At 43.2% G+C, this 288,358-nt stretch overlaps 1 protein-coding gene and 3 long non-coding RNA genes across 4 annotated transcripts; all 4 read left to right on the forward strand.

Annotated features, from left to right (window-relative positions):
- The first annotated feature begins 23,260 nt into the window (after positions 1–23,260).
- LOC140694222 (uncharacterized) lies at positions 23,261–175,183 on the forward strand. Its single transcript, XM_072957591.1, has 20 exons — positions 23,261–23,501; positions 23,742–23,810; positions 24,645–24,700; positions 46,262–46,320; positions 46,553–46,670; positions 47,207–47,330; positions 51,899–51,958; positions 52,057–52,214; positions 52,493–52,613; positions 57,717–57,826; positions 59,171–59,294; positions 83,520–83,693; positions 84,146–84,285; positions 88,719–88,937; positions 113,322–113,442; positions 149,094–149,665; positions 172,410–172,550; positions 173,102–173,158; positions 174,439–174,499; positions 175,029–175,183. Exons 11-16 carry the CDS (start codon positions 59,218–59,220, stop codon positions 149,416–149,418), a joined length of 1,056 nt encoding a protein of 351 aa, XP_072813692.1. The 5' UTR covers positions 23,261–23,501; positions 23,742–23,810; positions 24,645–24,700; positions 46,262–46,320; positions 46,553–46,670; positions 47,207–47,330; positions 51,899–51,958; positions 52,057–52,214; positions 52,493–52,613; positions 57,717–57,826; positions 59,171–59,217; the 3' UTR covers positions 149,419–149,665; positions 172,410–172,550; positions 173,102–173,158; positions 174,439–174,499; positions 175,029–175,183.
- LOC140694234 (uncharacterized) lies at positions 27,378–27,963 on the forward strand. Its single transcript, XR_012069982.1, has 2 exons — positions 27,378–27,542; positions 27,757–27,963. It is a non-coding gene; the product is annotated as an uncharacterized lncRNA (long non-coding RNA).
- LOC140694232 (uncharacterized) lies at positions 68,677–69,047 on the forward strand. Its single transcript, XR_012069980.1, has 2 exons — positions 68,677–68,841; positions 68,925–69,047. It is a non-coding gene; the product is annotated as an uncharacterized lncRNA (long non-coding RNA).
- Positions 175,184–204,073: 28,890 nt separating the features above from the next.
- Positions 204,074–226,906, forward strand: LOC140694227 (uncharacterized). Its single transcript, XR_012069974.1, has 4 exons — positions 204,074–204,345; positions 219,820–219,907; positions 226,139–226,325; positions 226,878–226,906. It is a non-coding gene; the product is annotated as an uncharacterized lncRNA (long non-coding RNA).
- Positions 226,907–288,358: the final 61,452 nt, after the last annotated feature.

The following is a 288,358-nucleotide window of genomic DNA, read 5'->3' on the forward strand; positions in this document are numbered from 1 at the left end:
GGTACCAGGCAAGAGATTGGAGTTCCTTTCCAGTTTGGAAACATCTTGGCAGGCCCAGGTTTGCAAAGTTCTTTAAGAGTAGTTACGGAGTTTTGCTTTTAAACTTTTTTACGGCTGTATATACTTGTGAGATGTGGTTGTGATGTATGATTCTGAGCCGGGATTTTCTCAAACTGTTTCTCACTTCTTATACCAGACATTCCTAAATTCCAAGTGGAACTGCATATTAAGGAAGCCATGGAATTTAGCAAAAGGATACAGATCTCATTTCCTTTTAAGCATCGATGTACCTCCATCATGGCAGTATTTGTTATGTGTTATTGATAGGGGAACTAAGTTGTAAACAGATTAATAGAAAATAGGGGATTTTAGGTACACAGGTTCATCTTTTCAACATTGTTTGTAATATTTGCACTTTAAGATGACCATTCCTGAGAAACAGGCAGCCTCTTAGAATGAAATAGCATTTCCTCTGAACCATAATTAATTTTTATTTTGTAGACAGCAGGAAGGGTAATAACACATCACACATTTGGGGACGTCAAAGAGAAAATGTAACTTTCTGGGAGCGCACTCCCCCGCCTCCCCCTGCCCTTTTTACTGTCCCATTCTCCCTGGAAGGCTCTTTCTTATCTTCTGCTCATGGCTCCAGTAACTCTTTCTTCCTCCTTGTTCCTCAGCTGGTAAGGTTAGTTTTCTACTTTGAACAAGCAAACAAGCCAACAGAAGAGAAATTTCACAAGCAACTCCCAGCACATCCGCTCGCCTTCTGATGCCTGTGACCTCACTCTCGGTGCCCCACCGCTTATTAAAAGTGGCATCGAAAGCCAGTTCCTCCAAAAGTCCCCGAGGCCCCATCCCTCCCATCTTCTCTGGGTTGTCACTCCCAAAACCATCCTCTCTTTCACTGTCTCATTTATTTTGTTCTCCTGCTAGTTGGCACCATCAGTATATAAACGTCCATCCTCTTAAACCAACAGCACTCCTTGACCCTAATTCACCCCCACCAATTGCCACCCTGTGTCTTTGCAGCAAATCTTTAAGGAGTTGTTTAAACTCACTGTCTGCATCTTCTCTTGAGCCATCCCCTTTTACACCCATTCTGGCTTTTCGCCTGATCCCTCGCTCTATGGAAACTGCCCTGTCAAGGCCATCAGTGACCCCATGTTGCTAAATATAGTGGTCAATTTTGACTCCTCATCATGCTTGGCCCCTCGGCAGCATTTGACCCAGCTCTTCCATCCCTCCTACCCCGTGTTCCTGCTTCACTCAACCTCCAGCCCATCTCTCTGTCTGTTTCTGCTTTTGGCCTGCTGGCTGGTCCTTTGCCAATGTCTCCTGTTTTTTCCAAACATATACTGTGGGTGTTCCCCAGGGTGGGTTCCTGGGCCTCTCCTCTCTCTCTCTGCTATTCCTTTGGTGGAAGCAACCCAGCCTTGGAAATTGGCATGCCATCAATTTCTCGATTTCTCCAAAATTCCCTGATTTCCCCTTTCCATCTGAGCCTTTATCCCTGAGACTCACATCACATTCTTTTCCTCTCATTCATCTTGCTTTCACATTCATACATATGTTCTACTATGAAATTACTTTTCCAAATTTTGAATCAGTACATATATATCATGTAAAATGCTCAAATATGTATTATTTCCACTAAGATGCTAATTCTACCTTAGAACATTTCTGTACTTCTGTATTTATGTGAATAAAGCGAATAGTATTTCTACAAGCCTCATAGTTAAACACTGTTAGTTTGGGGCTATTATGAAACATGAAATAATGGTACATCAACATAGTCGTTTTTCATTTATTTTTATGTAACACCGAGATGAGGTTTTTGCCCTGAAGACTGGTTTTATTGAAATTTTACCTACGTTACGGACAGTCAGTTTATGTGAAAGCCCTCATTTCTCCCCTTTTTGATATATGCTCCATTTGGCTATATATAACATATAACTTGGCATGAAACAAAATTCCCAAATCATTCACATAATACAATTAATATGTTTAATTATATTTTTTAAATGTTAAAAAGAAAAAGAAAACAGATTCCTCTACCTATTAGGCACTTCTGTGGCAATATGTAACACACCCCTTAACCATGACATTGAAGAACTGAGCTGATACCAGCCCCTTTCCACCTGCTCAGCCCCACCTTTTCCCATCCCCTTTCCCATCCGGAGAGGACATCCCTCCCATTGTCCAGGCCCAGATGTTGGAACCATGTCCTTTCTCTCTCTTTCTTTTACACTCACAGACAGCAAATCCAGCTTGTTAGGAAATTCTGGATATTCTGTCTTAATTAAATACCTGCTCTCTGCTCCCCGCCCTCCTAAGAGCCACCTTCAGCCTTTCCTGGATACCAATAGCCTTCTGTTTCCATCTTTGCTTTCCTACAATCTCTCATCCACACAGAGTCAGAGGGAGCCTGTAAAAACATACATTGGGGGTGGTGGGTGTTGCTCAGTGGTAGGGCGCATGCTTAGCATGCTTGAGATCCTGGGTTCAATCACCAGCACATTCATTAAAATAAATAAATTACTTCCCCCCAAAAAACACAAACACAAAAGCATAAGTTGGACTACATCACCCCTCCCCTCAAAACTCACTAAACGGGTCACCATGTCATTAGGAGCCAAAGTCGTCACAAAGGCCTCAGGACCCGGCGTGCTCTGCCTCTCTGCCCACACTCTCCCCCTCACTCTGGGGGCCTCTGGCTCTGGCTCTTCCTTCTTCCTCCGGATCTATTCTGCTTCAAGTTCATTACTCCGTGAGATCTGCCAGGATTGCCTTATTCTCTCCTGCCTGCCTCCCACCCCACCGCCATCACCTGAGTTTGCTCATGTCACTCTTTTTTAAAAATTTATCCAAACTCTTGCTACCCCAACATGCTGCCTGTTTCCTCTGCTAAAATTCTGAGCCCCCAGTGATGGGGAGTCATGTCTATTTTGTTGACTGATAAAGCCCGAGAGCCTTGGGAACGGTCTAGTTAGGAGATTCCCGTATGTAGTAGGAGCTTATACACATTTGCTGAATGAATGTAGATGCCCTGGTCCAATCCGATGGAGCACTTCTGTGACGTGCTCAAAGAATAACTCTCCTTTCCACCTGAGAGGGGGTGACAACTTCCCTGGTGATTAAAGGCAAGAATTTTTTGCTTTATGCTGTTAACCTTAGGCGGGGAGACTGGGGGATCTTCATATATATTTTTAAATTTGGTTCACTCTGCAGTTGGTCTTTGGTCTCTGTATAATTTTGAGAAACTCTTTATGAGTGATCATTCTTTGATCAGATTGAACAGGTTCCAGGGGGAAGGACCAAGCCTGTCCCATCAGCCATTCTATGTGTCTTGTCCTGGGACCCAGTGGATGCTCAGCATGTAAGTGAACCGACAGGAGTGAGTGAAGAGATGGGAGCATCTCATTATTGTGGCGGATCTCTGTCCAATGCCTTGAGATTTGGGGAAGGGTTTACGAGTGCAGAAGGGAGAGGTCAGGTCCTCTGTGCTTTTCCTGAGTGCCCTGGCCTTACCCATTCCCCCAGCCCCCTCTGGGCAGCCAAGCCAAGGAGCTGGGCCACCAGGGGTTGTGCTGATCAATAATCCACCTTCACCCCAATTCCGGGGGTAGGTACACATGGTTGTAGACACTGGAGTCAGGTCCTTGGAGGAATTCCTCACCGAACTATGTTTTGGACCTTTTATTTTTCTCTAGAACCTCCAGCTGAAGAAGATTGTCTTAGACACATGAAAGTTGAGGACACCTTCTGTCCCCTCGCAACCCAGGTGGGGCTGGGAGTCTGCTGTTTCTATAGCCGGTGGGCTCGTGTTGATTTGGGCATCCCTGTGCCTGAATTCCTGCAGTACACTCGGTGGTAAGGATGGGGGTGCCTGGCAGGGAGGGAAGCGGGTTGGGAGACTGTACAGCTGGGCTGATGTTAACCTGGGGTGAGCGGGAGCTTGCTGATGCATGGCATCTCGGGGCAGGGAACTCTCCACACTCAAGAGGGGTTCCCACTCCCGCAGGGTCCCTTTGATCAGGGTGCTGGGCTGTCAGGGGACCACAGGGGTCCCAGTGAGGATTAGGGTGCCTTCAGGCAATGGGAAGTGTGGGGTCCAGTGGCAATTGAATTAACTGTGCACCCAAACCCAGCCCCCACCTCTTTCAGCCTGTTTCCTAATCTGCAAAACTGGAATGTTATTAAACATCTCGCGGGGTCATTGATGGGCTGGGACAGACTAGACAGTCAGGAGCTGGAATTCCTCTGTCCCCTGATTGTTTGCCTTCTTTCTGACTATTTGCTCTCACAAGCTCAGTCTCTCTGTCTCTCGCTCTTTCACTTCTAAGTTTCTCTCATGCTCTGGTTTCATTTGATTTCCAACCACTGCCCCTCCCCTCCGCCAAACTCCAGATGAGTGAACTTGATTTCTATGTGTCAGTTCCAAATTCCCAGGAAAGATGCTCTGTCACCCTCTAGATCTGCTGTCCAACCCATGAGTTGTGGCCAGAGGAGCGAGTCCTTCTGGGACCAGCAGAGGGTCTCTGCCCAGCCCCCAGCCACCACTGTGGGAGCACATAGCTCTCCGTGGAGGAAGTACTGGCTGTGACCTTGTGTCACTAAGTGTGAATTTATGTCTTCTCTTGAACCACCTTCATCCTCCTAAACAAAGATGAAAATTAAACACTCCCGGGATTTGTGTCATGGAACACTCAGGGTGGGGGCTAATGGGGCTGGAATTTCTGCTGTATTTAAGGGGCTACACTGAATCCCCAACGAGAGCCTACAAAGGGAACAGCACCGGCCCCACCCGGCACTTAGGGCGCTGAGTCTGCATGACGGTGAGCCAGGCTTCTGACCACAGCTCAGGGGTCTGGTCTGACCAATTAGCCTTTGAAACCAACCAGCTTTGGATTCCTCAATCCCACCCTGAGGTTTTACCTGAACCATCAGCTTCTGTATCTCTGAAGACAGATGCTGAGGACCCTTCACGTAAGCCGTTCGCACAGCCCTGTTCAGGCCTTTGTGCTGCACGGTCTGCCCGGCGAGCTGAGGTTGGTATTTTACTGATGTTAGAAGTAGTCTGGTTTCCCGATGTACTGTTTCACTGAACAAGCAACAGAAGCCACTTCTCGCTGATAAAAGCAGAAAAGGGACATAATGAAAAGATACTGGGAGGGTGTGTGGAGTGGCCAGGACCGGAGCCAACCCAGGAGCTGTAGGAGGTGTTAGGGAGCCCCAGGCACCAGGCTGGGAGGGGTGCTACCGGGCCCCCTGCCACCCCAGAAGGGACCCCCCTCCACCCGACCCTCCACCTCACTCACTGCAGGTTCATGTCCCGGCAGGGCCAGGTCACACTGAAGCCACCAGCACACACCTCAGTGGGGCAGCTGGCCCCGTCTGAGCTGCGGGCGTGCCTGGTGTGGGGAGAGGCCCAGTTAGAGGAAGGCGGTTCCTCTACTGTTCCGAGTTAAAGTGCAAGTCAGTGCCCATCACTCAGGAGAGCCAGGCTGGACGGACCTCATTGTGGTGACTAGGCTGTCTGAGTTCACTTATTAATTTCTACGTTTGAAGGCCCTGGAGGGAGAAAAAGTGAAGGTTCTAGTACTTATTTTGTGTTTCCCACGTACCAGGTGTGGTAAGCAAGCCACTTCAGACAAGGCCCGGAGCAACCACGTAAATAGGCCACGGAGCACGTCGTGCAGTCAGGCCTCTGTGGTCCCGAAACCCGTGTCCCCATCGGCTCCATAGTTACCAGTGGAAACTAGGGGGATTTATGGGACTGTGTGCTCCTGTGGGGGCTGGGATATGTGTGTTTAAGTCCACATCTTCAGAAACTCGGCTAGAACCACAGCCACTGATTGCACGGTGGCAGAGGAAGGGAGGATTCCAGCCTCTGGTCCAGCTCGTGTGGAGCTCAGAAGTTCTTCCTCCTGTCCTGAAAATAACACCAGATCTGAGGGAGCTGCAAACCCACTGCTCTTCTTAGATCCCAGAAGACTGAGGGGGAAAGCTGCTTCCAACCCAGAGAGGTTGCAAAGGGAACAGCGGGCAGGCTTGGAGAGTCACAGCTCCCAAGGCAGAACCTGCTTTTGTAAGAACCCCGGGGGCAGGCAGATTTAACAGGTCCCTGAGGCCAGCAGGAAGCTCAGTGTGGGGAAATCAGAGTGTGACAACTCCAGGGGGCCAGTCAGAGGGGCCCCATGCTCTTTTTCATGTATTTTACATCCAGGACCGTGTCCTGTTCTCAGAATGAAGGTCAGAGGATAACTCCTCATGCTTTCTGCCTGGAGAGGAGAAAATAACTGTATTGAAATACACCCAGAACATTCTGTTTCATTGGGGGAAGTTGTTTTTTGTTTGTTTTTTTAATGAGAAATTATTTGACCAGAGCCTAACCAACCTGGGAGGAGGGAAATCCCTTCTGTGTCACCCAAATTGGGGTGGGGGGAAAGAGACACACTTGTGGAGGTCACAGCTCAGGGCACAGGCTCAATGAGAACTAATCACAGGACTGCAGATGCCCTGCTCTGTCCCGCTCCCCCAACACCTTACCTCCATGTCAGTAGGGCCCGTGTGTAATAACAGGAATAATACTAACAGAAGTAAATGTCTCAGGAGTGTCTAGGGAAAACCCAAAGACAGCGGGGAGATGAAAACAAGGACACACAGGCTGTTTTAGCCTCTCACACCAATAGCTGTAGCAAACTACACACAGCCCAGCCCCAGTAGATAAACAGACAACCTCACAGAAGAAATTATTTATTTTGGTTCTCTTACCCAGTGCATTCCATGGTGCATCCTCGCCTAGAATTGAGTGGAAGCAAGTCCATCTCAGAAGGGACATAACTGAAGAGGGATGGCTTCCCAGACTCTGAGGGGCAGAGAGAGCACCAGCCTGGGTTAGAGAAAGGTGAGGGGTGGGGTAGGGTGTGGGCTGCCTTCTTCCCCATATAAGGAACCTTCCTGAGGCCAGCACAGTAGGAGGGAGGGCCATGGGGTGGAAGCAGCCGGACTTCATCCTGAGAACTGTTGGGATGCCTCAAAGGGACCATTCAGGTGCCCAAACTGGGCCCTGATTGAGGGAGCCAGTCGGTCTGACTCAGAGCCCAGGACTGAGGTGGGCTCACAGCAGGCCGGTATTACTTGGCCGGATCCATTTCACTTCTCCGAAGCCCTGTGTAAAACATGAAGCGTGGACGGCCTGGTGAGCACAGCTCTGCCCTCAAGACCGGTTTCAACTCCTCTCTTCCCAGAGAACAGCATCTCTGAACCCGTCCTGGGTGACCTCACAGAGATCACCCTAGTGGCCCAGGCTAGTGACCGGGAACATGTACCTTCCTGCAGGCAACCCCTGACGTCCACTGATGCATCATATACTGGCAAAGAGTGAGTCACTGTGCATTGGTCTAACAGCAGAGACTCTGCCAAAGGCCCAAGAGGTGGTGTGTGGGACATGCAGGGGTGCAGGAGTGTAAGCAGTGCAAAAGTGTAACTGGTGACAGGGGTGCAGGGGCTGTGGAGGGCGCAGGCATTTCAGGGGATGTGGGGGTGGAGGGATGCAGAATTGCAGAGAGTAGCAGGGGTGCAGAGGTGCAGGGAGTGTAGGGATGCAGGGAGGTGCTCAGGGACCTGGCCAGGATAAGAAGGCAAGTGCACATCCTTGCAGTCAGCCTGACCCCGGTAGGCTATTGCAATGCTTTTGGGCGGCGGCGGCGGCGGTGGCGGTTGGGAGGCTGCCCGGGCAAGCCGATCGATTTCTTCTCTTCCCTGCAGCCTGGCCTGGGGTGGGGCTTGGCCGCCGGAGATTCGCCAGATGTTGCACTCCAGGTAAGCTTGCTCCTGGTAGGTGGGGCGGTTAGGTCAGAGGGCGGTGGCAGCGGCAGAGGGGCGGAGCGGGTCTACCCCTGGTGAACGGGTGGAATAGCTGCCTTGTCCCGGCTGCTGGGCCTGGGAGCGGCCTCTTCTTCCCCAGGTCGCCGGACACTCCTGTCCCACTCAGCTTGCTAAGTGCGGAGTGGGGGCGGGGCCGTTAAGGTGCGGGACCCACGGGGGGAGGGAGGCTGCCGCGGGGGAGCCGATCAATTCGCTCCGCTCTCCCCGGAGGCGGAGCCAGGGGCGGCTTCTGCTGCCCTAGAGGCGGGACGCGGGTCTCCAGATGAACTTGCTCCTGGGAGGCGGCGGCGGAGGCGGCAGGGGCAGGGGATGTGTTCCAGGGAGTTGCTCCATTTCTTCTCTCCCCCACGGCCTGGCTTGGGGGCGACGTCTGCCGCCGGAGATTTGCCTGAGGTCCGACTCCAGGTGAGCTTGCTCCTGGGAGATGGGTGCGGTGCGGTCAGGGGGCTGGTAAGGTGGTGGCTGCAGGCATAGGGAGGCTGCCCCGGAGGAGATTGTGGATTAGCTCCATGTCTGCACCGCGTGGCCTGAAGGCGGCCTCTGCTGCTCCAGGTCCCGGGACACCCCTGTCCCACTTTGCCTGCTGGGGGCGGGAGGCAGGGTAGTCAGGGTGCAGGGGTGGCGGTGGTCGGGGGCCTGCAGCGGGGGAGCGGACCATTTGCTCCCATCTTCCCCGTGTCTTGTCCTGGGGGCGGTCGCTGTTGCCCTGTGTTATGAGACGCGTGTATCCTAGTCGGCCTGACCCCGGGAGTTGGACTTGGTACTTTGGGGGTGGTGGCAGCAGCGGCAGGTTTTCCCATGGAACTTGTCCATTTGCTCCCACTTCCCCCCATGGTTTGCCCTGGGGGCGGTCCCTGTTGTCCCAAGTTCGTCGGACGTCCATCTCCAGGTCAGCCTGCTCCCTAGAGAAGGCCACTGTGAGGTCATGGGCAAGAGTGGTGGCTGCTGCGGGGGTAGGGGCTGCCTTGGGGAGCTGGTGGATTGGCTCCCGTCTCCCCGATGGCCTGGTGTGGGAGTGGCCTCTCCTGCCCCAGGTCACCAGACGCACCTGTCCCACTCAGCCTGCTGGGGGAGGGGCGCCCTGGGCGGTGCCTTTAAGGTGCGGGGGTGGCGATGGCGGGGGTAGAAGACCTGCAGCGCGGAGCCTGTCAATTTGCTCTCCTCTTCCCCGTGACCAATCCTGGGGGCGTCCTCTGCTGCCCAAGAAGCCGGATGCCCGTCTCCAGGTCAGCTTGCTCCTGGGAGACGGGCCCGATGTGGTCGAGGGGCAGAGGCAGTTGCGACGGCCGGCTGCCCCGCCTAATGGGGCCACTTCTTCTCCTCTCCCCTGACCTGGCCTGGGGACGTCCTCTCTGGCGCAAGATTCGCCTGACACCCCACACCTGGTCTGATTGCTCCTGGAAGGTGGGCGCGGTGAGATCAGGAGGTGGAGAGGACAGGGGCTGCCCCTGGAGAGCTGGAGGATAAGCTCCAATCTCTCTGCAGGCCTGACGTGGGGGCGGCCTCTGCTGCCCCTCGTTCCCAGGTCACACTTCTTCGGGTCATATTTCCCCGGGGTTGCGGTAGGGTGCGGGGGCGTCGGGGTGTTGGCGGGGGTATGGAGCCTGCCGCTCGGGAGCTGGGGGTTTAGCTCCCATCTTTTCCGCAGATTGGCCTGAGGGCAGCCTCTGTTGCTCCAGGTCGCAAAGCAATTTCTCTGACAGCTTAGCCACCGGAGGTGGGCAGGATGGGCTGAGAGGGCTGAGGCAGCCGCCAAGGCAGCGACGGAGGGGGCTGTCCCTGGCCAGCTGGTCAATTTGTTCCCATCTCAACCTTTGCTGCCGCAGTTTCGCAGAACGCCCTTCTCCAGTTTATTCTTCTCCAGGGAGGTGGGCGCAGTGCATGCAGCCCGAGGTCTGGGCTCTCCCTTGGGAGGGGCAGAACTCTCTTGTTCTCCTTTGTCTTTATTCTTCAGCGAAGTGGTTACTGGACGCAATTCTTAATTCTGAGAAAGTGTAGCCTGTGTTATGGAAGAGCTGCTGGACAGTGAGGTTTCTGGGTGGATTTTCACATCAGCTGATGCCCCAGGCAGGCAGGAAAGCTATTACTCAGAGCTTCTTAGTCTGGGGTTGGGGATGGCCCCGCCATCCTCACCATGCTTTTTAAAAATGTGTTACTCCCCTCTTTTTCCTAGGTGACATTTTAGGTTATTGGGTCTCAGATTGCTGGCACACTCATCCCTGTTCTCAGACATCTTTTAAACTTGGGTGAAGTGATAAGTAGGGGAAGATGATTTACTGAAAGGTAAGAATACTTAAATTCGCATTAAAGCTACATTCTGTCAATCTTTCTAAAATGATTTTCCTCTGATTCTAAATCCACGACCTAGTGAATGTTGTACTCCTGTGTAAATTATTGATCTTCACATCACATTTGTTGAGTGGTCAACGAGATTTGTTAATTAGATTATTCCTGAAAGGAAAAGTTCAGGCTTTTCAGAATTCCTTGTCTGATGTCACCCAGGCAGTCACAGTAGAAGACAGAGCTGATATAAAAATCCCTCAGCTGCCTGAACTGCAAAGCTTCTGGGATTACTGATCCCTGAAATGCAGGTGACTCTTGATGATAATCTGGGGGATGGTTTAAATGATCAGATTCTTCCAGTCCTATAAATGGGTTCCGTGGCCCCAGCCCCGGGAGAACTGGACATAAGGGCCATATCGTGTGTGGTGGGATGGGAAGGCAAGGTGTAAGAGCTGGAATCACTGAGATTCCACACTCGCTAAACACAGACTCCAGAGCCTAATTGTTGTCAGGTTCTGTTCTGGATTTGAGAGTGTGTTCATACATGATTCTTGCCCTTCTGGAGTCACTGCCTGGGTGGAAGTAACCTTTACATAGATCTGTGGAGGATGACATTTAAGTAGATGGGCTGTTATGGTTCTCAATGTGCCCAGGCTTGCTCTTCCAGGCACTCGTGGGACTAACGCGAGTCATGTTATTCACTCATTCACTGATTTATTACCCTTGAATTGATCACTCGTCCCACAGTAAGTGAAACAAGGTAACAGGAAGCTGAGTTTTGTCCCCTCTCCTATCACTGATTGTTTTTCAGTCGGGCGCCCTGTGTATGCATTGTGAAACGGTGGTATTTCGTGCCCAATGGGGCAGCACTGTCAGTTCTGAGAATCAGGGGAGACACATGGGTAGGACAGCACCCTGACACACATGGCACCCCCCATCCCGTGAGACAGAATTGTCGATGCTCAGGTGACCCGATGTAGACTGCGGTGCTAAACCTGAGCATGTTTAGTTATCCTGGTGGCTATGAAAATACAGACTACCAGTCGCTACCTCTGGAGACTCTGAGGGTGTGCACCCCAGAATTCTGCATTTTAAGAAGCACTTTAACGAATCCTGATGAAGAGATCTGAGTGTCCCACGGAGAAACACTGGTGTGCGAGGCACCAATATTGAGGATTCTCAGGGAACGATGTCTTTTTAGGATGGTCCATGGGCCCTCACTTTAGACTTTTGCCTTGGGTTTAATTGTATGTGTTCAGAAGTGATGTCTTTCAATTCCAGTGCATGTCAGCATGCTCTGTGCAGGGATTTACTCTCAGTAGATGGCAAAAACTATGATTCTTCAGGTCACCGAGCAACACTGTGAACGATATTTTATTTTGGTTTTCTTTGTAGCAATGCAGAGTCTCCCGAGAAGAGATTTAGACTCAACAGCTTTGTGTCAGACTTTGGAAGACCGCTGCTGCCCAAGGTGTTCTCTGGCAGTGCAATGACGAATCTAGGTCCCTCTTTCACTGCTACATCAATGAAGTGGACCACTTGGACAAGGCCAAAGCTGGTATCCCTACCATAGCCCTTTACAGTGTTATTCGGCTCCAGGAAGCCATCAGATGCAGCAGGTGGCCAGAGGAGGAGCCGAACAGACTCATGAAATGTGACATCCCCAACTTTATCAACACGGACCAGAACTCTGCCTTTGTGGAAGATGATTTCCTGATTTTGTAACTACCGATTGTTCTAGAAAATAAGCCAGTTGCCCAGAACTCACACAAAGACTTGAATTGAGAAACGTGCTTTCTCAGGTATCTTTCTGAAGATGTGAAGTCTGTCTTTGTATGGAAGGAAGTCCCCTTTCACAAAACTGAATGTGTTTGTGTCTGAGAGAGGGAAATGGAGACAGAAAGACGAAGAAGCAGAAGAGAGCTCCCTCAGAAGAGATCTAGTTAAGGTGAGTTTTTGTGCCTTTAAAAAACATTTGGGGTTTTAGGGGGAACAAAGTATTTACACTGTCTTATTCTCCTCATTGGAAACCTTGGCCCCGTCGTCAGAGTCAGCGGCCTTGAACGGGGGTTGCACGCTGCGTTTCATCTGGCACTGCGACTTCCACGCTCTGCCTTTAGCACGTTGCTTTGCCTGTCAGGGTTGCCACCCTTTTAACTGTAAGGTGAGGAGTCTGGAGTAGATGATCCACCCCAGCTCTGCTGTTTTGCAAATTTCTGATTTCGTATTCGGATGAGTCTGGGATACACCCAGAGCAGTATAAACCAGGCCCTACCTCCTGCCTATTGCTGGGGCATCCCTGAGGTCTGTGCCTTCTACTCAACCCTTTACTGAGCCCAGCTTTTGTCAGGAGCCCAAGTGCCTACCGGGATGGCAGGGGACTTGTCTTTCATGGTCACGGTGGCCAAGAATTCTATTGGTGTGCTGAAACAACTCTTCTGAGATCCTCCACCCACCCCTGCTCAAACCTAATGACAGCACTACGGTTCCTTTCCTAGGAGGAGGATCAATCCATGGTGCATTTTATGACAATCCTGTCCCCAGGGATGCACGGAAGTTTATCAGCTGAGTGAGGGGAGGTGCCTCTGTGTCCCTGTATCTCTGTCTGCTCACAGTTCGCTGCCACCAGCTACTGAACAAGAAAAGCTCTATTCACCATGTTGTGTGTTTTCCAAATGTGTAGGTGATGGTCTTGTGGCTCGTGCATGGGCTTTGATTTGGGATGGTGAAGGGCTTATAAATACCTCATCAACATGTATTCGAGGTGGCCTGGTGCCACACAGATTTGATTCATGAAGGCATCAAGCCTGCACACTGGTTTGGAAACAACTTGGTTTTGATCATTCACACTGCATGCATGACTCGCTGCTAATCTCTGGGTGGTTTTTTCATTTCAGATTTATTCACCCCATGTCTTGCTTAAGCTGAAAAATACTTTTATTACACCAGAATATTCTCTGATTCTTTGTTTACACACATCCAGTTTTTTTAATTCCTTTAAAAATGATTCTGTGTTTATAATGCCTCCTAATTTCTATCATCTCTATGTTGCCAGTGGCCTGAGACATGCACCAGATTTGATGCCGGAACAGTTCCACCAAAAGAAATCCCTTTGCCGTAATATCTTTTGAGGGAAATATTATTCTTTAAGGCTCTAACAGTAAATCGTAGAAGAAAGCATGGAACATTTCTTGTAGTTAATACATGTTCATGCAAAATGATATTTTCATTAAACAATGTTGATTTTAGTAACTTTTACAAATGTGAACATTATTATTCATAATTTAAGTAACCAGATAAAACCACAGTTATTTATTATGAAGATTGAAAACTAATTACACGGTCTCTTAATTAGAAGTAGCTTTATTAGAAGACTGAAGGGTATTTAAAAGATGGAAAAATACCCATGATGACACCATCATTTTTATTAACTAAATATGAAGAACTGTGCAGGGATAAGATTTAACCCTCTGCAAACTGCCAAGTTAGCATGAGGTAGTTTGTGGATGCTGCCAGAGGACAGGACACTCCCCCAGGATCAGAGACAAAGGACTTCCTGCCAGCACAGCAGGCAGCCTGTGGTTCAAGTTCATATTGGTTCCTGAGTTCCTTTCCTATTGCTGTTGTAACAAAGGACCACAGACTCAGTGGCTTAAAGCAATACACATTCATCTTCTCACTGTTCTAGGGTGCAGAAGTGCAAAGTCAATGTCAGTGGGCTAAAACCAACGAGTGGCCAAGGCTAAGTTCCACACCGAGGCTCTTGGGAGGGATTCGTCATCCTACCTTTCCCAGCTTGCAGAGGTGCTCACACTCCTTGGCCCAGGGCCCTGTGTCACTGTGACCTCTGCTGCCACTTTACATGTCTGTCTCTGACTATATAGATATAGAGGAAGAGTCTTCTACATCTGGTATGGACCCTTTTTCCTACATGGACATTGTATCCCTATTTATGTGCAGATGAAAACCCCTTCCCTCCAGGGTGCGGTGGCATCAGCTCACAAGATGACCACTCTGGGCTTTAAGTGTCCTCTTTGTATTGTCATCAGGGAACTTCTCTCTCCATAGTTAGCTCTGTGTTAATTTGTTGTTATATTTTACCCAGAATTACTGAAAGTTTTACTTAAAAGGGATCCTAATTAGCTCTGTTTACCTGTTTCCAGAGCTGAAAGCTTCAGTTCTAGAGTATCAGTTTGATTTTTCCTAAAAATACATTCCAGTATATTTCTCTGGTGAAAGTCTCTACCCTGTTATCTATTGTCCCATCATTTCCTTATTTTCTTGAATATATTAAAAGTATTTTATAGCCTTTATTGGTAACTCTGATGCCTACATCACCTGGGGTTTGCATCCTTTGTCTAATGCTCCTTATTCTCATGTTATCTGTCATATAGTCTGGACATGTTGCATGTCTAGAAATTCTTTATTACATGGCAGACATTGCAAATGAAAAATCCATGTTATCTTCCGTGAGAGCTTTTCTACCTTCCCGTTAGGCAGACAGTGTGAGGGACTGATCATGTCACTCCAATCAGGCGCTGAGGTGGATCAGGACTAAAGTGCCTTTTTTCTTAAAACAGCTTTGAGGTATACTTGGCAAAATAATTTTCACACGTTTAAAGTGTACAGCTTAATACGTTTTGACGTAAGTATATCCCCAAGGAACCATGACCACACTCAAGACAGTGAACATACCCATCACCCACAAAGCTTCTCTCCTGACTTTTGTTGTCCCTCCCTCCCTCCCCGTCTCTTCCCCTGGGAACCATTGATCTGCTTTCTATCACAACATATTGGTTTGCATTTTCAAGATCCTTATATGAATGGATTCATGCAGTATCTACTCTATGTTGTCTGACTTCTTTCATTCAGTGTAATTATTTTGAGAATCATCTGTGTTGCTGTATTAATAGCTTATTTGTCTTATAGTAGAGTATTGTTTAGTGCTGAGTTTTTACTGAAGAGTTTATTGTGAGCAGTGTTTGTATAGACCATCATTTCTTTCTGCATTTACTTCTTGATGGATGCATGGGTTATTTACAACTTGTGCTATTATAAATAAAATAGCAGTGAATATTTGGTTACAAGTCTTTGTATGGACATATGCTTTTCCTTTCTAAAGCACCAGATGAGGAATGTCTGGATTATATGGTACATAGGTGTTTACCTTTTTAAAAGAATCTGTTAAAGACTTTTCCAAAATGGTTGTACTATTGTAAATTCCTCGTGGTGTGTATCAGTTCTGGTTGCTCTACTTCCTTGCCAGCACCTTGTAAGGTCAGTCTTTCTAACTGTATTCATTCTAGTATGTATGTGAACTAGTATCTCACTGTGGTTTTTAAAAGTATTTCTCTAATGACTAATGACACCTTTAATCAGCATCTTTTCATATGCTTATTATCCATCTGGATATCTTTACTGAAGTGTGTTTTCTGGCCTCATTCATTCAGGTGTTTGAATTATTATTGAATTTTGAGACCTCTTTATTCTGGATCAGATACAAAGAGAGACCTTTATCAGATATATGATCTGCAAATAGCTTCTGTCTATGGCTTGTCTTTTCATTTGCTTAGCAGTGTTTAGAAGAGCATTGAAGAGTCTTCATGTTCATAAAGTTCACTCTATCAGTTTCTTTTTAAAATAGATGATACTTTTGGTGTCATAGCAAAGAAAAATTTGCCAAACCCAAGGCCATAAAGCTTAAGCCTATGCTTGTTCTCCTAGCTGTTTTATAGTTTTAGATTTCCTATTAAGATCTATGATCCATTTTGAGATAAATTTTGTATATTTTGTGAGGTGTGGATCAAAGTTCATTTTTTTTTTTTTTGCGTATCACTATCTAATTGTTCCAGCACTACATGCTGAAAAGATCATTTCTCCACAGCATCCTTTTTGAGAATCAATTGTCTGTATAAGTCTTGGTTTAGTTCTGAACATTCTATTGTGTTCCATTATTCTATTTTCCTGTTTTACACCAACATCATAATTTCTGATTACTGTAGCTTTATAAAAAAAGTTTGAAAATCAGATAGTGCAAGTCTTCCAACTTTGTTTTTCTTGTTCAAAGTTGTTTTGGATTTTTGGGATCCTTTGAATTTTTATATGAATTATAGAATAAGTTTTTAAATTCCTTACATCCTGTTCTGCCAAAATTCCACCCATGTCTTTGGCCGTCTCCAAAGCCACATTTTCTGAAGAAGTCTCTCTAGATCCCAGGTGAAAGGAATTTCTCTTTCGTCTGTGCTCAAATCACATTTGATATTATTTGATTACATTTCATCATATTTGCCTGTATGTACTTGTCTGATCTTTCCAGCCATTTAGTAAATCTCAAAAGATTAGGAATCTTGACTTGGTTCCCTCTGTGTGCTGAGAAACTAGTTCTATGCTTTGCAGGAGTGAGCCCTGCAGTAAGAGGTATCTGCAGCACACATCTAGCTCATTGCTTGAATATTGTCAAGGAATTCTGCAGATTTAGAATTGTTTATTGATTGTTGTCTCCAAGACGGCTCAGTCTTTTTTATTTCTATTGCTACTGCTGCAGTTTCAAAGAACAATGGGCTAGTTATTTTCCAAATATCAAATCATACTCTAATTGTGTTGTCACGCAAATTATGTGCTGCTGTGTCTTAACAACCTGCTTAGTGTTCACAGGCTCCTTCACTCATGGAAAATTTGGGAGAATGTCATATCCTTAGAGATAGCAATGCTGTCTTTGGCGACCTGAGCAGCAGTATCTGAATTCACTCCTGCTGTTTTTCCAGTGTCCCCTCTAGACCTCCTCCAGCCCTCCATGGGGGGCCCTGCAGTTCTGCCCTAGAAAAGCCTGTTGCTTCTCAGGAAGACTTCCCTATGAAACATAATCATGTCCTTCTTGTGGGGACATTCAGTCCAGAGACCTGAAAGCAGGGGAAAATGTTTAGCCTGCTTTTGGTAGAAACTAAATTCTTCCATACTTGTTAGAAGCAATTTCAATGAGGAAACTGTTTTGGCATCTAACAAATAAGCATAAATGACTGATGAGGAAGATCAGCTTCCCCGTCCCACTCAGACGTCATGTTGATGTGACACACACATTGGCAAACATTTTCTCCTGTGAGCAACGTAAAGTTCAAGACGTTATGAATGGCTTTTTGTTTTTATTTCTTAGTCTTTCCACATTCACTGTGTCTCATGAGATTATATGAATCCTGCTTATTTTCAGCCCAGCACTAAACTTTTTAAAAGGATCACGTGTTTAAAAGGCTAGTGGACAATTTTTTAGAAGACAGAAATCCTTAGATTTTGGTCCCAGAGTTGAATCTTGGTTAGTGGTGAATGAAAATTCCCGTTAAAATTTTAAATTCAGTGATATAAAGTCTTAAAAATAGTTAAATATTAGTCAATTTCATTAAACACTATAAGAGTTATTTACCTTTAAGCCTGTTTCTGGGGCAATTTTGCAATGATTCCCTCCCTTTATCGATTCCCTCTTTATCAGAATCCTTGAGAGGCCCCTGTCATCATTGTCAGTATCATCATCATCATCATGGAACTGATTCTTCTGGAAGATTCTAGGAAAATAAAGAGATGGACGGGATTATGTGTAGGTCAGTGTGTGCATATACAATAAGAACAGCTGTCAGACATTAGATGCAAGATACCCATTTCATTTAGGGGAGAATGTGGTCATGAAATCCTGATGTGGTGAATGAAGGAAGCGGTGGGAACAGGATAGTCAATGGAAAGGAGGAGGAAGTGAGTGAATTGGAGAGCATAGATCCTTGGGTAGTTGATCAGCACATTGGTGAGAATGAGGGGAGTGTGATGGCAGAATCATGTCCCTCCCTGGCCACAGGGAAGCCACCTGTGACATGTTACTGTACATGGCAAAAGGGATGACAGATATTTTAGGATTAAAAATCTTAGAGGATTTCTGTCTCCTAAATTGTCTATTAGTTAGCCTTTAAACCCATGATACATTATTATAGATTAGTGCAGGGGCACAAATAAAAAGGATTCATATAATCTCACCAGACAAACTGAATGTAGAAAGGATAAGGAAGAAAAACAAAAAGTCACTTATAAGTGCCTTGAACCATAAATTGCTCATGAGGAAATGTTACACAGGGTGAATGTCACAGCCACATACATACTGCCTGAGTGGGATGGGACAAGGGGATCCTGAGATGAGACAATAGGGTGAGTAGTCTGGATTGTCCAGGTGGGCTGAATGTAATCACAGGGGTCCTTAAAATGGAGGCTATTTCCCAGCTGAGTTTAAAATCAGAGGGAGGTGTAGCGATGGAGCAATGTTCAGAATGGCTGCTGACCATGAAAATGGAGGAAGTTGAGGGGCACAAGCTAAGGAAGGTGGGTGACCTCTGTAAACTGGAAAAAAAAAAGGAAACATTCTCTTCTAGACCCTCTAGAAGGAAGGAACCCTGCTGGTATCTTGAATTTATCCCAATGAGAACTGTGTTGGATCTCTGACATCCACAGCCATAAGCTGATAAGTCTGTGCTGGTTTAAGCTATTAAGCTTATGGGAATTTGTTACAGTGGTAATAGGAAAATAACATAGTGAGCGGTAGTGTAAGGGATTCAAGGTCTAGGATGGGGTGTGGAGAGAATTCTGACATTTACACCTAAAAAACAACCAGGTGAAGTGGGAAGGTGTTTTAAGGAAGACCTACCTGGCAGGGCTGTCAAGCAGACTGGAGTGAGCGAATCCTTGGAGTTAGAGGAATCAATTAAACCTCACAAGGAAAATAAGAAATAAAATGTAGCAGGGCTTCAGTGTTAGTAGATGTAGGAATGGAAATGGGCAGAGAGATATAAACATTATTTTGAAATTAGCTACAGGTTTGATGACTGCATGTTTGGGAGAGTTAGCCGATGTGTGGACTGAATGCATCCCCTCAAAATCCATATGTCGAAACCTCATCTCCCAGGGTGATGATATAGGGATGCGGGGCCTTTGGGAGGTGATTAGTAGGATAAAATGAGGTCATGAGAGTAGAGCCCTCATGAATGGTATTAGTGTTCTTATACAGGGCCCCAAAGTGCTTGCTTCTCTCTCCTCTCTGGGCCATGAAGATAGTGGGAAGACAGCCATCTTCGAGCTGGCAATCCTCTCCCAGATACATTGACCTTGAAAGCCTCAGCCTCCAAACCATAAGGAATATGCTGGTTGTTTAAGCCACCCGACACACGGTAATTTGTTACAGAATCCCAGACTGACGAAGACAGTGGAGAATGCCACTGCGTTTTGCACTGATTGCCTGGAGAATGCTGAAACCCAGGGAAGTGGGCAGCACAGACGTTTACTCATTTAATCCTGCCAACACTGTAGGGGATAGAGTCTACATTTTCCTCGCTATTTAAAAGGTAAGGAAAAAGAGGCACAAATAATAACAATGACAATGACAACAACAACAACAACAGCAACAGTAATTTGTCCAAGATTCACACAGAACTCCCTGGAGGGAGAGTGAGAATTAATACTTATGCAGGCTGGCCCCAGAGCCCCTGCTCATAACTACTAAGTCAGATCACCTTGCTTATTTAGATCAGTTTTTTTCAACTGTGATATGAGTGTACTGTGTCCAGTAACTTATAATTTCAAAATACCTCACTGTAAGGGAAACATTAGTCGCAGGCATTACAACCCACAGAAAGCTAGACATACAAAAATAACTTGTTAGGGCAAGATAACCAATAATGTTTTTAAATATTATACCTGCTGACCCTTTGCAATAAAGTGTTTTTTTATAATTCTGTCTGGCTACAGAATAACATCATAATCCTGCATGTGGCTGGTGGCTCCCGTGTTGGACAGCACGGGTCTAGAGAATTTAAATGACTTGCCCAGCCTTGCCCAGGAAGCTCGTGGTGGGATCAGAGCTATAGTCTGGGACTGTTCCTTCCTATCCAAGTCCCTCATGGAAGTTTAGAAGCTTCTCCTTTGGTGCCCAGCTGTCTATCCGTACTTATGACATCTTGTCAGGTGCCCCGGCCTGCTCCTGAACATCAGCCAGAACCCACTTCTGCTCTTTTTTGGCCAGGTAATACCTTCTAGCAACTTCCATTGCCTTCTTGGCATCAGTTTTTACATGGAAGGGTAGTGGCTAGAGAAGGAAATGTGTCCACATGACAGGTTTTTCATAAATATAGTAGGAGTGGTCAAGAGAAGAAAACCTCAGGAATACGAGTGGAAGCAGGTCATTTAATATACCAAATGCGTACTTTCAATGTATGTTTGTGTTTCCGAGTCCACGCTTGTTCTACTCGTGCATTATAGGCCAACACATCAGGAGACAAGGATTTGGGGCAAGAAATAGCGGCTTTAATTTGTAAAGCCAGCGGAGAAGATGGTAGACCAATGTCCTGGAGAACCATCATCCCAAGTCAGAATTCAGGCTCTTCTTATATTAAAAAGGGGAAGCGGGAATGCTTGGTTGTTGCAAACTTGGTGTATGAATTCTTTGTTGTTAGAATCCTTTGTTCTTGCAGCTCTTCACCTGGGTCAGATCCGTGTAAACCTCCAACAAGCAAATGTTATTTTCTATTCTGTATCTTGTTATCTTTATACGAATGGAAAAGTGATAATATCCTTCAAAGTCAGAGCCTTGAGAATAGGGTCTCCTGTATATTTCAGGATCTAGGCAACATTGTTTCACAAAAGGTGCAGAAACAGCAAGACTAAGCCTAGGAAACAGGGCACAGGTTTAAAGTCAAAGGAACAGATCTAATATGGAGTCAGATTTGTTCTTTCCTATTTCAGTAGTGCCATGGAGAAGGCACTGTGGGCAGCTTTCTGTAGGGTCCTGGAGGCTTTCTCTCTCAGCCTCTGTGCGCCTCTATTGAAAACCCGTCATCGCTATCTGGCCTGCTGGAAAACCAGTCCGCCTGTTTTGCCCTGAAGTTGTGTTCTGTTTATAACTCATCTCTACTCCTTGGAAAACAACTCAATAAAAACTCAGTTGGTTTCCCACCAGCCCTGAGCAGGGGTGAGGGATAGCATGTTATTATTTTATAAAAAAAATATATAAAAAAGTTTTAAAACAGCACTGGGCACATAGGAGAGAGACAATCAATGCTTCCTGGCTTAAATCGAAAATGATGACTCAGTGAGTCTATGGCTGCTGTATTTGCTGAACTAGTTACTCTTTGCTCCATTACACATTTATTTTAACTGAAAAAGAAATATATGCATATGGTTAAAAAAATTCAAACAGAGCAAAAAATACTCAAGTGAAAGAAGTTTTCCCTCATCCTCTGTTCTTACACGCCTCCCTGGAGATGCCAATGTTTACAATCCTTTGTGTGCTTTTCCAGATATGCTATGCAAGTTCCCACCAATGTATGTAAATTCCTTTAAAGTTTTACTTATTTTTAACTTTAAGGGATTTAAATCCTCAAGTGGCTTCTGCCACAGTAATAGAAAAGAAGAAATCTGACTCCATATTAGATCTGTTCCTTTGACTTTAACCCTGTGCTCTGTCTCCTAGGCTTCTTCTTGCTTGTAAAACAATGTTGCCTAGAGCCTAAAATATACAGGAGAGCCTATTCTGAAGGCTCTGACCTTTAAGGGTATTTAACACTTTTCCAATCATATAAAGATAACACGTTGCAGAATAGAAAATAACGTTTGTTTTGTTGGAGGTTTACAGGGATCTGACCCAGGGAGATAGCTGCAAGAACAAAGGATTCTAACAAGAAGGAATTCCTACACCAAGAAGTATGCAAAAACCAAGCACATAGGAAAGCAGCCTGAATTCTGACTTGGGGAGATGGTTTTCCAGGACATTAGTTTGCCATCTAGGTCTACAGAAACTTGCTATTCCATGCCCCAACACTTGGTCTCCCAACTTACTGGCCTGTCCTGCACTGAGGAGAATGAATTTGGACTCAATAACACTTCTACCTACCTAGCAAGTTGGACACTGGGACTGAGGGCAGCTCTCCCACACACAGGGGCCTACAGTGAGCCCTTGATTATTCCCCGAGGTTGGGGTGTGGTTTACCCAGGAGGGATGGGGACTCTACACCAACACTCAGGCAGTCTGCTCCTTCTGGGGCTCTGACATTTTACCTCCCGCTCCCTGCCAGCCCAACATTTGGGACAGTGGAGCTAAGGCAGAGATCGTGCCTGCCTGTTTCCCAGCGTGTAAAAGGGGAATATGTACTCTTCCCAAGGTAGTTCTGAGAAACAACACCTGCGGGTGCTTGGTTCCCTGAGCAACAGTAAACCTAGCTCCTTGTGGGGGCAACGGGTATGATACCCGTAGGGTTTCTGCAGAGACCTTAGCTGGAGGGCTGGGCCAGGGACGTAAAATATGAGCTGTGGGCAATGACGGGTAAGAGAAGGGTGTATAGGCAGGACTGCTGCCTCCTTCGGGGTGCCACAAAAGGTAAAACGCTTTCTCCCCATCTCTGTTACTCCCCTCCCAATTCCAGATAACTGCCTTCCCTCTGCTCCTCCTGTCCATGTGTCTCCCTCCACTTTTCCCCGCCTCCCCTCCTCCTCCCCTATTCTCCCTCCCTCGGTTCCCCTTCTCTCTCAGGACCCAGAGCGGATCGCTGGCCCTCCTGCGCATGCGCAGTTGCTGCCAGCTGGACCGCGGGTTGGAAGCTCCAGCTCCGAGCCGGGGATCGGCCCCAATGGCTTCTCAGCTCTGTCGCCCTGTAGGCCTTTGGCTACTGCCTGGGGCGGGGCCTCTGGCTGTGGAAGTGCAAGGTGAGGGGATATCGGGAAAGGGGTGAGGCGGCTGCGGGAGGGCGGTCGGCGTGTCACAGCCCCCCAGGGCGCCAGTCAGCGTGTGTTCAGCTGGATTGCTCGGGCCAGACCCCTCTGCCCGCGCCACCTGCCCCGGCGCCGCGGCCACAGCTGTCCAGGGCCAGGTGTGCCCCTGCCGCCTCTTGGCCCAGCCGGGCTCCCCTCAGTCCGCGGCTGGCGTCCGCTTCCCCTCTCCCGCCCGCGAGTCCTCCCCTCCCGGGCTTCCTCTCCTAGGCCGCCGACCCGTCCCCACCACTGGGCGGGCTGTGTCCCGGGCGGGCGGGGTCTGCACACCTGGACGGGGCGGGCGGCTTGGGCTGGGGCTGGGGCTGGCCTCCGAGCGGGGCTGCAGCCCGCGTCCCCCACCCCGCTCTCCCTGCCCCGCGACCCTGGGGCTGCCTTCCTCTCCCTTTCCCGATCCCTGAGGTCCAGATTAGCGGCGTGGGCGCTGCTCCCCAGGCTGAGAGCCCGCGGCTGTAACTCCCAGCTTCTTCTGGTGGAGTCGGGAAAAGGGAGCGGCAGTGCTGAGGGAGCTTCTGTCTCCTTGATCAGGATTTCTGCCCCAGGTAAGTACCTTGAACACTTTCAGGTGTTATGATGGCGGTGCTTGTTGATGTCACATGTTTTTATACTGAGAGGGATTACAGTGGTGAAAGCAGGGCTTGGTTCAGTTAAAAATGAGCTGAAGGCATGAGGCTGTCTCATCCTCCATCATTCACTCTCCCAGGGTGAAACGTGAGACCGTCGATCTTAAAAAGATACTTATAGTCCCTAACTAGTCCAGCCCAGCTATTGTTTGTTAACAGGAACAGCACAACCCGAGGCGTTGGAGACCCAGGGACATTGCACTCCTAAAGAGCTCCTGGCAAAATCTGGTTTGTTTTGTTTTTTTTGTTTGTTTGTTTTACTTAAATTGTGGGACAGACTAGTAGTATAGAGGGAAAAATAATTGGCAAAAAGGATTTTTTCATATAACAGCTTTATTGTGATATTGTTCACACACCATGAATTCCACCCACTTGAATGTTACAATTCAGCAGCTTTTAGCATATTCACATTTGTGCAACCATTATTATTCCAGAACGTTTTCATCACATCAGAAAGACCAGTTGAAATGCATGACCTATCCACCCCTTCCCAGTGGTGGTTCTAAAGAAGTTTCTTGACTGTTCCTGACCATAAATTAACTTGTTACATTCCATGAAATATCTGGGAGGAATTCTAATCAGAATTGCAATGAATCTGTCTATCAAAGCAGGAAGAATTAATGTCTTTATGGCATAAACTTCTACACATGAATATATCTGGGACCCTATCTTTTCATCTGTCCAGAGCCAGGCCTATGGGAAATCCTCATTAATTCTTGGGTTTGTGAATGATGAGATTCAATACATCATTAGATGCAACTGTAGCCTTTCACTGAAGAGAAAAGTAACCTCGTAGAAGCCAAGTGATTCTCTGATGGTTAGAATGAGTGACCGCCAGTGCTGGAGTATTCGAGTGGACTTGGTGCTTGCAGAGTTCTCCACCACCTACAGCTAAGGGGATTACCGTGTTCTTTTACTTTTTTTTTTATGGCGTTGCTTTTATTTTTACTTATTATATAAAATTATTTTTTATTGAAGTGTTGTAAATTTACCATGTTAGCTTCAGATGTACAGCAGAGATTCAGTTATAAGCTTATGCATATGTATATAAATGTTTTTCAGATTGTTTTTAGTACAACTCATTACAAGAAATTGAAAATAGTACCCTGTGCTATATAGTAGGTCCTTGTCATTTATTTTATATTTATTAATGTGTATCTGTTAATCCTCCCTTTCCTGCCTGCTAACAACAGTTTGCTTTCTATGTCCATGAGTCTATTTCTAGCAGCACCGTTTTTGCTAGCAATATATGCTGGTTGGCTCTTTTCTGTTTCAGTAGTTCCATCTTATGTGTGGGCGTTTTTCTTCTGGTGGGCCTGTGTGTGGTTTGCACACGTGATAATACAGATCTGTATTTGGGAGAACTCCAGGCCTCGTGTAGTCCCTCGTATGGAGCGCCCACTGAACTGGTGCTTGAACTTGGAAAAAAACAGTAAATGTTGGAATTTCCACTATGGTTGAGACTTCCAGGTTTCTATAACCTCTTTAGCCCACCTAAATTTTGGCTGCACCCAATACTGGATAATTTGGTGGAACTTCATGGTATGGTGGTGTAGAGACAGGGCCTTGTATGCTTCTTCTCTTTCCTTTTTCTAACAATCATTTTCCTGGGCCTTCCAGGTACTCCCCCAGAAGGGCCCAGGGCTGGCTTGGTGCTGCACTGAGGCAATATTTGTTAATAAGTCCCTTTCCTCATCTCTTCTGAGCCTCCATTTCCTTCTCTGCACAATGAGGGCTTAGACTAGATAAGTGCTTTTCAGTTTCTTTTAAAGCCATGTTTCCTTTGAGAAACAGAAAATTCAAATCTCTCCTCCCATCACAACCCTTTAGATTTTGACACGTCCTCCAAGGAGTCACATAGCTCTTTGTGGTAAATTGACGTGATTGTGATTCCACGTGGCACAGAAAAGACTCTTCAGAGATTTATTGCAGGGAGAGGGCAGGAAAGGGGCAGTATGTCACACTTTCTTGTGTGAGCACTGGAGCAAAGGCTTGGGTTTAAATACAGTGTCTGATGTGGCATCTCTCTAATCTTGCACAATGTGATAAACCTCTATCCTTAGTTTCTTAATGTGTCAAGTTGGGGTGGTAATGTTTTAAGGCTTTTGTGAAACATTATACACATAAGCCATTTGTGTCTCGGTAGATACAAGACCTGCTAGAGAGTCGGAATTTCTTTAAAAATACATATATATTGTCCACATCATTCTGTCTGTGTGTATTTTGAAGTTCCTGGAGGGTGAGGGTTGAGTGTAATGTCCATCGTGGGACAGGTGGCCCATGGGTCTGTGTGCCTCAGATTGCCCCCTCCTCCCCAGTCCTCTTCCTCTCAGTCCAGGATGAAGTTCCCTAGTAGATTTACACACAGGTCTTGTGGAAATGGCTTTTCATTTTATTGTTTCACCAAGGAGGGTTGCCATCATGATCTCTGTGGTCAGGTTTTGGTGACCTGAAGGCTATGCAATTGGGGATTTCTATTTTATAAAAAGAAAAAAAATTACAAATACAAAATTAGACCTAGGTTGGTGGCAGGAGCTTTTGAAAGTGGGGACCATTAGCTTTTTTAGCTTCAGGTGCAGTGGCCTCTGGCCACGAGGACACATCCTCATGCTCTGAATTTGGAGGGACCAGTGGGTTCAGTGGGAATATTTACTGAGTGCATCTCATGGGCTGCGCATTGTCTTATTTGTACTGTGTGTTCCTTATTTGAGACGGTGAGCTGATTTAAACTCAATAGCCTCTTTAAAATAATAGACTTTTTATTTTTAGATGTAATGTAGATTCCCATGTAGTTGTAAGAGATAATATGGAGAGGGCCTATGGACCCTTTGCCCAATTTTCTTTAATAGTTCCATCTTGCAAAGTTGGGGTACTATTCATTCGTGACTCACTAACCCTTTTAGGTTTGTGTTATTGCCCTCATTTCTATTTATGAATAAACTGGTGTTGAGAGAAGCACACAGGTCTGCCCATGTCACCCACGTGGTTAGTGAAGATTTGGGTGGAACGTGGGCTTGGCATTTCCAAGCAGTACCATTATGATGGTCTGTGGCAGGGAGCAGCATTCACTTTGCTTGTTTATTCATTCATTCAACAAACATTTATTGAATAAACTCTGTGGGTCAGATGCTTTCATAGGGTTATCTGATTCTTCAGCAGTATGGAGAATCAGGTAATGTTTTCTTTTAATATGAGAAAAATATCTCTGAGAGGTTATAATCTCCCCAAAGGAAAAATGGCTCATAAATGAGGGATAGTACATTTGTACAGTTCCTTCTTCTTATGCAGGTGGTACCCTAGGCATTTTACATTTGCAAACTTCCATAATCCAGATATATTCTTGTAAGGCAAGAAGTTTTTTTTTAATTGAAGTATAGTCAAGTTTACAATGTTGTGTCAATTGCAAGGTGGTTTTTTTTGAATTTTGAATGGAGAAAATATTTTTTGAGGGGGTTAATTAAGTCTATTTATTTGTTTCATTTTTCTAAAATGAGGTACTGTGGATTGAGCCTAGGTCCTTGAACATGCTAAGCACGTGCTCTACCACTGAACTGTACCCTCCTCCCCAAAGCAAGTTTTCTTACCCATTATTCTGCACCTTAGGGGTTCAAATAAATTGGTGTTGAAACCCAGATATTTTGATCCTACTATGGTTCATTTCATTATATCCTGCTGAGGGGTGGGGAAGCAGTTCCTTTATTCATTCATTTATTCAGCAGTTTTGAGCACCGACTTTGCATCAGGGCCTGCCTAGGTGCTTGGAAACAGAAAACAAGAAATGATCCTTTTCTGCAGGGGATGAAAGCCTAGACCAAAAGCTGGGTAATGTGATCTGAGCTTCAGTAGCCATGTGCAGACGCTGAGGACAAAATTATCCCCGATTTGCTTGGACTTCCCTTGCCTTCTGGCTGGTGCACACCAGGTCGCCGCATCCCAGTGAGGCCCGCAGCCCACAGCACAGTATGTACATCGATTTACCCTCCCTTCTCGGCAGGGCCTGCAACATGAACGCCCCTGACTACGTGCAGTGCGCTGAGGACCACCAGACTCTCCCGATTGTGGTCCAACCCGTGGGGATCATCTTAGAGAATTTCTTTTGCATCTATAATGGAATCTCCTTGGTGAGCCAGATCAGACCGTGCGGCTCCCAGTGGGCACTCTGTATCTACTATAGGTATCTCTATGCGCCCGAGAATGGATGGAGTGACTTCCAGACCCACCGCAATGTCATGGGCCTTGTCACCATTACTGACTGCCTCTTGGCCAAGACCTTCTAGAAGCTCCACGCACAGAGGAGCTGTATGGCACCACGCTCTACGACTCTCAGCTCTTTGTCTTTGTGCTGTATGGGGAGGTGGCCGAGCAGCCGCACACCGACGTGGCCTTCAATCTACGAGGACTGCAGGGTGGTGGAGAAGAGGATAGACGACTTCACTGAGTCACTCTTCTTCTTGCCCAAGTCCAAGTGGCTGGATGGCGACCCCGAAAATTCTGGGGAGAAGACCCCCCTCCTCTACATCCTATTTGAGAAGGAGGACTTCGTGGGACTGGACACAGACAGCAGGCAAGTCAACCTGAAGGCCGGGCCACCCTGGCTGTGTGACAGATTGCTTCCCTACATCCAGAATGGGATCATCAAGGAGGAGGGCTTTCTTGTAGCCAAGGCGGGAAGGAGGTGTAGCCCGCCGGTTTTCAGACGTTTAAAACTAAATCCGCCTTTGTTTCAGAGAGATCCTTTTAGGGTTAGTGTGGACACTTACTCCCCCTTTTCAGCCAGGACACTTGGGGGGACCCCTGGAGTTGCTGTCCAATAGAGTAGCCACAGCTACTGATGTTAGTAGTGCTGGGGAGGAGGCCGGTCTGAGCTGAGATGTGCTGTAAGTCAAATGCACATCAGAGGCTGAAACTTGTCTAGTAAAAAGAATATAAACTATCTTGTTACTTTCTATATTGATTACACGTCAAAATGATAGTATTTTACATACAGTAGAATAAGTAAGCTCTGTTCTTAAAATCAGTTACTTGGTTTTTTTTTTGTTACATTTTAAACGTGGCAACTGGGAAACGTTATTTACATGACTCTCATTTCATTCCTGTTGGACAGCCTGTCCTGGGACAGTTTCATCCCTTTGCTTATAAATGAGACTCTGAATCCCGAGACGCAGAACGAGGTGCTGGTTGAGCTCAGGGTGGAGCCGATGTCTCCTGCCTCCCAGGCCCAGCACCAGCACGGCTCAGGCCCTCTCCCCTGCCTGACAGCCACCATGCCAAGTTAGGACATCAGAAACACTGCCAGGGGCTTCCGAATTAGCTCCTTACGCAGGGAAAGGCGTGTCACGGTGTATGGGACACAGCAGGGAAAAATTCGTCCTCACTTTGTCCCTGTGATTAGGTCAAAGGCCCCACTCTGCCTTGGAAGTGCAGACGATCTCTTCTGGGCTGCCTAACCCCTCACCCTGTACTATGTTTCCCTGTGTATCTTTCAAGCTGTCCCTCGGGCAGAAGAGGGTGAGACGTCTTTGCCGAGATGTGGTCCCCCTTTACTGGGGAGAGTGAGGTGAGCTGTGTCCCCCCGGCCTACGGCCTCGGGCCTTGAGTCTGGAGAGCGCTCATGGCGGTCCCACAGGTGACGGTCGGAGGACATGGCACGTGCTGCCGGGCCCGATGTGCAGGAGGGGCTCTGTGATTCTCTGTCATTCTAAGGTCAGATTCTACTTTCTTGTTGTTGGTAAGATGGAGGAGAAGATGCCAGAGAATTGATAAAAAGAAAATCCACACCAGTCCTGTGAATGACAGACACAGGGGATCCGTGTCCCACCTGCGTGTGGTGCCTGGCGGGCTCTGGAATAATTTTCACTTCCTCCCCAGACATTCCTCTATGGCTTAAGGAAGGGGAGAGGCATGTCGTGGCCATGATCTGTACTTGTCCTCACAGGGCCCTGTGATCTACATGCCCACACTACACTTCTGCTCCTTGGAGATGAGGTGTCAGGTTTAGGAAACTGGGCACTGCTGAGGGCATAGCTGCCAGAACCGTGCTACACCAAGGCTGGCTCCGTTCACCTCACCTGTCACCTCCTGTTGAGTCCTAAGGCGTCATTCAAGGTAGGTGCATCGGTGCAATGAAAGCAGGGACCTCCTTCACCCCCTGGACAGACTGGTGGGTGATCAGTGGAAGCCTGGAGCCCTGCCCCAGCCCCACGCCAGTGCCTCCTATTTTGTCATAGGAGGCACTGGTGACATTTTTGCTCAGCAACTGCTTGGCTCTGATTCTGCAGAGCCAACAGAGAATGCCAGCTTGTTTTTGCCTTTTGAAGTCTGCCCTTGGGATTTGGCGGAGTAGCTGGATGTGTGCTTAGCCCATAGTGGTTGACACTGTCACCATTGTTTACCCAGAACCTCGTGTACCAGGCATGGCTGCCGGCATCAAAATACAGCAGCGCATTAAACCTCCCTCCTGGTGGGTCTGTCTGTCCTGGTACCATAAGGGCTCAGCCAGCATCTGAACGTCAGTGAGATAACGTGGCCAGTGAGCTCGGGTCAAGCACGTTCTCCTCCAGTGACTTTTACTCCATTGTTGCTTTTACTATTACACAGTCATTAATTTTTTAAACAATGCTTTGGTTCAGGAGCAGAACCTAATTCTCCCCTGTTCCTCTTGGTGGGAGTGAGTAAAGTTGCCCAGCTTGAAATGCGACCACATTTTGTAGCTCAAAAGCTGTCTACACGCATCTAGGTGAAGTTTTGGTTTGGGGCGCTGACCACGTTGGGGTCCCCCGGCAGCATCGCTCCCCTCAGGCCCCTGCCTTCCCTGGATCAGGAGGTGAGGGTGGGTCTCACCGTCCCCGTGTCCCTGTCCTCATCACACTGACGTAATTTCTTGTAAATGCTGTCAAAGTCATTTTTGTTCTCGTGTGTTTCCAATTTTGGCTGTTCCTCTATTCCTTTTTCTATTTTCCTTTTTCCCTTATACCACCCCGTGAGCATGTTGTTGGGTCTGAAAATGTGGGCTATGCACACCCTGCATTGGAATAGCCAGATCGCCCTCTGTGCCGTCTCCATCGCTATAAAAAGCAAAAACTTAACAGTTGCCATGATTCGTATATTATCCTAGTCATCTTATTTTCTACTTTTTTGGAATTTTTGCTATGTTAGCACATCACCCACTGGAGTTTGATATCTGTTAAAGTCCTTGCTTTGAGGAACCTGTTAGTTCGTCCTTATATTTGGAAACAAATGCTCTCTTACTAATTTTGTTTATTTGTTTTGAAGAAGTGAGATGCGAATTGATTTAGGCGGCTGCTGAGGGATTTTTTTCATGGAGTATTTAAACTTGGAAAGTCAAAATCTGCAGCACCTTGCTTGATTCTGGCTTTTACACAAACGTGCTCGGCACACGGTTCCTGGCTGTCGCTGTGTGACGTGCGTGACGGCGCTTCCTGGCCGGCGGTCACTGGTGAGGAAGTGGCCGCCACGGAGGTGACAGCTGCAGGGGACGCTGTTGGAGGAAGCAGTCACCGGTTTTTTGTTTTTTGGGTTTTTTTTTGCATTCACCTTCCCAGTGCCATTTACTTTACTTTGCATTCATAGAGGGGCAGTAGCGGGCCTAAAACCATGCCACTCTTTTGTTCCCTTTATGAGGCTGGTTTTTCTAAGTATCAGGAAAACATTGCCTTGTCCTAAGTAACTGGTTACCTTGGATCTGGTGGACACAGGGACCGCTAAAGGGGACCGTAGCTTCCTCTCTGCTTCAGCCAGTGGGCATTCAGAGCCGGGTCTGTGGTTTGCCTCAGCAGCCGTGCAGGCCTCCCTGCACCGGCCTTTACTTTTACCCCTTTTTGGCAGTAAATAGCTGACTCTGTGTCTGTTGCAGCTGATGTCCACCACTGACGGCCGTGTCGTTATTTTGCGGTAGTGAGTCTCCAACACCCCTGTCAGCCGTGAAAGGACCTTGCATTCTCACCCCGACCCTGGTTCATCTCACCCAGGGAAAGGGCTTGGCCACCACCGTCATGCTGGACATGAGGCCTTGTTTCTCCTTTCATGCTCTGGTCCAAATGTGGACACTTCATCCTTCACTGACTTGGTCTCGCTTGAGACAGTCCAGACTTTCTGAAAGAGTCCATCACATTCTGGGGGGGAACAGAACAGAAGTAAGAGTCGCAAGTAGGAGTCTAGGCTGTCTGGGTTGGCAAATGCAGGCTGGGATCTGTGATGGCCGGTCTGTGCCCTGGACACTGGCCTTTCCCGTGGCTCCCGAGAGAAAAGGGGTCGGAGAGAGAACAGACTTGCCTGGGTTCCTACGATCCTCATCTGCTCACTGACAGGAGTGTCAGCTAACTAGGAGCTCCCCCAGACCTCGGGCCCTTCAAACCTCAGATCACGGGAGATCCTTGAGTCCCTTCTTCTGGTCCTTCTTTGTGAGAATCCAGTGCCTTCTGAGGTGACTGGCAGCAGGAGATGCCTCCCCCTCCAGGGAACTCCCTTCGGAGGACTGTGACTCAGTGCACCTTGCTGTGAGCTTGTGGGTTTCCATCATGCTCCCTGCAGAACCAGACTTGAGACTGGCTTAGCGACAGAAATAACAAGACTGATTCCAGGGCAGGGCCAGGTGGAGGGAACAGTGGAAATTGAATGTGACCTCAAACACCTAGGTGGGTGCTGGGGCTGTTACTAAAATGGGGAGCCTGGGAGGTACCTGCCAGGAATCGAAGTCTAGATTAAATGGTGGACATAAGGCCTTTTTTTTTTTGACATATGGCATTTTTAAGATGCCATTTGTCATCCAAGTTAGGACTTCCAAGAGGCACTCGTGTCTATGAGTCTGGGGCTCAGGTGAAGGAGCCGGACTAGAGATACACATTGGGATTCGTCATTCTTAGCTGGTGTTCACAGCCGTGCAAGTGGATCAGCTCATCTCAAGAGGTGCAGACTGTGTCTGAGGGGGGGCAGGGCTGTGCCTGGTTTGGAGGAAAGCCCGGACCATGCAGCTTTGGTGTGTCAGTCAGCGGCGTTTGTGATTTTCAGAGCAATGGCATTTATCCTTAAGGTTCTGGGGGGTGGGCAGGGCCACACAGGAAGAAATCTGAAGAGAGGGTTTTGGCCACGTGTGCGCGTCTTGGGACGATCCAGAGGCTGCAGGGTCCAGAAGGGGAAACTCCTCAGAAGCTGGAGTCGGAGTGGGGAGTTGGGAGAATGTAGTCACACTCTCCTGTGATGAAGGGAGGGAGGCCTAGGGAGTCCGCACCCTAGTGGACTCTCTTTCCCACGAACAAAAGGCAATCAGACAGAAGATTTGAGGTAAGAAGGGATGGGCGTTGGGAGAGGAGCCAACCTGGAGAACGGTGGTTGAACAATTCTTGAATAGTCTCCCTGAAACATAGAGTTAAAAAAAACCCAGACTCTTAAGAATATTGGTAGTGACTGGGGAGGAGGCAGTTGTTTTTCTGACCTCCTAAGGGTAAGGTATGTATCCGGGGATATACAGAAGAATCGGGCAGTCTGTTCCTGGGGCTTCACCCTTACCAGGGGGAACAGTGCAAGTTTAAAGGGGGAGAAGGGCAGCGGAGGGAAACTAGCCAGGTCCTGTGTCACGTACCAGTCGGCCGCCCTACTTGCGTGTTGCATTCACATCCATGCCTCCCAAGTGGGCGGTGGCAGCCCCGTTTTGAAGATTGGGAAGCCTCCTCAGAGGTTTAAGGAATTGGTTCATTTAGCAGCTAGTAAATGCTGTAGCAGGATTCCAGCAGGGCCTTGTCAGACTTCAAGGGCATGTTCTCTCTACTAATTCCGGTTGTACCTGAAATGGTGAAGTGAGTCAGTTTCGGAGCCTTTCAGAGAAAGTACGCTTTAAGTGCCTCAGGACTGTTGCACAAAGCTCAGTGTTCTTTCATGGTTCGGAACCACCGCAATGCTTTTTGCCCCACAGATGTAAGGTCTTACTCCTTTGACGATGGCGTGGTTGTAAATGACATACAGGTGCAAAACCACACTTAGCAGCTTCTGAAGGGAAACTCTCCTGTTCTCCCTTGATCGGCTTTCTTCCACGGGATGTAACTGTGCTGCAGCTAAGGCCTGAGCTTTCCGTATGGAGTGAGGGTTTGATATCCAAATTTAGCATAAAACAGTCAGATGGAGAAAATCGAAGATGACAATATATTTTGGGGTTTCATTAGACAAGACATACTATCTGTTAATGGCTCATAAAGCTAATGAAATTGAGTACAGAACATTGCATTTCTTACTTTCTACTGAGAGCTGTCTTCCAACATAAGGTTCTCTGCTTTGGAACTTCAGCTCAGCCACTAGGGCGCCTGTCATTGTGTTGGTGTGATTGCATTTACACAGTGCATGTAATCTGGGCTTCCTTAGCCCCAAACACTCCAGTGCAGAATCATAGGCTGTAGCCATCACTTAGTTATACAAATACTTCTAAAACTATATGATACCAAAAAAAATAAATAAATAAAAATAAAGAGAGAGAGGGAGATTGCCTTTATCAAAGTTCCTTTGGATTTTAACTGCAAAGTGTTGTTGAGCAGCTCTGGTTTCCTTTGGATATGAATATATACATTTCTTTGCATGTAACTTGGATTTCAGGCTTGAACACCAAGCTCTTGTTTTCCATGAGCCACAAAAATCATAGCCAAATGACACACATATGAAACAGTTTATTCTTTTTATCTGAGACAGAATCCTTGAATTTGGGACTTGAGCTGCGACTTTCCTGTTTGCTCTTCCCACCCCTCTTGTCACCTCACTCCTTTTTCCCACGTGGCCTCCAAGAGGTCATGGTCTCATAGGAGCAGGTGGACAAATACCAGTTGGTAGCCAAGCAGTGCTGCTGTAGATGGAGCCCAGCCAAGAGCTAAAGGACATCATCAGGGAGGACTTCCTGGAAGAAATTGGCTCTACATTCAGTTCTGGGGACAGAGTAAGAGTCAGCCAGGGGAAGGAATCAAGAGGGTGACTCAGGTGGCAGGAGCAGCCCGGGTAGAGGCCTGGAGGCTTGTGGGGTGGGGACTCAGGGAGACTGCCCTGTGTGGTCCAGGGTGGTGGGTGACCCTGCTTTGAAGGACACTGGAGAGGGCCTAGGGGTGGAGGGCTTTGGAGGAGCTTGGTTTTTACTAGAACTGACACAGAAGAGGCAGTGAAGGGTGTCAGCAGGAAGTGACCCTTAGGAGAGCAGCTCTGCCTGTCCTTTTGAGTCCCACCCCTTCATTCTTTTATTCACAACACACGCAATTCTGAGTGTCTAGGGGAGAGGGGGTGGACCCACAGTAGTAAGCAAAATGTACTTGCTTCTTGAGAGCTTAGCAGTGTCAGAAGTTGACTTAGATTAAAATGTTTTATTAACACAGCAGGGCACCTAATCTAAAGTGCGGAGGTTGGAGGGAAGGAAGACTTCCTTGACAAACAGTTAAAATGAGCCTGGAGGCTAGTGGGAAGTAGCAGCAGGTCACGGGGCCCCTGAGGTCACTGGGGACCTGGTACTGAGGTGAGGATGGACAAGCAGGGTCGGGGGTGGGGCTAGAACTCTACCAGGGAGCCTCTGATGGGTTTGAAGTGGGGGAGATGTAATCAAATTTGTGCTTTGGGAAGGCTGCCTTGGCTGTGTGTGTGTGTGTGTGTGTGTGTGTAGCGGGGAAGAGGGGGAGGGTGTCACCAACTGGGAGGGTCATTAGAAGACCATTCACAGGCTCGGAGGCCACCAGTGGGAGAGGGGCGTCGGGACTGCTTGGGGACCGCAGGGGCAGAGTGGATGCCGGGTTTCCTTGTGTGGAGGGCTTGTTAGCGGGGTCGCTCTAGTGACACCTTGTGGCTGGAAGTAAACAGATGGAGGCCGCCAGGTGGACTTACCTCTTCTCTCCTTCCCTGCCTTGTGTGATGATCTTAGCTCTGCCAACATATGGAACAGAAGAGCTAAGTTCCAGAGTAGCCCAGGACTTTGCTGGGCTCGTTCAAGTGAGAGCAGATAGGATTTAGGCTTGTGTTGAGATCTGTAAGTTAACTTAGCTAGAAACGTCCTGTCTTTTGGATTTTCATAGGGGTAGTAATTCTTGATAAAGATTGCTTCCTTGGTGAGAGGAAATTTAATACAACTGATGTCTTTCTCAAAAAATATCTTATCTTTTAAGAAATTTAATATTCAAAATAATAGGAATATTTTAAAATGATAAACTAAGGCTTTCGTGTAGTTTCTTTGGTTTCTGAGTTGATGTGTAGGTAGACCCTTTGCATTACATAATAGCACATCTTTGACAGTATTTAAAGAGCTGTTAGTGAGCGCCCCCAATTTGAAAGCATCATTAAAGCTTGCTCTGAAATAGTGAAGTCATATAGGTCTTGTTTGCAGAAGCCAGATATTTGGTTTATAATCTGCAGCATAGCTCCCTTTATAAAATAATAATAGATTCAAAATTAACAAAGTGGAAAATAATTGATTTTTTTTAAAAAATGAAACATAAACTTTCTTGTGCTATTGTTGCAACTGGAAATTTTGAAAAGAAAAATCCTATTGTAATATCATCTAAGTGAAATCCATATATGTCTGTCACATTTGAATAGTAACTGCACAGTGGTTTTTGAAGTCAGGATCATTCCAGCTCAGATACTGGCAGTGATGGTTGCTGGTTTTCAATGGAAGAGCCTAAATTTGCTTTCTTAGCTTTATTCTTTTCTTTTCTTATATTTTCTTTTCTTTTCTTTTCTTATCTTTTCTTTTCTTTTCTCTCTCTCTTTTTTTTTTTTTTTTTTTGGGTAGTGCGAGGGTTGAGTAGTGCTGTGCCAGCATGATTTGGGGGCAATTTGTGGGCAGATGTGCAGCAGCAGTGAGATATTTCCATGCATTTTACTTTCCGGACATCACCAGGGAACATGTGTGGTTTGTGCCTGCAGGATGGGATGCTGCAGGACTCCCTGGTCCATCAATGTTATGTCTTGGAGCTGCTCCGGTCAGTGAATGATTTTCTGTGGCTTGGAGCTAATGTGGTCTGATGCAGATGATCAGATGTGTAACTAAAGTACTGTTACTTGAAATAAGAGAAAAGCTAGCAAAAATGTCTCTAAAATACAGGATGAGGGAGGAGAATTGGCTGAGCTGCTTGCAGTGGGGAATATTCTCAGGTGACTCCCTCACTGTGTCTCCTGTCACTATCCCCCACAGCCCTGCATGGCAGTCCTACTGAAGCAACCATGCACTTTCTCAGAAACGCGCTGAATTTCCTTGTGCCTCTGATTGTTCACTTTTTTTTTGAAAGCACATCTTGCCCTTTGCTTAAATGCCATCCCTGCTAGCCACCACTTACACTCATTCTTCTGGACCTCGTCCATATATAGCTGCTGAATGAAAGAACAAAATGTAGTATCTCCATTTAGTGGAATATTATTCAGACATAAGAGTGAATAAAAAAGAAAAAATAAATAAAGGGGAATATGAAAAAAGCCATCTGCTCTGGGTAGTCCACCCTGACTGCTCAACCCGGCCTTTTCCCTTTGAAACCCCACCCCTTATACCCCACTCTACTATTTTTGATAGTATTTACCACCTTCTAATAAAGTTTAACATTTTCAAAAAAAAAGAGACATGCTGATACCACTTCAACATGGGAAAGCCTTGATAACAGCACGTTAACTGAAAGGAACCAGACACAAAAGGCCACATATTGTTGATTTCAGTGATCTGAAATGCCCAGAATTGGCTCATGCAGTGGCAGAGAGCAGATGATGGTTGCAAGGGGCTGGGTGGAGGGGGGTTGTGGAGTGACTGCTAGTGACAGGGGTGTTCTATTGGGGTGATGAAGTGTTCTGGAAATAGATGGTGGTGAGGGCTGCACAACCGTGAGTGTGCAGAAGACTGCTGAGCGCTGTCTCTGGGAGTGCTTGTTGTTGGGGCGGCTTTATTTTGTTCTCATCCTGTAATGTGAAGGGTCATCTTGTGCTGAGACCATTCAACTCCTGTGAGTGGTAAGGCTAAGAGACTTTGCAGAGTCATGTTTCTTTTTTCCCCCTTGCTGAGTGTAGGCAAAAATGGTTTAAGCCTGAGAAAGTGCTCCATATGCAGAAATGTCTTTCAGTTTTGGCTGGTGTAAAAATCTTGTGAGCTTTTTAATCATTTAGGACAGTCTGTAGGGGGAAACAGCCTGTGAAGCCTGGGTGAGACTTGGAAGAGCCGCGCTACCCTCCCAGACACGGGTGGGGATTTCACCCCCATTCAGGCAGTGAAGGGCCAAGACCCGTGAGAGGAGTTGACAGTCATGAATATTTATGTGTATCCGCTGCTTCATCTTGGATATTAATTTCTAGCTGAGTCATTTTGTGGCGGCAGCCTCATCCTACATCAGGAATTTATAGTATCTGCTCTTTGAGGTGAAGAGCTGACAGACTTGATTATTTAACAGTCTATCTTGTATTGATATCTCAGATTCCTTTGTCAATCGCAAAACAGCAGAAATACAGACGTCCTTTAATGCCGATGTGACCTGGAGCAGGTTTAGTTTCTGTACCTCAGTGACCTTATCTGCGTGTGGGGAAGATGATAACAGTGCTTCCCTCAGAGGGGCTGGTGAGAGGAGACTGAGAAGCACAAATGGAAGACTTACACGAGATGCTCATGAATGACAAAATTTAGTGCTCTCATCCTGGTGAGGCCTCAGGGGCAGAGATGTCAGAACAGAGCAGTCCTAGCCGGAGTTCGATCCGCATTGGCAGGTTTTATGATCACTATCACCACTGTGGGTTATCAGGTAGTTTTAAGACTTGGTAATATGAATTCATGAATAATGTTAAAGACTAGACAACTCAGATCCGGTTTACATAGTTCTCAAGATTTCCTGTGAGAAATGGATATTTTTTCCCCATCTTAAATCTGAGTGGATTCTCTAAAAAAATTCTGTAGTCCTCCATCTTTTTCCTTTAATTCTCCTTTTTTTTAAATAAAAGTTTTTAAATGGAGTTACTGGGGACTGAACTGAGGGGCTCATGCGTGCTGAGCACATACTCTCACAACTGAGGTATACTCTCCCCCATAATTTTTTTAAACTTTACTTTCTTAGTATTCAGAGGTTAGAGGCCTCTAATTCTTTTTTTGGAGACTTGTCCATAAACCGGTAAATCTAAAATTAATGGACAAAATTTGGTTTATTAAAAAAATCATTAGAACTTTTATCAATCCATTCAAAAGGAAATGCTTATTGAGTTAAAATGTTTCTCCTTTATGGTGATTTCTAATTTTTGGTCTAGCTTAACTTATTAAAAGTAATCCTCATCATCATAATGACCAAGCTTGCTGTGAGTGGACACCTACCAAATGCTAAACTGTTTTTCTCATATTTTACTTCAAAGCAGGTGTTTGACGGTAGGTATCAATGTCTCCTTTTTGCAGCTGAGGGATTGAGAGGTGGGCAGCTTGTCCCAAATCAAACGCAGCTGGCGGTGCCTAGCTCGGTGCTGGAACCCAGGCTGCACAGGATGCATTCTCAATTTCTCCTCTGATCAGCCTCCCGTTGAGTGGTTTCCCGAACTCCTGTGAGTCCATAAATGACCGATTTTGGCGATCTCAGCCTGATGAGGCCTTCAAAGGAGAGACACCAGTGAGAATGTGAGACAGAGTGGCATAAATTAAAATTGTACATTTTCACAAATGTTGCATTCTCAGGTAATGACTTAAATAGTTTATGTTTTCTTTATATTAGTGCTATGTAAGCACTAAAAACAAAACATTAAAAATGATTATAGTGCAAAATAGGAGTGGGCTTTGAAAGTCCAATCATTGCTAATGATGTTGCTTGTTTTTCTCTAGTGGTGCTTATTGACAGAATAATTTACAATGACTGAATTTGTTTTATGTATGTAGTCTTAGTATGGAGGAAAAGTTTGTCAGTGCATATTGAAAGTAAAATCTTTACTCTTTTCTTTCCTGATGATAAATATGTACGTTGTTTCCATGGCTTAAGTATATTTCCTCATTTGTGAAATTTGAGTGATGCCGTTTACCATGTCTGACTGTGAGAGGTAGACGCCTTGTATACAAAGCATCCAAGAGCTGCTTAGTAAAAATGTGCTGTCACAATGACAGATAGTTTAGAAGGATCAACTGTGAATACTAAAGAGGGTGGCTTGTTTCTGATGCATATTCAATATGGATATATATGTATATGGCTTAAAGTAACAAGGATTCAGGGTTTTGTGTGTGTGTGTGCGTGCAGTATGAAGTTTTAATGAAATCTGTATCATTCTATTGAGACAGGGACTAGTTAAATTGACTTAAGCAGACGACCTTGAAGATTATTTACACAGAATGTGTATTGTTACAACTCAGTGTTCATGCTGCCGTGTAACTATACACTCAGACATTTAAATTCGTAGGACTCTGACCAGAAGCATTAAGTTTAGAAAAATCCACATTGATCATTTTCAGGGAATAAGCTTCTCTCTTTTGTGATTAAAGAAAATTTTGATTTATTTTTCTGCACTCTTAATAGGTTTTAAAATATCAAAACATTGATTTGACATGTCAGATTTTTTAATAGAAAAAAGCTCATGCTGTTTTAATATGTAAATAAATGTTTTTGTATTTCAATACACTTCTATGATTTCCTGGCTCTTTGAGAAGTATTTTGCAAGATACTTAGATTACCTCCTGTTGGAAAAATACAGACATGACTTTTATGAATATAGGCCTAGTACAGGTCTGTTGGTTTTTGCTACAGTGCAAGACATGAGGACTAGGAGAGCAGTATGTGCTACATAAGCTTTTAGTTATCTGATTCTTGTTTCTGATCCACAGGCAATTTTTGTGTTGCACCTTTCCAGGCAACCAGGAAGGCCTTTTAAGCCATAGGTGGCGCTGTTGCACCTTCTTACAGTCTTAACTTTCCTGTTTGTAAAGGAAGTCTTAAACAACGCTTTTTTTTTTTTTTGATTCCTTTGCTTAGTGCTTCAGGGTAGCACAATGTCCATTATGTCTGACTACCTGGAAATATTATTCTGCTTATGTCTTAGTTTTATTCTATCATCTCACTGTGAACATTTCAGACTTCCTGTGCAAAGAGTTGCAACATCGGACTTTTCTTGCAGTGTTAGAAACCAGTGAGCCGGGATTTTATAAAAGAGCTAGAAGCGGCCTCTGGAGCACCTTAAAGCTGAAAAGTGTACTGAGTTCCCTAAGTATTATCCCCACCGCTGTGTGTCAATGGGTGGTAGGAGATTTGGTACATATACAAAGGGGTGTGGTGTTTTGACTTGGGTTTGCGTGCACGCGCTGCCACTGAGCTACGTGATCCTGAGTCAGTTCTTTCTGAGTTTTTCCCTCGTCTGTGAGATGGGGACACTCATTTCTGCTTTGTAGAATTGTGAGAATTAGAAATTATGTAAAGTGTTTAGCACAGTGTGTATGACAAGAGGGCTCATAATCTTAACTGCTGTTTGGTGTGAAGCCATCATTTGATAGTCTTTGGCAATTACTGAGAAACAGGAAAATAAGAAAAGCTGGTTTTATGATGAAAGATATTTGAGGAGGTTCCATAGTTCCTATACACATAATTTAGCATCAGCAGAGTCAGGACAGTTAGACAGTCGCCCTGAACCAATGTTAAGCCACAGAATTTTTGTTACTTCATATATGTTGGGGCTTAAGGGGACCCAATACTTATACACATGTTGTGTCCAGCAGCCAACTGAGAGATGACTAAGAAGAACAGGCAGGCGATAAATGTCTCCTTTATTACTGATGAAGCCACGTTCTCCATGAAATTCAGGGCTGTGGGAGAGTGAGTGTCATGACACTATGTCCCAGAATTAGAGACTTACGCAGTCCCAGGTAACTCTGGGCCACAGCGAGCATTCCCTTGAGAGATTCTGACCCATAATGCACAGGACTGTCTTGCCATGGAACTGAGCATCCCGGCTGCTTCCTAAGGGTGGCCAACACTGGAGGGGAAGGAAAGCTTTCATATGCCCTGCTTGTCTCCCCGGACTCACACCTCAATCTGTTAGTGTGAGGAGGGCTAGCCGTGGGCCAGTGGTCAGGGGTGTGAAGGGAGAAGCAGTCTCCCATGGACCAGAGGAGTGGGGAGGAGGGAATCCCCCCTCAGTTTAAACAGGTGGTGGCTTGAAACAGAAGGGTGCTCCTCAAGAGTTTATAAGAGGGGAAATAAGGATTTCCTTTGGGACTCAGAATAGTCATGAAACACAGAAGATGATTAGATGGGAGACTTGTAAATCACTTTCTTATTAAATTGAAATTTGTTGGGCACCAAAAATGTGCTACATTCTTTTCTGAGAGTTTTACAGAAATGAATCCTCCAATTTTCACAACAAGTGAGTAAGAAAGATTTGATTGTTATCCCAGGTTTAGAGTGTGGAAATTGAGGCACACAGAGGGTAAGTAATTTGGCCAAGGTAACAGAGCTAGTAAGTGGCAGAGCTGGGATTTAAATCCTGGCTATCTGGTTTCCAGGCTCCCAGGGATGGGCTTTGAGTGTTTACAGGTATCTGCATCCCTGGATCTCTGTACCTCTGCATCAGTTAGACCAGAAAGGACAGGGAAAGTGGAGTTATACAGGTGCTCACTGTCGTGTCTCAGCCACTGTCCATGGAGTGTGCCCCGTGATTGGCATTAATTGTTTTCCAGGCAGTAGATCTGTTCTTATAACAGAAATTTAGTCCATTGAGTTAATCTAGAAACCCTTCCTGCTCTGCTTCTGTCCACGCTTGCCATGTGACTGCCTGCCCGAGATTGGGCCTTGGAGGAGAATCTGTACTCATGGTTGAACTCTGATATTTCAATCTGGTTTGTAGTTTCACATCTCCTGTTACATTAATAAATTAAATTTCTGGTTTTCTTGCATCAGTGTGTCATAAGTTTGCTTAATGTGAAACCAGTCCATGGGAGCCCAGGGGTGCTGAGGGTATAATTTCTGAGCATGTGGCATTTCTACCCGTGCAGAAATGGCTGGAGGATGTCCACCTTCCTCACTGATTTCTCCCAGCAGCAGGGTCCTCTCCCACCCCCGGATGTGAGGATGGGATCTCTCTGAGTAGGCCATTCAGAGGCCAAGTCCACCAATCAGATGAAGTACCTGGAAGTGGGTTTAATAGAAGAAAAGGGCTTCCAGGTAGTCCGATGGGCTGTTTGAGTCCGTTTGGTGAAAAGATGTCCACTGTCTGTGGTTGAGCTGCTTCTTTGCTGTTGAAAAGTCTGTATTACATGAAGGGATTTTAAAAAGCAGAAAGGTGTGATTTCAGGTGGTACATCCGCACCGGTGAGTAGTGCTGGATGACCGCCTGTGTGAGGAATAGACAGTCTTACAAACTTCATAAAACAGCTTTTAAAGCTCTTCCATCTGAGTGCACTTCGTATGGGGTCCAGTTCATGACTGGTCGCGCTGAGAGGGCACGTAACTGATGATGGCAGAAAGGACACGGAGGCATCAAAAAGGTCCCAGACATGTTCTGTGTTTAGAGGATGGGGCACAGAGTAATATATTTGAGCTGGTTTTTCATTGAACACTTTTGAGTATTTTCTAGGACTCCCCAATCCCCCATGGTTCCATGCAGCTGGGTGTCCCCTCAGTGCAGCTCTGTCAGCGCTTGCCCTGGGCTGACGCGGTGTCACGGGGAGCAGGACGGTCAGTGTCCCCGGCTCCTCCGAGCTCCGTCTCCTCATCCGCAGAGCCGGGTTTCTCATCCGTGTCTACTTAGTAGGATTGCTGAGAATCACACGTGATGGTTGTCAGGTGTGATTTGTGGTTGTCTCTGTGATTGGCGTATAGTCAATATTTGATAGAAACACTTGTTTTTTATTATAATTGTGGCTCCTAGATTGCAGTGGTTTTTAGTCTGCATTTATTTTTTTATATAAATTTATTCTTATTTTTAAGTAAGCACTTGTATTTATTTATTTTCATGAAGGTACTGGGGATTGAAGCCAGGAACATGTGCGTGCACAACAGGTGCTCTACAATGGAGTAATACCCACCCTCCTTGTCTGCACTTAAAAATAAATATTTCAATGCACAAAATATTTCTTAAACACCATCATGGGTCCTATTTTCTGCATAGACAATTGAATACATATGCCATCTCAATAAGAATAAATGTCATAGGGACATACCTTTCTAAATCTGTTTACGTGTTTTAAAACGATCATAGCTAGTGAAAAACACGAGTCTTGGATCCACTACTTCTTAGGGTCTGCTTTGCCATCATGGGGAATTACATTCTACAGAGAAGGCTAATTGGATCTCATTGATATTTGGATGATTTTGCAATGTTCAAGGCTTTCAAAAGCTGACCGTTTTGTATTTTAAACTAACTACAAAGTTATCTTCTAGAAGTTGTAAGTCCTTAGCTTGTGAAGTGCCCAGTAATTCAGTTTGTATATGTCTGTGTCTCTGTGAACGTGTATGTGTGTGATTTCAGGAATGTAGCAATAAGTTCCATATAGCCTTCTGAAATCTTTCTCCTCCAGTTCAAGGTGTAGGTATATATTTACACAAATAAATTGATACTCTTTTGTGATTTGGCATATTGGTGGGAATAAGAGGTTCTCATAATTGTTTCAGAAGGTTTGGGGAGCATGAGCTTAGAAAATGGGAGGAGATAGAGGCAGGGAGGTTCTTTAAACTTTGTGCAAGATGAGAAACAGTAGCTTTTCTTTTTTCTTCTAAAGCAAACTGGCACTGAATTGTAACATACTAATACTCAAAATTGCTTTTCTGATCAGAGGCAAGTGCCTCAGATTTTTCAAGGTAACATGAATGATGAAATGTGTTTTAGCAGTTATCTTTAAAAGTAGTTTTATTTTTCAAGTATAAGTCTATAGACTGTTCTTTTTTTCCAGCTGTACAAGAATTTCTCATTGATCCAGGTACGTGATCAATGTGTTTAGTTTCTTTGGGTTATTTATTTTTTTTAAGTGCTTGATTCATTCTGGTGTGAATGAATGTTTAAAATTTCTGGATTTTGATCTTTAAAACTTGCTGATTTATCAGAACTGCAAAAAACCTGATGTTTGTTCCTTGTTTGGTGGGGCAACTTATTGATTTATGTTGTCTGTTATAGAGGGAATTTCTTCCTCTAGCCTGTAGATAATTAAGTGAATGGTTTGCAGTGTGCCTTAAAAATTATTTGAATGCATTGAGCATGTTTGTCCAGTGAATTTTGGATTGAGTCATAATAATGACTTTGCTTTGATTCTGTGGCTTTTGCCCTCTCCACAAGAATTTGAATTCTCTGTTGCATTTTGTATTCGTGTTCTTAACAGGGGAAGGAATTTTGCATTTTTTACAGAGGTGGGTTTTCCTATCCCCTCTGAATTCCTTCTGTAATTGATACAGCGAAAATCTGTTATTGCAGTGCTTAATTATTTCATAAAAAATTTTTTGGCTTAATCAGAAACAATGACAAAGAATGATAATAAAAAATACGAAAACCTTCCTTCCTTTGAAGAATAGAAATGAGGTGGTCAGGCTCACGCATGCTTTGTACCTGACACACTTACTCTCATGTCATTGTGTATCATGAGTCGGAGATGGAGTTGCTTCAGGTTTATAGATTTTTGTTTTAACATTTGTGTTGAATTCATTCTCTAGGCATGATGATTCCTGTTGCCTTTGTGGAAAGTGTAGATGAAGGGAAACAAATGCTTTGTTTTGTTTTCAGGAGGCCTGAGATGCTGATGAGAAAAGAGTAGAGGGTGGGCTGAGGAAAATAGTGACAGACCCTCACCTCCAGGCTGAAATTGATGAACAAAGAAATCAATTAAGTGTATTGGTATTTGACTAATAGAAGTCAGACAGCCCAGACTGTCTAGGTATGCCCAAAGGAAAGTACTGAATTCACCTGCAGAATTAGGTGCTTTACCATGTAGAAGCAGCTTAGAGCAATCAGAAAAATCAGTCTTATGATGAGATATAAAAAGAATATAATATCTTTTATTTCTGAAACTTTTCTACATTAAGTTGTGTAGAGCTAAAATTAAGTTTCAAGCACCAGGAGTTAAGAGTTTAGGTGGTTCTGTGGGATCGTTATTCAGGGATGTGTCTAGACCCTGCTGGAGTGGCCGAAGCTGGCAGGAAAAGATCCAGAGCCAGGATTTTTCATCCTAGGATGTCCTCCATAATGGTTCCATGTGGGAGCCCATGATTGAGTTAACAAGTTGTAACACATCCCAGCTGCCTGTCAACTTTAAGAAGAAAAAGTGTGCTTATTAACTGCTTTAAAGCAAACACCTGTGCATCCTCACTCCTGTCTCCTTGCCATAAAAAGCAGAGACAATGCCTTGCTTGCATATTTGAGGTTATAGATAGCACACTGCTTATTGCACAGCAATGACCCAGGCCCTCATCTATAAACGCCAGGCCTGCGTGGTGTTAGATATTCTATTATCCCCAAAACAGGGACCAGGCTGGTCTGGTGGTCTGCTTTGTAATGAACATGTCTAAAAAATGTATCTTGTTCCCCTCAGCCCATGACTTCCCTAAAGGTAAACTAAGCCTTAGTACTCATGGTGGAGTCTACAATCTCTGTCTCATCCCTTCTTTCCCCAAGTTCCTGCCTACTATCTCACAACTGTTATTGACTTTTTACTTTGATTATACACAATAAATATGGGAGCATTTGAGAGACTCGTGGATTTGGCTCCCTAATCCCTCTCGCTTTCTTTCCTTTTTCCGCAGTCTTGAGAAATTCATTCCGTGTCGGTAAGACTTCCGCCAGCCAGAACCCACAGTTCCAGGTGAGAAGGATGCAGGCTTTATCCCTCCTACCCGAGGGAGAGAGAGGAGATAATTGAGATATGCTCCCCTGTGGTCCCTTCCTGCCCCAGGGCCACTCCAGTTCACCTGCAGCCTTCTGGCCTCTGCTCACAGGGCCTCTGTCCCAGGATTGACCGCAGCCTTTTATTCCCTTGTCAACATTCCCTGTGCCTTTCAGAGGTTGCTCTCTTCTCTGCAATTCAACCCTGGCAGATGTGATGGTGGTCAGCGTGCTGATGGGCAGTTACTTGGGGACTCCCAGGAGCCATGCTGATTCTCCTGAGTCATTCGGGGTTACAGAACTGTCAAGCACTGCAGGAAGCCCATTCACGTGAGTTCAACACAGCATTACATCACTTTCATTTTATTTTTGAATTTTCAGTGGAGAAATTATTTGTAGCACACTGTTCCAGATTTTAGGCCACCTGCTTTCCTCACCACCATTTCCTTGTTGGCTCTGGTGCTTGTTTTAAGAACCAGGTTTCTTCTCTGGTCATTTGTAGCAGCTGGGCTTGCCGAATCCTTGATTTGCATTTGAAGCAGAATGCTTCTTCGTGATGTCAAACTGATTTTCCTTGTCATGTCTGAATATTTCTTGTACACTCAGCAACAGTTTCAAGTGAAATGCTCTTGTCCAATTTCGGTTAACTAATATTTGCTGATCTCCTGCTTTCATGCTGAGGGCAGTTTCTTCTTCCTGTAATAAATGTTAGCAATTTGCATTTACTATGGAAGGTACTAATCCGAGGTGCTTTTGTTCTTAACAGTTTTAATACAAATCACCCATTAAAATGTACAGCGGATTTTACTCTATGCCCAGAAATGTGCATCCCAGTCAATCTTAGAATATTTTCTTCCCCCCAACAGGAAACCCAGTACGCATAAGCAGACATTATCAACTTCCCCATCCTCCCCAAGCCCCAGGGAGCCACTCTTCTGTCTCTGTGGATTTGCCTGTGCTGAACATTTCATGCAAATCGAGTCACTTCATGTAAGTGGAACCGTCTATTTTGACTGACTTCTTTCACACTGAGTAACGTTTTCAATGTTTGTCCACGTTGTTGCCTGGGTCAGTACTCTATGCTTTGCTATTGCTGAATAATATTTCACTGTATGGCTGGGCCCCTTTGTTTACCCATTCATCACGTGATAGACATTTGGGTTGTTTCTGTTTTTTGGCTCTGAAAATTAATGGCGAAAAGTAATGGTGAATATTCCTGTAGGAGTTTTTATGTTAACATTTGTTTTCAGTTCTCTTACTTGTGTGCCCAGGAAGCAGAATTGCTGGATCATTCAGAAGCCAAATGTTCAACTCTCTGAGGACGTGCCAGGATGTTTTCCAAAGTGGTCACGCTGTGTTACATCCTCACCAGCAATGGCTGCGGGCTCCGCTTCCTCTGTGTCCTCATTAGTGCTTGTTAAGCTTTTTTTGATTTTAACCTATTGTAGTGAATGTGAAGCGGTTTCTCCTAGTTGTTTTGACTTGATTTCCTTTAGAGCTAATGTTATTGAACACCGTTTCATTGTGCTTATTGGCCATTTGTATATTTTCCTGGAAAAATAACTTTTCAGATTCTTTTTTCATTTTTTAATTGAGTTGCCTTTTTATTGTTGAGCTGTGGAATTTTTTTTTTGATACACAAATTCCTTATCAGATAAATGATTTGAAAAAATTTTCTCCTGAGTGTTGTTTTTTCACTTTCTGGATGGTGTTTTTTGAAGCAAAGTTTTAAAGTTTAATGAACTCCAATTTATCACTGTTTTCATTTTTCCTTGTGCTTTTGGGGTAATATTTAATATCTGATGTATTTTATTAAAACTTGTATATATAAAATAACTTAATTCTTAGGACCGTTCTAGGAGATGGGTGCGGTTGTTGTCCCCAGTCTATGCATCGGAGACTGAGATGCAGAGAATTTGACTGACATATTAGTGTCAAAGCTACCCAGTGCTGTGGGAATTCAGACCCTCATGTTTTTCCCTAACATCTGAGCTCAACACCACCATGCTCCAATCTTTCCAGGAAACGTTAATGAAAAAATCTTTACTTTTTTGATTTCTTGTTAGATTTTTTCTTATTGGGGACCTCAAATTCTCATTTTCTTTTCGGATATCAGTGTCGATTTATTTTAGGTCTCATGTAGGGAGAAGCATTGCTATCAGTTAACTTCTTTATTACTCACTCTCCAGTGATGATTGTTGCTAGTTGATCTAATCAAGTCATGCTTAAGTCTTTCCTGCTCATGACACTAACAGCAGAGTCATGACTTATAGAATGCTCAAAGAAGAAAGTACTTGATTGATTTTATTTTGCCAACCAATCAAACCAATCAAATAAAACCCTGGTGTTGACACAGACTATAAGCCCTCCAAAATAGGGTCACAGTCTTCATTGTGTTTCATTTGTTGGGTCACAGTGTCTGGATAGTGCCTTGCTGTCCAGCAGTTTTGTGAGGATACGGTGCTCGTGAATCATTGTAAGGACAGAATTTTGACAACAGACTGTGTTGTTCATTTCACGACGGAAAAGGTAATATAGAATTACTGTTCAGATCTGTTTTAAAATTAAGCTTTGAATTTTGAGAATAGTTCAAGAAGCCATACAAAGCTCTTTTTCACTAATTTTAGATCTATCTTAGACACATTATGTTTACATAGCAGAGTAACTTATCAAGTAGATTTGACAAAGGAGTGTTATATTGATTATTTGTTTTAGTTGAAATATTCTACCAGGGATAAAGTCATAAGTGCCCATAAATGAACAAATATATTTGTATTTAAATGCAACATGGGAGCAGACTACATATGTTTCTATATAATATATATGACTGTGTGTTTTAATCTTTCTGTCAGTGTTTTAATAGTTTTTCAGCAATTTTGTAACTTTAGAATTCTTCTAAAAAAATCACCCCCAATTCTAGTGCAGTTTGTACTGTGTATCCTGTCTTATGCATGGGATTCCACTGTCCCCTCAGTGAGGAATTTCCTCTCCTATTGTGTTAGGAGCAGAGTTAAAGGAACTGTGATTTCTAGGCCTTTGCTCTCCATGTGTTTGCAGTTGGCTCTCAGTCACGGTTTTCCCTTTCCAGAGTTTTCATTGTTAAATTAGAATTTCTGAAAATAACTATTAATATGTTGCATTGGTCTCCCTAGAAACTTGACGTCTTTGTGCTTTTCAGCTTTCAATTTATGAAAAATGCAAATGCACTCTTGTTTTTAAGTTGTCCTTTTTCAATAGATATTTATCTCTTAATTGATAGAATAATTTTTCCCAATGAATGAATTGGTGTGCATGTTTTAAAGGATAACTTACTTTTTATTTTTCTTATTGTAACAGTAATATTCATTGTAGAGAATTTAGTAAATAAGGATTAACACAGTAATAACTTCACAATGGCCTCTAATCTCACCTGGAGATACAGTTGTAAGGTTTGAAATTGAGAATTATAAGTCCTCTCAAATTTTTCTTTTTCAAGTACGTATAGGTTACTGTGATCCTCGAATTCCCATATGAATTGTAGCAGCAGATAGTCAGTTTCTGCAGAGGAGCCCGCTGGGATTGTGATCGAGACCACATTGAATATACGGATCGCTCTGGGGAGCACTGCCATTCCAAGAGCACTTTCTTTTGATAGGGGAATGTGTGTGGAGTGTCTGTCCTGGTATTTAGGTCTTCTTTAACTTTTTTTTCAACAATGCTTTGAGTTTACAGAGTATTATTTTACTTTAATTATCTTTGCCTTTATATTGAGGACAAGTGTGCAAGGTACCGGGATCAGAAGTGTATTTGAGCCCCACAACTTGCTGCCACCATGGACGCTGCGCTCTTGCTTCACCCGCTGTACAATCTTGCACAGAGTACGACCTCAGTAACTCTCTCTTGAATGAATGATTATATGATTGTTGGATGATGCTTGAGAGTCCTTGTGATGATTTTTTTCCCCAGCCTTTCCCCAGTTCTTAACTATGCCCTTTCTCTTCCTAAACTCCAGCCTGGGTTTCAGCCTGCCTGTGGCATTGATTTTCCTTGTCTGTGGACTCTTCCTTTCACTGGTTCCCGATAATGTTACATGTGGGCTGTGGAAACTTGCTAGATGTCAAGAAAGAGCTAATCCATTGTAGGCCAGTATTTTTAGAGTTTGTTATTGTTTTATTGATTGAAATTAAATGAGGCTGCCCCCTGAGCCCTCCCGTGAGCACTTTTGACCTTCCTACAGCTGATACTGCTCTAGTTGCTTCATGTGCCCTTTCCCCAGCCTTGATTTTGTAATTGAATAAGTCACCATCACTGGAGCCCTCTCTTTAAAAGATAAAGAGAACATTTGCTCCTTTTCCCTGTTTGGGGACTTCGATGAGATGAGATCCCAGATAAAGAATGGAGCCCCACCTCTTTCTGACCCCCGCTGTTTCCGTTCCTTTCTTCAGGGGAAAAGAGTACAATTCAACAGTATAAAGATTGATTGTGAGCTAATGAGATAGACAAGACAACCGATCATTTATTAAATAACCTTTCGTGATAGAAACAAATGTATTATACACACAAACAGCACATAAAGCACTGTAGTACCATGGTTACAATCGTGGGTCCGAGTTCGTGTCCTGCTCTGGAGAGACCAGTCCTGTGAGATGGAGAACTGGTAAGTCGGCTTAGCCTCTCCAGAACTGGTTTTCTGTCCTGCAGAGACGGGGCTCGCTAGGCGTCCCCCCCGTAGAGGTGCTGTGGGGTGTAAATGACGCGCGTGGGCAGCCTGAGCACAGCTGCTCATTCCTCGTAAGTGCAGGGTAGCATAGCTTTTGCGGTGATGGCTTTATGACCGCCCCATGTAGACTGTCAGTGCTCTGAAGGGATGCCTTGTGGTTTGGAGATGGGATTCTCACTTCTGTAAATACCCAAGTATAATGTTATTGGGTCCTGCTGATTTCAGTCTATTCTTTAGAAAGTACATATTGTAGATATATTTTTCAAGCATGCGTGCTTTTTTTCTTTTACTATTTAAAGTTCTACCCTCTCATCTCTTGGTGTTACTTTTCATGGAATCCAGGAAACAGTCCTAAGCTACCTGCCTCTTCACACTTTTCCGTGGTGGTTTCCTTCCCTGATTAGAAGAGGGTTTTGCATAGGAAATTTTATTTGTTCCCCTTTTCTTGGAGTCTCTCTCTCTGTCTGCCCATCTCTCACCTCTCAATCTGTCCATTTCTCAACCCACTGCTTCTTCTGACATGTTCCAAAACGCATTTCAGGTAGCTTACAGAAGAACAGATACCAAATAAACAGGTGAGAAAATGGGGCCCAGTTCAGACAGTGAGGCTAGGAGGCGAGCCTGTGTGAGGGTTGCAGGCGTGAGACACATGCCTCTGCCATGTGACTTATAAGATCGACAGCAGCAGTGTGCTTCAAGCTCCCAGCAGACACAGGGAAGCAGGATTTGAGGGAGATGCTTACTGGCTGTGAAATAAATAAGTGACTTAGGAGAAGCCCAGCCTTTCCAGCTACTAAGGCTTAGGAGAATATTTTGAGTGTCTTCCAAAATCAGAGTATGGCATCTTTTCTTTTTTCAGAGTTCTATGTATAGTTGGTTACATTCTATACCTGGAAATTTCTCCAAAACTGCTTCCCACGTGAGTCCCATGGCTCGGGGATTGGGTGGTTCTGCTCATTGATGGGGGTTGGCCAGAAACAGAAAATGAGAGCCTCAAAGGGGCCTGGGATTTGTCAGTTATGTTTTGTCAGTGCTGTAGGGTTCAAGAAATGCTTTCACCGTTTCTCTCCATCTGAGGCGGCAGCGTAATCTCTTACCAGCATCAGGAGCTCAGGGCCACGGGATGGTGGGGGCTGACTGCACTGCCGTCAAGACAGCTGAGCTAGTCACTGCAGGTGTGGTTCTTTTACATACTGCATTTCATGTTCTTTACTAGAATGTTTCAACAGGGAGTTAATTAACTGAGTTAATTAACATTTAATAAATATGATCTTTGTTGAAAAGACAGTTATAGGCAGAATATAAGCTGTGAAGTCTTTAAAAACGGTTTCATTACTGAAATTTCATTTGGGGAGATACACGGTTTATCTTATATATGGCTCTCTTTTAAAGTAACAAAGAAACAAGACAGAAAAGGCAGAGGATGATTTCTGTTCTTCCTCTCGGCTTGCAGGTGCCCTCACCCCCAGTAGCATCAATCAAGACACCAGCACTGACACTGGCCGTGCTCAGAACTGCCTCAGCCCTGAAGACACTGCTGACAAATAGAAGGGGGCCACGCCCTGTTACAGCAGGTGCTCTCACTTTGTGGGTCCTTATGTAACTGCGTGGTGTTAATCAGGATCGCCCGTCCTACATTGTGTGATGCTGCTGCTTTGTCTCCTAGTTACTTGTTTCTCTAAGTATTCTTGTATTATTCTCCAATGCATAGTACTACACACCTACAAATGCTTTTTTCAGATGAAAAAGAATGTGCATTTAAAATAATAACTCTGAAAAAGGGGGCAAAAGAGGCTATCCTTGTCCCGCTATTCAAAGATAATAATTAACACGTTAACGTATATTTTCATCAGTGTGGATCACCTCTGTCATAAAAAACCAGAGAGCACTCTGTGACTGTTTACTGTGTGGACACCTCCATTTTCCATTCGGCTTTTTATATGTTTTTCTACAATATTCTATCTCCTCTGGCATGATTTTTGATGACCAGTATAGTATTCTGTCTTGTGGAGGCATTGTCCATTTTACTTCGGACTTAAATAAACTTTTAAATTCCAAGTATACTTAACTGAAATACTGAAAAGAGAACTGTGGTGGTAGAGGAAGGCCCTACCTCCCTTCCCCTTATTTCCGAAGAGTAAAAACTGTTGAAACTTTGATATATATGTTTCATGAACTTTATGCCTATGACATACATATATACACACATATGAGAATTCCATGTATACGTGTGTGTATATATGCTTTATTTAAAAATGAGACCATACTATATGTTTTTCTGCAGCTCGCTTTAATCACTCAGGTGTATATCATAGACGTCCTCCCACTCCAGACTCACACGGCCCTTTCAGATAGAGTGGAGGGGTCTCCTGATTTGCGGGTGTGGTCTCTTTCCCACGCACACCTTTGGTGAGAGAATGCTGTGGACAAGGCCCTGGACCACGGCGAAACGCCGGCTCCCTCATTGCTCGCAGCTCGTCGTGATTTACCGCATCATTGTCTTGATGGTGGACAGTTAAGTTTTCTCCATTTTCCACTGTCAGAAAGGATATTTGACTGGCATCCTTCTTGTACAGACATTCCTGTGATCTTTTATGAGTATTCCTTTAGTTAAGGCTTCTGGAAATTTAGTCCCTGGATGTGACATTTACATTCATCACAGACTCCATTCAAGTAACTCTAGAAATTCCTTCCATAGGGGAATGAAAAGATGCACAATTACTTATGTAACCAATTCTCTATTGCTGGATATGATTTCACTTCAGTTTTTCTTCCCACCATTGTAAACAGTGCTGTGTAAATGCCCTGATGGGTACATCTTTTTGGACTAAATTTGTTTTTTCCTAAAGGAAACGATTCGTAGAAGTGGTGTTGAGTCAGTGTGTATGTACGTTTTTCAGAGTTTACATATCCATTAACATGTCATCCTCTGAAAATGTCGCTCATGGTTTCTTCTCCCACAGATGGACACTAGATAGAATATCTTTTAAAAATATTTGCCAATATGATGAGCAAAAGTGCTTTTTCATTGTTTTAGTTTGCATTTGATGACCAGTGAGGTATTGAGCATTTTTCACTCATTAGCCATTTGACTTTTTTAAAATGAATGATTCCTTTTATCCTTTGCACACATTTAAGTGGGGGAGCTTCTTGTTGCTTTGTGACAGCTCTTTGTATGTTATGAACATTAACTTCTTGTCTTCAACAACATGTATCACAGAGCTTTTTCTTGTCATTTCTTGCCTTTCATTTTGTTTAGGAGGATTTTAATTTTGGTAGTGTCTCAAAATATTCTTATGATTATAAATGTATTCCTTATGTGTTTTATCTTTGAAATTATTCTTAAAAATAATTTCTTATACTGGAATAAATCTCCTCTGTAGGTTTTTTTAATCTCTAAGATGGAGATGATAATAGTACTTGTTAATGTAAGGGTAAGTTGAGTTAATAAGAGCAAAGTGTTGTATTTGCTGTTATTAGTACTTTTTTATATTTACATCACTGTCTGTAAATTATCTTGTGGTCCTTATGAGAGGAATAGTATTTATTCTTTCTAGGTGATTGTCTGATTGTCTCAGGACAATTACTGAAGTCATACTTTTCTCTTTGATTTGAAATCCCACCTTTACAAAATACTTATGTACACTAGAGTCTCTTTTTGAGCTCATGGTTCCCTTCTGTCAATCTGCCTTTCTTACTCCAGCACCATAACTTACATATTGTAAAAATTTATTTAATAATTGGCAGTCTGAATTTTTTTTCATTCTTTTCTTCCATCCCAAATTTTCTTGTCTAGTATTATGATTTTATTATTCCTGAAGAATTCCAAAATATTTTGTTCAAGTTAAAAAAAAATCAGATTGGAGTTGTCATGGGAGTTTTCAGTAAGTTTTGAATTATTCTGATGAGAACTTACATCTTTACAAAACTGCTTTCCTCCATGCAATTTGTTGATGTCTCTACATTCTCACCTCTTACTTTACCCCTCAGTACACCCCTGAAGTTTCTCCATTTAGAACATGGGCATTATTTTTTAACTTATTCCAGATTATTGTTTATGTTTTTGTCAATTTTGTAAGTGAAAATTTTTTGCTATTATATTTTTAAACGCTTAAAACTGAAATTTAGAAAGGAAGATTCGGTTTGTAAATACTCACTTTGTAATTTGTCATTTAAAATTGTAAGTATTAAGTAGTTGTTCCAGAATCCTTTCTTTTTTGTTTTTAAAAATTTGTGTCGAAGATTCTCAAAATGTTCATAGCTAAGTAGTATAGGTGGGGAGACAGATGGAGAGAGGTAGTGTGGCTCATGTACAAACTGTGAGCAGTTTCATGGCTGCCTTTAGGCTGGAGAAACCACAGAAGAGCCCAGGTTAGACAAGGAATGGCTTTGTATGCACTTGAAAGCCAGCTTTCCTGCCTGTATGGTGAAGCCTGGTGGGTGTGGCAGGTAGATGATCAAGGTCTGATCAAGGTCATTTGCTGCACAGAGCGCTGTGTCTGTGAGAAATGGTGACCATTGCCATGGCAAATGCTTGGTGCCAGGAACAATGCAGGGGAGCTGGGGAGCCTGTGTTAAGGATTTTCCAGTCCTGGGAGTGGGAAGATCAGACTCTGCATTCAGATCTGAGTTTGAATTAATCCTCTTTAGTTTACTGGACCTCTGACTTTTGTCAAGTTATGCATCCTGTTTGAACTCCTGCTTTGTTGTCTCTCAAAACAGAAGAATTACAGCCTGCTGCTAGAGTGTTTGATCAGGGTAAATGATTTGTGTCTATAAGATGCCACGTACAGTCACAAGCTCAGTGAGCAATGAGCTGTCCCCTCTTCTCCTGCAACTCAGTGCTCGATAAGTCATCAGCAGAAAGCGACTCCCTAATTTGTATGTGGTGCAAGGAAGAACAAAACTAACGTCTTGCCTTTCCCTGGCAGTATTCTTACTTCTTTGCTTCATGTACCTCTTTCCTCCTTCACTCTCCCCTTTCACCTCCTCCACCAAGAGCCCGAGACTCTCTCAGAACACTAGATTCAAATTATTTAAATGTTGGCTCATTCCCATGAAATGACAGTGACTTAAAAAAACTGTACACATCCCAGAATTCATTGTATTTGATTTACACACACACACACGTGCACACACACACACACACACACACATCAGGCTACCTCCCATTTGCTGAGGGAGAAGGGCCACTTTTTCTGAGTTTTCATTTACTCAGCGTGAGAGCAGTCTCTTAAGCAGAATTTCACCTGGCTTCGTGCATGGTTTTTTAAATTGGATTTCTGCTTTTTGTCCATAAAAATATTCTCCTATTAGAAGACAGGAAGTGGAGACATAGATATTCTGCTGAGATATTGGTGTTATCATATTTGAGTTTTAATGGACATAAGGCGGCATAGAGTCATACATTATTATGGATGAGAATCCATGATGATGTAACTTGGACAAGAATCTGGGTCTCCTGCCATCGTGTCCACGCGGGTGAAGAGGCAACTGGGTGGGGGATGGCAGGGAACCTTCTTGCTTGAGTTCCAGGTTCTTGTTAGTTTTCATTGCTCAGCTGCCTTTAGTTTATGTCCATGAGGCCTCTCATGGGAAGGTCACTATATCCTGAGAGACTGAGTTACTAATCAGCAGAAAGCTCTGGACCCACTCATATTTTCCAGAGTTTTTCTGCTGACCTGCTGACACTTTATATAAATGAGACCTAACAAACTGCTGGATATAAAATCCTTATTGTTATCATTTGCCCTCGAGTTCCATAGGAATGGGGTGCTGTCTCAGGCTGTCTAAGGCTAGATCTGAACAAAGATAGGGTGATAGGCTCTGCTGCTGGACCCTCCCCAGTCGAATGGGATTTCCACCTTAGTTTTTAGAATCAGGCAGATGAGTTCAAATCTTGTCTTTACCAGTTATTAGCTTTGTGACCTTGGGGAAATAACTACTTTTTTGGTTCCAATTTTCTTTATCTGTAAATAAGTTCAGTATTTATTTTAGGGTTTTTGTTTTAGAATTGAATGTGCTAATTCCCTAATTTATTCCTAAAATACTGATCACATGGTTCTATGCTGGTGCCTTAGTAGTTGATTGCTAAGGGACTCAACAGTGAGAATGGGGGTGGGGCCCCCTGGATCATACAGCTTATATTCCAGGATATGCTTGTAAAAGACAAGATTGCAGTGGATTTTTAGTAAATGTCCATTCCTTTCCTAATCCCCATTGATTGTGTATATATCTTTATACTATTATATGAACGATTATTTTTGCAGTTTAAATCTCTTTGTAGTATTTAAAGAATGTAGCTATAACAAAAATACGTGAAATAAAATGACTTGACTTTTATTTTCCTTTCAATAAGCAAAACAAAATAAAATAGAAAAGAAAAGAAAAAGTATTGAAGGAGTAGAAATAATTTTATTTCCGTGGAATCAACTCCCTATGTTAGGTTTTTCCATTGTGTTGTTCAACATCATATAAAATTGACAGGTTGTGACTTCAGTGTTGATAGCTAGGTGAGTATAGTTTCTTTTTGTGGTTGTCTTTGATGAATTATTTGCACTAGATCATAAATGATGTGCATGTTACATATTGGAAACGAGGAAACATTGGAGACATACTACCTCCAATGCAGTCATTTTGTTACCGAGTCCAAACTCGTTCTGCTCGCCGCATGACAGGCCAATAAACCGGGAGATGAGGTGTTGGAGCAAGGAATAGTGACTTCACTTGCAATGCTGGCAGACCCAGAAGACGGCAGACTGATGTCCTGGAGAACTATCTTCCCCAAGTAAGAATTCAGTCTCCTTTTATACTAAAAAGGGGGGGGGGTTGTGGTTGGTTGTTGCATACTTCTTGCTTTATGAATTGTTTGTCCTTTGAATCCGCTGTTCTTGCAGCTGTCCATGTGGATCAAATTATGGTACCCCTGTAAAACCTCCAAAAAAACAAAGGCTATTCTCTATTATGCAACTTGCCATCTCTACAGAAGTGCAGATGAGCTAACATTTTTAAAGATCAGGGCCAGGAGAATAGGCTTTCCTGCAGATTTCAGGCTAAAGGCAACTTTCTTTTTCAAATGGTGCAGAGCTACCAAGTCTGAGCCTAGGAAACAGGGCACAGGTTTAAACTCAAAGGAACAGATTTAACATAGGGTAAAAACTGTTACATTTTATTACAATTCCGTTTCCAGCTTCATAGATAATATTAGTAAGAAATATGAGAAATTTTGTATTTTTGCTTCTTAATAACCGATAAGTGTACCAACTATATTTTGTGAGCAGGGATGCTGTGCAGGCATTGGGGTGACAGCAAACTCTTGTAGGGGGTGGCCGACCCTGCAACATCTCTGATGCCCCGTGAGTGTTGGTGAGGGTCCCCGTAGCCAGGGGGCTCTCTTCAGGAACCAGCATATGGGCATTGACCTCTGGAGACCTCTTTTTCGGCTGCAGGAATTTTTTTCAGATATTGAGATTGAAAAATCACTCCAGCTGGGAATAATTAGGGAAAAAAAAGAAAAGGAAAAGGGTTTGGAGTAGAGTAGAAGAGTAGGACTTAAGATCACGGAGCCTGAGTGCTTGGCAGTGGGGCCTCGGGAGAGAGGGGAGCAGAGGTGGGGAGGGGCCTGGCTCCAGAACCAGCTCCTGTAATTGTCCCTGCACGCAAGCCACATAGCTTTAAATTGGCCTGGGCCACCTCTCTGGGCTGGATATCACCCTGGGCAGAACCGTGGTATCTGTAAAGTAAAATGACTTCACAACTATTGCACAGAGCCGCAGGTGTAAGAGAGCCTAAGCCTGTCTCAGAGTGCAGGGGACAAGCGGAAAGGAATGGCAAAATTTCCACTGACAATTGAAATTTTGTTAAATAGCCTGCTACAGTTGTTTGCATCACTTGAATGAATGCAGGCATATTTCTGTGGGCATTTATAGGTTCACTGAACCCCACCAGCCCCTCTTGCCCCCATCGGAGATGGGCTTTCTCAAGCACAGTGCCCCTCCTGCTTGGGTGGAAAACGCTGCTGGTCCTTGCCTGGGGCCGGGCTGCTGCAGGGCACTGAATCCCCGAGGCACGGCCTGTGAGACACGACAGGAACATCTCTGCTCTTGACTGGGTGCCTCCGTTTCCCCTGCAGTGTAGAAATGCCGGTGACTGAGTTAGAAGCATGCTTCCAAGCTGTCCATGTCCTTGGCATCCAGAAGCGGAGCCTGGAAGCTTTCGAATTTATCCAGAATGCGGTTTACATTCACCTTCAGCAGGTGAGTGTATGTCCTTACACAAGTGGAGGAATTACTGCAGTTTTCCTGGAACTTTCTCACTACAAGTCCATTTGATTTTTCTGTGCTAGGATTCAGTATGGCCTGCTAAAAACTCTGGAGTGAGATCTTGAAACCCTGATGAAGAGCATTATTTATTTCATTTCTCTATATGATACTCTTTTACTTTTAAAATTCAGAATTTTTGGTTGTTTCAAAAATTTTTTGGGGGGGTTGGAGAATCATGTTTACTCTTACCATCTTTGCAACCTGTTGCTTTGTGCCTCTCACCTGTCTTCTGTCACTTGTGAGGCGGTTCCATTTGTGACCCTGTCCGGGTTGTTCATGTTATAAAACATAAAGCCTGTAAAAGTACAGTCCCTTTTCCTCCGAAGACATTCCACAAATACTCCTTTAACCTGGGTGTGGTTTTAAGAAGACAGAATCTTTAGAACATGTCCTTGCAGGTTGCTAGTGCAAAATCCCAAAATCAATAGTCTAGCTCAACATCTAAAATCTTTCTAATTTACCTTGGAATTGTATGGATAAGTGAAGCAGTTTGCTAAGAACTCAGACCAGGTTTGGAATACAGGCTGGTGTAGCTCAGCAGGTCCTCCCAAGCTGATGCTCTGCCAGAGGGCGGGGCCGAGGGGAGAGGGCGGGTCCTGCCCTCCCTGAGGAGACAATTTCATGGCAAAGACTTTCACCTGGTGAAGAACTTGGAGTTTCTTCTAAGAAGAGTGGGTCTTAAAAGAGTCCAAAAAGCGCGGGAGTGGCACAGTCCCATTTGTCTCAAGTAGGGGAGAGCGGCTGTGGGGCCACTTAGGAGACTCGTGAGTCCAGGTGGGCAGTGTTGGTGGCTTCCACTTGAGCGGTGGGACGGTCAGTGTTTAAAAGCGAACATATTGAAGGCATGTTTAGATGGTAAAAAGGAAAGGATGAAGGCTGGCTGTGAATGCAGGATGGAGTAAGGCCCAGGTTTCTGGGTGGATTAATGAGGTAAATGATGGTCCTTCTGTGCTCTGAGGAGGGAAAGCTGCAGAGGGAGTTCTGGGGGAAAACTGATGAGTTCAGCTGTGGGTAAAGTGAAAGGTTGTTAGATGTGTGGTCTGGGAGCTCAGGTGAGAGCCACTAGTGAGTAGGGGGAGGTGAGAGGGACTTTCAAATAATTTTGTATTGTGAACATACAAATAAGTATGAGTAATGACACATTTAACACCTCTATATTCTGGATTTAAAGCCCAGTAACATTTTGCTATACTGACTGCAGAGGTTCTTAATATTTTTTAATAGAAATAAGTAGAAACAAAATAGTGGAGTTAGTGAGCATCTTAGAGTAGATGTGTGTCCTTGTATGTATTTTTATACCTCATCTGTTTATAACCATAATCTACAAAAAGTTATCTTGCTTAGCATAAGAGTTAAACACAGGGACGTGACACACATTGTTGGGGGTTGAAGCTGATCTTCTCGGGCAAATTATGGACCCTCTCTTTGCCTTAGTTGCATCGTCTGTGACTGCCCCAGGGCCCCTCATCACAGCTGATTTCCTAGAGTAGATGTTGGGAGGGAGGCTGCTGAAGGGAGTAAGAGGTGGCAACTGCTAGGGATATTGAAGAGAGACAAAAACAGATTAAAGCCGATAAACTGAGTACAAATACCCTCTAAATAGAAGGAATCCCGCAGTGTTTTGAGCCGCTTATAAGGGAAAGAAAATCACGTGGATCCAAAGCTCTTGAGCATATGAGTATTGTGGGTGGGAGGGTGTCATTATAAAAGTGTTGAGAAAAGGCCTCTTTGTTTTCCTTGACATTACCAGTAAGGATGGGGAGCAGAAGCGAAACCCTCTGCTTCAAAGTTGAAGGTGCAGTTTTGTGCGAAACTGACCAAAGTTTGGAAACCAGTCATCAGCGATGCTGGCAAATGAAGAGGCTTCTGGATTGGGTGGGGCACTTGCTGTGACTTCCAGGTGACCTGCTGGCTGGGGGCTGTGTGGCGGGTAGTAGTTTTGCAGGGTAGCCCGGGCATAATCCCTAGCTCTGATGCTGCTGGTCTGATTAACAGACCTGGGCGCACACTGTCCTAATGGGGCAGCTCGGGATGTGGCCCTGCCGTGCTGAGAGCGAGAAGAGGGCTCCCCTGAGGAGGTGTCCCTGCGGAGAGTGGAAACGTACTCCTGCAGGGGAGGAAGAGCCTCTGAGCAGCGGGCCGGATGCACAGGCAAGACCAGCATGAGCACTGATGTTTCCGGGAGCCGGAAGTCATACAGTGGCCCAAACGGCCTTGTTCCTGAGAGACTGGAGGGAATAGATGCTGAAAAGGTAGGCTAGGGTCAGACCCTGTGGTGGGTTATGAGTGACAGGAGAGGATTGTTCAGGCAGGCATGAGACAACTCTGTGGGCGTCCCAGCTGGGACGTCACGCCGAAGGGAAGAGCAGAGTTATAGACTTTGCCACTTATTAGCTGTGTGACTTTGAGCAATATCACCCCACCTCTCTCTCTATATATCTTCATCTGTAAAGTGACACAGTGACAAGGTCGTGTCATCAGAAGTATTAGCTTAGCTCTGATCCTCTTTGTCGACTCCTGTCAGTGCTTCCCTGCAAGGTTCTGCAACGGCTGCTTTTACCCTGAGACGGGAGGGCATAGAGGGACACTGTAATACCCGAGGGCAGGAAGGGGTTGCTTTAAAAGCAGACATGTAACAGCCTGCAGCTGCAGACCTGCAGGCAGTTTGGTTGACGGTCCTTGAGAGGACTTTGGAGGCCTTAGCGTCGTCTTAAGTCTTGTTTCCCCTTGGGGACCGGATTTGCCTTTGGGGATTGATGTTGAAGATTTGAGCTTCTGCAAAGCTGTTTTCAGAGATGTGTATATACGTAAAATATCATATAAAATAAAATGATTTATTTAACGTGTGCGAATTTGTAGCTGTTAGGAACAGCTCTGTTGGCCTGGTCTCCACGGAGGACACCAAGGGTCAGCAGAGCATGCAGGAGGGCAGGCAGCCTGCAGTGCTTCTGCGGGGTGTTCTCCCCATTAGGGCGCTCTGCTGAGTTGAGTCTTCTACGAGTTTTGTTGCCAGAGGAGCAAACAGCAAATTAATGAGTTCTAGAGGGATTGTATAATGACAGGAAGAAATAGGAACCCAGAGATTTTCCGGACTAAAACACGCTTTGGTTCCTGATTCAGTGTGTTCCATTACAGAATTGATGAGTTGTGTCTATTCTGGAACGTCGTTGAAATAAACGTTCAGCCTATATGTTAAGGGCTTTGTTTTATTTGGCTGGAGGACTCGAGCCGGGATGACAGCCTCTCAGATCACTCTGAGGGACTGCTCCCAAGAGGTAGGGGAGGAGCTAGGATATATAGAAGCTTACAACAAAGACCAGGTAATTGGAACAATAAAATATTGCTTGTTATCTAAAGAAAACCAGATATCTCAAGTTCAAGTATTTACTGCTTTTCTATGTATGGTGAGAAGCAAACATTTGGGTCATTGAATTCATTCCTTTGGCAAGCCCCTGGCTATCTAGGGCCAGTATCCTGTCCTTTCTTACTCTGAGTCTGCTCAGAGGGCACCAATGTGAGTGGCTGAGAGGCCGGGCTGTAGGCATGTACTCGCTGGGGGTTGGCAGCAGCCGCTGATGACTCGGATTCAGCATTCTTTGTTTACTGTCATGGTTGCAGTATTTTCATGCACATTGTAGTATTTTCATTCACAGTGCTCCCACTTGGTCCTAAATTTGACCAATATTTTGAGAGAAATTTCATGACCAATTTTGTCCCACGGTGCTAGGATGGCTCATTCCTAGTTCAGGTGAAGAATCTTCTAAGTTGCCATTCAAGGTGTAAGTTTTTTTTTTTGTCAGGCCCTGTTGATACTAAAAGTTCTCTGGATCACCTGTCTTACTAGTCTATTATGATACAGAAAGTGTTTACCCATCTTTGCTCATTCCCATACCTAGAATCACACTATTATATTTATTTTATTCAGGGTTATAAATTTTATCTGTTTCTTCAAGATGTTTAGCCATCATCAATCTTGTGGGCCTAGTTACACATTGGGAAATGTAACAGACAACAATTTTATAAAATAGACAGGATATAAGTAATACAGCTAGTAACGTTAATAAAGTCACGAGTAAGAATTTAATAGTCGAGAAGTTGTATTTTTGGGTTAAAATTTTGCTTGTGTTTCTGAGTTTGATCCTATGAGAAAGTTCATATTTATGGTCAGGGTCAGAGCAGGTATTAATTGGCCAGTTGAAATCTCCCACCTTGTAAGATCAACAGTGGCCTAAACAGAACTATAAATTCTTTTTAGAATAACGTTTCTGAGGGCTATCTAATTAGAGCCTTGGAGTAGGGAAACCCACCAAGGTAACACAGAAGTACTAGACATAGGTAATTTATCATAAACTTGACAAGTGGAGTAGATCATAATCAAAGGTTGGAGAAATTATCAAAGTAATTGGTATACAGTCCTGGTCCGGTGTCTTGGGTCAGCTGTCTGGCTCAGATGTCATCTTCTTCTCATCCTGGTCTGGTAGCTTTTTCTCCATTTGGGCATTGTTTTAAGGTGAGCAGCACTCGATAGGCCAGTGCACTGCAGGGGATGTTTCAGATAGGAAATGAATCCGAGACTCCGTTTCCTTCAGCTTTGGTGTGTATGGTCTGGTAAAGAGTACCTGAAAAAGGGTCCTTCCATTCAGGTTGGAGACAGTTCTTTAAGTCATGCCTGTTGCAGTATGTATAATCCCCTGGCTGCAGGTCATGGGGCATCGGAATTTTACCCAAGGATAGATTTCTGAGCTTCAGAAACAAACCTAGAGTATCCTTTTCATAATTCAATTAAACCGTACAGTAATGTGACATAACAGCAAGGAATGATCTGGGAAGTGTCTTAGTAAATATGGACCTCAATTAACAAAACTAGAATTTAATATCCACTAATATATAATTTATTTTCTCTCTTAAGTTACCCTCAGTTTTCTCAAATATAGCCAAATCAAGATTAATTTTTTACAAGTTAAGTCTGATTATTTGATCATATAGGCTTTTTTAAATTGGCTGTGTTGGAAGTTTTAATACGGAGTCTCAGGGTAGAATGTTAAGGTTTGCTAAGGCCAAGAAAGACACGTCAAGGCTTTTCATGGGTTTCTGCCTTACAGATTTAGGTAAATTCTTTTCTCTTTAAAATCCTTAAAATATCTTTATACTCCTATATCTGTTAGGAGATGATCTCCCTAATTTGTTTGATAGAGCCACTGGGGACCTAAGTGTTTTTAGTCTCTTGAGGGATCAGATAGAGAGAAAAGATAAGTGTTCCAAGTGTGATTACATAGGTATAATTTATCAAATTGCTGTGAACCATAACTAGCTTAAGGAGAAGAGATTCTTTACGTCTGGGAAACAGGTTAAAAGCCAGTAGTATTTCAAACAATATCAAAAATTATAACCATATTCAGCAGGTTAATCAGTCCCATGTAACTAATTCTTTTAATGAGAGTTTTCATTAGAATTTTAAAATGTCTTACCCAGTTTAGTTCAGTGCTATAGTGTGAAATTTATTAGGAATCAGTAAATCTCCTTGAAGAGAAAGCATTTTGCAAAACCATCAGAAGAAAACAATTAACTGTCTATAAATGACAAAAGATTTAAAAGCATGGTTAAACACCGTTACACTATAATCAATAAAGAAATCTGTTCACTATACCCATAATTATCACTGGTAACATTTCAGATATACCAGAATTTTAGGGAGTCCATATAATTTCTACAATATCTATATTAATAATATTGTCTCATTCAATATAACCTTAGAAGTTTTATGATTCATTTGACAATTCCATGTTATTTAAAATGCCAAATGAAACTTTATAGTTAAAAATCTCTCTTTGGGATGTTTCAGGGGCCTTCTGTAGCATCCCAAACTTAACTGGAGATTAAAAGAATTTTAATTAATTAAATTAATTTTTATTTAATTAATTAGAATTTTATATTTGGGGAGCTTTTTGAAAGATTTCAGAACACTTGATCAGATAAACATATAGATCACTGTAAAGTAGTACTAATACATTAACAAGAAAATACGTCAAAAGTAAAGGCAGAACAGATCAGCTAAGTGGTATAAGAAGTTTTACAATCTGTTACTGAAGGAGGATTAACATTTTAAGAAAATTTTTTCCTCTTAACAGAGAGAAAAACAATTCTAATCTTGTACCAGCTTACTTCTAAGATTCATTTACGTTGCCCAATTTGTTTCTAAACTTAGCCAATTCTGACCATGTACAAAACTCTTCCCTCAGGGTTCCTTTTCCACAAGCCTTCCACAGCTTTCTATACTTATATTAGTGTGTCCCTTATTTTTCTTCTATTCAGAAGTAACCAGGTTCAGGAGAAAGTCACTATTTTTCATTAACAAAATATAATTCCATTCTTATATCTTCCTTTACGCATTTATATTACTTTCCTAGGATACTGAGATCATTCCCTTACTAATAGAGACTATTTCAGTGTGGCACCAACCATTTATTAATATTTCTATATACCTTTAGTTTCACTGTAAGAGGAAGTTAAATGTTAAGTAATTCGTATTTCAATGTTATTTTATCTGAAAATGGCATAGCAATTTAATAAAATCTTGTCATTTAACTTAATTTAGCACAACACTAGAATTTAAAGATACCAAACACTTAGAGATTATCTTAAACATACATTTTAAAAATATATTTTAAATATTTACCCAAAGGTCTCATCTCATTTGCATTTAATTTACTTAAAATTTTACCACAGCACATTACTTTTATTTTTTTTTTTTGACAAATCTGCAACAGATATAACAGGATCTTATTTGACTTTCATTAAACCTAGGTACAGTAAAGGTATTATACATAATATTGATGACTTTAAAGATGTCTATATTAATTAGAACATACTTAAACTAAACAATATCAAATATTATCTTAATATTGAATATTTTCCATTTCACATGACGCTGAAAGTCAATTTGTTCAGTTGTTATTTTAAAAATACTTAATGTTTAAGCTCTTATATTTTTACGTCAATTAAGCAGAGCTCTATGACTTTGAATTTTTTTTCTTTAGCAGTAGAAATATCTCACTTCTATAATGTGTACACAGGCTTATAATCAGAAAAAAGCTAGAGATCTCATAGCTTCACTTTAAAACTTACTTATAAGATAGGTATAATAATAGTTGGAGTAAGCTGAATTTGCTTGCTCAAATCATTAAGGCTTACTATTTATGAAACAGACAGTTAAAATTTCTTCACAATGTCTGAGGGACCCTTCAGAGTTCTGAGTTCTAATATGCCAAAAATTTCTTGGCCTTAAGGTTTATTTCGTTGAGCTAATTAGACTCAGTCCTAGGTCACTGTTTGTTGTATTTATATTTCTGATGTGCAAGACAAAGACACTGTCTTCCAGGTCCCCAGAGAACTGCTCTCTCAACCAGGCCGTATTTTATCTCCTTAAATGGCATTTTTGTATCAGTGAGAAGAGCTGTAAACAAAGAATTCCATGTTTTAAAACTTTAAGGCTTACTTAAATATGTCTTCCAAAACTTGCATAAGGCATTTAGTAAGATCTCTTTTCCTTGTGTTATAAGTTAAACCCAGGGTAAACCTGTATTTTTTTATTAGCCACTCAAATTAGTTTTTAGTTTTACATTATATTGGACGGCTTATGTAACTATATTGGTTTATTTTAATTTGTTCAATTAATATTTTCAGAGGGACAGATATGTGCCTAGCCTTATAATACCAAGAAGGGGAAGTGTTTTTCCTCTTAAACATATGTATCCCACAACACAAGCAAAAGTTTTGTATAAAGACCATTTAAATATACCAATTTCACAAACTTTTATCTCAATTTTATTAAATCTTATACCTTTAATTTTTATATTTATTAAGTTTAATCAATAATTCTTATTTCTAGAAGAAGTGCCAGAAACCTTTTTTTGTGTGTGTGTGCATTGTATATAATTTTATAGATGTCTCTAGGATGCCCAAGATTCAGCCAAAGAGCTTAGGCACTTCTCAGTTTTTAATTTCATTAATTGGTCTGTTATCCCAATAATTGATCAAGTATTTCAGTCTATATATACATATATTTCAAACTGTGGTAAGTAAAATGGGCTTGTTTGAACTTTAATCTTTGGGGGGAGTAGGTGAACTCTTTGGCCCTTTTTTTTTTAACTTTACGTTGTGTAGTATCAAAACCCTGTATGTAAATCCAAAAATGTCCATTTTATATATTTGATTCAAAATAACCATATAAAAATATTTATCCTTTTGGGATAAGCCACTTATTTTTTTTTCGACATTTTTACAATCATTTTTCCAGTTATTCAACCTAATTAACATTAATTATTCTAAGTTTTTATTAGCATATCTAGAAACATTTATCAGAAAGGAAAACACAAACGTAGCTTTTCAAACCAGTTTTATTTTTTTAACTAAGTTCTTAGGTTAACCATTAGATATATTTTTCTACATTTAAACTTGATTTTAATAGAAACCATAAAACAACTGTTTATAATGAGATCTCTTTAAACTTTCACCAATTAAAAAGTTTTTCCAAATTAAAAAATCCATCATATGGCCGTCAATTTATATACAAATATAATATATATATAGTGATTTTAAACCAATAAGATGAAGAGGCCCTTCCACATGAGAGTCGGGGTGTTGCCTAAATAAAATTCAAAGGTTTACTCTCCAAAAGCTAAAAGCCTTTGTGGTCCAGGCTGATGCAGCAAAGTTTAAGATGGCAAAATATCTGAAAATTGGTACAATCAAAGAATTGCTTAGAATCCCAATTTATTTGCGTGGCCACCATATGTACACAATACTTGAAACTTTTGTATGGTGGAGTCCAAGGTTTCCTTTAAAAAATAAACTAAACATACATATACATACATACACACACTTAAAACACCCAGAGAAAGATAAAACATTTACATTTCAAGGACACAGGAAGAGAAATCCAAGTTACCCCTAAAGGGGATTTTGTTTTTATAAGTTCAGAATTCCAAAAAATGTTTTTATCAGGCCTGGTTAGTTATTTTCAGAGTGAGTTTTTTTTTTTTCTTATTCCCAATTAATGTTGTAAATTTTGTATGTACATAAACCTGGCTGGGGTAATAGTTGGAGACTGGCAATCTGTCATTTCTTTTTCTTTTCTTTTCTGTTCTTTATTTTTTTTTTGAAAGTTCTATTCCCCATTGTAAGGTCGGGTTCTCAGAATAAATTTGCTAGTAAGATTTCCCACAGGGACAACTCTGTGTCATGAAGTCTTTGTGTCTACCACACCTGGAAGATTATCTGTCACCCGAGAAAGCTGTTACCAGCCAGGAGGATGGTCCGAATTTTGGAGTTGAAAGTTTCCTCATAAGAGTTTTACTTTTATCCTGAAAAATTCAATGGAGGTAACCAAATTGAGGAAAATATTAGACCAGACTCTTACCTAACCACTCAGTCCTGAACCCAGTGTCTTTCAACTTGGACTCACTCAGGATGTCTCCACTGGGTGAGTATTTTCCTCATATGTTTCCACCAGCCCCACTTTGGACATATCCTCAAGGTGGATATTTCCTGTTATCTTTCAACCAGGCCCCACCCAATATGTCTCCACTGGGTGGGTAATTCACCTCAGTTTCTTTCAACTGGAGGGCCACGTACCTGGATACACCGCCAGATAAAACTTAGGATCATCAACCAATATGTGAGATCCGAGAACCAAGAGAGACTCACCCAAATTCATCTGGACTCCCCGAGGAGGTGGATGGGCACAAAGGGCCACTGCTGGTACCAAGGCTCCGGTTACTTGGAGAGTTCAGGTGGAGAGAAATCTGCTGTGGTGCTTCATGGTGTCCAAAACTGTTGACTGAAATACATGTGCAGCCTAAAAGTTAAGAGTTATGTTTCATTTGGCGGGAGGACTCGAGCCGGGATGACAGCCTGTCAGAACTCTCTGAGGGACTGCTCCCAAGAGGTTGAGGCAGAGCTAGGATATATAGGAGCTTTACAACAAAGACCAGGTTGTTGGAACAATAAAAGATTGCTTGTTATCTAAAGAAAGCCAGGTATCTCAAGTTCAAGAATTTAGTACTTTTGTATGTGTGAGAGGAAGCAAATATTTGGACTCACTGAATTCATTTTTTAGACAAGCACCTAGCTATCTCGGGCCAGTAGCCTGTCCTTTCTTATTCTGAGTCTGCTCAGATGACACCATTGTGAGTTGCTGTAGCAGCTGGGCTGCAGGCCTGTCCTAGCTGGGGGGTGGCGGCAGCCTTTAATGACTTGGTTTCAGTATTCTTTGTTTATTGTCATGGTTGCAGTATTCTCATTCACATTGTAGTATTTTCGTTCACAGACTGATTATGGATAATCTGCAAACTTGGAAAGCAACCGAGATGGAATTACTGCAGGTACCTTCTGCTTTAATAAGCCGTGTACAAACATAAACAGGGAGGAAGCATACACTTGGATTTGGAGGTGTAGGAAAGGGATCCTGCACATTGCAGGAGAACGCAATGCAGAATTCCTTAAGTCCACCTTTCTTTACTGTAGTGGTTTCTGAGAACAGTTTATGGTAATTAACCAACATTGACAAACTACACAAATTGCATTTAAGAGCTGGCCGGCTGAAACTTGTGTATTGGAGAGGTGGAATTCAAAGGCAAGTGGTCAGGTGGATTGGAGAGAGATGGAGCCAAGGCCTGGGCCCAGATTCCGGTTTAAATTGCCATTTCTTCACCATAGGGCCTTGGAATAGAATTCAAAATCTCTTAACCTGTTGGTGAATCTGTGAAATGGGCATAATATTCGTTTCACCCTGGGATTGTTGTAAGATCTAAAGAGTATTATAGCACACATGAAGCACTTAACCCACTGGCACTTAGCAGTGTTCACTGTGTGGGGCCGCCCCGCTTAGCATGTGTCAGAGCCGTAAAGGCAGCATTTGTCTGTTGAGGATGCACTTGCAGCCCCTTGGCTAGGTTATGAATTTGGTGATTTCCTATAATCCTTGTAATTCTATGTGCCATGGACTGTTATTTTCATGGACAGATGAGGAATCTCATGGTAAAAAGACTGTATAATTTGCCCAAAATCAGACCATAACTTTGGGTGCAGAGGCCTCGGTTCAGCATGGGCCCCTGGGCCTTCTGCCCTCTCTGTTCAGCACCAGAGCCAGATATGGAGTCGGCTGTTTCCCTGCCCAGAATATCCGGCAGGCCGCAAGACACATCTGGCCCTGTGCTGCTTGAGCAACAACTCCGAAGGAGAGACAGTTACAAAAGGGATAAACATAAAAACAGATGACAGCAAATTGTGATCAGCTCTGAGAAGGAAAGGAACATGTCTCGCCGTGCAGAGCTGGGAGCTTTCCCGTCTGGGCTGCTCTGGGGGTGTTCATCTCAGCTAAACAAGTTCTGCTGCTGCACCAAGGCAGGAAGGCAGGGCGCGTGTGGCCAGGTAGACAGGGCCTCATTGATCTTACTCATTCCCCATTAAGCGACAGTTGTCTCGGGCACTTAACTAATAAACAGATGTTGGCCATAATCATCACGCACTTTGCTTGGTAGTTTTATTGGCCCCAGCATTGAGATGAGGTCATTGAAGCTGGGGAGTTTGCTACATGCCCGTGATTACCTTGCAAATACCCCGACTGTTCTTTCAATCTAGACTGGTGTGGCTGTCATGTCCCAGCCCTGTGAATGGCATCGTGTAGCTTCTCCCAAGTGGCCCAAATGACTGACATTGATATGCTTAATTCGTTGGAAATAGTATGTGACAATAATAGAAAAAGGTAGTAAGAAATTGTTTGGAAAACTGGAAAAAACCTTTTCTTCCCCAGCTGGGGGAGCGTAACCTGTATCACTCACCCTACTCACTGCCTGTCACCTCCTCCCCGCCGACTCCGTGTTCATAAGCCACACTGAGTCTTGGGAGAACATTTTGCCTCATGACACTTTTGACTAGGACCTGCAACTTCTTTGTCCCTGGTTAACTCTCTCTTCAAAGCCATTCAAATTTTTTGCAGGCTCCTCCACTCAGATGTAAGAATAGCCTCTTTAAACTTCTTGATGCAGCTCCTTAATGAAGATCTTGTGATGGAAACCTAGCCAAAACTGGGATGTATGCATATAGTGACTGCAAACTCAGTACTTTGTTAGTTCAGAATCAGAGGGGTGAGTGACTCAGGAAATGCTTTTTTAATGTAACAAGGGGAAAGTGAAAGGACGCTTGCTGTGTGAGAAAGAAACATCTCAATCACAGCCAGTAAGGCACCTGTGTTCAGGATGGGGTGTGGCGAGTGCAGAGTTCTCACAAAGAAAATAGTGGTGTGATGGGAGCGAGGACAGTTGGGTACTTTATTGGGGAGGAAAAAAAGTGGGCTGAACATTTCCTTGTTGAACAAGAGGATTGTGACATGATGTGCTTGTATTTTGGAGAGAAGGGTTTTGTGGGGACAAGCCTAGGAGTACGCTGTATGTCTGGGGAGTCAGCACAACAGAGAAACACAGAGAACCGGGCAGACCCCAAGACCCATGCTGGGGGAGAGACTGCCCACCAATTGGAGCCCTGGAGGCTGCTTCTGTCCCTTAGCTGGGGCCTCAGACCTCCCTTCACAGCCCAGTCCTGTTGATACAAGAATAAAAAACGTTGGGCATGAGAAGGGCTGTGTCCCAGGCTTTCATTGAGCCCCTGGGATGTGCCCCACCAGATTTTGTTCCTTAACTTCATGCAGTAAAGAATTCAAGAGCAAGCCAGTGTTGAGTAAAGGTAGATTTATTCAGAGATACATTGATAGGCAAGAGAAACTTCACGAGGTGTGGGGGTTTGATGCTCATATTAGAAGTAGGTACACACTCCACACATTGTGGGCCTTCCCCAAAGAGGGAGAGAGAGTGGTGACCGCGAGGTGGCGCTGTGTTGCTTGTTTTCTTGGGCTTGGTGGTTTCATATGCTAATAAGTAGAAGGACCAGCCTTAGGGCAAGGGGCTAGGATTCCCAGGGAGTTGGCCATTTCCCACCCTTTGACCTTTTGTGGCTAGCATTGGGACTGCCATGTTGCCTGGGGCATGTTATTCACCAAGTTACTATTACAATGGATGTTTACTGAAGCTCAAGATCTGCTAGAAGTTAAATCTCTTCATCCTGAGCCTCAAGGCCTATTGGGGGTTGAATCCTTTAACATTTTGATGTTAATTGCTGTGGCCTTCCTTGAATGGCTGTGCTCTTCCCCCTTCCATCCTGTCTCACTGTGATGACACAGAGACAGCAAAGGTCGGGCCCTACCTGTGCTCCTGCATTTAAAGGTGGGAGGTGTGAGGTGGGCTTATGATGACCCTGAATGGTAAGAAAAATGTTTCAGATTTTCCTACGTGAGACATGGGGACCTGACAGCAACCTCCGCAGATTTATCTCACGGGCATTATCGCTTGTGTTGTTATAGAAACAACAGGCAAGCCAAGAAACAAGTATAACTCACAAGGTTGTAGTACTGAGATATATTACACTGGCACGCTCAGAGGGGCTTCATTTCCAAAGCTCTGAGCACCTCCAAGACGTGCACATGAGGTTTTATAGGGTTAATTACAAGTATGGGGCTATTAGCCAATAAGGCTCAAACAACAAAAAGCAAGGAATCAGTACACTGAAGCTTATCAATTTGGAACAGATCCCGTTACTGACAATTGTTGTCCTTGGATTTACGTGTTAGCTTATTAGCCCATTAAACTGACACTAAACTTCAGGTTAACCAGGTAGCTCAGCAAAACTTAGATCAGTAAACCGACACTTATCACACTTTGATTTGTGACTTAGCTTGTTAGCCCAGCTGGGGTTTTCCTTCACAGTGTCACTTATATTTTTTATTTTTCTTTTAATCTTTTTTTAAGTATTTAACCCAAATTTAAAATCAGGGTTTTTTGGGAAAGAAAATTCTCTTTATCTTTTCTTTGGGGTTCTTTTGTGGGGGAGGTAATTAGATGTATTTATCTGTTAGTGGAGGCCCTGGGGCTTGAACCCAGGACCCCGTGCACGCTAAGCACATGCTCTACCACCCGCCCCTTCATCATTTTCTTTTTGCTTTAGCTGCCAAGAATCTTACAGCTGAATTTGTAGTCGGCCTTTAACACTTGCCCTGACTTCATGGAATCCATTTTTATGAGTTTATCTCCCCCTGGTTTCATTTAAGTATTGAATCTCCATTTTCTCTTCACTCTCAGTTTTGCCTTTTTGTTGTTATGGTTGTTAAGCTGTGTTTAACAGAATTGTTTAAATTCTCTTTTAGCAAGAGGCTGAATGTAAATAAATATGTAAGCAAACAGCACAATTAAATGCTTTTATACATTCTGAGCTGTTTAGTAGTAACTTAAAAACCGAATTGAATATTAAAGTGATAGCATTTTAAAAATATTTTTTAATTTTTCATAAAAATATAGCTGATTTAAAATATGATATTAGTTTCAGGTGTACAATAGATGCTCCATTTATAGTTACTGTAAAACATTGTCTGTATTCCCTGTGTTGTAAGATACATCCCTCTAGCGTGTTTACATTACATGTTGCAGTTTGTATAAGAAAGTTGGGTAACGCAGAGTCTGGAACGTGGCTGTGTATGACTCAGGTTCACGCTCACCCTGCCTGTCAGAGCTCAGGCCTTCACTCCTTTCTGCAGGGGAGCGAGTGGAGGCAGCTCTCATCAGCGCTGTCACCACCCTCTGAGTGGCAGTGACAGCAGTGACTGTGTGTGGACGTGCAAATTGTTTTTCCAAGAGCTTTATATGCGTTTCTGCATTTAATAATTAAAGCCCTCCTGTGAGGAAGCGTTTTTAATGCATAATACATTTTATTTTGATATTGATAGATTTCAAACCTCTGGAAAATTTACAGTAGTACAATAAACGCTTAGATACTGTTCACCTTATAGGGCACTATTTGGCTTTCTGTGTCTGGCTTATTTTAGCATAAAATTTCAAGGTTCATCCATATTGTAGCCTGAATCAGTACTTTATTCTTTTTGTTTGATAATATCCTTTTCCATTTTTTTTGGTTTTAGTCTATTTAAAAATATTTTCATTGAAGTCTAGTCAGTTTATAATGTTGTGTCAGTTTCTTGTCTACAGCACAAGACTTCAGTTAAAAAGGAACATACCTGCATTCATTTTCATACTGTTTTTAAACATAAGTTACTATAAGATATTAAATATATTCTCCTGTGCTATACAGTATCAACTTGCTGTTTATTCTTTACATACTCAGTAACTGCAAATCTTGAACTCCCAATTTATTCCTTCCCACACCCTCCCCCCTCTGGTAACCACAGTTTGTTTTCTGTGACTCTGTGTCTGTTTCTGTTCTGTAGATAAGTTTATTTTTTTGTTTCTTTCTTTTTTTTTTTTTAGATTCCACATGTCAGCAATCTCATGTGGTATTTTCCTTTCTCTTTCTGGCTTACTTCACTTAGAATGACAGTCTCCATGTCCATTGATGTTGCTGCAAATGGCATTATTTTATTATTATTTTATGGCTGAATAGTAGTCTATTGGACAAATATGCTACAACCTCTTTATCCAGCCATCTGTCAGTGGACATTTCGGTTGTTTCCATGTCTTGCTATTGTAAATAGTGCTGCTGTGAACATTGGGGTGTAGGTGTCTTTTTTAATTAGGGTTCCTTCTGGATATATGCCCAGGAGTGGGATTGCTGGGTCATCTGGGAGGTCAAGGTTTTGTCTTTTGAGGAACTTCTATACATTTTTCCACAATGGCTCCACCAAACTGCATTCCCACCACAGTGTAGGAGGGTTCCCAATTCTCCGCAGCCTCTCCAGTATTTATTGTCTGTGAACTTCTCAATGATGGCTATTCTGACTGGTGAGAGGTGATATTTGATTGCAGTTTTGATTTGCATTTCTCTGAGAATGATATAGAACATTTTTTCATGTGCCTACTGGCCATTTGTGCGTCTTCATTGGAGAAATGTTTCTTTAGGACTTCTGCCATTTTTTGAATTGAATTGTTTGTTTTTCTTTCTTATTAAGTGTAAAAGCTGTTTACATATTCTGGGAATTAAGCCCCTAGCAGTTTCATTTATTGCAAATATTTTCTCCCATTCCATAGGTTGGTTGTCTTTTTGTTTTGCTTACTGTTTCCTTAGCTGTGCAAAAGTTTGTAAGTTTAATTAGATCCCTCTTGTATATTTTTGGTTGTTTTTCTATTGCTTGAGTAGACTGCTCTAGGAAAACATTGCTGAGATGTATGTCACATGTTTTGCCTATGGTTGCTTCTAAGAGGTTTATAGTGCCTTGTCTATATGTTTAATTCTTTAACACATTTTGAATTCATTTTTGTGTATGCTGTGAGGGAGTAGTCTAACTTCATTGATTTACATGCAGCTGTGCAGTTTTCCCTGCACCATTTGCTGAAGAGGCTGTCTTTACTCCATTGTATGTTCTCACCTCCTTTGTCAAAGTTTCAATGACCAAAAGTTTGTGGGCCTATTCTTGGTAAATTTGTTTATCCGTTCATTGATGGATGGATATTGTTAGTAACTTTTGGCTACTCTGAATGATACTGCTATGAATATTGATGTGAAATTTTTATGAGAATATGTTTTCATTCTGTTGGCTGTACAGTTGGCCCTCCATATCTGTAGTTTCCACTACATGGATCCAGATGGCTGATTGTAAAGGGACTCGAACGTCCTTGGATTATGGTATCCAGGGTGTGGGGTTCCTGAAACCAACCCCCCAAGGGTATTGAGGGATGACTCTACATATAGGAGTGGAATTGCTGAGCCATATAACTCTAAGCTTTTGAGGAAATACCAGGCTTCTCCAAAGAAGTTGCACAATTGTCCCTTTCCCCTGGCCGCATATGAGGTTTCTCTGCCTCCTGAACGACATTTGTTATTGTCCGTGATTTGGTAATAACCATCCTAGTGGGTGTAAAATGAGATCTCATTTTGATTTTGATTTGTCTAGTGATGTTGAGCATCTTTTCATATGCTTATTGGCCATTTGTATATGTATCTAAATTCGTGGTAAATTTAAAAATTGGGTCTGTTTTATTGTATTGTTCAGTTGTAAGAATTCGTTATATATCCTGGATGCTACTCTCTTATTAGATACATGTTTTGCAAAATTGTTCTTCTATTCTGCACATTGTCTTTCACTATATTTTTTTAAACATTAAAACAATTTCTTTACAGGGGAGGTAGTTAGATGTAATGATTTATTTTATTTTTCTTGCTAAGCAAGCACTCTCTGACTTGAGATACCCATTTCCCCTGTCATTTCACTTTCTTGATGATGTCCTTTGTAAGAAAAGGGTTTTAATTTTGATGAAGTCCAGTTTATCTGCTTTTTTCTTCTATCACTTGTGCTCTTGGTATTGTATCCAGGAAACCAAAGCCTATCCTAGGACCACAAAGATTTATACTGTGTCTTCTTTTAGAAAGTTTATAGGTTTAATTTTTACATTTCTGTCTGTGATCTACTTTGTTTTAATTTTTATTTGTTATATAAAATATGGGTGTTCAGATTCCAGATTGATTCTTTTGCCTGCAGACACCCAGCTGTCCCTGCACAATTTGTTGAATAGACTATTCTTTCAATGGGGTGTTTTTGGCCCCCTAGTGGAAAACTGTCTGTAAATGTAAGTTTTTCCCCCTGGGTTTTTATTGTGTCTCATAGATTTATTTATCCAAACTTATGCCAGCATCATACTGACTTATTACTATAGCATTTTAGTACCTTTTAAAGTGAGTCCTCCAACTTTACTCTTCTTTTGCAAGGTTGTTTTGGCTATCCTGGGCCCCTTGCACGTCCATATTAATTTTGGGATCAGTTTTTCAATTTTTGCAAAGAAGTCAGCTGGAATTTTGATAGGGATTCCACTGTATATGTGGATCATTTTGAGGAGTCTTAATATTTTTAATAATACTGTCTATCATTCCATGGAAATGGGATGTCTTCCATATATGTAGATCTTTTAAAATTTATTTTGGTGATACTTCAAAAAGTTCAATGTACAAATCTTGTAAATTTTTGTTAAATGTATCTCTCATTTTATTTTTAATGCTGCTGTAATTGGAAATGCTGAGTTTCTTATGGGTGGGACTATATATCAATCTTCTTATTTCTAGAATTCCTTAACAGCAATTACCCTAGTTATATATTTGCTACTTAAATCTATCCACAACAATTCCCCACCCCGTGTTATAAGAAACCAAGACCCAAGTTAAGCTACCTGAACACCTATGTGGAAATGTGAAATGAGACCCTTGGGTGGGGCTTTGTGCAGATGATACTGGAGCTTATTCAGGATGGCTTCATCGTAATTTCTTTTAAACAACCCTTTCGGTGTATTTAGTCAGATACATTAAGAACATGCCCTTTTGATGTGCGGAGTAGCCAAGACTATGATTTTCAAATAATTTCTAATGAGAGTGTTGTTCTTGAAACCTAATTTGCATCAATCTTTGAAGATTTATGTTTCAGGGGCTTTGACTAAAGAACACCTGTCTTTAATCAATAACGACAACTAAATGCTCAAGCAACATGTAAGAGCTTGAGCAAACTGCCCCCACCCCATAGTGCTGGGTGGCTGCAGCTGCAACTGGAGTCAGCGCTTACCTATCCCAGTACGCTTGTGCTGATCTGCTCAAAGTGGTTCGTCCAACAGTTTGTCAGTAGTCTGTTGGACAAAGTCATTAAAAATTGATTGAAGGTTGCTGGAATGCAATATAATCTTATTAATATTAATTAAGCACATATTGAGTGCTTATTGTATGATGGAATTGTCCCTCAGCCTCACATGAATATTATTTCTCATAAAACCTCACATATTTCCTTGTTAATCTCACTTTACAGATAAGGAGACAGACAATTAGGTCTTCTCTCTTTTGGGGGAGCTCATTATCAATGATGGGAAGTTATAAGGAAAAAGATATTGATTCATCATGAGAAAACATTTTTCTGAGGGTCAGCAAAGAAGAAGATGAACACTGAAGAAGGTGATCATTGTTCAAGTGAGACAAGCCCTGGGTTGTGCGGAGTCAGCATCCCTGTCCTAGAGAAGGCACGTGTAGAGCTGCGTGGTGGGTGAGGCGGTGCGGCCGCGCAGGGAACGCGGATGCTGGGCCGTTGGGCTGTGCTCAGGCCCGGTGGGGCTTTCTCCTAAGGGCAGTGGACCATCATTGACAGATTTTATGTTGGAGAGTGGGGTGCTCTCGTAGTTCACTTTTGTCTTGTAGAATGCTTGGAAACATTTAGAAGGCTTGGCAGGAGGTGATGTGATGAGTCAGAGTAGGGTGGCTGCGAGGTGTAGCAGTGTTCAATTTTCAAGTTGTTTTCAGGCCCAGTCTTGTGGCTCAGTAGCCGTGTCAGTTTGAATGACGCACTCAAGGAAGTGAAACAATTTATCTAATCAATTGAAGCAGTGATGTACCCAATTCCCAGGACTGTTGTGGAGATCCAGTGAGATAACGTTTGCAGTGTGCAGCATGGTCCCAGCACAGTGTCAGTGCTGAGTGAGTGACAGTGAGTATCTGGTAGGTCAGGTGTGGGTGGTGGGACTCGGTGTCTGAGGATATCTGGGCCCTGAAGGAGGGGTCCATTCACATCTGTGAGTGATGGGTCTGAGTTGGGAGAGGCACGGAGAACTTAGCCCCGGACCAGAGGCCCTGGGCAGGACGGCTATTGGAGGAGCACCGTGAAGTCAGCTCTTTGCAGGTGGAGTTGGAGGTGCCCTTGTGACATCTAAGTGCAGTGTCACGAGCTGAAAGAGGAAGTCTGGGCCCAGGCTGTGCATTTTCCCATAATGTCAACTCCTGAGGACACCGAAGTATTGATCACTGAACGGAAGTCATACTTTACAGGACAAATGAATAGTAGTATCACCTCTGACATCAAAGCTCACGTCTATTTATTCATCACTCAGTTTGCTAATTGGGTACTTACAGAGCTCACTTCACCGTCCTCCCGTGGGCTCAGGCTCCACAGAAAAGAGCTGGTGTGTCTTCCTCTTTTCCAGAAGAAGACACATTTAGCTTGTAGCCTTCTGTACCTCGCCAGACTTAGGATATTAGTTTGTTGGTTTAATTGTATTTTCTGTTGGCCATGTCCTGACAGGAGAGAAATTTTACCTCATGGTCATGTTTCAATTAGCTGTTACTGAGAATTGCTGATCTGATACATAGTGTATGTATTATATTAACTTTGTAGAGTAGTTATCATTTTTCTGTCTTTGCCCTTTAATTTTGATTGCCCCTTCAGTGTTCTATCCTTTTTGGGGCCTTATTTTTTTTTAATTAAAAATGTCTGTTAACAGTTAAGAAAACAAAAACAAAGAAAAAATGCACATGGGAGCTAAATTTAGAAAATGTCTAGTGTGTTTTCTATCTCGGCAATGGAGGGTTCTAGAAACTCGTGAAAACTTTCATTACACAAGTTCCTTAAAATGCTGATTAAGAAATATAACCTTCCTTCCTCATCTTTCAAGCTGCACAACTAATTGTCAAGAAAGTGAGGGGAAATTCTCAGAAGCCAAGACAAATGAGAAAGCAGGGTTTCTGGGAGATATGCGAGCCTTAGAATCCCTGGGGTGCTGGTTTGATCCTGAACTGATTTTCAGTTGCCTTGACAGGAGGGCAGGATGTGAGCCCCAGGCCTCTGACACTAGGAGTTGGATGGGGGATCATATTATGGGCCAAGCCCATCCTGAGGATCTTGGTTTACTAAAGGGTGAAATAGGAAAAAAAAAAATTCCTCAAGGCAAGAAAGTAAGGAAAGTCAATTTTGTTGGAAGAGGGGAAAAATAACAAATCCAAAGTAAGGATATAGTTTAAAGTTGTTCTGGCATTAGAGTTACCACAAACACCTGGCAGAAAAGCACAGCTACTCCTTGATTGATAAGTTGTGTTTTGAATGAATCAGTGAACAGCCATTCTGAAAAAGGCCTCCAGAGTCTTGTGGATCAAGATACTGGACAGCAAACACCTCCCTTCCAAGGTCTCATTCAAATAACCAGAAAGGTTTTAAAGGAAAGAAGCCATGATCATAGTTCTATTTATTAACATTTCTATATGCTACGAATTCAGAGGTGACTATGTAGTTGTCTCCTCTATTATGGACCTTACTTTCTCTTTGGGGAGACAAAATGACATAGTTGGTAATCTTGGTGGAGGGAGGTGTTAGTCTGTTGCAATTAGCCAGGAGAGGAGATTAAGAAAACAGTGAAGGGTGGGTGAAATTTTTAGCTGAGGACAGTCTTGTTCACTTGGCTTTTAATTGCAGGCTCAATGAGCTGTCACTGGAGGGAATAGATCTTACAGAGGATGGACTTAGCTCAGGCCTCATTGGAATGGACAAATGAACCTGGAGAAAGACAGTCAAATCTGTGCAGACATTAAAGTTCACTTGAACATGCTGCATCCCTGAGCCAAAGATAGGACAAATATGCAGCAATTCTTGAGGACAGAAGAGTGGTTTTTAAGGTTCTCCAAGAATGAATCCCATGGAACCGAGATGGCCAGTTGTCAAACTGAGACTTTGTTCTTTGGACGGTGTACCCAGCAAGGGTATTGATTGGCCTTTTATATGTTTCCATTTGTCTTTAATACATGTCTGTTGATGAGGACATGGGCACAAATGTTTGACACCTTGTCGAGGCGATTTTGGATACCTGCCTAGAAGCACGGGCACAGTTGCGGCTGCTTCATACATCTTGCAGCCCGTCCCTTTCCCCGGCTCCGTGATCACGGCAGAGTGGTTCCTTGTTGACCTGTCCGTTTCCTCTGTGACATCATAACCCATGAAAAGACCGGAGCATATTAACTTGGCTTTGTTAAACTCAAAGAAACAGATCAAATATGGAGTCACATTTGTTCTTTCCTATTTCAGTAGTACCATGGAGAAGGCAGTTTGGGCAGCTTTTTGTAGTGTCCTGGAGGCTTTCTCTCTCAGCTTCTGGGCGCCTCTATTGAAAACCCTTCATTGCTGTCTGGCCTGCTGGTAATGCACACTGCCTGTTTTGCCCTGAAGATGTGTTCTGTTTATAAACTCATCTCTACTCCTTGGAAAACAACTCAAGAAAAACTCAGTTGGTTTTCCACCAGCCATGGGCAGGGGTGAGGTATACCATGTTATTATTTCATAAAATAATAGTAATAATAGTAATAGTAATAGTACTAGAAATAATAATAGTATAATAATAATAATAATAATTATAATTATTATTATATATATAATAATTATTATTATTATAAAAGAAGTCTTAAAACAGGACTGAGCACATTGGAGAGAGTCAATAAATGCTTTCTGGCTTAAATCAAAAGTGATGACTTAGTGATTCCATGGCTGCTGTATTTGCTAAGGTAGTTACTCCTTTGCTCCATTACACATTATTTTAACTGAAAAAGAAATGCAAGCAAATGGTTAAAAAAAAAACTCAAACAGAGCACAAAAATACACAAGTGAAAGTAGTTTTCCCTCATCCTCTGTTCTTTCAGCCCTGTCTGGAGATGCCACTGTTTACTATCTTTTGGGTGCTTTTCCAGATATGCTTTGCACATTCCCACCTATGTATGTAAATTCCTTTAAAATTTTAGTTATTTTTAACTTAAAGAGGTTTAAATCCTCAAGTGGCTTCTGCCCGGGTAATAGAACAGAACAAATCTGACTCCATATTAGATTTGTTCCTTTGAATTTAACCCTATGCTCTGTCTCCTAGGCTTCATCTTGCTTGTAAAAAATTGTTGCCTAGAGCCTGAAATACACAGGAGAGCTTATTCTGAAGCTCTGACCTTTAAGGATATTTAACACTTTTTCATTCATTAAAAGATAGCAAATTGCAGAATAGAAAATAACGTTTGTTTTGTTGGAGATTTACAGGGATCTGACCCACGCAGATAGCTGTAAGAACAAAGGATTCTAACAAGAAGGAATTCCTACACTAAGAAGTTTGCAACAACCAAGCGCGTAGGAACGGAGCCTGAATTGTGACTTGGGGAGATGGTTTTCCAGAGCATTAGTTTGCCAACTAGGTCTACAGAAACTTGCTATTCCAAGCCTCAACATCTGGTTTCCAAACTTATTGGCCTGTCCTGCACTGAGGAGAAGGAATTTGGACTTGGTAACACTCCTATCTACCTAGAAAGCTGGGCACTGGAGCTGAGTGTTATGGAAACAGGCCAGCCAAGAAACAAGCACCAATCGGAGTGCTGAAGTACTCAGAATTATTATGCCGGCGGGCTCAGAGGGGTTTCTCCTCCGAAGTTCTGAGCACCTCCAAGACGTGCACATGAGGTTTTAAATACTTCAATACAAGTAAGGGGATATTAGCCAGTAAGACTTAAAGAACCAAAAGCAAGGAATCAGTACACTGGAGCTTATCAATTTGTAATAGATCACGTTACTGACACTTGTTGAGCTTGGAATTACGAGCTAGGTTGTTAGCCCAATAAACTGACACTAAACTTCAGATTTACGAGATAGCCCAGCAGAACTTAGATCAGTAAACCGACATTTATCACACTTAGATTTGTGACTTAGCTTGTTAGCCCAGCTGGACTTTTCCTTCACATGAGGACAGCTCTCCCACCCCCAGGAAACCACTGTGAGCCCTTGATGTTTCCACTAGGGTGGGGTATGGTTTACCCAGGAGGGATGGGGACTATGCACCAACACTCAGGCAGTCTGCTCTGTCTGGGGCTCTGATCTTGTACCACACCACTCCCCCCAGCCCAACACCTGGGACAGTGGAGCTAAGGCAGTGATCCTTCCTGCCTGTTTCCCAGCGTGTAAAAGGGGAATATGTGCTCTTCCCAAGGAAGTTCTGAGCGACAACACCTGCGGGTGCTTGGTTCTCAGAGCAACAGAAAACCCAGCTCCGCATGGGGGCAACGGGTGTGATCCCCGTAGTGTTTCTGCAGAAGCATCTGATGGAGGGCTGGATCAGGGAGGTAAAACATGAGCTGCGGGACTTGAACGGTTACAGAAGGGTACAGAGGTAGGTCTGCCATCTCAGGGTGCCCTAGAGGTAAAGCTTTTTCTCTCCAACTCCGCTACGACACTCCCCTATCCAGACCCATCCCTTCTCTGCTCTTCCTGTCCATCTGTATCCCTCCACTTTTCCCCTCTTCTCCACCCGCTCCCATCTTCTCCCTCCCTCGCTGTCCCACCTTCTCTCACAGAATCCAGAGAGGATCCATGTCCCTCCTGCGCATGCGCTGTCGGTGCCTGGTGGTCCGCTGGTTCGAAGCTCCATGTCCGAGCCGGGGATTGGCCCCAAATGCTTCTCAACTCTGTCGCCAGTTAGGCCTTTGGTTCCTGCCTGGGGCCGGGGCTTCTGGCTGTGGAAGTGCAAGGTGGGGGGCTCCCGGGAAAGGGTTCAGGCGGCTTCGGGAGGGTGATCCGCCTTTCACAGCCCCCAAGGGCGCCAGTCAGCCCGTGTTCAGCTGAATTTCTCTGGCCAGACCCTTCTGACAGCACCACCTGCCCCGGCGCCCCGGCCACAGCTGTCCAGGTCCAGGTGTGCGCCTGCCACCTCTCACGCAGCCGGGATCCCCTCAGTCCACGGCTGGCGTCCCCTTCCCCTCTCCCGCCCGCGAGTCCTCTCCTCCCGGGCTTCCTCTCCTCGGCCGCCTGCCCGTCCCCACCAATGGGCGGGCTGTTTCCCGGGCGGGCGTGGTCTGCGGACCTGGACGGGAGCGGGCTGCTTATGCTGGTGCTGGGGCTGCCCTCCGAGCGGGGCTGCAGCCCGCACCCCCCTTTCCCTCCCCCATAGGGCTGCCCTCCTTTCCCTTTCACCCTCCCTCAGGACCAGCTCAGTGGCGTGTGTGCTGCTCCCCGGGCTGAGAGCCTCTGGCTGTAGCGCCCAGCTTCACCTGGTGGAGTCGGGAAAAGGGAGCATCAGTGCTGAGCAAGCTTCTGTCTCCTCCCTCAGTGTTTCTGCCGCAGGTAAGTACCTTGAACACTTTCAGGTGTTATGATGGCGGTGCTTGTTGATGTCACGTGTTTTTATAGTGAGAGGGATTAACAGTGGTGAAAGCAGGGCTTGGTTCTGTTAAAAATGAGCTGAAGGCATGAAGCTGTGATATCCTCCTTCCTTCCCTCTCCAAGGGTGAAACGTGTGACCGTCGATTTTAAAAAGACAGTTACAGTCCCTAACTAGCCCAGCCCAGCTAGTGTGTGTTAACAGGAACAGCATCACCAGAGGCCTTGGAGACCCAGGGATATTGCAGTCCTAAAGAACTCCTGGCACAGTTTGGTTTGTATTGGTTTTTTGTTTTTCTTAAATTGTGGGACAGACTAGTGGTATAAAAAGAAAAATATTTGTCAAGAAATATTTTTTCATATAACAGCGTTATTGTGATATAGTTCACACACCATGAATTCCATCCATTTAAATGGTACAATTCAGCAGCTTTTAGCATATTCACAGTTGTGCAACCATTATTATTCCAGAACGTTTTTATCACTTCAGAAAGAGCAGTGGAAATTAATGACCTATCCACCCCTCCAAAGTGGTGGTTCTAAAGAAATTTCTTGGCTAATCTTGACCATAAATTCACTTGTTACATTCCAAGAAAAATCTGGTAGGAATTCTAATCAGAATTGCAATGAATCTGTCTATCAAAACAGGAAGAATTAACGTCTTTATGGCACAAACTTCTTCTACCCATGAATATATTTCGGACCCTATATTTTCCTCTGTCCAGAGCCTGGCCCATGGGAAGTCCTCTCTACTTGTTGGGCTTGTGAATGATGAGATTCTATACATCGTTAGTTGCAGCTGTAGCCTTTCACAGAAGAGAAAAGAAACCTCAGTGAAACAAGTGACTCTCTGATGGTCAGAAAGAGTGACAGCCATTGCTGGAGTGATCCAGTGGACTTGGTGTTTGCAACCAGAATTCTCCACCACCTACAGCTAAGGGGATTAGAGTGTTCTTTTATTTTTTCTTAATGGCGTTGCTTTTATTTTTACTTATTTTTTAAATTATTTTTTATTTAAGTGTAGTCAATTTACAATGTTAGTTTCAGGTGTACAGCAGAGATTCAGTTATAAACATATGCATATGTATATATATGTTTTAGATTGTTTTTAGTATAACTCATTACAAGAAATTGAATATAGTTCCCTGTGTTATATAGCAGGTCCTTGTCATTTATTTTATATTTACTAATTTGTATCTGTTAATCCCTCCTTTCCTGCCTGCTAAATACAGTTTGCTTTCTATGTCCATGAGTCCATTTATAGGAGCACCATTTTTCCTAGTAATATATGCTCTTTGGCTGCTTTCAGTTTCAGTAATTCCATCTTATCTGTGGGCGCTTTTCTTCTGGTGGCCTTTATGTGGTTTGCACACGTGGTAATAGAGATCTTTATTTGGGAGAACTCCAGGTCTCGTGTAGTCCCTGGTACAGAGTGCCCACTGAATTGATGATTGAACTGGGAAAAAAGCACAGTAAATGCTGGAATTTCCACTATGGTTGAGAATTCCAGGTTTCAATAACCTGTTTAGACAACCTTAATATTGGCTGCACCCATTCTGGGTAATTTGGTGGAAATTCATGGTATGGTGGTGTAGAGACGGGGCCTTATATTCTTCTTCTCTTTCTATTTTCTAACACTCATTCTCCTGGGCCTTCCAGATCCTCCCCAAGAAGTGCCCAGGGCTGGCTTGGTGCTGCACTGAGGCAATATTTGTTAATAACGCCCTTTCCTCTTCTCCTCTGAGCCTCCGTTTCTTTCTGTGCACAATGAGCGCTTAGACTAGATAAATACTTTTCAGTTTCTTTTAAAGCCATGTTTCCTTTGAGAAACAGAAAATGCAAATATCTCCTCTCAACCCAACCCTTTAGATTTTGGTATGTCCTCCAAGGAGTGACATAGCTCTTTGTGAAAAATTGATGTGATTTTGATTGCAGGTGACACAGAAAAGTCTCTTCAGAGATTTATTGCAGGGAGAGGGCAGGAAAGGGGCAGTATGTCACACTTTCTAGTGTGAGCAACGGAGCAGGGACTTGGATTTAAATACGGTGTCTGACGTGGCCTCTCTCTAATCTTGTAGAATGTGATAAACTTCTCTACCTCAGTTTCTTGATGTGTCAAGTTGGGGTGATAATATTTTAAGGCTTCTGTGAAACATTATACAAATAAGACATTTGTGTCTCGGTAGAAACAAGATCTGCTAGGGATTCAGGGATTTGTTTAAAAAAAATTCTTGTCCATAGCACTCTGTCTGTGTGTATTTAGACGTTCCTGGAGGGTGAGGGTGAGTCTAAAGTCCATTGTGTGACAGGTGGCCCATATTTCTCCGTGTCCCAGTTTACCCCCTACTCCCCAGTCCTCTTCCTCAGTCCAGGATGAAGTTCCCTAGTAGATTTACACAGAGTTCTTGTGGAAATGGCTTTTCATTTTATTGTTTCACCAAGAAGGGCTGCCATCATGATCTCTGTGGTCAGGTTTTGAAGGGCTGCCATCATGATATCTGGTAAGAATTCTATGCAATTTGGAGTTCCAATTTAATGAAAAGAAAAAAATTACAAATAGAAAATTAGAACAAGGGTGGTGACAGGGGCTCTTTTAAGTGGACACCATTAGCTTTGTTAGCTTCAGGTGCTGTGGCCTGTTGCCACGAGGACCCATCCTCTTGCTATGAAGTTGGAGGGACTAGTGGGCTCAGTGGGAATGTTAACTGAGTGTATCTCATGAGCTGGGCATTGTCCTATTTGTACTGTGTGTTCCTTATTTGAGACAGTGAGCTCACCTAACCTCGATAACCTCTTTAAAATATTAGACTTTTAATTTTGAGATGTAATGTAGATTCCCATGTGGTAGTAAGAGATTATATGGAGAGGGCCTATGGACTCTTTGCCCAGTTTTCTTAATGGTTCCATCTTGCAGTGTTGGGGTACAATTCATTACTGACTCACTAACAATTTGAGGTTTGTTATTGCCCTTATTTCTATTCACGATTAAACTGGGGCTTCGAGAAGCACACAGGCCTGTCCAGGTCACCCACATTGTTAATGCAGAGTCGGGTGAACGTGGGCTTGGGATTTCCAGGCAGTACCATTATGATGGTTTGTGGCAGGGAGCAGCATTCACTTTGCTTGTTTATTCATTCATTCAACAAACATTTATTGAGAAAACTCTGTGGGTCAGATGCTTTCATAGAGTTATCTGATTCTTCAGCAGTACTGAGAATCAGGTAATGTTTATATATTTTAATCTGAGAAAATTAGCTCTGAGAGGTTATAACCCCCCCAAAGGAAGTATAACTCATAAAGGAGGGATAGAACATGTGTACAGTCACCTCCTTTTATGCAGGTGGTACCCTATGCATTTTAAATTTTCAAACATCCGTAATCCAGATATATTCTTGTAAGGCAAGGCTTTTTTTTTTAATTGAAGTATAGTCAAGTTTACAATGTTGTGTCAATTGCAAGGTGTTTTTTGACTTTTGAATTAAAAAATACTTTTTCAGTTGGGTAATTAGGTGTATTTACTTGTTTCATTTTTAAAATGAGGTACTGGGGTTTGAACCCAGGACCTCGTACATGCTAAGCATATGCTCTACCAATGAACAGTACCCTCTACCCCAAGGCAAGTTTTCTTATCCATTATTATGAAGCTTAGGGGTTCAAATAAATTGAATAGGAATCCAGATCTTTTGATCCTACTGTGGTCCTTTTCTTTATATTCTGCTGAAGGGGGTTGGGGAAGCATTTCCTTTGTTCATTTCTTTATTCAGCATTTTTGAGCAGTGACTTTGCATCAGGGCCTTGCTAGGTGCTTGGAAATAGAAAATAAGAAATGACCTTTCTCTGCAGAGGCAGGAAGCCTAGACCAAAAGCTGGGTAATGTGATCGAGCTACAGTAGCCATATGCAGACTCTGAGGACAAACTGTACCCTTGGATTTGCTTTGGCTTCCTTTGTCTTCTGGCTGGTACACACCAGGTCACCGCAACCCAGATGGGCCTGTAGCACACAGCAGAGAATGTACCTCGATCTCCTCTCCCCTCTCGGCAGGGCCTGCAACATGAGCATCCCTGACTACGTGCAGTGTGCTGAGGACCACCAGACTCGTCCCGTTGTGGTCCAATCCATAGAGATCATCTCAGAGGAGAATTTCTTTTGCATCTATCAGCTACTCACCTCGGTGAGCCATATCAGCCCTTGTGGCTCCCAGTGGACACTCTGTATCCACTACAGGCACCGCTATGTGCCCGAGAATCGGTGGAGCGTCTTCCAGAAACACCCCAAGGTCGTGGGCCTTGTCACCATTACCGAATGTCTCTCTGCCAAGGCCTTCGAGAAGCTCCACATGCAGAGGAGCTGTATGGCACATCGCTTAATGACTCTCAGCTATTTGTCTTTGTGCAGCATGGGGAGGTAGCCGAGCAGAGGCGCACCGACGTTGCCTTCAATCTAAGAGTACTGCAGGGTGGTGGAGAAGAGGATCGAGGACTTCACTGAGTCACTCTTCATCTTGCTCAAGTCCAAGTGGCTGGATGGTGGCCCCAAGAATTCTGGGGACAAGATCCCCCTCCCCTGCATCCCGTTTGAGAAGGAGGACTTCATGGGACTGGACACAGACAGCAGGTAAGTTTACCTGGAAGCCAGTCCACCTTGGCTGTGTGCTGGATTGCTTCCCTACATCCAGAAAGGGATCAGCAAGGAAGAAGTCAATCTTGTAGCCAAGGGGGGAGGGAGGTGCAGCCCGCCGGTTTCCAGACATTTCAAAGTGAATCCGCCTTTATTTCAGAGAGATCCTTTTAGGGTTAGTGTGGACACTTACTCCCGCTTTACAGCCAGGACCATGGTGGGACCCCTGGTGTTGCTGTCCAATAAAGTAGCCAAAGCCACTGATGCTAGGAGCACTGGGGAGGAGGCTGGACTCAGCTGAGATGTGCTGTAGGTCAAATGCACATCAGACGCTGAGGCTTCTCTAGTAAAAGTACATAAACTATCTCTTTACTTCCTATATTGATTACATGTCAAAATAATAGTATTTTACATACAGTAGATTAAGTAAGATCTGTTCTTAAAATCACATTCTAGTATTTGTTTTTTGTTTGTTGGTTTGTTTCTTTGTTTCAAATTTTAAACGTGGCAACTGGGAAACTTTCTTTACATGGCTCTCATTTCATTTCTGTTGGGCAGCCTGTCCTGGGACAGTCTCATCCCTTTGCTTATAGATGAGATGCTGAGCCCCGAGAGGCAGAACGAGGCGCTGGTTGAGCTGCGGCTAGAGCCGCTGTCACCTGCCTCCCAGGCCCAGCACCTTTTCAGCTCAGGCCGTCTCTTCCTGCCCGACAGCCACCATGCCAAGTTAGGACATCAGAAACACCGCCAGGGACTTCCTAATGAATTCCTTATGCAGGGAAAGGCGTATCACGGTGTATGGGACAGAGCAGGGAAATGTTCATTCTCACTTTGTCCCTGTGATTAAGTCAATGGCCCCACTTTGCCTCGGAAGTACAGATGAGCTCTTCTGGGCTGCCTACCCCCCACCTTCTGCTCTGTTTCCCCATATATCTATCGTGTTGTCCCTCGGGCTGAAGAGGGTGAGATGCCTTTGCCGAGACGTGGTCCCCCTTTGCTGGGGTGAGTGAGGGAAGCTGTGTCCCCCCGGCCTACGGCCTCGGTCCTTGAGTCTGGAGAGGGCTCATGGTGGTCCCAAAGGTGGCGGTCAGAAGACCTGGCATGTGCTACCGGGCCCGCTTTGGAGGTGGTGCTCTGTGATTCTTGAACTTACCTAAGATCAGATCCTACTTTCTGGTTGTTGGTAAGTTGGAGGAGAAGATTCTAGAGAATTAATAAAAAGAATGTCTAGACCAGCCTTGTGAGTGAGAAGCACAGGGGACACTAGTCCCACCTGCGAGAGCCCACCTAGCAGGCTCTGGATGAAATTTCTGTTCCTCCCCGGAAATACCTCTATGGCTTAAGGAAGAGGAGAGGCATGTCGTGGCCATGATCTGTACTTGTCCTCACAGGGCCCTGTGATCTACATGCCCGCACTCCCCATCTGCTTCTTGGAGATGAGTTGACATGTTTAGGAGCCTGGGCACTGCTGAGGGCATAGCTCCCAGCACCGTGCTACACAGAGTCTGGCTCTGTTCACCTCACCTGTCAACTCCTGCTGAGGCCCCAGACATTAGTCAAGGTAGGTGCATCAGCGAAACCTAAGCAGGGACCACCTTCTCCCCCTGGACAGAGTGGTGAGTGAGCAGTGGAAGCCTAGAGCCCTGCCCCAGCCCCCACGCCAGTGCCACTTCTTTTGTCATAGGAGGCACTGGTGACATTTTTGCTCAACAAATGCTTGTCTCTGAGTCTGCAGACCCACCAGAGAATGCCAGCTTGTTTTTGCCTTTTGAAGTCTGCCCTTGGGACTTGGCGGAGTAGCCGGATGTGTACTTAGCCCACAGTGGTTCAGCGCATTAAACCTGCCTCCTTGTGGGTCTGTCTATTGTGGTACCATAAGGGCTCAGCCAGCATCTGAACGTCATTGAGATAACGCGGCCAGTGAGCTAGGGTCAAGCACATTCTCCTCCAGTCACTTTTACTCCATTGTTTCTTTTACTATTCCACAGCCATTAATTTTTTAAACAATGCTTTGGTGCAGGAGCAGAGCCTCATTCTCTCCTGCTACTCTTGGTGGAAGTGAGTAAAACGGTCCAGACTGAAATGCGACAACAATTTGTAGCTCAAAATCTGCCTAGACGCTTGTAGGTCGAATTTTGGTTAGGGGAGCTGAACACGTTGTGGTCCCCCGGCAGCGCCGCTCCCCTCAGGCCCCTGCTTTCCCTTGAGCAGGAGGTGAGGTTGGGCCTCACCATCCCCGTGTCCCTGGCCTCACACACTCACATAAATTCTTGTACATGCAGTCAAAATCATTTTTGTTCTTGTGTGATTCTAATTTTCTCTTGTTCCTCTTTTCCTTTTTCTTTACTCCTTTTTCACTTGTACTGCCCAGTGAGCATGTTGTTGCATCTGAAAATGTGGGCTGTGCACACCCTGCATTGGAAATAGCCAGATTGCCCTCCGTACAGTCTCCATCACTTTAAAAAGCAACAACTTAACAGCTGTTTTGATCCATCTATTATCTTAGTCATTTTTTATTTTCTAATTTTTTGGAATATTTGCTTTGTTAGCCCATCACCCACTGGTGTTTGATACCTGTTGAAATCCTTGCTTTTGAGGAACATGTTTGGTCCTCCTTTTATTTGGTGACAAATGCGCCCTTATTAAATTTGTTTGATTGTTTTGAAGAAGTAAGATGCGAATTGAATTTGTCGGCTGCTCAGGGATTCTTTTCATGGAGTATTTAAACTTGTAAGGTCAAACTCTGCAGCATTTTGCTCGATTCCTGCTTTTACACAAACGTGCTCGGCACGCGGTTCCTGGCTGTCGCTGTGTGACGTGTGTGATGGCGCTTCCTGGCCGGCGGTCACTGGTGAGGAAGTGGCCGCCATGGAGGTGACAGCTGTAGGGGACGCTGTTGGAGGAAGCAGTCACCGTTTGGTTCTTTAATTTTTTTTTTTTGCATTCAACTTCCCCGTGCCATTTACTTTACTTTGCCTTCATAAAGGGGCAGAATTGGGTCTAAAATCCATGACACTATTTGTTCCCTTTACGAGGCTGGTTTTTCTGGGTATCAGGACAACATGACCTTCTCCTAAGTAGCTGGCTCACCTGGATCTGTTGGACACAGGGACAGCTAAAAGGGCCGTAGCTTCCTCTCTGCTCCAGCCAGTGGGCATTCAGAGCTGGGTCTGTGGTTTGCCTCAGCAGCCGTGCAGACCTCCCTGCCCCGGCCTTTACTTTTAACCCATGTTGGCAGTAAAGAGTTGAATCCGTTTCTGTTGCAGCTGACATCCACCACTGACAGCCGTGTCGTTAGTTTGTGGTAGTCAGTCTCCAACACCCCAGACAACCATGAAGGAAGATGATTTGGCCGACCTAGGACCCTGGATTCTCACCCTCACCATGGTTCATCTCACCCGGTGGAAGGGTTTGGCCACCACCATCATGCTGACCATGAGGCCTTGTTTCTCCTTTCATGCTCTGGTCCAAATGTGGACACTTCATTTTTCACTGAATTTGTCTCACTTGAGACAGGCCAGAATATCTGAATGAGTCCATCACATTCTGGGTGGGGAACAGAACAGAAGCAAGTGTCGCAAGTAGATGGAATCTAGGCTGTCCGGGTTGGCAAATGCAGGCTGGGATCTGTGATGGCTGGGCTGTACACTGGACACAGGCCTTTCCCGTGGCTCCTGAGAGCCCATGAGTTGAAGTGATAACAGCCTTGCGTGGGTTCCCCCATCCTCATCTGCTCATTGGCAAGTGTGTCTGCTAATTAGGAGCTCCCCCAGACCTCGGGCCCTTCAAAGCTCAGACCATGGGAGAACCTTGAGTCCCTTCTCCTGGACATCCTGTGTGAGAATCCACTGCCTTCTGAGGTGAACAGCGGCAGGAGATGCCTCCCCCTCCAGGGAGCACCCTACGGAGGACTGTTAGTGCACCATGCTGTGAGCTTGTGTGTTTCCGGCCATGGTCCCTACAGAACTACAGTTGAGATGGGCTTATTGATGGAAATAACAGGACTGATTCCAGGGCAGGGCCTGGGGGAGGGAACAGTGGAAATTGAATGTGACCTCAGACACCTCGGTGGGTGCTGGGGCTGTTACTAAAATGGGGAGTCTGGGAGATACCTGCCAGGAATGGAATTCTAGAGTAAATGGTGGACATGAGGCATTTTTAAGATGCCATTTGTCATCCAAATTAGGACTTCAAAGAGGCACTCGGGTCGATGAGCCTGGGGCTCATGTGAAGGAGCCGGACTAGAGATACACGTTGGGAGTCGTCATTCTTAGCTGGTGTTCACAGCCTTGCATGTGAATTAGATCATCTCGAGAGCTGCAGACTGAGGCTGAGGGGGGGCAGGGCTGTGTCTTGGTTGGAGGAAAGCCCAGACCATACAGCTTTGGTGTGTCAGTCAGTGGCGTTTCCCATTTTCAAAGCAATGCCAGTTATCCTTAAGGGGCCAGGGGCTGGGCAGGGCCAGCCAGGAAGAAATCTGAAGGGAGGGTCGTGGCCATGTGTGCGTCTTGGGAAGGTGCAGAGTCTGCAGGGTACGGGAGGGTAGACTCCTCAGATGCTAGAGTTGCAGTGAGGAATGGGGAGAAGTTAGTCACAATCACCTGTGAGGGAGGGAGGGAGGTCTAGGGAGCCCCACCTTACCGGACTCTCTTTCCCATGAACAGAAGGCAGTCAGACAGAGGATCTGAGGTGAGAAGGGATGGGCACTGGGAGGGGAGCCAACCTGGAGAATGGTGCTTGCAAAATTCTGGAATAGTCTCCCTGAAAAATAGAGTTAAAAATACCCAGACTCTTAAGAACATTGTTAGTGACTTGGGAGGAGGCAGTTGTTTTTCTGGCCTCCTAAGGGTAAGGCATGTATCCAGGGATACACAGAAGATACGGGCAGTCTGTTCCGGGGGCTTGATCGTTACCGGGGGAACAGTGCAAGTTTAAAGGGGGAAAAGGGCAGCGGAGGGAAACTAGCCAGGCCCCGTGTCAGGTACCAGTCGGCCGCCCTACTTGCGTGTTGCATTCACATCCATGCCTCCCAGGTGGGTGCTGACAGCCCCCTTTTGGGGATTGGGAAGCCTTCTCAGAGGGGTTAAAATTGGTCCATTTAGCGACTAGTAAATGCTGTAGCAGGATTCAAGCAGGGCCTTGTCAGAATTCAAGGGCATGTTCTCTCTACTGTTTCCTGTACTTCCCTGTTATACCTGGAATGGTGAAGTGGGTCAGATTTGGAGCCTTTCAGAAAAAGTATGATTTAAGCGCCTCTGGACTGTTTCACAAAGCTCAGCATTCTTTGATGGTTCTGAAGCACGCAGTGATTTTCGCCCCAGAGAGGTAACGTCTAACTCCTTTGATGATGACGTGGTTGCAAATGGTGTACAGGTGCAAAACCAGACTTTGCAGCTTCTGAAGGGAAACTCTCCAGTTCTCCCTTGGTCGGCTTTCTTCCTCGGGATGTAACTGTGCTGCAGCATAGGCCTGAGCTTTCCATATGGAGTGAGAGTTTAATATCTGATGTTAGCATAAAACGGTCAGATGAAGAAAATCGACGTTGACAATTTATTTTTGGGTTTCATTAGTCAAAATATACTATCAGTTAATGGCCCATATAGCAAATGAAATTGAGTACAGGACATTGCATTTCTTACTTTCTATTTATAGTTCTCTTACCGAATAAGGTTGCCTGCTTTGGAACATCAGCTCCACCACTCACGGCACCTATCAGTGTGTTGGTGTGATTGCATTTACAGAGTGAATGTAATCTGGGCTTCCTAAGCCCCAAACACTTCAGTGCAGAATCACGGGCTGTAGACGTCTGTTAGTCACGCAAATACTTCTAAAATTATATGATTCCAGAAAAGAAAGAAGAGAGAGAGAGAGATTGCCTTTATCAAATTTCCTTTCAGTTCTAACTGAAAACTGTTTTTGAGCAGCTCTGGTTTCCTTTGGATAAGAATATATACATTTCTTTGCATGTAACCTGGGTTTTGGGCTAGAACACCAAGTTCTTGCTGTCCACAAGCCACAAAAATAGTAGCCAAATTGCACACGTGTGAAATAGTTTATACTTTTTTCTGAGAAAGTATCCTTGAATTTGGGACTTGGGCTGTGATTTCTGCTTTTTGCTTCCCGCACCTGTCTTGTAATCTCTCACACCTTCCCACGTGGTTCCCAAGTGTTCGTGGTCTCAAAGGAGCGGGCAAACACCCAGTTGGTCACCATGTACTGCTGCTATAGATAGAGCCCAGTCAAGACCTAAAGGACATTATCAGAGAGGACTTCCTGGAAGAAATGGGCTGTACATTCAGTTGTGAGGACAGAGTAAGAGTCAGCCAAGAGAAGGAGTCAAGAATGTGGCTCAGGTCGCAGGTGCAGCCCGGGCAGAGGCCTGGAGGCTTTTGGCGTGGGGACCCGGGGAGAGTGCCCTGTGCGGTCCAGGGTGGAGGGAGCCCCTGCTGGGGAGGACACTGGAGAGAGTCCGGGGTGTAGGGCTTTGGAAGAAGTTGAGTTTTACTAGAACTGACACAGTAGGCAGTGAAGGGTGTCAACAGATGTGACCCTCAGGAAAGGTACTTCTGGTTTTGCTTCTGATATACTACAGACAAAAGGGTCGGGACGGGCGAGAGCAGGTATGTCTGTCCCTTTGAGATCCAACCCGTCATTCATTTATTCATAACACGTGCACTTCAGTGAGTCTAGGGGAGAGAGAGTGTAGCCACATAAATAAGCAAAATGTATTTGCTTCTTGAGAGCTTAGCATTGTCAGAAGTTGACTTAGCCTAGAATGTTCTAGGAAGAGAGGAACAAATTGTGGAGGTTGGAGGGAGGGAAGGCTTCCTTGGGAAACAGTCAAAATGAACCTGGAGGCAAGTGGGAAGTAGGAGCAGGTCAGGGGGCTCCTGAGGTCACTGGGGACCTATGTACTGAGATGAGGCTGGGCAAGCAGGGTCTGGGGTGGGGCTAGAACTCTACCAGGGAGCCTCTGAACTGTTTGAAGTGGGGTTGATGTAATCAAATTTGTGCTTTGGGAAGGCTGTCGTGGCTTTGTGTGTGTGTGTAGCGGGAAAGAGGTGGAGGATGCCACCAAATGGGGGATCATTTGAAGACAATTCACAGGCTGGGATATGGGCTTCAGGGCTACTTGGGGACGGCAGGGGCAGTGTGGATGCCGGCTTTCCTTATGGGGGACTTGTTAGCGGGGCTGCCCTAGAGGCACCTTGTTGCTGGAAGAAAACTGATGGAGGCTGCCAGGTGGACATTCCTCTTCTCTCCTTCCCTGCCTAGTGTGATGATCTTAGCTCAGCCAACATTTGGAACAAAAGAGCTAATCTCCAGGGTTGCCCAGGCCTTTGTAGAGCTCCTTCGAGTGAGATCTGATAGGATTTAGGTTTGTGTTCAGATCTGGATGTTCACTTAGTTAGAAACGTCCTGTCATTTCGATTTCCATAGGGGTTTTTATTCCTGATAAAGATTGCTTTCTTGGTGAGAGGAAAATTATTACAGCTGTTGTCTTTTTCAAAAAAAAATCATATGTTTTAAGAGCTTTAATATTCAAAAGAATAGGAATATATAAAATATTTAAGGAAGTCTTTGGTGTGGTTTCTTTGCTTTCTGAGCTAATGTGGAGTTAGAGCCTTTGCATTACTTAATAGCACATCCTTGTCAGTATTTAAAGAGCTGTTAGTGAGCGCCCCAGGCCCCACCTCTCAAAGAATCGTTAAAGTTTGCTCTGAAATAGTGAGGTCATAAAGGTCTTGTTTTCAGAAATCAAAAGGTTTTAAATACGCACCATAGCTCCATTTATAAAATAATAATAAGTTCAAAATTAAGAAAATGGAGGATAATTGATTTTTTTTAAAGCCTAAACATAAACTTTCTTGTGCTAATGTTGCAACTGGAAATTTTGAAAAGAAAAATCCTACTGCAATATCATCTATGTGGTATATATATATATAAGTTTCACGTTTGAAAAGTAACTGCGCAGTGGTTTTCAAAGTCAGGAGCATTCCAGCTCAGATACTGGCAGTGATGGTTGCTGGTTTTCAATGGAAGAGCCTAAATTTGCCTTCTTAGCTTTTTTTTTTTTTTGTACTGAGAAGGTTGAGTAGTGCTTTGCCAGGATGATTTTCGGGCAATTTGAGGGCAGATGTCGTGTTCCAGCAGTGAGATATTTCCATGTATTTTATTTTCTGGACATCACCAGGGCACATGTGGGGTTTGTGCCTGCAGGCTGGAATGCTGCAGGACTCCCTAATCCATCACCATTATGTCCTGGTGCTGCTCCGGTCAGTGAATGATTTTCTGTGACTTGGAGGTAATGTGGTCTGATGGTGATGATCAGACGTGCAGTTAAATGCTATTAATTGAAATAAGAGTAAGCTAGAAACATTGCTCTAACAATACAGGATGAGGGAGGAGGATTGCCTGAGCTGCTTGCAGTCGGGTGTCTTCTCAGGTGACTCCCTCACCGTGATTCCTGCCAATATCCGCCCCAGCCCTGCACGGTAGTCCTGCCGAAGCAAGCAAGCACTTTGCTCAGAAACGCACTGAATTTCCTTGTGCCTCTGTTTGTTGGCTTTTTTTTGAAAGCACATTTTGCCCTTTGCTTAAGTGCCATCCATGCTAGTCATCCCTTACACTCATTCTTCTGGACCTCGTCCATACATAGCTGCTGAATGGATGAACAGAATGTAGTATCTCCATGTAGTGGAACATTATTCACACGTAAGAGTGAATAAAAAAGAAAAAAAAAAGAGGAAAATGAAAAAGGCCACCTGTTTTGGGAAGTCCACCCTGACTGTTCAACCCACACTTTTCCCTTTGAAACCCAATCACTTATGCTCCATTCTACTCTTTTTGATAGTACTTACCACCTTCTAATAATCTTTAACGTTTCCAAAAAAAAAATAAATAAAGAGATGCTGATGCCACTTCAAAATATACAAGCCTTGCTAACAGCATGTTAATTGAAAGGAAGCAGACACAAACGGCCACATATTGTTGATTTCAGTGATCTGAAATGCCCAGAAAAGGCACATGCAGAGGCAGAGAGCAGGTGATGGTTGGAAGGGGCTGGGTGGAGGGGGATTACGGGGTGAATGCTAGTGATAGGGGGATTCTTTTGGGCTGATGAAGTGTTCTGGAAATAGAAGGTGTTGAGGGCTGCACAACCGTGAGTGTGCAGAAGACTGCTGAGCGCTGTGTCTGGGAGTGCCTGTTGTTGGGTCATCTTTATTTTGTTCACATCCTGCAATGTGAAGGGCCATCTTCTGCTGTGGTCATTCTACTCCTGTGAGTGGTGAGGGTCAGAGACTTTGTAGAGTCCTGTTTCTTTTCTCCCTCTGGCTGAGTGTAGGCAAAAAAATTTAAGCCTGAGAAATTGCTCCATCTGCAGAAATGTCTTTCAGTTTTGCCTGGTGTAAAAATCTTGAGAGCTTTTAACCGTTGAGGCTAGTCTGTGGGGGTAAATAGCCTATGAAGCCTGGGTGAGCCCGGGAAGAGCCGCGCTTCCCTCCCAGACACGGGTGGGGATTTCACCCCCTTTCAGGCAGTGAAGGGCCCAGACCCGTGGGCAGACTTGACAATCGTGAATATTTACGTGTATCCGCTGCTTCATCTTGGATATTAATTTCAAGCTGAGTCAGTTTGTGGCGGCAGCCTCATCCTACAACAGGAATTTATAGTATCTGCTCTTTGAGGTGAAGACCTGACAGACTTGATTATTTAACAGTCTGCTTTGAATTGATATCTCAGATTCCTTTGTCAAAAGCAAAACAGCAGAAATACAGACGTCCTTTAATTCCAATGTGGCCTGGAACGGGTTTAGTGTCTGTGCCTCAGTGGCCTTATCTGCGGGTGGGGAAGATGATAACAGTGCTTCCCTCAGAGGAGCTGGTGAGGGGAGAGTGAGAAGCACAAATGGAGGACTTACACGAGATGCTCATAAATGACCGAATTTAGTGCTCTCCGCCTGGTGAGGCCTTAGGGGCAGAGATGTCAGAACAGAGCAGTCCTAGCCGGAGCTCGATACGTGATGGTAGCTGTTATGATCAGTATCACCACTGTGGGTTATCAGGTAGTTTTAAGACTTGGTAATATGATTTCATGAATAATGTTAAAAGACTAGACATCTCAGATCCAGTTTACATAGTCCTCAAGATTTCTTCTGAGAATTGGATGGTTTCTTCCCCATCTTAAATCTGAGATGAGTCTCTAAAAATTTCCGTATTCCTCCATCCTTTTGCTTTAATTCTCTATTTCTTAAAAAACAAAGTTTTTAGATGGAGTTACTGGGGACTGAACTGAGGGCCTCATGCATGCTAAGTACATACTCTCCCAAATGAGGTATAATCTCTTCCCTGATTTTTTTTAAAATTTACATCTTAATTTTCAGAGGTTAGAGGCCTCTAATTATTTTTCTGGAGACTTGTCCATGAACCTGTAAATCTACAATTAATGGACAAAATTTGGTTTATTAAAAAAAATCTATAGAATATTCTGCAGTCCATCCAAAAGGAAATGCTCATGGACTTAGAATGTTTCTCCTTTAAGGTGATTTCTCCTGTTTGGTCGAGCTTAATTTGTTAACAGCCATCCTCATCATCATAATGACCAAACTCGCTGTGAGTGGACTCCTAACTGAGGCTAAAATGCTTTGCTCATGTTTTACTTCATAGCAAGTGTTTGATTGTAGGTATCAGTGTCTCCTTTTTTGTAGCTGAGGGATTGAGAGATGGGTCAGCTTGCCCCAAATCACACGCAGCTGGCGGTGGCTAGCTCGATGCTGGAATCCAGGCTGCACAGGATGAATTCTCAATTGCTCCTCTAATCAGCTTCCCGTTGAGTGTTTTCCCGAACTCCTGTGAGCCCATAAATGACCGATTTTAGCTATCTCAGCCTGATGAGGTCTTCAAAGGAGAGACACCAGTGAGAATGAGAGGCAGAGTGGCATAAATTAAAATTGTACATTTTCACAAATGTTTTATTCTCAGGTAATGACTTTAAAGGTAATATTTTTTTAATTTAGTGCTTTGTGAGAACTAAAAACAAAACATTTAAAATAATTATTGTGCAAGAGAGAAGTGGTCTTTGAAAGTCCAACTGTTGCTAATGATGTTACTTGTTTTTTCTAGTGGTGCTTATTTACTGAAAAATTTCCAAACACTGAATTTGTTTTATGTAGTCTTAGTATGAAAGAAAACTTTGTCAGTGAGTATTGTAAGTAAAATCCTTACTCTTTTCTTTCCTGATGATGAATATCTTAGTTGTTTACATGGCTTAAGTATATTTCGTCATTTGTGAAATTTGAGTAATATGGTTTACCTTGTCTGACTGTGAGAGCTGGACGCCTTGTATACAAAGCACCGTAGAGGTGCTTAATAAAAATGTGCTGTCACAGTGACTGATAGTTTAGAAGTATCAACTCTGAATACTAAAAAGGGTAGCTTATTTCTGATGCATATTCAATATGTATATATATGATATACATTAATATGGCTTAAAGTAACTAGGATTTTTTTTTTAAGTGCAGTATGAAGCTTTAATGAAATCTGTGTCATTCTAGTGAGACAGGGACTACTTAAATTGCCTTAAGCAGACGACCTTGAAGATTATTTACACAGAATGTGTATTGTTACAGCTCAGAATTCATGTTGCCGTGTAACCATCCATCAGACATTTAATTTCTCGGGATTCTGACCAGAACCATTAAGTTTAGAAAAATCCACATTGATTATTATCAGGGAATAAGCTCCTCTCTTTTGTGACTAAAGAAAATTTTGATTTTTTTCTGCACTCTTTTCAGGTTTTAAAATTTCAAAATTTTGATTTGACATGTCACTTTTTTAATAGAGAGAATAAAGCTCATGCTGTTTTAATATGTAAATAAATGTTTTTGTATTTCAATACCCTTCTATGATTTCCTGGCTCTTTGAGAAGTATTTTGCAAGATACTTAGATTACCTACTGTTGGAAAAATACAGACGTGACTTTTATGAATATAGGCGTAGTACAGTTCTGTTGGTTTTTACTACAGTGCAAGACATGAGACCTAGGAGAGCTTTGCTGCTGATTGCCAGGAGGACAGATCTCAGGTCTCAGTCTCCCCTGGTGTAAAATGAAGTGGCTGGACTGGATTCTTTCCTCTTCTAAGATGAGCTTCCATGAGCCTATGTCTTTTGTTTATATTTAGGAGTATTAGCAATATCAGATTAAATACTGAATACCCCTCCATCCCCCCGAAGCAAAGTGCAGTATATGCTACATAAGCTTCTAGTTATCTGATTCTCGTTTCTCATCTTACAGTCAATTTTTGTGTTGCATGTTTCCCGGCAACCTGGAAGGTCTTTTTAGCCATAGGTGGCGCTGTTGCAACTTTTTACAGTCTTAATTTTTCTGTTTGTAAAATAAGGCTTAAACAATGTGATTTTATTTTGATTCCTTTGCTTAATGCTTCAGAATAGCACAACGTCCATTATGTCTTTCTACCTGGAAAATTTTTTCTGCTTATATCATAGTTTTATTCTTTTATCTCGCTGTGAACATTTCAGACTTGCTGTGCAAACAATGGCAAAATCGGGCTTTTCTTCTAGTGTTAGAAACCAGTGAGACGGGATATTTTAAAACAGCTAGAAGCTGCCTCTGGAGCACCATAAAGCTGAAACGTGTGTTGAGTTCCCTGAGTATTGACCCCGCCGCTGTGTGTTAATTGGTGGGAGTTGATTTGGTACATATATGATGGGGTGTAGTTTCTTGACTTGGGTTTGCCTGCACGTTCTGACACTGAACCACGTTATCCTGAGTCAGCTCGTTCTGAGTTTTCCCCTCGTCTGTGAGAAGGGGACACTCATATCTGCTTTGTAGAATTGTGAGAATTAGTAATTATGTAACGTGTTTACCACAGTGGGTATGTCAAGAGAGCTCATAAACTTTAGCTGCTGTTTTGTGTGCAGCCATCATTTTATAGTCTTTGGTAATTACAAAGAAACAAGAAAATAAGAAAAGCTGATTTTATGATGAAAGATATTTGAGGAGGTTCCATAATTCCTACACCCATAATTTAGCATCAGCAGAGTCAGAACTGTTACACAGTCGCCCTGGACCAACGTTAAGCCACAGAAATTTTTGTTACTTCATATATGTTGGGGCCTAAGGGGAACCAATACTTATACACATGTTGTCTCCAGCAGCCAACTGAGAGATGACACAAAAGAGTAGGCAGGTGATAAATGTCTTCTTTGTTACTGATGAAGCCACGTTCTCCATGAACTTCAGGGCTGTGGATAAATGAGTGTCATGATACTGTGTCCCAGAAGTAGAGACTCACCCTGTCCCAGGTATCTCTGGGCCACAGCAAGCCTTCCCTTGAGAGAATGTGCCCCATCATGCACAGGGCTGTTCTGCAATGCAGCTGAGCATCCAGGGTGCTTCCCTAGAGTAGTCAACACTGGAGGGAAAGGAAGGGTTTCACATGCCCTGCTTGTCTCCCTGGAATCACAACTCAATCTGTTAATGTGAGGAGGGCTAGCTGTGGGCCAGGCGTCAGGGCTGTGAAGGGAGTAGCACTCTGCATGGCCCAGAGGAGTGGGGAGGAGGTATCCCTTCCATCAGTTTAAACAGGTGGTGGGATGGAACAGAAGGGTGCATCCCATGAGTTTATAAAAGGAGAAATAAGAATATCCTTTGGGTATTAGTCTAGCCAGGAAACACAGAAGATGATTAGGAAGGAGACTTGTAAACCACTGTAATATTAATTTGACATTTGTTGAGCACCCAAAATGTGCTACATTCTTTTCTGAGCGTTTTACAGAAATGAATCCTTCAATCTTCTCAACAAGCGAGTAAGGAAGGTTTGATTGTTATCCCAGTTTTACAGTGTGGAAATTGAGGCACACAGAGGGTAAGTTGACCAAGGTCACAGAACTAGTAAGTGGCAGAGCAAGTATTTTAACCCTGGCTGTATGGTATTGTGGCTCCCAGAATGGGCTTTGGGTGTTTAGATGTATCTGCATCCCTCGATTTCTGTACGTCTGTGCATCAATTAGCCCAGAAAGGACAGGGAAAGTAGAGTTACACAGGTGCTCACAGTCGTGTCTCTGCAACTGTCCACGAAGAGTGCACCGTGATTAGAATTAATTGTTTTCCAGGCAGCAGATCTGTTGGTATAACAGAAATTTAGTCCATTGAATTCATCTAGAAATCCTTCCTGCTCTGCTTCTGTCCACACTTGCCATGTGACTGCCTGCCCGTGTTTGGGCCGTGGAGGAGAACATATACTCATGGTTGAACTCTGATATTGCAGTCTGGTTCATAGCTGGTTCTGTTACATTAATAAGTTAAATTTCTGGTTTTCTTGCATCAGTGTCTCATGAGTTTGGTTAATGTGAAACCAGTCCATGGGAGCCCAGGGGTTATGATGGTATAAATTTTTAGCACGTTGTGGCACTTCTAGCCATGCAGACATGACTGGGGGATGTACGCCTTTCTCACTGATTTCTCCCAACAGCAGGGTCCTCTCACGGATGTGAGGCTGGGAGCTCTCTGAGTAGCTCAGTCAGAGGCCAAGTCCACCAATCAGAAAATGATGAAGTACCTGGAAGTGGGTTTAATAAAAGTAAAGGGCTTCCAGGTAGTCCGATGGGCTGTTCAAGAAATTTGGTGAAAAGCTGTCCACTGTCTGTGGTTTAGCTGCTTCTTTGCTGTTGAAAAGTCTGGAGTAGATGAAGGGATTTTAAAAAGCAGAAAGGAGTGATTTCAGGTGGTACGTCCACACCGGTGAGAAGTGATGGATGACCGCCAGTGTGAGGCACAGACAGAGTCTTACAAACTTCATAAACCAGCTTCAAATGCTCTGCCATCTGAGTGCGCTTCATATGGGGTCCAGTTCATCACTGGTCACGCTGTGAGGGCAAGTAACTGACGATGGCAAAAAGGACACGGAGGCATCAAAAAGGTCTCACTCATGTTCCCTGTTTAAAGAATGTGGCACAGTGTATTATATTTGAGCTGGTTTTTCACTGAACAGTTTTTAGTGTTTTCTGGGACTCCCCAGTGCCCCAAGGTTCCATGCAGCTGGGTGTCCCCTCATTGCAGCTCCGTCAGCGCTTGACCTGGGCTGATGTGGTGTCACGGGAAGCAGGATGGTCAGCGTCCCCGGCTCCTCTGAGCTCCGTCTCCTCATCTGCAGAGCCTGGTTTCTCATCCGTGTCTACTTAGTAGGGTTGCTGAGAATCACACGTGATGGTTATCAGGTGTGATTTCTGGTTGTCTCTGCGATTGGCAAATAGCCAACAATTGACAGAAACTCTTGTTTTTTTTTTATTGTAATTGTGTCTCCTAGATTGCAGTGGTTTTTAGTCTGCATTTTTTTTATAACTTTACTCATTTTTAAATATGCCCTTATTTTATTTATTTTTTTTTGAGGTACTGGGGACTGAAGCCAGGACATTGTGCATGCTATGCAGGTGCTCTACAACTGAGTAATACCCACCCTCCTTTTCTGCACTTAAAAATAAATATTGCAATACACAAAATAGCTCTTAAACTCCATGATGGGACCTGGTCTCTGTATAGGCAAATGAACACGTATACTATTTCAATAAGAATAAATGCTGTTGAGACATACGTTTCTGAATCTGTTAATGTGCTTAAAAACGATCATAGCTAGTGATAAACACGAGACTTAGATCCAGGACTTTTTAGGGTATGTTTTGCCATCATGGGAAATTACATTCTACCGAGAAGGCTAATTGGGTCTCTTTGATATTTGGATGGTTTAGCAGGTGATCAAGGCTTTCCAAAGCTGACAGTTTTGTATTTTAAACTAACTACAAAGTTATCTTCTAGAAGATGGAAATCCTAAGTTTGTGAATTTCCCAGTAATCCAGGGGGTATGTGTCTGTGTCTGTGTCTGTGTGAACGTTTGTGTGTGTGATTTCAGGAATGTAGAAATAAGTTCCATATAGACTTCTGATATCTTTCTCTTCCAGTTCAAGGTTTAAGCATATACTTACACAAATAAATTGATTTTCTTTTGTCATTTGGCATATTGGCGGGAATAAGAGGTTCTCATACTTGTTTCAGAAGGGTTGGGAAGCATGAGCTTAGAAAACAGGAGGAGAAAGAGGCAGGGAGACACTTCACACTTTGTGCAGTATATGAGAAACTGTAGCTTTTCTTTTCTCTTTTCTTCTAAAGCAAACTGGCTCTGAATTGTAACACACTATTACTCAGAATTGCTTTTCTAATCAGATACAAGTGCCTCAGATTTTTCAAGGCAACATGAATGATGAAATGTGTTTTAGCATTTATCTTTAAAAGTAGTTTTATTTCTCAAGTAAAAGACTATAGCCTGTTTCTTCCAGCGTCTCAAGAAATTCTCATTGATCTATGTACATGTTCTATGTGCTTATTTTCTTTTTTTTTTTTAAGTGCTTGTTTCATTGTGATGTGAATGAATGTTTAAAATTTCTGGATTTTGATCTTTAGAAAATGCTGATTTATCATAACTGTTAAAAACCTGATTGTTCTTTGGTCCTTGTTTGGTGGGGCACCCTATTGATTACTCTTGTCTGTTAAAGAGAGAAATTCTTCCTCTAGCCTGCAGATCATTAAGTGTATGGTTTGCAGTATGCCTTTAAATTTCATTGAATGCATTGAACATGATTGTCCAGTGAATTTTGAGTTGACTCATAGTAATGACTTTGCTTTGATTCTGTGGCTTTTGCTCCTCTCCACAAGAGCTTGAATTCTCTGTTGCATTTTGTATACGTGTTCTTCACAGTGGAAGAAATTTTGCATTTTTTACAGAGGTGGTTTTTCCTAACACCTCTGAATGCCTTCTGTAATTGATACAACAAAAATCTGTTATTTCAATGCTTAATTATTTCATACACTAGTTTTTGGCTTAATCAGAAACAATGACAGAGTGATAATAAAAAATAGGAAGACTTTCCTTCCTTTGAAGAATAGAAATCAGGTGGTCAGGCTCACCCATGCTTTGGGCCTGACACACTTAATCTCATGTCATTGTGTATCATGATTCGGAGATGGAGTTGCTTCAGGTTTATTGATTTTTGTTTTAACATTTGTGTTGAATTCTTTCTCCAGGCTTATGTATCCTGTTGGGTTTGTTGAAACTGTAGAAGGGAAACAAAAGCTTTTTTTGGTTTCCGGAGTCCTGAGTTGCTGATGATAAAGAGTTGAGGTTGGGCTGAGGAACAGAGTGACACTCCCTCTGCTCCCAGCTGAAATTGATGAACAATGAAATCAATTAAGTGTATCGGTATTTGACCAATAGAAGTTAGCGAGCCCAAACTGGCTAGTTATGCCCAAAGAAAGTACTGAATTCACCTGCAGAATTAGGTGCTTTACCAAGAAGAAGCAGCTTAGAGCAATCAGAAAAATCAGTCCTATGATGAGATATAAAGTAAATATAATATCTTTTATTTCTGAAACTTTTCTACGTTAAGTTGTGTAGAGCTAAAATTAAGTTTCAAGCACCAGGAGTTAACAGTGTGGGTGGTTCTGTATGATCATTATTCAGGAATGTGCCTAGACTCTGCTAGAGTGGCTGAAGCTGGCAGGAAAAGACCTAGAGCCAGGATTTGTCACCTTAGGGTGTCCTCCATAATGGTTCCATGTGGGAGCCCATGATTGGGTTAACAAATTGTAACAGACCCCAGCCGCCTGTCAAATTTAAGAAGAAAATGTATGCTTAGTAACTGCTTTGCAAGCAAGTGCCTGTGCATCCTCACTCCTGTCTCCTTGCCTTAAAAAGCAGAGATAATGCTTTGCTTGCGTAGATGATGTTTTAGATAGCACTCTGCTCATCGCAAAGCAATGACCCAGGCCCACAGCTATAAAGGCTGGGCTTGTGTGCAGTTAGATACTCTATTATCCCCCAAGCAAGGACCTAGCTGGTCTGGTGGTCTGCTTTGTAATTCACATGTCTAAAGAATGTATCTTATTCCCCTCACCCATGACTTACCTAAAGATACACTAAGCCTTTGTACTCATGGTGGATTCTACAATCTCTGTCTCATCCTTCTTTCCCCAAGTTCCTGCTTACTATCACACAACTGTTAATGACGTTTTCCTTTGATTATACACAATAAATATGGGAGCATTTGAGAGGCTCATGGAGTTGGGTCCCTACGCCCTCTCTCTTTCGTGACTTTTTCCACAGAGTCTTGAGTATTCATTCCCTGTACGTAAGACTTCTGCCAGCCAGAACCCACAGTTCCAGGTGAGAAGGATGCAGGCTTTATCTCTCCTACCCGAGGGAGAGAGAGTAGAAAATTGAGATCTGCTCTTCCGTGGTCCCTTCCTGCCCCAGGTCTGCTCCAGTTCACCTGCAGCCTTCTGGCCTCTGCTCACACTGCCTCTGTCCCAGGACTGACAGCAGCCTTTTCTTCCCTGGTAAACATTTCCTGTGCCTTTTAGAAGTTGGTCTCTTCTCTGCAATACAACCCTGGCAGATGTGATGGTGGTAAACGTGCTGGTGGGCAGTCACTTGGGGACTGCCAGGAGCCATGCTGATTCTCCTGAGTCTCTCATTCGGGGTTACAGAACTGTCGAGCAGCAGAGGAAGCCCTTTAACGTGAGGCCAGCTCAGCATTGCATCACTTTCATTTTATTTTTGAATTTTCAGTGGAGAAATTATTTGTAGCAAACTGTTCCAGATTTTTGGCTGCCTGCTTTCCTCACCACCATTTCCTTGTTGGCTCTGGTGCTTGTTGTAAGAACCAGGTTTCTTCTCTGGTTATTTCTAGCAGCTGGGCTTGCCGAATCCTTGATCTGCATTTGAAGCAGAATGCTTCTTCGTGATGTCAAGCTGATTTTCCTATTTCTGAATATTTCGTGTACACTCAGCAACTCTTTCAAGTGAAATGCTCTTGTCCAATTCTGTTAACCCATATTTGCCGATCTCCTGCTTTCATGCTGAGGGCAGTTTCTTCTTCCTGTAATAAAAGTTAGCAATTTGCATTTACTATTTGAAGGTTCTGGCCCTAGGTGCTTTTGTCCTTAACAGTTTTAATACAATTCACCCAGTAAAATGTGCAGCGGCTTTTACTCAAAGCCCAGAATTGTGCATCGCAGTCAATCTTAGAATATTTTCATCCCCCAACAGGAAGCCCTGTATGCACAAGCAGTCATTCCCATCTTCCTCATCCTCCCCCAGCCCCAGGCAGCCATTGTTCTCTCTCTATGGATTTGCCTGTGCTGGACATTTCATGTAAAACAAGTTATTTCATGTAAATGGAACTGTCTATTGTGACTGACTTCTTTCACACTGAGTAACTTTTTCAATGTTTTTCCAGGTTGTGGCCTGGGTCAGTACTCTATGCTTTGCTATTGCTGAATTATATTCTACTGTATATCTGGGCCCTACTGTTTACCCATTCATCAGGTGATAGTCGTTTGTGTTGTTTCTGCTTTTTGTTTGTGAAGAGTAATGGCGCCGTGAATACTCCTGTAGGAATTTTTATGTGGACATTTGTTTTCAGTTCTCTTACTTGTGTGACCAGAGAGCAGAAATGCTGGGTCATTCATAAACCAAATGTTCAACTCTCTGAGGACCTGCCAGGCTGTTTTCTAAAGTGGCCACACTGTGTTACATCCTCACCAGCAAGGGCTGCTCGCTCCGCTTCCTCTGTGTCTTCATTAGTGCTTGTTACACATTTTTTTTATTATAACCTATTGTAGTAAGTGTGAAGTGGTTTCTCCTAGTGGTTTTGACTTGATTTCTTTTACAGCTAATGATATTGAACATCGTTTGATTGTGCTTATTGGCCATTTGTATATTTTCTTTGAAAAATACATTTTCAGATACTTTATACACATTTTAATTGAGTTCTCTTTTTCTTGTTGAGTTGTAGGAGTTTTTTCTTTTATTTGAAGATACAAATACTTAATCAGATAAATAATTTGAAAAAATTTTCTCCTCTCTGTTGTTTTTTCACCTTCTGGATGGTGTCCTTTGAAGCAAATTTTTAACATTTGATGAACTCCAATTTATCACTGTTTTCTTTGTTCCTTGAGCTTTTGGGGTAATATTTAAAATCTGAGGTATTTTATTTAAACTTTTATATAAAAAATAACTTAATTCTTAAGACCGTTCTAGGAGATGGGTGCGGTTGTTGTCCCCAGTCTATGGATAGGAGACTGAGGTGCAGAAAATTTCACTGAAATATCAGTGTCACAGCTACCCAGTGCTGTGGGATTTCAGACCCTCATGTTTGTCCCCAGCATTTGTGATCTTCACCACCATGCTCCACTACTGCCTGGAATCATTAATGAAAAAGTTTTCCTTTTTTGATTTCTTGATTGTTTGTTTTCTCATTGGGGAACTCACCTCTTCATTTTCCTTGCAGAGATCTGTGTAGGTTTATTTTAGATCTCATGTACTTATTTATTACACAGGCTCCAGTGATGATTGTGCCTAGTTGTTCTAATCAATTCATACTCAAGTCTTTCCTGCTCATGACACTAAAAAGAGAGTCATGATTTACATAATGCTCAAAGAAGAATGTACTTGAGTGATTTTATTTTTCTAACCAATCAAACAAATCAAATAAAAACCCGGTGTTGGAACAGATTATAAGCCCTGCAGAATAGGGTCACTGTCTTCCTTGTGTTTCATTTGATTTGTCACAGTGTCTGGATAGTGCCTTGCTGTCCAGCAGTTTTGTGAGTATACGGTGCTCGTGAATCATTGTAAGGAAAGAATTTTGACAACAGACTGTGTTGTTCATTTCACAAGGGAAAAGATCATATAGAAATACTGCTCAGATCTATTTTAAAATTAAGCTTGGTGTTTTGAGAAGGGTTCAAGAAACCATACAAAAATCTTTTTCACTAATTTTAAATCTATCTTAGACACATTATGCATACATAGCAGAGTAACTTATCAACTAGTTTTGACAAGAGGAGTGTATTATTGATTATCTATTTTAGTTGAAATATTCTACCTGGGATAAAGTAATCAGTGCCCATAAATGAACAAATATGTTTGTATTTCTATGCAACATGGGAGCAGACTTCATATGTTTCTATATAATATATATGACTGTGTGTTTTAATCTGTCTGTCAGTGTATTTATAGTTTTTCAGCAATGTTGTAACTTTAGAATTCTTCTATGGAAATCACCCCCAATTCTAGTGCAGTTTGTACTGTGTATCCTGTCTTATGCATGGGATTCCACTGTCCCCTCTGTGAGGAATTTCCTCTCCTATTGAGTTAGTAGCAGAGTTAAAGGAACTGTGATTTCTAGGCCTTTGCTCTCCATGTGTTTGCAGTTGGCTGTCAATCAAGATTTTCTCTTTCTTGAGTTTTCATTGTTCAATTAGAATTTTGGAAATAACAATTAATATGTTGCAACACTCTCCCTAGAAACTTGATGTGTTTGTGCTTTTCAGTTTCCAATTTACAAAAAATGTAAATGCACTCCTGTTTTTAAATAGTCCTTTTTCACTAGATATTTGTTAACTTCTTTATAGTCAAAATATTTTTTTCCCAATGAATGAATCGGTTTGCATGTTTTAAAAGATACTTTACTTTTTAAATTTCTTATTCTAACAGGTATATTCGTTGTACAGAATTTAGAAAATAAGGATAAACACAATTATAACTTAAAAATGGCCTCTAATCTCACCTGGAGATACAGTTGTAAGGTTTGAAATTGAGAATTACAAGTCCTCTCAAACTCTTCTTCTATTTCAAGTACGGTTTGGTTACTGAGATCTTCGAATTCTCATATGAATTGTAGCAGCAGATAGTCAGTTTCTGCAGAGGAACCCACTGGGATTGTGATCGAGTCCACGTTGAATATATGGATCGCTCTGGGGAGCACTGCCATCCCAAGAATGCTGTCATTTGATTCAGGAATGTGCGTGGTGTGTCTGTCCAGGTATTTAGGTATTCTTTAATTTTTTTCAGCATTGCATAGAGTTTACATTGGATTATTTTACTATATATTTTGCCTTTATACTGAGGACAAGTGTGCAAGGTACCGGGATCAGAAGTGTATTGGAGCTCCGCAACTTGCTGCCACCATGGACGCTGTGCTCTTGCTTCGCCCACTGTACAATGTTGCACAAAATAGGACCTAAGTAACTCTCCCTTGAAAGAATGATTATATGATTGCTGGATGATGCTTGAGAGTCCTTGTGATGATGTCTTTTTCCCAGAATTTCGCCTCTTCTTAACTATGCCCTTTCCCTTCCTTTCCTCCAGCCTGTGTTTCAGCCTGCCTGTGGCATTGATTTTCCTTGTCTGTGGACTCTTCCTTTCACTAGTTCGTGATAATGTTACATGTGAGATGTGGAAACTTGCTAGATGTCAAGAAAGAGCAAATCCATTGCATGCTAGATTTTTTAGAGTGTGTTATTGTATTATCGATTGAAATGAAATCAGGCTGACCCATTGAGCCATCCCCTGAGCTCTTTTCGCCTTCCTACAAGTGATACTGCTCTCCTTGCTGCATGTGTCCTTCCCCCAGACTTGGTTTTGGAGTTGAGTAAGTCACCATCACTGGAGCCCTCTCTTTAAATGATGACGAGAACATTTGCTCTATCTCCTTGTTTGGGGACTTCGATGAGATGAGGCAACAGATAAAGAATGGAGCCCCACCTCATTCTGATCCCCGCTCTTTCCGTTCCTTTCTCCATGGGAAGAGTACAATTCAAAAATATAAAGATTGTGAGCTAATGAGATAGACAAGACAACCGATCATTTATTAAATACCCTTTCATGCCAGAAACAAATGTATTATACACACAAAAAGCACATAAAATACGGTAGTACTGTGGTTACAAACGTGGGTCCGAGTTCGAGTCCTGGTCTGGAGTGACAAGTCCTGTGAGATGGAGAATTGATAGGTCAGCTTAGCCTCTCTTGGACTTGTTTTCTGTCCTGCAGAGATGGGGCTCACTAGGCGTCCCTCCCCCGTAGAGGTGCTGAGGGGTGTAAAAGACACGTGTAGGCAGACCGAGCACAGCGGCTCTTTCCTCGTAAGTGCAGGATAGCATCGCTTTTGCGGTGATGGCTTTATGACCGCACCGTGTAGACTCTCAGTGCTCCAAAGGGATGCCTTGCAGATTGGAGATGGGATTCTCACTTCTGTAAATACCCAAGGATTGTGTTATTGGGCCTTGCTGATTTGACTCTATTCTTTAGAAAGTACATAATGTAGATATATTTTTCAAACATGCATGAATTTTTTCTTTTATTATTTATAGTTCTACCCTCTCATCTCTTGGTGTGACTTTTCATGGAATCCAGGAAACAGTCCTAAGCAACCTGCCTCTTCACACTTCTCCGTGGTGGTTTCCTTCCCTGACTAGAAGAGGGTTTTGCATAGGTAATTTTGATTGCTCCCCTTCTCTTGGAGACTCTCTGTTTTTCTGCCCATCTCTCACCTGTCCATCTGTCCATTTCTCTACCCACTCATTCTTCTGACTTGTTTCAATAAGCATTTCAGGCAGCTTACAGAAGAACAGATACCAAATAAACAGGTGAGAAAATGGGGCCAAGTTCATACAGTGAGGCTAGGAGTTGAGCCTGTGTGAGAGTTGCAAGCGTGAGACACACGCCTCTGCCTTGTGACTTATAAGATAGACAACATCAATGTGCCTGAAGCTCCCAGCAGACACAGGGAAACAGGGTTTGTGGGAGATGCTCATTGGCTGTGAAATAAATAAGTGGCTTAGTAGAAGCCCAGCCTTTCCAAGTATTAAGGCTTAGGAGAATATTTTAGTGTCTTCCAAAATCAGATTATTGCATCTTTTCTTTTTCAGAGTTTTATGTATATTTGGTTTACATTCTATACCTGGAAATTTCTCCAAAACTTCTGCCCACGTGAGTCCCATGACTCGGGAATGGGGTGGTTCTGCTCATTGACGGGTGTTGGCCAGAAACGGAAAATGACAGCCTCAAAGGAGCCTGGGATTTATCAGTTATGCTTTGTCAGTGCTGTAGATTTCAGAAAATGCTTTCACCTTTTCTTTCCATCTGAGGCAGCAGCGCGCTCTCTTACCAGCATCAGGAGCTCAGGGCCACGGGATGGTGGGGGCTGACTGCACTGCCGTCAAGACAGCTGAGCTAGTCACTGCAGGTGTGGTTCTTTTACATACTGCAGTTCATGCTCTTTACTAGAATGTTTCAACAGGGAGTTAATTAACTGAGTTAATTAACATTTTATAAATATGATGCTTTGTTGAAAAGACAGTCATAGGCAGAATATAAGTTGTGATCACTTTAAAAATGGTTTCATTACTGAAATTTCAGTAGGAAAGATCCAGTTTATCTTATTTCCGCCTCTCTTTAAAAGTAACAAAGAAAGAAGACAGAAAAAGCAGAGGATGATTTCTGTTCTTCCTCTCGGCTTGCAGGTGCCCTCACCTCCAGTGGCATCCATCCAGACACCAGCACTGACACTGGCCGTGCTCAGAACTGCCTCAGCCCTGAAGACACATCTGACAAATGGAAGGGGGCCACGCCCTGTTACAGCAGGTGCTCTCACTTTGTGGGTCCTTATGTAACTGCGCGGTGTTATTCAGGATCGCCCTTTCTACACTTTGTGACGCTGCTGCGGTGTCTCCTAGTTATTTATTTCTGTAAGTACTCATGTAATTTTCCAATGTGTGGTACTAGACATCTAAAAATGCATTTTTCAGATGAAAAATAGTGTGTATTTAATATAAATGTCTGAAAAAAGGGTCAAAAGGATCTATCCTGGTGCCAGTACTCAGAGATAATAATTAACACATTAACATCTATTTTCTGTTCTTTTCATCAGTGTGTATTACCTCTGTCATGAAAACCAGCGAGCAATGTGTGCCTGTATACTGTGTGGAGACCTCCATTTTCCATTCGGCTTATTACACATTTTTCTACAATATTCTATCTCCCCTGGCATGATTTTTAATGACTAGTATAGCATTCTGTCTTGTGGAGTCCTCGTCCATTTTACTTTGGACTTAAATAAACTTTTAAATTCCAAGTATACTTAACTGAAATTCTGAAAAGAGATCTGTTGTGGTACCGAAAGTCCCCTACTTCCCTTCCCCTTTTTTCCTGAGAGTAAAAACTGCTGACAATGTGGAGTATATATTTCATGACCTTTATGCCTATGTCATATAAATAAACACATACATACACGTATATGAGAAATCTATGTCTATGTGTGTGTATATATGCTTTATTGAAAAATAAGGCCATACTATATGTTTTCTGCAGCTCGGTTTATTCACTTAGGTATATATCTCAGACGTCCTCTCCCTCTAGACTCACCCGGTCCTTTCAGATAGAGTAGAGGGTTTTCCTGATATGCAGGTTTGGTCTCTTGTGTAAGGACACCTTTCGTGGGAGCGTACTGTGGACAAGGCCTTGGACCACGCCGAAACACCGGAACTTTAGTGCCCAGAGCTCACCGTGATTTACCGCATCATTGTCTTGATGGTGGACACTTAAGTTTTCTCCATTTTCCACTGTCAGAAAGGGTGTTTGACTGGCATCCTTCTTGTACAAACATTCCTGTGATCTTGTATGAGTATTATTTTCGTTCAGTTTTCTGGAAATTTAGTCCTTGGATGTGACAACTACATAAATCACAGGCTCCTTTCAAGTGAATCTAGAAATTCCTTCTCCTGTGGGGCATGAAAAGATGTAGAATAACTTATGTAACCAATTCTCTATCGCTGGATATGATTTCACTTCAGCTTTTCTTCTCACCATTGTAAACAGTGCTGTGTAAATGCTCTGATAAGTACATCTTTTTGAACTGAATTTTTCTAAATGAAACGATTCCAAAATGTGGAGTTCAGCCTGTGTGTACACACGTTTTTCAGAGTTTACATATCCATTGACATGTCATCCTCCAAAAGATCTCTCACAGTTTGTTCTCTCAAAGATGGACACTAGCTAGAATATCTTTTAAAAATATGTGCCAATATGATGAGCAAAAGTACTTTTTCATTGTTTTAATTTGCACTTGATGACCAGTGAGGTATTGAGCATTTTTCACTCATTAGCCATCTGACTTTTAAAAAGTGAATGATCTCTTTTGTCCTTTGCACACATTTAAGTGAGGCAGCTTCTTGTTGCTTTGTGACAGCTCTATGTATATTATGAACATTAACCCCTTGTCTTCATCAACATGTATCAGAGAGCTTTCCCTTGTCATTTTTTGCCTTTCATTTTGTTCAGTAGGTTCATTTTTGTTGTGGCCCAAAATAATCTTAAGATTGTAAATGTCTTCTTTTTGGGTTTTATTCCTGATATTATTCTTAGAAATACTTTCTTATAATGGTATAAATTTCTTCTGTAGGTTTTTTTAATCTCTAAGTTGGAGATGATGATGGTACTTGTTATAGTGAAGAGAAGTTGAATTAATATGAGCAAAGAATTATATTCGCTGTTATTAGTACTTTCTAATATTCACATCACATTCTGTAATTTTTCTTGCGGTCATTATGACTGGAATAGAATTTGTTTTTTCCAGGGGATTCTCTGATTGTCCCAAGACAATTATTGAATTCCTACTTTGCTTTTTAACTTGAAATCCCACCTGTAAAGAATACTTATGTACACTAGAGTCTCTTTTTGAGCTCATGGTTTATTTTTATCAATCTTACTTTCTTACACTAGCACTATATCTTACATATTGTAAACATTTATTTAATATCTGACAGTGCGATTTTTTGATTCTCTTTTCGATCCCAAATTTTCTTGGATAGTATTATGACTTTATTATTCCTGAAGAATTCTAATATAATTTTTCAAGTTAAAAAAAAAAAAGAAGTGCTGTCGTGGGATTTTTTAGTACTTTTGAATTATCTTTAGGAGAACGTACATTTTTACAAAACTGCTTTCCTCCATACAAAATGTTGATGTCTCTACTTTCACACCTCTTACTTTACCCCACAGTACAGTCCTGTACTTCCTCCATGTACAACATGGGCATTGTTTTTGAGTTTATTCCAGATTATTGTTGATGTTTTTGTTAATTATTTAAGACAGAATTTTTTGCTATTGTATATTTTAACTGTTAAAACTGACACCTAGGAAGGCAGAATCGGTTTGTAAATACTCACTTTGTAACTTCTCATTTAAAATTGTAAGTATTAAGTACTTGTTACAGAATCCTTTCTTTTCTGTTTTTAAAAATTTGTTTCCAAGATTCTCAAAATGGCCATAGCAAAGTAGTATAGGTGGGGACAGAGATGGAGAGAGGTAGTGTGGCTCATGTACAAACTGTGAGCACTTTCATGGCTGTGTTTACGCTGGAAAAGCCGCTGAAGAGTCCAGGATAAAACAGGGGTGGCTTTGTATGCAGTTGAAAGCCAGCTTTCTTGCCTGGTGAAGCCTGGTGGGCGTGACAGGTAGATGATCAAGGTCGAATGGAGGTTATTGGCTGCACAGAGCGCTGTGTCTGAGAATTGGAGAATATCGCCATGGGAAATGCTTGGTGCCAGGAACAAAGCAGAGGAGCTGGGGACCCTGTGTGTTAAGGAATTTCCAGCCCTCGGAGTGGGAAGATCAGACTCTGCATTCAGATCTGAGTTTGAATTCATCCTCTTTAGTTTACTTGTCCTCTGACTTTTGTCAAGCTATATACCCTCTTTCACTTCCTGTTTTCTTATCTCTCAAAATAGGAGAATTACAGCCTGCTGCTAGATTGTTTGATCAGGTTAAATAATTAGTGTCTATAAGATGCCACGTACAGTCACAAGCTCAGTGAGAAATGGGCTGTCACCTGTTCTTCTGCAACTCAGTGCTTGACAAGACATGTGGGAAAGCCAGTCCCTAATTTGTGTGTGATGCAAGTAGGAACAAAATTAATGTCTTGCTTTTCCCTAGCAGTATACTTACAGCTTTGCTTCATTTACTTCTTTCCTCCTTTCCTTTCCCCTTTCCCATCCTCCACCAAAAGATCCTGAGACTCTCTCAGAATAGTAGATTCAAATTACTTTAAAGGTTGGCTCATCCTCATGAAATGATAGTAACATAAAAAAAATCTGTGCACATCCCAGAATACATTGTATTTGATTTACACACACACGTGTGCACACATACACACACACACAATCAGGCTACCTTCCACTTGCAGAGGGATTAGGACCACTTTTTCTGAGTTTTCACTCACTGAGCTTGAGAACAATGTCTCTTACACAGACTTTCACCAGGCTTCGTGCATGGTGTTTTTAATTGAATTTCGGCTTTGTGGCCATAGATATAGTCTCCTAATAGAAGAGAAAAAGTGGAGACATAGATATTCCGCTGAGATATTGGTGTCATCATATTTTAGTTGGAAAGGACTTAAGACAGCATAGAGTAGTAATATTATATGGGTGAGAATCCATGATGTTGTAACTTGGACAAGAACATGGACCTTCTGCCTTCTTGTCCACAAAGGTGAAGAGGCAACTGGGCAGGGGATGGTAAGGATCCTTCTTGCTTGAGTTCCATGTTCTTGCTAGTTTTCATTGCTCAGTTGCCTTTAGTTTATGTCCATGAGGCCTCTCATGGGAAGGTCACTCTGTCCTGATAGATTGAGTTTCTTATCAGCAAAAAGCTCTGGACCCACTCATATTTCCCAGAGTTTTCTGCTGACCTGCTGACACTTTATATAATTGAGACCTAAGAAACTACTGAATATAAAATCCTTATTGTTATTGTTTGCCCTCGAGTTCCATAGGAAGGGGTGCTGTCTCAGGCTGTCTAAAGCCAGATCTGAACAAAGATAGGGTGACAGGCTGTGCTGCTGATCCTCCACAGTTGAAGGGGATTTCCAAGTTAGCTTTATATTCAAGGCAGATGAGTTCAAATCTTGCCTTTACCAGTTATTATCTTTGTGAATTTGGGGAGAAACTGTACTTTTTTGTGTCCAAATTTGTTTATCTGTAAGTAAGTTCAGTATTTATTTTAAGGTTTCTGTTTTAGAATTGAATGAGCTAATACTCTCATTTATACCTAAAATAGTGATCTCATGGTTCTATGCTGGTGCCTTGGTAGTTGATTACTAAGGGACTCCGCAGTGAGATTGGGGGTGGGGGACCCTGGATAATAGAGCTTATATTCCAGGATATGCTTGTAAAAGACTGGATGTGCAGTGGATTTTTAGTAAATATCTACTCCTTTCCTAATCTGCATTGATTGTGTATATATCTTTATAATAATATATGAACAATTTTTATTGCAATTTAAATATCTTTGTAGTATTTACAATATCTAGTTATAAAAATACGTGAAATAAAAAGATTTGAATTTATTTTCTTTTCAATAAGCAAAACAAAATAAAATAGAAAAGAAAAAAGTTTTGAAGGAGTAGAAATAATTTTATTTCTGTGGAATCAATTCCTTGTAATAGGTTTTTTGTTCATGTTGTTAAAAAGCATATAAAATTGATAGGTTGTGAAATATTGGAAATGAGGAAACAGTGGAGACATACTACCTCTAAGGCAGTCAATTTGTTACCAAGTCCAAACTCGTTCTGCTTGCTGCATGACAGGCCAATTAATCGGGAGATGAGATGTTGGAGTAAGGAAAAGAGACTTTATTTGTAAAGCTGGCAGACCCAGAAAATGGCATATTGTTATCCAGTAGAACTCTCTTCCCCAGGGCAGAATTCAGTCTCCTTTTATACTAAAAAGTGGCGGGGATGTGGCTGGTTGTTGCAAACTTCTTGCTGTATGAATTGTTTGTCCTTGAAATCCTTTGTTCCTGCAGCTGTCCATGTGGGTCAAATTATGGTGCCCCTGTAAAACCTCCAAAAAAAAGAAAGGTTATTCACTATTTTACAACTTGCCATCTATACATAAGTGTAGAAGAGCAAATATCCTTAAAGATCAGAGCCCGAAGAATAGACCCTCCTGGATATTTCAGGCTAAAGGCAACTTTCTTTTACAAAAGGTGCAGAGATAGCAAGTCTGAGCCTAGAAAACAAGGTACAGGATTAAAGCCAAATGAACACATCTAACATGGAGTGAAATTTGTTCTTTCTATTACAATTTCTTTTTCTCCCTCATAAATAATTTTAGTAAGAAACATGAGCAATTTTTTTATTTTTGCTTCTTAATAAAGGACTACAACTACAATTTAGTGAGCAGGGATGCTGTGCGTGCCTTGGTGTCACAGCAAACTCTTGTTGGTGGTGGTCGACCCTGCAACATGCCTGATGCCCCGTGAGTGTTGGTGAGGGTCCCCCTAACCAGGGGCTCTATTCAGGAACCACCATATGCGCGTTGACCTCTGGCACCTCTTTTTCAGCTGCAGGAAATTTTTTCAGATTCTATGATAGAAAAATCACTCCAGCTAGGGATAATCAGGGAATAAAGGAAGAGGAAAAGGGCTTGAAGTAGAGTAGAAGAGAAAGACAGAAGCTCAGGGAGCCTGGGGGCTTGGCAGCGCTGACTCGGGAGAGAGAGGAGCAGAGGTGTGGATGGGACCGGCTACGGAACCAGCTCCTGCAGCTTTCCCTGCACCCAAGCCACACAGCTTTTAATAGGGCCCAGGACTCTCTCCTGGCTGGATGTCACCCTGGGCAGAACCTTGAGAATCGAAGGTAAGGGGTGGGCAGCACTCACCTAGGGGGTCACTGAGGACTTTGGTCAAGTCCACATTGACTTTTCCAGTCATGTGCCTTCACCTGTTCTTTATCTCAGGATCTGAGAAGCAGGAGCAAGGAACTCAGGGAGAGATCCAGGAAGATATCTGACTGTGTTAAGAGACGACAGTCACAGTGACACTGGGAGCGAAGACACTTGCAGCAAAGTAAAATAACTTCACAACTATTGCATCAGAGCTGCATGTGTGAGAGAGCCTAAGCCTGTCTCAGAGTGCAGGGGACAAGCGGAATGGAATGGTAAAATTAACACTGACAATTGAAATTTTGTTAAAAAGCCTGCTACTTTTAATTTTATCACTTCAATGTATGTAGGTGTATTTCTATGAGCATTTATAGGTTCACACAACACCACCAGCCCCTCTTGCCCCCATGGGGGATGGGATTTCTCAAGCACAGTGCCCCTCCTGCTTGCTTGGGCCACGCTGCGGGTCCTCACCTGGGGCCAGACTTCTACAGTACACTGAGTCCCCGAGGCACGGCCTGGGATACATGACAGGAACAACTGTGCTCTTGGCTGAGGGCCTCCATTTCCCCCTGCAGTGTAAGAATGCTGGTGACTCAGTTAGAAGCATGCATCCAAGCCGTCCTTCCGTGTCATCACCATCTAGAAGCGGTGCCTGAATCTTCTGAATTTCTGCAGAATGTGGTTTACAATCACCTTGAACAAGTGAGTGTGTGTCCTCTTTCAAGTGGAGGAGTTACTGCCGTTTTCCTGGAACTTACTCACCACTAGTCCATCTGATTTTTCTGTGCTAGGATTCAGTATGGCCTGCTAATAACTCTGCAGTCAGATCTAGAAACCCTGATGAAGAGGATTATTTATTTTCTTTCTTTATATGATAGTATTTTACTTTCAAATTTCTGAGTTTTCAGTTCTTGGAGGAATTTTTTCGGGGGTTGGAGAAACAACTTTGCTCTTACCATCTTTGTGACCTGTTGCTATATGCGTCTCACCTGTCTTCTGTCACATGTGAGGCGGTACTATTTTTGACCCTGTCCGGGTTGTTCCTATTTTAAAACATAAAATCTGTAAAAGTACAGTCCCTTTTACTCCGAAGACATTCCACAAATACTCCTTTAATCTGGGTATGGTTTTAAGAAGACACAATAATTAGAATATATACTTGCAGTTTGCCAGTGCAAAATCCCCAAATTAATAGTCGAGCTCAACATCTAAAATCTTTCTAATCTACCATGGATTTGTATGGATAAGTGAAGTAGTTTGCTAAGAACTCAATCCTCCCAAGCTGATGCTCTGCCAGATGGTGGAGCCGAGGGACGAGGGTGTGTCCTGCCCTTCCTGAGCTGACAGTTTCATGGCAAAGACCTTCACCAGGTGAAGAAATTGAAGTTTCTTCTAAGAACAGTGGGTCTGAAATGAGTCCAAAAGCGTGGGAGAGACACAATCACATTTGTCTCAAGTAGGGGAGAGTGGCTGTGGGGCCACTTGGGAGACTCATGAGTCCAGGTGGGCAGTGTTGTTGGCTTCCACTTGAGCGGTGGGACGGTCAGTGGGTAAAAGCGAACAGATTGAAGGCATGTTTAGATGGTAAAGAGGCAAGGATCAATGCTTTCTGTGAAGGTAGGATGGAGTAAGGCCCAGGTTTCTGGGTGGATTAATGAGTTAAATAATGGTCCTGCTGTGTTCTGAGGAGGGAAAGCAGCAGAGGGAGTTCTGGGGGAAAACTGATGAGTTCAGCTGTGGGTAAAGTGAAAGGCTGTTAGATGTGTGGTCTGGGAGCTCTGGTGAGAGCCAGTAGTGAGTAGGGGGCGGGGAGAGAGACTTTCAAATCATTTTGTCTTGTGAAAATACATACAAGAATGAGTAATGACACAACCCCTGTATATTCTGGATTTAAAACCCAGTAACATTTTGCTATATTGACTGCAGGGGTTCTTAATTTTTTAATAGAAATAAAATAAATAGAAACAAAATAGTGGAGTTAATGAATATCTTAGAGTTGATGTGTGTCCTTGTATGTATTTTCATACCTCATCTGTTTATAAACATAATCTACAAAAAGTTAACTTGCTTAGCATTAGAGTTAAACAGAGAGACGTGACACACTCTGTTGGTGGCTCAAGGTGATTTCTTGGGCAAATTATGTAGCCTCTCTGTGCCTTAGTTGCATCTTCTGTGACTGCCCCCGGGCCCCTCGTCACAGCTGATTTCCTAGACTAGATGTTGGGAGGGAGGCTGCTGAAGGGAGTAAGAGGTGGCAACTGCTAGGGTCACTGAAGAGAGAGACAAAAACAGATTAAAGCCGAGAAACTGAGTGCTAATACCCTCAAAGGAGAAAGAATCCCTTAGTTTTTTGAGCCACTTAGCCTAAGAGAAAGAAAATCATGTGGATCCAAAGCTCTTGAGCATATGAGTATTGTGGGTGGGAGGGTGTCATCAGAAAAGGGTTGAGAAAAGGCCTTTTGGTTTCCCTTTACGTTTCCAGTAAGGATGAGGTGCAGAAGAAAAACCACCCGTTTCACTGTAGAAGGTGCTGTTTTGTGCGAAACTGACCGAAGGTTGGAAACCATTCATCAGTGGTGCTGGCAAAAGAAGAGACTTCTGGATTGGGTGGGGCACTTGCTGTGACTTCCAGGTGACCTGCTAGCTGGGGGCTGTGAGGCGGGCAGTAGGTTTGCAGTGTGACCTGGTTATAATCCCTGGCAGTGAGGCTGCTGATCTGACTAGCAGAGCTGGGCAGACACCGTCCTAACGGGGCTGCTCGGGATGAGGCCTGGGACACCTGCCATGCTGAGGGCGAGAGGAGAGCTCCCATGAGGATGAGTCCCTATGAAGATTAGAAACGTCCTCCTGCAGGGGAGGAAGAGCCTCTGAGCAGCGGGTCGGATGCACAGGCAAGACCAGCCTGAGCATTTCAGGAAGCCGGAATTCATACAGGCCCGAACAGCCTTGTTCCTGAGAAACTGGAGGGAAAAGATGCTGCAAATGCAGGCTAAGTTCAGACACTATTGTGTGTCATGAGTGATAGGAAAAGACTGTTCAGGCAGCCACGAGAGAACCCTGTGGTTGTCCCAGTTGGGCGTCACACAGGAGGGAGGAGCAGAGTTATATACTTTGCCACTTATTAGCTGTGTGACTTTGAGCAATATCACCCCACTTCTCTCTATATATATCTACATCTGTAAAGAGACACAGTGACAAGCTCGTGTCATCAGAATGCTTTGTTTAGCTCTGATCCCCTTTGTCCAGTCCTGTCAGTGCTGCCCTGCAAGGTTCTGCAGCGGCTGCTCTTGCCCTGTGATGGGAGGGCATAAAAGGGCATTGTAGCACCCGAGGGCAGAAAGGGGTTGCTTTAAAAGCAGACATGTAGCCTCCTGCACCTGCAGACCTGCAGGCAGTTTGGTTCATGGTCGTGGAGAGGACTTTGGAGGCCTTAGCATCGTCTTAAGACTTGTTTTCCCTTGGGGACCTGATTTGCCTTTGCAGATTAATGTTGAAGATTTGGGCTTCTGGCAAAGCTGTTTTCAGAGATGTGTATATATGTAAAATATCATATAAAATAAAATGATTTATTTAACGTGTGCGACTTTGCAGCTGTTGGGAAGAGCTGTGTTGGCCTGGTCTCCACGGAGGACACCAAGGGTCAGCAGAGCGTGCGGGAGGGAAGGCAGCCTGCAGTGCTTCTGCGGGGGGTTCTCCCCAGCATGGTGCTCTGCTGAGTTGACTCTTCTCTGAGTTTGGTTGCCAGAGGAGCAGACAGCAAAGTAATGAGTTCTGGAGGGATTGTATAATGACAGGAAGAAATAGGAACCTGGAGATTTTCTGGACTAAAACACGCTTTTGGTTCCTGATTCAGTGTGTTCCATTACAGAATTGATGAGTTGTGTCTATTCTGGGACTTCATTGAAATAAACGTTCAGCCTAAATGTTAAGGGATTTGGTTTATTTGGCTGGAGGACTCGAGCCGGGATGACAGCCTCTCAGATCACTCTGAGGGACTGCTCCCAAGAGGTAGGGGAGGAGCTAGGATATATAGAAGCTTTACAACAAAGATCAGGTAATTGGAACAATAAAATATTGCTTGTTATCTAAAGAAAACCAGATATCTCAAGTTCAAGTATTTAGTGGTTTTCTATGTATGGTGGGAAGCAAACATTTCGGTCATTGAATTCATTCCTTTGGCAAGCCCCTGGCTATCTAGGGCCAGTATCCTGTCCTTTCTTACTCTGAGTCTGCTCAGAGGGCACCACTGTGAGTGGCTGAGAGGCCGGGCTGTAGGCATGTACTCGCTGGGGGTTGGCAGCAGCCGCTGATGACTCGGATTCAGCATTCTTTGTTTACTGTCATGGTTGCAGTATTTTCATGCACATTGTAGTATTTTCATTCACAGTGTTCCCCCTTGGTCCTAAATTCGACCAATATTTTGAGAGACATTTCATGACCAATTTTGTCCCACGTTGCTAGGATGGCTCATTCCTAGTTCAGGTGAAGAATCTTCTGAGTTGCCATTCAAGGTGTTAGTTTTTTTTATCAGGCCCTGTTCATACTAAAAGTTCTCTGGATCACCTGTCTTACTACTCTATTATGATCTAGGAAGTGTTTAACCTTCTTTGCTCATTCCCATACCTAGAATCACACTATTATATTTATTTTATTCAGGGTTATAAATTTTATCTGTTTCTTCAAGATGTTTAGCCATCATGAATCTTGTGGGCCTAGTTACACATTGGGAAATGTAACAGACAACAATTTTATAAAATAGACAGGATATAAGTAATACAGCTAGTAACGTTAATAAAGTCACGAGTAAGAATTTAATAGTCGAGAAGTTGTATTTTTGGGTTAAAATTTTGCTTGTGTTTCTGAGTTTGATCCTATGAGAAAGTTCATATTTATGGTCAGGGTCAGAGCAGGTATTAATTGGCCAGTTGAAATCTCCCACCTTGTAAGATCAACAGTGGCCTAAACAGAACTATGATTTCTTTTTAGAATAATGTTTCTGAGGGCTACCTAGTTAGAGCCTTGTATTAGGGAAACCCACCAAGGTAACACAGAAGTACTAGACATAGTTAATTTATCATAAACTTAACAATTGGAGTAGTTCATAATCAAAGGTTGGAGAAATTATCAAAGTAAATGGTATACAGTCCTGGTCCGGTGTCTTGGGTCAGCAGTCTAGCTCAGATGTCGTCTTCTTCTCATCCTGGTATGGAAGCTTTTTCTCCATTTGGGCATTGTTTTAAGGTGAGCAGCGCTCTATAGGCCAGTGCACTGCAGGGGCTGTTTCAGATAGGAAATGAATCCGAGACTCCGTTTCCTTCAGCTTTGGTGTGTATGGTCTAGTTAAGAGTATCTGAAAAAGGGTCTTTCCATTCAGGTTGGGGACAGTTCTTTAAGTCATGCCTGTTGCAGTATGTATAATCCCCTGGCTGCAGGTCATGGGGCATTGGAATTTTACCCAAGGATAGATTACTGAGCTTCAGAATCAAACCTAGTGTATTCTTTTCATAATTCAATTAAACTGTACAGCAGTGTGACATAACAGCAAGGAATGATCTGGGAAGTGTCTTAGTAAATATGGACCTCAATTAACAAAACTAGAATTTAATATCGACTAAAATATAATTTTTTTCTCTCTAAAGTTACCCTCAGTTTTCTCAAATATAGCCAAATCAAGATTAATTTCTTTACAAATTAAATCTGATTATTTGATCATATAGGCTTTTTAAATTGACTGTGTTGGAAGTTTTAATACGGAGTCTCAGGGTAGAATGTTAATAAGGTTTTCTAAGGCCAAGAAAGCCACGTCAAGGCTTTTCATGGATTTTTGCCTTACAGATTTAGGTAAATTCTTTTCTCTTTAAAATCCTTAAAATACCTTTATACTCCTATATCTCTTAGGAGATGATCTCCCTAATTTGTCTGATAGAGCCACTGGGGACCTAAGTATTTTTAGTCTTTTGAGGGATCAGATAGAGAGAAAAGATAACTGTTCCAAGTCTGTATACATAGTTATAATTTATCAAATTGCTGTGAACCATAACTAGCTTAAGGAGAAGAGATTCTTTATGTCTGGGAAACAGGTTAAAAGGCAGTAGTATTTCAAACAATATCAAAAATTATAACCATATTCAGCTGGTTAATCAGTCCCATGTAACTAATTCTTTTAATGAGAGTTTTCATTAGAACTTTAAAATTTCTTACCCAGTTTAGTTCAGTGCTGTAGTTTGAAATTTATTAGAAATCAGTAAATCTCCTTGAAGAGAAAGCATTTTGCAAAACCATCAGAAGAAAACAATTAACTGTCTATAAATGACAAAAGATTTAAAAGCATGGTTAAACACCGTTACACTATAATCAATAAAGAAACCTGTTCACTATACCCATAATTATCACTGGTAACATTTCAGATAAACCAGAATTTTAGGGAGTCCATATAATTTCTACAATACCTATATTAATAATATTTCTCATTCAATATAACCTTAGAAGTTTTATGATTCATTTGACAATTCCATGTTATTTAAAATGCCAAATGAAACTTTATAGTTAAAAATCTCTCTTTGGGATGTTTCAGGGGCCTTCTGTAGCATCCCAAACTTAACTGGAGATTAAAAGAATTTTAATTAATTAAATTAATTTTTATTTAATTAATTAGAATTTTATATTTGGGGAGCTTTTTGAAAGATTTCAGAACACTTGATCAGATAAATATATAGATCACTGTAATGTAGTACTAATTCATTAACAAGAAAATATGTCAAATGTAAAGGCAGAACAGATCAGCTAAGTGGTATATGAAGTTTTACAATCTGTTACTGAAGGTGGATTAATATTTTAAGAAAATTTTTTCCTCTTAACAGAGTGAAAACCAAATCTAATCTTGTTCCAGCTAACTTCTAAGATTCATTTACGTTGCCCAATTTGATTCTAAACTTAGCCAATTCTGACCACGTACAAAACTTTCCTCAGGGTTCCTTTTCCACAAGCCTTCCACAGCTTTCTATACTTATATTAGTGTGTCCCTTATTTTGTCTTCCATTCAGAGGTAACCAGCTTCAGGAGAAAGTCACTATTTTTCATTAACAAAGTATTATTCCATTCTTACATCTTCCTTTACGCATTTATATTACTTTCCTAGGATACTGAGATCATTCCCTTACTAATAGAGACTATTTCTGTGTGACACAAACCATTTATTAATATTTCTAAACACCTTTAGTTTCACTGTAAGAGGAAGTTAAATGTTAAGTAATTCATATTTCAATCATTTTATCTGAAAATGGCATAGATATTTAATAAAATCTTGTCATTTAACTTAATTTAGCACAACTCTAGAATTTAAAGATATCAAACATTTAGAGATTATTTTAAGCATACATTTTAAAAATATATTTTAAATATTTACCCAAAGCTCTCATCTCATTTGCATTTAATTTACTTAAAATTTTACCACAGCACATTACTGTTATTTTTTTTTTTTTGACAAATCTGCAACAGATATAACAGGATCTTGTTTGACTTTCATTAAACCTAGGTACAGTAAAGGTATTATAGTTAAGATGGATGATTTTAAAGATGTCTATATTTATTAGAACATACTTAAACTAAACAATATCAAATATTACCTTAATATTGAATATTTTCCAATTCACATGACACTGAAAGTCAATTTGTTAAGTTTTTATTTTAAAAATACTTAATTTTTAAGCTCTTATATTTTTACATCAATTAAGCAGAGCTCTTTGACTTCGAAATTTTTTTTTTTTAGCAGTAGAAATATCTCACTTCTATAATCTGTATGCAGGCTTATAAACAGACAAAAGCTAGAGATCTCATAGCTTCACTTTAAAACTTACTTATATTTATAATAATAGTTGGAGTAAGCTGAATTTGCTTTCTCAAATCACTAAGGCTTACTATTTATGAAACAGATAATTAAGATTTCCTCACAAAGTCTGAAGGACCCGTCAGAGTTCTGAGTTCTAAAATGCCAAAAATTTCATGGCCTCAAGTTTTATTTCGTTGAGCTAATTAGGCTCAGTCCTAGGTCACTGTTTGTTGTATTTATATTTCTGATCTGCAAGACAAAGACACTCTCTTCCAGGTCCCCAGATAACTGCTCTGTCACACAGACCCAATTTTATCTCCTTAATTGGCATTTTTGTATCAGTGAGAAGAGCTGTAAACAAAGAATTCCATGTTTTAAAACTAAGGTTTTCTTTATTTTGTCTTCCAAAGCTTGCATAAGACATTTATTAAGGTCTCTTTTCCTTGAGTTATAAGTTAAACCCAGGGTAAACCTATTTTTTTTTTTAGCTACTCAAATTACTTTTTAGATTTACGTTATATTGGACGTCTCAAGTAACTATATTGGTTTCCTTTAATTTGTTCAATTAATATTTTCAGAGGGACAGACATGTGCCCAGCCTTATAATACCAAGAAGGGGAAGCGTTTTTCCACTGAAACATATCTATCCCACAACATAAGCAAAAGGTTTATATAAAGACCATCTAAATATACCAATTTCACAAACTTTTATCTCAATTTTATTAAATCTTATACCTTTAATTTTTATATTTATTAAGTTTAATCAATAATTCTTATTTCTAGAAGGAGTGACAGAAACCTTTTTTTTGTGGGTGTACATTGTATATAATTTTATAGAAGTCTCTAGGATGCCCAAGTTTCAGCCAAAGAGCTTAGGCCCTTCTCGATTTTTAATTTCATTAATTGGTCTGTTGTCCCAATCCTTGATCAAGTATTTCAGTCTACATATAAATATATTTTAAACTGTGGTAAATAAAACGGACTTGTTTGAACTTTAATGTTGGGGGGGAGTAGGTGAACTCTTTGGCCCTTTTTTTTTAACTTTACGTAGTGTAGTATCAAAACCCTGTATGTAAATCCAAAAATGTCCATTTTATTTATCTCATTCAAAATAACCATATAAAAATATTTATCCTTTTGGGATAAGCCACTTATCTGTTTTTTTGACATTTTTACAATCCTTTTTCCAGTTATTCAACCTAATTAACATTAATTATACTAAGTTTTTATTAGCATCTCTAGAAACATTTATCAGAAAGGAAAAACAAAAATGTAGCTTTTCAAACCAGTTATATTTTTATATCTGAGTTCTTAGGTTAACCATTAGATATATTTTTCTGCATTTAAACTTTATTTTAATAGGTACCAATAAAACAGCCGTTTATAATGAGATCTCTTTAAACTTTCACCAATTAAAAAGTTTTTCCAAATTAAAAAATCCATCATATGGCCGTCAATTTATATACAAATATAATATATATATAGTGATTTTAAACCAATAAGATGAAGAGGCCCTTCCACATGAGAGTCGGGGTGTTGCCTAAATAAAATTCAAAGGTTTACTCTCCAAAAGCTTAAAGCCTTCGTGGTCCAGGCTGATGCAACAAAGTTTAAGATGGCAAAATATCTGAAAATTGGTACAATCAAAGAATTGCTTAGAATCCCAATTTATTTGCGTGGCCACCGTATGTACACAATACTTGAACCTTTTGTATGGCAGAGTCCAAGGTTTCCTTTAAAAACTAAACTAAACGTATATATACTTACATGCACACACTTAAAGCATCCAGAGAAAGATAAAACGTTTACATTTCAAGGACACAGGAAGAGAAATCCAAGTTCCCACTAAAGGGGATTTTGTTTTTATAAGTTCAGAATGCCAAAAAATGTTTTTATCAGGCCTGGTTATTTCCAGAGTGAGTTTTTTTTTTTTTCTTATTCCCAATTAATGTTGTAAGTTTTGTATGTACATAAATCTGGCTGGGGTTTTACTTGGAGACTGGCAATCTGTCATTTCTTTTTCTTTTCTTTTCTGTTCTTTATTTTTTTTTTGAAAGTTCTATTCCCCATTGTAAGGTCGGGTTCTCAGAATAAATTTGCTAGTAAGATTTCCCACAGGGACAACTCTGTGGCATGAAGTCTTTGTGTCTACCACTCCTGGAAGATTCCCTGTCACCCGAGAATGCTGTTACCAGCCAGGAGGATGGTCCAAAATTTGGAGTTGAAAGTTTCCTCATAAGAGTTTTACTTTTATCCTGAAAAATTCAATGGAGGTAACCAAATTGAGGAAAACATTAGACCAGCCTCTTACCTAACCACTCAGTCCTGAACCCAGTGTCTTTCAACTTGGACCCACTCGGGATGTCTCCACTGGGTGGGTAATTCACCTCAGTTTCTTTCAACTGGAGGGCCACGTACCTGGATACACCGCCAGATAAAACTTAGGATCATCAACCAATATGTGAGATCTGAGAACCAGGAGAGACTCAGCCAAATTCATCTGGACCCCCCGAGGAGGCGGATGAGCACAAAGGGCCACTGCTGGTACCAAGGCTCCGGTTACTTGGAGAGTTCAGGTGGAGAGAAATCTGCTGTGGTGCTTCATGGTGTCCAAAACTGTTGACTGAAATAAACGTGCAGCCTAAAAGTTAAGAGTTATGTTTTATTTGGCGGGAGGACTCGAGCCAGGATGACCGTCTCTCAGAACTCTCTGAGGGACTGCTCCCAAGAGGTTGAGGAAGAGCTAGGATATATAGGAGCTTTACAACAAAGACCAGGTTGTTGGAACAATAAAAGATTACTTGTTATCTAAAGAAAGCCAGGTATCTCAAGTTCAAGAATTTAGTGATTTTGTATGAATGGGAGGAAGCAAATATTAGGACTCACTGAATTCATTTTTTAGACAAGCACCTAGCTATCTCGGGCCAGTAGCCCGTCCTTTCTTATTCTGAGTCTGCTCAGAGGGCACCATTGTGAGTTGCTGCAGTGGCTGGGCTGCAGGCCTGTCCTCGCCGGGGAGTGGCAGAAGCCTTTAATGACTTGGTATCAGTATTCTTTGTTTACTGACATGGTTGCAGTATTCTCATTCACATTGTAGTATTTTCGTTCACAGACCGAATATGGATAATCTGCAAACTTGGAAAGCAACCGAGATGGAATTACTGCAGATACCTTCTGCTTTAATAAGCCGTGTGCAAACATAAACATGGAGGAAGCATACACTTGGATTTGGAGGTGTAGGAAAGGGATCCTGCACATTGCAGGAGAACGCAATGCAGAATTCCTTAAGTCCAACTTTCTTTACTGTAGTGGTTTCTGAGAACAGTTTATGGTAATTAAACAACATTGACAAACGGTGGCACACATTGCTTTTAAGAGATGGCCGGCTGCAAACTTTTATATTGGACAGGTGGAATTCATAGGCAAGTGGTCAGGTGGATGGGAGAGAGATGGAGCCAAGGCCTGGGCCCAGATTCCGGTTTAAATTGCCATTTCTTCACCATAGGGCCTTGGAATAGAATGCATACTCTCAACCTGTTGGTGAATCTGTGAAATGGGCATGATAATATTCATTTCTTCCTGGGATTGTTGTAAGATCTAAAGAGTATTATAGCACACATGAAGCATTTAACACCCTGGCACTTAGCAGTGTTCACTGTGTGGGGCCGCCCCGCTTAGCGTGCGTCAGAGCCGTAAAGGCAGCATTTGTCTGTTGAGGATGCACTTGTAGCCCCTTGGCTAGGTTGTGAATTTGTTGATTTCCTTTAATACTTGTAACTCTGTGTGACATGGGCAGTTATTTTCATGGACAGATGAGGAATCTCAGGGTAAAGAAGACTGTGTAATTTGCCCAAAGTCAGACCATAATTTTGGGTGCAGGGGTCTCAGTTCAGCATGGGCCCCTGGGCCTTCTGCTCTCTCCGTTCAGCACCAGAGCCAGATATGGAGTTGGCTGTTTCCCTGCCCAGAATATCCGGCAGGACCCAAGACACACCTGGCCCTGTGCTGCTTGAGCAAAAACTCCGGAGGAGAGGGAGTTACAAAAGGGATAAACATAAAAACATACGACAGCAAACTGTGATCAGCTCTGAGAAGGAAAGGAACACGTCTCGCCGTGCAGAGCTGGGAGCTTTCCCGTCTGGGCTGCTCTGGGGGTGTTCATCTCAGCTAAACAAGTTCTGCTGTTGCAGCAAGGCAGGAAGGCAGGGCGCGTGTGGGCAGGTAGACAGGGCCTCATTGATCGTACTCATTCCCCATTAAGCGGCAGCTTTCACGGGCACTTACCTAGTAAACATTTTCCATAATCTTCACGCAATTTGCTTGGTAGTTTTATTGACCCCAGCTTTGAGATGAGGTCATTGAAGCTGGGGAGTTTGCTGCATGCCCGTGATTACCTTGCAAATACCCCCACTGGTCTTTCAACCTAGACTGGTGTGGCTGTCATGCCCCATCCCTGTGAATGGCATCGTGTAGCTTCTCCCAAGTGGCCCAAATGACTGACATTGATATGCTTAATTCGTAGGAAATGGTATGTGGCAATAAGAGAATAAGGTAGTAAGAAATTGTTTGGAAAACAAGAAAAAAACCTATTCTTCCCCAGCTGGGGGAGCGTAACCTGTATCACCCACCCTAATCACTGCCTGTCACCTCCTCCCAGAGGATTCTGTGTTCAGAAGCCACTCTGAGCCTTGGGAGAACATTTTTCCTCATGACACTTTTGACTAGGACCTGCGACATCTCTGTCCCTGGTTAACACTCTCTTCAAAGCCGTTTAAATTTTTCGCAGGTTCCTCCACTCTGATGTAAGAATAGCCTGTATAACTTCTTGATGCAGCTCCTTAATGAAGATCTTGTGATAGAAACCTAGCCAAAACTGGGATGTATGCACATAGTGACTGCAACTTCAGCACATTGTGAGTTCATAATCAGAGGGGTGGGTGACTCAGGAAAGGCTTTTTTAAGGTAACAAGGGGAAAGTGAAAGGACGTTTGCTGTGTGAGAAAGAAACATCTCGGTAACAGCCAGCAAGACACCTGTGTTCATGATGGGGTGTGGCGAGTGCAGAGTTCTCACAAAGAAAGAAGTGATGTGATGGGAGGGAGGACAGTTGGGTAATTTATTGGGGAGGAAAAAAGTGGGCTGAACATTTCCTGGTTGAACAAGAGGATTGTGACATGACGTGCTTGTATTTTGGAGAGAAGGGTTTTGTGGGGACAGGCCTAGGAGTACGCTGTATGGCTGGGGAGTCAGCACAACAGAGAAACACAGAGAACCGGGCAGACCCCAAGGCCCAAGCTGGGGGAGAGGCTGCCCGCAAATTGGAACCCTGGAAGCTGGTTCTGTCCCTTAGCTGGGGCCTCAGACCTCACTTCATAGCCCAGTCCTGTTGATACAAGAATAAAAAACGTTGGGCATGAGAAGGGCTGTGTCCCAGGCTTTCGTTGAGCCCCTGGGATGTGCCCCACCAGATTTTGTTCTTTGACTTCATGCAGTAAAGAATTCAAGAGCAAGCCAGTGTTGAGTAAAGGTATATATATACAGACAGATACATTGAAATGCAAGAGAAACGTCACGAGGTGTGGGGGTTTCATGCACAGATTAGAAGTAGGTACACACCCCACAGACAGAAGGTCTGTCTTCTCCAAAGAGGGACAGAGAGTGGTGACCGCGAGGTGGCGCTGTGTTGCTTGTTTTCTTGGGCTTGGTGGTTTCATATGCTAATAAGTAGAAGGACCAGCCTTAGGGCAAGGGGCTAGGATTCCCAGGGAGTTGGCCATTTCCCACCCTTTGACCTTTTGTGGCTATCATTGGGACTGCCATGGTGCCTGGGGCATGTTATTCACAAGGTTACTATTACAATGGATGTTTACTGAATCTCAAGATCTGCTAGAAGTTAAATCTCTTCATCCTGAGCCTCAAGGCCTATTGGGGGTTGAATCCTTCACCATTTTGATGTCAATTGCTGCGGCCTTCCTTGAATGGCTGTGCTCTTCCCCCTTCCATCCTGTATCACTGTGATGACACAAAGACAGCAAAGGCCGGGCCCTAACCGTGCTCCTGCATTTAACGGCAGGAGGTGTGGTGTGGGCTTATGATGACTCTGAGTGGTGAGAAGGATGTTTCAGATTTTCCCACGTGAGACATGTGGACTTACCAGCAGCCTCCCCAGATTTATCTCACGGGCATTATCGCTTGTGTTGTTATGGAAACAAAAGGCCAGCCAAGAAATAAGAATCACACAGAGGGTTGGAGTACTGAGATTTATTACGCTGGCGGGCTCAGAGGGGTTTCTTTTCCAAAGCTCTGAGCACCTCCAAGACGTGCACATGAGGTTTTATAGGGTTAATTACAAGTATGGGGCTATTACACAATAAGGATCAAACAACAAAAAGCAAGGAATCAGTACACTGAAGCTTATCAATTTGGAACAGATCACGTTACTGACAACTGTTGACCTTGGATTTTCGGGTTAGCTTATTAGCCCAGTAAACTGACACTAAACTTCAGATTTACCAGGTAACCCAGCAAAACTTAGATCAGGAAACCGACACTTATCACACTTTGATTTGTGACTTAGCTTGTTAGCCCAGCTGTGGTTTTCCTTCAGTGTCACTTATCTTTTGAATTTTTCTTTTTTGCTTTTTTTTTTTAATATTTAATCCAAATTTAATATCAGGGTTCTTTGGGAAAGAAATTTCTCTTTTTCTTTTCTTTGGTGATCTTTTAGGGGCGCAGTTAATTAGATGTATTTACCTGTTAGTGGAAGCCCTGGGGCTTCAACCCAGGACCCCGTGCACGCTAAGCACACGCTCTACCACCCGCCCCATCATCATTTTCTTTTTGGTTTTGCTGCCAAGAATCCTACAGCTGAATTTCTAGTCAGCCTTAACACTTGCCCTGACTTCATGGAATCCATTTTTATGAGTTTACTTCCCCCTGGTTTCATTTAAGTATTGAATCTTCATTTTCTCTTCACTCTCAGTTTTGCCTTTTTGTTGTTATGGTTGTTAAGCTGTGTTTAACAGAATTGTTTAAATTCTCTTTTAGCAAGAGGCTGAATGTAAATAAATATGTAAGCAAACAGCACAATTAAATGCTTTTATACATTCTGAGCTGTTTAGTAGTAACTTAAAAACCGAATTGAATATTAAAGTGATAGCATTTTAAAAATATTTTTTAATTTTTCATAAAAATATAGCTGATTTAAAATATGATATTAGTTTCAGGTGTACAATAGATGCTCCATTTATAGTTACTGTAAAACATTGTCTGTATTCCCTGTGTTGTAAGATACATCCCTCTAGCGTGTTTACATTACATGTTGCAGTTTGTATAAGAAAGTTGGGTAACGCAGAGTCTGGAACGTGGCTGTGTATGACTCAGGTTCACGCTCACCCTGCCTGTCAGAGCTCAGGCCTTCACTCCTTTCTGCAGGGGAGCGAGTGGAGGCAGCTCTCATCAGCGCTGTCACCACCCTCTGAGTGGCAGTGACAGCAGTGACTGTGTGTGGACGTGCAAATTGTTTTTCCAAGAGCTTTATATGCGTTTCTGCATTTAATAATTAAAGCCCTCCTGTGAGGAAGCGTTTTAATGCATAATACATTTTATTTTGATATTGATAGATTTCAAAACTCTGGAAAATTTACAGTAGTACAATAAACGCTTAGATACTGTTCACCTTATAGGGCACTATTTGGCTTTCTGTGTCTGGCTTATTTTAGCATAAAATTTCAAGGTTCATCCATATTGTAGCCTGAATCAGTACTTTATTCTTTTTGTTTGATAATATCCTTTTCCATTTTTTTTGGTTTTAGTCTATTTAAAAATATTTTCATTGAAGTCTAGTCAGTTTATAATGTTGTGTCAGTTTCTTGTCTACAGCACAAGACTTCAGTTAAAAAGGGACATACCTGCATTCATTTTCATACTGTTTTTAAACATAAGTTACTATAAGATATTAAATATATTCTCCTGTGCTATACAGTATCAACTTGCTGTTTATTCTTTACATACTCAGTAACTGCAAATCTTGAACTCCCAATTTATTCCTTCCCACACCCTCCCCCCTCTGGTAACCACAGTTTGTTTTCTGTGACTCTGTGTCTGTTTCTGTTCTGTAGATAAGTTTATTTTTTTGTTTCTTTCTTTTTTTTTTTTTAGATTCCACATGTCAGCAATGTCATGTGGTATTTTCCTTTCTCTTTCTGGCTTACTTCACTTAGAATGACATTCTCCATGTCCATTGATGTTGCTGCAAATGGCATTATTTTATTATTATTTTATGGCTGAATAGTAGTCTATTGGACAAATATGCTACAACCTCTTTATCCAGCCATCTGTCAGTGGACATTTCGGTTGTTTCCATGTCTTGCTATTGTAAATAGTGCTGCTGTGAACATTGGGGTGTAGGTGTCTTTTTTAATTAGGGTTCCTTCTGGATATATGCCCAGGAGTGGGATTGCTGTGTCATCTGGGAGGTCAAGGTTTTGTCTTTTGATGAACCTCTATACATTTTTCCACAATGGCTCCACCAAACTGCATTCCCACCACAGTGTAGGAGGGTTCCCAATTCTCCGCAGCCTCTCCAGTATTTATTGTCTGTGAACTTCTCAATGATGGCTATTCTGACTGGTGAGAGGTGATATTTGATTGCAGTTTTGATTTGCATTTCTCTGAGAATGATATTGAACATTTTTTCATGTGCCTACTGGCCATTTGTGCGTCTTCATTGGAGAAATGTTTCTTTAGGACTTCTGCCATTTTTTGAATTGAATTGTTTGTTTTTCTTTCTTATTAAGTGTAAAAGCTGTTTACATATTCTGGGAATTAAGCCCCTAGCAGTTTCATTTATTGCAAATATTTTCTCCCATTCCATAGGTTGGTTGTCTTTTTGTTTTGCTTACTGTTTCCTTAGCTGTGCAAAAGTTTGTAAGTTTAATTAGATCCCTCTTGTATATTTTTGGTTGTTTTTCTATTGCTTGAGTAGACTGCTCTAGGAAAACATTGCTGAGATGTATGTCACATGTTTTGCCTATGGTTGCTTCTAAGAGGTTTATAGTGTCTTGTCTACATGTTTAAGTCTTTAACACATTTTGTATTCATTTTTGTATATTCTGTGAGGGAGTAGTCTAACTTCAATGATTTACATGCAGCTGTTAAGTTTTCCCTACACCATTTGCTGAAGAGGCTGTATTTACTCCATTGTATGTTCTCACCTCCTTTGTCAAAGTTTCAATGACCAAATGTTTGTGGGCCTATTCTTGGTAAATTTGTTTATCCGTTCATTGATGGATGGATATTGTTAGTAACTTTTGGCTACTCTGAATGATACTGCTATGAATATTGATGTGAAATTTTTTATGAGAATATGTTTTCATTCTGTTGGCTGTACATTTGCCCCGCCATATCTGTAGTTTCCACTACATGAATCCAGATGGTTGATTGTAAAGGGACTCGAACATCCTTGGATTATGGTATCCAGGGTGTGGGGTTCCTGAAACCAACCCCCCAAGGATATTGAGAGATGACTCTATATGTAGGAGTGGAATTGCTGAGACATATAACTCTAAGCTTTTGAGGAAATACCAGACTTCTCCAAAGAAGCTGCAACATTGTTCCTTTCCCCTGGCCACATATGAGGTTTCTCTGCCTCCTGAACGACATTTGTTATTGTCCATGTTTTGGTTATAACCATCCTAGTGGGTGTAAAATGAGATCTCATTTTGTTTTTGACTTCCCTAGTGATGCTGAGCATCTTTTCATATGATTATTGGCCATTTGTATATCTATTTAAATTCGTGGTAAATTTAAAAATTGGGTGTATTTTTTTTGTATTGTTCAGTTGTAAGCAATCGTTATATATCCTGGATACTACTCTCTTATTAGATACATGCTTTGCAAAATTTTTCTTCTATTCTGCACATTGTCCTTTAACTATATTTTTTTAAACATTAAAACAATTTCTTTACAAGGGAGGTAGTAAGATGTAAAGATTTATTTTATTTTTTTGCAAAGCACGCACTCTCTGACTTGAGATACCCTTTTCCCCTGTCATTTCACTTTCTTGATGATGTCCTTTGTAAGAAAAAGGTTTTAGTTTTGATGAAGTCCAGTTTATCTGCTTTTTCCTTCTATCACTTGTGCTCTTGGTTTTGTATCTAGGAAACCAAAGCCTATCCTAGGACCACAAAGATTTATACTGTGTCTTCTTTTAGAAAGTTTATAGGTTTAATTTTTACATTTCTGTCTGTGATCTATTTTGAATTAATTTTATTTGTTATATAAAATATGGGTGTTCAGATTCCAGATTGATTCTTTTGCCTACAGATACCCAGCTGTCCCTGAACCATTAGTTGAATAGACTATTCTTTCAATGGAGTGTTTTTGGCCCCCTAGTGGAAAAGTGTCTGTAAATGTAAGTTTTTCCCCGTGGGTTTTTATTGTGTCTTTTAGATTTATTTATCCAAACTTATGCCAGTATCATACTGACTTAGTACTATAGCATTTTAGTACACTTTAAAGTGAGTCCTCCAACTTTACTCTTCTTTTTCAAGGTTGTTTTTGCTGTCCTGGGCCCCTTGCACGTCCATGTGAATTTTGGGATCAGTTTTTCAATTTTGCATAGAAGTCAGCTGGAATTTTGATAGGGATTCCACTGAATATATAGTTCACTTTGAGGATTCTTAACATTTTTAATAATATTATCAATCATTCCATGAAAATGGGATGTCTTCCATATATGTAGATCTTTTAAAATTTATTCTGGTGATACTTCAAAAAGTTCAATGTACAAATCTTGTAAATTTTTGTTAAATGTATCTCTCACTTTATTGTTAATGCTGTTGTAAATGGAAAGGCTGAATTTCTTATGGGTGGGACTATGTATCAATCTTCTTATTTGTAGAATTCCTTCACAACAAATACCCTTGGAATATATTTGCTACATAAATCTATCCACAACTATTCCCCGCCCCGTGTTATAAGAAACCAAGACCCAAGGTAAGCTACTTGAAAACACCTATGTGGAAGTGAGAAATGAGACCCTTGGGTGGGTCTTTGTGCAGATGATACTGAGAGCTTATTCTGAATGGCTTCTTCTTAATTACTTTTAAACAACCCTTTCAGTGTATTTAGTCAGATACATTAAGATTATGCCCTTTTGATGTGCGGAGTAGCTAAGACTATAATTTTCAAATAAATTCTAGTGAGAGTGTTGTACTTGAAACCTAATTTGCATCAATCTTTGAAGATTTATGTTTCAGGAGCTTTGACTAAAGAACAACTGTCTTTATTCTATAATGAGAACTAAATGCTCAAGCAACATGTAAGAGTTTGAGCAAACTGCCCCTGCCCCGTAGTGCTGGGTGGCTGCAGCTGTAACTGGAGTCAGTGCTTACCTCTCCCAGTATGCTTGTGCTGATCTGCTCAAAGTGGTTCGTCCAACAGTTTGTCAGTAGTCTGTTGGACAAAGTCATAAAACATTGATTGAAGGTTGCTAGAATGCAATATATTCTTATTAATAGTAAGTAAGCACATATTGAATGCTTACTGTATGATGGAATTGTCCCTCAGCCTCACATGAATATTATTTCTCTTGAAACCTCACATATTTCCTTGTTATTCTCACTTTACAGATAAGGAGACTGAGAATTAGGTCTTCTCTCTTTTGGGGGGAGCTCATTATTAATGATGGGCAGTTGTAAGGAAAGATATTGATTCATCATGAGAAAACATTTTTGTGAGAGTCAGCAATGAATAAGATGAACACTGAAGAAGGTGATCATTGTTCGAGTGAGACAAGCCCTGGGTTGTGCGGAGTCAGCATCCCTGTCCTAGACACGGCACGTGTAGAGCTGCGTGGTGGGTGAGGCGGCGCGGCCGTGCAGGGAAAGCGGATGCTGGGGCCTTAGGCTGTGCTCAGGCCTGGTTGGGCTTTCTCCTAAGGGGAGTGAACCATCATTGACAGATTTTAAGTAGGAGAGTGGGGTGCTCTCATAGTTCATATTTGTCTTCTAGAATGTTTGGAAACATTTAGAAGGCTTGGCAGGAGATGATGTGATGAGTCAGAGTAGGGTGGCTGCGAGGTGTAGCAGTGTCCAATTTTCAAGTTGTTTTCAGGCCCAGGCTTGTGGCTTAGTAGCCGTGTCAGTTTGAATGACGCACGCAAGGAAGTGAAACAATTTATCTAATCAATTGAAGCAGTGATGTACCCAATTCCCAGGACTATTGTGGAGATCCAGTGAGATACACTGTGCAGTGTGCAGCGTGGTCTCCAGCAGAGAGTCAGTGCTGAGTGAGTGCCAGTGAGTATCTGGTAGGTCAGTTGAGGGTAGTGGGACTCGGTGTCTGAGGATATCTGGTCCCTGAAGGAGGGGTCCATTCACATCTGTGAGTGATGGGCCTGAGTTGGGAGACGCAGGGAGACCTTACCCTCCGACCAGGGGCCCTGGTAAGGACGGCTATGGGAGGAACACCGTGAAGTCAGCTCTTTGCATGTGGAGTTGGAGCTGCCTTTGAGACAACTAACTGCAGTGTCACGAGCTTAAAGAGGAGATCTGGGCCCAGGTTGTGCATTTTCCTAAAATCTCAACTCCTAAGGACGCCGAAGTATTGATCACTGAACGTGAAGTCATACTTTAAAGGACAAACGAATAGTAGTATTATCTCTGTCATCAAAGCTCACGTCTATTTATTCATCACTCAGTTTGCTAATTGGGTACTTACAGAGCTCACTTCACCGTCCTCCCGTGGGCTCAGGCTCCACAGAAAAGAGCTGGTGAGACTCCATCTTTTCTAGAATAAGACACATTTAGCTTGTAGACTTCTGTACCTCGCCAGACTTAGGAAATTAGTTTGTTGGTTTAATTGTATTTTCTGTTGGCCATGTCCTGACAGGAGAGAAATTTTACCTCATGGTCATGTTTCGATTAACTGTTACTGAGAATTGCTGATCTGATACATAGTGTATGTATTATATTAACTTTGTAGAGTAGTTATCATTTTTCTGTCTTTGCCCTTTAATTTTGTTTGCCCCTTCAGTGTTCTATTCTTTTTGGGGCCTTATTTCTTTTTAATTAAAAAATGTCTGTTAGCAGTTAAGAAAAAAAAAGCAAAGAAAAAATGCACATGAGAACTAAATTTAGAAAATGTCTAGTGTGTTTTCTGTCTCGGCAATGGAGGGTTCTAGAAACTCCTGAAAACCTTCATTACACAAGTTCCTTAAAATGCTGATTGAGAAATAAAACCTTCCTTCCTCATCTTTCAAGCTGCACAACTCATTGTCAAGAAAGTGAGGGAAAATTCTCAGAAGCCAAGACAAACGAGAAAGCAGGGTTTCTGAGAGATACGTGAGCGTTAGAAGCCGTGGTGTGCTGGTTGGCTCCTGAACTGATTTTCAGTTGCCTTGACAGGAGGGAAGGATGTGAGCCCCAGACCTCTCACAATAGGAGTTGGATGGGTGATCATATAATGGGCCAAGCCCATACTGAGAATCTTGCTTTAATAAAGGGTGAAATAGGAAAAAAAATATTCCTCAAGACAAGAAAGTAAGAAAAGTCAATTTTGTTGGAAGAGGGGAAAAATAACAAATCCAAAGTAAGGATATAGTTTAAAGCTGTTCTGGCATGAGAGTGACCACAAACTCCTGGCAGAAAAGCACAGCTACTCCTTGATTGATAAGTTGTGTTTTGAATGAATCAGTGAACAGCTATTCCGGAAAAGGCCTCCAGAGTCTTGTGGATCAAGATATTGGACAGCAAACACCTCTCTTCCAAGGCCTCATTCAAATAACCAGAAAGGTTTTAAAGGAAACTAACAATAATCTGAGTTGTATTTATTGACATTACTATATGCTAAGAATTCAGAGGTGACTATGGAGTTGTCTCCTCTTTTATGGACCTTATTTTCTCTTTGGGGAGAAAAATGACATAGTTGGGTATCTTGGTGGAGGGAGGTGTTAGTCTGTTGCAATTAGCCAGGAGAGGAGATTAAGAAAACAGTGAAGGGTGGGTGAAATTTTTAGCTGAGGACAGTCTTGTTCACTTGGCTTTTAATTGCAGGCTCAATGAGCTGTCACTGGAGGGACTAGATCTTACGGAGGATGGACTTAGCTCAGGCCTCTTTTGAATGGACAAGTGAACCTGGAAAAAGACAGTCAAATCTGTGCAGACATTAAAGTTCACTTGAACGTGCTGCATCCCTGAGCCAAAGATAGGACAAATATGCAGCAATTCTTGAGGACAGAAGAGTGGTTTTTAAGGTTCTCCAAGAATGAATCCCATGGAACCGAGATGGCCAGTTGTCAAACTGAGACTTTGTTCTTTGGACGGTGTACCCAGCAAGGGTATTGGCCTTTTATATGTTTCCATTTGTCTTTAATACATGTCTGTTGATGAGGACATGGGCACAAATGTTTGACACCTTGTCGAGGCGATTTTGGATACCTGCCTAGAAGCACGGGCACAGTTGCGGCTGCGTCATACATCTTGCAGCCCATCCCTTTCCCCGGCTCCGTGATCACGGCAGAGTGGTTCCTTGTTGACCTGTCCGTTTCCTCTGTGACATCATAACCCATGAAAAGACCGGAGCATATTAACTTGGCTTTGTTAAACTCAAAGAAACAGATCAAATATGGAGTCAGATTTGTTCTTTCCTATTTCAGTAGTACCATGGAGATGGCAGTTTGGGCAGCTTTTTGTAGTGTCCTGGAGGCTTTCTCTCTCAGCTTCTGGGTGCCTCTATTGAAAACCCTTCATTGCTGTCTGGCCTGCTGGTAATGCACACTGCCTGTTTTGCCCTGAAGATGTGTTCTGTTTATAAACTCATCTCTACTCCTTGGAAAACAACTCAAGAAAAACTCAGTTGGTTTTCCACCAGCCATGGGCAGGGGTGAGGTAAACCGTGTTATTATTTCATAAAATAATAGTAATAATAGTAATAGTCATAGTAGTAGTACTTGTAGTAATAGTAATGATAATAATAATAATAATAATAATAATAATAATAATAATAATAATATTAATAGAAGTCTTAAAACAGGACAGAGCACATTGGAGAGAGTCAAAAAATGCTTTCTGGCTTAAATCAAAATTGATGACTAGTGATTCCATGGCTGCTGTATTTGCTAAGCTAATTACTCCTTTGCTCCATTACACATTTCTTTTATCTGAAAAAGAAATACAAGGAAATGGTTTAAAAAAATCTCAAACAGAGCACAAAAATACACAAGTGAAAGAAGTTTTCCCTCATCCTCTGTTTTTTCAGCCCTCTCTGGAGATGCCTCTGTTTACTATCCTTTGGGTTCTTTTCCAGATATGCTTTGCACATTCCCACCTATGTATGTAAATTCCTTTAAAATTTTAGTTATTTTTAACTTAAAGGGATTTAAATCCTCAAGTGGCTTCTGGCCGGGTAATATAACAGAACAAATCTGACTCCATATTAGTTCTGTTCCTTTGAATTTAACCCTGTGCTCTGTCACCTAGGCTTCATCTTGCTTGTAAAACAATGTTGCCTAGAGCCTGAAATAAACAGGAGACCCTATTCTGAAGGCTCTGACCTTTAAGGATATTTAACACTTTTTCATTCATTAAAAGATAGCAAATTGCAGAATAGAAATTAACGTTTCTTTTGTTGGAGGTTTACAGGGATCTGACCCACGCAGATAGCTGCAAGAACAAAGGATTCTAACAAGAAGGAATTCCTACACTAAGAAGTTTGCAACAACCAAGCACATAGGAAAGGAGCCTGAATTGTGACTTGGGGAGATGGTTTTCCAGGACATTAGTTTGCCATCTAGGTCTACAGAAACTTGCTATTCCATGCCCCAACATCTGGTCTCCCAACTTATTGGCCTGTCCTGCACTGAGGAGAATGAATTTGGACTTGGTAACACTCCTATCTACCTAGAAAGCTGGGCACTGGAGCTGAGTGTTATGGAAACAGGCCAGCCAAGAAAAAAGCACCAATCGGAGTGTTGGAGTACTCAGAATTATTATGCCGGTGGGCTCAGAGGGGCTTCGGCTCCGAAGTTTTGAGTACCTCCAAGACGTGCACATGAGGTTTTAAAGGCTTAATTACAAGTAAGGGGGGATTAGCCAATAAGGCTCAAAGAACAAAAAGCAAGGAATAATTACACTGGAGCTTATCAATTTGTAACAGATTACATTACTGACACTTGTTGAGCTTGGAATTACGAGTTAGGTTGTTAGGCCAATAAACTGACACTAAACTTCAGATTTACGAGATAGCCCAGCAGAATTTAGATCAGTAAACTGACACTTATCACACTTAGATTTGTGACTTAGCTTGTTAGCCCAGCTGGACTTTTCCTTCACATGAGGACAGCTCTCCCACACCCAGGGAACTACTGTGAGCCCTTGATGTTTCCACTAGGGTGGGTATGGTTTACCCAGGAGGGATGGGGACTATGCACCAACACTCAGGCAGTCTGCTCTGTCTGGGTCTCTGATCTTGTACCATCCCGCTCCCCGCCAGCCCAACACCTGGGACAGTGGAGCTAAGGCAGAGATCCTGCCTGCCTGTTTCCCAGCGTGTAAAAGGGGAATATGTGCTCTTCCCAAGGTAGTTCTGAGCGACAACACCTGCGGGTGCTTGGTTCTCAGAGCAACAGAAAACCCAGCTCCGCATGGGGGCAACGGGTGTGATCTCCCTAGGGTTTCTGCAGAAGCATCAGACGGAGGGTTGGATCACGGTGGTAAAATTGAGCTGCGGGGCTTGAAGGGTAACAGAAGGGTACAGAGGCAGGTCTGCCGCCTAGGGGTGCCCCAGAGGTAAAGCTTTTGTTCTCCAACTCCGCTAAGACCCTCCCTTCTCCAGAGCCCTTCCTTGTCTCTGCTCATCCTGTCCATCTGTATCCCTCCAACTTTCCCGTCCTCTCCACCCGCTCCCATCTTCTCCCTCCCTCGCTGTCCCACCTTCTCTCACAGAACCCAGAGAGGATCGCTGGCCCTCCTGCGCATGCGCAGTCAGTGCCAAGTGGTCCGCTGGTTGGGAGCTCCATATCCGAGCCGGGGATCGGGCCCAAAGGCTTCTCAACTACGTCGCCCGGTAGGCCTTTGGTTCCTGCCTGGGGCCGGGGCCTCTGACTGTGGAAGTGCAAGGTGGGGGGCTCCCAGGAAAGGGGTCAGGCGGCTGCGGGAGGGCGGTCCGCCTGTTACAGACCCCAAGGGCGCTAGTCAGCCCGTGTTCAGATGAATTGCTCAGGCCAGACCCCTCTGCCAGCGCCACCTGCCCCGGCGCCCCGGCCACAGTGTCCAGGGCCTGGTGTGCACCTGCCACCTCTCACCCAGCCGGGATCCCCTCAGTCCGCGGCTGGCGTCCCCTTCCCCTCTCCCTCCCGCTAGTCCTCTCCTCCCGGGCTTCCTCTCCTCGTCCGCCGGCCCGTCCCCGCCCCTGGGCGGGCTGTGTCCCGGGCGGGCGGGGTCTGCGGACCCGGACGGGGGCGGGCGCCTGGGGCTGGGGCTGGGGCTGTCCTCCGAGCGAGGCTGCAGCCCGCGTCCCCCTCCCCGCTTTCCCTGCCCCGCGACCCCGGGGCTGCCCTGCTCTCCCTTTCCTGCTCCCTGAGGACCAGCTCTGTGGCGTGGGCGCTGCTACCTGGGCTGAAAGCCACTGGCTCTAAAGCCCAGCTTCTCCTGGTGGAGTTGGGAAAAGGGAGCGTCACTGCTAAGCGAGGTTCTGTCTCCCCCCTCCATGTTTCTGCCGCAGGTAAGTACCTTGAACACTTTCAGGTGTTATGATGGAGGTGCTTGTTGATGTCACGTGTTTTTATAGTGAGAGGGATTGCAGTGGTGAAAGCAGGGCTTGGTTCTGTTAAAAATGTGCTGAAGGCATGAGGTTGTGACATCCTCCTTCCTTCCCTCTCCCAGGGTGAAAGGAGTGATCCTCGATTTTCAAAAGATAGTTACAGTCCCTAACTAGCCCAGCCCAGCTAATGTGTGTTAACAGGAACAGCACCACCAGAGGCCTTGGAGACCCAGGGATATTGCAGTCCTAAAGTGCTCCTGGCATAGTTTGGCTTGTTTAGGTTTTTTTTTTTCTTAAATTGTGGGACAGACTAGTGTATAAACTGAAAAATAATTGTCAAGAAATAATTTTCATAGGACAGTTTTATTGTGATATAGTTCACACACCATGAATTCCATCCATTTAAATGGTACAATTCAGCAGCTTTTTGCATATTCACAGTGGTGCATGCATTATTATTCCAGAACGTTTTCATCACTTCAGAAAGAGCAGTGGAAATGAATGACCTATCCACCCCTCCCAAGTGGTGGTTCTAAAGAAATTTCTTGGCTATTCCTGACCATAAATTAACTTGTTATATTCCAAGAAAAATCTGGTAGGAATTCTAACAAGAATTGAAATGAATCTGTCTATCAAAACAGGAAGAATTTATACCTTTATGGCATAAACTTCTTCTACCCATGAATATATCTGGGACCCTATCTTTTCATCTGACCAGAGCCTGGCCCATGTGAAGTCCTCACTACATTTTGGGCTTGTGAATGATGAGATTCTATACATCGTTAGTTGCAACTGTAGCCTTTCACAGAAGAGAAAAGTAACCTCAGTGAAGCAAGTGACTCTCTGATGGTCAGAAAGAGTGACAGCCAGTGCTGGAGTGATCCAGTGGACTTGGTGTTTGCAGCTAGATTTCTCGACCACCTACAGTTAAGGGGATTAGAGTGTTCTTTTATTTTTTCTTAATGGCATTGCATTTATTTTTACTTATTTTTTAAAATTATTTTTTATTTAAGTGTAGTCAATTTACAATGTTAGTTTCAAGTGTACAGCAGAGATTCAGTTATAAACATATGCATATGTATATATATATATGTTTTAGATTGTTTTTAGTATAAATCACTACAAGAAATTGAATATAGTTCCCTGTGTTATATAGCAGGTCCTTGTCATTTATTTTATATTTACAAATTTGTATCTGTTAATCCCCCCTTTCCTGCCTGCTAAACACAGTTTGCTTTCTATGTCCATGAGTCCATTACCAGGAGCACCGTTTTTCCTAGTAATATATGCTCTTTTGCTGCTTTCAGTTTCAGTAATTCCATCTTATCTGTGGGCGCTTTTCTTCTGGTGGCCTTAATATGGTTTGCACACGTGGTAATAGAGATCTGTATTTGGGAGAACCCCAGGCCTCATGTAGTCCCTGGTACAGAGTGCCCACTGAATTGATGCTTGAACTGGGAAAAAAGCACAGTAAATGTTGGAATTTCCACTATGGTTGAGAATTCTATAACCTCTTTTGACAAACTTAATATTGGCTGCACCCATTCTGGGTAATTTGGTGGAAATTCATGGTATGGTGGTGAAGAGACGGGGCCTTGTATGCTTCTTCTCTTTCTGTTTTCTAACACTCATTCTCCTGGGCCTTCCAGATCCTCCCCTAGAAGTGCCAGGTCTGGCTTGGTGCTGCGCTGAGGCAATATTTGTTAATAAGGCCCTTTCCTCATCTCTTCTGAGCCTCCGGTTCTTTCTCTGCACAATGAGGGCTTAGACTAGATAAATACTTTTCAGTTTCTTTTAAAGCCATGTTTCCTTTGAGAAACAGAAAATGCAAATCTCTCCTCTCAAACCAACCCTTTAGATTTTGAAAAGTCCTCCAAGGAGTCACATAGCTCTTTGTGGAAAATGAATGTGATTGTGATTCCAGGTGACACAGAAAAGACTATTCAGAGATTGATTGCAGGGAGAGGGCAGGAAAGGGGCAGTATGTCACACTTTCTAGTGTGAGCACTGGAGCAGGGGCTTGGATTTAAATATGGTGTCTGACTTGGCCTCTCTCTAATCTTGTAGAATGTGATAAACTTCTCTACCTCAGTTTCTTGATGTGTCAAGTTGGGGTGATAATATTTTAAGGCTTTTGTGACACATTATGCACATAAGCCATTTGTGTATGGGTAGAAACAAGACCTGCTAGGGATTCAGGGATTTGTTTAAAAAAAAAAATCTTGTCCATAGCACTCTGTCTGTGTGTATTTAGTAGTTCCTGAAGGGTGAGGGTGAGTCTAAAGTCCATCGTGGGAGAGGTGGCCCATGATTCTCTGTGCCCCTGAATGCCCCCTCCTCCCCAGTCCTCTTCCTCAGTCCAGGATGAAGTTCCCTAGTAGATTTACTCAGAGGTCTTGTGAAAATGGCTATTCATTTTATTGTTTCACCAAGAAGGGCTGCCATCATGATCTCTGTGGTCAGGTTTTGAAGGGCTGCCATCATGATATCTGGTAAGAATTCTATGGAATTGGGTGTTTCTATTTAATGAAAAGAAAAAAATTACAAATAGAAAATTAGAACAAGGATGGTCACATGGGCTCTTGGAAGTGGACACCATTAGAATTTGGAGGGACTAGTGGGCTCAGTGGGAATGTTAACTGAGTGTATCTCATGGGCTGGGCATTGTCCTATTTGTACTTTGTGTTCCTTATTTGAGACAGTGAGCTCACCTAACCTCGAAAACCTCTTTAAAAAATTAGACTTTTTATTTTGAGATGTAATGTAGATTCCCATGTGGTAGTAAGAGATTATATGGAGAGGGCCTATGGACTCTTTGCCCAGTTTTCCTTAATGGTTCCATCTTGCAATATTGGGGTACAATTCATTACTGACTCACTAACAATTTGAGGTTTGTGTTATTGCCCTCATTTCTATCCACGATTAAATTGGGGCTTAGAGAAGCACACAGGCCTGCCCAGGTCACCCACATTGTTAGTGCAGAGTCGGGTGAACGTGGGCTTGGGATTTCCAGGAAGTATCATTATGATGGTCTTTGGCAGGGAGCAGCATTCACTTTGCTTGTTTATTCATTCATTCAAAAAACATTTATTGAGTAAATTCTGTGGGTCAGATGCTTTCTTAGGGTTATCTGATTCTTCAGCAGTACTGAGAACCAGGTAATGTTTATATTTTTTAAACTGAGAAAATTAGCTCTGAGAGGTTATAACTCCCCCAAAGGAAGAATAGCTCATAAAGGGGGGATAGTACATTTGTACAGTCACCACTTTCTATGCAGGTGGTACCCTAGGCATTTTACATTTGCAAACATCCGTAATCCAGATATATTCTTGAAAGGCAAGGAATTTTTTAATTGATGTATAGTCAAGTTTACAATGTTGTGTCAATTGCAAGGTGTTTTTTGACTTTTGAATTAAAAAATACTTTTTCAGGAGGGAAATTAGGTGTATTTATTTGTTTGATTTTTTAAAATGAGGTACTGGGGTTTGAACCCAGGACCTCGTACATGCTAAGCATGTGCTCCACCAATGAACAGTACCCTCTACCCCAAGGCAAGTTTTCTTATCCATTACTATGAAGCTAAGGGGTTCAAATAAATTGAATAGAATTCCAGATCTTTTGATCCTACTGTGGTCCTTTTCTTTATATTCTGCTGAAGGGGTTTGGGGAAAGCATATCCTTTGTTCATTTCTTTATTCAGCATTTTTGAGCAGTGACTTTATATCAGAGCCTTGCTAGGTGCTTGGAAATAGAAAATAAGAAATGACACTTCTCTGCAGGGGCAGGAATCCTAGACCAAAAACTGGGTAATGTGATCCGAGCTACAGTAGCCATGTGCAGACTCTTAGGACAAACTGTACCCCCGGATTTGCTTTGGCTTCCCTTGCCTTCTGTCTGGTACACACCAGGTCACCGCAACCCAGATGGGCCCATAGCACACAGCAGAGTATGTACCTCGATCTCCTCTCCTGTCTCGGCAGGGCCTGCAACATGAGCATCCCTGACTACGTGCAGTGTGCTGAGGACCACCAGACCCTTCCCGTTGTAGTCCAAACCATGGAGATCATCTCAGAGGAGAATTTCTTTTGCATCTATCAGCTACTCACCTCGGTGAGCCATATCAGCCCATGTGGCTCCCAGTGGACACTCTGTATCCACTACAGGCACCGCTATGTGCCCGAGAATCGGTGGAGCGTCTTCCAGAAACACTGCAAGGTCGTGGGCCTTGTCACCATTACCGACTGTATCTCTGCCAAGGCCTTGGAGAAGCTCCACGTGCAGAGGAGCTGTATGGCACCTCGATAATGACTCTCAGCTCTTTGTCTTTGTACTGCATGTGGAGGAAGTCGAGCAGCCGCGCACCGACGTTGCCTTCAAATTTAGAGGACTGCAGGGTGGTGGAGAAGAGGATCGAGGACTTCACTGAGTCACTCTTCATCTTGCTCAAGTCCAAGTGGCTGGATGGTGGCCCCAAGAATTCTGGGGACAAGATCCCCCTCCCCTGCATCCCGTTTGAGAAGGAGGACTTCATGGGACTGGACACAGACAGCAGGTAAGTTTACCTGGAGGCCAGTCCACCCTGGCTTTGTGCCGGATTGCTTCCCTACATCCAGAAAGGGATCAGCAAGGAAGAAGTCTGTCTTGTAGCCAAGGGGGGATGGAGATGCAGCCCGCTGGTTTACAGACATTTCAAAGTGAATCCGCCTTTGTTTCAGAGAGATCCTTTTAGGGTTAGTGTGGACACTTACTCCCGCTTTACAGCCATGACCATGGTGGGACCCCTGGGGTTGCTGTCCAATAAAGTAGCCAAAGCCACTGATGCTAGGAGCACTGGGGAGGAGGCTGGACTGAGCTGAGATGTGCTGTAGGTCAAATGCACATCAGACACTGAGGCTTGTCTAGTAAAACTATATAAACTATCTCTTTACTTCCTATATTGATTACATGTCAAAATGATAGTATTTTACATACAGTTGATTAAGTAAGATCTGTTCTTAAAATCAGTTTCTAGCATTTTTTTTTTGTTTGTTGGTTGTTTCTTTGTTTACCATTTTAAACGTGGCAAATGGGAAACGTTATTTACATGGCTCTCATTTCATTTCTTTTGGGCAGCCTGTCCTGGGACAGTCTCATCCCTTTGCTTATAGATGAGATGCTGAACCCCGAGAGGCGGAACGAGGAGCTGGTTGAGCTGGGGCTGGAGCCGGTGTCTCCTGCCTCCCAGGCCCAGCACCTATTCTGCTCAGGCCCTCTCTTCTTGCCCGACAGCCTCCATGCCAAGTTAGGACATCAGAAACACCGCCAGGGACTTCCGAATGAACTCCTTATGCAGGGAAAGGTGTATCACGGTGTATGGGACAGAGCAGGAAAATGTTCATTCTCACTTTTTCCCTGTGATTAAGTCAACGGCCCCACATTGCCTCGGAAGTACAGACGAGCTCTTCTGGGCTGCCTACCCCCCCAACTTCAGCTCTGTTTCCCGGTGTATCTGTTGTGCTTTCCCTCAGGCAGAAGAGGGTGAGATGCCTTTTCCGAGACGTGGAAACCTTTGCTGGGGAGAGTGAGGGAAGCTGTGTTCCCCCGGCCTACGGCCTCTGTCCTTGAGTCTGGAGAGGGCTCATGGTGGTCCCACAGGTGACGGTCGGAGAACCTGGCACATGTTTCTGGGCCCGCTGTGAAGGAAGGGCTCTGTGACTCTTGAACTTAGCTAAGATCAGATCCTACTCTCTGGTTGTTGGTAAGTTGGAGGAGAAGATGCTAGAGAATTGATAAAAAGAATGTCTAGACCAGCCCTGTGAGTGAGAAGCACAGGGGACATGAGTACCACCTGCGAGAGACAATGTAGCGGGCTCTGGATGAATTTTCTGTTCCTCCCAGACATACCTCTATGACTTAAGGAAGGGGAGAGGCATGCTGTAGCCATGATCTGTACTTGTCCTCTCAGGGCCCTGTGATCTACATGCCCGCACTCCCCATCTGCTTCTTAAGATGAGCTGGCATGTATAGGAGTCTGGGCACTGCTGAGGGCATAGCTGCCAGCACCGTGCTACACCAAGACTGGCTCCATTCACCTCTCCTGTCAACACCTGCTGAGGCCCCAGGCATTAGTCAAGGTAGGTGCATCGGTGCAACATAAGCAGGGACCACTTCTCCCCCTGGACAGACTGGTGAGTGAGCAGTGGAAGCCTGGAGCCCTGCCCCAGCCCCCACGCCAGTGCCTCCTCTTTTGTCATAGGAGGCACTGGTGATATTTTTGCTCAACAAATGCTTGTCTCTGAGTCTGCAGCCCCACCAGAGAATGCCAGATTGTTTTTGTATTTTGAAGTCTGCCCTTGGGACTTGGCGGAGTATCCGGATGTGTAATTGGCCCACAGTGGTTGACACTGTCCCCATTGTTTACCCAGAACCTCGTGTACCAGGCATGGCTCCCAGTATCGAAATACAGCAGCGCATTAAACCTCCGTCCTTTTGGGTTTGTCTGTTCTGGTACCATAAGGGCTCAGCCAGCTTCTGAACGTCAGTGAGATAACGCGGCCAGTGAGCTCGGGTCAAGCATATTCTCCTCCAGTCACTTTTACCCCATTGTTGCTTTTAGTATTCCACAGTCATTAGTTATTTAAACAATTCTTTGGTACAGGAGCAGAGCCTAATTCTCTCCTGCTACTCTTGGTGGAAGTGAGTAAAACGATCCAGACTGAAATGCAACCACAATTTGTAGCTCAAAAGCTGCCTTGAAGCTTGTAGGTGGAATTTTGGTTAGGGGCGCTGACCAAGTTGGGGTCCCCCGGCAGCGCCGCTCCCCTCAGGTCCCTGCTTTCCCTGGAGCAGGGGGTGAGGGTGGGTCTCACCATCCCCTTGTCCCTGGCCTCACACACTCACGTAAATTCTTGTACATGCTGTCAAAATCATTTTTGTTCTTGTGTGTTTCTAATTTTCTCTTGTTCCTCTTTTCCTTTTTCTTTATTCCTTTTTCAATTGTACTGCCCAGTGAGCATGTTGTTGCATCTGAAAATGTGGGCTGTGCACACCCTGCATTGGAAATAGCCAGATTGCCCTCCATACTGTCTTCATTGCTTTAAAAAGCAAAATCTTTATATCTGTCTTGATCCATGTATTATCCTAGTCATTTTGTATTTTCTAATGTTTTGGAATATTTGCTTTGTTAGCACATTACCCACTGGTGTTAGATACCTGTTAAAATCCTTGCTTTGAGGGACCTGTTTGGTCCTCCTTTTATTTGGTGACAAATGCGCCCTTATTAAATTTGTTTGATTGTTTTGAAGAAGTAAGATGCGAATTGATTTAGTCGGCTGCTCAGGGATTCTTTTCATGGAGTATTTAAACTTGTAAGGTCAAACTCTGCAGCATTTTGCTCGATTCCTGCTTTTACACAAACGTGCTCGGCACGCGGTTCCTGGCTGTCGCTGTGTGACGTGCGTGATGGCGCTTCCTGGCCGGCGGTCACTGGTGAGGAAGTGGCCGCCACGGAGGTGACAGCTGCAGGGGACGCTGTTGGAGAAAGCGGTCACCGTTTGGTTCTTTAATTTTTTTTTTTTTGCATTCAACTTCCCCGTGTCATTTACTTTACTTTGCCTTCATAAAGGGGCAGAATTGGGTCTAAAATCCATGACACTATTTGTTCCCTTTACGAGGCTGGTTTTTCTGGGTATCAGGACAACATGACCTTCTCCTAAGTAGCTGGCTCACCTGGATCTGTTGGACACAGGGACAGCTAAAAGGGCCGTAGCTTCCTCTCTGCTCCAGCCAGTGGGCATTCAGAGCTGGGTCTGTGGTTTGCCTCAGCAGCCGTGCAGACCTCCCTGCCCCGGCCTTTACTTTTAACCCATGTTGGCAGTAAAGAGTTGAATCCGTTTCTGTTGCAGCTGACATCCACCACTGACAGCCGTGTCGTTAGTTTGTGGTAGTCAGTCTCCAACACCCCAGACAACCGTGAAGGAAGATGATTTGGCCGACCTAGGACCCTGGATTCTCACCCTCACCATGGTTCATCTCACCCGGTGGAAGGGTTTGGCCACCACCATCATGCTGACCATGAGGCCTTGTTTCTCCTTTCATGCTCTGGTCCAAATGTGGACACTTCATTTTTCACTGAATTTGTCTCGCTTGAGACAGGCCAGAATATCTGAATGAGTCCATCACATTCTGGGTGGGGAACAGAACAGAAGCAAGTGTCGCAAGTAGATGGAATCTAGGCTGTCCGGGTTGGCAAATGCAGGCTGGGATCTGTGATGGCTGGGCTGTACACTGGACACAGGTCTTTCCCGTGGCTCCCGAGAGCCCAGTAGTTGGAGTGATAACAGCCTTGCGTGGGTTCCCCCATCCTCATCTGCTCACTGGCAAGTGTGTCTGCTAATTAGGAGCTCCCCCAGACCTCGGGCCCATCAAAGCTCAGACCACGGGAAAATCTTGAGTCCCTTCTCCTGGGCCTCCTGTGTGAGAATCCAGTGCCTTCTGAGGTGACCAGCGGCAGGAGATGCCTTCCCCTCCAGGGAGCACCCTACGGCGGACTGTTAGTGAACCATGCTGTGAGCTTGTGTGTTTCCGGCCATGGTCCCTGCAAAACCACACTTGAGATCAGCTTATTGGCGAAAATAACAGGACTGATTCCAGGGCAGGGCCGGGGGGAGGGAACAGTGGAAATTGAATGTGACCTGAGACAACTAGGTGGGTGCTGGGGCTGTTACTAAAATGGGGAGTCTGGGAGGTACCTGCCAGGAATCGAATTCCAGAGTAAATGGTGGACATGAGGCATTTTTATGATGCCATTTTTCATCCAAGTTAGGACTTCAAAGAGGCACTCGGCTCTATGAGACTGGGGCTCAGGTGAAGGAGCTGGACTAGAGATACAAGTTGGGAGTCGTCATTCTTAGCTGGTGTTCACAGCCTTGCATGTGAATTAGATCATCTCGAGAGCTGCAGACTGAGGCTGAGGGAGGGGAGGGCTGTTCCTCGGTTGGAGGAAAGCCCAGACCATGCAGCTTTGGTGTGTCAGCCAGCGGCGTTTGTCATTTTCAGAGCAATCCCATTTATCCCTAAGGGGCCTGGGGGTCAGCAGGGCCAGCCAGAAAGAAATCCAAAGGGAGAGTCTTGGCCACGTGTGCGTCTTAGGAAGGTGCAGAGGCTGCAGGATACGGAAGGTTAGAATCCTCAGAAGCTGGAGTTGGAGTGGGGAGAAGGTATTCACAGTCACCTGTGAGGGAGGGAGGGAGGCCTAGGGAGTCCCCACCCTACCGGACTCGCTTTCCCATGAACAGGAGGCAGTCAGACAGAGGATCTGAGGTAAGAAGGATGGGCACTGGGAGGGGAGCCAACCTGGAGAATGGTGCTTGGAAAGTTCTGGAATAGTCTCCCTGAAAAATAGAGTTAAAAATACCCAGACTCTTAAGAATATTGTTAGTGACTTGGGAGGAGGCAGTTGTTTTTCTGGCCTCCTAAGTGTAAGTCATGTATCCAGGGATACACAGAAGATACGGGCAGTCTGTTCCGGGGGCTTGATCCTTACCAGGGGGATCAGTGCAAGTTTAAAGGGGCAGAAGGGCAGCGGAGGGAAATTAGCCAGGCCCCGTGTCAGGTAGCAGTCGGCCGCCCTACTTGCGTGTTTCATTCACATCCATGACTCCCAGGTGGGCGCTGACAGCCCCCTTTTGGGGATTGGGAAGCCTTCTCAGAGGGGTTAAGGAATTGGTTTGTTTAGCGGTTGATAAATGCTGTAGCAGGATTCAAGCAGAGCCTTGTCAGACTTCAAGGGCATGTTCTCTCTACTGTTTCCAGTACTTCCCTGTTATACCTGGAATGGTGAAGTGGGTCAGATTTGGAGCCTTTCAGAAAAAGTATCATTTAAGTGCCTCAGGACTGTTTCACAAAGCTCAGCGTTCTTTGATGGTTCTGAAGCATGCAGTGCTTTTCGCCCCACAGAGGTAACGTCTAACTCCATTGTCGATGATGTGGTTGCAAATGATATACAGGTGTAAAACCACACTTCGCAGCTTCTAAAGGGAAACTCTCCAATTCTCCCTTGGTCGGCTTTCTTCCTCGGGATGTAACTGTGCTGCAGCATAGGCCTGAGCTTCCGTATGGAGTGAGGATTTAATATACGATGTTAGCATAAAATGGTCAGATGAAGAAAACCGACATTGACAATTTATTTTTGGGTTTCATTAGTCAAGATATACTATCAGTTAATGGCCCATATAGCAAATGAAATTCAGTATAGGACATTGCATTTCTTCCTTTCTATTTAGAGTTCTCTTACCGAATAAGGTTGCCTGCTTTGGAACATCAGTTTCACCACCACGGCACCTATCAGTGTGTTGGTGTGATTGCATTTACAGAGTGAATCTAATCTGGTCTTCCTCAGCCCCAAACACTCCAGTGCAGAATCACGGGCTGTAGCCATCTGTTAGTCACGCAAATACTTCTAAAATTATATGATGCCAGAAAAGAAAGAAGAGAGAGAGAGAGAGATTGCCTTTATCAAAGTTCCTTTCAGTTCTAACTGCAAACTGTTGTTGAGCAGCTCTTGTTTCCTTTGGATATGAATATGTACATTTCTTTGCATGTAACCTAGGTTTTGGACTAGAACACCAAGTTCTTGCTGTCCCCAAGCCACAAAAATAGTAGCCAAATTGCACACGTGTGAAATAGTTTATACTTTTTTCTGAGAAAGTATCCTTGAATTTGGGACTTGGACTGTGATTTCTGCTTTTTGCTTCCCTCAACCGTCTTGTAATCTCTCACTCCTTCCCACGTGGTTCCCAAGTGTTCGTGGTCTCAAAGGAGCGGGCAAACACCCAGTTGGTCACCATGTACTGCTGCTATAAATAGAGACCAGACAAGACCTAAAGGACATTATCGGAGAGGAATTCCTGGAAGAAATGGGCTCTACATTCAGTTGTGAGGACAGAGTAAGAGTCAGCCAGGAGAAGGAGTCAAGAATGTGTCTCAGATCGCAGGTGCAGCCCGGGCAGAGGCCTGGAGGCTTTTGGCGTGGGCACCCGTGGAGAGTGCCCTGTGCGGTCCAGGGTGGAGGGAGCCCCTGCTGGGGAGGACACTGGAGAGAGTCCGGGATGTAGGGCTTTGGAAGAAATTGAGTTTTACTAGAACTGACACAGTAGGCAGTGAAGGGTGTCAACAGATGTGACCCTCAGGAAAGGTACTTCTGGTTTTGCTTCTGATATTCTACAGACCGAAGTATCGGGACGGGCGAGAGCAGGTATGTCTGTCCCTTTGAGACCCAACCGGTCATTCATTTATACATTACACGTGCACTTCTGTGAGTCTAGGGGAGAGAGCGTGTAGCCACATTAGTAAGCAAAATGTATTTGCTTCTTGAGAGCTTAGCATTGTCAGAAGTTGACTTAGCCTAGAATGTTCTAGGAAGAGAGGAACAAATTGTGGAGGTTGGAGGGAGGGAAGGCTTCCTTGGGAAACAGTCAAAATGAGACTGGAGCAAGTGGGAAGTAGGAGCAGGTCAGGGGCCCCTGTGGTCACTGGGGACCTGTGTACTTAGGTGAGGATGGGCGAGCAGGGTCTGGGGTGGGGCTAGAACTCTAACAGGGAGCCTCTAAAGGGTTTGAAGTGGGGGTTGATGTAATCAAATTTGTGATTTGGGAAGGCTGCTGTGGCTCTCTGTGTTTGTATAGCGGGGAAGAGGGGGTGGGTGCCACCAACTGGGGGATCATTAGAAGACCATTCACAGGCTGGGATATGGGCATCGGGGCTACTTGGGGATGGCAGGGGCAGTGTGGATGCCGGCTTTCCTTATTGGGGGACTTGTTAGCGGGCCGACCTAGAGGCATTTTGTGGCTGGAAGAAAACTGATGGAGGCCGCCAGGTGGATTTTCCTCTTCTCTCCTTCCCTGCCTAGTGTGATGATCTTAGCTCAGCCAACATTTGGAACAAAAGAGCTAATTTCCAGGGTTGCCCAGGACTTTGTAGAGCTCGTTCGAGTGAGATCTGATCGGATTTAGGTTTGTGTTCAGATCTGGATGTTCACTTAGCTAGAAACGTCCTGTCATTTCGATTTCCATAGGGGTTTTTTACTTCATAAAGATTGCTTTCTTGGTGAGCGGAAATTTAATACAGCTGTTGTCTTTTTCAAAAAAATCATATCATTTACGAACTTTAATATTCAAAAGAATAGGAATATATAAAATATTAAAGGAAGTCTTTGGTGTAGTTTCTTTGCTTTCTGAGCTAATGTGGAGTTAGAGCCTTTGCATTACTTAATAGCACATCCTTGTCAGTATTTAAAGAGCTGATAGTGGGCGCCCCAGGCCCCACCTCTCAAAGAATCGTTAAAGTTTGCTCTGAAATAGTGAGGTCATAAAGGTCTTGTTTTCAGAAATCAAACGGTTTATAATACGCAGCATAGCCACATTTATAAAATAATAATTAGTTCAAAATTAAGAAAGTGGAGGATAATTGATTTTTTTAAAGCCTATACATAAACTTTCTTGTGCTAATGTTGCAACTGGAAATTTTGAAAAGAAAAATCCTACTGCAATATCATCTACGTGGAATACATATATGAGTTTTACGCTTGAAAAGTAACTGCGCAGTGGTTTTCAAAGTCAGGAGCATTCCAGCTCAGATACTGGCAGTGATGGTTGCTGGTTTTCAATGAAAGAGCCTAAATTTGCCTTCTTAGCTTTTTTATTTTTGTATTGAGAGGGCTGATTAGTGCTTTGCGAGCATGATTTTGGGGCAAATTGAGGGCAGATGTCATGTAAAAACAGTGAGATATTTCCATGCATTTTATTTTCTGGACATCACCAGGGCACATGTGGGGTTTGTGCCTGCAGGCTGGAATGCTGCAGGACTCCCTAATCCATCACCATTATGTCCTGGAGCTGCTCAGGTCATTGAATGCTTTTCTGTTGCTTGGAGGAAAGGTGGTCTGATGGAGATGATCAGATGTGCAGTTAAAGTGCTATTACTTGAAATAAGAGTAACCTAGAAACATTGCTCTAACAATACAGGATGAGGGAGGAGAATTGTCTGAGCTACTTGCAGTGGGGAGTCTTCTCATGTTTCTCCCACACCGTGACTCCTGCCAATATCCGCCACAGTCCTGCACGGTAGTCCTGCCGAAGCAAGCAAGCACTTTGCTCAGAAACGCACTGAATTTCCTTGTGCCTCTGTTTGTTGGCTTTTTTTTGAAAGCACATTTTGCCCTTTGCTTAAATGCCATCCATGCTAGTCAACTCTTACACTCATTTTTCTGGAACTCGTCCATAAATAGCTGCTGAATGGATGAACAGAATGTAGTATCTCCATGTAGTGGAAGATTATTCACACGTAAGAGTGAATAAAAAAGAAAAAAAAAAGAGGAAAATGAAAAAGGCCACCTGTTTTTGGAAGTCCACCCTGACTGTTCAACCCACACTTTTCCCTTTGAAACCCAATCACTTATGCTCCACTCTACTCTTTTTGATAGTGCTTACCACCTTCTAATAATCTTTAACGTTTTCAAAAAAAAAAAAAAGAAAGAGATGCTGATACCACTTCAAAATATACAAGCCTTGATTACAGCTTGTTAATTGAAAGGAAGCAGACACAAACGGTCAAATATTGTTGATTTCAGTGATCTGAAATGCCCAGAAAAGGCACATGCAGAGGCAGAGAGCAGGTGATGGCTGGAAGGGGCTGGTTGGAGGGGAATTAGGGAGTGACTGCTAGTGATAGGCGGATTCTTTAGGGGTGATGAAGTGTTCTGGAAATAGAAGGTGATGAGTGCTACACAACCGTGAGTTTGCAGAAGACTGCTGAGCGCTGTGTCTGGGAGTGCCTGTTGTTGGGGCATCTTTATTTTGTTCTCATCCTGCAATGTGAAGAGCCATCTTCTGCTGTGGCTGTTCTACTCCTGTGAGTGGTGAGGGTCAGAGACTTTGCAGAGTCATGTTTCTTTTTTCCCCCTGGGTGAGTGTAGGCAAAAAAAGATTTAAGCCTAAGAAAGTGCTCCATCTGCAGAAATGTCTTTTTGTTTTGCATGGTGTAAAAACCTTGAGAGCTTTTAATCGTTGAGGCCAGTCTGTGGGAGGAAATAGCCCGTGAAGCCTGTTTGAGCCCGGGAAGCACCGTGCATCTCTCCCAGACACGGGTGGGGATTTCACCCCCGTTCAGGCAGTGAAGGGCCCAGACCCGTGAGTAGACTTGACAATCGTGAATATTTACGTGTATCCGCTGCTTCATCTTGGATATTAATTTCAAGCTGAGTCAGTTTGTGGCGGCAGCCTCATCCTACATCAGGAATTTATAGTATCTGCTCTTTGAGGTGAAGACCTGACAGACTTGATTATTTAACAGTCTGCCTTGAATTGATATCTCAGATTTCTTTGTCAAAAGCAAAACAGCAGAAATACAGAGGTCCTTTAATGCCAATGTGAACTGGAACGGGATTAGCCTCTGTGCCTCAGTCGCCTTATCTTTGAGTGGGTAAGATGATAACAGTGCTTCCCTCAGAGGAGCTGGTGAGGGGAGAGTCAGAAGCACAAATGGAGGACTTACATGAGGTGCTCATGAATGACCTAGTTTAGTGCTGTCAGTCTGGTGAGGCCTCAGGGGCAGAGATGTCAGAACAGAGCAGTCCTAGCCGGAGCTCGATCCGTGATGGCAGCTGTTATGATCAGTATCACCACTGTTGATTATCAGGTAGTTTATGACTTGGTAATATGAATTCATGAATAATGTTAAAGAACTAGATATCTCAGATCCAGTTTACATAGTCCTCAAAATTTCCTCTGAGAAATAGATGGTTTCTTCCCCATCTTAAATCTGAGATGAGTCTCTAAAAAAGTCTGGATTCCTCCATCTTTTTGCTTTAATTCCCCATTTCTTAAAAAAACAAAGTTTTTAAATGGAGTTACTGGGGACTGAACTGAGTGCCTCATGCATGCTAAGCACATACTCTCCCACATGAGGTATAACCTTCTCCCTGATTTTTTTTTAATTTACTTTCTTAATTTACGGAGTTTAGAGGCCTCTAATTCTTTTTCTGGAGACTTGTCCATGAACCTGTAAATCTATAATTAATGGACAAAATTTGGTTTATTAAAAAAATCAATAGAATATTGTGCAGTCCATCCAAAAAGAAATGCTCATTGACTTAAAATGTTTCTCCTTTAAGGTGATTTCTCCTTTGTGGTCTAGCTTAATTTATTAACGGGCATCCTCATCATCATAATGACCAAACTCACTGTGAGTGGACACCTACCTAAGGCTAAAATGCTTTCCTCATGTTTTAGTTCATAGCAGGTGTTTGATTGTAGGTATCAGTGTCTCCTTTTTTGCAGCTGAGGGATTGAGAGATGGAGCAGCTTGTTCCAAATTACACGCAGCAGGCTGTGGCTAGCTCGGTGCTGGAACCCAGGCTGCACAGGATGCTTTCTTAATTGCTCCTCTAATCAGCCTCCCGTTAAGTGGTTACCCAAACACCTGTGACTCCATAAATGGCCGAGTTTAGTGATCTCAGCTTGATGATGCCTTCAAAGGAGAGACACCATTGAGAAGGTGAGACAGAGTGGCAGAAATTACAATTGTTTATTTTCACAAATTTATAATTCTCAGGTAATTACTTAAAAAGTTAATTTTATATTTTAGTGCTCTGTAAGCACTAAAAACATAACATTAAAAATAATTATAGTGCAAAAGAGAAGTGGGCTCTGAAAGTCCAACCACTGCTATTGATGTTACTTGTTTTTCTCTAGTGGCCCTTATTGACAGAAATACTTACAAAGACTGAATTGGTTTTATGTAGTCTTAATATGGAAGAAAAGATTGTCAGTGAATATTGTAAGTAAAGTCTTTACTATTTTCTTTCCTGTTGATGAATATGTAAGTTGTTTTAATGGCTTAAGTACATTTCCTCATTTGTGAAATTTTAGTAATATTGTTTAATTTGTCTGACTGTGAGAGTTAGACGCCTTGTATACAAAGAACACAAGAGGTGCTTAATAAAAGTGCTGTCACAATGACAGATATTTTAGATTGATCAACACTGAATACTAAAGAGTGTCGCTTATTTCTGATGCATATTTAATATGTATATGTATGATATATTTGAATATGGTTTAAAGTAACAAGGATTCATTTTTTTTTTTGGTGTAGTATGAAGTTTTAATGAAATCTGTATCATTCTAGTGAGACAGGGACTAGTTAAATTGCCTTAATCAGATGACCTTGAAGATTATTTACACAGAATATGTATTGTTACAAATCAGAATTTATGTTGCCGTGTAACCATCCACTCAGATATTTAAATTCGTGGGATTCTGACCAGATCAATTAAGTTTAGTAAAATCCACATTGATCATTTTCAGGAAATAAGCTCCTCTCTTTTGTGATTAAAGAAAATTTTGATTTTTTTCTACACTCTTAACAGGTTTAAAATATCAAAACATTGATTTGACACATTACTTTTTTAATAGAGAGAATAAAGCTCATGCTGTTTTATTATGTAAATAAATATTTTTGTATGTCGACAAACTTGTATGATATCCTGGATCTTTGAGAAGTATTTTGCAAAATATTAGATAACCTACTGTTGGAAAAATACAAACGTGACTTTTATGAACATAGGCGTAGTACAGATCTGTTGGTTTTTGCTACAGTGCAAGACATGAGGCCTAGGATACCTTTGCTGCCGATTGCCAGGAGGACACATTCCATGTCTCAGTTTCCCCTCCTGTAAAATGAAGTGGCTGAACTGGATTCTTTCCTCTTCTAAGATGAGTTTCCATGAGCCTATGTCTTCTGTTTATATTCAGGAGTATTAGCAGTATCAAATTAAATACTGAATATCCCTCCCTTCCCCCGAATCAAAGTGCAGTATATGCTACATAAGCTTTTAGTTATCTGTTTCTCCTTTCTGATCCTACAGGCAATTTTTGTGTTGCATGTTTCCCGGCAACCTGGAAGGTCATTTTAGCCATAGGTGGCACTGTTGCACCTTCTTACAGTCTTAACATTCCTGTTTGTAAAAGAAGGCTTAAATAACTTTATTTTATTTTGATTCCTTTACTTAATGCTTCAGAAGAGCCCAATGTCTTTTATGTGTGTCTACCTGGAAAAGTTATTCTGCTTATATCTTAGATTTATTCTGTCATCTCACTGTGAACATTTCAGACTTGCTGTGCAAGCAATGGGAAAATCGGGCTTTTCTTCTAGTGTTAGAAACCAGTGAGCCGGGATTTTATAAAACAGCTAGAAGCGGCATCTGGACGACCTTAAAGGTGAAAAGTGTATTGAGTTCCCTGAGTTTTGACCCCGCCGCTGTGTGTTAATTGGTGGTAGGAGATTTGGTACATATACGAAGGGGTGTAGTTTTTTGACTTGGGTTTGGTTGCACGTGCTGCCACTGAGCCACGTGAGCCTGAGACAGTTCGTTTTGAGTTTTTCCCTCGTCTGTGAGATGGGGACATTCATATATGAATTGTAGAATTGTGAGAATTAGAAATTATGTGCAGTGTTTACCACAGTGAGTATGTCAAGAGGGCTCTTAAACTTTAGCTGCTGTTTTGTGTGAAGCCATCATTTGGGAGTCTTTGGCAATTACTAAGAAACAGGAAAATAAGAAGAGCTGTTTTTATGATGAAAGATATTTGAGGAGGTTCCATAGTTCCTATACCCATAATTTAGCATCAGCAGAGTCAGGACAGTTACACAGTCGCCCTGAACCAATGTTAAGCCACAGAAATATTTGTTGCTTCATATATTTTGGGGCTTAAGGAGATCCAATACTTATACACATGTTGTCTCCAGCAGCCAACTGAGAGATGACACAAAAGAGTAGACAGGCGATAAATGTCTTCTTTGTTACTGATGAAGCCACGTTCTTCATGAACTTCAAGGCTGTGGGAAAATGCGTGTCATGATACTGTGTCCCAGAAATACAGACTCACCCTGTCCCATGTAGCTCTGGGCCACAGCGAGCCTTCCCTTGAGAGGACCTGCCCCTTCATGCACAGGGCTTTCCTGCCATGGAGCTGAGCATCCCAGGTGCTTCCCAATGGTGACCAACACTGGAGTGAAAGGAAGGGTTTCACATGTCCCGCTTGTCTCCCCGGACTCACACCTCACTCTGTTAGTGTGATGAGTGCTAGCTGTGGGCCAGGGGCCAAGGGTGTGAAGGGAGAAGCACTCTCCATGGCCCAAAAGAGTGGTTAGGAGGCATCCCCTCCCTCAGTTTAAACAGGTGGTGGGATGGAACATAAGGGTACTCCCCAATTGTTTATAAAAGGAGAAATAAGGATGTTCTTTGGGACTTAGGCTAGCCAGGAAACACATAAGATGATTAGAGGGGAGACTTGTAAATAACTTTGATATTAAGTTGACATTTGTTGAACACCCAAAATGTGCTACATTCTTTTCTGAGCATTTTACAGAAATGAATCCTTCAATCTTCTCAACAAGTGAGTAAGGAAGGTTTGATTGTTATCCCAGTTTTACAGTGTGGAAATTGAGGCACACAGAGGGTAATTAAGTTGGCAAAATCACAGAACTAGTAATTGGCAGAGCTGGTATTTAAACCCTGGCTGTCTGGTTTTGAGGCTCCCAGAGATGGGCTTTTTGTGTTTAGCGTTATCAGCATCCCTGAATCTTTGTACCTCTGTGCATCAGTTAGCCTATAAAGGACAGGGAAAGGAGAGTTACATGGGTGCTCATAGTCATGTCTTGCCGCTGTCCACGGAGAGTGCACCGTGATTGTCGTTAATTGTCTTCTGGGCAGTAGATCTGTTCGTATAATAGAAATTTAGTTCATTGAGTTAATCTAGAAACCCTTCCTGCTCCGTTTCTGTCCATGCTTGCCATGTGACTGCCTGCCCGATATTGGGCAGTGGAGGAGAAAATATACTCATGGTTGAACTCTGATATTTCAGTCTGGTTCATAGATTCACGTCTTCTGTTACATTAATAAGCTAAGTTTCTGGTTTTCTTGCATCAGTGTCTCATGACTTTGGTTAATGTGAAACCAGTCCATGGGAGCCCAGGGGTGATGACGGTATAATTTCTGAGCACGCTGTGGCACTTCTACCCATGCAGACGTGGCTGAAGGATGTCCACCTTCCTCACTGATTTCCCCCAACAGCAGGGTCCTCTCCCACCCCTGGATGTGAGGTTGGGAGCTCTCTGAGTAGGCCAGTCAGAGGCCCAGTTAACCAATCAGAAAATGATGAAGTACCTGGAAGTGGGTTTAATAGAAGAAAAGAGCTTCCAGGTAGTCAGATGGGCTGTTCGAGTCCATTTGGTGAAAAGCTGTCCACTGTCTGTGGTTTAGCTGCTTCTTTGCTATTGAAAAGTCTGGAGTAGATGAAGGGATTTTAAAAAGCAGAAAGGAATGATTTCAGGTGGTACGTCCACACTGGTGAGAAGTGATGGATGACCACCAGTGTGAGGCATAGACAGAGTCTTACAAACTTCATAAAACAGCATTAAAAGCTCTGCCATCTGAGTGCACTTCATATGGGGTCCAGATCATCACTGGTGATGCAGTGAGGGCAAGTAACTGATGATGGCAGAAAGAACATGGACGCATCAAAAAGGTCTCGTTCACGTTCCCTGTTTAAGGGATGCGGCACAGTGTAATATATTTGAGCTGGTTTTTCACTGAAAAATTTTTAGTGTTTTCTGGGACTCCCCAGTACCCCAAGGGTCCATGCAGCTGGGTGTCCCCTCAGTGCAGCACTGTCAGCGCTTGCCCTGGGCTGACGCGGTGTCACACGGAATAGGACGGTCAGCGTCCCCGGCTCCTCTGAGCTCCGTCACCTCATCCGCAGAGCCGGGTTTCTCATCCATGTCTACTTAGTAGGGTTGTTGAGAATCACACGTGAAGCTTCAGGGGTGACTTGTGGTTGTCTCTGTGATTGGCATATAGTGAATATTTGATAGAAACACTTGTTTTTTTAGTATAATTGTAGTACCTAGGTTGCAGTGGTTTTTAGTCTGCGTTTTTTTATAACTTTATTCTTATTTTTTTTGTTTTGCATCTTTGTTTATTTATTTTTATTTTTATTTTTTAACATTTTTTATTGATTTATAATCATTTTACAGTGTTGTGTCAAATTCCAGTGTTCAGCACAATTTTTCAGTCATTCATGGAAATATACACACTCATTGTCACATTTTTTTCTCTGTGATTTATCATAACATTTTGTGTATATTTCCCTGTGTTTATTCTTTTTTTTACATTTTTTACTGATTCATAATCATTTTACAGTGCTGTATCAAATTCCAGTGTTCAGCACAATTTTTCAGTCATTCATGGACATATACACACTCATTGTCACATTTTTTTCTCTGTGATTTATCATAACATTTTGTGTATATTTCCCAGTGTTATACAGTGTAATCTTGTTTATTTATTCTACAATTTTGAAATCCCAGTCTATCCCTTCCCACCCTCTACCCCCCCCCTGTAACCACAAGTCTGTATTCTCGGTCCATGAGTCTATTTTTGTCCTGTATTTATGCTTTGTTTTTGTTTGTTTTTGTTTTTTAGATTCCGCATATGAGCGATCTCATATGGTATTTTTATTTCTCTTTCTGGCTTACTTCACTTAGAATGACATTCTCTAGGAGCATCCATGTTGCTGCAAATGGCATTATGTTGTCGGTTTTTGTGGCTGAGAAGTATTCCATTGTATATATATACCACATCTTCTTTATCCAGTCACCTGTTGATGGACATTTAGGTAGTTTCCATGTTTTGGCTATTGTAAATAGTTCTGCTATGAACATTGGGGTGCAGGTGTCAATCTGAAGTAGTTTTCCTTCTGGGTACAAGCCCAGGAGTGGGATTCCTGGGTCATATGGTAAGTCTATTCCTAGTCTTTTGAGGAATCTCCACACTGTCTTCCGTAGTGGCTGCACTATTCTTATTTTTAAATATGCACATAGTTTATTTATTTTTTTGGAGGTACTGGGGACTGAAGCCAGGACATTGTGCATGCTAATCAGGTGCTCTACAACTGAGTAAAACACACCCTCCTTTTCTGCACTTGAATATAAATATTGCTATACACAAAATAGCTCTTAAACACCATCATGGGACCTAGTCACTGTATAGACAATTGAACACGTATGCTATTTCAATAGGAATAAATGTTGATGAGACATACATTTCTGAATCTGTTAATGTGCTTAAAAACGATCATAGGTAGTGATAAACACGAATCTTTGATCCAGTACTTCTTAGGGTCTTTTTTGCAATCAAGGGAAATTACATTCTACAGAGAAGGCTAATTGGGTCTCTTTGATATTTGGATGGTTTAGCAGATGATGAAGACTTTCAAAAGCTGAAAGTTTTGTATTTTGAATTAACTACAAAGTTATCTTCTACAAGTTGTAAGTACTAAGCTTGTGAAGTGCTCAGTAATCCAGGGGGTATGTGTCTGTGTCTGTGTGAACGTTTGTGTGTGTGATATCAGGAAGATAGAAAGAAGTTCCATATAGGACTTCTGATAACTTTCTCCTCCATTTCAAGGTGTAGGCATATATTTACATAAATAAATTGATATTCTTTTGTCATTTGGCATGTTGGGAATAAGACTTTCTCATACTTGTTTCAGAAGGGTTAGGGAGGTTGAGCTTAGGAAATGGGAGGAGATAGAGACAGGGAGGTTCTTTAAACTGTGCAGAATGAGAAATAGTAACTTTTCTCTTTTCTTCTAGAGCAAACTGGCACTGAATTGTAACATAATATTACTCAGAATTGCTTTTCTGATCAGATACAAGTACCTCAGATTTTTTAAGGCAACATGAAAGATGAAATATGTTTTAGCATTTATCTTTAAAAGAAGTTTTATTTTTCAAGTAAAAGGTTATAGCCTGTTCTTTCTTCCAGCGGTACAAGAAATTCTCATTGATCTATCTAAATGACCTCTGTGCTTAGATTCTTTGTGTTTTTTTTTCTTTAAGTGCTTGTTTCATTGTGGTTTGAATGAATGTTTAAAATTTCTGGATTTTGATCTTTAGAACATGCTGATTTATCAAAACTGTTAAAAACCTGATTGTTCTCTGCTCCTGGTTTGGTGGGACAACCTACTGATTTCTGTTGTCTGTTCAAGAGGGAAATTCTTCCTCTAGCCTGCAGATCATTAAGTGAATGGTTTGCAGTGTGCCTTTAAAATTATTTGTATGCATTGAGCATGTTTGTCCAGTGAAATTTAAATTGACTCATTGTAATGACTTTGCTTTGATTCTGTGGTTTTGATCCTCTCCACAAGAATTTGAATTCTCTGTTGCATTTTGTATACGTGTTCTTAACAGGGGAAGAAATTTTACATTTTTTACAGAGGTGGGTTTTCCTATCCCCTCTGAATGCCTTCTAAAATTGATACATTAAAAATCTGTTATTGCAGTGCATAATTATTTCATAAACTATTTTTTGGCATAATCAGAAACAATGACCAAGAATGATAATAAAAAATACGAAAATCTTCCTTCCTTTGAAGAATAGAAATCAGGTAGTCAGGCTCCCTCATGCTTTGTGCCTGACACAATTACTCTCATGTCATTGTGTATCATGATTCGGAGATGGAGTTGCTTCAGGTTTATAGATTTTTGTTTTAAAATTTGTGTTGAATACTTTCTCCAGACTGATGTTTCCTGTTGTGTTTGTGGAAAGAGTAGAAGGGAAAAAAATAATTTGTTTTGTTTTCAGGAGGCCTGAGTTGATGAGAAAAGTGTTGAGGGTGGGCTGAGGAAAAGAGTGACACTCCCTCTCCTCCTGGCTGAAATTGATGAACAAAGAAATCAATTAAGTATATCGATATTTGACCAATAGAATTTAGCGAGCCCAAACTGGCTAGAAATGCACAACGGAAATTACTGAATTCAGCTGCAGAATGAGGTGCTTTACCAAGTAGAAGCAGCAGAGAGCAATCAGAAAAATCAGTAATATGATGAGATATAAAAGGAATATTATATCTTTTATTGCTGAAACTTTTCTACGGAAAGTTGTGTAGAGCTAAAATTAAGTTTCAAGCATCAGGAGTTAAGAGAGTGGGTGGTTCCGTAGGATCGTTATTCTCGGATGTGCGTAGACCCTGCTAGAGTGGCTGAAGATGGCAGGAAGAGACCCACATCCAGGATTAGTCATCCTAGGGTGTCCTCCATAATGGTTCCATGTGGGAGCCCATGATTGGGTTAACAAATTATAACACAGCACAGTCGCCTCTGAACTTTAAGAAGAAAAAATATGCTTTGGTACTGCTTTGCAAGCAAGTTCCTGTGCATCTTCACTCCAGTCTCCTTTCCTTAAAAAGCAGAGACAATGCTTTGCTTGTGTAGTTGAGGTTTTAGGTAGCACTCTGCTGGTTGCAAAGCAAGGACCGAGACCCTCAGCTATAAACGCTGGGCTTGTGTGTTGTTAGTCTATTATCCCCAAAACAAAGACCTGGCTGGTCTGGTGGTGTGCTTTGTAATGAACATATCTAAAAGTGTATCTTGTTCCCCTCACCCCATGACTTCCCTAAACATACACTAATCCTTTGTACTCATTGTGTATTCTACAATCTCTGCCTCATCCTGTCTTTCCCGAATTTCCTCCTTACTATCTCACAACTGTTAACGAAGTTTTCCTTTGATTATACACAATAAATATGGGAACATTTGAGAGGCTCATGGAGATGGCTCCCTACTCCCTCTCGATTTCTTGACTTTTTCCACAGAGTCTTGAATAATCATTCCGTGTCGGTAAGACTTCTTCCAGCCAGAACCCACAGTTCCAGGTGAGAAGGATGCAGGCTTTATCTCTCCTACAGGAGGGAGAGACAGAAGAGAATTGAGATATGCTCCCCCGTGATCCCTTCCTGCCCCAGGTCTACTGCAGTTCACCTGCAGCCTTCTGGCCTCTGCTCAGCGGGCCTCTGTCCCAGGACTAAACTCATCCTTTTCTTCCCTTGTCAACATTTCCGGTACCTTTCAGAACTTGGTCTCTTCCCTGCAATTCAACCCTGGCAGATGTGATGGTGGTCAGCGTGCTGGTGGGCAGTCCTTTGGGGACCCCCAGGAGCCATGCTGATTCTCCTGAGTCTATCAATCTGGGTTACAGAACAGTCGAGCACCGAAGGAAGCCCATTCACGTGATGTCAAGACAGCATTTCATCACTTTCATTTTATTTTTAAATTTTCGGTGGAGAAAATATTTGTAGCAAACTCTTCCAGATATTCGCCGCCTGCTTTCCTCACCACCATTTCCTTGTTGGCTCTGGTGCTAGTTTTATGAATCAGGATTCTTCTCTGGTCATTTCTGGCAGCAGGGCTTGCCGAATCCTTGATCTGCATTTGAAGCAGAATGCTTCTTCGTGATGTCAAGGTGATTCTCCTATTTCTGAATATTTCGTGTACACTCAGCAACTGTTTCAAGTGAAATGCTCTTGTCCAATTTCGGTTAACTCACATTTGCTGATCTCCTGCTTTCATGCTGAGGGCAGTTTCTTTTTCCTCTAATAAAAGTTAGCAATTTGCATTTACTCTGGAAGGTACTGCCCCGAGATGCTTTTGTTCTTAACAGTTTTAATACAATTCACCCATTAAAATGTACATCGGTTTTTACTCTATGCCCAGAATTGTGCATCCCATTCAATCTTAGAACATTTTCATCCCCCCAACAGGATACCCCGTATGCATAAGCAGACATTCCCATCTTCCCCATCCTCCCCCAGCCCCAAGGAGCCACTTTTCTCTCTGTGGATTTGCCTGTGCTGGACATTTAATGTAATTCGAGTCACTTCATGTAAGTGGAACCCTCTATTGTGACCGACTAGTTTCACACTGAGTAACGTTTTCAATGTTTGTCCATGTTGTGGCCTGAGTCACTATTCTATGCTTTGCTATTGCTGAATAACATTCCACTGTATGGCTGGGCCCCTCCGTTTACCCATTCACCAGGTGATAGGCATATGGGTTGTTTCTGCTTTTTGGCTGTGATGAGTAATGTCGCCGTGGACACTCATGTGGGATTTTTTATGTGGATATCTGTTTTCAGTTCTCTTTCATGTGTGCCCAGAGAGCAGAATTGCTGGGTAAGTCAGAAACGAAATGTTCAACTCTCTGAGGCCCTGCCAGGCTGTTTTCCAAAGTGGCCACGCTGTGTTACGTCCTCACCAGCAAGGGCTGTGCGCTCCACTTCCTCTGTGTCCTCATTAGTGCTTGTTACCATTTTTTTTATTATAACCTATTGTTGTGAGTGTGAAGCGGCTTCTCCTAGTGGTTTTGACTTGATTTTCCTTACAGCTAATGCTATTGAACATCATTTCATTGTGCTTATTGGACATTTCTATGTTTTTCTTGAAAAATACCTTTTCAGAACATTTATTAATTTTTTAATTGAGTTGCCTTTTTATTGTTGAGTTGTAGGGGTTTTTTTCTTCATTTGGAGATACAAATTCCTTATGAGATAAATGATTTGAAAAAATTTTCTCTAGTGTGTTGTTTTTTCACTTTCTGAATGGTGCCCTTTGAAGCAAAGTTTTAAATTTTGATGAACTCCAATTTATCTCTGTTTTCATTGTTCCATGTGTTTTGGGGTATTATTTTAAATCTGAAGTATTTTATTTAAGCTTTTATGTATAAAATATCTAAATTTGTAGAAACAGTCTAGGAGATGGGTGTGGTTGTTTTCTCCCGTCTTTGGATAAGAGACTGAGGTGCAGAAAATTTCACTGAAATATCAGTGTCACAGCTACCCAGTGCTGTGGGAGTTCAGACCCCTCATGTTTTTCCCCAGAATATGTGATCTTCACCACCATGCTCCACTACTGCCTGGAATCATTAATGAAAACATCTTTCCTTTTTTGATTTCTTGTTAGTTTGTTTTCTCATTGGGGACCTCATCTCCTTATTTTCCTTTCGGATGTCAGTGTAGATTTATTATAGGGCTCATGTAGGCAGGAGCATTGCTATCAGTTAACTTCTATATTACTCACTCTCCAGTGATGATTGTTGCTAGTTGACCTAATCAAGTCATGCTTAAGTCTTTCCTGCTCATGACACTAAAAACAGTCATGACTTACAGAACGCTCAAAGAAGAAAGTACTTGATTGATTTTATTTTGCTACCCAATCAAACCAATTAAGTAAAAACCCCAGTGTTGACACAGACTATAAGCCCTCCAGAATAGGGTCACTGTCTTCCTTGTGTTTCATTTATTTGGTCACAGTGTCTGGATAGTGCTTTGCTGTCCAGCAGTTTTGTGAGGATACTGTGCTCGTGAATATTTGTAAGCACAGAATTTTGACAACAGACTGTGTTGTTCATTTCACAAGGGAAAAGATAATATAGAAATACTGCTCAGATCTATTTTAAAATTAAGCTTGGAAATTTGAGAAGAATTCAAGAAGCCATACAAAGCTCTTTTTCACTAATTTTAGATCTATCTTAGACACTTTATGGTTACATAGCAGAGTAACTTATCAAGTAGATTTGACAAGAGGAGTGTTATATTGATTATTTGATCTAGTTGAAATATTCTACCAGGGATAAAGTCATAAGTGCCCATAAATGAACAAATATGTTTGTATTTCTATGCAACATGGGAGCAGACTACATATGTTTCTATATAATATATATGACTGTGTGTTTTAATCTGCCTGTCAGTGTTTTTTATAGTTTTTCAGCAATGTTATAACTTCAGAATTCTTCTAAGTTATTCACTCCCGATATTACTGCAGTTTGTACTGTGTATACTATCTTATGGATGGGATTCCACTGTCCCCTCAGTGAGGAATTTCCTCTCCTATTCCGTTAGTAGCAGAGTTAAAGGAACTGTGATTTCTAGGCCTTTGCTTTCCATGTGTTTGCAGTTGGCTGTAAATCACGAATTTCCCTTTCTTGAGTTTTCATTTTTCAATAAGAATTTTTAAAATAATTGTTAATATGTTTCACCAGTCTCCCTAGAAACTTGATGTGTTTGTGCTTTTCAGTTTTCAATTTATGAAAATTGTAAATGCACACTTGTTTTTAAGTAGTCCTTTTTCACTAGATATTTGTTTACTTCTTTAGAGTTAAAATAATTTTTTTCCCAATGAATGAATCGGTGTTCATGTTTTAAAAGATAACTTACTTTATATTTTTCTTATTCTAACAGGTATATTTGTTGTACAGAATTTAGAAAATAAGGATAAACAAAATAATAACTTAAAAATGGCCTCTAATCTCACTTGGAGATACAGATGTAAGGTTTGAAATTGAGAATTACAAGTCCTCTCACGTTGTACTTCTCTTTCAAGTACGTTTTGTTTACTGAGACCCTCGAATTCCCATATGAATTGTAGCAGCAGCTAGTCAGTTACTGCAGAGGAGCCCGCTGGGATTGTGATCGAGACCACGTTATATGTATGCATCGCTCTGGAGAGCACTGCCATCCCAAGAATGCTGTCATCTGATCCAGGAATCTGCGTGGTGTGTCTTTCCAGGTATTTAGGTCTTCTTTAATTTATTTCAGCAATGTGTATGGTTTACATAGTATTATTTTATTTATTTTTTGCCTTTATACTGAGGACAAGTGAGCAAGGTACCAGGATTAGAATTGTATTATAGCCCCGCAACTTGCTGCCACCATGGACGCTGCGGTCTCTCTTTGCCCTTTGTAAAATCTCGCAGAAAATAGGACCTAAGTAACTCTCTCTTGAAAGAATGATTATATGATTGCTGGATGATGCTTGAGAGTCCTTGTGATGATGTCTTTTTCCCAGACGTTCCTCTCTTCTTAACTATGCCCTTTCCCTTCCTTTCTTCCAGCCTGGGTTTCAGCGTGCCTGTGGCATTGATTTTTCTTGTCTGTGGACTCATCCTTTCACTAGTTCATGATAATGTTACATGTGGGCTGTGGAAACTTGCTAGATGTCAAGAAAGAGCAAATCCATTGCATGCTAGATTTTTTAGAGTGTGTTATTGTATTATCGATTGAAATGAAATCAGGCTGACCCATTGAGCCATCCCCTGAGCTCTTTTCGCCTTCCTACAGGTGATACTGCTCTCGTTGCTGCATGTGCCCTTCCCCCAGACTCGGTTTTGGAGTTGAGTAAGTCACCATCACTGGAGCCCTCTCATTAAAAGATGAAGAAAATCTTTGCTCCTTCTCCCTGTTTGGGGACTTGGATGAGATGAGGTAACAGATAAAGAATGGAGCCCCACCTCATTCTGACCACCGCTCTTTCCGTTCATTTCTCCAGGGGAAGGGTACAATTCAAAAATATAAAGATTGTGAGCTAATGAGATAGACAAGACAACCGATCATTTATTAAATACACTTTCATGCCAGAAACAAATGTATTATACACACAAAAAGCACATAAATTACGGTAGTACTGTGGTTACAAACGTGGGTCCGAGTTCGATTCCTGCTCTGGAGTGACAAGTCCTGTGAGATGGAGAAATGGTAGATCGGCTTAGCCTCTCTTGGACTTGTTTTCTGTCCTGCAGAGATGGGGTTCGCTAGGCATCCCTACCCCGTAGAGTTGCTGTGGGGTGTAAATGACGTGAGTGGGCAGCCCGAGCACACCTGCTCGTTCCTCGTAAGTGCAGGATAGCACAGCTTTTGCGGTGATGCCTTTATGACCACACCGTGTAGACTCTCAGTGCTCCGAAGGGATGCCTTGTGGATTGGAGTTGGGATTCTCACTTCTGTAAATACCCAAGAATTGGGTTATTGGGCCTTGCTGATTTGAATCTATTCTTTAGAAAGTACATAATGTAGATATATTTTTCAAACATGCATGCTTTTTATCTTTTATTATTTATACTTCTACCCTCTCATCTCTTGGTGTGACATTTCATGGAATCCAGGAAACAGTCCTAAGCCACCTGCCTCTTCACACTTCTTTGTGGTGGCTTTCTTCCCTGACTAGAAGAGGGTTTTGCACAGGAAATTTTGTTTGCTCCCCTTCTCTTGGAGTCTCCCTGTTTGTCTGCCCATCTCTCACCTGTCCATCTGTCCATTTCTCTACCCACTCATTCTTCTGACTTGTTCCAAGAAGCATTTCAGGCAGCTTACAGAAGAACAGATACCAAATAAACAGGTGAGAAAATGGGGCCAATTTCAGACAGTGAGGCTTGCAGTTGAGCCTGTGTGAGATTTGCAGGCGTGAGACACACGCCTCTGCCTTGTGCCTTATAAGATAGACAGCATCAATATGCCTGAGGCTCCCAGCAGACACAGGGAAACAGGGTTTGTGGGAGATGCTTACTGGCTGTGAAACAAATAAGTGGCTTAGGAGAAGCCCAGACTTTCCAACTACTAAGGCTTAGGAGAATATATTGAGTGTCTTCCAAAATCAGATTATTGCATCTTTTCTTTTTCAGAGTTTTATGTATAGTTGGTTTACATTCTATACCTGGAAATTTCTCCAAAACTGCTGCCCACGTGTGTCCCATGACTCGGGAATGGGGTGGTTCTGCTCATTGACGGGTGTTGGCCAGAAACGGAAAATGACAGCCTCAAAGGAGCCTGGGATTAAGCAGTTATGTTTTGTCAGTGCTGTAGATTTCAGAAAATACTTTTACCATTTCTCTCCGCCTGAGGAAGCAGCGTGCTCTCTTCCCAGCATCAGGAGCTCAGGGCCACGTGATGGTGGGGGCTGACTGCACTGCCGTCAAAACAGCTGTGCTAGTCACTGCAGGTGTGGTGCTTTCACGTAGTGCATTTCATGTTCTTTAATAGGTTTCAACAGGTAGTTAATTAACTGAGTTAATTAACATTTAATAAATATAATGCTTTGTTGAAAAGACAGTTATAGGCAGAATATAAGTTGTGAACAATATAAAAACTGTTTCAATACTGAAATTTCAGTAGGGAAGATTCAGTTTATCTTATTTCCGCCTCTCTTTAAAAGAGAAAAGAAACAAGACAGAAAAAGCAGAGGATGATTTCTGTTCTTCCTCTCGGCTTGCAGGTGCCTTCACCTCCAGTGGCATCCATCCAGACACCAGCACTGACACTGGCCGTGCTCAGAACTGCCTCAGCCCTGAAGACACAACTGACAAATGGAAGGGGGACGCGCCCTGTTACAGCGGGTGCTTTCAATTTTTGGGTCCTTATGTAACTGCGCGGTGTTATTCAGGATCACCCATTCTGCACTGTGTGACGGTGCTTCGGTGTCTCCTAGTTATTTGTTTCTGTAAGTACTCATGTATTTTTTCCAATGTGTGTTACTAGACATCTAAAAATGCATTTTTCAGATGAAAAATAATGTGTATTTAATATAAAATTCTGAAAAAAGGGTCAAAAGGGTCTATCCTGTTCCCAGTATTCAGAGATAATAATTAACACTTTAAAATCTATTTTCTGTTCTTTTCATCAGTGTGTATTACCTCTGTCATAAAAACCAGCAAGCACTGTGTGCCTGTTTGCTGTGTGGAGACCTCCATTTTCCATTCAGCTTATGACAATTTTTTTACAGTATTCTATCTCGGCTGGCATGATTTTTAATGACCATTATAGCATTCTGTCTTGTGGAGTCCTCGTCCATTTTACTTTGGACTTAAGTAAACTTTTAAATTCCAAGTAAACTTAACTGGAATACTGAAAAGAGAACTGTGGTGGTACCGAAAGTCCCCTACTTCCTTCCCCTTTTTTCCTGAGAGTAAAAACTGCTGACAATGTGGAGTATATATTTCATGACCTTTATGCCTATGTCATATAAATAAACACATACATACACGTATATGAGAAATCTATGTCTATGTGTGTGTATATATGCTTTATTGAAAAATAAGGCCATACTATATGTTTTCTGCAGCTCGGTTTATTCACTAAGGTATATATCACAGACGTCCTCTCCCTCCAGACTCACCTGGTCCTTTCAGATAGAGTAGAGTGGTCTCCTGATGTGCAGGTTTGGTCTCTTGTGAAAGGACACCTTTCGTGGGAGAGAACTGTGGACAAGGCCTTGGACCACGCCGAAACACCGGAACTTTAGTGGCCACAGCTCACCGTGATTTACCGCATCATTGTCTTGATGGTGGACACTTAAGTTTTCTCCATTTTCCACTGTCAGAAAGGGTGTCTGACTGGCATCCTTCTTGTACAAACATTCCTGTGATCTTGTATAAGTATTCCTTTAGTTAAGGTTTCTGGAAATTTAGTCCTTGGATGTGACAACTACATAAATCACAGGCTCCTTTCAAGTGAATCTAGAAATTCCTTCTCCTGTGGGGAATGAAAAGATGTAGAATAACTTATGTAACCAATTCTCTATCCCTGGGTATGATTCCACTTCAGCTTTTCTTCCCACCAATGTAAACAGTGCTGTGTAAATTCTCTGATGAGTACATCTATTTGAACTGATTCTTTTTGTAAATGAAACGATTCCTAAAATTGAAGTTCAGCCTGTGTGTACACACGTTTTCCAGGGTTTACATATCCATTGACATGTCATCCTCCAAAAGATCGCTCACAGTTTGTTGTCTCAATGATGGACACTAGCTAGAATATCTTTTAAAAATATTTGCCAATATGATGAGCAAAATGATTTTCATTGTTTTAGTTTGCACTCTATGACCAGTGTGGTATTGAGCATTTTACACTCATTAGCCATCTGACTTTTAAAAAGTGAATGATCCCTTTTGTCCTTTGCAAATATTTAAGTGAGGGAGCTTCTTGTTGCTTTGTGACAGCTCTATGTATATTATGAACATTAGCCCCTTGTCTTCATCAACATGTATCACAGAGCTTTCCCTTGTCATTTTTTGCCTTTCATTTTGTTCAGTAGGTTCATTTTTGTTATGGCCCAAAATAAACTTTAGATAGTAAATGTCTTCTTTTTCGGTTTTATTCTTGATATTATTCTTAGAAATGCTTTCTTATAATGGTATAAATTTCTTCTGTAGGTTTTCTTAATCTCTAAGATGGAGATGATAATAGTGCTTGTCATAGTGAGGAGAAGCTGAATTGATATGAGCAAAGAGTTGTATTTGCTCTTATTAGTACTTTCTATTATTTACATCACTTTCTGTAATTTTTCTTGCGGTCATTTTGACCGGAATAGAATTTGTTTTTTCAAGGGGATTCTGTGATTGTCCCAAGACAATTATTGAATTCCTACTTTGCTCTTTAATTTGAAATCCCACCTGTAAAAATACTTATGTACACTAGAGTCTTTTTTGAGCTCATGATTTATTTCTGTCAATCTTACTTTCCTACACTAGCACTATATCTTACATATTGTAAAAATTTATTTAATATCTGACAGTGCAAATTTTTTGATTTGCTTTTCGATCCCTATTTTTCTTTGCTAGTATTATGACTTCATTTTTCCTGAAGAATTCTAATATAATTTTTTCAAGTTAAAAAAAAGGATAAGTGTTGCCATGGGATTTTTTAGTAATTTTGAATTATCTTTAGGAGAACGTACATCTTTACAAAACTGTTTTCCTCCATACAAAGGTTGATGTCTCTACTTTCACACTTCTTACTTTACCCCTCAGTACAGTCCTGTACTTCCTCCATATACAACATGGGCATTGTTTTTGAGTTTATTCCAGATTATTGTTGATGTTTTTGTTAATTTTTTAAGTGAGAAATTTTTGCTATTATATTTTTTAACTTTTAAAACTGACACCTAGGAAGGCAGATTCGGTTTGTAAATACTCACTTAGTAACTTCTCATTTAAAATTGTAAGTATTAAGTACTCGATACAGAATCCTTTCTTTTCTGTTTTTAAAAATTTGTTTCCAAGATTCTCAAAATGGTCATAGCAAAGTAGTATAGGTGGGGAGAGAGATGGAGAGAGGTAGTGTGGCTCATGTACAAACTGTGAGCACTTTCATGGCTGCCTTTATGCTGGAAAAGCTGCTGAAGAGTCCAGGTTAGACCAGGGGTGGCTTTGTATGCACTTGAAAGCCAGCTTTCCTGCCTGTATGGTGAAGCCTGGTGGGCGTGGCAGGTAGATGATCAAGGTCGAATGGAGGTTATTGGCTGCACAGAGCTCTGTGTCTGAGAACTGGAGACCATCGCCATGGGAAATGCTTGGTGCCAGGAACAATGCAGAGGAGCTGGGGACCCTGTGTGTTAAGGATTTTCCAGCCCTCGGAGTGAGAAGTTCAGACTCTGCATTCAGATCTGAGTTTGAATTCATCCTCTTTAGTTTACTTGTCCTCTGACTTTGGTCAAGCTATATACCCTCTTTCACTTCCTGTTACCTTGTCTCTCAAAGTAGGAGAATTACAGCCTGCTGCTAGAGTGTTTGATCAGGTTAAATAATTTGTGTCTATAAGATGTCACGTACAGTCACAAGCTCAGTGAGAAAAGGGCTGTTGCCTGTTCTTCTGCAACTCAGTGCTTGACAAGACATGGGGGAAAGCCAGTCCGTAATTTGTGTGTGATGCAAGTAGGAACAAAAATAATGTCTTGCCTTTCCCTAGCAGTACTCTTACAGCTTTGCTTCATTTACTTCTTTCCTCCTTTCCTTTCCCCTTTCCCATCCTCCACCAAAAGAGCCTGAGACTCTCTCAGAATAATAGATTCAAATTAATTTAAAGGTAGGCTCATTCTCACGAAATAATAGTAACATAAAAAAAAATCTGTGCACATCCCAGAATACGTTGTATTTGATTTACACACACACACGTGTGCGCACACACACACACACACACACACAATCAGGCTACCTCCCACTTGCAGAGGGAGAAGGACCACTTTTTCTGAGTTTTCACTCACTGAGCATGAGAACAATGTCTCTTACACAGACTTTCACCAGGCTTCGTGCATGGTGTTTTTAATTGAATTTCGGCTTTGTAGCCATAGATATAGTCTCCTAATAGAAGAGAGAAAGTGGAGACATAGACATTCTGCTGAGATATTGGTGTTATCATATTTTAGTTGGAACGGACTTAAGACAGCATAGAGTCATAACATTTCATGGGTGAGAATCCATTATGTTGTCACTTGGACAAGAACCTGGATCTTCTGCCATCTTGTCCACGTGGGTGAAGAGGCAACTGGGCAGGGGATGGCAGGCATCCTTCTTGCTTGAGTTCCATGTTCTTGCTAGTTTTCATTGCTCAGCTGCCTTTAGTTTATGTACATGAGGCCTCACATGGGAAGGTCACTCTGTCCTGATAGAATGAGTTTCTTATCAGCAAAAAGCTCTGGACCCACTCATATTTCCCAGAGTTTTCTGCTGATCTGCTGACACTTTATATAATTGAGACTTAAGAAAATACTGAATATAAAATCCTTATTGTTATTGTTTGCCCTCGAGTTCCATAGGAATGAGGTGCTGTCTCAGGCTGTCTAAAGTTAGATCTGAACAATGATAGGGTGATAGGTTGTGCTGCTTTACCTCCAAAGTCAAAGGGGATTTCCACCTTAGCTTTTAGAATCAGGCAGATTAGTTCAAATCTTGCCTTTACCAATTATTATCTTTGTGTCTTGGGGGAGAAACTGTACTTTTTTGTGTCCAAATTTGTTTATCTGTAAATAAGTTCAGTATTTTAAGGTTTCTGTTTCAGAATTGAATGAGCTAATACTCTCATTTATACCTAAAATAGTGATTGCATGGTTCTATGCTGGTGCCTTGGTAGTTGATTACTAAGGGACTCCGCAGTGAGAATGGGGGTAGGGGACTCCGGGGTAATAGAGCTTATATTCCAGGATATGCTTGTAAAAGACTGGATGTGCAGTGGATTTTTAGTAAATATCTACTCCTTTCCTAATCTGCATTGATTGTGTATATATCTTTATACTAATATATGAACAATTTTTATTGCAATTTAAATATCTTTGTAGTACTTACAATATGTAGCTTTAAAAAATACGTGAAATAAAATGATTTGACTTTTATTTTCTTTTCAATAAGCATAACAAAACAAAATAAAAAGAAGAAAATGTTTGAAGGAGTAGAAATAATTTTATTTTTTGGAATCAGTTTCGTATAATAGGTTTTTTGTTCGTGTTGTTAAACAGCATATAAAACTGATAAGTTGTGACATTCTGGAAATGAGGAAACAGTGGAGACATACTACCTCTAATGCAGTCACTTTGTTACCAAGTCCAAACTCGTTCTGCTTGCTGCATGACAGGCCAATAAATCGGGAGATGATATGTTGGATTAAGGAATAGTGACTTTATTTGAAAAGACGGCAGACCCAGAAAATGGCATATTGATATCCAGTAGAACTCTCTTCCCCAGGGCAGAATTCAGTCTCCTTTTATACTAAAAAGCGGCGGGGATGTGGCTGGTTGTTGCAAACTTCTTGCTGTACGAATTGTTTCTATTTGAAACCCTTTGTTCCTGCAGCTGTTCATGTGGGTCAAATTATGGTGCCCCCGTATAACCTCCAAAAAAAAGAATTTTTTTGCAACTTGCCATCTGTACATAAGTGTAGAAGAGCTAATATCCTTAAAGATCAGAGCCCGGAGAATAGGCCCTCCTGGGTATTTCAGGCTAAAGGCAACATTCTTTTACAAAAGGTGCAGAAACAGCAAGTCTGAGCCTAGAAAACAAGGTACAGGTTTAAATTCAGACGAACACATCTAACATGGAGTGAAATTTGTTCTTTTCTATTAGAATTACTTTTTCTACCTCATAAATAATTTTAGTAAGAAACATGAGCAATTTTTTTATTTTTGCTTCTTAATAAAGGACTACAACTACAATTTAGTGAGCAGGGATGCTGTGCGTGCTTTGGGGTCACAGCAAACTCTTGTTGGGGGTGCTCGACCCTGCAACATGTCTGATGCCCCGTGAGTGTTGGTGAGGGTCCCCCTAACCAGGGGCTCTCTTCAGGAACCACCATATGGGCATTGACCTCTGGAGACCTGTTTTTCAGCTGCAGGAAAATTTTTCAGAATCTGTGATGGGAAAATCACTCCAGCTGGGGATAATCAGGGAATAAAGGAAGAGGAAAAGGGCTTGAATTAGAGTAGAAGAGAAAGACAGAAGATCAGGGAGCCTGGGGGCTTGGCAGCGGGGCCTCGGGAGAGAGAGTAGCAGAGAAATGGAAGTGACCGTCTACGGAACCAGCTCCTGCACCTTTCCCCGCACCCAAGCCACACAGCTCTTAATTGGACCCAGGAATCTCTCCTGTCTGGATGTCACCCTGGGCAGAACCTTGAGAATCGAAGGTAAGGGGTGGGCAGCACTCACCTAGCGGGTCACTGAGGACTTTGATCAAGTCCACATTGACATTCCCAGTCATATGCCTTCACCTGTTCTTTATCTCAGGATCTGAGAAGCAGGAGCAAGGAACTCAGGGAGAGATCCAGGAAGACATCTGACTGTGTTAAGAGACGACAGTCACAGCGACACTGGGAGTGAAAACACTTGTAGCAAAATAAAATAAATTCAAAACTATTGCATCAGAGCTGCATGTGTGAGAGAGCCTAAGCCTGTCTCAGAGTGCAGGGGACAAGAGGAAAGGAATGGTAAAATTAACACTGATAATTGAAATTTTGTTAAATAGCCTGCTACAGTTAATTTTATCACGTGAATGTATGCAGGTTTATTTCTATGAGCATTTATAGGTTCACACAACCCCACCAGCCCGTCTTGCCCCCATCGGGGATGGGGTTTCTCAAGCACAGTGCCCCTCCTGCTTGCGTGGACCACGCTGCGGGTCCTCGCCTGGGGCCGCACTGCTACAGGACACTGAGTCCCCGAGGCACGATCTGGGATACATGACAGGAACATCTGTGCTCTTGGCTGAGGGCCTCCGTTTCACCCTGCTGTGTAAGAATGCCGGTGACTCAGTTAGAAGCATGCATCCAAGCCGTCCTTCCGTGTCATCACCATGTAGAAGTAGTGTCTGAATCTTCTGAATTTCTGCAGAATGCGGTTTACAGTCACCTTCAACAAGTGAGTGTGTGTCCTCTTTCAAGTGGAGGAATTACTGCCGTTTTCCTGGAACTTACTCACCACTAGTCCATCTGATTTTTCTGTGCTAGGATTCAGTATGGCCTGCTAATAACTCTGCAGTCAGATCTAGAAACCCTGATGAAGAGGATTATTTATTTTCTTTCTTTAGATGATAGAATTTTATTTTCAAAATTGTGAGTTTTCTGTTCTTGGAGGAATTTTTTCGGGGGTTGGATAAACAACTTTGCTCTTACCATCTTTGTGACCTGTTGCTATATGCGTCTCACCTGTCTTCTGTCACTTGTGAGGCGGTTCCATTTGTGACCCTGTCCTGGTTGTTCATGTAATAAAACATAAAATCTGTAAAAGTACAGTCCCTTTTACTCCGAAGACATTCCACAAATACTCCTTTAATCTGTGTGTGGTTTTAACAAGACACAATCATTAGAACATATACTTGCAGGTTGCCAGTGCAAAATCCCCAAATCAATTGTCTAGCTCAACATCTAATATCTTTCTAATCTACGTTGGATTTGTATGGATAAGTGAAGTTGTTTGCTAAGAACTCAAGACCAGGTTTATAATACAGGCTGATTTAGCTCAGCAGGTCCTCCCAAGCTGAAGCTCTGCCAGAGGGCGGGGCCAAGGGGAGAGGGCGGGTCCTGCCCTCCCTGAGCTGACAGTTTCATGGCAAAGACCTTCACCAGGTGAAGTAATTGAAGTTTCTTCTAAGAAAAATGGGTCTGAAGAGTCCAAAAAGCGCGGGAGTGACACAATCCCATTTGTCTAAAGTAGGGAAGAGTGGCTGTGGGGCCACTTGGGAGACTCATGAGTCCAGGTGCGCAGTGTTGGTGGCTTCCACTTGAGTGGTAGGACAGTCAGTGGGTAAAAGCGAACAGATTGAAGGCATGTTTTGATGGTTAAAATGAAAGGATCAATGCTGTCTGTGAAGGTAGGATGGAGTAAGGCCCAGGTTTCTGGGTGGATTAATGAGTTAAATAATGGTCCTGCTGTGTTCTGAGGACGGAAAGCTGCAGAGGGAGTTCTGGGGGAAAACTGATGAGTTCAGCTGTGGGTAAAGTGAAAAGGTATTAGATGTGTGATCTGGGAGCTCTGGTGAGAGCCAGTAGTGAGTAGGGGGCGGGGAGAGAGACTTTCAAATCATTTTGTCTTCTGAACATACATATAAGAATGAGTAATGACATAACCCCTCTATATTCTGGATTTAAAACCCAGTAACATTTTGCTATATAGGCTGCAGGGGTTCTTAATTTTTTAATAGAAATAAAATAAATTGAAACAAAACAGTGGAGTTAATGAACATCTTAGAGTTGATGTGTGTCCTTGTATGTATTTTGATTTCTCATCTGTTTATAAACATAATCTACAAAAAGTTAACTTGCTTAGCATAACTGTTAAATAGAGGGACGTGACACACTCTGTTGGTGGCTCAAGGTGATTTCTTGGGCAAATTATGTAGCCTCTCTGTGCCTTAGTTGCATCTTCTGTGACTGCCCCCGGGCCCCTCATCACAGCTGATTCCCTAGAATAGATGTTGGGAGGGAGGCTGCTGAAGGGAGTAAGAGGTGGCAACTGCTAGGGACACTGAAGAGAGAGACAAAAACAGATTAAAGCCAAGAAACTGAGTGCTAATACACTCAAAGGAGAAAGAATCCCGCAGTGCTTTGAGCCCCTTAGCATAAGGGAAACAAAATCACGTGGATCCAAACTCTTGCGCATATAAGTATTGTGGGTGGGAGGGTGTTATCAGAAAAGGGTTGAAAGAGGCCTTTTGGTTTCCCTTAACGTTTCCAGTAAGGATGGGGCACAGAAGCCAAAACCACCCGCTTCACAGTAGAAGGTGCTGTTTTGTGCAAAACTGACGAAGGTTGGAGACCAGTGATCAGTTGTACTGGCAAATGAAGAGACTTCTGGATTGGGGCACTTGCTGTGACTTCCAGGTGACCTGCTGGCTGGGGGCTGTGAGGCGGGCAGTAGGTTTGCAGTGTGACCTGGGCATAATCCCTGGCTCTGAGGCCCCTGCAAGTTTCTGCAGCAGCTGCTCTTGCCCTGCGATGGGAGGGCATAAAAGGGCATTGTAGCACACGAGGGCAGGAAGGGGCTGCTTTAAAAGCAGACATGTAGCCTCCTGCAGCTGCAGACCTGCAGGCAGTTTGGTTCATTGTCGTGGAGTGGACTTTGGAGGACTTAGTGTCGTCTTAAGACTTGTTTTCCCTTGGGGACCGGGTTTGCCTTTGCATATTAATATTGAAGGTTTGGGCTTCTGGCAAAGCTGTTTTCACAGATGGGTATATACGTAACATATCGTATAAAATAAAATGTTTTTATTTAATATGTGGGACTTTGCAGTTTTTGGGAACAGCTCTTTTGACCTGGTCTCCACGGAGGACACTAGCGGTCGGCAGAGCGTGCGGGAGGGCAGGCAGCCTGCAGTGCTGCTGCGGGGGTTCTCCCCAGCAGGACGCTCTGCTGAGTTGACTCTTCTCTGAGTTTGGTTGCCAGAGGAGCAGACAGCATAGTAATGAGTTCTGGTGGGATTGTATAATGACAGGAAGAAAGAGGGAGCCGTAGTTCTTCGGGACTACTACACTCTTTTGGTTCCTGATCCAGTGTGTCCCATTACAGAATTGATGAGTTGTGTCTATTTTGGGACTTGATTGAAATAAACGTGCAGCCTGAATGTTAAGAGTTATGTTTTATTTGTCAGGAGGACTCGAGCCAGGATGACCGCCTCTCGGAACACTCTGAGGGACTGCTCCCAAGAGTAGGGGAGAAGCTAGGATTATATAGGAGCTTTACGACAAAGACCAGGTAGTTAGAACAATAAAACATTGCTTGTTATCTAAAGAAAGCCAGGTATCTCACGTTCAAGAATTTAGTGCTTTTCAATATATGGGAGGAAGCCAACATTTGGGCTCACTGAATATATTCTTTAGACAAGCACCTAGCTATCTAGGGCCAGTAATCTGTCCTTTCTTATTCTGAGTCTGCTCAGAGGGCACCGTTGTGAGTGGCTGCAGGCCTGTTTTCACTGGGGTGCGGCAGCAGTCGCTGATGACTTGTTTTCAGCATTCTTTGTTTAGTGACATGGTTGCAGTATTTTCATTCACATTGTAGTATTTTCGTTCACAGAAAATTATGATATTACCCTGATTATGGATAATCTGGAACCTTGGAAAGGAACCGAGATGGAATTACTGCAGGTAACTTCTACTTTAATAAGCCGTGTGCAAACATGAACACGGAGGAAGCATACAAAAGGATTCGGTGGTGAATGGGAAGGGTTTCTGCACGTTACAGGAGAAGGCAAGGCAGAATTCCTCTTCTTTGTGGGCAGGGACGTGAGTCCAACTTTCCTTTCTGAAGTGCTTTCTGAGAACAGTTTATGGTAATTAAGGAACATAGACAAACGGTGGCACACATTGCATTTAAGAGCTGGCCGGTTTCAAACTTGGGTATTGGACAGGTGGATTTCATAGGCAAGTGGTCAGGTGGATGGGACAGAGATGGAGCCCAGGCCTGGGGCCATATTCACGTTGAAATCGCCATTACCTCACCATAGCACCTTGGACTAGAATGTAACCACTCTTAACCTGTTGGTGAATCTGTGAAATGGGCATGATAATATTCGTTACTTTCTGGGATTGTTGTAAGTTCTAAAGGGTATTATAGCACACATGAAACACTTAACACACTGGCACTTAGCAGTTTACACTTTGTGCGGCCACCAAGCTTGGCGTGTGTCAGAGCCATAAAGGCAGTATTCATCTGTTGAGGATGCACTGGTAGCCCCTTGGCTAGGTTGTGAATCTGGTGATTTCCTTTAATACTTGTAACTCTGTGTTCCATGGGCAGTTATTTTCATAGACAGATGAGGAATCTCAGGGTAAAAAAGACTGTAATTTGCCCAAAGTCAGACCATAATTTTGGGTGCAGAAGCCTCGGTTCAGCATGGGCCCCTGGGACTTGTGCCTTCTCCGTTCAGCACCAGAGCCAGATGTGGGCTCGGCTGTTTCCCTGCCCAAAATATCCGGCAGGCCGCAAGACACAACTGGCCCCGTGCTGCTTGAGCAAAATCTCCGGAGGAGAGGCAGTTACAAAAGGGATAAACATAAAAACAGACGACAGCAAACTGTGATCAGCTCTGAGAAGGAAAGGAACACGTCTCGCCGTGCAGAGCTGGGAGCTTTCCCGTCGGGCTGCTCTGGGGGCGTTCATCTCAGCTTAACAAACTCTGCTGCTGCACCAAGGCAGGAAGGCAGGGCGCGTGTGGCCAGGTAGACAGGGCCTCATTGATCGTACTCATTCCCCATTAAGCGACAGCTCTCACGGGCACTTAACTAATAAACAGATGTTGGCCATAATCATCACGCATTTTGACTGGTAGCTTTATTGGCGCCAACTTTGAGAGGAGGTCATTGAAGCTGGGGAGTTTGCTGCATGCCCGTGATTACCATGGAAATATTCCCACTGGTCTTTCAACCTAGACTGGTGTGGCTGTCATGTCCCGGCCCTGTGAATGGCATCGTGTAGCTTCTCCCACTTGCCCCAAATGACTTACATTGATATGCTTAATTCGTAGGAAATGGTATGTGGTAATAAGGGAAAAAAGGCAGTAAGAAATTGTTTGGAAAACTAGAAAAATAACTATTCTTTCCCGGCTGGGGGAGCGTACCCTGTATCACCCACCCTAATCACTGCCTGTCACCTCCTTCCTGCCGACTCCATGTTCAGAAGCCACTCTGAGCCTTGGGAGAACATTTTGCCTCATGAAACTTTTGACTAGGACCCGTGACTTCTCTGTCCCTGGTTAACTCTCTCTTCAAAGCCATGTAAATTTTTTGCAGGCTCCTCCACTCAGATGTAAGAATAGCCTCTTTAAACTTCTTGATGCAGCTCCTTAATGAAGATCTTGCGATGGAAACCTAGCCAAAACCTGGGAGGTATGCACATAGTGACTGCAACCACAGCACTTTGTGAGTTCAGAATCAGTGGGGTGGGTGACTCAGGAAAGGCTTTTTTAAGGTAATAAGGGGAAAGAGAAAGGACGCAGGCTATGTGAGAAAGAAACATCTCGGTCACAGCCAGCAAGACACCTGTGTTCAGGATGGGGTGTGGCGAGTGCAGAGTTCTCACAAAAAAAGAACTGATGTGATGGGAGGGAGGACAGTTGGGTACTTTATTGGGGAGGAAAAAAGTGGGCTGAACATTTCCTGGTTGAACAAGAGGATTGTGACATGATGTGCTTGTATTTTGGAGAGAAGGGTTTTGTGGGGATAGGCCTAGGAGTACGCTGTCTGGCTGGGGAGTCAGCACAACAGAGAAACACAGAGAACCGGGCAGACCCCAAGACCCATGCTGGGGGAGAGGCTGCCTGCAAGCTGGAGCCCTGGAGGCTGCTTCTGTCCCTTAGCTGGGGTCTCAGACCTCCCTTCACAGACCAGTCCTGTTGATAGAACAATAAAAAAACGTTGGGTATGAGAAGGGCTGTGTCCCAGGCTTCTGTTGAGTCCCTGGGATGTGCCCCACCAGATTTTGTTCCTTGACTTCATGCAGTAAAGAATTCAAGAGCAAGCCAGTGTTGAGTAAAGGTATATTTATTCAGAGAGATACATTGATAGGCAAGAGAAACTTCACGAGGTGTGGGGGTTTGATGCTCAGATTAGAAGTAGGTACACACTTCACAGACAGAGTGTGGGCCTTCACCAAAGAGGGAAAGAGTGGTGACCGCGAGGTGGCGCTGTGTTGCTTGTTTTCTTGGGCTTGGTGGTTTCATATGCTAATAAGTAGAAGGACCAGCCTTAGGGCAAGGGGCTGGGATTTCCAAGGAGTTGGCCATTTCCCACCCTTTGACCTTTTGTGGCTATCATTGGGACTGCCATGGTGCCTGGGGCATGTTATTCACCAGGTTACTATTACAATGGGTGTTTACTGAATCTCAAGATCTGCTAGAAGTTAAATCTCTTCATCCTGAGCCTCAAGACCTATTGGGGTTTGAATCCTTCACCATTTCTATGTTAATTGCGGTGGCCTTCCTTGAATGGCTGTGCTCTTCCCCCTTCCATCCTGTCTCACTGTGATGACACAGAGACAGCAAAGGCCAGGCCCTACCTGTGCTCCTGCATTTAAAGGCTGCAGGTTTGGGGTGGGCTTATGATGACTCTGAGTGTTGAGAAGGATGTTTCAGATTTTCCCTCGTGAGACATGGGGACCTGCCAGCAGCCACTGCAGATTTATCCCACGGGCGTTATTCCTTGTGTTGTTGTGGAAACAACAGGCCAGCCAAGAAACAAGAATCACTCAGAGGGTTGGAGTATTGAGATTTATTACGTTGGCGGGCTCTGAGGGGCTTCTTTTCCAAAGCTCTGAGCCCCTCCAAGATGTGCACATGATGTTTTATACGGTTAATTACAAGTATGGGACTATTAGCCAATAAGGCTCAAACAACAAAAAGCAAGGAATCAGTACACTGAAGCTTATCAATTTGGAACAGATCCCGTTACTGACAATTGTTCACCTTGGATTTTCGGGTTAGCTTATTAGCCCAGTAAACTGACACTAAACTTCAGATTTACCAGGTATCCCAGCAAAACTTAGATCAGGAAACTGACACTTATCACACTTAGATTTGTGACTTAGCTTGTTAGACCAGCTGTGGTTTTCCTTCACAGTGTCACTTATCTTTTCTATTTTTCTTTTTTGCTTTTTTTAAGTATTTAATCCAAATTTAATATCAGGGTTTTTTGGGAAAGAAATTTCTCTTTTTCTTTTCTTTGGTGATCTTTTATGGGGGCAGGTAATTTGACGTATTTATCTGTTAGTGGAAGCCCTGGGGCTTGAACCCAGGACCCTGTGCACGCTAAGCACACGCTCTACCACCCGCCCCATCATCTTTACTTTTTGGTTTAGCTGCCAAGAATCCTACAGCTGAATTTCTAGTCAGCCTTTAACACTTGCTCTGACTTCAGGGAATCCATTTTTATGAGTTTATCTCCCCCTGGTTTCATTTAAGTATTGAATCTCCATTTTCTCTTCATTCTCAGGTTTGCCTTTTTGTTGTTAAGGTTGTTAAGCTGTTTTTAAAAGAATTGTTTAAATTCTCTTTAGCAAGAGGCTGAATGTGAATAAATATGTAAACAAACAGCACAAATAAATGCTTTTATACATTCTAAACTATTTAGTAGTTACTTAAAAACCGAATTGAATATTAAAGTGATAACATTTTAGAAATATTTTTTAATTTTTTAGAAAGATATAGCTGATTTAATATATGATATTAGTTTCAGGTGTACAATAGATGCTCCATTTATAGTTACTGTAAAACATTGTCTGTATTCCCTGTGTTGTAAGATACATCCCTCTAGCGTGTTTACATTACATGTTGCAGTTTGTGTAAGAACGTTGGGTAATGCAGAGTCTGGGACGTGGCTCTGTCTGACCCAGGTTCACGCTCACCCTGCCTGTCAGAGCTCAGGCCTTCACTCCTTTCTGCAGGGGAGCGAGTGGAGGCAGCTCTCATCAGTGCTGGCACCACCCTCTGAGTGGCAGTGACAGCAGTCACTGTGTGTGGACGTGCAAAGTGTTTTTCCAAGAGCTTTATATGCGTTTCTGAATTTAATAATAAAAGCCCTCCTGTGAGGAAGCGTTTTAAGCTTTTAATGTATAATACATCTTATTTTGATATTGATAGATTTCAAACCACCAGAAAATTTAAAGGAGTAGTAAAATAAAACCTTAAATACAGTTCACCTTAAAGGGCACTATTTGACTTTTTGTGTGTGGCTTTTTAGCATAAAGTTTCAAGGTTCATCCATATTGTAGCCTGAATTAGTACTTTATTCTTTTTGTTTGATAATATCATTTTCCTTTTTTTCGTTTTTGGTCTATTTAAAAATATTTTCATTGAAGTCTAGTCAGTTTATAATTTTGTGTCAGTTTCTTGTGTGCAGCACAACATTTCAGTTAATTAGGAACATACCTGTATTCATTTTCATACTCTTTTTAAACACAAGATACTATGAGATATTAAATATATTCTCCTGTGCTATACAGTATAAACTTGCTGTTTATTTGTTACATACTCAGTATCTGCAAATCTTGAACTCCCAATTTATTCCTTCCCACACCCTCTCCCCTCTGGTAACCATAGTTTGGTTTCTATGACTCTGTGTCTGTTTCTGTTCTGTAGATAAGTTTATCTTTTTGTTTCTTTCTTTTTTTTTAGATTCCACCTGTGAGCAATCTCATATGGTATTTTCCTTTCTCTTTATAGCTTACTTCACTTAGAATGACATTCTCCACGTCCATTGATGTTGCTACAAATTGCATTATTTTATTATTATTTTATGGCTGAATAGTAGTCTATTGGACAAATATGCTACAACCTTTTTATCCAGTCATCTCTCAGTGGACATTTCGGTTGTTTCCATGTCTTGCTATTGTAAATAGTGCTGCTGTGAATATTGGGGTGTAGGTGTCTTTTTGAATTAGGGTTCCTTCTGGATATATGCCCAGGAGTGGCATTGCTAGTTCATATGGGAGGTCAATTTTTTGTCTTTAGAGGAACATCTGTACACTTTTCCACAATGGCTCCACCAAACTGAATTCCCTCCACAGTGTAGGAGTGTTCCCAATTCTCCGCAGCCTCTCCAGTATTTATTGTCAGTGAACTTCTGAATGATGCCTATTCTGACTGGTGAGAGGTGATACTTGATTGCAGTTTTGATTTGCATTTCTCTGATAATGATATTGAACATTTTTTCATGTGGCTACTGGCCATTTGTACGTCTTCATTGGAGAAATGTTTCTTTAGGACTTCTGCCAATTTTTGAATTGATTGTTTGCTTTTTTTCATATTAACTGTAAAAGCAGCTTACATATTCTGGGAATTAAGCCCCTAGCAGTTTCATTTATTGCAAATATTTTCTCCCATTCCATAGGTTGGTTGTCTTTTTGTTTTGCTTACTGTTTCCATAGCTGTGCAAAAGCTTGTAAGTTTAATTAGATCCCTCTTGTATATTTTTGGTTGTTTTTCTATTGCTTGAGTAGACTGATCTAGGAGAACATTGCTGAGATGTATGTCAGATGTTTTGCCTATGGTTGCTTCTAAGAGGTTTATAGAGTCTTGTTTACATGTTTAAGTCTTTAACAGATTTTAATTCTTTTTTGTGTATGCTGTGTGGCAGTAGTCTAGCTTCAATGATTAACATGCAGCTGTTCAGTTTTCCCTACACCATTTGCTGAAGAGGCTGTCTTTACTCCATTGTATGTTGTCACCTCCTTTGTCAAAGTTTCAATGACCAAAAGTTTGTGGGCCTATTCTTGGTAATTTTGTTTATCCGTTCATTGGTGGATGGATATTGTTAGTAACTTTTGGCTACTCTGAATGATACTGCTATGAATATTGATGTGAAATTTTTTATGAGAATATGTTTTCATTCTTTTGGCTGTACATTTGGCCCGCCATATCTGTAGTTTCCACTACATGGATCTAGATGGCTGATTGTAAAGGGACTCGAACATCCTTGGATTATGGTATCCAGGGTGTGGGGTTCCTGAAACCAACCACCCAAGGGTATTGAGGGATGACTCTACATATAGGAGTGGAATTGCTGAGCCATACAACTCTAAGCTTTTGAGGAAATACCAGACTTCTCCAAAGAAGCTGCAGCATTGTCCCTTTCCCCTGGCCACATATGAGGTTTCTCTGCCTCCTGAATGACATTTGTTATTGTCCATGTTTTGGTTATAACCATCCTAGTGGGTGTAAAATGAGATCTCATTTTGTTCTTGATTTCGCTAGTGATGCTGAGCATCGTTTCATATGCTTATTGGCCATTTGTATATCTATTTAAATTCATGGTAAATTTAAAAATTGTGTCTATTTTCTTGTATTGCTCAGTTGAAAGCATTCGATATATATATCCTGGATACTACTCTCTTATTAGATACATGCTTTGCAAAATTTTTCTTCTATTCTGCAAACTGTCTTTTCACTATATTTTTTTAAACATTAAAACAATTTCTTTACAGGGGAGGTAGATAGATGAAATGATTTATTTTATTTTTCTTACTAAGCACGCCCTCTCTGACTTGAGATAACCATTTCCCCTGTCATTTCACTTTCTTGATGATGTCCTTTGTAATAAAAAGATTTTAATTTTGGTGAAGTCCAGTTTATCTGCTTTTTTCTTCTATCACTTGCGCTCTTGATTTTGTATCTAGGAAACCAAAGCCTATCCTAGGCCCACAAAGATTTATACTGTGTCTTCTTTTAGAAATTTTATAAGTTTAATTTTTACATTTCTGTCTGTGATCTATTTTGAATTAATTTTATTTGTTATATAAAATATGGGTGTTCAGATTCCAGATTGATTCTTTTGCCTGCAGATACCCAGCTGTCCCTGCACCATTTGTTGAATAGGCTATTCTTTCAATGGAGTGTTTTTTGCCCCCAGGTGGAAAACTGTCTGTAAATGAAAGTTTTCCCCGTGGGTTTTTATTGTGTCTCTTAAATTTATTTATCCAAACTTATGCCAGTTTCATACTGACTTAGGGCTATAGCATTTTAGTACACTTTAAAGTGAGTCCTCCAACTTTACTCTTCTTTTTCAAGGTTGTTTTTGCTGTCCTGGGCCCCTTGCATGTCCATATGAATTTTGGGTTCAGTTTTTCAGTTTTTGCAATGAAGTTGGCTGGAATTTTGATAGGGATTCCACTGAATATATAGATCACTTTGAGGAGTCTTAACATTTTTAATAATATTGTCAATCATTCCATGAAAATGGAATGTCTTCCATATATGTAGATCTTTTAAAATTTATTTTGTTGATACTTCAAAAAGTTCAATGTACAAATCTTGTAAATTTTTGTTAAATGTATCTCTCACTTTATTCTTAATGCTGTTGTAAAAGGAAAGGCTGAGTTTCTTATGGGTGGTACTATACATCAATCTTCTTATTTCTAGAATTCCTTCACAGCAAATACCCTAGGTATATATTTGCTACATAAATCTATCCACAACTATTCCCCGCCCCGTGTTATAAGAAACCAAGACCCAAGGTAAGCTACTTGAAAACACCTATGTGGAAGTGAGAAATGAGACCCATGGTTGGGGCTTTGTGCAGATGATACTGAGAGCTTATTCAGAATGGCTTTTTCTTAATTACTTTTAAACAACCCTTTCAGTGTATTTAGTCAGATACATTAAGATTATGCCCTTTTGATGTGCGGAGTAGCTAAGACTATAATTTTCAAATAAATTCTAGTGAGAGTGTTGTACTTGAAACCTAATTTGCATCAATCTTTGAAGAATTATGTTTCAGGAGATTTGACTAAAGAACACCTATCTTTATTCTATAACGAGGACTAAATGCTCAAGCAACATGTAAGAGTTTGAGCAAACTGCCCCCGCCCCGTAGTGCTGGGTGGCTGCAGCTGTAACTGGAGTCAGTGCTTACCTCTCCCAGTACGCTAGTGCTGAACTGCTCAAAGTGGTTCATCCAACAGTTTGTCAGTAGCCTGTTGGACAAAGTCATAAAACATTGATTGAAGATTGCTAGAATGCAATATATTCTTACTAATATTAAGTAAGCACACATTGAGTGCTTACTGTATGATGGAATTGTCCCTCAGCCTCACATGAATATTATTTCTCTTAAAACCTCATATATTTCCTTGTTATTCTCACTTTACAGATAAGGAGACTGAGAATTAGGTCTTCTCTCTTTTGGGGGGAGCTCATTATCAATGATGGGCAGTTGTAAGGAAAAAGATATTGATTCATCATGAGAAAACATTTTTGTGAGAGTCAGCAATGAAGATGAACACTGAAGAATGTGATCATTGTTCGAGTGAGACAAGCCCTGGGTTGTGCGGAGTCAGCATCCCTGTCCTGGACACGGCACGTGTGAGGCAGCGCGGCCACGCAGGGAACGCGGATGCTGGGGTCTTAGGCTGTGCTCAAGCCCGGTGGGGCTTTCTCCTAAGGGCAGTGCACCATCATTGACAGATTTTAAGTAGGAGAATAGGCTGCTCTCGTAGTTCACATTTGTCTTGTAGAATGCTTGGAAAAGTTTAGAAGGCTTGGCAGGAGGTGATGTGCTGAGTCAGAGTAGGGTGGCTGCGAGGTGTAGCAGTGTTCAATTTTCAAGTGGTTTTCAGGCCCAGGCTTGTGGCTTAGTAGCCGTGTCATTTTGAATGACACACACAAGGAATTGAAACAATTTATCTAATCAATTGAAGCAGTGATGTACCCAATTCCCAGGACTGTTGTGGAGATCCAGTGAGATACACTGTGCAGTGTGCAGCGTGGTCTCCAGCACAGAGTCAGTGCTGTGTGAGTGCCAGTGAGTATCTGGTAGGTCAGTTGAGGGTGGTGGTACTCTGTGACTGAGGATATCTGGTCCCTGAAGGAGGGGTCCATTCACATCTGTGAGTAATGGGCCTGAGTTGGGAGACGCAGGGAGACCTTACCCTCCGACCAGGAGCCCTGGGCATGACGGCTATGGGAGGAGCACCGTGAAGTCAGCTCTTTGCAGGTTGAGTTGGGAGTGCCCTTGAGATATCTACGCAGAGTCACGAGCTTAAAGAGGAGGTCTGGGCCCAGGCTGTGCATTTTCCTAAAATCTCAACTCCTGAGGACACCGATGTATTGATCACTGAAAGTGAAGTCATACTTTAAAGGACAAGTGAATAGTAGTATCATCACTGTCAACAAAGCTCACGTCTATTTATTCATCACTCACTTTGCTAATTGGGTACTTACAGAGCTCACTTCACCGTCCTCCCGTGGGCTCCGGCTCCACAGAGAAGAGCTTGTGTGTCTCCTTCTTTTCCAGAAGAAGACACATTTAGCTTGTAGCCTTCTGTACCTTGCCAGACTTAGGATATTAGTTTGTTGGTTTAATTGTATTTTCTGTTGGCCATGTCCTGACAGGAGAGAAATTTTACCTCATGGTCATGTTTCAATTAGCTGTTACTGAGAATTGCTGATCTGATACATAGTGTATGTATTATATTAACTTTGTAGAGTAGTTATCATTTTTCTGTCTTTGCCCTTTAATTTTGTTTGCCCCTTCAGTGTTCTATCCTTTTTGGGGCCTTATTTTTTTTTTAATTAAATAATGTCTGTTAGCAGTTAAGAAAACAAAAGCAAAGAAAAAATGCACATGAGAGCTAAATTTAGAAAATGTCTAGTGTGTTTTCTGTCTCGGCAATGGAGGGTTGTATAACCTCTTGGAAACCTTCATTAGACAAGTTTCTTAAAATGCTGATTGAGAAATAAAACCTTCCTTCCTCATCTTTCAAGCTGCACAACTCATTGTCAAGAAAGGGGAAATTCTCAGAAGCCAAAACAAACGAGAAAACAGGAATTCTGGGAGATAAGTGAGCGTTAGAATCCGTGGTGTGCTGGTTGGCTCCTGAACTGATTTTCAGTTGCCTTGACAGGAGGGCAGGAGTTTAGCCCCAGGCCTCTCACACTAGGAGTTGGATGGGTGATCATATAATGGGCCTTGCCCATCCTGAGAATCTTGGTTTACTAAAGGGTGAAAGAGGAAAAAGAAAATTCCTCAAGACAAGAAAGTAAGGAAAGTCAATTTTTTGGAAGAGGGGGAAAATAACAAATCCAAAGTAAGGATATAGTTTAAAGCTGTTCTGGCATGAGAGTGACCACAAACTCCTGGCAGAAAAGCACAGCTACTCCTTGATTGATAAGTTGTGTTTTGAATGAATCAGTGAACAGCTATTCCGAAAAAGGCCTCCAGAGTCTTGTGGATCAATATACTGGACAGCAAACACCTCTCTTCCAAGGTCTCATTCAAATAACCAGAAAAGTTTTAAAGGAAAGTAGCAATAATCTGAGTTCTATTTATTGACATTACTATATGCTAAGAATTCAGAGGTGACTATGTAGTTTTCTCCTCTTTTATGGACCTTACTTTCTCTTTGGGGAGACAAAATGACATAGTTGGGTATCTTGGTGGAGGGAGGTGTTAGTCTGTTGCAATTAGCCAGGAGAGGAGATTAAGAAAACAGTGAAGGGTGGGTGAAATTTTTAGCTGAGGACAGTCTTGTTCACTTGGCTTTTAATTGCAGGCTCAATGAGCTGTCACTGGAGGGACTAGATCTTACGGAGGATGGACTTAGCTCAGGCCTCTTTTGAATGGACAAGTGAACCTGGAAAAAGACAGTCAAATCTGTGCAGACATTAAAGTTCACTTGAACGTGTTCCATCCCTGAGCCAAAGATAGGACAAATATGGAGCACTTCTTGAGGGCAGAGGAGTGGTTTTTAAGGTTCTTCAAGAATGAATCCCAGGGAACCGAGATGGCCAGTTGTCAAATTGAGACTTTGTTCTTTGGACGGTGTACCCAGCAAGGGTATTGGCCTTTTATATGGTTCCATTTGTCTTTAATACATGTCTTTTGATGAGGACGTGAGCACAAGTGTTTGACACCTTGTCGAGGCGATTTTGGATACCTGCCTAGAAGCACGGGCACAGTTGCGGCTGCGTCATACATCTTGCAGCCCATCCCTTTCTCCGGCTCTGTAATCACGGCAGAGTGGTTCCTTGTTGACCTGTCCATCTCCTCTGTCACATCATAACCCATGAAAAGACCGGAGCATATTAACTTGGCTTTGTTAAAGTCAAAGGTACAGATCAAATATGGAGTCAGATTTGTTCTTTCCTATTTCAGTAGTGCCATGGAGAAGGCAGTTTGGGCAGCTTTTTGTAGTGTCCTGGAGGCTTTCTCTCTCAGCTTCTGGGCGCCTCTGTTGAAAACCCTTCATAGCTGTCTGGCCTGCTGGAAAAGCACTCCTGCCTGTTTTACCCTGAAGATGTGTTCTGTTTATAAACTCATCTCTACTCCTTGGAAAACAACTCAAGAAAAACTCAGTTGGTTTTTCACCAGCCATGGGCAGGGGTGAGATAAACCATGTTATTATTTCATAAAATAATAGTAATAATAGTAATATTAATAGTAGTAGCAGTAGTAGTAGTAGTAATAATAATAATAGTAATAATTATATTAAAAGAATTCTTAAAACACGACTGCACATTGGAGAGAGTCAATAAATGCTTTCTGGCTTAAATCAAATGTGATGACTCAGTGATTCCATGGCTGCTGTATTTGCTATGCTAGTTACTCCTTTGTTCCATTACACAGTTTTTTTAACTGAAAAAGAAATACAAGCAAATGGTTAAAAAAAAAAACTCAAACAGAGCACAAAAATACACAAGTGAAAGAAGTTTTCCCTCATCTTGTGTTCTTTCAGCCCTCTCTGGAGATGCCACTGTTTGCTATCCTTTGGGTGCTGTTCCAGATATGCTTTGCACATTCCCACTTATGTATGTAAATTCATTTAAAGTTTTAGTTATTTTTAACTTAAACGGATTTAAATCCTCAAGTGGCTTCTGGCCGGGTAATAGAACAGAACAAATCTGACTCCATATTAGTTCTGTTCCTTTGAATTTAACCCTATGCTCTGTCTCCTAGGCTTCATCTTGCTTGTAATCAATGTCGCCTGGAGCCTGAAATATACAGGAGAGCCTATTCTGAAGCCTCTGACCTTTAAGGATATTTAACACTTTTTCATTCATTTAAAGATAGCAAATTACAGAATAGAAAATAACGTTTGTTTTGTTGGAGGTTTGCAGGGATCTGACCCACGCAGATAGCTGCAAGAAGAAAGGATTCTAACAAGAAGGAATTCCTACACTAAGAAGTTTGCAACAACCAAGCACATAGGAAAGGATCCTGAATTGTGACTTGGGGAGATGGTTTTCCAGGACATTAGTTTGCCATCTAGGTCTACAGAAACTTGCTATTCCATGCCCCAACATCTGGTCTCCCAACTTATTGGCCTGTCCTGCACTGAGGAGAAAGAATTTCGACTTGGTAACACTCCTATCTACCTAGAAAGCTGGGCACTGGAGCTGAGTGTTATGGAAACAGGCCAGCCAAGAAAAGCACCAATCGGGGTGTTGGTGTACTCAGAAGTATTATGCCGATGGGCTCAGTGGGGCTCCTGCTCCGAAGTTCTGAGCACCTCCAAGACGTGCACATGAGGTTTTAAAGGCTTAATTACAAGTAAGGGGGAATTAGCCAATAAGGCTCAAAGAACAAAAAGCAAGGAATCAGTACACTGGAGCTTATCAATTTGTAGCAGATCACATTACTGACACTTGTTGAGCTTGGAATTACGAGTTAGGTTGTTAGCCCAATAAACTGACACTAAACTTCAGATATATGAGATAGCCCAGCAGAATTTAGATCATTAAACCGACACTTATCACACTTAGATTTGTGACTTAGCTTGTTAGCCCAGCTGGACTTTTCCTTCACATGAGGACAGCTCTCCCACACCCAGGGAACTACTGTGAGCCCTTGATGTTTCCACTAGGGTTGGGTATGGTTTACTCAGGAGGGATGGGGACTATGCACCAACACTCAGGCAGTCTGCTCTGTCTGGGGCTCTGATCTTGTACCATCCCGCTCCCCGCCAGCCCAACACCTGGGACAGTGGAGCTAAGGCAGTGATCCTGCCTGCCTGTTTCCCAGCGTGTAAAAGGGGATTATGTACCTTTCCAAGGTAGTTCTGAGCGACAACACCTGCGGGTGCTTGGTTCTCAGAGCAAGAGAAAACCCAGGTCCGCGTGGGGGCAATGGGTGTGATCCCCATAGAGTTTCTGCAGAAGCATCCCATGGAGGGCTGGATCAGGGAGGTAAAACTTGAGCTGCGGAACTTGAAGGGTTACAGAAGGGTACAGAGGCAGGTCTGCCGCCTAGGGGTGCCCCAGAGGTAAAGCTTTTTCTCTCCAACTCCGCTAAGACCCTCCCCTCTCCAGATCCCTCCCTACTCTCTGCTCATCGTGTCCATCTGTATCTCTCCAATTTTCCCGTCCTCTCCACCCGCTCCCATCTTCTCCCTCCCTCCCTCCCTCCCTGTCCCACCTTCTCTCACAGAACCCAGAGAGGATCGCTGGTCCTCCTGCGCATGCGCAGTCAGTGCCAAGTGGTCCGCTGGTTGGGAGCTCCATATCCTAGCCGGGGATCGGGCCCAAAGGTTTCTCAACTCTGTCGCCCGGTAGGACTTTGGTTCCTGTCTGGGGCCGGGGCCTCTGGCTGTGGAAGTGCAAGGTGGGGGGCTCCCAGGAAAGGGGTCAGGCGGCTGCGGGAGGGCGGTCCGCCTGTCACAGTCCCCAAGGGCGCCAGGCAGCCCGTGTTCAGATGAATTGCTCAGGCCAGACCCCTCTACCCGCGCCACCTGCCCCGGCGCCCCGGCCACAGCTGCCAAGGGCCAGGTGTGCCCCTACCACCTCTCACCCAGCCGGGATCCCCTCAGTCCGCGGCTGGCGTCCCCTTCCCCTCTCCCGCCCGCGAGTCCTCTCCTCCCTGGCTTCCTCTCCTTGGCCGCCGGCCCGTTCACGCCCCTGGGAGGGCTGTGTCCGGGCGGGCGGGGACTGCGGACCCGGACGGGGCGGGGGGCTGGGGCTGGGGCTGGGGCTGACCTCCGAGCAGGGCTGCAGCCCGCGTCCCTCCCCTTTCCCTCCCCCCCGGGGCAGCCCTCCTCTCCCTTTCCCGCTCCCGGAGGACCAGCTCAGTGGCCTGGGCACTGCTCCCTGGGCTGAGAACCTCCGGCTGTAACGCCCTGCTTCTCCAGTTGGAGTCGGAAAAAGGGAGCCTCAGTGCTGAGCGAGCTTCTGTCTCCTCCCTCAGTTTTTCTGCTGCAGGTAAGTACTTTTAACACTTTCAGGTGTTATCATGGCTGTGCTTGTTGATGTCACGTGTTTTTATAGTGAGAGTGATTACAGTGGTGAAAGCAGGGCTTGGTTCTGTTAAAAATGAGCTGAAGGCATGAGGCTGTCACATCCTCCTTCCTTCCCTCTCCCAGGGTGAAAGGAGTGATCCTCGATTTTCAAAAGATAGTTACAGTCCCTAACTAGCACAGCCCAGCTAGTGTGTGTTAAGAGGAACAGCACCACCAGAGGCCTTGGAGACCCAGGGATATTGCAGTCCTAAAGAGCTCCTGGCACAGGTTGGTTTGTTTTGGTTTTTTGTTTTTCTTAAATTGTGTGATAGACTAGTGGTATAAACAGAAAAATAATTGTCAAGAAATATTTCTTCATGTAACAGTGTTATTGTGATATAGTTCACACACCATGAATTCCATCCATTTAAATGGTACAATTCAGCAGCTTTTAGCATATTCACAGTTGTGCAACCATTATTATTCCAGAGCGTTTTCATCACTTCAGAAAGACCAGTGGAAATGAATGACCTATCCACCCCTCCAAAGTGGTGGTTCTAAAGAAATTTCTTGGCTATTCCTGATCATAAATTAACTTGTTACATTCCAAGAAAAATCTGGTAGGAATTCTAATCAGAATTGCAATGAATCTGTCTATCAAAACTGGAAGAATTAATGTCTTTATGGCATAAACTTCTTCTACCCATGAATATATCTGGGACCCTATCTTTTCATCTGTCCAGTGACTGGCCCATGGGAAGTCCTCACTACTTGTTGGGCTTGTGAATGATGAGATTCTATACATCGTTAGTTGCAACTGTAGCCTTTCACAGAAGAGAAAAGTAACCTCAGTGAAGCAAGTGACTCTCTGATGGTCAGAAAGAGTGACAGCCAGTGCTGGAGTGATCCAGTGGACTTGGTGCTTGCAACCAGAATTCTCCACCACATACAGTTAAGGGGATTAGAGTGTTCTTTTATTTTTTCTTAATGGCGTTGCTTTTATTTTTACTTATTTTTTTAAATTCTTTTTTATTTAAGTGTAGTCAATTTACAATGTTAGTTTCAGGTGTACAGAAGAGATTCAGTTATAAACATATGCATATGTATATATATGTTTTAGATTGTTTTTAGTATAACTCATTACAAGAAATTGAATATAGTTCCCTGTGTTATATAGCAGGTCCTTGTCATTTATTTTATATTTACTAATTTGTATCTGTTAATCCCCCCTTTCCTGCCTGCTAAACACAGTTTACTTTCTATGTTCATGAGTCCATTTATAGGAGCACCGTTTTTCCTAGTAATATATGCTCTTTGGCTGCTTTCAGTTTCAGTAATTTCATCTTATCTGTGGGTGCTTTTATTCTGGTGGCCTTTATGTGGTTTGCACACGTGGTAATAGAGATCTGTATTTGGGACAAATTCAGGCCTCTGTAGTCCCTGGTACAGAGTGCCCACTGAATTGATGCTTGAACTGGGAAAAAGGCACAGTAAATTTTGGAATTTCAACTATGGTTGAGAATTCCAGGGTTCTATAACCTGTTTAGACAACCTTAATATTGGCTGCACCCATACTGGGTAATTTGGTGGAAATTCATGGTATGGTGGTGTAGAGACAGGGAATTGTATGCTTCTTCTCTTTCTGTTTTATTACACTCATTCTCCTGGGCCTCCCAGATTCTACCCTAGAAGGGCCCAGGGCTGGCTTGGTGCTGCGCTGAGGCAATATTTGTTAATAAGGCCCTTTCCTCTACTCATCTGAGCCTCCGGTTCTTTCTCTGCACAATGAGGGCTTAGACTTGATAAGTACTTTTCAGTTTCTTTTAAAGCCATGTTTCCTTTGAGAAACAGAAAATGCAAATCTCTCCTCTCAGCCCAACCCTTTAGATTTTGATAAGTCCTCCAAGGAGTGACATAGCTCTTTGTGGAATATGAATGTGATTGTGATCCCAGGTGAAACAGAAAAGACTCTTCAGAGATTGATTGCAGGGAGAGGGCAGGAAAGGGGCAGTATGTCACACTTTCTAGTGTGAGCACTGGAGCAGGGGCTTGGATTTAAATATGGTGACTGACGTGGCCTCTCTCTAATCTTGTAGAATGTGATAAACTTCTCTACCTCAGTTTCTTGATGTGTCAAGTTGGGGTGATAATATTTTAAGGCTTTTGTGAAACATTATACACATAAGCCATTTGTGTCTCGGTAGAAACAAGACCTGCTAGGGATTCAGGGATTTGTTTAAAAAAAATCTTGTCCATAGCAGACTGTCTGTGTGTATTTTAAGTTCCTGGAGGGTGAGGGTGAGTCTGAAGCCCATTGTGGGACAGGTGGGCCATAGTTCTCTGTGCCCCAGATTACCCCCTCCTCCCCAGTCCTCTTCCTCAGTCCAGAATGAAGTTCCCTTGTAGATTTTCTCAGAGGTCTTGTGGAAATAGCTTTTCATTTTATTGTTTCACCAAGAAGTTCTGCCATCATGATCTCTTTGGTCAGGCTTTGAAGGGCTGCCATCATGATATCTGGTAAGAATTCTATGGAATTGGGAGTTTCTATTTAATGAAAAGGAATAAAAATTACAAATAGAAAATTAGAACAAGGGTGGTTTCAGGGGCTCTTTGAAATGGACACCATTAGCTTTGTTAGCTTCAGGTGCTGTGGCCTGTTGCCACGAGGACCCATTCTCTTGCTCTGAAGTTGGAGGTACCAGTGGGTCCAGTGGGAATGTTAACTGAGTGTATCTCATGGGCTGGGCATTGACCTATTTGTACTGTGTGTTCCTAATTTGAGACAGTGAGCTCACCTAACCTCAATAACCTCTTTAAAAAATTAGACTTTTTATTTTGAGATGTAATGTAGATTCCCATGTGGTAGTAAGAGATTATATGGAGAGGGCTTATGGATCCTTTTGCCCAGTTTTCCTTCATGGTTCCATCTTGCAATGGTGAGGTACAATTCATTACTGACTCACTAACAATATGAGGTTTGTGTTATTGCCCTCATTTCTATTCATGATTAAACTGGGGCTTAGAGAAGCACACAGGCCTACCCAGGTCACCCACTTTGTTAGTGCAGAGTCGGGTGAACGTGGGCTTGGGATTTCCAGGCAGTACCATTATGATGGTCTGTGGCAGGGAGCAGCATTCACTTGCTTGTTTATTCATTCATTCAACAAACATTTATTGAGTAAACTCTGTGGGTCATATGCTTTCTTTGGCTTATCTGATTATTCATCACTACTGAGAATCAGGCAATGTTTATATTTTTTAATCTGAGAAAATTAGCTCTGAGAGGTTATAACCCTCTGAAAGGAAGTATAGCTCATTAAGGAGGGATAGTACATTTGTACAGTCACCTCTTTTTATGCAGGTGGTACCCTAGACATTTTACATTTGCAAACATCCGTAATTCAGATATATTCTTGTAAGGCAAGGATTTTTTTTTTAATTGAAGTATAGTCAAGTTTACAATGTTGTGTCAATTGCAAGGTGTTTTTTGACTTTTGAATTAAAAAATACTTTTTCAGGAGGGTAATTACGTGTATTTATTTGTTTCATTTTTTAAAATGAGTTACTGGGTTTTGAACCCAGGACCTCGTACATGGTAAAAATGTGCTGTACCACTGAACTGTATCCTCTTCCCCTAGGCAAGTTTTCTTCTCCATTATTATGAAGCTTAGGGGATCAAATAATTTGGATACAAATCCAGATCTTTTAATCCTACTGTGGTCCTTTTCTTTATATTCTGCTGAAGGGGTTTGGGGAAAGCATTTTCTTTGTTCATTTTTTATTCAGCATTTTTGAGCAGTGACTTTGCATCAGGGCCTTGCTAGGTGCTTGGAAATAGAAAATAAGAAATGACCCTTCTCTGCAGAGGCAGGAAGCCTAGACCAAAAGCTGGGTAATATGATCCGAGATACATTAGCCATGTGCAGACTCTGAGGACAAACTGTACCCCCGGATTTGCTTTGGCTTCCCTTGCCTTCTGGCTGGTACACACCAGGTCACAGCAACCCAGATGGGCCCGTAGCACACAGCAGATTATGTACCTCGATCTCCTCACCCCTCTCGGCAGGGCCAGCAACATGAGCATCCCTGACTACGTGCAGTGTGCTGAGGACCACCAGACCCGTCCCGTTGTGGTCCAACCAATGGAGATCATCTCAGAGGAGAATTTCTTTTGCATCTATCAGCTACTCACCTCGGTGTGCCATATCAGCCCATGCGGCTCCCAGTGGACATTCTGTATCCACTACAGGCACCACTATGTGCCCGAGAATGGGTGGAGCGTCTTCCAGACACACCGCAAAGTCGTGGGCCTTGTCACCATTACCAACTGTCTCTCTGCCAAGGCCTTGGATAAGCTGCTCGTGCAGAGGGGCTGTATGGCACCGCGCTTAATGACTCTCAGCTCTTTGTCTTTGTGCTGCATGGGGAGGTAGCCGAGCAGACGCGCACCGACGTGTCCTTCAATCTACGAGGACTGCAGGGTGGTGGAGAAGAGGATTGAGGAATTCACTGAGTCACTCTTCATCTTGCTCAAGTCCAAGTGGCTGGATGGTGGCCACAAGAATTTTGGGGCAAGATTCCCCTCCTCTGCATCCTGTTTGAGAAGGAGGACTTCATGGGACTGGACACAGACAGCAGGTAAGTTTACCTGGAGGCCAGCCCACCCTGGTTTTGTGCCGGATTGCTTCCCTACATCCAGAAAGGGATCAGCAAGGAAGAAGTCTGTCTTGTAGCCAAGGGGGGAGGGAGGTGCAGCCCGCTGGTTTACAGACATTTCAAAGTGAATCCGCCTTTGTTTCAGAGAGATCCTTTTAGGGTTAGTGTGGACACTTACTCCCGCTTTACAGCCAGGACCATGGTGGGAACCCTGGAGTTGCTGTCCAATAAAGTAGCCAAAGCCACTGATGCTAGGAGCACTGGGGAGGAGGCTGGACTGAGCTGAGATATGCTGTAGGTCAAATGCACATCAGACGCTGAGGCTTGTCTAGCAAATGTATATAAACTATCTCTTTACTTCCTACATTGATTACATGTCAAAATGATAGTATTTTACATACAGTTGATTAAGTAAGATCTGTTCTTAAAATCAGTTTCTAGTATTTGTTTTTTGTTTGTTGGTTTGCTTTTTTGTTTACTATTTTATACGTGGCAACTGGGAAACTTTCTTTACATGGCTCTCATTTCATTTCTGTTGGGCAGCCTGTCCTGGGACAGTCTCATTCCTTTGCTTTTGGATGAGATGCTTAACCCCGAGAGGCGGAACGGGGCACTGGTTGAGCTGGGGCTGGAGCCGGTGTCTCCTGCCTCTCAGGCCCAGCACCTGTTCGGCTCAGGCCCTCTCTTCTTGCCCGACAGCCACCATGCCAAGTTAGGACATCAGAAACACCGCCAGGGACTCCCGAATGAACTCCTTATGCAGGGAAAGGCGTATCACGGTGTATGGGACAGAGCAGGGAAATGTTCATTCTCAGTTTGTCCCTGTGATTAAGTCAAAGTCCCCACTTTGCCTCGGAAGTACAGACGAGCTCTTTTGGGCTGCCTACCCCCCACCTTCTGCTCTGTTTCCCGGTGTATCTATCGTGCTGTACCTCGGGCAGAAGAGGGTGAGATGTCTTTGCCGAGAAATGGTCCCCCTTTGCTGGGGAGAGTAAGGGAAGCTGTGTCCCCCCGTCCTATGGCCTCTGTCCTTGTGTCTGGAGAGGGCTCATGGTGGTCCCACAGGTGACGGTCCGAGAACCTGGCACATGTTTCTGGGCCCGCCGTGAAGGCAGTGCTCTGTGATTCTTGAACTTACCTAAGATCAGATCCTACTTTCTGGTTGTTGGTAAGTTGGAGGAGAAGATGCTAGAGAATTGATAAAAAGAATATCTAGACCAGCCCTGTGAGTGAGAAGAGAAGTGGACCCGAGTCCCACCTGCGAGAGCCCACCTAGCGGTCTCTGGATGAATTTTCTGTTCCTCCCAGAAATACCTGTATGGCTTAAGGAAGGGGAGAGGCTTGTCGTGGCCATGATCTGTGCTTGTCCTCACAGGGCCCTGTGATCTACATGCCCGCACTCCCCTTCTGCTTCTTGGGGATGTGCTGGTATGTTTAGGAGCCTGGGCACTGCTGAGGGCATAGCTCCCATCACCGTGCTACACCGAGTCTGGCTCTGTTCACCTCACCTGTCAACACCTGCTGAGGCCCCAGGCATTAGTCAAGGTAGGTGCATCGGTGCAACGTAAGCAGGGACCACCTTCTCCCCCTGGACAGACTGGTGAGTGAGCAGTTGAAGCCTTGAGCCCTGCCCCAGCCCCCACGCCAGTGCCTCCTCTTTTGTCATAGGAGTCACTGGTGACATTTTTACTCAACAAATGCTTGTCTCTGAGTCTGCAGAGCCACCAAAAAATGCCAGCTTGTTTTTGCCTTTTGAATTCTGCCCTTGGGACTTGGCAGAGTAGCCGAATGTGTACTTAGCCCACAGTGTTTGACACTGTCATCATTGATTACCCAGAACCTCATGTACCAGGCATGGCTCCCGGCATCAAAATACAGCAGCGCATTAAATCTCCCTCCTTGTGGGTCTGTCTGTCCTGGTACCATAAGAGCTCAGCCAGCTTCTGAACGTCAGTGAGATAACGCGGCCAGTGAGCTCAGGTCAAGCACATTCTCCTCCAGTCACTTTTACCACATTGTTGCTTTTAGTATTCCACAGTCATTAGTTTTTTAAACAATGCTTTGGTGAAGGAGCAGAGCCTAATTCTTTCCTGCTACTCTTGGTGGAAGTGAGTAAAACGGTCCAGAATGAAATGCGACCACAATTTGTAGCTCAAAATCTGCCTAGACGCTTGTAGGTGGAATTTGGGTTAGGGGCGCTGACCACGTTGTGGTCGTCCAGCAGCACCGCTCCCCTCAGGCCCCTGCTTTCCCTGGAGCAAGAGGTGAGGTTGGGTTTCACCATCCCCACGTCCCTGGCCTCACACACTCACGTAAATTCTTGTACATGCTTTCAAAATCATTTTTGTTCTTGTGTGTTTCTAATTTTCTCGTCTTCATCTTTTCCTTTTTCTTTATTCCTTTTTCACTTGTACTGCCCAGTGAGCATGTTGTTGCATCTGAAAATGTGGGCTGTGCACATCCTGCATTGGAAATAGCCAGATTGCCATCCGTGCTGTCTCAATCATTTTAAAAAGCAAAAACTTAACAGCTGTCTTGATCCATGTATTATCCTCGTCATTTTGTATTTTCTTAATTTTTGGAATATTTACTTTGTTTGCACATTACCCACTGGTTTTTGATACCTGTTAAAATCCTTGCTTTGAGGAACCTGTTTGGTCCTCTTTTTATTTGGTGACAAATGCGCCCTTATTAAATTTGTTTCATTGTTTTGAAGAAGTGAGATGCGAATTGATTTAGGCGGCTGCTGAGGGATTCTTTTCATGGAGTATTTAAACTTGTAAAGTCAAATTCTGCGGCAACTTGCACGATTCCTGCTTTTATACAAACGTGCTCGGCACGAGGTTCCTGGCTGTCGCTGTGTGACGTGCGTGACGGCGCTTCCTGGCCGGTGGTCACTGGTGAGGAAGTGGCCGGCTCGGGGGTGAGCATCTGCAGGGGACGCTGTTGGAGGAAGCAGTCACCGTTTGGTTCTTTAATTTTTTTTTTTTTGCATTCAACTTCCCCGTGCCATTTACTTTACTTTGCCTTCATAAAGGGGCCAAATTGGGTCTAAAATCCATGCCACTATTTTGTTCCCTTTATGAGGCTGGTTTTTCTGAGTATCAGGACAACATGGCCTTCTCCTAAGTAGCTGGCTCACCTGGATCTGTTGGACACAGGGACAGCTAAAAGGGCCATAGCTTCCTCTCTGCTTCAGCCGGTGGGCATTCAGAGCTGGGTCTGTGGTTTGCCTCAGCAGCCGTGCAGACCTTCCTACCCAGGGATTTACTTTTAACCCATGTTGGTAGTAAATAGCTGAATCCGTTTCTGTTGCAGCTGACGTTCACCACTGACGGCCGTGTCATTAGTTTGTGGTAGTCAGTCTCCAACACCCCAGACAACCATGAAGGAAGATGATTTGGCCGACCTAGGACCTTGGATTCTCACCCTCACTATGGTTCATCTCACCCGGTGGAAGGGTGTGGCCACCACCATCATGCTGACCATGAGGTCTTGTTTCTCCTTTCATGCTCTGGTCCAAATGTGGACACTTCATTTTTCACTGAATTTGTCTCACTTGAGACAGGCCAGAATATCTGAATGAGTCCATCACATTCTGGGTGGGGAACAGAACAGAAGTAAGTGTCGCAAGTAGATGGAGTCTAGGCTGTCCGGGTTGGCAATTGCAGGCTGGGATCTGTGATGGCCGGGCTGTACCCTGGACACAGGCCTTTCCCGTGGCTCCCATGAGCCCAGGAGTTGGAGTGAGAACAGCCTTGCTTGGGTTCCCACATCCTCATCTGCTCACTTTCAAGTGTGTCTGCTAATTAGGAGCTCCCCCAGACCTCGGGCCCTTCAAAGCTCAGACCACGGGAGAACCTTGAGTCCCTTCTCCTGGGCCTCCTGTGTGAGAATCCAGTGCCTTCTGAGGTGGCCAGTGGCAGGAGATGCCTCCCCCGCCGGGGAGCACCCTACGGAGGACTGTTATTCAGTGAACCATGCTGTGAGCTTGTGGGGTTCCGGCCATGGTCCCTGCAGAACCACACTTGAGATGGACTTATTGTCATAAATAACAGGACTGATTGCAGGGCAGGGCCAGGGTGAGGGAAGAGTGGAAATTGAATGTGACCTCAGACAACTAGGTGGGTGCAGGGGCTGTTACTAAAATGGGGAGTCTGGGAGATACCTGCCAGGAATCGAATTCCAGAGTAAATGGTGGACATGAGGCATTTTTAAGATGCCATTTTTCATCCAAGTTAGGACTTCAAAGAGGCACTCGGTTCGATGAGCCTGGGGCTCAAGTGAAGGAGCCGGACTAGAGATACACGTTGGGAGTCGTCATTCTTAGCTGGTGTTCACAGCCTTGCATGTGAATTAGATCTTCTCGAGGGCTGCAGACTGAGACTGAGGCGGGGCAGGGCTGTGCCTGGGTTGGAGGAAAGCCCAGACCATGCAGCTTTGGTGTGTCAGTTAGCTGCATTTGGCATTTTCAGAGCAATGCTATTTATCCTTAAGGGGCCAGGGGGTGGGCAGGGCCAACCAGGAAGAAATCTGCAGGGAGGGTCGTGGCCACATGTGCGTCTTGGGAAGGTGCAGAGGCTGCAGGGTCTGGGAGGGTAGAGTCCTCAGAAGCTGAAGTTGGAGTGGGGAGTGGGGAGAATGTAGTCACAGTCACCTGTGAGGGAGGGAGGGAGGGAGGCCTAGGGAGTCCCCACCTTACCGGACTCTCTTTCCCATGAACAGAAGGCAGTCAGACAGAGGATCTGAGGTGAGAAGGGATGGGCAAAGGGAGGGGAGCCAACCTGGAGAATGGTGTTTGGAAAGTTCTGGAGTAGTCTCCCTGAAAAATAGAGTTAAATATACCCAGACTCTTAAGAACATTGTTAGTGACTTGGGAGGAGGCAGTTGTTTTTCTGGCCTCCTAAGGGTAAGGCATGTATCCAGGGATACACAGAAGATACGGGCAGTCTGTTCCGGGGGCTTGATCGTTACCGGGGGAACAGTGCAAGTTTAAAGGGGGAGAAGGGCAGCGGAGGGAAACTAGCCAGGCCCCGTGTCAGGTACCAGTCGGCCGCCCTACTTGCGTGTTGCAATCACATCCATGCCTCCCAGGTGGGCAGTGGCAGCCCCCTTTTGCAGATTGGGAAGCCTTCTCAGAGGGGTTAAGGAATTTGTCTGTTTAGCGGCTAGTAAATGCTGTAGCAGGATTCAAGCAGGGCCTTGTCAGACTTCAAGGTCATGTTCTCTCTACTGTTTCCAGTACTTCCCTTTTATACCTGGAATGGTGAAGTGGGTCAATTTTGGAGCCTTTCAGAAAAAGTATGATTTAAGTGCCTAAGGACTGTTTCACAAAGCTCAGCGTTCTTTGATGATTCTGAAGCACGCAGTGCTTTTCGCCCCACAGAGGTAACGTCTAACTCCTTTGAAGATGACGTGGTTGCAAATGATGTACAGGTGCAAAACCAGACTCTGCAGCTTCTGAACGGAAACTCTCCAGTTCTCCCTTGGTCAGCTTTCTTCCGCGGGATGTAACTGTGCTGCAGCGTAAACCTGAGCTTTCCGTATGGAGTGAGTGTTTAATAGCCAAAGTTAGCAAAAAACGGTCAGATGAAGAAAACCGACGTTGACAATTTATTTTTGGGTTCCATTAGTCAAGATATACTATCAATTAATGACCCATATAGCAAATGAAATTCAGTATAGGACATTGCATTTCTTGCTTTCTATTTAGAGTTCTCTTACAGAATAAGGTTGCCTGCTTTGGAACATCAGCTTCACCACCACGGCACCTATCAGTGTGTTGGTGTGATTGCATTTATAGAGTGAATCTAATCTGGGCTTCCTAAGCCCCAAGCACTCCTGTGCAAAATCACGGGCTGTAGCCATCTGTTAGTCACGCAAATATTTCTAAAATTATATGATTCCAGAAAAGAAAGAAGAGAGAGAGAGAGATTGCCTTTATCAAATTTCCTTTCAGTTCTAACTGCAAACTGTTGTTGAGCAGCTCTTGTTTCCTTTGGATATGAATATATACATTTCTTTGCATGTAACCTAGGTTTTGGACTAGAACACCAAGTTCTTGCTGTCCCCAAGCCACAAAAATAGTAGCCAAATTGGACCCGTGTGAATAGTTTATACTTTTTTCTGAGAAAGTATCCTTGAATTTGGGACTTGGGCTGTGATTTTTGCTTTTTGATTCCCCCACCCGTCTTGTAATCTCTCACTCCTTCCCACGTGGCCCCCAAGGGTTCGTGGTCTTATTAGGAGCAGGCACCCTGTTGGTCTCCATATATTGCCGCTATAGATAGAGCCCAGACAAGACTTAAGGACATTATCAGAGAGGACTTCCTGGAAGAAATGGGCTCTAAATTCAGTTGTGAGGACAGAGTAAGAGTCAGCCAGGAGAAGGAGTCAAGAATGTGGCTCAGGTCGCAGGTGCAGCCTGGGCAGAGGCCTGGAGGCTTTTGGCGTGGGGACCCGGGGAGAGTGCCCTGTGCAGTCCAGGGTGGAGGGAGCCCCTGCTCGGGAGGACACTGGAGACAGTCCGTGGTGTAGGGCTTTGGAAGAAGTTGAGTTTTACTAGAACTGACACAGTAGGCAGTGAAGGGTGTCAACAGAAAGTGACCCTCAGGAAATGTACTTCAGGTTTTGCTTCTGATATTCTACAGACAGAAGGATCGGGATGGGCGAGAGCAGGTATGTCTGTCCCTTTGAGATCCAACCCGTCATTCATTTATTCATAACACGTGCACTTCTGTGAGTATAGGGGAGAGAGGGTGTAGCCACGATAATAAGCAAAATGTATTTGCTTCTTGAGAGCTTAGCATTGTCAGAAGTTGACTTAGCCTAGAAAGCTCTAGGAAGAGAGGAACAAATTGTGGAGGTTGGAGGGAGGGAAGGCTTCCTTGGGAAACAGTCAAAATGAGCCTGGAGGCAAGTGAGAGGTAGGAGCATGTCGGGGACCGCTGAGGTCACTGGGAACCTATGTACTGAGGTGAGGCTGGGCAAGCAGGGTCTGGGGTGGGGCTAGAACTCTAACAGGGAGCCTCTGAAGCATTCGAAGTGGGGTTGATGTAATCAAATTTGTGATTTGGGAAGGCTGCCGTGGCTCTGTGTGTGTAGCGGGGATGAGGGGGTGGGTGCCACCAACTGGGGGATCATAAGAATACCATTCACAGGCTGGAATATGGGCATCAGGGCTACTTGGGGACGGCAGGGGCAGTGTGGATGCCGGCTTTCTTTATGGGGGGCTTGTTAGCGGGGCCGCCCTTGAGGCACCTTGTGGCTGTAAGAAAACTGATGGAGGCTGCCAGGTGGACTTTCGTCTTCTCTCTTTCCCTTCCTTGTTTGATGATCTTAGCTCAGCCAACATTTGGAACAAAAGGGCTAATTTCCAGGGTTGCCCAGGACTTTGTTGAGCTCGTTCGAGTGAGATCTGATTGGATTTAGGTTTGTGTTCAGATCTGGATGTTCACTTAGCTAGAAACGTCCTGTCATTTCGATTTCCATAGGGGTTTTTATTCTTGATAAAGATTGCTTTCTTGGTGAGAGGAAATTTAAAACAGCTGTTGTCTTTTTCAAAAAATCCTCTTTTAAGAATTTTAATATTCAAAAGAATACGAATATATAAAATATTTAAGGAAGTCTTTGGTGTGGTTTCTTTGCTTTCTGAGCTAATGTGAAGTTAGAGCCTTTGCATTACTTAATAGCACATCCTTGTCAGTATTTAAAGAGCTGTTAGTGAGCGCCCCAGGTCCCACCTCTCAAAGAATCGTTAAAGTTTGCTCTGAAATAGTGAGGTCATAAAGGTCTTGTTTTCAGAAATCAAACGGTTTATAATACACAGCATAACTCCATTTATAAAATAATAATAAGTTCAAAACTAAGAAAGTGGAGGATAAATGATTTTTTTAAAGCCTAAACATAAATTTTCTTGTGCTAATGTTGCAAGTGGAAATTTTGAAAAGAAAAATCCTACTGCAATATCATATATATGGAATACATATATGAGTTTCACGTTTGAAAAGAATCTGCGCAGTGGTTTTCGAAGTCAGGAGCATTCCTGCTCAGATACTGGCAGTGATGGTTGCTGGTTTTCAATGGAAGAGCCTAAATTTGCCTTCTTAGCTTTTTGGTTTTTTTATAGTGAGAGGGTTGAGTAGTGCTTTGCCAGCATGGTTTTGGGGCAATTTGAGGGCAGATGTCGTGTGCCAGCAGTGAGAAATTTCCATGCATTTTATTTTCTGGACATCACCAGGGCACATGTGGGGTTTGTGCCTGCAGGCTGGAATGCTGCAGGACTCCCTGATCATTCACCTTTATGTCCTGGAGCTGCTCCGGTCAGTGAATGATTTTCTGTGGCTTGGAGATAATGTGGTCTGATGGAGATGATCAGATGTGCAGTTAAAATGCTATTACTTGAAATAAGAGTAACCTAGAAACATTTCTCTAACAATACAGGATGAGGGAGGAGGATTGGCTGAGCTGCTTGCAGTGGGGAGTCTTAGTTGACTCCCTCACCGTGACTCCTGCCAATATCCACCCCAGCCCTGCACGGTAGTCCTGCCGAAGCAAGCAAGCACTTTGCTCAGAAACGCACTGAATTTCCTTGTGCCTCTCTTTGTTGGATTTTTTTGAAAGCACATTTTGCCCTTTGCTTCAGTGCCATCCATGCTAGTCACCTCTTACACTCATTTTTCTGGCCTCGTCCATAAATAGCTGCTGAATGGATGAACAGAATGTAGTATCTCCATATAGTGGAACATTATTCACACGTAAGAGTGAATAAAAAAGACAAAAAAGAAGAGGAAAATGAAAAATGCCACCTGTTTTGGGAAGTCCACTTTGACTGTTCAACCCACACTTTTCCCTTTGAAACCCAATCACTTATGCTCCACTCTACTCTTTTTGATAGTACTTACCACCTTCTAATAATCTTTAAAGTTTTCAAAAAAAAAAAGAAAGAGATGCTGATACCACTTCAAAATGTACAAGACTTGATAACAGCATGTTAATTGAAAGGAAGCAGACACAAATGGCCACATATTGTTGATTTCAGTGATATGAAAAGCCCAGAATAGGCACATGCAGAGGCAGAGAGCAGGTGATGGTTGGAAGGAGCTGGTTGGAGGGGGATTAGGGAGTGACTGCTAGTGACAGGGGGATTCTTTTGGGGTGATGAAGTGTTCTGGAAATAGAAGGTGATCAGGGCTGCACAACCATGAGTGTGCAGAAGACTGCTGAGCACTGTTTCTGGGAGTGCCTGTTGTCGGGGCATCTTTATTTTTTCTCATCCTGCAATGTGAAGAACCATATTCTGCTCTGGCCATTCTACTCCTGTGAGTGGTGCGGGTCAGAGACTCTGTAGAGTCATGTTTCTTTTTTCCCCCTGGCTGAGTGTAGTCAAAAAAGATTTAAGCCTGAGAAAGTGCTCCATCTGCAGAAATGTCTTTTAGATTTGCATGGTGTAAAAATCTTGAGATCTTTTAATCATTGAGGCCAGTCTGTGGGGGGAAATACCCCGTGAAGCCTGGGTGAGCCAGGGAAGAGCCGCGCTTCTCTCCCAGACACGGGTGGGGATTGCACCCCCGTTCAGGCAGTGAAGGGCCCAGACCCGTGAGCAGAGTTGACAATCGTGAATATTTACGTGTATCCGCTGCTTCATCTTGGATATTAATTTCAAGCTGAGTCAGTTTGTGGCGGCAGCCTCATCCTACATCAGGAATTTATAGTATCTGCTCTTTGAGGTGAAGACCTGACAGACTTGATTATTTAACAGTCTGCCTTGAATTGATATCTCAGATTCCTTTGTCAAAAGCAAACAGCAGAAATACAGAATTCCTTTAATGCCAATGTGACCTGGAACGAGTTTAGTCTCTGTGCCTCAGTGGCCTTATCTGTGAGTGGGAAAGATGATAACAGTGCTTCCCTCAGAGGAGCTGGTGAGGGGAGAGTCAGAAGCACAAATGGAGGACTTACAAAAGATGCTCTTGAATGACCGAATTTAGTGCTCTCAGCCTGGTGAGGCCTGAGGGGCAGAGATGTCAGAACAGAGCAGTCCTAGCCGGAGCTCGATCCGTGATGGAAGCTGTTATGATCAGTATCACCACTGTGCATTATCAGGTAATTTTAAGACTTGGTAATATGAATTCTTGAATAATGTTAAAGGACTAGACATCTCAGATCCAGTTTACATAGTCCTCAAGATTTCTTCTGAGAAATGGATGGTTTCTTCCCCATCTTAAATCTGAGATGAGTCTCTAAAAAAGTCTGGATTCCTCCATCTTTTTGCTTTAATTTTCCATTTCCTAAAAAACCATGTTTTTAAATGGAGTTACTGGGGACTGAACTGAGTGCCTCATGCATGTTAAGCACTTACTCTCCCAAATGAGGTATAATCTCCTCCGTGATTTTTGTTAAAATTTACTTTCTTAGTTTACAGAGGTAAGAGGCCTCTAATTCTTTTTCTGGAGACTTGTCCATGAACCTGTAAATCTATAATTAATGGACAAAATTTGGTTTATTAAAAAATCATTAGAATATTCTGCAATTCATCCAAAAAGAAATGCTCATTGACTTAAAATGTTTCTCCTTTAAGGGGATTTCTCCTGTTTGGTCTAGCTTAATTTGTTAACAGCCATCCTCATCATCATAATGACCAAACTCACTGTGAGTGGACACCTACCTAAGGCTAAAATGTTTTCCTCATGTTTTAATTCATAGCAGGTGTTTGATTGTAGGTATCAGTGTCTCCTTTTTTGCAGCTGAGGGATTGAGAGATGGAGCAGCTTGTCCCAAATTACATGCAGCAGGCTGTGGCTAGCTCGGTGCTGGAACCCAGGCTGCACAGAATGCATTCTTAATTGCTCCTCTTATCAGCCTCCCGTTAAGTGGTTACCCGAACACCTGTGACTCCAAAAACGGCCGAGTTTAGTGATCTCAGACTGATGAGGACTTGAAAGGAGAGACACCATTGAGAAGTTGAGACAGAGTGGCAGAAATTAAAATTGTTCATTTTCACAAATTTTTAATTCTCAGGTAATTACATAAAAAGTTATTTTTTTTAATTTAGTGCTCTGTAAGCACTAAAAACAAAACATTAAAAATAATTATAGTGCAAAAGAGAAGTGAGCTCTTAAAGTCCAACCACTGCTAATGATGTTGCTTGTTTTTCTCTTGTGGCCCTTTTTGACAGAAATACTTACAAAGACTGAATTTGTTTTATGTAGTTTTAATATGGAAGAAAAGATTGTCAGTGAATATTGTAAGAAAAGTCTTTACTCTTTTCTTTCCTGTTGATGAATATGTACGTTATTTTCATGGCTTAAGTACATTTCCTCATTTGTGAAATTTGAGTAATATCGTTTAATTTGTCTGACTGTGAGAGGTAGATGCCTTGTATACAAAGAACCCAAGAGGTGCTTAATAAAAGTGTGCTGTCACAATGACAGATATTTTAGAAGGATCAACTCTGAATACTAAAGAGTGTCGCTTATTTCTGATACATATTCAATATGTATTTGTATGATATATTTGAATATGGTTTAAAGTAACAAGGATTCATTTTTTTTTGGTGTAGTATGAAGTTTTAATGAAATCTGTATCATTCTAGTGAGACAGGGACTAGTTAAATTGCCTTAATCAGATGACCTTGAAGATTATTTACACAGAATATGTATTGTTACAAATCAGAATTTATGTTGCCGTGTAACCATCCACTCAGACATTTAAATTCGTGGGATTCTGACCAGATCCGTTACGTTTAGTAAAATCCATATTGATCATTTTCAGGGAATAAGCTCCTCTATTTTGTGATTAAAGAAAATTTTGATTTTTTTCTACATTCTTAACAGGTTTAAAATATCAAAACATTGATTTGACATGTCACTTTTTTAATAGAGAGAATAAAGCTCATGCTGTTTTATTATGTAAATAAATGTTTTTGTATGGCAACAAAATTGTATGATATCCTGGCTCTTTTAGTATTTTGCAAGATACTTAGATAACCTACTGTTGGAAAAATACAAACGTGAATTTTATGAATATAGGCCTAGTACAGATCTGTTGGTTTTTGCTACAGTGCAAGACATGAGGCATAGGAGAGCTTTGCTGCTGATTGCCAGGAGGACAGATCCCATGTCTCAGTTTCCCCTCCTGTAAAATGAAGTGGCTGAACTGGATTCTTTCCTCTTCTAAGATGAGTTTCCATGAGCCTATATCTTCTGTTTATATTCAGGAGTATTAGCAATATCAGATTAAATACTGAATATCCCTCCTTTCCCCCGAATCAAAGTGCAGCATGTGCTACATAAGTTTTATTTATCTGATTCTCGTTACTGATCCTACAGGCAATTTTTGTGTTGCATCTTTCCTGGTAACCTGGAAGGTCATTTTACCCATAGGTGGCACTGTTGCACCTACTTAAAGTCTTAACTTTCCTGTTTGTAAAAGGAGGCTTAAACAACGTTATTTTATTTTGATTACTTTACTTAATGCTTCAGAATAGCCCAATGTCCATTATGTCTGTCTAACTGGAAAAGTTATTCTGCTTATATCTTAGATTTATTCTGTCATCTCACTGTGAACATTTCAGACTTGCTCTGCAAACAATAGCAAAATCGGGCTTTTCTTCTAGTGTTAGAAACCAGTGAGCCGGGATTTTATAAAACAGCTAGAAGCGGCATCTGGAGGACCTTAAAGGTGAAAAGTGTATTGAGTTCCCTGAGTTTTGACCCCGCCGCTGTGTGTTAATTGGTGGTAGGAGATTTGGTACATATACGAAGGGGTGTAGTTTTTGATATGGTTTGCCTGCACGCGCTGCCACTGAGCCACTTGAGCCTGAGACAGTTCGTTTTGAGTTTTTCCCTCGTCTGTGAGATGGGGACATTCGTATCTGATTTGTAGAATTGTGAGAATTAGAAATTATGTGCAGTGTTTACCACAGTGTGTATGTCAAGAGGGCTCTTAAACTTTAGCTGCTGTTTTGTGTGAAGCCATCATTTGAGAGTCTTTGGCAATTAATAAGAAACAGGAAAATAAGAAGAGATGGTTTTATGATGAAAGATATTTGAGGAGGTTCCATAGTTCCTATACCCATAATTTAGCATCAGCAGAGTCAGAACTGTTACACAGTCGCCCTAAACCAACGTTAAGCCACAGAATTATTTGTTACTTCATATATTTTGGGGTTTAAGGATATCCAATACTTATACATATGTTGTCTCCAGCAGCCTACTGAGAGATGACACAAAAGAGTATACAGGCAATAAATGTCTTCTTTGTTACTGATGAAGCCACGTTCTCCATGAACTTCAAGGCTGTGGGAAAATGCGTGTCATGATACTGTGTCCCAGAAATACAGACTCACCCTGTCCCATGTAGCTCTGGGCCACAGCGAGCCTTCCCTTGAGAAGACCTGCCCTTTCATGCACAGGGCTTTCCTGACATGGAGCTGAGCATCCCGAGGGCTTCCCAATGGTGACCAACACTGGAGTGAAAGGAAGGGTTTCACATGCCCTGCTTGTCTCCCCGGACTCACACCTCACTCTGTTAGTGTAATGAGTGCTAGCTGTGGGCCAGGGGCCAGGGGTGTGAAGGGAGAAGCACCCTCCATGGCCCAGAGGAGTGGTTAGGAGACATCCACTCCCTCAGTTTAAACAGGTGGTTGGATGGAACATAAGGGTGCTCCCCAAGAGTGTGTAAAAGGAGAAATAAGGATTTTATTTGGGACTTAGGCTAGCCAGGAAACAGATAAGATGATTAGAGGGGAGACTTGTAAAACAATTTGTTATTAAGTTGACATTTGTTGAACACCCAAAATGTGCTACATTCTTTTCTGAGCATTTTACAGAAATGAATCCTTCAATCTTCTCAACAAGCGAGTAAGGAAGGTTTGATTGTTATCCCAGTTTTACAGTGTGGAAATTGAGGTACACAGAGGGTAATTAAGTTGACAAAATCACAGAACTAGTAATTGGCAGAGCTGGTATTTAAACCCTGGCTGTCTGGTTTTGAGGTTCCCAGAGATGGGCTTTGGGTGTTTAGCATTATCGACATCCCTGAATCTTTATACCTCTGTGCATCAGTTAGCCTAGAAAGGACAGGGAAAGGAGTGTTACACAGGAGCTCATAGTCATTTCTTGGCTGCTGTCCACGGAGAGTGCACCGTGATTGGCGTTAATTGACTTCTGGGCAGTAGATCTGTTCGTATAATAGAAATATAGTCCATTGAATTAATCTAGAAACCCTTCCTGCTCCGTTTCTGTCCATGCTTGCCATGTGACTGCCTGCCCGTGATTGGGCCGTGGAGGAGAAAATGTACTCATGGTTGAACTCTGATATTTCAGTCTGGTTCATAGATTCACGTCTTCTGTTACATTAAAAATTTAAGTTTCTGGTTTTCTTGCATCAGTGTCTCATGAGCTTGGTTAATGTGAAACCAGTCCATGGGAGCCCAGGGATGATGACGGTATAATTTCTGAGCACGTTGAGGCACTTCTACCCGTGCAGACGTGGCTGGAGGATGTCCAGCTTCCTCACTGATTTCCCCCAACAGCATGGTCCTCTCCCACCCCTGGATGTGAGGTTGGGAGCTCTCTGAGTAGGCCAGTCAGAGGCCGAGTCCACCAATCAGAAAATGATGAAGTACCTGGAAGTGGGTTTAATAGAAGACAAGGGCTTCCAGGTTGTCAGATGGGCTGTTCGAGTCCATTTGGTGAAAAGCTGTCCACTGTCTGTGGTTGAGCTACTTCTTTGCTGTTGAAAAGTCTGGAGTAGATGAAGGGATTTTAAAAAGCAGAAAGGAGTGATTTCAGGTGGTACGTCCACACCGGTGAGAAGTGATGAATGACCGCCTTTGTGAGTCATAGACAGTCTTACAAACTTCATAAACCAGCTTTAAAAGCTCTTCCATCTGAGTGCACTTCATATGGGGTCCAGATCATCACTGGTCGCACTGTGAGGGCAAGTAACTGATAATGGCAGAAAGGACACGGAGGCATCAAAAAGGTCTCAGTCACTGCCCCTGTTTAAAGGATGCAGCACAGTGTAATATATTTTAGCTGGTTTTTCACTGAAAAGTTTTTAGTGTTTTCTGGGACTCCCCAGTGCCCCAAGGTTCCATGCAGCTGGGTGTCCCCTCAGTGCAGCTCTGTCAGCGCTTGCCCTGGGCTGACGCGGTGTCACGGGGAGCAGGACAGTCAGCGTCCCCGGCTCCTCCGAGCTCCGTCTCCTCATCCGCAGAGCCGGGTTTCTCATCCGTGTCTACTTAGTAGGGTTGCTGAGAATCACACGTGATGCTTCAGGTGTGACTTTTGGTTGTCTCTGTGATTGGCATATAGTTAATATTTGATAGAAACACTTGTTTTTTTTTAGTATAATTGTAGCACCTAGATTGCAGTGGTTTTTAGTCTGCATTTTTTATAACTTTATTCTTATTTTTAAATATGCACTTATTTTTATTTATTTTTTTTGGAGGTACTGGGGACTGAAGCCAGGACATTGTGCATGCTAAGCAGGTGCTCTACAACTGAGTAATACACACCCTCCTTTTCTGCACTTGAAGGTAAATATTGCTATACACAAAATAGCTCTTAAACACCATCATGGGACCTAGTCACTGTATAGACAATTGAACACGTATACTATTTCAATAGGAATAAATGTTTTTGAGACATACATTTCTGAATCTGTTAATGTGCTTAAAAACGATCATAGGTAGTGATAAACACGAATCTTTGATCCAGTACTTCTTAGAGACTGTTTTGCCATCAAGGGAAATTACATTCTACAGAGAAGGCTAATTGGGTCTCTTTGATATTTAGATGGTTTAGCAGATGATGAAGGCTTTCAAAAGCTGACAGTTTTGTATTTTAAAGTAACTACAAAGTTACCTTCTACAAGTTGTAAGTACTAAGCTTGTGAAGTGCCCAGTAATCCAGGGGGTATGTGTCTGTGTCTTTGTCTGTGTCTGTGTGAACGTTGGTGTGTGTGATTTCAGGAAGGTAGAAAGAAATTCCATATAGACTTCTGATACCTTTCTCCTCCATTTCAAGGTGTTGGCATATATTTACACTAATAAATTGATATTCAGTTGTCATTTGGCATATTGGGAATAAGACTTTCTCATACTTGTTTCAGAAGGATTAGGGAGCATGAGCTTAGGAAATGGGAGGAGATAGAGGCAGGGAGGTTCTTTAAACTTTGTGCAGAATTAGAAACAGTAACTTTTCTCTTTTCTTCTAAAGCAAACTGGCACTGAATTGTAACATACTATTACTCAGAATTGCTTTTCTGATCAGATACAGGTACCTCAGATTTTTAAATGCAACATGAATGATGAAATGTGTTTTAGCAGTTATTTTTAAAAGTAGTCTCTTTTCAAGTAAAAGGCTATAGCCTGTTCTTTCTTCTAGCGGTACAAGAAATTCTCATTGTTCTGTTGCAATGATCTATGTGCTTACTTTCTTTTTTTTTTTTCTTTAAGTGCTTTTTTCATTGTGGTTTGAATGAATGTTTAAAATTTCTGGATTTTGATCTTTAGAACATGCTGATTTCTCAGAACTGTTAAAAACCTGATTGTTCACTGCTCCTTGTTTGGTGGGGCACCCTATTGATTTCTGTTGTCTGTTAAAGAGTGAAATTCTTCCTCTAGCCTGCAGATCATTAAGTGAATGGTTTGCAGTGTGCCTTTAAAATTATTTGTATGCATTGAGCATGTTTGTCCAGTGAATTTTAAATTGACTCATTGTAATGACTTTGATTTGATTCTGTGTCTTTTGCTCCTCTCCACAAGAATTTGAATTCTCTGTTGCATTTTGTATACGTGTTCTTAACAGGGGAAGAAATTTTGCATTTTTTACAGAGGTGGGTTTTCCTATCCCCTCTGAATGCCTTCTAAAATTGATACAATAAAAATCAGTTATTGCAGTGCATAATTATTTCATAAATTATTTTTTGGCATAATCAGAAACAATGACCAAGAATGATAATAAAAAATACGAAAACCTTCCTTCCTTTGAAGAATAGAAATCAGGTAGTCAGGCTCCCTCATGCTTTGTGCCTGACACAATTACTCTCATGTCATTGTGTATCATGATTCGGAGATGGTATTGTTTCAGGTTTATAGATTTTTGTTTTAACATTTGTGTTGAATTCTTTCTCCAGGCTGATGTTTCCTGTTGGGTTTGTGGAAAGAGTAGAAGGGAAAAAAATACTTTGTTTTGTTTTCAGGAGGACTGAGTTGATGGGAAAAGAGTTGAGGGTGGGCTGAGGAAAAGAGTGACACTCCCTCTCCTCCTGGTTGAAATTGATAAACAAAGAAATCAATTAAGTATATCGATATTTGACCAAAAGAAGTTATCGAGCCCAAACTGGCTAGAAATGCACAATGGAAATTACTGAATTCAGCTTCAGAATGAGGTGCTTTACCAAGTAGAAGCAGCTTAGAGCAATCAGAAAATCAGTAATATGATGAGATATAAATGGAATATTATATCTTTTATTGCTGAAACTTTTCTACGTTAAGTTGTGTAGAGCTAAAATTAAGTTTCAATCACCAGGAGTTAAGAGAGTGAGTGGTACTGTAGGATCGTTATTCACGGATGTGCCTAGACCCTGATAGAGTGGCTGAAGATGGCAGGAAAAGACCCACATCCAGGATTTTCATCCTAGGGTGTCCTCCATAATGGTTCCATGTGGAAGCAGATGATTGGGTTAACAAATTGTAACACACCCCAGTCGCCTCTGAATTTTAAGAAGAAAAAATATGCTTTGATACTGCTTTACAAGCAAGTTCCTGTGCATCCTCACTCCAGACTCCTTGCCTTAAAAAGCAGAGACAATGCTTTGCTTGTGTAGTTGAGGTTTTAGATAGCACTCTGCTGGTTGCAAAGCAAGGACCGAGACCCTCAGCTATAAACGCTGGGCTTGTGTGTTGTTAGATAATGTATTATCCCCAAAACAAGGACCTGGCTGGTCTGGTGGTCTGCTTTTTAATGAACATATCTAAAAATGTATCTTGTTCCCCTCACCCCATGACTTCCCTAAAGATACACTAATCCTTTGTACTCATTGTGTATTCTACAATCTCTGCCTCATCCTGTCTTTCCCGAATTTCCTCCTTACTATCTCACAACTGTTAACGAAGTTTTCCTTTGATTATACCCTATAAATATGGGAGCATTTGAGAGGCTCATGGAGATGGCTCCCTAATCCCTCTCGATTTCTTGACTTTTTCCACAGAGTCTTGACTAATCATTCCTTGTCAGTAAGACTTCTTCCAGCCAGAACCCACAGTTCCAGGTGAGAAGGATGCAGGCTTTATCTCTCCTACAGGAGGCAGAGACAGAAGAGAATTGAGATATGCTCCCCCGTGATCCCTTCCTGCCCCAGGTCTACTGCAGTTCACCTGCAGCCTTCTGGCCTCTGCTCAGAGGGCCTCTGTCCCAGGACTGACCTCAGCGTTTTCTTCCCTTGTCAATATTTCCTGTGCCTTTCAGAACTTGGTCTCTTCTCTGCAATTCAACCCTGGCAGATGTGATGGTGGTCAGCGTGCTGGTGGGCAGTCCTTTGGGGACCCCCAGGAGCCATGCTGATTCTCCTTAGTCTCTCAATCGGGGTTACAGAACAGTCGAGCACCGAAGGAAGCCCATTCTCGAGATGTCAACAGAGCATTTCATCACTTTCATTTTATTTTTCAATTTTTGGTGGAGAAATTATTTGTAGTGAACTGTTCCAGATATTTGCCGCCTGCTTTCCTCATCACCATTCCTTGTTGTCTCTGGTGCTAGTTTTATAAACCAGGTTTCTTCTCTGGTCATTTCTGGCAGCTGGGCTTGCCGAATCCTTGATCTGTATTTGAAACAGAATGCTTCCTCGTGATGTCAAGGTGATTTTCCTATTTCTGAATATTTCGTGTACACTCAGCAACTGTTTCAAGTGAAATGCTCTTGTCCAATTTCGGTTAACTCACATTTGCTGATCTCCTGCTTTCATGCTGAGAGCAGTTTCTTTTTCCTCTAATAAAAGTTAGCAATTTGCATTTACTATGGAAGATACTGGCCCAAGGTCCTTTTGTTCTTAAGAGTTTTAATACAATTCACCCATTAAAATGTACATCGGTTTTTACTCTATGCCCAGAATTGTGCATCCCATTCAATCTTAGAATATTTTCATCCCCCCAACAGGAAGCCCTGTACGCATAAACAGACATTCCCATCTTCCCCATCCTCCCCCAGCCCCAAGGAGCCACTTTTCTCTCTGTGGATTTGCCTGTGCTGGACATTTCATGTAAATCGAGTCACTTCATATAAGTGGAAACGTCTATTGTGACTGACTTCTTTCACACTGAGTAACGTTTTCAATATTTGCTCATGTTGTGGCCTTAGGCACTATTCTATGCTATGCTATTGCTGAATAACATTCCACTCTATGGCCTGGCCCCACTGTTTACCCATTCATCAGGTGATATGCATTTGGGTTGTTTCTGTTTTTGACTGTGATGAGTAATGTCACCGTGAACACTCATGTGGTATTATTTATGTGGATATTTGTTTTCAGTTCTCTTACGTGTGTGCCCAGAGAGCAGAATTGCTGGGTAAGTCAGAAACGAAATGTTCAATTCTCTGAGGCCCTGCCAGGCTGTTTTCCAAAGTGGCCACGCTGTGTTACATCCTCACCAGCAAGGGCTGCGTGCTCCGCTTCCTCTGTGTCCTCTTTAGTGCTTGTTACGCTTTTTTTTTATTATACCCTATTGTAGTGAGTGTGAAGCGGTTTCTCCTAGTGGTTTTGACTTGATTTCCCTTACAGCTAATGCTATTGAACATCATTACATTGTGCTTTATGGACATTTGTATATTTTCCTTGAAAAATACCTTTTCAGATACTTTATTAACCTTTTAATTGAGTTGCCTTTTTATTGTTGAGTTGTAGGGTTTTTTTTTTCTTCATTTTGAGATACAAATTCCTTACCAGATAAGTGATTTGAAAAAATTTTCTCCTCTGTGTTGTTGTTTCACTTTCTGGATGGTGCCCTTTGAAGCAAAGTTTTAAATTTTGATGAACTGCAATTTGTCTCTATTTTCTTTGTTTCTTGTGCTTTTGGGGTATTATTTAAACTCTGAGGTATTTTATTTAAGCTTTTATATATAAAATAACTTAATTCTTAGGACCGTTATAGGAGATGGGTGTAGTTGTTGTCCCCAGTCTATGGATAGGAGACTGAGATGCAGAAAATTTCACTGAAATATCAGTGTCACATCTACCTAGTGCTGTGGGATTTCAGACCCTCATGTTTGTCCCCAGCATTTGTGATCTTCACCACCATGCTCCACTACTGCCTGGAATCGTTAATGAAAATGACTTTCATTTTTTGATTTCTTGTTAGTTTGTTTTCTCATTGGGGACCTCATCTCCTTATTTTCCTTTCGGATATCAGTGTAGATTTATTTTAGGTCTCATGTAGGCAGAAGCATTGCTATCAGTTAACTTCTTTATTACTCACTCTCCAGTGATGATTGTTGCTAGTTGACCTAACCAAGTCATGCTTAAGTCTTTCCTGCTAATGACACTAAAAACAGTCATGACTTATAGAATGCTCAAAGAAAGTACTTGATTGATTTTATTTTGCTACCCAATCAAACCAATCAAGTAAAAACCCCAGTGTTGACACAGACTATAAGCCCTCCAGAATAGGATCACTGTCTTCCTTGTGTTTCATTTATTTGGTCACAGTGTCTGGATAGTGACTTGCTGTCCAGCAGTTTTGTGAGGATATGGTGCTCGTGAATCATTGTAAGGACAGAATTTTGACAACAGACTGTGTTGTTCATTTCACAAGGGAAAAGATAATATAGAAATACTGCTCAGATCTATTTTAAAATTAAGCTTGGAATTTTGAGAAGAATTCAAGAAACCATACAAAGCTCTTTTTCACTAATTTTAGATCTATCTTAGACACATATGGTTACATAGCAGAGTAAGTTATCAAGTACATTTGACAATAGGAGTGTAATATTGATTATTTGTTTTAGTTGAAATATTCTACCTGGGATAAAGTAATCAGTGCCCATAAATGAACAAATATGTTTGTATTTCTATGCAACATGGGAGCAGAGTTCATGTTTCTATATAATATGTATGACTGTGTGTTTTAATCTGTCTGTCAGTGTTTTTATAGTTTTTCAGCAATGTTGTAACTTCAGAATTCTTCTAACATATTCACTCCCGATACTACTGCAGTTTGTACTGTGTATCCTATCTTATGCATGGGATTCCACTGTCCCCTCAGTGAGGAATTTCCTCTCCTATTGAGCTAGTAGCAGAGTTAAAGGAACAGTGATTTCAAGGCCTTTGCTCTCCACGTGTTTGCAGTTTCCTGTCAATCACGATTTTCTCTTTCTTGTGTTTTCATTGTGCAATTAGAATTTTTGAAAATAATTATTAATATGTTTCACCAGTCTCCCTAGAAATTTGATGTGTTTGTGCTTTTCAGTTTTCAATTTATGAAAATTGTAAATGCAGACTTGTTTTTAAGTAGTCCTTTTTCACTAGATATTTGTTTACCTCTTTATAGTTAAAATAATATTCCCCAATGAATGAATCGGTGTGCATGTTTTAAAAGATACTTTAGTTTTTATTTTTCTTATTCTAACAGGTATATTCGTTGTACAGAATTTAGAAAATAAGGATAAACACAATAATACCTTAAAAATGGCCTCTAATCTCACTTGTAGATACAGTTGTAATGTTTGAAATTGAGAATTACAAGTCCTCTCACTTTGTTCTACTCTTTCAGGTACGTTTTGGTTACTGAGACCCTCGAATTCCCATATGAATTGTAGCAGAAGCTAGTCAGTTATTGCTGAGGAGCCCGCTGGGATTGTGATCAAGACCACGTTGTATGTGTGCTTCACTCTGGGGAGCACTGCCATCCCAAGAATATTGTCATGTGATCCAGGAATTTGCGTGGTTTGTCTTTCCAGGTATTTAGGTCTTCTTTAATTTATTTCAGCAATGTGTATGGTTTACATAGTATTATTTTACTTTAATTTTTGCCTTTATACTGAGGACAATTGTGCAAGGTACCAAGATTAGAATTGTACTATAGCCCCGCAACTTGCTGCCACCGTGGACGCTGTGGTCTCTCTTTGCCCTTTGTAAAATCTCACACAAAATAGGACCTAAGTAACTCTCTCTTGAAAGAATGATTATATGATTGCTGGATGATGCTTGAGAGTCCTTGTGATGATGTCTTTTTCCCAGACTTTCCCCTCTTCTTAAATATGCCCTTTCTCTTCCTTTCCTCCAGCCTGGGTTTCAGCCTGCCTGTGGCATTGATTTTCCTTGTCTGTGGACTCTTCTTTTCACTAGTTCATGATAATGTTACATGTCGGCTGTGGAAACTTGCTAGATGTCAAGAAAGAGCAAATCCATTGCATGCTAGTATTTTTAGAGTGTGTTATTGAATTATCAATTGAAATTAAATCAGGCTGACCCATTGAGCCATCCCCTGAGCTCTTTTTGCCTTCCTACAGGTGATACTGCTCTCGTTGCTGCATGTGCCCTTCCCCCAGACTTAGTTTTGGAGTTGAGTAAATCACCATCCCTGGAGCCCTCTCTTTAAAAGATGAAGAGAACATTTGCTCCTTCTCCCTGGTTGGGGACTTGGATGAGATGAGGTAACAGATAAAGAATGAAGCCCCACCTCATTCTGACCACTGCTCTTTCCGTTCATTTCTCCAGGGGAAGAGTACAATTCAAAAATATAAAGATTGTGAGCTAATGAAATATACAAGACAACCGATCATTTATTAAATACACTTTCATGCCAGAAACAAATGTATTATACACACAAAAAGCACATAAATTACGGTAGTACTGTGGTTACAAACGTGGGCCGAGTTCGAGTCCTGCTCTGGAGTGACAAGTCCTGTGAAATGGAGAACTTGTAGGTCGGCTTAGCCTCTCCCGGACTTTTTTCTTTCCTGCAGAGACAGGGCTCGCTAGTCATCCCTCCCCCGTAGAGGTGCTGTGGGTTGTAAACGACGCGCGTGGGCAGGCCAAGCACAGCTGCTCGTTCCTCATAAGTGCAGGATAGCACAGCTTTTGTGGTTACGGCTTTATGATCGCACCGTGTAGACCCTCAGTGCTCCGAAGGGATGTCTTGCGGATTGGAGATGGGATTCTCACTTCTGTAAATACCCAAAGATTGTGTTATTGAGCCTTGCTGATATAAATCTATTCTTTAGAAAGTACATAATGTAGATATATTTTTCAAACATGCATGCTTTTTTTCTTTTATTATTTATACTTCTACCCTCTCATCACGTGGTGTGACTTTTGATGGAATCCAGGAAACAGTCCTAAGCCACCTGCCTCTACACACTTCTTCGTGATGGTTTTCTTCCTTGACTAGAAGAGGGTTTTGCATAGGAAATTTTGTTTGCTCCCCTTCTCTTGGAGTCTCCCTGTTTGTCTGCCCATCTCTCACCTGTCCATCTGTCCATTTCTCTACCCACTCATTCTTCTGACTTGTTCCAAGAAGCACTTCAGGCAGCTTACAGAAGAACAGATACCAAATAAACAGGTGAGAAAATGGGGCCAAGTTCACAAATTGAGGCTCGGAGTTGAGCCTGTGTGAGAGTTGCAGGCGTGAGACACACGCCTCTGCCTTGTGACTTATAAGATAGACAGCATCAATGTGCCTGAGGCTCCCAGCATACACAGGGAAGCAGGGTTTGTGGGAGATGCTCACTGGCTGTGAAATAAATAAGTGGCTTAGGAGAAGCCCAGCCTTTCCAAATACTAAGACTTAGGAGAATTGACACTCAAAATTGAGTGTCTTCCAAAATCTGAGTATTGCATCTTTTCTTTTTCAGAGTTTTATGTATAGTTGGTTAACATTCTATAACTGGAAATTTCTCCAAAACTGCTGCCCACGTGAGTCCCATGACTCGGGAATGGGGTGGTTCTGCTCATTGACGGGTGTTGGCCAGAAACGGAAAATGACAGCCTCAAAGGAGCCTGGGATTAAGCAGTTATGTTTTGTCAGTGCTGTAAATTTCAGAAAACGCTTTTACCGTTTCTCTCCATCTGAGGAAGCAGCGTGCTCTCTTCCCAGCATCAGGAGTTCAGGGTCTCGGGATGGTGGGGGCTGACTGCACTGCCGTAAAGACAGCTGAGCTAGTCACTGCATGTGTGGTGCTTTCACGTAGTGCATTTCATGTTTTTTAAAAGGTTTCAACAGGTAGTTAATTAACTGAGTTAATTAACATTTAATAAATATGAGGCTTTTTTGAAAAGACAGTTATAGGCAGAATATAAGTTGTGAACACTTTAAAAATGGCTTCATTACTGAAATTTCAGTAAGGAAGATTCAGTTTATCTTATTTACGCCTCTCTTTAAAAGTAACAAAGAAACAAGACAGAAAAAGCAGAGGATTACTTCTGTTCTTCCTCTCGGCTTGCAGGTGCCCTCACCTCCAGTGGCATCCATCCAGACACCAGCACTGACACTGGCCGTGCTCAGAAATGCCTCAGCCTGAAGACACAACTGACAAATGGAAGGGAGCCGCGTCCTGTTACAGCGGGTGCTCTCACTTTGTGGGTCCTTATGTAACTGCGTGGTGTTATTCAGGATCGCCCTTTCTACACTGTGTGATGGTGCTGCGGTGTCTCTTAGGTATTTGTTTCTGTAACTACTCATGTATTTTTTCCAATGTGTGGTACTAGACATCTAAAAATGCATTTTTCAGATGAAAAATAATGTGTATTTAATATAAAAGTCTGAAAAAAGAGTCAAAAGGGTCTATCCTGGTCCCAGTACTCAAAGATAATAATTAACACTTTAACATCTATTTTCTGTTCTTTTCATCAGTGTGTATCAGCTCTGTCATAAAAACCAGCGAGCACTGTGTGCCTGTTTACTGTGTGGAGACCTCCATTTTCCATTCGGCTTATTACACATTTTTCTACAATATTCTATCTCCCCTGACATGATTTTTAATGACCAGTATAGCATTCTGTTTTGTGGAGGCATCGTCCATTTTACTTTGTACTTAAGTAAACTTTTAAATTCCAAGTATACTTAATTGAAATTCTGAAAAGAGAACTGTGGTGGTACCGAAAGTCCCCTACTTCCCTTCCCCTTTTTTCCTGAGAGTAAAAGCTGCTGACAATGTGGAGTATATATTTCATGACCTTTATGCCTTTGTCATATATATATACACACATACATACACGTATATGAGAAATCTATGTATATGTGTGTGTATATATGCTTTATTGAAAAATAAGGCCATACTATATGTTTTCTGTAGCTCGGTTTATTCACTAACGTATATATCATAGACCTCCTCCCACTCCAGACTCACCCGGTCCTTTCAGATAGAGTAAAGGGGTCTCCTGATGTGCAGGTTTGGTCTCTTGTGTAACGACACCTTTCGTGGGAGAGTACTGTGGACAAGGCCTTGGACCACGCTGAAACGCTGCAACTTTAGTGCCCACAGCTCTCCGTGATTTACCGCATCATTGTCTTGATGGTGAACACTTAGGTTTTCTCCATTTTCCACTGTCAGAAAGGGTGTTTGACTGGCATCCTTCTTGTACAAACATTCCTGTGATCTTGTATGAGTATTCCTTTAGCTAAGGTTTCTGGAAATTTAGTCCTTGGATGTGACAACTTCATACATCACAGGATGCTTTCAAGTGAATCTTGAAATTCCTTCTCCTGTGGGGAATGAAAAGATGTAGAATAAATTATGTAACCAATTCTCTATCGCTGGATATGATTTCACTTCAGCATTTCTTCCCACCATTGTAAACAGTGCTGTGCAAATATTCTGATGAGTACATCTTTTTGAACTGATTTTTTCTAAATGTAACGATTCCTAAAAGTGGAGTTCAGCCTGTGTGCACACACGTTTTTCAGAGTTTACATATCCATTGACATGTCATCCTCCAAAAGATCGCTCACAGTTTGTTGTCTCAAAGATGGACACTAGCTATAATATCTTTTAAACATATTTGCCAATATGACGAGCAAAATGATTTTCATTATTTTAGTTTGCACTTGATGACCAGTGAGGTTTTGAGCATTTTTCACTCATTAGCCATCTGACTTTTAAAAAGTGAATGATCCCTTTTGTCCTTTGCAAACATTTAAGTAGGGGAGCTTCTTGCTGCTTTGTGACAGCTCAATGTGTATTATGAACATTAACCCCTTGTCTTCATCAACATGTATCAGAGAGCTTTTACTTGTCATTTCTTGCCTTTCATTTTGTTCAGTAGGTTCATTATTGTTGTGGCCCAAAATAATCTTAAGATAGTAAATGTCTTCTTTTTGGGTTTTATTCTTAGAAATGCTTTCTTATAATGGTATAAATTTCTTCTGTAGGTTTTTTTAATCTCTAAGATGGAGATGATAATGGTACTTGTTACAGTGAGGAGAAGCTGAATTGATATGAGCAAAGAGTTGTATTTGCTCTTATTAGTACTTTCTAATATTTACATCATTTTCTGTAATTTTTCTTGTGGTCATTTTGACGGGAATAGAATTTGTTTTTTCCAGGTATTCTCTGATTGTAACAAGACAATTATTAAATTCATACTTTGCTTTTTAATTTGAAATCCCACCTGTAAAAAATACTTATGTATACTAGAGTCTCTTTTTGAGCTCATGATTTATTTCTGTCAATCTTACTTTCTTACTCTAGCACTATATCTTACATATTGTAAAAATTTATTTAATATATTACAGTGCGAATTTTTTGATTCTTTTTTCGATCCCTAAATTTCTTGGCTTGTATTATGATTTTATTATTCCTGAAGAATTCTAATATAATTTTTTCAAGTTAAAAAAAAACAGATAAGTGTTGTCATGGGATTTTTTAGTAATTTTGAATTATCTTTAGGAGAACGTACATCTTTAAAACTGCTTTCCTCCATACAAAAGGTTGATGTCTCTACTTTCACACTTTTACTTTACCCCTCAGTACAGTCCTGTACTTTCTCCATGTACAACATGGGCATTGATTTTGAGTTTATTCCAGATTATTGTTGATGTTTTTGTTAATTTTTTAAGTGAGAAATTTTTGCTATTATATTTTTTAACTGTTTAAACTGACACCTAGGAAGGCAGATTCGGTTTGTAAATACTCACTTTGTAACTTCTCATTTAAAATTGTAAGTATTAAGTACTTGTTACAGAATCCTTTCTTTTCTGTTTTTAAAAATTTGTTTCCAAGATTCTCAAAATGGTCATAGCTAAGTAGTATAGGTGGGGAGACAGATGGAGAGAGGTAGTGTGGCTCATGTACAAACTGTGAGCACTTTCGTGGCTGCCTTTATGCTGGAAAAGCTGATAAACAGTCCAGCTTAAACCAGGGTGGCTTTGTATGCACTTGAAATCCAGCTTTCCTGCCTGTATAGTGAAGCCTGGTAGGCGTGGCAGGTAGATGATCAAGGTCGAATGGAGGTTATTGGCTGCACAGAGCACTGTGTCTGAGAATTGGAGACCATCGCCATGGGAAATGCTTGGTGCCAGGAACAATGCAGAGGAGCTGGGGAACCTTGTGTTAAGGATTTTCCAGCCCTGGGAGTGGGAATATCAGACTCTGCATTCAGATCTGAGTTTGAATTCATCCTCTTTAGTTTACTTGTCCTCTGACTTTTGTCAAGCTATATACCGTCTTTCACTTCCTGTTTTCTTGTCTCTCAAATTAGGAGAATTACATCCTGCTGCTAGAGTGTTTGATCAGGTTAAATAATTTGTGTCTATAAGATGTCACATACAGTCACAAGCTCAGTGAGAAATGGGCTGTCGCCTGTTCTTCTGCAGCTCAGTGCTTGACAAGACATGGGGGAAAGCCAGTCCCTAATTTGTGTGTGATGCAAGTAGGAACAAAATTAATGTCTTGCCTTTCCCTAGCAGTATTCTTACAGCTTTGCTTCATTTACTTCTTTCCTCCTTTCCTTTCCCCTTTCCCATCCTCCACCAAAAGAGCCTCTCAGAAAAATAGATTCAAATTACTTTAAAGGTTGGCTCATCCTCATGAAATGATAGTATCATAAAAAAAACTGTGCAAATTCCAGAATATATTTTATATGATTTACACACACACATGTGCGTGCAAACACACACACACACAAAATCAGTCTACCTCCCACTTGCAGGGGGAGAAGGTCCACTTTTTCTGAGTTTTCATTCACAGAGAGTGAGAACAATGTCTCTTACACAGACTTTCACCAGGCTTCGTGCATGGTGTTTTTAATTGAATTTCTGTTTGTGGCCATAGGTATAGTCTCCTAATAGAAGAGAGAAAGTGGAGACATAGACATTCCGCTGAGATATTGGTGTCATCATATTTTAGTTGTAAAGGACTTAAGACAGCATAGAGTCGCAACATTTTATGGGTGAGAATCCATGATGTTGTAACTTAGACAAGAACCTGGGTCTTCTGCCATTTTGTCCACGCGGGTGAAGAGGCAACTGGGCAGGGGATAGTAGGGATCCTTCCTGCTTCACTTCCATGTTCTTGCTAGTTTTCACTTCAGCTGCCTTTAGTTTATGTTCATGAGGCCACTCATGGGAAGGTCACTCTGTCCTGATAGATTGAGTTTCTTATCAGCGAAAAGCTCTGGACCCACTCATATTTCCCAGAGTTTTCTGCTGACCTGCTGACACTTTATATAATTGAGACCTAAGAAACTACTGAATATAAAATCCTTATTGTTATCGTTTCCCCTCGAGTTCCATAGGAGTGGGGTGCTGTCTCAGGCTGTCTAAAGCCAGATCTGAACAAAGATAGGGTGATGGGCTGTGCTGCTGGACCTACACAGTCGAAGGGGATTTCCACCTTAGCTTTATAATCAGGCAGATTAGTTCAAATCTTGCCTTTACCAATTATTATCTTTGTGTCTTGGGGGAGAAACTGTACTTTTTTGTGTCCAAATTTGTTTATCTGTAAATAAGTTCAGTATTTATTTTAAGGTTTCTGTTTTAGAATTGAATGAGCTAATTCATTCATTTATACCTAAAATAGCGATCGCATGGTTCTATGCTGGTGCCTTGGTAGTTGATTACTAAGGGAATCGGCAGTGAGAATGGGGGTGGGGGACCCCTGGATAATAGAGCTTATATTCCAGGATATGCTTGTAAAAGACTGGATGTGCAGTAGATTTTTAGTAAATATCTACTCCTTTCCTAATCTGCATTGATTGTTTATATATCTTTATACAAATATATTAACAATTTTTATTGCAATTTAAATATTTTTGTAGTATTTACATTATGTAGCTATAAAAATACATGAAATAAAATGATTTGACTTTTATTTTCTTTTCAATAAGCAAAACAAAATAAAATAGAAAAGAAAAAAGTCTTGAGGGAGTAGAAATAATTTTATTTCTGTGGAATCAATTCCGTATAATAGGTCTTTGTCATGTTGTTAAACAGCATATAAAATTGATAGGTTGTGACATACTGGAAATGAGGAAACAGTGGAGACATACTACCTCTAATGCAGTCATTTTGTTACCAAGTCCAAACTCGTTCTGCTTGCTGCATGACAGGCCAATAAATGGGGAGATGAGATGTTGGAGTAAGGAATAGTGACTTCATTTGAAAATCTGGCAGACCCAGAAAATGGCATATTGATATCCAGTAGAACTCTCTTCCCCAAAGCAGAATTCAGTCTCCTTTTATACTAAAAAGCGGCGGGGATGTGGTTGGTTGTTGCAAACTTCTCGCTGTACGAATTGTTTGTCCTTGGAATCCTTTGTTCCTGCAGCTGTCCATGGTGGGTCAAATTAAGGTGCCCCCGTAAAACCTCCAAATAAAAGAAAGGTTATTATCTATTTTGCAACTTGCCATCTGTACATAAGTGTAGAAGAGCTAATATCCTTAAAGATCAGAGCCCGGAGAATAGGCTGTCCTGGATATTTCAGGCTAAAGGCAACTTTTTTTACAAAAGGTGCAGAGATAGCAAGTCGGAGCCTAGAAAACAAGGTACAGGTTTAAAGCCAAACGAACACATCTAACATGGAGTCAAATTTGTTCTTTTCTTTTACAATTTCTTTTTCTAACTCATAAATAATTTTAGTAAGAAACATGAGAAATTTTTTTTATTTTTGCTTCTTAATAACGGATTACAACTACACTTTAGTGAGCAGGGATGCTGTGCATGCCTTGGGGTCACAGCAAACTCTTGTTGGGGGTGGTCGACCCTGTAACATACCTGATGTCCTGTGAGTGTTGGTGAGGGTCCCCCTAACCAGGGGCTCTCTTCAGGAACCACCATATGGGCATTGACCTCTGGAGACCTCTTTTTCAGCTGCAGGAAATTTTTTCAGATTTTGTGATGGAAAAATCTCTCCAGCTGCAGATAATCAGGGAATAAAGGAAGAGGAAAAGGGCTTGAAGTAGAGTAGAAGAGAAGGACAGAATATCAGGGAACGTGGGGGCTTGGCAGCGGGGCCTCGGGAGAGAGAGGAGCAGAGGTGTGGAGGGTCCCGGCTACGGAACTAGCTCCTGCACCTTTCCCCGCACCCAAGCCACACAGCTTTTAATTGGGCCCAGGACTCCCTCCTGTCTGGATGTCACCCTGGGCAGAACTTTGAGAATCGAAGCTAAGGGGTGGTCAACACTCACCTAGGGGGTCACTGAGGACTTTGCTCAAGTCCACATTGACTTTTCCAGTCATGTGCCTTCACCTGTTCTTTATCTCAGGATCTGAGAAGCAGGAGCAAGGAACTCATGGAGAGATCCAGGAAGATATCTGACTGTGTTAAGAGACGACAGTCACAGTGACACGTGGAGCGAAGACACTTGCAGTAAAGTAAAATAACTTCACAACTATTGCATCAGAGCTGCAAGTGTGAGAGAGCCTAAGCCTGTCTCAGAGTGCAGGGGACAAGAGAAAAGGAATGGTAAAATTACCACTGACATTTGAAATTTTGTTAAAAAGAATGCTACTGTTAATTGTATCACTTGAATGTATGCAGGTGTTTTTCTATGAGCATTCATAGGTTCACAAAACCCCACCAGCCACTCTTGCTCCTATCTGGTGTGGGCTTTCTCAAGCACAGTGCCCTTCCTGCTTGGGTGGGCCACGCTGCGGGTCCTCGCCTGGGGCCGGACTGCTACAGGACACTGAGTCCCCGAGGCACGACCTGGGATACATGACAGGAAAATCTCTGCTCTTGGCTGAGGGCCTCCGTTTCCCCCTGCAGTGTAAGAATGCCGGTGACTCAGTTAGAAGCATGCATCCAAGCCATCCTTCCGTGTCATCACCATCTAGAAGCGGTGCCTGAATATTCTGAATTTCTGCAGAATGTTGTTTACAATCACCTTGAACAAGTGAGTGTGTGTCCTCTTTCAAGTGGAGGAATTACTGCCGTTTTCCTGGAACTTACTCACCAGTAGTCCATCTGATTTTTCTGTGCTAGGATTCAGTATGGCCTGCTAATAACTCTGCAGTCAGATCTTGAAACCCTGATGAAGAGGATTATTTATTTTCTTTCCTTATATGATAGTATTTTACTTTCAAAATTCTGAGTTTTCTGTTCTTGGAGGAATTTTTTTGGGGTTTGGAGAAACAACTTTGCTCTTACCATCTTTGTGACCTGTTGCTATATGCGTCTCACCCGTCTTCTGTCACTTGTGAGGCAGTTCCATTTGTGACCCTGTCCGGGTTATTCATGTTATAAAACATAAAATCTGTAAAAGTACAGAACCCTTTTACTCCGAAGACATTCCACAAATACTCCTTTAATCTGGGTGTGGTTTTAACAAGACACAAACATTAGAACATATACTTGCAGGTTGCCAGTGCAAAATCCCCAAATGAATAGTCTAGCTCAACATCTAAAATCTTTCTTATCTACCTTGGATATGTATGGATAAGTGAAGCAGTTTGCTAAGAACCCAAGACCAGGTTTAGGATACAGGCTGATGTAGCTCAGCGGGTCCTCCCAAGCTGATGCTCTGCCAGAGAGTGGGGTTGAGGGGAGAGGGCGTGCCCTGCCCTCCATGAGCTGACAGTTTCATGGCAAATACCTTCACAAGGTGAAGAAATTGGAGTTTCTTCTATGAACAGTGGGTCTGAAAAGAGCCCAAAAAGCATGGGAGTGACACAATCCCATTTGTCTCAAGTAGGGGAGAGTGGCTGTGGGGCCACTTGGGAGACTCGTGAGTCCAGGTGGGCAGTGTTGGTGGCTTCCACTTGAGCGGTAGGATAGTGGGTAAAAGCGAACAGATTGAAGGCATGTTTAGATGGCAAAAAGAAAGATTTAAAGCTGTCTGTGAAGGTAGGATGGAGTAAGGCCCAGGTTTCTGGGTGGATTAATGAGTTAAATGATGATCCTGCTGTGTTCTGAGGAGGGAAAGCTGCAGAGGGATTTCTGGGGGAAAACTGATGAGTTCAGCTGTGGGTAAAGTGAAAGGTTGTTAGATGTGTGGTCTGGGATCTCAGGTGAGAGCCAGTAGTGAGTAGGGAGAGGGGAGAGAGACTTTCAAATAATTTTATCTTGTGAACATACATATAAGGATGAGTAATGACACACTTAACCCCTCTATATTCTGTATTTAAAACCCAGTAACATTTTGCTATATTGGTTGCAGGGGTTCTTAATTTTTTAATACAAATAAAATAAATAGAAACAAAATAGTGGAGTTAATGAATATCTTAGAGTTGATGTGTGTCCTTGTATGTATTTTGATTTCTCATCTTTATAAACATAATCTACAAAAAGTTAACTTGCTTAGAATAAGAGTTAAACACAGGGACATGACACACTCTGTTGGGGGTTGAAGGTGATATCTTTGGCAAATTATATAGCCTCTCTTTGCCTTTGTTGCATCTTCTGTGAATGACCCCGTGCCCCTCATCACAGCTGATTTCCTAGACTAGAAGTTGGGAGGGAGGCTGCTGAAGGGAGTAAGAGGTGGCAACTGCTAGGAACAAAGAAGACAAAGACAAAAACAGATTAAAGCCGAGAAACTGAGTCCTAATACCCTCAAAGGATAAATAATCCCGCAGTGTTTTGAGCCACTTATCGTAAGGGAAACAAAATCACGTGGATCCAAATCTCTTGAGCATATGTATATTGTGGGTGGGAGGGTATCATCAGAAAAGGGTTGAGAAGAGGCTTTTTGGTTTCCCTTAACGTTTTCAGTAAGAATGGGGTGCAGAAGCAAAAACCACCCGCTACACAGTAGAAGGTGTTGTTTTGTGCGAAACTGACCAAAGTTTGGAAACCAGTCATCAGTGGTGCTGGGATTTGAAGAGGCTTCTGGATTGGGTGGGGCACTTGCTGTGACTTCCAGGTGACCTGCTGGCTGGGGGCTGTGAGGCGGGCAGTAGGTTTGCAGTGTGACCTGGGCATAATCCCTGGCTCTGAGGCTGCTGGTCTGACTAGCAGACCTGGGCAGATGCAGTCCTATTGGGGCATCTCGCGATGTGGCCTGGGACACCTGCCATGCTGAGGGCGAGAGGAGGGATCCCCTAAGGGGGTGTCCCTGTGAAGAGTAGAAACGTCCTCCTGCAGGGGAGGAAGAGCCTCTGAGCAGCGGGCCGGATGCACAGGCAAGAGCAGCCTGAGCACGGAGATTTCAGGGACCTGGAAGTCATAAAGTGGCCCGAACATCCTTGTTCCTGAGAAACTGGAGGGAAAAGATGCTGCAAATGCAGGCTAATTTCAGACCCTGTGGTGGGTCATGAGTGATAGGAAAGAACTGGTCAGGCAGGCACGAAAGAACCCTGTGGTTGTCCCAGTTGGGGCGTCACACCAGAGGGAGGAGCAGAGTTATAGACTTTGTCACTTTTTATCTGTGTGACTTTGAACAATAACACCCCACCTCTCTCTATATATATCTTCATCTGTAAAGTGACAGAGTGACAACTCGTGTCATCAGAAGGCTTAGTTTAGCTCTGATCCTCATTGTCCAGTCCTGTCAGTGCTGCCCTGCAAGGTTCTGCAGTGGGTGCTCTTACCCTGAGATGGGAGGGCGTAGAAGGGCATTGTAGCACCCGAGGGCAGGAAGGGGTTGCTTTAAAAGCAGACATGTAGCCTCCTGCAGCTGCAGACCTACAGGCAGTTTGGTTTATGGTCGTGGAGAGGACTTTGGAGGTCTTAGCATCGTCTTAAGACTTGTTTTCCCTTGGGGACCTGATTTGCCTTTGCAGATTAATGTTGAAGATTTGGGCTTCTGGCAAAGCTGTTTTCAGAGATGGGTATATATGTAACATATAGTATAAAATGAAAGGTTTTATTTAATATTTGGGACTTTGTAGCTGTAGGGAACAGCTCTGTTGGCCTGGTTTCCACGGAGGACACTAGCAGTCGTCAGAGCGTGCGGGAGGGCAGGCAGCCTGCAGTGCTGCTGCGGGGGTTCTCCCCAGCAGGACGCTCTGCTGAGTTGACTCTTCTCTGAGTTTGGTTGCCAGAGGAGCAGACAGCAAAGTAATGAGTTCTGGTGGGATTGTATAATGACAGGAAGAAAGAGGGAGCCGTAGTTCTTAGGGACTACTACACTCTTTTGGTTCCTGATCCAGTGTGTCCCATTACACAATTGATGAGTTGTGTCTATTCTGGGACTTGATTGAAATAAACGTGCAGCCTGAATATTAAGAGTTATGTTTTATTTGTCAGAAGGACTCGAGCCAGGATGACCGCCTCTCAGAACACTCTGAGGGACTGCTCGCAAGAGTAGGGGAGAAGCTAGGATTATATAGGAGCTTTACAACAAAGACCAGGTAGTCAGAACAATAAAACATTGCTTGTTATCTAAAGAAAGCCAGGTATCTCAAGTTCATGAATTTAATGCTTTTCAATATATGGGAGGAAGCCAACATTTGGGCTGACTGAATATATACTTTAGACAAGCACCTAGCTATCTAGGGCCAGTAATCTGTCCTTTCTTATTCTGAGTCTGCTCAGAGGGCACCGTTGTGAATGGCTGCAGGCCCGTCTTCACTGGGGGGTGGCGGCAGCCGCTGATGACTTGTTTTCAGCATTCTTTGTTTAGTGACATGGTTGCAATATTTTCATTCAATTTGTAGTGTTTTCATTCACAGAAAATTATGGTATTACCCTGATTATGGATAATCTGGAAGCTTGGAATGGAACCGAGATGGAATTACTGCAGGTAACTTCTACTTTAATAAGCCATGTGTAAACATGAACACGGAGGAAGCATACAAAAGGATTCGGTGGTGAATGGGAAGGGTTTCTGCACGTTACAGGAGAAGGCAAGGCAGAATTCTTCTTCTTTGTGGGCAGGTATGTGAGTCCAACTTTCCTTTCTGAAGTGCTTTCTGAGAACTGTTTATGGTAATGAACCAACATTGACAAACGGTGACACACATTGCATTTAAGAGCTGGCTGGCTTCAACTTGGGTATTGGACAGGTGGAATTCATAGGCAGTGGTCAGGTGGATGGGAGAGAGATGGAGCCCAGGCCTGGGCCCATATTCAGGTTGAAATCGCCATTTACTCACCATAGCGCCTTGGACTTGAATGTAACCTCTCTTAAACTGATGGTGAGTCTGTGAAATGGGCATGATAATATTCGTTACTTCCTGGGCTTGTTGTAAGTTCTGAAGATTATTATAGCACACATGAAGCACTTAACACACTGACACTTAGCAGTGTACACTTTGTTCGACCACCACGCTTGGTGTGTGTCAGAGCCTTAAAGGCAGCATGTGTCTGTTTAGGATGCACTGGTAGCCCCTTGGCTACTTTGTGAATTTGGTGATTTCCTTTAATACTTGTAACTCTGTGTGCCATGGGCAGTTATTTTTATGGACAGATGAGGAATCTCAGGGTAAAAAAGACTGTGTAATTTGCCCAAAGTCAGACCATAATTTTGTGTGCAGGGGCCTCGGTTCAGCATGGGCTCCTGGGCCTTCTGCTCTCTCCGTTCAGCACCAGAGCCAGATGTGGGCTCGGCTGTTTCCCAGCCCAGAATATCCGGCAGGCCACAAGACACACCTGGTCCTGTGCTGCTTGAGCAAAATCTCCGGAGGAGAGGCAGTTACAAAAGGGATAAACATAAAAACAGACGACAGCAAATTGTGATCAGCTCTGAGAAGGAAAGGAACACGTCTGGCCGTGCAGAGCTGGGAGCTTTCCCGTCGGGGCTGCTCTGGGGGCGCTCATCTCAGCTAAACAAGCTGTGCTGCTGCACCAAGGCAGGAAGGCAGGGCGCGTGTGGCCAGGTAGACAGGGCCTCGTTGATCGTACTCATTCCCTACTAAGTGGCAGGTGTCACAGGCACTTAACTAATAAACAGATGTTGGCCAGAATCATCACGCATTTTGCTTGGTAGTTTTATTGGCGCCAACTTTGAGAGGAGGTCATTGAAGCTGGGGAGTTTGCTGCATGCCCGTGATTACCATGGAAATACCCCCACTGGTCTTTCAACCTAGACTGGTGTGGCTGTCATGTCCCAGCCCTGTGAATGGCATCGTGCAGCTTCTCCCAAGTGGCCCAAATGACTGACATTGATATGCTTAATTCGTAGGAAATGGTATGTGGCAATAAGAGAAAAAGGTAGTAAGAAATTGGAAAACTAGAAAATAACCAATTCTTCCCCTGCTGGGGGACCGTACCCTGTGTCTCTCACCTCACTCACTGCCTGTCACCTCCTCCCTGCCGACTCCGTGTTCAGAAGCCACTCTGAGCCTTTGAAGAACATTTTGCCTCATGACACTGTTGACTAGGACCTGCGACCTCTCTGTCCCTGGTTAACTCTCTCTTCAAAGCCATTTAAATTTCTTGCAGGCTCCTCCACTCAAATGTAAGAATAGCCCCATTTAAACTTCTTGATGCAGCTCCTTAATGAAGATCTTGGGAAGGAAACCTAGCCAAAACCTGGGAGGTATTCACAGAGTGAATGTAACCTGAGCATTTTTTGACGTTCAGAATCAGAGCGGTGGGAGACACAGGAAGGCCTTTTTAAGTTAGAAAGTGGAAAGAGAAAGGACTCAGGATGTTTGAGACTGAAACATCTCGGTCCCAGCCAGCAAGGCACCTGCGTTCAGGATGGTGTGTGGGGAGTGCAGAGTTCTCAAAAAGAAAGAAGTGGTGGGATGGCAGGGAGGACATTTAGGTACTTAACTGGGGAAGGAAAAAGTTGGCTGAACATTTCCTTGTTGAACAAGAGGATTGTGACATGATGTGCTTGTATTTTGGAGAGAAGGGTTTTGTGGAGCCAGGCCTAAGGAGAAATCTCTCTGACTGGGGAGTCAGCACAACAAAAAAACACAGAGAACCAGGCAGACCCCATGGCCCCTGATGGGGGAGAGGCTGCCCACCAATTGGAGACCTGGAGGCTGCTTCTGTCCCTTAGCTGGGGCCTCAGACCTCACTTCACATCCCAGTCCTGTTGATACAAGAAAAAATATGTGGGGCATGAGAAGGGCTGTGTCCCAGGCTTCCGTTGAGCCCCTGGGTTGTGCCCCACCAGATTTTGTTCCTTGGCTTCATGCAGTAAAGAATTCAAGAACAAGCCAGTGTTGAGTAAAGGTAGATTTATTCAGAGAGATACATTGACAGGCATGAGAAACGTCACGAAGTATGGGGGTTTGATGCTCAGATTAAAAGTAGGCACACACTCCACAGAAATAGTGTGGGCCTTCTCCGAAGAGGTAGAGAGAGGGGTTCCTGGGAGGTGGCTCTGTGTTGCTCCTTTTCTTGGGCTTCGTGGTTTCATATGCTAATAAGTAGAAGGACCAGCCTTAGGGCAAGGGGCTGGGATTCCAGGGAGTTGGCCATTTTCCACACTTTGACCTTTTGTGGCTAGCCTTGTGACTGCCATGGTGCCTGGGGCCGTGTTATTCACCACGTTACTATTACAATGGGTGTATAATGAAGCTCAAGATCTACTAGAAGTTAAATCTCTTCATCCTGAGCCTCAAGACCTATTGGGGGTTGAATTCTTCACCATTTTGATGTTAATTGCTGTGGTCTTTCTTGAATGGCTTGCTCTGCCCCCTTCCATCCTGTCTCACTGTGATGACACAGAGAGAGCAAAGGCCGGGCCCTGCGTGTGTTCCTGCATTTAACAGCGGGAGATGTGGGGTGGGCTGAGGATGACTCTGAGTGGTGAGAAATATGTTTCAGATTTTCCCACATGAGACATGGGGACCTGCCAGCAGCCATCGCAGATTTATCTCACGGGCATTATCGCTTGTGTTGTTACGGAAACAACAGGCCAGCCAAGAAATAAGCAGCACTCAGAGGGTGGGAGTACTGAGATTTATTATGCCAGCGGGCTCAGAGGGGCTTCTGTTCCCAAGCCCTGAGCACATCCAAGACGTGCACATGAGGTTTTATAGGGTTAATTACAAGTATGGGGCTTTTAGCCAATAAGGCTCAAACAACAAAAAGCAAGGAATCAGTACACTGAAGCTTATCAATTTGGAACAGATCACGTTACTGACAATTGTTGACCTTGGATTTACGAGTTAGCTTGTTAGCCCAGTAAACTGACACTGAACTTCAGATTTACGAGTTAGCCCAGCAAAACTTAGATCAGTAAACCGACACTTATCACACTTAGATTTGTGACTTAGCTTGTTAGCCCAGCTGGGGTTTTTCTTCACAGTGTCACTCATCTTTTCTATTTTCCTTTTATTTTTAAAGTATTTAATCCAAATTTAATATCAGGATTTTTTTGGAAAGAAATTTCTCTTTCTTTTCTTTGGGGCTCTTTTGGGGGGTAGGTAATTAGGTATATTTATCTGTTAGTGGAGGCCCTGGGGCTTGAACCCAGGACCCTGTGCACACTAAGCACACGCTCTACCACCTGCCCCATCATCTTTTTCTTTTTGCTTTAGCTGCCAAGAATCTTACAGCTGAATTTCTAGTCGGCCTTTAACACTTGCCCTGACTTCATGGAATCCATTTTTATGAGTTTACCTCCCCCTGGTTTCATTTAAGTATTGAATCTCCATTTTCTCTTCACTCTCAGTTTTGCCTTTTTGTTGTTATGGTTGTTAAGCTGTGTTTAAAAAATTGTTTAATTTCTCTTTTAGCAGGAGGCTGAAGTAAATAAATATGTAAACAAACATCACACTTAAATGCTTTTATATATTCTAAGCTGTTTAGTAGTTAATTAAAAACCAAATTGAATATTAAAGGGATAACATTTTTAAATTATTTTTTAATTTTTTATAAAGACGTAGCTGATTTAAAATATATGTTTCAGGTGTACAATAGATGCTCCATTTATAGTTACTGTAAAACATTGTCTGTATTCCCTGTGTTGTAAGATACATCCCTCTAGAGTGTTTACATTACATGTTGCAGTTTGTATAAGAAATTTGGGTAACGCAGAGTCTGGGACGTGGCTGTGGCTGACCCAGGTTCACGCAAACCCTGCCTGTCAAAGCTCAGGCCTTCACTCCTGTCTGCAGGGGAGCGAGTGGAGGCAGCTCTCATCAGCGCTGGCACCACACTCTGAGTGGCAGTGACAGCAGTGACTGTGTGTGGACGTGAAAATTGTTGTTCCAAGAGTTTTACATGCTTTTCTGCATTTAATAATTAAAGCCCTCCTGTGAGGAAGGGTTTTAAGTTTTTAATGAATAATACATTTTATTTTGATATTGATAGACTTCAAAACTCCGGAAAATTTACAGGAGTAGTACAATAAATGCTTAGATACAGTTCACCCTAAAGGGCACTATTTGCCCTTTTGTGACGGGCTTATTTTAGCATAAATTTTCAAAGTTCATTCATATTGTTGCCTGAATCAGTACATTATTCTTTTTGTTTGATAATATCCTTTTCCTTTTTTATTCGTTTTTGGTCTATTTAAAAATATTTTCATTGAAGTCTAGTCAGTTTATAGTGTTGCGTCAGTTTCTTGTGTACAGCACAAAACTTCAGTTAAATAGGAACATACCTGCATTCATTTTCATATTCTTTTTAAACATAAGTTACTATAAGTTATTAAATATATTCTCCTGTGCTATACAGTATATACTTGCTGTTTATTGTATACATACTCAGCATCTGCAAATCTTGAACTCCCAATTTATTCATTCCACACCCTCTCCCCTCTGGTAACCATAGTTTGGTTTCTATGTCTCTGTGTCTGTTTCTGTTCTGTAGATAAGTTTATCTTTTTGTTCCTTTGTTTTTGTTTTTTTTTTGTTTGTTTTAGATTCCACATGTGAGCGATCTCATATGGTATTTTTCTTTCTCTTTCTGGCTTATTTCACTTAGAATGTCATTCTCCTGGTCCATTCATATTGCTGCAAATGGCATTATTTTATTATTATTTTATTGCTGAACAGTAGTCTATTGGACATATATACTACAACCTCTTTATCCAGTCGTCTGTCAGTGGACATTTAGGTTGTTTCCATGTCTTGATATTGTAAATAATGCTGCTGTGAACATTGGGGTGAAAGTGTCTTTTTGAATTACGTTTCCTTACGGATATATGCCCTGGAGTGGGATTGCTGTGTCATCTGGGCCCCCAAGGTTTTGTCTTTTGAGGAACCTCTATACAGTTTTCCACAATGGCTCCACCAAACTGCATTCCCACCACAGTGTAGGAGTGTTCCCAATTCTCCACAGCCTCTCCAGCATTTAGTGTCTATGAACTTCTGAATGATGGCTATTCTGACTGGTGAAAGGTGATACTTGTTTGCAGTTTTGATTTGCATTTCTCTGATAATGATATTGAGCATTTTTTCATGTGCCTATTGGCCATTTGTATGTCTTCATTGGAGAAATGTTTCTTTAGGTCTTCTGCCCATTTTTGGATTGAATTGTTTGTTTTTCTTTTTTATCAAGTGTAAAAGCTGTTTACATATTCTGGGAATTAAGCCCTTGTCACTTTCATTTAATGCAACTATTTTCTCCCACTCCATAGGTTTGTCTTTTTGCTTTAATTTTTGTTTTCTTTTCTGTGCAAAAGCTTGTAAGTTTAATTAGAACCCACTTGTATATTTTTGCTTGTATTTCTATTGCTTGAGTAGACTGCTCTTGGAAAATATTGTTGAGATATATGTCAGATGTTTTGCCTATGTCTTCTTCTAAGAGGTTTATAGTGTCTTGTCTACAATTTTAAGTCTTTAAGCCATTTTGAATTCATTTTTTTGTATGTTGTGAGGGGGTAGTCTAACTTCATTGATTTACATGCAGCTGTGCAGTTTTCTCTGCACCATTTGCTGAAGAGGCTGTCTTTGCTCAATTGTATGTTCTCACCTCCTTTGTCAAAGATTCAATTACCAAAAGTTTGTGGGACTATTCTTGGTAATTTTGTTTATCCATTCATTGATGGATGGATATTTTTAGTGACTTTTAGCTACTCTGAATGATACTGCTATGAATATTGATGTGCAAGTTTTTGTGAGAATACATTTCCATTCTGTTGGCTGTACAGTTGGCCCACCATATCTGTAGTTTCCACTTCATGGATCCAGATGGCTGATTGCAAAGGGACTTGATCATCCTTGGATTATGGTATCCAGGGTGGGGGGTTCCTGAAACCAACCCCCCGAGGACACTGAAGGATGACTCTACATGTAGGAGTGGAATTGCTCAGCCACATAACTCTAACCTTTTGAGGAAACATCGGGCTCTTCCAAAGAAGCTGCACCATTGCCCCTTTCCAACGGCTGCATATTGAGGGTATCCATTTCTCTGCCTCCTGACTGACACTTGTTATTGTCCATGTTTTGATTATAACCATCCTAGTGAGTTTAAAATGAGATCTCATTTTGATTTTGATTTCGCTAGTGATGCTGACCATCTTTTCAGATGCTTATTGGCCAATTGTGTATCTATTTAAATCCTTGGCAAATTAAAAAATTGGGTCGATTTTCTTTGTATTGTTCAGTTGTAAGCATTTGTTTTATATCCTGGATACTAGTCTCTTATTAGATATATGCTTTGCAAGATTTTTCTCCTATTCTGCAGATTGTCATTTCACTTTAATTTTTTTAAACATTAAAACAATTTCTTTCTAGGGGAGGTAATTAGATTTATTCATTTTGTTTTTCTTCCTTAGCACGCACTCTATCATTTGAGCTACCCCTTTCCCCTTTCATTTCACACTCTTGATGTTGTCCTTTGTAACAAATGATTTTAATTTGATGAAGTCCATTTTATCTATTTTGTTTTATCACTTGTGCTCTTGGTATTGTATCTAGGAAGCCATAGCCTATCCTATGACCACAAAGATTCATACTATGTCTTCTTTTAGAAAGTTCATATATTTAGTTTTTACGTTTCTGTCTGTGATCCATTTTGAATTAATATTTGTTATATAAAATACGGGGTCCAGATTCCAGATTCATTCTTTTGCCTTCAGATACCCAGGTGTCTCTGCTCCATTTGTTGGATAGACTATACTTTCAATGGAGTGTTGTTGGCACATTTCTGGAAAACTGACTGTAAATGTAAGTTTCCCCCCAGGATTTTTTATTGTGTCTCATAGATTTCTGCATCCAAACTTATGACAGAAGCATAATGACTTGAGTGCTATAGATTTGCTGTAACCTTTGAGTGAGTCCTCCAAATTTGCTCTTCTTTTTCAAGATTGTTTTGGCTGACCTGGGTCCCTTGCTTTCAATATGAATTTTGGGATCAGTTTTTCAATTTTTGCAAAGAAGTCAGCTGGAATTTTGATAGGGATTCCATTAAATATGTAGATTACTTTGGGAAGTCTTAACATTTTTAACAATATTTTCTACCATTGCATGATCATGGGATGCCTTCCATATATGAAGATATTTTAAATTTTTTTTGGTGATACTTCAAAATATTCAATGTACAAATCTTGTAAACTTTTGTTAAATGTATCTCTCATTTTATTTTTTATGCAGTTGTAAATGGAACGGCTTAGCTTCATAAGGGTGGGACTATATATATCAATTTATTTATTTCTAGGATTCCTACATAGCAAATACACTAGGTTTATATTTGCTACATTGATCTATCCACAATTCTTCCCACCCCCGTGTCATAAGAAACCAAGACCCAGCTTAAGCCATCTGAACACCTATGTGGAAGTGAGAAATGAGACCTTTGGGTGGGGTTTGTGTAGATGATACTGAGATCTTATTCAGAATGGCTTCATCTTAATTTCTTTTAAACAATCCTTTCAGAGTATATAGTCAGATACATTAGGAAAATGCTGTTTTGATGTGCGGAGGAGCTAAGACTATAATTTTCAAGTAATTTCTAGTGGGAGTGTTGTACTTGAAACATAATTTGCATCAATCTTTGAAGATTTATGTTTCAGGAGCTTTGAGTAAATAATACCTGTCTTTATTCAATAACTACAACTAAATGCTCAAGCAACATGTAAGAGTTTGAGCAAACTGCTCCCGCCCCGTAGTGCTGGTTGGTTGCAGCTGTAACTGGAGTCAGCGCTTACCTCGCCCAGTACACTTGTGCTGATCTGCTCAAAACAGTTCGTCCAACAGTTTGTCGGTAGTCTTTTAGACAAAGCCATAAAGCATTGATTTAAGGTTGCTGGAATGTAATCTATTCTTATTAATATTAAGTAAGCACATATTGAGTACTTACTGTATGTTGGGAATTGTCCCTCAGCCTCACATGAATATTACTTCTAATAAAACCTCTCATATTTCCCTGTTATTTGCACTTTACAGATAAGGAGACTGAGGATTAGGTCTTCTCTCTTTTGGGGGGAGCTCATTATCAATGATGGGAAGTTGTAAGGAAAAAGATATTGATTCATCCAGAGAAAATATTTTTCTGAGATTCAGTATTGAAGAAGGTAACCACTGAAGAGGGTGATCATTGTTTGAGTGAGACGAGCCCCGGGTTGTACGGAGTCAGCATCCCTGTCTTGGATGCTGCACGTGTAGAGCTGCGTGGTGGGTGAGGCGGCGCGGCCGCGCAGGGAAAGCGGATGCCGGGCCGCTGGGCTGTGCTCAGGCCCGGTGGGGCTTTCTCCTAAGAGCAGTGGACCGTCATTGACAGATTTTAAGTAGGCTAGTGCGATGCTCTCGTAGATCACTTTTGTCTTGTAGAATGCTTAGAAACATTTAGAAGGCTCGGCAGGAGGTGATGTGATGAGTCAGAGTAGGGTGGCTGCGAGGTGTAGCAGTGTTCAATTTTCAAGTGATTTTCAGTCCCAGGTTTGTGGCTCAGTAGCCGTGTCACTTTGGATGACACACCCAAGGAAGTGAAACAATTTATCTAATCAATAGAAGCAGTGATGTACCGAACTCCCAGGACTGCTGTGTAGATCCAGTGAGATAACGTGTGCACAGTGTGCAGCATGGTCCCCAGCACAGAGTCAGTGCTGAGGGAGTGCCAGTGAGTACCTGGTAGGACAGGTGTGGGTGGTGGATCTCATTGACTGAGGAAATTTGTCCCTGAAGGAGGGGTCTTGTCACATCTGTGAGTGATTGGCCTGAGCTGGGAGAGGCAGGGAGACCTTGCCCCCGACCAAGGGCCCTGGGCAGGATGGCTATGGGAGGAACACCGTGAAGTTAGCTCTTTGCAGGTGGAGTTGGAGGTGCCCTTGAGACATCTAAGTGCAGTGTCACAATCACAGAAGTGGTCTGGTCCCGGGCTGTGCATTTTCCTGCTGGGATATTGATCTCTGAACGCGAAGACATACTTTACAGGACAAGTGAATAGTAGTATCATCTCTCATCAAAGCTCACATCTCTTTATTCATCACTCACTTTGCTAATTGGGTACTTACAGAACACACTTCACTGTCCTCCCCTGGGCTCAGGCTCCACAGAAAAGAGCTGGTGAGTCTCCCTCTTTTCCAGAAGAAGACACACTTAGCTGGTAGACTTCTATACCTCGCCAGACTTAGAATTTTAGGTTGTTGATTTAATTCTATTTTCTGTTGGTCATCTCCTGACAGGAGAGACGTTTTACCTCATGGTCAGGTTTCAATTAGCTGTTACTGAGAATTGCTGGTCTGATCCATAGTGTATTTATTCTATTAACTTTGTAGAGTACTTATCATTTTTCTGTCTTTGCTCTTTAATTTTGTTTGCCCCTTCAATTTTCTATCTTATTTGGGACCTTATTTTATTTTTTAATTAAAAAATGTCTATTAGCAGTTAACAAAACAAAAGCAAAGAAAAAATGCACATGATAGCTAAATTTAGAAAATATCTTGTGTGTTTTCTGTCTCAGCAATGGAGGGTTCTAGAAACTCGTGAAAAGCTTCATTACATAAGTTCCTTTAAATTCTGATTAAGAAATAAAACCTTCCTTCCTCATCTTTCAAGCTGCACAGCTAATTGTCAAGAAAGTGAGGGGAAATTCTCAGAAGCCAAGACAAACCAGAAAGCAGGGATTCTGGGAGATACGTGAGCCTTAGAAGCCCTGGGGTGCCGGTTGGCTCCTGAACTGAGTTTCAGTTGCCCTGGCAGGAGGGCAGGAGGTGAGCCTGTGGCCTCTCACACTGGGAGTTGGATGGCTGTTCTTATATAAGGCCAAGCACATCCTGAGAATCCTGCTTTATAAAAGGTTGAATTAGAAAGAAAAGAATAAAAGCATTCCTCAAGGCAAGGAAGTAAGGAAAGTAAAATTTTTTGGAAGCGGGAAAAAATAACATATCCAAAGTAAGGATTTAGTTTAAAGCTGTTCTGGCATGAGAGTGACCACAAACCCATGGCAGAAAATCACAGCTCCTCCCGGAAAGAGAAGGTGTGTTTTGAATGAATCAGTGGACAGCCATTCTGAAAAAGGCCTCCAGAGTCTTCTGGATCAAGATACTGGACTCAAACACCTCCCTTCCATGGTCTCATTTAAATAACCAGAAAGGTTTTAAAGGAAAGAAGCCATAATCATAGTTCTATTTATTGACATTACTTTATGCTAGGAATTCAAAGGTGACTATGGAGTTGTCTCCTCTTTTATGGACCTTACTTTCTATTTGACATAGTTGGGGAACTTGGTGGAGGGTGGTGTTAGTATGTTGCAATTAACCAGGAGAGGAGTTTAAGAAAGCAGTGAAGGGTTGGTGACATTTTTCGCTGAGGACAGTCCTGTTCAGTTGGCTTGTAATTACAGGCTCGTTGAGTTGTCACTGGAGGGAATTAATCTTAAGGAATTTGGTCTTAACTCAGGCCTCTTCAGAATGGACAAGTGAACCTGGAGAAAGACAGTCAAATCTGTGCAGACATTGAAGTTCACTTCAACATGTGGTATCCATGAGCCAAAGATAGGACTAGTAGGCAGCACTTCTTGAGGACAGAGGAGTGGTTTTTAAGGTTCTTCAAGAATGAATCCCAAGGTACCGGGATGGCCAGTTGTCAAACTGTGTCTTTGCTCTTTGGACGGTGTATCCACCAAGGGTATTGGCCGTTTATAAGTTTCCATTTCTCCTTAATACATGTCAGGTTATGAGGACGTGGGCATAAACGTTTCACACCTTGTCAAGGTGACTTTGGGTACCTGCCTAGAATCATGGGCACAGTTGCGGCTGCGTCATACATCTTGCCGCACATCCCGCTCCCCGGCTCCGTGATCACGGCAGAGTGGTTCCTTATTGAGCTGTCCATCTCCTCTGTGACATCGTAACCAAACAAAAGATTGGAGAGTATTAGCTTGGCTTTTTTCTTTTCTAACATTCCCTTCAAATTATGATGACTGATAGTGGACCCAGTTACGTTTGCAGATGATTTACAAGTAGGGCTGTCAGTACAAACCTTGTAATCCCCGCTGTGTGATCTAGAGAAGAAAGTTACACTCTTTCCAAATTGTTTTGATGCACTTATGTGGGAAAATGATGTATGTTTGAATATGTATTTCCTCTCTTACTCATCATGGCTAGAGATGAATATTTGTAGACATGGAATGAGTACTCTGTATTTGAACTGTATGGTCCCCTAAATTCTCCCCAGCTTTTTAAAGTCATCACTGGAGTGCTACCTCCAGAGTGCCGCAAAGCATCCAACACTGCCTGCTCTTCGGACACTGTAAGTTTCCAAGTTGGAGAAGGCTGCTGGCTGGTGAGGCATTCTCTCGCACATCTCTGGTTGGGTGATGTGAGCTGAGAACACAAGAATTGGCAGACAGTAACTAACCACGATCACGTCCATTTCTGGAACACTCATGGAGGATTTTACACCTATGCTAGTGGAATACGTTATTTCATTTAGTTTTCCCAAAAATCATAATTAGATTTTATCACCTGTATTAAAAAGGAAACTGTCAAAGCGAGTGACGTGCAGACTTTGGACTGGAACACGGGTCTTTCTGATCCCTGTCTCTGTTCCCTCCCCGGCCTATCCTTGCAAATGACCAGGAGACTCTTCCTCAGTCTTGAGTTTCCCTCTGATGTTACCACTCTCTTTGTTTCTAAGAGAGGAAAACAAGTCTAAACTTACTTTCCAGTTGGAAATGGAATGGAGAGTTAACGTTGGAAGCCGGGAGAATCTGTCCTGTGATGAAGTGGTCTCCGAGCCACTTCCACTGGGATGTCACATCACTGTCTGGGCCCCTTGCTCAGCCTGTGCACAGGTGACAGCGCAGTTGTGCCGAGCAGTCCTCCCGGACAGGGCAGTGGGTTGGAAATGAGTTTGGGGATTTGGTTTCATTACACAAGTTCCTGAGGGTCTTGACCTGGCACTTCGAGTGGGAGCATTCCCTGTCCCACAGACTGTGCTCTGGGCCCGTGCAGACCTGACGTGGCCTCAGCCTGAGTCTCAGGGCCCGTGGTGATGAGGAGCATTTTAGCCCAGGGTCTGCCGGAGGCTCTGAGACTACTGGGCTGTGGGACTTTGTCCAGGATGATAATAATTCCTCCCCGAGTTTCAGATTTCCTTGCCTGTGAGCCGGGGTAGTAGTTGTTTCTGAGATGATTGTAATGATTCAGTAACGGGCGCAGCGTGTGCTGACAGGTAGCTGGGTGCTTTAGGAGCAGAAGTCGCAGTCACTCTGTCAACCTCTCCCTGTGCGCTCTGTGCTTTGAGAAGTTGTGTGTTTGGTGAAAGTCCCGCCCAGACCCTAGGGTCTAGATGAACTGTTGTTCCTTTACTTTCCCTTCCTTTTCCTCTTTCCCTTCTCTGTGTCCCATGTTTAGGTAGCAGATTCCTCTATTTCAGGGAATACGGGCTTTTCTAGTAAAGGGACAGGTGGAATGCGGAGAGGTGGGGCCCAGAGGGGGTCTGGAGTGTCTGCACAGTGCTGCTTCCCTGCGTTTCTGCATCCGGTCCCATCAGTGCACTAAGTCAGCCTTCCTCTTCCTTCCTGTGTCATCGGGTCTCTGTTTTAAGGGAAAACCATTTTTATGGGTCTTTTTTCACTTACATGTTTCATTCAGATGCTTGTTGCTTTTCTCCCTGTGCTTCAGCGTTCCGAGGAGAAAATTCAGCCGTGCAGCATCCTCTCCGAGCTCTACGAGTTGATCGGCTTCCACTGCAAGTCCACCTACTTCAAGCGGGTGGCCCCCGTGTGGCACGCGGCCCCCGGCATCCCGGAGCCTGGTGGGAAGGCCTGCTCCCGACTCCTCCTGCAGATGCTTCCTGGCTACAGTCTGTCACTGGACTTGCAGGACTTCAGCAAATGTGTTGGAACTAAAACATTGCTTCAGCCCCATTAACCATGCCTGGTTTGGGCCCTGCTGTCCTGCCTCATCAGGGTGAATCTTGATTCATTTAGAACAGGGCTCAGCAGACTTTTCCTTTCAAGGGCTTGGGGGTAAATATTTCAGGGTCTGAAAACCTCCTGATCTCTGGTGCAGCTGCTCAGCTCTACTGTTTAGATGCCAGAACAGCCAGATAGTCCACACACCCATAGAGCTTTATTAACAGCGGTGGCTGGGGCTGGATTGGGTGTATGAACTGCAGTTTGCCCCCACAGCCTCCTCAATATTGACACCTGCACCAGAGTGTACATTTGTGACAATGGGTGAACCTACACTGACATGTCATCATCACCCATAGCCCATAGTTGACACTAGGATTTACACATTGTGTTGTGCACTCTGTGGGTTTGGACAGATGTACAATGACATGTATCCACCATCACAACATCATACAGAGTCATCTGTCTTAGTGACCTTAAAATGCTCCGTGCTGCACCTCATTCATTGCTCTTTCCCCTCTAGCCTCTGGCAGCCACTGATCTTTCAGTCTCTGTGTTTTTCCCTTTCCCAGAACACCATACAGTTGGAATCAGACAGTTGCTGAAACTTCCCAGATTGGCTTCTTTCACTTGGTAATATGCATTTAAGGTTCCTCCATGTCTTTCCATTCCTTGATAACTCATTTCATTTTAGCACCAAATAATAGTCCATTTTCTGGTGGGACCACAGTTTATTTATCCATTCACCTACTGAAGAAGAGCTTAGTTGCTTCTGAATCCTGTTGAGTATGAATAAAGCTGCTATTAACATCTGTATGCAGATTTGTGTGTGAACATAAGTTTCCATTTCATCGAGTAAACACCAAGGAGCACAGTTGCCTGATCATATGTTAGAATTACGTCTAGCTCTGTAAAAAATTGCCAGACCGTCTTCCAAAGTACCTGGGCCATTTTTCATTCCCACCAACAATGCATTATAATTTCTGGTGCTCCACATCCTCACCAGCATTCGGTGCTGTCAGTGTTCTGCATTTTGGCAGTTCTGACAGGTGTGCAGTGGTATCTCGCTGTTTCAGTCTGCATCCCCTTGATGACAGGTGCTGTGGAGCATCTTTCCAAAGGCTTCTTTGGCATCCAGATTTCTTCTTTGATGAGGTGTGTGTTCAGGCATTTTGCTCATTTTTTAATCAGGTTATTCATCCTTCTTGTTGAGTGTAAAGAAATTTTGGTATATTCTGTATTTCAGCCCTTTATCAGTGTGTCCCTGCCCTTCACCTTCAGTGCCAGAGTTGTCCTTTGTGTCTCAGTGGAGTGTCAGATCTTCAAAGAGATTCCCTGTCTTCCCTCAGCCTAAATACTGTCCTTGTATTTTTCACTTTCATTGACTCATTTTGTTCTTTTTAAATACCATTTCCCATAATTTGTAAGTATATTAAAGAGAAAAGGGCAATGATTGAACACCGCCTGCCCCACCAGGCTGTGTGCCCTGTGAGAGCAGAGGCCCTGTCCCCACTCACCGTTTCCCATGACAGCACATGTCACATGTCCATGTAAAAGTGTGTAACGTGGGGCCAAACCTGATGAGCAGCTATGACGACATGTGTTGTCTACCATTTATTGAGTAGACTTTGTTTCTGATCTTAATTATTAAATCATATGAATGAAACTTGGTTGTTTTGAAAAATAAAACAACAAAGCACACCTCAATGTGATTGGTAATTTCTACTTAGATTTCTGACCCAGGAGGGGATGTTCACCATCATTTTGTTGAGGAGGTTGGGAAGGTAAAGTAAGAGAGTGAGATCAAATAAAGTAAAAATGATAACAGTCAGTTGGCTTTATATTCACTGAAATAAAAGTTATTTTAAACCCTATCTCAGCTGTTGTTCTGTTGTTTTAAACATTTCTCATAGAATTAAACGGAAGCCCACTAAACCCTGAAAGGGAAACTGTGTGCTCAGGTCCTGAAAATTGTTTATGTCTGTTTCTTGAGATATAAATATACCTGCTGGTTACAGAAATTCGAGGCGGGAACACAACAGTGCACTGCATGTGTCTGCCAGATTCACGGGCTGCTCAGTGACAATTTCATTTTCTTGGATTGCAGGTTAGGACGGATTTCCATGAGAAATATTGCTCAGACATTTCCTGAATGAAGGATTGAATTTTCCACAGGAAATATTATGAAAGAGAGTGACAAGGCACAAGGGTTTCCCATAAAAGAATAGTTGATGTAATAAACTCTCACTATGGTGAATATTTTTAATAAAAGCCAGTTGAAAATTTTCTCACTAGGTCAAATGGCACAAATCCGTCTGAAGAAAAAAGATTCAAATTTTGTAGAAGAAGCGGTTTGAATTAAGTAGAAATTATGATTTCTACAATATTTGTTGAAAGAAGTTATACTCAGTCTTATCATAATTGCCAGTGGAAGGAAGAGGATCATTATTTATTTATTAAAAAAAAATCCACAAGGTGCTATTTGCCCCATTATTGATGCGGCAGTCCTGTGATTAGTTAAGTTGGGACATTTAGGAAACTTAGCTAGGTTTTCAGGACATTGATTTCAGCCACTTTATCTTTACTACAATCTATTCATTTGTGTCGGCATATGGTCCATAAATATTTATGGGGAGGAACAACATCCAACTCGGTTTTACAGTGCAAAACGCAGGCACTTCAAACCGGCACTAGGAAACAGACTGAGAAACCAGAGTAAGTGTTTATCCAGCAACCCGTTCTCTTTGTGCTAAATGAAAGAACGTCTCTCCACATGCTCAGTTCTGAGAGATAAGTGAGTGTGAAAGCCGTCCTTCACCTAGCTTGAAGGGAACACAAAGTTTCTTTTCAGTTGCAAATTCCATTCCGTACATATATATGGGGAGGTACAAGCTCCAACTCGGATTTACAGTGAAAACGGCAGACACTTCAAACCGGCACTAGGAAACAGACTGAGAAACCAGAGTAAGGGTTTCCCCTGCAACCCGTTCCCTTTGTGCTGGATGAACGAACGTCTCTCCACATGCTCAGTTCTGAGAGATAAGTGTGTGTGAAAGCCGTCCTTCACCTAGATTGAAGGGATCACAAAGTTTCTTTTCAGTAGCCAACTCCACTCCATACATATATATGGGGAGGTACAAGCTCCAACTCGGTTTTACAGTGAAAACGGCAGGCACTTCCAACCGGCACTAGGAAACAGACTGAGAAACCAGAGTAAGGGTTTCTCCTGCAACCCGATCCCTTTGTGCTGGATGAACGAACTTCTCTCCACATGCTCAGTTCTGAGAGATAAGTGTGTGTGAAAGCCGTCCTTCACCTAGCTTGAAGGGAACATAAAGTTTCTTTTCAGTTGCCAACACCATTCCATACATATATATGGGGAGGTACAAGCTCCAACTCGGTTTTACAGTGAAAACGGCAGGCACTTCAAACCGGCACTAGGAAACAGACTGAGAAACCAGAGTAAGGGTTTCTCCTGCAACCCGTTCCCTTTGTGCTGGATGAACGAACGTCTCTCCACATGCTCAGTTCTGAGGGATAAGTGTGTGTGAAAGCCATCCTTCACCAAGCTTGAAGGGAACACAAAGTTTTTTTTCAGTAGCCAACTCCTCTCCATACATATATATGGGGAGGTACAAGCTCCAACTCGGTTTTACAGTGAAAACGGCAGGCACTTCCAACCGGCACTAGGAAACAGACTGAGAAACCAGAGTAAGGGTTTCTCCTGCAACCCGTTCCCTTTGTGCTGGATGAACGAACGTCTCTCCACATGCTCAGTTCTGAGAGATAAGTGTGTGTGAAAGCCGTCCTTCACCTAGCTTGAAGGGAACACAAAGTTTCCTTTCAGTTGCCAACTCCACTCCATACATATATATGGGGAGGTACAAGCTCCAACTCGGTTTTACGGTGAAAACGGCAGGCACTTCAAACCGGCACTAGGAAACAGACTGAGAAACCAGAGTAAGGGTTTCTCCGGCAACCCGTTCCCTTTGTGCTGAATGAACGAACGTCTCTCCACATGCTCAGTTCTGAGAGATAAGTGTGTGTGAAAGCCGTCCTTCACCTAGCTTGAAGGGAACACAAAGTTTCTTTTCAGTTGCCAACTCCACTCCATACATATATATGGGGAGGTACAAGCTCCAACTCGGTTTTACAGTGGAAACGGCAGGCACTTCCAACCGGCACTAGGAAACAGACTGAGAAACCAGAGTAAGGGTTTCTCCTGCAACCCGTTCCCTTTGTGCTGGATGAAAGAACGTCTCTCCACATGCTCAGTTCTGAGAGATAAGTCTGTGTGAAAGCCGTCCTTCACCTAGCTTGAAGGGAACACAAAGTTTCTTTTCAGTTGCCAACTCCACTCCATACATATATATGGGGAGGTACAAGCTCCAACTCGGTTTTACAGTGAAAACGGCAGGCACTTCAAACCGGCACTAGGAAACAGACTGAGAAACCAGAGTAAGGGTTTCTCCTGCAACCCGTTCCCTTTGTGCTGGATGAACGAACGTCTCTCCACATGCTCAGTTCTGAGAGATAATTGTGTGTGAAAGCCGTCCTTCACCTAGCTTGAAGGGAACACAAAGTTTCTTTTCAGTTGCCAACTCCACTCCATACATATATATGGGGAGGTACAAGCTCCAACTCGGTTTTACAGTGAAAACGGCAGGCACTTCCAACCGGCACTAGGAAACACACTGAGAAACCAGAGTAAGGGTTTCTCCTGCAACCCGTTCCCTTTGTGCTGGATGAACGAACGTCTCTCCACATGCTCAGTTCTGAGAGATAAGTGTGTGTGAAAGCCGTCCTTCACCTAGCTTGAAGGGAACACAAAGTTCCTTTTAAGTTGCCAACTCCACTCCATACATATATATGGGGAGGTACAAGCTCCAACTCGGTTTTACAGTGAAAACGGCAGGGACTTCAAACCGGCACTAGGAAACAGACTGAGAAACCAGAGTAAGTGTTTCACCTGCAACCCTTTCCCTTTGTGCTGGATGAACGAACGTCTCTCCACATGCTCAGTTCTTAGAGATAAGTGTGTGTGAAAGCCGTCCTTCACCTAGCTTGAAGGGAACACAAAGTTTCTTTTCAGTAGCCAACTCCACTCCATACATATATATGGGAAGGTACAAGCTCCAACTCGGTTTTACAGTGAAAACGGCAGGCACTTCAAACCGGCACTAGGAAACAGACTGAGAATAGAGAGTAAGGGTTTCTCCTGCAACCCGTTCCCTTTGTGCTGGATGAAAGAACGTCTCTCCACATGTTCAGTTCTGAGAGATAAGTGTGTGTGAAAGCCGTCCTTCACCTAGCTTGAAGGGAACACAAAGTTTCTTTTCAGTTGCCAACTCCAATCCATACATATATATGGGGAGGTACAAGCTCCAACTCGGTTTTACAGTGAAAACGGCAGGCACTTCCAACCGGCACTAGGAAACAGACTGAGAAACCAGAGTAAGGGTTTCTCCTGCAACCCGTTCCCTTTGTGCTGGATGAACGAACGTCTCTCCACATGCTCAGTTCTGAGAGATAAGTGTGTGTGAAAGCCGTCCTTCACCTAGCTTGAAGGGAACACAAACTTTCCTTTCAGTTGCCAACTCCACTCCATACATATATATGGGGAGGTACAAGCTCCAACTCGGTTTTACGGTGAAAACGGCAGGCACTTCAAACCGGCACTAGGAAACAGACTGAGAAACCAGAGTAAGGGTTTCTCCGGCAAACCGTTCCCTTTGTGCTGGATGAACGAACGTCTCTCCCCATGCTCAGTTCTGAGAGATAAGTGTGTGTGAAAGCCGTCCTTCACCTAGCTTGAAGGGAACACAAAGTTTCTTTTCAGTTGCCAACTCCACTCCATACATATATATGGGGAGGTACAAGCTCCAACTCGGTTTTACAGTGAAAACGGCAGGCACTTCAAACGGGCGCTATGAAAAATACTGAGAAACCAGAGTAAGGGTTTCTCCTGCAACCCGTTCCCTTTGTGCTGGATGAACGAACGTCTCTCCACATGCTCAGTTAGGAGAGATAAGTGTGTGTGAAAGCCGTCTTTCACCTAGCTTGAAGGGAACACAAAGTTTCTTTTCAGTTGCCAACTCCACTCCATACATATATATGGGGAGGTACAAGCTCCAACTCGGATTTACAGTGAAAACGGCAGGCACTTCAAACCGGCGCTAGGAAACAGACTGAGAAACCAGAGTAATGGTTTCTCCTGCAACCCGTTCCCTTTGTGCTGGATGAACGAACGTCTCTCCACATGCTCAGTTCTGAGAGATAAGTGTGTGTGAAAGCCGTCCTTCACCTAGCTTGAAGGGAACACAAAGTTTCTTTTCAGTTGCCAACTCCACTCCATACATATATATGGGGAGGTACAAGCTCCAACTCGGTTTTACAGTGAAAACGGCAGGCACATCAAACCGGCACTAGGAAACAGACTGAGAAACCAGAGTAAGGGTTTCTCCTGCAACCCGTTCCCTTTGTGCTGGATGAACGAACGTCTCTCCACATGCTCAGTTCTGAGAGATAAGTGTGTGTGAAAGCCGTCCTTCACCTAGCTTGAAGGGAACACAAAGTTTCTTTCCAGTTGCCAGCTCCACTCCATACATATATATGGGGAGGTACAAGCTCCAACTCGGTTTTACAGTGAAAACGGCAGGCACTTCAAACCGGCACTAGGAAACAGACTGAGAAACCAGAGTAAGGGTTTCTCCTGCAACCCGTTCCATTTGTGCTGGATGAACGAACGTCTCTCCACAAGCTCAGTTCTGAGAGTTAAGTGTGTGTGAAAGCCGTCCTTCACCTAGCTTGAAGGGAACACAAAGTTTCTTTTCAGTTGCCAACTCCACTCCATACATATATATGGGGAGGTACAAGCTCCAACTCGGTTTTACAGTGAAAACGGCAGGCACTTCCAACCGGCACTAGGAAACAGACTGAGAAACCAGAGTAAGGGTTTCTCCTGCAACCCGTTCCCTTTGTGCTGGATGAACGAACGTCTCTCCCCATGCTCAGTTCTGAGAGATAAGTGTGTGTGAAAGCCGTCCTTCACCTAGCTTGAAGGGAACACAAAGTTTCTTTTCAGTTGCCAACTCCACTCCATACATATATATGGGGAGGTACTAGCTCCAACTCGGTTTTACAGTGAAAACGGCACGCACTTCCAACCGGCAGTAGGAAACAGACTGAGAAACCAGAGTAAGGGTTTCTCCTGCAACCCGTTCCCTTTGTGCTGGATGAACGAACGTCTCTCCACATGCTCAGTTCTGAGAGATAAGTGTGTGTGAAAGCCGTCCTTCACCTAGCTTGAAGGGAACACAAAGTTTCTTTTCAGTTGCCAACACCACTCCATACATATATATGGGGAGGTACAAGCTCCAACTCGGTTTTACAGTGAAAACGGCAGGCACTTCAAACCGGCACTAGGAAACAGACTGAGAAACCAGAGTAAGGGTTTCTCCTGCTACCCGTTCCCTTTGTGCTGGATGAACGAACGTCTCTCCACATGCTCAGTTCTGAGAGATAAGTGTGTGTGAAAGCCGTCCTTCACCTAGATTGAAGGGAACACAAAGTTTCTTTTCAGTTGCCAACTCCACTCCATACATATATATGGGGAGGTACAAGCTCCAACTCGGTTTTACAGTGAAAACGGCAGGCACTTCCAACCGGCACTAGGAAACAGACTGAGAAACCAGAGTAAGGGTTTCTCCTGCAACCCGTTCCCTTTGTGCTGGATGAACGAACGTCTCTCCACATGCTCAGTTCTGAGAGATAAGTGTGTGTGAAAGCCGTCCTTCACCTAGCTTGAAGGGAACACAAAGTTTCTTTTCAGTTGCCAACTCCACTCCATACATATATATGGGGAGGTACAAGCTACATCTCGGTTTTACAGTGAAAACGGCAGGCACTTCAAACCGGCACTAGGAAACAGACTGAGAAACCAGAGTATGGGTTTCTCCTGCATCCCGTTCCCTTTGTGCTGGATGAACGAACGTCTCTCCACATGCTCAGTTCTGAGAGATAAGTGTGTGTGAAAGCCGTCCTTCACCTAGCTTGAAGGGAACACAAAGTTTCTTTTCAGTTGCCAAACCCACTCCATACATATATATGGGGTGGTACAAGCTCCAACTCGGTTTTACAGTGAAAACGGCAGGCACTACAAACGGGCGCTAGGAAAAATACTGAGAAACCAGAGAAAGGGTTTCTCCTGCAACCCGTTCCTTTGTGCTGGATGAATGAACGTCTCTCCACATGCTCAGTTCTGAGAGATAAGTGTGTGTGAAAGCCGTCCTTCACCTAGCTTGAAGGGAACACAAAGTTCCTTTTCAGTTGCCAACTCCACTCCATACATATATATGGGGAGGTACAAGCTCCAACTCGGTTTTACAGTGAAAACGGCAGGCACTTCCAACCGGCACTAGGAAACAGACTGAGAAACCAGAGTAAGGGTTTCTCCTGCAAAACGTTCCCTTTGTGCTGGATGAACGAACGTCTCTCCACATGCTCAGTTCTGAGAGATAAGTGTGTGTGAAAGCCGTCCTTCACCTAGCTTGAAGGGAACACAAAGTTTCTTTTCAGTTGCCAAATTCACTCCATACATATATATGGGGAGGTACAAGCTCCAACTCGGTTTTACAGTGAAAACGGCAGGCACTTCCAACCGGCACTAGGAAACAGACTGAGAAACCAGAGTAAGGGTTTCTCCTGCAACCCGTTCCCTTTGTGCTGGATGAACGAACGTCTCTCCCCATGCTCAGTTCTGAGAGATAAGTGTGTGTGAAAGCCGTCCTTCACCTAGCTTGAAGGGAACACAAAGTTTCTTTTCAGTTGCCAACTCCACTCCATACATATATATGGGGAGGTACAAGCTCCAACTCGGTTTTACAGTGAAAACGGCAGGCACTTCCAACCGGCAGTAGGAAACAGACTGAGAAACCAGAGTAAGGGTTTCTCCTGCAACCCGTTCCCTTTGTGCTGGATGAACGAATGTCTCTCCACATGCTCAGTTCTGAGAGATAAGTGTGTGTGAAAACCGTCCTTCACCTAGCTTGAAGGGAACTCAAAGTTTCTTTTCAGTTGCCAACTCCACTCCATACATATATATGGGGAGGTACAAGCTCCATCTCGGTTTTACAGTGAAAACGGCAGGCACTTCAAACCGGCACTAGGAAACAGACTGAGAAACCAGAGTATGGGTTTCTCCTGCATCCCGTTCCCTTTGTGCTGGATGAACGATCGTCTCTCCACATGCTCAGTTCTGAGAGATAAGTGTGTGTGAAAGCCGTCCTTCACCTAGCTTGAAGGGAACACAAAGTTTCTTTTCAGTTGCCAAACCCACTCCATACATATATATGGGGAGGTACAAGCTCCAACTCGGTTTTACAGTGAAAACGGCAGGCACTTCCAACCGGCACTAGGAAACAGACTGAGAAACCAGAGTAAGGGTTTCTCCTGCAACCCGTTCCCTTTGTGCTGGATGAACGAACGTCTCTCCGCATGCTCAGTTCTGAGAGATAAGTGTGTGTGAAAGCCGTCCTTCACCTAGCTTGAAGGGAACACAAAGTTTCTTTTCAGTTGCCAACTCCACTCCATACATATATATGGGGAGGTACAAGCTCCAAATCGGTTTTACAGTGAAAACGGCAGGCACTTCAAACCGGCACTAGGAAACAGACTGAGAAACCAGAGGAAGGGTTTCTCCTGCAAACCGTTCCCTTTGTGCTGGATGAACGAACGTCTCTCCACATGCTCAGTTCTGAGAGATAAGTGTGTGTGAAAGCCGTCCTTCACCTAGCTTGAAGGGAACACAAAGTTTCTTTTCAGTTGCCAACTCCACTCCATACATATATATGGGGAGGTACAAGCTCCAACTCGGTTTTACAGTGAAAACGGCAGGCACTTCCAACCGGCACTAGGAAACAGACTGAGAAACCAGAGTAAGGGTTTCTCCTGCAACCCGTTCCCTTTGTGCTGGATGAACGAACGTCTCTCCCCATGCTCAGTTCTGAGAGATAAGTGTGTGTGAAAGCCGTCCTTCACCTAGCTTGAAGGGAACACAAAGTTTCTTTTCAGTTGCCAACTCCACTCCATACATATATATGGGGAGGTACAAGCTCCAACTCGGTTTTACAGTGAAAACGGCAGGCACTTCAAACCGGCACTAGGAAACAGACTGAGAAACCAGAGTAAGGGTTTCTCCTGCAACCCGTTTCCTTTGTGCTGGATGAACGAACGTCTCTCCCCATGCTCAGTTCTGAGAGATAAGTGTGTGTGAAAGCCGTACTTCACCTAGCTTGAAGGGAACACAAAGTTTCTTTTCAGTTGCCAAACCCACTCCATACATATATATGGGGAGGTACAAGCTCCAACTCGGTTTTACAGTGAAAACGGCAGGCACTTAGAACCGGCACTAGGAAACAGACTGAGAAACCAGAGTAAGGGTTTCTCCTGCATCCCGTTCCCTTTGTGCTGGATGAACGAACGTCTCTCCACATGCTCAGTTCTGAGAGATAAGTGTGTGTGAAAGCCGTCCTTCACCTAGCTTGAAGGGAACACAAAGTTTCTTTTCAGTTGCCAAACCCACTCCATACATATATATGGGGAGGTACAAGCTCCAACTCGGTTTTACAGTGAAAACGGCAGGCACTTCAAACGGGCGCTAGGAAAAATACTGAGAAACCAGAGTAAGGGTTTCTCCTGCATCCCGTTCCCTTTGTGCTGGATGAACGAACGTCTCTCCACATGCTCAGTTCTGAGAGATAAGTGTGTGTGAAAGCCGTCCTTCACCTAGCTTGAAGGGAACACAAAGTTTCTTTTCAGTTGCCAACTCCACTCCATACATATATATGGGGAGGTACAAGCTCCAACTCGGTTTTACAGTGAAAACGGCAGGCACTTCCAACCGGCACTAGGAAACAGACTGAGAAACCAGAGTAAGGGTTTCTCCTGCAACCCGTTCCCTTTGTGCTGGATGAACGAACGTCTCTCCACATGCTCAGTTCTGAGAGATAAGTGTGTGTGAAAGCCGTCCTTCACCTAGCTTGAAGGGAACACAAAGTTTCTTTTCAGTTGCCAACTCCACTCCATACATATATATGGGGAGGTACAAGCTCCAACTCGGTTTTACAGTGAAAACGGCAGGCACTTCAAACCGGAACTAGGAAACAGACTGAGAAACCAGAGTAAGGGTTTCTCCTGCAACCCGTTCCCTTTGTGCTGGATGAACGAACGTCTCTCCACATGCTCAGTTCTGAGAGATAAGTGTGTGTGAAAGCCGTCCTTCACCTAGCTTGAAGGGAACACAAAGTTTCTTTTCAGTTGCCAACTCCACTCCATACATATATATGGGGAGGTACAAGCTCCAACTCGGTTTTACAGTGAAAACGGCAGGCACTTCCAACCGGCAGTAGGAAACAGACTGAGAAACCAGAGTAAGGGTTTCTCCTGCAACCCGTTCCCTTTGTGCTGGATGAACGAACGTCTCTCCACATGCTCAGTTCTGAGAGATAAGTGTGTGTGAAAGCCGTCCTTCACCTAGCTTGAAGGGAACACAAAGTTTCTTTTCAGTTGCCAAACCCACTCCATACATATATATGGGGAGGTACAAGCTCCAACTCGGTTTTACAGTGAAAACGGCAGGCACTTCCAACCGGCACTAGGAAACAGACTGAGAAACCAGAGTAAGGGTTTCTCCTGCAACCCGTTCCCTTTGTGCTGGATGAACGAACGTCTCTCCACATGCTCAGTTCTGAGAGATAAGTGTGTGTGAAAGCCGTCCTTCACCTAGCTTGAAGGGAACACAAAGTTTCTTTTCAGTTGCCAACTCCACTCCATACATATATATGGGGAGGTACAAGCTCCAACTCGGTTTTACAGTGAAAACGGCAGGCACTTCAAACCGGCACTAGGAAACAGACTGAGAAACCAGAGTAAGGGTTTCTCCTGCAACCCGTTCCCTTTGTGCTGGATGAACGAACGTCTCTCCACATGCTCAGTTCTGAGAGATAAGTGTGTGTGAAAGCCGTCCTTCACCTAGCTTGAAGGGAACACAAAGTTTCTTTTCAGTTGCCAACTCCACTCCATACATATATATGGGGAGGTACAAGCTCCAACTCGGTTTTACAGTGAAAACGGCAGGCACTTCCAACCGGCACTAGGAAACAGACTGAGAAACCAGAGTAAGGGTTTCTCCTGCAACCCGTTCCCTTTGTGCTGGATGAACGAACGTCTCTCCACATGCTCAGTTCTGAGAGATAAGTGTGTGTGAAAGCCGTCCTTCACCTAGCTTGAAGGGAACACAAAGTTTCTTTTCAGTTGCCAACTCCACTCCATACATATATATGGGGAGGTACAAGCTCCAACTCGGTTTTACAGTGAAAACGGCAGGCACTTCAAACCGGCACTAGGAAACAGACTGAGAAACCAGAGTAAGGGTTTCTCCTGCAACCCGTTCCCTTTGTGCTGGATGAACGAACGTCTCTCCCCATGCTCAGTTCTGAGAGATAAGTGTGTGTGAAAGCCGTCCTTCACCTAGCTTGAAGGGAACACAAAGTTTCTTTTCAGTTGCCAACTCCACTCCATACATATATATGGGGAGGTACAAGCTCCAACTCGGTTTTACAGTGAAAACGGCAGGCACATCAAACCGGCACTAGGAAACAGACTGAGAAACCAGAGTAAGGGTTTCTCCTGCAACCCGTTCCCTTTGTGCTGGATGAACGAACGTCTCTCCCCATGCTCAGTTCTGAGAGATAAGTGTGTGTGAAAGCCGTCCTTCACCTAGCTTGAAGGGAACACAAAGTTTCTTTTCAGATGCCAACTCCAATCCATACATATATATGGGGAGGTACAAGCTCCAACTCGGTTTTACAGTGAAAACGGCAGGCACTTCGAACCGGCAATAGGAAACAGACTGAGAAACCAGAGTAAGGGTTTCTCCTGCATCCCGTTCCCTTTGTGCTGGATGAACGAACGTCTCTCCCCATGCTCAGTTCTGAGAGATAAGTGTATGTGAAAGCCGTCCTTCACCTAGCTTGAAGGGAACACAAAGTTTCTTTTCAGTTGCCAAACCCACTCCATACATATATATGGGGAGGTACAAGCTCCAACTCGGTTTTACAGTGAAAACGGCAGGCACTTCCAACCGGCACTAGGAAACAGACTGAGAAACCAGAGTAAGGGTTTCTCCTGCAACCCGTTCCCTTTGTGCTGGATGAACGAACGTCTCTCCCCATGCTCAGTTCTGAGAGATAAGTGTGTGTGAAAGCCGTCCTTCACCTAGCTTGAAGGGAACACAAAGTTTCTTTTCAGTTGCCAACTCCACTCCATACATATATATGGGGAGGTACAAGCTCCAACTCGGTTTTACAGTGAAAACGGCAGGCACTTCAAACCGGCACTAGGAAACAGACTGAGAAACCAGAGTAAGGGTTTCTCCTGCAACCCGTTCCCTTTGTGCTGGATGAACGAACGTCTCTCCACATGCTCAGTTCTGAGAGATAAGTGTGTGTGAAAGCCGTCCTTCACCTAGCTTGAAGGGAACACAAAGTTTCTTTTCAGTTGCCAACTCCACTCCATACATATATATGGGGAGGTACAAGCTCCAACTCGGTTTTACAGTGAAAACGGCAGGCACTTCAAACCGGCACTAGGAAACAGACTGAGAAACCAGAGTAAGGGTTTCTCCTGCAACCCGTTCCCTTTGTGCTGGATGAACGAACGTCTCTCCCCATGCTCAGTTCTGAGAGATAAGTGTGTGTGAAAGCCGTCCTTCACCTAGCTTGAAGGGAACACAAAGTTTCTTTTCAGATGCCAACTCCACTCCATAAATATATATGGGGAGGTACAAGCTCCAACTCGGTTTTACAGTGAAAAAGGCAGGCACTTAGAACCGGCACTAGGAAACAGACTGAGAAACCAGAGTAAGTGTTTCTCCTGCATCCCGTTACCTTTGTGCTGGATGAACGGCCGTCTCTCCACATGCTCAGTTCTGAGAGATAAGTGTGTGTGAAAGCCGTCCTTCACCTAGCTTGAAGGGAACACAAAGTTTCTTTTCAGTTGCCAAACCCACTCCATACATATATATGGGGAGGTACAAGCTCCAACTCGGTTTTACAGTGAAAACGGCAGGCATTTCAAACGGGCGCTAGGAAAAATACTGAGAAACCAGAGTAAGGGTTTCTCCTGCATCCCGTTCCCTTTGTGCTGGATGAACGAACGTCTCTCCACATGCTCAGTTCTGAGAGATAAGTGTGTGTGAAAGCCGTCCTTCACCTAGCTTGAAGGGAACACAAAGTTTCTTTTCAGTTGCCAACTCCACTCCATACATATATATGGGGAGGTACAAGCTCCAACTCTGTTTTACAGTGAAAACGGCAGGCACTTCAAACCGGCGCTAGGAAACAGACTGAGAAACCAGAGCAATGGTTTCTCCTGCAACCCGTTCCCTTTGTGCTGGATGAACGAACGTCTCTCCACATGCTCAGTTCTGAGAGATAAGTGTGTGTGAAAGCCGTCCTTCACCTAGCTTGAAGGGAACACAAAGTTTCTTTTCAGTTGCCAACTCCACTCCATACATATATATGGGGAGGTACAAGCTCCAACTCGGTTTTACAGTGAAAACGGCAGGCACATCAAACCGGCACTAGGAAACAGACTGAGAAACCAGAGTAAGGGTTTCTCCTGCAACCCGTTCCCTTTGTGCTGGATGAACGAACGTCTCTCCCCATGCTCAGTTCTGAGAGATAAGTGTGTGTGAAAGCCGTCCTTCACCTAGCTTGAAGGGAACACAAAGTTTCTTTTCAGTTGCCAACTCCACTCCATACATATATATGGGGAGGTACAAGCTCCAACTCGGTTTTACAGTGAAAACGGCAGGCACTTCAAACCGGCGCTAGGAAACAGACTGAGAAACCAGAGTAATGGTTTCTCCTGCAACCCGTTCCCTTTGTGCTGGATGAACGAAGGTCTCTCCACATGCTCAGTTCTGAGAGATAAGTGTGTGTGAAAGCCGTCCTTCACCTAGCTTGAAGGGAACACAAAGTTTCTTTTCAGTTGCCAACTCCACTCCATACATATATATGGGGAGGTACAAGCTCCAACTCGGTTTTACAGTGAAAACGGCAGGCACATCAAACCGGCACTAGGAAACAGACTGAGAAACCAGAGTAAGGGTTTCTCCTGCAACCCGTTCCCTTTGTGCTGGATGAACGAACGTCTCTCCCCATGCTCAGTTCTGAGAGATAAGTGTGTGTGAAAGCCGTCCTTCACCTAGCTTGAAGGGAACACAAAGTTTCTTTTCAGTTGCCAACTCCACTCCATACATATATATGGGGAGGTACAAGCTCCAACTCGGTTTTACAGTGAAAACGGCAAGCACTTCAAACCGGCACTAGGAAACAGACTGAGAAACCAGAGTAAGGGTTTCTCCTGCAACCCGTTCCCTTTGTGCTGGATGAACGAACGTCTCTCCCCATGCTCAGTTCTGAGAGATAAGTGTGTGTGAAAGCCGTCCTTCACCTAGCTTGAAGGGAACACAAAGTTTCTTTTCAGATGCCAACTCCACTCCATACATATATATGGGGAGGTACAAGCTCCAACTCGGTTTTACAGTGAAAACGGCACGCACTTCGAACCGGCACTAGGAAACAGACTGAGAAACCAGAGTAAGGGTTTCTCCTGCATCCCGTTCCCTTTGTGCTGGATGAACGAACGTCTCTCCACATGCTCAGTTCTGAGAGATAAGTGTGTGTGAAAGCCGTCCTTCACCTAGCTTGAAGGGAACACAAAGTTTCTTTTCAGTTGCCAAACCCACTCCATACATATATATGGGGAGGTACAAGCTCCAACTCGGTTTTACACTGAAAACCGCAGGCACTTCAAACGGGCGCTAGGAAAAATACTGAGAAACCAGAGTAAGGGTTTCTCTTGCAACCCGTTCCCTTTGTGCTGGATGAACGAACGTCTCTCCACATGCTCAGTTCTGAGAGATAAGTGTGTGTGAAAGCCGTCCTTCACCTAGCTTGAAGGGAACACAAAGTTTCTTTTCAGTTGCCAACTCCACTCCATACATATATATGGGGAGGTACAAGCTCCAACTCGGTTTTACAGTGAAAACGGCAGGCACTTCAAACCGGCGCTAGGAAACAGACTGAGAAACCAGAGTAATGGTTTCTCCTGCAACCCGTTCCCTTTGTGCTGGATGAACGAACGTCTCTCCACATGCTCAGTTCTGAGAGATAAGTGTGTGTGAAAGCCGTCCTTCACCTAGCTTGAAGGGAACACAAAGTTTCTTTTCAGTTGCCAACTCCACTCCATACATATATATGGGGAGGTACAAGCTCCAACTCGGTTTTACAGTGAAAATGGCAGGCACTTCCAACCGGCACTAGGAAACAGACTGAGAAACCAGAGTAAGGGTTTCTCCTGCAACCCGTTCCCATTGTGCTGGATGAACGAACGTCTCTCCCCATGCTCAGTTCTGAGAGTTAAGTGTGTGTGAAAGCCGTCCTTCACCTAGCTTGAAGGGAACACAAAGTTTCTTTTCAGTTGCCAACTCCACTCCATACATATATATGGGGAGGTACAAGCTCCAACTCGGTTTTACAGTGAAAACGGCAGGCACTTCCAACCGGCACTAGGAAACAGACTGAGAAACCAGAGTAAGGGTTTCTCCTGCATCCCGTTCCCTTTGTGCTGGATGAACGAACGTCTCTCCACATGCTCAGTTCTGAGAGATAAGTGTGTGTGAAAACCGTCCTTCACCTAGCTTGAAGGGAACACAAAGTTTCTTTCCAGTTGCCAAACCCACTCCATACATATATATGGGGAGGTACAAGCTCCAACTCGGTTTTACAGTGAAAACGGCAGGCACTTCAAACCGGCGCTAGGAAAAATACTGAGAAACCAGAGTAAGGGTTTCTCCTGCAAACCGTTCCCTTTGTGCTGGATGAACGAACGTCTCTCCACATGCTCAGTTCTGAGAGATAAGTGTGTGTGAAAGCCGTCCTTCACCTAGCTTGAAGGGAACACAAAGTTTCTTTTCAGTTGCCAAATCCACTCCATACATATATATGGGGAGGTACAAGCTCCAACTCGGTTTTACAGTGAAAACGGCAGGCACTTCAAACCGGCGCTAGGAAACAGACTGAGAAACCAGAGTAATGGTTTCTCCTGCAACCCGTTCCCTTTGTGCTGGATGAACGAACGTCTCTCCACATGCTCAGTTCTGAGAGATAAGTGTGTGTGAAAGCCGTCCTTCACCTAGCTTGAAGGGAACACAAAGTTTCTTTTCAGTTGCCAACTCCACTCCATACATATATATGGGGAGGTACAAGCTCCAACTCGGTTTTACAGTGGAAACGGCAGGCACATCAAACCGGCACTAGGAAACAGACTGAGAAACCAGAGTAAGGGTTTCTCCTGCAACCCGTTCCCTTTGTGCTGGATGAACGAACGTCTCTCCACATGCTCAGTTCTGAGAGATAAGTGTGTGTGAAAGCCGTCCTTCACCTAGCTTGAAGGGAACACAAAGTTTCTTTTCAGTTGCCAACTCCACTCCATACATATATATGGGGAGGTACAAGCTCCAACTCGGTTTTACAGTGAAAACGGCAGGCACTTCAAACCGGCACTAGGAAACAGACTGAGAAACCAGAGTAAGGGTTTCTCCTGCAACCCGTTCCCTTTGTGCTGGATGAACGAACGTCTCTCCCCATGCTCAGTTCTGAGAGATAAGTGTGTGTGAAAGCCGTCCTTCACCTAGCTTGAAGGGAACACAAAGTTTCTTTTCAGTTACCAACTCCACTCCATACATATATATGGGGAGGTACAAGCTCCAACTCGGTTTTACAGTGAAAACGGCAGGCACTTCCAACCGGCACTAGGAAACAGACTGAGAAACCAGAGTAAGGGTTTCTCCTGCAACCCGTTCCCTTTGTGCTGGATGAACGAACGTCTCTCCACATGCTCAGTTCTGAGAGATAAGTGTGTGTGAAAGCCGTCCTTCACCTAGCTTGAAGGGAACACAAAGTTTCTTTTCAGTTGCCAAATCCACTCCATACATATATATGGGGAGGTACAAGCTCCAACTCGGTTTTACAGTGAAAACGGCAGGCACTTCAAACCGGCACTAGGAAACAGACTGAGAAACCAGAGTAAGGGTTTCTCCTGTAACCCGTTCCCTTTGTGCTGGATGAACGAACGTCTCTCCACATGCTCAGTTCTGAGAGATAAGTGTGTGTGAAAACCGTCCTTCACCTAGCTTGAAGGGAACACAAAGTTTCTTTTCAGTTGCCAACTCCACTCCATACATATATATGGGGAGGTACAAGCTCCAACTCGGTTTTACAGTGAAAACGGCAGGCACTTCCAACAGGCACTAGGAAACAGACTGAGAAACCAGAGTAAGGCTTTCTCCTGCAACCCGTTCCCTTTGTGCTGGATGAACGAACGTCTCTCCCCATGCTCAGTTCTGAGAGATAAGTGTGTGTGAAAGCCGTCCTTCACCTAGCTTGAAGGGAACACAAAGTTCCTTTTCAGTTGCCAAATCCACTCCATACATATATATGGGGAGGTACAAGCTCCAACTCGTTTTTACAGTGAAAACGGCAGGCACTTCAAACCGGCACTAGGAAACAGACTGAGAAACCAGAGTAAGGGTTTCTCCTGCAACCCGTTCCCTTTGTGCTGGATGAACGAACGTCTTTCCACATGCTCAGTTCTGAGAGATAAGTGTGTGTGAAAGCCGTCCTTCACCTAGCTTGAAGGGAACACAAAGTTTCTTTTCAGTTGCCAACTCCACTCCATACATATATATGGGGAGGTACAAGCTCCAACTCGGTTTTACAGTGAAAACGGCAGGCACTTCAAACCGGCACTAGGAAACAGACTGAGAAACCAGAGTAAGGCTTTCCCTGCAACCCGTTCCCTTTGTCCTGGCTGAACGAACGTCTCTCCCCATGCTCAATTCTGAAAGATAAGTGTGTGTGAAAGCCGTCCTTCACATAGCTTGAAGAGAACACAAAGTTTCTTTTCAGTTGCCAACTCCACTCCATACATATATATGGGGAGGTACAAGCTCCAACTCGGTTTTACAGTGAAAACGGCAGGCACGTCCAACCGGCACTAGGAAACAGACTGAGAAACCAGAGTAAGGGTTTCTCCTGCAACCCGTTCCCTTTGTGCTGGATGAACGAACGTCTCTCCACATGCTCAGTTCTGAGAGATAAGTGTGTGTGAAAGCCGTCCTTCACCTAGCTTGAAGGGAACACAAAGTTTCTTTTCAGTTGCCAACTCCACTCCATACATATATATGGGGAGGTACAAGCTCCAACTCGGTTTTACAGTGAAAACGGCAGGCACTTCAAACCGGCACTAGGAAACAGACTGAGAAACCAGAGTAAGGGTTTCTCCTGCAACCCGTTCCCTTTGTGCTGGATGAACGAACGTCTCTCCACATGCTCAGTTCTGAGAGATAAGTGTGTGTGAAAGCCGTCCTTCACCTAGCTTGAAGGGAACACAAAGTTTCTTTTCAGTTGCCAACTCCACTCCATACATACATATGTGGAGGTACAAGCTCCAACTCGGTTTTACAGTGAAAACGTCAGGCACTTCCAACCGGCAGTAGGAAACAGACTGAGAAACCAGAGTAAGGGTTTCTCCTGCAACCCGTTCCCTTTGTGCTGGATGAACGAACGTCTCTCCACATGCTCAGTTCTGAGAGATAAGTGTGTGTGAAAGCCGTCCTTCACCTAGCTTGAAGGGAACACAAAGTTTCTTTTCAGTTGCCAACTCCACTCCATACATATATATGGGGAGGTACAAGCTCCAACTCGGTTTTACAGTGAAAACGGCAGGCACTTCAAACCGGCGCTAGGAAACAGACTGAGAAACCAGAGTAATGGTTTCTCCTGCAACCCGTTCCCTTTGTGCTGGATGAACGAACGTCTCTCCACATGCTCAGTTCTGAGAGATAAGTGTGTGTGAAAGCCGTCCTTCACCTAGCTTGAAGGGAACACAAAGTTTCTTTTCAGTTGTCAACTCCACTCCATACATATATATGGGGAGGTACAAGCTCCAACTCGGTTTTACAGTGAAAATGGCAGGCACTTCCAACCGGCACTAGGAAACAGACTGAGAAACCAGAGTAAGGGTTTCTCCTGCAACCCGTTCCCATTGTGCTGGATGAACGAACGTCTCTCCCCATGCTCAGTTCTGAGAGTTAAGTGTGTGTGAAAGCCGTCCTTCACCTAGCTTGAAGGGAACACAAAGTTTCTTTTCAGTTGCCAACTCCACTCCATACATATATATGGGGAGGTACAAGCTCCAACTCGGTTTTACAGTGAAAACGGCAGGCACTTCCAACCGGCACTAGGAAACAGACTGAGAAACCAGAGTAAGGGTTTCTCCTGCATCCCGTTCCCTTTGTGCTGGATGAACGAACGTCTCTCCACATGCTCAGTTCTGAGAGATAAGTGTGTGTGAAAACCGTCCTTCACCTAGCTTGAAGGGAACACAAAGTTTCTTTCCAGTTGCCAAACCCACTCCATACATATATATGGGGAGGTACAAGCTCCAACTCGGTTTTACAGTGAAAACGGCAGGCACTTCAAACGGGCGCTAGGAAAAATACTGAGAAACCAGAGTAAGGGTTTCTCCTGCAAACCGTTCCCTTTGTGCTGGATGAACGAACGTCTCTCCACATGCTCAGTTCTGAGAGATAAGTGTGTGTGAAAGCCGTCCTTCACCTAGCTTGAAGGGAACACAAAGTTTCTTTTCAGTTGCCAAATCCACTCCATACATATATATGGGGAGGTACAAGCTCCAACTCGGTTTTACAGTGAAAACGGCAGGCACTTCAAACCGGCGCTAGGAAACAGACTGAGAAACCAGAGTAATGGTTTCTCCTGCAACCCGTTCCCTTTGTGCTGGATGAACGAACGTCTCTCCACATGCTCAGTTCTGAGAGATAAGTGTGTGTGAAAGCCGTCCTTCACCTAGCTTGAAGGGAACACAAAGTTTCTTTTCAGTTGCCAACTCCACTCCATACATATATATGGGGAGGTACAAGCTCCAACTCGGTTTTACAGTGGAAACGGCAGGCACATCAAACCGGCACTAGGAAACAGACTGAGAAACCAGAGTAATGGTTTCTCCTGCAACCCGTTCCCTTTGTGCTGGATGAACGAACGTCTCTCCACATGCTCAGTTCTGAGAGATAAGTGTGTGTGAAAGCCGTCCTTCACCTAGCTTGAAGGGAACACAAAGTTTCTTTTCAGTTGCCAACTCCACTCCATACATATATATGGGGAGGTACAAGCTCCAACTCGGTTTTACAGTGAAAACGGCAGGCACTTCCAACCGGCACTAGGAAACAGACTGAGAAACCAGAGTAAGCGTTTCTCCTGCAACCCGTTCCCTTTGTGCTGGATGAACGAACGTCTCTCCCCATGCTCAGTTCTGAGAGATAAGTGTGTGTGAAAGCCGTCCTTCACCTAGCTTGAAGGGAACACAAAGTTTCTTTTCAGTTACCAACTCCACTCCATACATATATATGGGGAGGTACAAGCTCCAACTCGGTTTTACAGTGAAAACGGCAGGCACTTCCAACCGGCACTAGGAAACAGACTGAGAAACCAGAGTAAGGGTTTCTCCTGCAACCCGTTCCCTTTGTGCTGGATGAACGAACGTCTCTCCACATGCTCAGTTCTGAGAGATAAGTGTGTGTGAAAGCCGTCCTTCACCTAGCTTGAAGGGAACACAAAGTTTCTTTTCAGTTGCCAAACCCACTCCATACATATATATGGGGAGGTACAAGCTCCAACTCGGTTTTACAGTGAAAACGGCAGGCATTTCAAACGGGCGCTAGGAAAAATACTGAGAAACCAGAGTAAGGGTTTCTCCTGCATCCCGTTCCCTTTGTGCTGGATGAACGAACGTCTCTCCACATGCTCAGTTCTGAGAGATAAGTGTGTGTGAAAGCCGTCCTTCACCTAGCTTGAAGGGAACACAAAGTTTCTTTTCAGTTGCCAACTCCACTCCATACATATATATGGGGAGGTACAAGCTCCAACTCTGTTTTACAGTGAAAACGGCAGGCACTTCAAACCGGCGCTAGGAAACAGACTGAGAAACCAGAGCAATGGTTTCTCCTGCAACCCGTTCCCTTTGTGCTGGATGAACGAACGTCTCTCCACATGCTCAGTTCTGAGAGATAAGTGTGTGTGAAAGCCGTCCTTCACCTAGCTTGAAGGGAACACAAAGTTTCTTTTCAGTTGCCAACTCCACTCCATACATATATATGGGGAGGTACAAGCTCCAACTCGGTTTTACAGTGAAAACGGCAGGCACATCAAACCGGCACTAGGAAACAGACTGAGAAACCAGAGTAAGGGTTTCTCCTGCAACCCGTTCCCTTTGTGCTGGATGAACGAACGTCTCTCCCCATGCTCAGTTCTGAGAGATAAGTGTGTGTGAAAGCCGTCCTTCACCTAGCTTGAAGGGAACACAAAGTTTCTTTTCAGTTGCCAACTCCACTCCATACATATATATGGGGAGGTACAAGCTCCAACTCGGTTTTACAGTGAAAACGGCAGGCACTTCAAACCGGCGCTAGGAAACAGACTGAGAAACCAGAGTAATGGTTTCTCCTGCAACCCGTTCCCTTTGTGCTGGATGAACGAAGGTCTCTCCACATGCTCAGTTCTGAGAGATAAGTGTGTGTGAAAGCCGTCCTTCACCTAGCTTGAAGGGAACACAAAGTTTCTTTTCAGTTGCCAACTCCACTCCATACATATATATGGGGAGGTACAAGCTCCAACTCGGTTTTACAGTGAAAACGGCAGGCACATCAAACCGGCACTAGGAAACAGACTGAGAAACCAGAGTAAGGGTTTCTCCTGCAACCCGTTCCCTTTGTGCTGGATGAACGAACGTCTCTCCCCATGCTCAGTTCTGAGAGATAAGTGTGTGTGAAAGCCGTCCTTCACCTAGCTTGAAGGGAACACAAAGTTTCTTTTCAGTTGCCAACTCCACTCCATACATATATATGGGGAGGTACAAGCTCCAACTCGGTTTTACAGTGAAAACGGCAAGCACTTCAAACCGGCACTAGGAAACAGACTGAGAAACCAGAGTAAGGGTTTCTCCTGCAACCCGTTCCCTTTGTGCTGGATGAACGAACGTCTCTCCCCATGCTCAGTTCTGAGAGATAAGTGTGTGTGAAAGCCGTCCTTCACCTAGCTTGAAGGGAACACAAAGTTTCTTTTCAGATGCCAACTCCACTCCATACATATATATGGGGAGGTACAAGCTCCAACTCGGTTTTACAGTGAAAACGGCACGCACTTCGAACCGGCACTAGGAAACAGACTGAGAAACCAGAGTAAGGGTTTCTCCTGCATCCCGTTCCCTTTGTGCTGGATGAACGAACGTCTCTCCACATGCTCAGTTCTGAGAGATAAGTGTGTGTGAAAGCCGTCCTTCACCTAGCTTGAAGGGAACACAAAGTTTCTTTTCAGTTGCCAAACCCACTCCATACATATATATGGGGAGGTACAAGCTCCAACTCGGTTTTACACTGAAAACCGCAGGCACTTCAAACGGGCGCTAGGAAAAATACTGAGAAACCAGAGTAAGGGTTTCTCTTGCAACCCGTTCCCTTTGTGCTGGATGAACGAACGTCTCTCCACATGCTCAGTTCTGAGAGATAAGTGTGTGTGAAAGCCGTCCTTCACCTAGCTTGAAGGGAACACAAAGTTTCTTTTCAGTTGCCAACTCCACTCCATACATATATATGGGGAGGTACAAGCTCCAACTCGGTTTTACAGTGAAAACGGCAGGCACTTCAAACCGGCGCTAGGAAACAGACTGAGAAACCAGAGTAATGGTTTCTCCTGCAACCCGTTCCCTTTGTGCTGGATGAACGAACGTCTCTCCACATGCTCAGTTCTGAGAGATAAGTGTGTGTGAAAGCCGTCCTTCACCTAGCTTGAAGGGAACACAAAGTTTCTTTTCAGTTGCCAACTCCACTCCATACATATATATGGGGAGGTACAAGCTCCAACTCGGTTTTACAGTGAAAATGGCAGGCACTTCCAACCGGCACTAGGAAACAGACTGAGAAACCAGAGTAAGGGTTTCTCCTGCAACCCGTTCCCATTGTGCTGGATGAACGAACGTCTCTCCCCATGCTCAGTTCTGAGAGTTAAGTGTGTGTGAAAGCCGTCCTTCACCTAGCTTGAAGGGAACACAAAGTTTCTTTTCAGTTGCCAACTCCACTCCATACATATATATGGGGAGGTACAAGCTCCAACTCGGTTTTACAGTGAAAACGGCAGGCACTTCCAACCGGCACTAGGAAACAGACTGAGAAACCAGAGTAAGGGTTTCTCCTGCATCCCGTTCCCTTTGTGCTGGATGAACGAACGTCTCTCCACATGCTCAGTTCTGAGAGATAAGTGTGTGTGAAAACCGTCCTTCACCTAGCTTGAAGGGAACACAAAGTTTCTTTCCAGTTGCCAAACCCACTCCATACATATATATGGGGAGGTACAAGCTCCAACTCGGTTTTACAGTGAAAACGGCAGGCACTTCAAACCGGCGCTAGGAAAAATACTGAGAAACCAGAGTAAGGGTTTCTCCTGCAAACCGTTCCCTTTGTGCTGGATGAACGAACGTCTCTCCACATGCTCAGTTCTGAGAGATAAGTGTGTGTGAAAGCCGTCCTTCACCTAGCTTGAAGGGAACACAAAGTTTCTTTTCAGTTGCCAAATCCACTCCATACATATATATGGGGAGGTACAAGCTCCAACTCGGTTTTACAGTGAAAACGGCAGGCACTTCAAACCGGCGCTAGGAAACAGACTGAGAAACCAGAGTAATGGTTTCTCCTGCAACCCGTTCCCTTTGTGCTGGATGAACGAACGTCTCTCCACATGCTCAGTTCTGAGAGATAAGTGTGTGTGAAAGCCGTCCTTCACCTAGCTTGAAGGGAACACAAAGTTTCTTTTCAGTTGCCAACTCCACTCCATACATATATATGGGGAGGTACAAGCTCCAACTCGGTTTTACAGTGGAAACGGCAGGCACATCAAACCGGCACTAGGAAACAGACTGAGAAACCAGAGTAAGGGTTTCTCCTGCAACCCGTTCCCTTTGTGCTGGATGAACGAACGTCTCTCCACATGCTCAGTTCTGAGAGATAAGTGTGTGTGAAAGCCGTCCTTCACCTAGCTTGAAGGGAACACAAAGTTTCTTTTCAGTTGCCAACTCCACTCCATACATATATATGGGGAGGTACAAGCTCCAACTCGGTTTTACAGTGAAAACGGCAGGCACTTCAAACCGGCACTAGGAAACAGACTGAGAAACCAGAGTAAGGGTTTCTCCTGCAACCCGTTCCCTTTGTGCTGGATGAACGAACGTCTCTCCCCATGCTCAGTTCTGAGAGATAAGTGTGTGTGAAAGCCGTCCTTCACCTAGCTTGAAGGGAACACAAAGTTTCTTTTCAGTTACCAACTCCACTCCATACATATATATGGGGAGGTACAAGCTCCAACTCGGTTTTACAGTGAAAACGGCAGGCACTTCCAACCGGCACTAGGAAACAGACTGAGAAACCAGAGTAAGGGTTTCTCCTGCAACCCGTTCCCTTTGTGCTGGATGAACGAACGTCTCTCCACATGCTCAGTTCTGAGAGATAAGTGTGTGTGAAAGCCGTCCTTCACCTAGCTTGAAGGGAACACAAAGTTTCTTTTCAGTTGCCAAATCCACTCCATACATATATATGGGGAGGTACAAGCTCCAACTCGGTTTTACAGTGAAAACGGCAGGCACTTCAAACCGGCACTAGGAAACAGACTGAGAAACCAGAGTAAGGGTTTCTCCTGTAACCCGTTCCCTTTGTGCTGGATGAACGAACGTCTCTCCACATGCTCAGTTCTGAGAGATAAGTGTGTGTGAAAACCGTCCTTCACCTAGCTTGAAGGGAACACAAAGTTTCTTTTCAGTTGCCAACTCCACTCCATACATATATATGGGGAGGTACAAGCTCCAACTCGGTTTTACAGTGAAAACGGCAGGCACTTCCAACAGGCACTAGGAAACAGACTGAGAAACCAGAGTAAGGCTTTCTCCTGCAACCCGTTCCCTTTGTGCTGGATGAACGAACGTCTCTCCCCATGCTCAGTTCTGAGAGATAAGTGTGTGTGAAAGCCGTCCTTCACCTAGCTTGAAGGGAACACAAAGTTCCTTTTCAGTTGCCAAATCCACTCCATACATATATATGCGGAGGTACAAGCTCCAACTCGTTTTTACAGTGAAAACGGCAGGCACTTCAAACCGGCACTAGGAAACAGACTGAGAAACCAGAGTAAGGGTTTCTCCTGCAACCCGTTCCCTTTGTGCTGGATGAACGAACGTCTTTCCACATGCTCAGTTCTGAGAGATAAGTGTGTGTGAAAGCCGTCCTTCACCTAGCTTGAAGGGAACACAAAGTTTCTTTTCAGTTGCCAACTCCACTCCATACATATATATGGGGAGGTACAAGCTCCAACTCGGTTTTACAGTGAAAACGGCAGGCACTTCAAACCGGCACTAGGAAACAGACTGAGAAACCAGAGTAAGGCTTTCCCTGCAACCCGTTCCCTTTGTCCTGGCTGAACGAACGTCTCTCCCCATGCTCAATTCTGAAAGATAAGTGTGTGTGAAAGCCGTCCTTCACATAGCTTGAAGAGAACACAAAGTTTCTTTTCAGTTGCCAACTCCACTCCATACATATATATGGGGAGGTACAAGCTCCAACTCGGTTTTACAGTGAAAACGGCAGGCACGTCCAACCGGCACTAGGAAACAGACTGAGAAACCAGAGTAAGGGTTTCTCCTGCAACCCGTTCCCTTTGTGCTGGATGAACGAACGTCTCTCCACATGCTCAGTTCTGAGAGATAAGTGTGTGTGAAAGCCGTCCTTCACCTAGCTTGAAGGGAACACAAAGTTTCTTTTCAGTTGCCAACTCCACTCCATACATATATATGGGGAGGTACAAGCTCCAACTCGGTTTTACAGTGAAAACGGCAGGCACTTCAAACCGGCACTAGGAAACAGACTGAGAAACCAGAGTAAGGGTTTCTCCTGCAACCCGTTCCCTTTGTGCTGGATGAACGAACGTCTCTCCACATGCTCAGTTCTGAGAGATAAGTGTGTGTGAAAGCCGTCCTTCACCTAGCTTGAAGGGAACACAAAGTTTCTTTTCAGTTGCCAACTCCACTCCATACATACATATGTGGAGGTACAAGCTCCAACTCGGTTTTACAGTGAAAACGTCAGGCACTTCCAACCGGCAGTAGGAAACAGACTGAGAAACCAGAGTAAGGGTTTCTCCTGCAACCCGTTCCCTTTGTGCTGGATGAACGAACGTCTCTCCACATGCTCAGTTCTGAGAGATAAGTGTGTGTGAAAGCCGTCCTTCACCTAGCTTGAAGGGAACACAAAGTTTCTTTTCAGTTGCCAACTCCACTCCATACATATATATGGGGAGGTACAAGCTCCAACTCGGTTTTACAGTGAAAACGGCAGGCACTTCAAACCGGCGCTAGGAAACAGACTGAGAAACCAGAGTAATGGTTTCTCCTGCAACCCGTTCCCTTTGTGCTGGATGAACGAACGTCTCTCCACATGCTCAGTTCTGAGAGATAAGTGTGTGTGAAAGCCGTCCTTCACCTAGCTTGAAGGGAACACAAAGTTTCTTTTCAGTTGTCAACTCCACTCCATACATATATATGGGGAGGTACAAGCTCCAACTCGGTTTTACAGTGAAAATGGCAGGCACTTCCAACCGGCACTAGGAAACAGACTGAGAAACCAGAGTAAGGGTTTCTCCTGCAACCCGTTCCCATTGTGCTGGATGAACGAACGTCTCTCCCCATGCTCAGTTCTGAGAGTTAAGTGTGTGTGAAAGCCGTCCTTCACCTAGCTTGAAGGGAACACAAAGTTTCTTTTCAGTTGCCAACTCCACTCCATACATATATATGGGGAGGTACAAGCTCCAACTCGGTTTTACAGTGAAAACGGCAGGCACTTCCAACCGGCACTAGGAAACAGACTGAGAAACCAGAGTAAGGGTTTCTCCTGCATCCCGTTCCCTTTGTGCTGGATGAACGAACGTCTCTCCACATGCTCAGTTCTGAGAGATAAGTGTGTGTGAAAACCGTCCTTCACCTAGCTTGAAGGGAACACAAAGTTTCTTTCCAGTTGCCAAACCCACTCCATACATATATATGGGGAGGTACAAGCTCCAACTCGGTTTTACAGTGAAAACGGCAGGCACTTCAAACGGGCGCTAGGAAAAATACTGAGAAACCAGAGTAAGGGTTTCTCCTGCAAACCGTTCCCTTTGTGCTGGATGAACGAACGTCTCTCCACATGCTCAGTTCTGAGAGATAAGTGTGTGTGAAAGCCGTCCTTCACCTAGCTTGAAGGGAACACAAAGTTTCTTTTCAGTTGCCAAATCCACTCCATACATATATATGGGGAGGTACAAGCTCCAACTCGGTTTTACAGTGAAAACGGCAGGCACTTCAAACCGGCGCTAGGAAACAGACTGAGAAACCAGAGTAATGGTTTCTCCTGCAACCCGTTCCCTTTGTGCTGGATGAACGAACGTCTCTCCACATGCTCAGTTCTGAGAGATAAGTGTGTGTGAAAGCCGTCCTTCACCTAGCTTGAAGGGAACACAAAGTTTCTTTTCAGTTGCCAACTCCACTCCATACATATATATGGGGAGGTACAAGCTCCAACTCGGTTTTACAGTGGAAACGGCAGGCACATCAAACCGGCACTAGGAAACAGACTGAGAAACCAGAGTAATGGTTTCTCCTGCAACCCGTTCCCTTTGTGCTGGATGAACGAACGTCTCTCCACATGCTCAGTTCTGAGAGATAAGTGTGTGTGAAAGCCGTCCTTCACCTAGCTTGAAGGGAACACAAAGTTTCTTTTCAGTTGCCAACTCCACTCCATACATATATATGGGGAGGTACAAGCTCCAACTCGGTTTTACAGTGAAAACGGCAGGCACTTCCAACCGGCACTAGGAAACAGACTGAGAAACCAGAGTAAGCGTTTCTCCTGCAACCCGTTCCCTTTGTGCTGGATGAACGAACGTCTCTCCCCATGCTCAGTTCTGAGAGATAAGTGTGTGTGAAAGCCGTCCTTCACCTAGCTTGAAGGGAACACAAAGTTTCTTTTCAGTTACCAACTCCACTCCATACATATATATGGGGAGGTACAAGCTCCAACTCGGTTTTACAGTGAAAACGGCAGGCACTTCCAACCGGCACTAGGAAACAGACTGAGAAACCAGAGTAAGGGTTTCTCCTGCAACCCGTTCCCTTTGTGCTGGATGAACGAACGTCTCTCCACATGCTCAGTTCTGAGAGATAAGTGTGTGTGAAAGCCGTCCTTCACCTAGCTTGAAGGGAACACAAAGTTTCTTTTCAGTTGCCAACTCCACTCCATACATATATATGGGGAGGTACAAGCTCCAACTCGGTTTTACAGTGAAAACGGCAGGCACTTCAAACCGGCACTAGGAAACAGACTGAGAAACCAGAGTAAGGGTTTCTCCTGTAACCCGTTCCCTTTGTGCTGGATGAACGAACGTCTCTCCACATGCTCAGTTCTGAGAGATAAGTGTGTGTGAAAACCGTCCTTCACCTAGCTTGAAGGGAACACAAAGTTTCTTTTCAGTTGCCAACTCCACTCCATACATATATATGGGGAGGTACAAGCTCCAACTCGGTTTTACAGTGAAAACGGCAGGCACTTCCAACCGGCACTAGGAAACAGACTGAGAAACCAGAGTAAGGCTTTCTCCTGCAACCCGTTCCCTTTGTGCTGGATGAACGAACGTCTCTCCCCATGCTCAGTTCTGAGAGATAAGTGTGTGTGAAAGCCGTCCTTCACCTAGCTTGAAGGGAACACAAAGTTCCTTTTCAGTTGCCAAATCCACTCCATACATATATATGGGGAGGTACAAGCTCCAACTCGTTTTTACAGTGAAAACGGCAGGCACTTCAAACCGGCACTAGGAAACAGACTGAGAAACCAGAGTAAGGGTTTCTCCTGCAACCCGTTCCCTTTGTGCTGGATGAACGAACGTCTTTCCACATGCTCAGTTCTGAGAGGTAAGTGTGTGTGAAAGCCGTCCTTCACCTAGCTTGAAGGGAACACAAAGTTTCTTTTCAGTTGCCAACTCCACTCCATACATATATATGGGGAGGTACAAGCTCCAACTCGGTTTTACAGTGGAAACGGCAGGCACATCAAACCGGCACTAGGAAACAGACTGAGAAACCAGAGTAAGGGTTTCTCCTGCAACCCGTTCCCTTTGTGCTGGATGAACGAACGTCTCTCCACATGCTCAGTTCTGAGAGATAAGTGTGTGTGAAAGCCGTCCTTCACCTAGCTTGAAGGGAACACAAAGTTTCTTTTCAGTTGCCAACTCCACTCCATACATATATATGGGGAGGTACAAGCTCCAACTCGGTTTTACAGTGAAAACGGCAGGCACTTCCAACCGGCACTAGGAAACAGACTGAGAAACCAGAGTAAGCGTTTCTCCTGCAACCCGTTCCCTTTGTGCTGGATGAACGAACGTCTCTCCCCATGCTCAGTTCTGAGAGATAAGTGTGTGTGAAAGCCGTTCTTCACCTAGCTTGAAGGGAACACAAAGTTTCTTTTCAGTTACCAACTCCACTCCATACATATATATGGGGAGGTACAAGCTCCAACTCGGTTTTACAGTGAAAACGGCAGGCACTTCCAACCGGCACTAGGAAACAGACTGAGAAACCAGAGTAAGGGTTTCTCCTGCAACCCGTTCCCTTTGTGCTGGATGAACGAACGTCTCTCCACATGCTCAGTTCTGAGAGATAAGTGTGTGTGAAAGCCGTCCTTCACCTAGCTTGAAGGGAACACAAAGTTTCTTTTCAGTTGCCAACTCCACTCCATACATATATATGGGGAGGTACAAGCTCCAACTCGGTTTTACAGTGGAAACGGCAGGCACATCAAACCGGCACTAGGAAACAGACTGAGAAACCAGAGTAATGGTTTCTCCTGCAACCCGTTCCCTTTGTGCTGGATGAACGAACGTCTCTCCACATGCTCAGTTCTGAGAGATAAGTGTGTGTGAAAGCCGTCCTTCACCTAGCTTGAAGGGAACACAAAGTTTCTTTTCAGTTGCCAACTCCACTCCATACATATATATGGGGAGGTACAAGCTCCAACTCGGTTTTACAGTGAAAACGGCAGGCACTTCCAACCGGCACTAGGAAACAGACTGAGAAACCAGAGTAAGCGTTTCTCCTGCAACCCGTTCCCTTTGTGCTGGATGAACGAACGTCTCTCCCCATGCTCAGTTCTGAGAGATAAGTGTGTGTGAAAGCCGTCCTTCACCTAGCTTGAAGGGAACACAAAGTTTCTTTTCAGTTGCCAACTCCACTCCATACATATATATGGGGAGGTACAAGCTCCAACTCGGTTTTACAGTGAAAACGGCAGGCACTTCCAACCGGCACTAGGAAACAGACTGAGAAACCAGAGTAAGCGTTTCTCCTGCAACCCGTTCCCTTTGTGCTGGATGAACGAACGTCTCTCCCCATGCTCAGTTCTGAGAGATAAGTGTGTGTGAAAGCCGTCCTTCACCTAGCTTGAAGGGAACACAAAGTTTCTTTTCAGTTACCAACTCCACTCCATACATATATATGGGGAGGTACAAGCTCCAACTCGGTTTTACAGTGAAAACGGCAGGCACTTCCAACCGGCACTAGGAAACAGACTGAGAAACCAGAGTAAGGGTTTCTCCTGCAACCCGTTCCCTTTGTGCTGGATGAACGAACGTCTCTCCACATGCTCAGTTCTGAGAGATAAGTGTGTGTGAAAGCCGTCCTTCACCTAGCTTGAAGGGAACACAAAGTTTCTTTTCAGTTGCCAACTCCACTCCATACATATATATGGGGAGGTACAAGCTCCAACTCGGTTTTACAGTGAAAACGGCAGGCACTTCAAACCGGCACTAGGAAACAGACTGAGAAACCAGAGTAAGGGTTTCTCCTGTAACCCGTTCCCTTTGTGCTGGATGAACGAACGTCTCTCCACATGCTCAGTTCTGAGAGATAAGTGTGTGTGAAAACCGTCCTTCACCTAGCTTGAAGGGAACACAAAGTTTCTTTTCAGTTGCCAACTCCACTCCATACATATATATGGGGAGGTACAAGCTCCAACTCGGTTTTACAGTGAAAACGGCAGGCACTTCCAACCGGCACTAGGAAACAGACTGAGAAACCAGAGTAAGGCTTTCTCCTGCAACCCGTTCCCTTTGTGCTGGATGAACGAACGTCTCTCCCCATGCTCAGTTCTGAGAGATAAGTGTGTGTGAAAGCCGTCCTTCACCTAGCTTGAAGGGAACACAAAGTTCCTTTTCAGTTGCCAAATCCACTCCATACATATATATGGGGAGGTACAAGCTCCAACTCGTTTTTACAGTGAAAACGGCAGGCACTTCAAACCGGCACTAGGAAACAGACTGAGAAACCAGAGTAAGGGTTTCTCCTGCAACCCGTTCCCTTTGTGCTGGATGAACGAACGTCTTTCCACATGCTCAGTTCTGAGAGGTAAGTGTGTGTGAAAGCCGTCCTTCACCTAGCTTGAAGGGAACACAAAGTTTCTTTTCAGTTGCCAACTCCACTCCATACATATATATGGGGAGGTACAAGCTCCAACTCGGTTTTACAGTGAAAACGGCAGGCACTTCCAACCGGCACTAGGAAACAGACTGAGAAACCAGAGTAAGGCTTTCCCTGCAACCCGTTCCCTTTGTCCTGGCTGAACGAACGTCTCTCCCCATGCTCAATTCTGAGAGATAAGTGTGTGTGAAAGCCGTCCATCACCTAGCTTGAAGAGAACACAAAGTTTCTTTTCAGTTGCCAACTCCACTCCATACATATATATGGGGAGGTACAAGCTCCAACTCGGTTTTACAGTGAAAACGGCAGGCACGTCCAACCGGCACTAGGAAACAGACTGAGAAACCAGAGTAAGGGTTTCTCCTGCAACCCGTTCCCTTTGTGCTGGATGAACGAACGTCTCTCCACATGCTCAGTTCTGAGAGATAAGTGTGTGTGAAAGCCGTCCTTCACCTAGCTTGAAGGGAACACAAAGTTTCTTTTCAGTTGCCAACTCCACTCCATACATATATATGGGGAGGTACAAGCTCCAACTCGGTTTTACAGTGAAAACGGCAGGCACTTCAAACCGGCACTAGGAAACAGACTGAGAAACCAGAGTAAGGGTTTCTCCTGGAACCCGTTCCCTTTGTGCTGGATGAACGAACGTCTCTCCACATGCTCAGTTCTGAGAGATAAGTGTGTGTGAAAGCCGTCCTTCACCTAGCTTGAAGGGAACACAAAGTTTCTTTTCAGTTGCCAACTCCACTCCATACATACATATGTGGAGGTACAAGCTCCAACTCGGTTTTACAGTGAAAACGGCAGGCACTTCCAACCGGCAGTAGGAAACAGACTGAGAAACCAGAGTAAGGGTTTCTCCTGCAACCCGTTCCCTTTGTGCTGGATGAACGAACGTCTCTCCACATGCTCAGTTCTGAGAGATAAGTGTGTGTGAAAGCCGTCCTTCACCTAGCTTGAAGGGAACACAAAGTTTCTTTTCAGTTGCCAACTCCACTCCATACATATATATGGGGAGGTTCAAGCTCCAACTCAGTTTTACAGTGAAAACGGCAGGCACTTCCAACCGGCACTAGGAAACAGACTGAGAAACCAGAGTAAGGGTTTCTCCTGCAACCCGTTCCCTTTGTGCTGGATGAACGAACGTCTCTCCACATGCTCAGTTCTGAGAGATAAGTGTGTGTGAAAGCCGTCCTTCACCTAGCTTGAAGGGAACACAAAGTTTCTTTCCAGATGCCAACTCCACTCCATACATATATATGGGGAGGTACAAGCTCCAACTCGGTTTTACAGTGAAAACGGCAGGCACTTAGAACCGGCACTAGGAAACAGACTGAGAAACCAGAGTAAGGGTTTCTCCTGCATCCCGTTCCCTTTGTGCTGGATGAACGAACGTCTCTCCACATGCTCAGTTCTGAGAGATAAGTGTGTGTGAAAGCCGTCCTTCACCTAGCTTGAAGGGAACACAAAGTTTCTTTTCAGTTGCCAAACCCACTCCATACATATATATGGGGAGGTACAAGCTCCAACTCGGTTTTACAGTGAAAACGGCAGGAACTTCAAACGGGCGCTAGGAAAAATACTGAGAAACCAGAGTAAGGGTTTCTCCTGCATCCCGTTCCCTTTGTGCTGGATGAACGAACGTCTCTCCACATGCTCAGTTCTGAGAGATAAGTGTGTGTGAAAGCCGTCCTTCACCTAGCTTGAAGGGAACACAAAGTTTCTTTTCAGTTGCCAACTCCAATCCATACATATATATGGGGAGGTACAAGCTCCAACTCGGTTTTACAGTGAAAACGGCAGGCACTTCAAACCGGCGCTAGGAAACAGACTGAGAAACCAGAGTAATGGTTTCTCCTGCAACCCGTTCCCTTTGTGCTGGATGAACGAACGTCTCTCCACATGCTCAGTTCTGAGAGATAAGTGTGTGTGAAAGCCGTCCTTCACCTAGCTTGAAGGGAACACAAAGTTTCTTTTCAGTTGCCAACTCCACTCCATACATATATATGGGGAGGTACAAGCTCCAACTCGGTTTTACAGTGAAAACGGCAGGCACATCAAACCGGCACTAGGAAACAGACTGAGAAACCAGAGTAAGGGTTTCTCCTGCAACCCGTTCCCTTTGTGCTGGATGAACGAACGTCTCTCCCCATGCTCAGTTCTGAGAGATAAGTGTGTGTGAAAGCCGTCCTTCACCTAGCTTTAAGGGAACACAAAGTTTCTTTTCAGTTGCCAACTCCACTCCATACATATATATGGGGAGGTACAAGCTCCAACTCGGTTTTACAGTGAAAACGGCAGGCACTTCAAACCGGCACTAGGAAACAGACTGAGAAACCAGAGTAAGGTTTTCTCCTGCAACCCGTTCCCTTTGTGCTGGATGAACGAACGTCTCTCCCCATGCTCAGTTCTGAGAGATAAGTGTGTGTGAAAGCCGTCCTTCACCTAGCTTGAAGGGAACACAAAGTTTCTTTTCAGATGCCAACTCCACTCCATACATATATATGGGGAGGTACAAGCTCCAACTCGGTTTTACAGTGAAAACGGCAGGCACTTCGAACCGGCACTAGGAAACAGACTGAGAAACCAGAGTAAGGGTTTCTCCTGCATCCCGTTCCCTTTGTGCTGGATGAACGAACGTCTCTCCACATGCTCAGTTCTGAGAGATAAGTGTGTGTGAAAGCCGTCCTTCACCTAGCTTGAAGGGAACACAAAGTTTCTTTTC

This window comes from Vicugna pacos, unplaced genomic scaffold (genome assembly GCF_048564905.1).
Source record: "Vicugna pacos unplaced genomic scaffold, VicPac4 scaffold_20, whole genome shotgun sequence".
NCBI classification, from domain to species: domain Eukaryota; kingdom Metazoa; phylum Chordata; class Mammalia; order Artiodactyla; family Camelidae; genus Vicugna; species Vicugna pacos.

What these genes read in the sequence shown, in the direction of transcription:
- LOC140694222 (XM_072957591.1), top strand. Translation starts at nt 59,218, where the DNA reads ATGTCCTTGGCATCCAGAAGCGGAGCCTGGAAGCTTTCGAATTTATCC. An exon ending in TCTGGCTGTGGAAGTGCAAG is followed by an intron (nt 83,694 to 84,145) that starts GTGGGGGGCTCC and finishes ACCCTCCCTCAG; the next exon opens with GACCAGCTCAGTGGCGTGTG. An exon ending in CCTCAGTGTTTCTGCCGCAG is followed by an intron (nt 84,286 to 88,718) that starts GTAAGTACCTTG and finishes GTCTTTGTGCAG; the next exon opens with CATGGGGAGGTAGCCGAGCA.